This window comes from Osmerus mordax, chromosome 13 (genome assembly GCF_038355195.1).
Source record: "Osmerus mordax isolate fOsmMor3 chromosome 13, fOsmMor3.pri, whole genome shotgun sequence".
NCBI lineage: Eukaryota > Metazoa > Chordata > Actinopteri > Osmeriformes > Osmeridae > Osmerus > Osmerus mordax.
The window spans coordinates 587,847-876,204 of NC_090062.1; the positions used below are offsets into that span (position 1 = coordinate 587,847).

A 288,358-nucleotide genomic window follows, 5' to 3' on the forward strand; every position below is an offset into this window, starting at 1 on the left:
TATCACGAGAATGGAAAACTTAAAAGGACGTTTAAGTCATAGAGATTAGGTCAATTTTTACACCGGTCTGCCAAATGTATTCGTTTTGATTCAACGATGAGGCTGCCTCTTGCAGGGGAATGAGAAGACATCTATTTCATTCTACACTTCACTCGTATTTTCAGTTGTAAATGAGCAGCAAAAAAATCTATGTAATCTTTATAAATAATAAGTATGCATTTTTATATAAAATATACAGAAATATCAGTTGTAAAAATGTCATTCAAAAACGGACCCCTGTGCAACCGACGCAAACAAGCACACCCTACAATTTCCCCAGAAATTGTACCCTCTCTAGTTATTATTATTATGTTTTACCCATGGGAGTCAATGGCAGCCCCTAGACCAGTACCGTAAAAAGTTGTGAAATTTGGCATGTTGAAACTGCAGACCATTAGTAACTACCATACCAAACATGGGCCATGTGAGACAATAGGTGGCGCTACAGGCCACGCCCCAATATGTCAATTTTCAAATTGATGCCATTAAGGGCCATAAGTCCCAAAATTCTGAAATTCCTTACATATGCCTTATTTCTCATGAGGAACAAAAAAGCCTCTGGAAGCTATAACGGCCGCCATATTGGATTTTTCTGTACAATAAAGATTAAGGAAACACGTTTTTTCACTACTCCTCCTACATTTTTGGTCGAATTTTCTTCAAAATTGCCATAGATGATCTCCAGACTGAGCCTGACAAAAGTTATCGTAGGGAGTTCTGATTTTCAAAACCGTTTGTCCGGTAGAGCCAATCAAAATCTGCAACAAAGCAACCAAACAGGACGTTTGGTCAAATCTAAGCAAATCTTTGAGATATAAACACCAAACTTGGTATGTCACGTGGAAGACACTACAACATGTTACCATGTGCAAAGGCAACTTCATATCTCTAAAAATGATTGATATAAAGCAAATCGAATTTATCGCTAACACTAAAATAATGCATTACACATCCGCCGGCCAAAAACTTATACTCTGATCCAATCACAAGTTCATATGAAGACTCTTGAGAATGTTTAGTATACAAATCTGAGAAAAGGTTGACTGTAAGATGAAAAGTCGATTTTTAGTGAATATTTGAAACATGCATGCTTGGCTAATTGCTCCCCTCGCCTGCTCCAAATTCTCACACACTCAGCCTTCCCTTGACACACACATGCTTTCTTGAAATTGTGTGCTGACCAAGCCCCCACCCTCGTTTTTTAGCCCATGTTTCATTTCGCTTCCAATCGCAGCTCGCGTTACGAATATAAATTCTTTTTCGGCGGCCATTGTTGTTTTCAACTGGAGTCCCGGGATAGCCGTGTTGGAGGCAGCCACTTTCGGTAAGTCCTGTTTTTACACAATTTATCTAGAATTAATGATTGGGTTTGTGAAAGTACACTACTCTTGAATTATGGTGAAGGTTTAGCACTTTTATACCTTTTAGATCGTGATTCTGAAGTGACGGAAAACCGAACTCGAAAAGTAGCTATTGTAGCTCTAGCTTTTTTCCTCTCTGTTTTTAATTAGTGAGTCATTTTGCATCTCGGCGAATTGTTCATCAAAAAGGTCGAGGAGAGCAGCCTTTAGGAGAAAAAGCAATTCCCCACAGACCTGTCGGCTCATAATTGTGATTTGGGGCGTGAAAGTCTTTGTAATAAGAGTTATATTGCGTCCCGGGGGTACATTGTTTTGACGTTAGCCTCAGAGTCAGGCTCGGCTCGCCCACTGGCAGTGTGTAAACAATTTTGTATTTCACTCAATTCTACTCCAAAAACGTCAGGGAGGACTGCTTTTTGTAGACAAGGGCCTGCTAAAGATAGTCAGTATATCTGATTTTTCAAGGCGAGCCTGTTTCATTCGTCATATGCCCTGAGAAAGCGACCTACGTTAGCCAGGCTAGTTTAGCCAATTTCGGTAAGTCAGGCTATTTAAAGGTCTCTGACAGTCAGAATCACTGTTTACAAGCAAAGGTCGAGCTGGTCTTTTGTCAGATGTGTATATATTGACCAGTTTAGAGGTAAATACTCTTGCCAGAGCCTGGAATCGAACCCGTGTTTTGAGTGACTGCATGGGTCTCCATGAGGTCAACACATTTGGATTCAAGTTCAAGTAATGACACTGCATTTCACAGTCAAAACTGAAGTCTGTATCAAGTGTAGATGGGAAAAGCTTCATTTTTCACAACTGACATGGACTCTTTCTTCACTTTGACAGGTCTGGAGGGTCATGCAGAGGCCTGCTCAACAGAGTTCAACAGAGGATGCAACAGACTCGAGGATGGTGAGATCCACACAGACCCCTTGCTGGACTACCCCTCTCTAGCTGGACAGCTTCTCTTCAGACCTGACCCCAGGACAGCTTCATCCAGCTGGCCTGCCTGCAGGCCCTGCTTGCCCCTGCCTGCCAGCACTCCAGAGACAGTCACCCCACAGACACAGTAGCTCTGCAGCCTGCTTTTTTGAGGACATTGATGAAAAAGGACAAGCCAGCATTACTTTGATGAAAGTCTAAATGTTTAATCCTTTCCATGTGCCAGTATGCCAAGCTGCTGACTTTGTGTCTTAAGTGATGAAACTAGTTCAAGTGATAGACTTTTGACCTGAATCCAATGATTATTCATCTGAATAAAAACCACTCAAGAGAAGTACTGCTTCTTGGATCATTTGTGCTCCACATCAGTACATCTCACACATTTGCCTTTGTTTCCATGGGATTCATGGAATTGTTAGTTTCTGCTCCACCATTTCCACCGTAGTGTAATGATAAGTATAATTTAGGACAGCAATTACATTTTTGTGTTATCCTTCCGCATTAGACACATTTAGTCAATGTTCTTAAACTCAACCGATTATTGTCATTTTACCATACTGTTCATATTGAACAGACAGTGTTTACTTGGAAAGATGACTGTATATTTCCACTTTTGATTTGTATTTCCATCGTAAGTTTGGTCTTTAATTTCAGTTGGAAGTGGTATTAAAAGGTCTTACATTTAACTTGTTTATACCTGTAGACACCCTGTGAAGCCCCCACCCCCCACTCCAGAGACAGTTGGTGACAGAGAGGTGCAGACATTAAGTTAAACATGCCTTAAGAGTAGAGTAACAAATAGAGACTAAATGGCTGTTGAAACTCAGTTCTCCGAGCTGGTGCATGTCAGTTTAGGCAAAGGTAACCTTCTAAACCTCTGGGGCTGGGTTGCACCAACATGGATTAAATTAATCCTGGTTTAGAGTTAATCTAGGGTTAGTAAATCTATGTTTAAACTGGTTTATAATTAATCAGAGATGTGTTGCACATCTTAATTTTAACCTTGGATTAGTGAAACTAGTTTAAACAAGGGTTAAAACAGGATTAGTTTATGTTCAATGTCCGCCATGATGGATTCCGACGAAATGTAAACAAATTCACAACGTATGTTTAACAAATAGCCTACGGAACTAAATAGCCCTAAATGAATGCATGCGCTCTTTTTCCTATAGCAGCTTTTTGAATAAATGCCGTTACTGATACCGTTAGTTACCGTTTATAGCCTAGGCTACCACTACAGCGGCTATAATAAACTACGTTACAAATAGCCAGCTAGCTAGCTATGGCACGTCAAAGAGGGTCAAACTTTTCAACATTTGAAAAGATGTTGCTGACTGAATTGATGGAGGAGTTTGGGGTGATAATTTAGGACAAGAGGACTGACAGCAGTACTCTAGAAAAGAAGGAGCGGAACTGGGTCCGGTTAGCTGAGTGCTTCAATGGCTCTACCGGTATTAAAGAGACGAGGGACAGGGCGCAACTTAAAGCCTGCTGGAAAAACCTCAAGACTAAAGCCAAAAAAGATGCGGCGGAAGAGAGGCGTAGCCAATTTCAAACCGGCGGAGGACCACCAATCAATGCTACGGATCCTCTGTCAAAGAAGATCATTGATATGATCCCGCAGCAGATTTCCCCCCTCCCCAACCCCTACGACGATGACGGCGCATTAGATGACAGTACAGCCACAGAAGCTGCAAGTAACTACGAACTCCAACGCCGTTGGTTGCAGCAATAACGTGACAAAAATGACGAAAATAGGCTATTATTTTGCCTACAAAGCATTTGTTAGAGCCTATGTATTACTGTACATACACCTCAGATGTTAATAATTTTCTAATTGAATAGCACATCATACTACAGAAATAACAGTTCCATGTTCTCTTTAGTAGCCTATGGTAATTTATTAAATTACTTATTTCCTATGTCATTGGACGTCAGAGACCTCAAGAGTAAAGTGCATTGTGCATAGTTGTAGGTAGCCTCCTAATGTTTTTATGTTTTTTTGTTTTGTCTAGCTGACACTATCATCGTACTGGAGCAAGTGGAGCCTCATGGAAACATCGAAGCAGCAGCATCACCTGTGAAGCCCCCTGCTAAGCACCCTAAGCTTAGCTCTCGCCAGGAGCTTCTCACATGAGAGAAGGAGAGATGCATGCTCGACATATAAAATGCAAAAATTAAAAAAGATCAGAATCAGAAAGGGATTTATTCGCCATGAAAGTTTGCACAGACAAGGAATTTGCTTTGGCAGGAAGGTGCATACAATAAACATATACCTAAAATTTAAATTAGTGGACTAACTATACTAAGGGTACATAAACTAGCAGTACTAAGTCTGATTAGAATATAATTAAATATACAATATAAGTTGTATATTAATATAATAAGTTGCCGTAAATTACAATATAAAAATATAAAAATATAAAAATGTAAAAATACAAAAATACAAATATTACAAAAAATACAAATGTACAAGATACCATGTTGTAATGCAGTGCAAAAAGCAGAGTGTTTTAAGCAAGAAGTCATTTGAGTCAGTGTGGTCCCTTGGCCTTGTTGAAGAGAACAACAGCGGAGGGGAAGAAACTGTTTTTGTGGCGTGAGGTATTGGTCCTGATAGACCGCAGCCTTCTGCCGGAGGGGAGTGACTGAAACAGGGAGTGTCCAGGGTGGGAGGAGTCGGCCACAATCTTCCTCGCTCGCCTCAGGGTCCTCGAGGTGTGCAGGTCCTCGAGGGTAGGCAGATTGCAGCCAATCACCTTCTCAGCAGTACGGATGATACGCTGCAGTCTGCTCTTGTCCTTGGCAGTGGCAGCAGCGTACCAGACGGTGATGGAGGAGGTGAGGATGGACTCAATGATGGCTGAGTAGAAGTGCACCATCATTGTCTTTGGCAGGTTGGACTTCTTCAGCTGCCGAAGGAAGTACATCCTCTGTTGTGCTTTCTTGATGAGGGAGCTAATGTTCAGTTCCCACTTGAGGTCCTGGGAGAGGATAGTGCCCAGGAAGCGGAAGGACTCCACAGTGTTGACTGGGGAGTCACACAGGGTGATGGGGGTGAGTGGGGCTGTGTTCCTCCTGAAGTCCACAACCATCTCCACTGTCTTAAGAGCATTGAGCTCTAAGTTGTTCTGGCTGCACCAGGTCACCAGGTTGGCCGCTTCCCACCTATAATCAGACTCGCCTCCACCAGAGATGAGCCCAATAAGGGTGGTGTCGTCCGCAAACTTCAGGAGTTTGACGGACGGATGACTGGAGGTGCAACTGTTGGTGTACAGGGAGAAGAGCAGAGGAGAAAGGACGCAGCCCTGAGGTGATCCGGTGCTGATGGACCGAAGATGTCCTGTTGCTACAGAAAGAGGTCCTAACTCTTCAGAAGCAGAGGCTACTGGATCTAAGCCAGTCACAAGAAATAGAAAGATTTTTGAATGAATTCTGAAACTGAAATTGTGCAATGTATTTATTTGCAGCATTCTGCACTTGAGCATCTTCCATATCATCCTCAAGTGGGTGCTCATCCTCCTCGGGTAGATCATCTCCTACTCTCTTCCCAAAGTTGTACAAAACAGCTACTGCAACAATGATGGTCAGGGTAGTGTGCAATTTTGTGCGGAGTCCCAACTGTATACATGGAAATTTCCGCTTCCACACCCCAAACACTCTCTCTATTACCCCTCTTGTTTGAATGTGAGAGTAGTTGTAGTTTTTTTCTGCCTGGGTCTGAGGGTTCAAAAGTGGAGTCATCAGGTATGGGCGACATGCATAGCCATTGTCCCCCACTAGGTGTCCACGGATCTCCCCTCTCCAGCAGTGCACAAAGTTGACCATTGTCAAAGATTTGTCTGTCATGTGTGGATCCTGGCCATCTTGCAACAACGTGTGTGATCTGGGCCTGATCATCACACACAACTTGGACATTAATTGAGCAGTAGCCCTTTCGATTCCGAAACAGTTCCCCATTCCCACCACCTGGGTTGGTAATGGGAATGTGGGTGCAGTCGATAGCCCCAATTACTCCTGGAGAACCTGCTCTCCCATAAAATCCAGCTGTTGTCTCTCTCCTTGGTTCAAAGTGAATGTACTGAGCCTTTAAACTTGCAATTGCCTTGGACACTCTGCTGACAATTCTGCAGACTGTGGATTTATGAACTCCGAAAACATCCCCATCAACCATCTGAAAACACCCTGTAGCATAAAATCGCAAAGCTACTAGGAGCTGGAGAAGCGGTGGCACAGCAAAATTCCTCTCACTTCCATGCTTGATTGCTGGTCCAACCTTCCCATTCAGGTATATGACAGACTCCTTTGTAAATCTGTACCGCTGTGAAAACTCGCTGTTGTCATAGAATTCAATTGGGTTTAACCTATCTCTAATTTTCCTGCGAGGAACACTTTCCTCTAACCCCATCCAGCGAAGATATGCAGCCATGTTGTCAATAAAACTGAGATAAACGTCCTCCAGGGGTGGTTTAAATATAACTGCTAATCCAGGTTTAGACTAGGTTTAAAATGACTGGTGCAACAGATTTACATTTAATCTCGATTTAAATGGAAATTAAACAGAGATTGCCAAAGGGTTAGATTTACCCAGGATTAATTGTAAACTAAGGTTAAACTAGGTTTAAAGTTTGGTGCAACTGGATTAAAAGACAAACTTGGTTTAAACCTAGTTTAAGAGTTAATCCTTGTTGGTGCAACCCAGCGTAGGTTTAAAACAAATTCAGATTTGATTGGAACTCACTTTTATACATTTATAGTTGGATTTGACATTTAACAGACATTTAATTCATTTAGCAAGTTGTTTAACTCAAACAACCATAACACGGTACATATGGTATACAAAGCTGCAGTTAGCTTGGATGTTATCTTTACATATAGATGGGGTCTTGTTGATGCGCACGCAGCTTCAAGGCAGAAAGACGCGTTCCATTTCACTTTTACTGTACCTACACCTTTAATGTTCCCGCCATCCCCCCATTTCTGAATAAAGTTCGACTGATCTGATTTGTTGATTTCTGTTGCTATGAAAACCAGTTTAGCCAAGCTAACTAACATTGTTTTTAGCTAGCTTGCATTATCATTCAATTGCTAACAAAACATTAGTAAAAATAGCTTGCTAATCGGGCAGAACTTGAACTCGGGCAGGAGACTCTGAGACCTCAGCGTGCCACTAGCATCTCGTCATATCACGCAGTCGGAGCACAGCTAGATAATCAGCGTCAGCGCTCTTGGGTACTGTGGAAGAAATTGGGATTTCCTGTATGCTTACATTAATCACTAATCAATAGAACTAGTCATTGGATACTAGTTAGTACGTTTATCATGTAAGCTTGCTATTAATAACAGTATATTGTGTCTATGTGTCAGGTTAATAGATGTTCGGGGTCAGGAGAAAGTACTGGCTAAACGGTCCTTGTCATGACTACAAGGAGAGCTCCAACTATGAACTCTCTAGTGTGAGAGCTGTTATGTGTTGGGAGCAGTGAATCTTTTTCTCGGAGACTGTTGTAACGTCATTCCTGCCTGACTGTCACAATCTATGTTTACATTCTTGTGCCCTATAAAAGATGGTCCTCCGGCTTTCGGAGCGGGAGAGAGACCTGGGGGGTGTTCCATCAACGTCGCTAACGCAAGTCGCGCTAACACGAATAAGTCTCACTTGGGTAAACGTCAACTTAGACTTAAGCCTCAAGCCGTTCCACTAACGTCCCGTTCCACTAACAGGCAACGCTAATTCAAGCTAGACCTCAATAAGCTTAGACTGTGCAGCCCAGATCAGGCGATCGTCGAAAAGAGGAGTTATGTCGCAAAAAGTATAGCGTAAAGCAGCAGAGGTGTGTTGTTTCAGCAGCGTAAATTGATTTTTTGAGTTTTTTTGTTCCCTAAAAGGGCAATGTTGCCGCAATTAACATGGCAAGGGAGACAACTTGTCAAACCATTACGACCGTTAAAATGCGTAAATTGTAGACCTACCAAATCTACTTAACATATATATATATATGCATTTAGGCCTACTGATAATTAGCGTAATTTGATGAGCTGTCTGAAACCGTTCTGGCAGGCTAGCCTATGGTCGATATTCTCAACAGGAGATTGAGAATAATAGCCCAAAAAAGAACGTGGCAGCAATTGAAAATTGTAGGATAAAATTCAAAACACTGAAGAAGGCCATGGTTAATTGCACTTGATGTGGGCTAATAATGTTTTTGTCTTCACATCTTGAACAAAATCAAAAATTACTTCAAAATAACTTTGCCACACACATTTATTAACTAATAGGCTAAATGCTGAGCTTTAAGATAAAAGGGAAAGATAACCATGACTTAAATGGGGATTCACTGAAATGACTAGTATTGCACAGATCCAGCACTGACTTTTTAGATCAGAAGGTGACCCAAACTGCACACTTTGTTTGGCAGAACAGTCATTTAAAATTGCTCAGCATGACTATCATTATTATATTACGAGTATTTCCAATTAACATAGTCTGCCTCCACAGATCCAGAGGGGGCTTGGACAGTGACAGACTGTGGCTGTGCCAAGTGTTGTCACAGCCTCACTTTGGGAAAGCATGCCCTACTGGGAACATTAGGGGAGACTGTTGGGCACAGAATCTAATTGTCTTCTTTGGAAAGGGCAACATTTGGGACACTGTCCTGTAGGGGCAGCATAAAGGGCACTTCATAACATCACCTTTTTCCATTGGAAGTAAGGGCATGGGAACAGTCCAATTTAGGCCATTGTAAGGGCACCTTATAGGGTACTGCATCACATTTTCTATACTATAAAGGAACTATTTTTACATGTATAGAGGGCACACTGTCATTTATTGCATGGGGCATCCTGTGCACTCAAGCATATTTCACAATGTGAATGGCAGACAGTAGGGCACTTGGTCTAATTTTTGCCACTCTGGGCATTTTAGAAACGCTTTCAACCATGGGGGCACCAGGCAGTCACCCCCTGAGTCTTCCAATGGGCCTGGATATACCCATGGGGACAGTATATTGCACCTATAATATTGGGGAAGCCAGAGGAGAGGTAATATACAGGCTTGTCAACATATAGGCTACTTTAAACAATGAAAATACTTTATACAATTGAATAAAAAGTCCTCCTTGATTCTTTGTGTTTCAAGATTACCTGAAAAACTGATGATAATATTCAGGTACTGCTTTGAAGGAAGGTATACCCTTCATATTTCCTGGCATAGTTGCCCGTTCAAGAATGTCCCACATGCAAAGACATAGACAGATGCAGACAGACTGAACAGTGTCAAGGCTTGGCTACAGTGGGTTTGCTTCCTTGTGTGTGATTCCAGCAGACTACATAGTCTAGGCCTACCTACATAGACTGCAGTCTACTACCCTCCTTTCTACTATTATAGTCTACTCTCCTTTCTATTTACATTTACATTTAGTCATTTAGCAGACGCTCTTATCCAGAGCGACTTACAGTAAGTACAGGGACATTCCCCCGAGGCAAGTAGGGTGAAGTGCCTTGCCCAAGGACACAACGTCAGTTGGCATGACCGGGAATCGAACTGGCAACCTTTGGATTACCAGCCCGATTCCCTCACCGCTCAGCCACCTGACTCCCGACTTTCTTCTATTACTTTTTACAAAGGATGGTAGGCTGTTCTTATGTGTTCATTGCCATCCTTAAGAGTTGCTAAAGTGTTATTTCATATATATATATTTATGTATTTTTTTTTTTTAAGAATGACAATTACATTTATATAGATAAACTATGCTGGGCCTGCTGAACCTATACTTCTTCCACAGATACTGGTCAGGGAACCATTACTTCTGTCTCTGAAGACCCTTGGGGCTGGTGGGATAAACGCTCTTTGTATAATCTGAGCACCTTCATCCACCACGGGGTTGTCAAAGAACGGATACGCCATAATTGATTGTAACTTGTCTAGACGCTCTGCTTAGTTTCTAAGTCCTTATTTTATGTCAATTAACCAATGGCTTTTGAAAACAAAAGTGACATTATTTCTTAACTTGTTTATTTAAAATTAATATATTTTTTGGAAATGAAGTAAACATGTAGCTAAATCATTAATGTCTGCACTTCAAAAAGTCTGAATTTACGTTTCCGAACACGGACTAAAGTGGTTTGCGCGCAGGAATTTACTCTACGGAACTGTCTTTTGAGATTCTGTTTCCGCCTGTTTGAAATTATTTGCAACACATTTTAGTTTAGCTTGACTTTTAGCCTGACACGGCTCAGGCTAGTTCCGAAGTATAAGTTACCTTGGTTACGTAGCTAGAACTAAAATAAGCCACCTTAATGGAACGGAACTCTCGCTAAAGTAAGTGAGACTTGGCGAGATAAGTCTAGCTTTTCCTTAATCGACGTTGATGGAACACCCCCCTGGTTGAGACCTAAGCTTGGTGTTGTGTTGTCATTTATGGTCAGAAGACTGGTTTTCTCTCCCAATCTGCAGATTGATAAATACGTATTAAAATCCAGAACTCAACTGAACTTAGTCACTCCATTTATGAAGAGACGGACAAACACTTTCTTCATCAGTACCCAGCATGCAGTGCGGCATGTACCAAAACAACAGCTACGCAAGGGATCTCAGTTGTTGTGTTCGTTCAGTTAGATGTTTGTAATGTTATTGTTTGTTAGTTAATATAATCTTGTTGGTCACCTTGAGTGTGCATGCTGTGTAGTTTAATGGGAACAGAGAGTCGGCCATTTTACTATCACAGGCTATACTTGCAAGGAGCTGAACGTGGGCTGTGCCCTAGACCAGACCAATTGCCTATGAGGCTAATCTTGATTCTGGATTGACTGAGATTCTGGAAAGAGATCTACTCAAGAAGAGAGTCAATATCTGTGGTTTTCAAGCCATCTTTGAGAAAGTTTGAAAACAATGTTGCGGTTAATATGTTTTGATTGTGGGAGGCAACTTTTGGACTACACCTAAACCTCATGCGGCCACCGCACCACCTGCACTGGGAAAGAGGGAAACAGCATGGATGGGGAAAGTGTGTGGGCAGAGCAAGCAGTAGTAGTACATAAACTACATACGTCCTTTACTAAAGTGTATTCTGACTTTCATAAAGTTATTGTTGTAATCAAAGCTTTTAAAGAATGGATCTCTGCATGATGGGCCTGACCAGAGCACAGGTGGCCTGACAGAACACGCTTCAAAGTTGACACTTTCAAAAGGGTGGCATTTTAACCCTGTCAGTCCACAATGTCTAAAAGTTGATACGCATGCCTTATTGCCAATGGGGAACAAAGAAGTCTCAAGCAACCATAATGTTGGCAGCATGGATATTTCTCTACAGTGACAATTTGTGAAGAATTTCAAAAAATGACTTCAAATCAGCCATTGATCCAATTGTCTTGAAATGTTGTGTACATGTATGAAATACATGTCTGTGTCATGTCAATTTTGTAATGGTTTGCAATGCTGAGGAGGAACCCGCCATTGCTGCCTGCAGCTATATTTATTATTATTATTATACATTTGCCATGGGAGTCTATGGCAGCCCCTAGAACCACATAGTCAGAAGTTGTGAAATTTGGCACACTCTTTGGGACCAGTCCCCTCATCAATTTCACCAAGTTTCATGTCTCCCCTCCTACAATTATTGACGAATCTTTTTCAAAATTGCCACAGATTATCTTCAGACCAAGCCTCACAAAAGTTATCCCCTGGAGCTTTGATTTTCGCAACCGTTTGTTAGTTACAGCCAATCAAATTGATGTGGCTGAATTGATGTGGCCGCCATTTTGAATATAACGTTTTTTCGCTACCTCTCCTATAAAGTTTGTCCAAACTTCACCTAATTTGGCACAGATCATCTTCAGACCAAGCCTCACAAAAGACATCACATGTTTTTTGATTATCTAAACCTTTTGACTGGAACAGCCAATCAAAGTCGTCAACCAAGCCACCATAAAAGAAGTGAGGTCATATCTCAGCACCTCTTTACTGCATTGACACCAAATTTGGTATAAGGACTAGGGACCCTGTTCTAAAGAGGTCCAAAATAGGTCATGCCATTTCACCTCTAGGTGGCGCTGCAATAAGCAAAAATTTGGCACCATTTATCTTCAGATCATGTTTTTTTGATTTTCTACACTTTTGACTGGAACAGCCAATCAAAGTCGTCAACCAAGCCACCATAAAATAAGTGAGGTCATATCTCAGCACCTCTTTACTGCATTGACACCAAATTTGGTGTCAATGCCATCAAGCCTCACCATCAAGCCATCAAGCCTCTGATCAAGCCTCACAAACCTTTTCACATTCCGGTAAAGCTGATCAAAGTCGGCGATGAAGATCATATCTCAGGAAATATTCGCTGAATTGACAACAAACTTGGTATAGGTGCTCGGGCCCCTATTTCAAAGAAGTCCACAAAAGGTTGTGTCATCTAACTTCTAGGGGGCTATCCCGTGTCTGACACATATTAAATTGTGATACCAGCTGAATTGATGGGGCTGCCATTTTGAATGAATGAATAAAACGTTTTGGTGAATACCAAATATTCACCTAATTTGGCACAGATTATCTTCAGACCACAATCACCTTGACATGTCAAAATAGAACTGAATTACAGCTGTTTAAACTTGGGACAAATCTGACAACCGCATGCCACAGGAAAAATTCCTTAGATTTTTACGCAATCACTGAAATCTGATTTCCAGCACTGAGAATAGCTCACTAGGATAAATTGGTGTCCGGCAACGTCAAGGTCAGAGGTTCAAAATCCAGCCAAAGCTGACAAGCTTGTCATGTCTCAGATTCTCTGTTTAGCGAGACTATAAGCCACTGCAAAGGAAGCCAGGTACACCGCAGTCACTCGATGTCAAAAGTTTCTTCTGGTTTATCTGACCTGCTTGGCCACCACATTGCTGCTTGCAGCTATATTTATTCTTATTTTTATATATATTTTATTTTATATTTAAATTGTTGTATTCTTAGATTGTTTAGTTCTTAGAAATAGTTAAACTTTTGTACTTTTCCTTAATTTAAGATCTGTATATGTTTAGTGTTTTGCACCTCCCTGCCACAGTAAATTCCGTGTTTGTATAACATACATGGCGAATAAACCGAATTCTGATTCTGATTCTGTATGGGGATTTGAACTCATGAGCATAAGGTTACAAGTCAGTCTCTCTATCCTCCTCTACACCAACTGTTGAGATTTTATGAATAGAAAGGGCAGTATTAGCTTTGGGACAAAGGTTAAGAAACGGTTGGCATTTCAAGGAAAAATTGCATGAAATTGCGCATGGTACATCAGAATGATGTCACCTTGAAGCCAATAAGGTTTGAAAAACCATCAGTCAAAATTATATTTGATGTATTGACACAAAGATATTGAGGCAATGTGGACATTTACATACATACACCCCTGTCAGACATTTTGTATTGCATTTTTCATTCCATTTCACCCTATCCCCATCCATGCTGTTTCCCTCTCTTCCAGTGCAGGTCACGCCAAAGGAGAAATGCTGCAGCAGCCGCATGAGGTTTAGATGTAGTCCAGAAATTGCCTCCCACAATCAAAACATAATATAGCTGCAAGCAGCAATGGCGGATTCCTCCTTCAAAATGTTGTAAAATTGACATAATAGATAGTTACACTGGGATTACCCAGAAGACTTGAAACTGTAATTTGTCATTAAAAAAAAAGATTATACCTTTGCCTGGATTAGAACCAACCATCCTTCACACATCAGCACTGCATCTCATCTTACTAAGCCATTTGATTGTTCCGTTTTTGTATCAGGAAATAAGACATTTCTCCAATGGCAAGCATTGTCAGATTTGGTTAAAGTTCAAACAGCTGTAATTTAGTCCTATTTGAATATGGGACATAACAATGGGACAATGGGATGACTGGGTTGCTGCTGTAAAGAATAACTTACTCGTAGTGCTTTAAAAAGGTTGTTTGGGGTAGCATAACTTGTCATGGAAGGGAATTTCAAATCCTGCCTAGCATCAGTGGCGATTTGTCCTGGCTTAGGTTACTGAAATGAATTTGTGCAACAGGCAAGGGATCCACCTGAACAATCAATATACTTCATTAAAGCTAACTCGGTTGTGAATCTGACACTACCATGCATAGACTCCAAGTAGCTAGCTACTGTGGTAAACCTGTCTTGTTTTGCAGTGGTTTACACGGTCTCGCTAAACAGATGATCGGAGTGTTGTTATGGGCTCAAATAAACACTCAGTGCTATGTTTTACAACCGGAGGATTGACCGGAAGACTACAAACCATTCTGTCCAACAACAAAAAATTGCCTTTGACTGGAATTGAACCTACAACCCTGCGTTTACCAGCACAACATCTCATCCAATTGAGCCATTCCCAGATCTGGTCTTTGCCATGTTCAGTAACTGCATAATAAAATAAGGCAAGCATTGTCAGATTTGGTCCAAGCTGTAATTCAGTCATATTTTCACATAACAAGGTGAATCTTTGCAGGGTACTTCAGGTGGGTGTCACCTTAAAGCCTATTAGGTTTGAAAAACCATCATTCAAAATGACATTTGATTGAGTGACACAAACATATTGAGGCAATGTGTCCATTTACATAAATACACCCCTTTCAGCCATTTTGTATTTGATTCAACTGTCTTAAGTAACGTTTTTAAATACATCAATAATACATATCTTTACAAAATTCCAAGTCAATTAGACCTTTGGTTGAAGAGAAGAGGAATTTTGAAGGTTTTCCCAAATTATCACTGTACAGGAAAATCCATCATGGTGGACCTTATGGGTCCTTTAGGCTTTTTTGTTCCTCATGACAAATGAGGCATGCACATCAAGTTTTAGAAGAATTGGAGCAATGAGGTGGAAATGCCATCACTCTGAAAAGTGGACATTTTTGCGTGGCCTGTGGCGCCCCCTATGGTCTGATGTGGGCCTGTGTTTGGGCGGTATTTGTGGCATGTTCAATATGCCAAATTTCTAAACTTTTTACCAATGTGTTCATGAGACAAATTACTATAATAAATATAGCTGCAAGCAGCAATGGCGGATTCCTCCTAACATTGCGAACCATTGAAAAATGTATATTCTTCACAAATTGTCACTGTATAGAAACATCAATGCTGTAGACTTACCAATGGGATACCAAATCTGAAATGCAATACCATCAAGATCCACAAGGGCTTTTATTTCAAGCCAAGGAGTGAAGGGAGGGGGCTTGGTGAGCCTACCCATTCCAGAAAGCCTTGTATCTTTGTGTATCAGGGCGTGGCCTGTAGCGTCACCTACTGGTGATATTGGACCATTTGTGGTGTGGTAGTTACTCTTGGCCTATACTATCAATGTTTCAGGATTTTGAGAACTTTTTACCATTGCATACAAAATCGGAAATGCAATACCATCAAGATCCACATGGGCCTTTGCTAAAGACCAAGCAATGGGGGCTTGGTCAGCCCACACTCTCCTGAAATGTTGTGTGTGTGTCTCGCCAAGCTTGTGCGTGTGTCAAGGGAATTCGATTTGCTGTATATCAATCATTTTTGGAGATATGAAGTTGCCTTTGCACATGGTAACATGTTGTAGTGTCTTCCACAGATATACCAAGTTTGGTGTTGATATCTCAAAGATTTGCTGAGATTTGACCCAACTTCCTGTTTGGTTGCTTTGTTGCCGATTTTTGTACCGGACAAACGGTTTTGAAAATCAAAATGCCATGGGATTACTTTTGTGAGGCTTGGTCTGAAGATCATCTCTGGTAATTTTGAAGAAGATATGACAAAAATTGTAGGAGTAGAGAAAAAACGTTTTTCAATGAATTCAAAATGGCAGCCGCATCGATTCGGCTTTCATCACAAGTTATCATGTGTCACACACGGGATGTCCCAAGATATCATGAGACAAAGGAATCACTTAAAGGGGCGATTGACTGCAAAACCGATTTTACCTTGTCATAGTTGAAAAATGACAGTTTGGTGTGTAAAACAGACATACAGTGAACCTCAAAGTCCATTGACGCCTCTTTCCTATATAAATCTAACAATTTGTAACTGCTGCTGTGAAACGATAGCTTTCAAAAACATTCCCCGCTGTGACGTCCCAACGGGGCTCCTCCTTTTTTTGCTCTTTGTCACGCCCCAACATTTACTTTCAGACCAGCCCACCGGTGTTCTGGCCCAGGAACTACTGGAGCTCACATAGATCTCAGACACTAGTTTATCAGCGCGCTGCTCTGTAGCCTACTTCCACAGGATTTGAAAGAAGAAACTTTTTCTAAGGATATTGAAAATGGACCACGGTCGTAAATGCAGTGTTCCAGGCTGTACAGGGAATGCTGACAGTCATAGTCTTCCCACGGAACCAAACTCTCGACGGGCATGGCTGATGTTTGTCTACGAGAAGATCCCTGTGAAGTTCGACCCTTGGTTCTTCATTTGCTCGAACCATTTCACCAACGACAGTTTTGAAAACCTAGGACAATTTAAAGAAAGCTGTAAGTATGATTTTGTCGCTAACAGTTAGCCTGCAATGCTAATGTCTCCTGTATCTAGCATAGGTAGAATGCTAAATACGTTTCTAAACACATCAACATACCTTACTTTGCAAATGACTCTAGCTAGACTAACTGTAGTTGGCATTGGAAGGGAAGCTTCCGAAAACGAATAGCCAGAAAACAAATAGCAGTCTAGCCTATTGCTAACGCTTGTCTTTCTATTCGAAAGAACTGGAGAAAGGCAGGTGCTAGATACAGGATACGTTAGCATTGCTAATAACTGTTACCCGACAAAATCATACTACAGCTTGCGGTTGTGATGAAGATAAGGTCGGAACGCACCTCTTTTCAGCAACAGCTTCATAGCAAATCCTGCTTTACATTGTCCTAGGTTTTCAAAACCGTACTTGGTGAAATGGTTCGCGCAAATGTGTCCAGGGTCGAACTGCACAGAGATCTTCTACGCTACGGTATAGACAGACATCAGCCATGCCCGTCTAGTCAATGTTAACTATAGACTCTAGCTCATCTGCTTTTTATTAACAGTGATTTGCAAGGAATGCAAGAACAGCTAGATAGCGAAAACACCTAGACTAACGCAAGAGCATAGGTTAAATGTGTGATGATTTAGCCTAGTTTATTGCCAATGGGGCTAATGTTATTTCATGTTCCTGACTGTGTTTCATTCAAATAAATAACCCGTGTTGTCATGTAAAACTACAATTCAAGATGTTTGTCCAGATCTATTTTTCAGCAAGACGTTACCCACCTAAGTCGATCCTGTTTGCTTCGACAACAGAAGTGGAAACAACTAACGTAATCATTTCAAATGATATCTAGTCAATCTGTTGAAAACAGTGTTATTTAGACAAAATTTATTGTACGTTTTTTTTCAAGTCTCCACTTTCGATGTTTCAGTGAGTGTTGGCCATGTTGCGTCTTTGCTCCGCAGGCAGCTTCACTCGTTGTAGATCAACCAATCAGCGCGCAGCTCATCTATATATTCATGAACATACCATAAAAGGAGAAAACCTAGCGTTTTTTCCCAGAAAAATTTCACTGGATGTATAAGGGGGCATAGAACAGCACCCGGGCCATTTTTAGCCCAACCAATGTTGCATACCCTATTCGGAGACCTTAAGGAACAGTGTGAAATACCCCCAAAACCCAGTCAATCGCCCCTGTAATAAAGGCAAACAAATCAATAGTTATTGGCCAAAACACGTTTTTGCTTCCTGCGGCCACGCCCAGTGATCACATGACACCAAATTGTGTAGACATCCTCAGAAGAGGGTTCCGAGTCATCATACCAAGTTTAGTGTTGATATCTCAAAGCTTTGCCGAGATTTGCCCCAAATTCCTGTTTGGTTGCTTTGTTGCCAATTTTGATTGGCTGTACCGGACAAACGGTTTTGAAAATCAAAAACCTTTTGATAACTTCTGTGAGGGTGTGAGAATTTGGAGCACGCGCGCTATGGAGCAATTCAATTGAATTCAATCATATATTGACATATCAAGGTGAAATTGCGTATGGTACTTCAGAATGATGTAAATTTGAAGGCACTAACGTTTGAAAAACCATCAGTCAAAATTATATTTGATTTATTAACACAAAGATATTGTGGCAATGTGGACATTTACATAAATACACTTCTTTCAGCCATTTTGTATTGCATTCCTTATTCAATTTGACCCTATAGAAATACATGTGTTCTGCAAATCTGCAACAATTTTCAAGTCGATTGGATCTATGGTTCATGAGGAGAAGGGTTTTGAAGGTTGTACCAAATTTGGACAGTACAGCAAAATCTATCATGGCGGACCTTATGGGTTCTTGGGGCTTTTTTGTTCCCCATTTGCCCCCCAACTAATGGGCCATTTAGCTGAGAAATATAATAAGAATACTAATAAAAACAATAGGTTTCCTCCTACCGGAGGAACCCTAATAATAGGAATACTAACAAAAACAATAGGTTTCCTCCTACCGGAGGAACTCTAAATATCTGTTACGTGACTCGTGCTGTTTCCAAGTTGTTGAGACTCACCGCACCTAGTCTGTTATTCCACTCTCATGCCGCTTCGGGTTCGTTGTGACTCGCTGATCCTAGTCTGTTACGCCACTCCCGTGCTGTTTCCAAGTCATTGTGACCCACCGCAGTGTCACAACGACTTGCTGCCTATAAAGACGCTAAGGAGAGCGTGACGGATAATAGCTCCTCTGCATGGTGACCAGTGATACACTGTGATTCAAAGCGAAAATATGAATTCCTGGGGTGTGTGTGTGGTGTGTTTTTTGTGAGGACGGACTACACTCGTGCTGTTTCCAAGTTGTTGAGACACACCACACATACTCTATCTGTTACACAACTCTCGTGCCGTTTCGGGGTCCTTGTGAGTGACAGTCATTATGTGAAAACTTTTCACAATAATTTTTTTTTGTGAAATATTTGTATTCCTCGCGTTGTCTACCTGGTCTGTTACGTGACTCTCGTGCTGTTTTCAAGTTGTTGAGACTCACCGCACCTAGTCTGTTACGCCACTCTCGTGCTGTTTCCAAGTCATTGTGACCCACCGCAGTGTCACAACGACTTGCTGCCTATACAGACGCTAAAGAGAGCGTGAGGGTTAAGATTCAATGAATGCGCATTGATTAAGCCTAAGAAACTCAACGGAGGCCTGTTATTTCTTAGGAAATTAATCAAACTGATCAGCAATTTTGGAAAAATGTTCAAGATCATGCCAAACTGCAGCGTGTGATCAAGACAGCAAGTGGGATCATTGGGGTCAATCAATTGTCTGCAGCAAAGATGTGTTGTCCGTCAGACTTGGTCCAGCTGTATACACCGTCAAGCACTCTGAGATCTTCAGATTCTAGTGTACTCTCCGAACGCACATTTGTAGTCGCTGGGCCGAAACTAAGGAATTGTTTACCCTTGCACATCAGATTAACAGCCTTCAAGTCTGCTCTAAATACTTATTTATTCTCTTTGGCTTTTAATAGCTTGTTAATCATAGTGAATTGTTTTATCTTTTCATTACTGTACTTTTATCTAGATTGTTGTATGCATTATTTTTTCTGTGAAGATTACTTTGCCTCCTGTAGAGCACTTTGGTCTGCCAAGGTTGTTATAGTGTTCTATAAATACATATCGATTGATTGATGTATTTTTTGTAATATTTGTATTTTTGTATTTTGATATTGTAATTTACGGCAACTTATATTTTATTTGATTGTATATTTAATTATATTCTAATCCCACTTAGTACTGCTAGTTCATGTACCCTTAGTATAGATAGTTTTAGATCCCTATATGTTTATTGTATGCACCTTCCTGCCAAAGCAAATTCCTTGTCTGTGCAAACTTTCATGGCGAATAAATCCCATTCTGATTCTGATTCTGATTGAGTATTAAGGTATTTTAATTGTATATAATATTGCATATTGTATATGATGTATATTTTAGATTAGTGGAATTGCACAGGATATTCTATTGACGAGTGTGCAGATTGGTGTGTGTATGTGTGCGTGTGTGTTTGTGTTTGTATAGTATAGCCCTGTGTTTTAAACAGGATGTGTATGACCACATACATTTGCCCTTGTGAGATTATAAAGTTATTCTTGACCTCAACCTATATACAAATTCTTCATACTTTTTTCTAAATATTTTAATGACCAAAATGGATGTTTATTTTCATATTATAATTAACCATTATAATCTCTATCCCATCATTAGGTGGTGATTTACTATCATCTGCCGGTAAATAGTGGATAGAAGGATAGTGAGAGGAAGCCATGCAGCTGTCATATAGTTGAGTGACATGACATGAATATCTATCAAGTATTTTGGCCTGAAGCAGAAAGATAATAAGGGGTAGGAGTAGTAGAGAGAGAGAGGAGAAAGATTAAGGATCAAGTCATTCAACCAAATCAGGCCAGGATGATAAATGCATTGATTGCAGATGGTAGTGATTGTGCCTGAAGGATGAAAGTACACTTAGAGCCAGCACGTCAGTGCTACAGAACTGTAACACTTTCATTCAGAGCACACAAAAATAGCTGTAAAATATTAAACCCAAAAAATATTTACCTTCAGACATGGTTTATTCTCATGAGTCACAAAATAATCACAAAGGCTTATGGAGATTGAGAAAGTGACATGCAAAAGAGCATAGGCGATTAAGTGATGTCAGAGTTGTATGTTCTATCATGTTTGTTGTACTCTAATGAATAATTTTAAATTTTAAGGTCTATTATTAATTTTGAGCATGTTTTTGTAAGCAAAACAAAAAAAACACTATAACCCTTTGCACCCCCAGTTTTAAAACCTAGAATCGCCTATATGCAGAAAAGTTAAGTATAACCCTATATCCCTTCATCAAGCCACATTTTCAACTTGCTCCTGTCTTTGACTGCAACCTTATGGAAAGGTGTCTGAAGGTACAAGCAATGTCAATAAGTAAAAATTATACATACTATAAGACAGAGAATGAGAGAGATAAAAGAGAGAAACAGAAAACCAAGAGACGTCTGGGACGGCCGGTAATATCTCCCAGCCAAAGGCTTCGGATTGAGCCAGGAAGACGGAAAGAGGCACACGGCCAATACAGCTCTGGAGGCCAGCATATCTGATGCCATCTTTCCAGGGTGCCACTGATCTTGCGTTACTGAACACTCAAGGTCAGCCTATTCAAAATAGCAAGAGAACTGGGCTGGTCCCTGGGAGGGTGCAGAGTTGGACAATGGCAAGCCAAAAATGTATGTTTCTAAACCAATATATTATGACTGAGTGATGCAAAACTTCCAACCCCAAAATATCAAGACCTAGGCCTGGAGGAGTAGGCAGAGAATCAATACTAGTGTGAAGAGGCACTTGTTGCTGGATGGAGTAGTATCATGCTCATACAGAGGTATGGGATTGGACACCTCTAATCCCCAAACTAAAATTAATAATGGCTGTCATGTAAAATATTTTATAAATATGCATTACCTATAAAATGTCTGCCTTTCCAGAGATATCACAGGGGATTAGAAACCAAAGATGTTGAACATGGAGAGATCTTTATCTTTTTAAAACATTCTTTTTTTTTATGTTGAATGGTTTGCAGACAACTGCCATCTATATCCTGACAGCTCAATACATTGGTTAAGGACTGTAATTGTATGACAATGTTATCTTCAATTTCATGTGTTTATGAAAAAATTTATTCTGCGTGGAACACTAGAGACCGCCATTGAGCCACTTCAGTCGCCGTCTCAGGTGGACGTGATTCGTGAGTAAATCAGACTCCCATGCTGATTTTTCCTTACTAAGTAAGCTCACACACGTTGAGATTTCAGTAAATAAGCTTATTTTTCACTCGCTGATCATAAGCCAAATGTGAGGGAGATTGAGTAGTGTGCGTGCTGCGAGATAGTATAAGCAGCGGCGGGCTTGTCGCACATGACCTCCAATTACCTGCTGTGGAAAACGCAAGCCGCTGGCTCCAACCTGTCGATTTGTGTGTCATCACGCCCTATTAGCGCTCATTTATAATGGTCTTAGTGTAGTAGCCACACAAAAATCACCACCAACTGGAATGTGGTTAGCTGGTAAAAAAAAAAAATCCATTGTCTTTTTGTTGGTCCAAGATAAAAACCCATTCTGATTCTGATGATGATGATACCCATCTGTGTATTTGGCCATCTGAGACAGACGTAGTCTGGGATTCCTCGAGGTACATATTTATGTAATTAGTGTCGTATGCCGGTAATAATAATTAATATGATGATGACATTGATAGTTGTTATTGTGGTTTGTCATTTACGTCCTCTATAGGGGTAGGTTATCCAACCAGATCGGACGATGACTGTCAATTGTAGCTTCTGACGCTGGGAACCCTTGGAGAACTGGTCGGTCAGCAAGGAAGTGCAGCGTTCCATCAGCTGCTGGCGGGAGCAAGTAGGCTCCAGCTGCGAGCAACTCGCACGGACTGCTTTCACGTCACCCCGCCCGTCTGCCGTCTCCTCCCTGCAACCCTACAGCGACCATGCCTTTTGAGCGACTTTGAAGTAAAGAGAGAAAGAGGAAGAGCGAGAGAGAGGTGGTGGTGGTGGGGGGGGGGGGGGGGGGGGAGACTTCAACATCACCTACCTGCTCGAGCGAAATACGGAGGAGGACGCTCAAGTACGCGCGCATCCACGCGCATCAACTGAGTAGCAAGACAATAAAAGGCAAGAACAAATCCAAATTTGAGTTTTTCATAAGGATACTAATCGAAAAGAAAACACCGTTTAAAAAATAATAATTAAGCAGCAGCTATGCATCTAAACAGAGAAGAAAACAGCAAAGGTGAGCAGATACCATACCAATTAATATCTGGAAGTCATGCACTGTCTCCTTTTAGTTAAACGCTCTCGCATTGGTTCCAAAACGCCCTTGAATATGATTTGTTGAAGTAATGTTGCTGGGGGTCATTGCCACACATTGGGTGATATTGCCTATTTTTCACTGTCACTCTGACCATATCAGTATGGTCAATTTATAAACCATCTGTTGACAATGATATTAGTTCACATATTGCACACCGATGGCATGAACTCCGTTGTTTTAGTCTACACTTGTACACTTGTTTTGCTCGCAGCCAACATTCGAGTGCTTTAGGTGAACTGAGTTGCCACATTTACAAGGTCATTTATTTTCCTCTTATGCCAACGGACATCCGTGTCTGCCAGAGGTAGTGTGTTTGAGTGTGTGATATAATGTACACAGTGTGCGCGTGTTACGCCTCGCCGCGCGCCATGCTCGGTGTCCCCAGCGCGCGTGGTGGAATCTTGACTGAAGTGTTCAGAGGACGAACGTGAGGGTTAGACGTCCATTTATGAAATATGCCACATGTGCGTCGGTCGAGGGCGTGATGGGCAGTAGAATACACTACAATACGCCCATCTCTCGCCTCTAAACGTCGACACAGTTGGCTGGTCTTGACACTTAACATCGTGTTCGAATGGAGACTGATCAGCATGTCAGAATATTCATCACCCAAAGGCATCCTTGCAAAATACACTTCAACAAATACAGAAGATGATCTTTATGTATCCATGTATCTGTTGTTTGTTTTTAATAGAAATGCAGACAGATTCCTTGAAAATGCATTATTCTAATTCAGTAAAATTATTTTCCTCCTCATCTCAAGATCTCTTCAGCATGTCCTAAAAAATATTTTGGTCTACAACTAGAAGTAGTTGTTTAGGTTCCAAATAGCTCTGTGTTTAAACATCTCCTACCTGTTACAAATCCAAAGTAAGAAAATGTACAGACAGAGGGCTGTAGAACACACTAACTATCATCCCATAACACCACTGACACATTTAGAATATAAGATGAGAGGATATATTTTGTACTTTACCCTTGCTTTTGATTTAACTAAACTTTCCTGACGCTCCTGGGCCACCACCCTCTTTTTGTATGCGACAGACAACCATATCACAAAACATGCCATCGTGTTGGCACTCCTTGCTAATTGTCAGGTGTCAGATAGAATAATTAGTGATATTTATAGTGATGGCTATGATGGTGATAGACTAGGAACTTCAGTAGAGCTGAATCTGGAGAAGTTGGTCTCAAGCAGCACCTGATCAGAATGCATGCTACTCTGGAGATTCCGACCCTAGCTAATCTGCGCCTCAGGCTGGGATCAAACCACATCTGAGACTCAACTTAAACTCATTAAATAACAGCTTTAACAACTGGCAAGTAGGCAGGGAGGAACCATGTCCAACCTCTACCAGAGGTTTTTCCAAAGATTAACCTATGTTATAGAGTTTAAATTGTAGAGCAGTGTTATTCTTTAGAGAGGGTGTTGACTCCCTCTGTGCTGATTGTTTTCTTAGGGCTATGTATCAGTGAGGACGCCACCTGCTGGAAGGCTGTAGATTTCAGAGGTATTGATTTGCAAATTTGATGGAATGTCATGTCATAATTTTATAAAATAATGTGATATTATGTCTATTTTATACTATCTGTGAGCTTTTGGTCTGATGCTATAACAGAGAGACAAACAAACATACAATGTCCAGAAGTATGGTCAGAGATTTTAGTTCACCAAATCAGATAGGCCGACAGTAAAATATTTAGAATACTATGCTGTGCAATTATTTTATTGATCACTTAAAAAAAAAAATATATGTATAATTGTTTACACAAACTTTGTTAACAGAAGCAAGAGATATACCTTTTATTGACAAATTATTAATTCAGACTGTAAGGCTGGGTGTCACCTGCCCCTCACCTCTCAAATGCTAAAATATGGAGTTGCTGAACGGAGTCTCTGCTTGATGGGTCTCACAGCTCATTGTGTAATTTACTGTTGCATTGCTAGTCATATTTTGATAAATAAGGGTTAAGATGTGGTCTGATTGGTTATTCTACAGAAAACTGTTGGGTATAAAGGGGATTGTGAAGCATTGTTCTTTATATTCTTGATCTCCTGAGGGCTTCTCCTCATGGCTGGCTTCCCGTACTCCTTCTCCTTGCTCACCGCATAATCTTTCTCTCTGATTTACAATAATCAAGGTAGAATAGGTAAGAGTTTAAACCTTCATTTTGTAACATGTTTGCCTTGATTTGATTAATTGGCATTAATCAAATTGGCATGTTATTAAATAGCTATTTAATGTAACTTGTTTAGACTATTCTTGCTCAGATTTTACCCATAGAGTCAAATAACTGCAATTCCAGCATATTTGGTTAATGTACACTTTTCAGTTTACCCCTCTTCCTTTCAACTTAGTTGAATAGTTTTGTTTAGCCAATATTAAACCCCCTACAAGACCTTTTTTGAAGGGCCGTCTGATTACAGTAAGTGACTGAGCTCTTAGTGAGTTAGTTCATTATCTCTACACCAGCACCAGGGAGCCCAGGGGTGAAATCTCAGGTTAGTCTCAGTACTGCGCTACAGCCTGGATGGGTCAGATTCAGGCCAGATGAAATACTCATGTCATAACTATCGTACCTACGGATGTATCATTGGACTCACTACTACTCTCTGTGACATACAGTACTTGGTCTTACTGTACTTGCTGACCTTTAGCGACCTTTGTGTGATCCATGGGGTTGTGAAGTGAATCTGTGATGGCCTCGCCAACCCAGTCTTGACGGCCTGGCTCCTGGAACTCTCTAGTGTCTGTATAGTGCCTTTGTCTGCTAGGTGCCTGATCAGTGATATGAGATTGTGGGTGAGATGGGCTCGCCTCAACCCTGCCCGGCTGGATGTGTGTTCAGTGATCAGGGATTGTGCCATGGCATCACTCTGCTTCTATCATCCGTTTGTGTCCGGGGTGTCAGGTGGCTGAGCGGTGAGGGAGTCGGACTAGTAATCCGAAGGTTGCCAGTTCGATTCCCGGTCATGCAAACTGATGTTGTGTCCTTGGGCAAGGCACTTCACCCTACTTGCCTCGGGGGAATGTCCCTGTACTTACTGTAAGTCGCTCTGGATAAGAGCGTCTGCTAAATGACTAAATGTAAATGTAAATGTTTGTTGGATAAGAGATGGGATGGGAGATTGCAACGGCGGCTGTGAGTCTGACAGGGACTGACGCATAGCAGGAACTGGGATGGTGGGAGGAGGGAAGGTAGAAGGATCTGGAGTGAAACAGTGGATGGGAGAAGTGAGGAACAAGAAAAGGAAGAGAAAAGAGGATGGGGTAAAAAACTTTGATGGAGGGAAAAAGACTTTGATGGAGGATATTATGAGTAAGAGAAGGGGACAGGGGAGGAAACGGTGCAAATAAGAGATGAATGCATCCAGGTTCAAGTGTATTGTGGAACAGAAACTGTTCTCTGTTCCTTCCCTGCAGTTTTTTACTCTCGGAAGTAATTGCTTATTAATACCAGTCTCTAGATCCATTGTCAAATGTCTTGTTAATATTATATTACTAAAGGAGAAGCATAATGGGCTGCAATCATCTGGCTTATCATTGCTTTATTTGAAAATGAGCAAGAGTGAGAAACAGGACAGAGGTAGGCGGAGAGCAACTATTCGTTAGGTGCTGGATGAAATTAGCCTGGTCCTAACCAGACTCTCGTACATTGCATTTGTACAGAGAGTCTGGCCTCGCTCCATTGACAAGCGTTGACTTCCTTGTAGGCGGGTACTCTGTTGAAGTTTAAAACTATTGGATCTGCCCAGAGCCACTCTGATCTGCCATAACCAATCGCTAGCGTTCGCCTTAGCCAATTCCTTCACCACTACTGTAACAGAGCTAGCTGCCGTAGCTGGAAAATCAAACTGTTCCTGAACCCCTTGGGGAGGAGGGCCACAACATCATGGCCACCAACAAAACTCAGCAAAACTTTTTCTTGCTCCGGCTTTAGCTGTTGGATATTCGGCAGCGTTGCCACAACGGACCGAATGGCTTTGCTCGCAACTTTCTCCGCCGCCATTACGGAACTACAACACAAACTAGCGCACAACATCAACGTCATCATTCTCAGCCACTCCCTCTGTTCGCTGATTCGCCGGTAGAAAATCAACCTGAAAAATCTGACTTACGTACCTCATGGCCAGACCTATGTACAGAAGCAAAAACAAAATTGAGCGGAAGTACGTAGGAGGGCAGAGCCAGGCTAGGATGAAATAACCATCTCAAATGAATGTATTTTCATCCGTCAGTGACTCTGGGGTGAGATGTGAGGAAGGCTGTAAGACATTCTGTCTCAAGGAAGAAGCTTGACTGTGAGTCTGGCCCAAAGGAGCACTGCTGAAGAAACAGAGAGACAAAGAGATAGAAAGACAGCATATAGGGCATTTTGTTTGTGTTTCTCCTGGATGTGCATAGGAGCTGTCAGGGACATGGGCTGGAGTCCTACAGTGCCCCAGTAAGATGCCACATTGATTAACCAAGATGGAGAATGACATGGGACAGAAGGAATCAAGGACATTGAGGTTCAGAAAGTGTAAAGATGAGGTGTGTACATGTGGTCATGTGTGTTTGTTTGAGTGAGAGAGAAATATAATGTGATATTTTCAATGAGGGTGTGAACGTCTACAGGAAAGAAGTACCGGTAAGTGTGTATGTGACAGAGAACAAGGTGGTGTATGAGTGGGAGCATTAGGCATTCGTATGCTTACGTGTGTAAGCATACGTAAGCCGCTACAAGTCGCTCTGGATAAGCCTTTAACCTTTAAGGAATTTGTGGCTTGAATGTGAGGTACTCTGGAAATGGTATTACCAGTCATGTCCAGCTTTAAGGATAAACTGATCATTATACATATTTAATAAGGCATAGATAGTTACTGTTATAAAATGTTAAATATACTTAATGTTTTACAATGATGAACAAACTATTACAGTTTTTCTCAATTGTTTACACACAAATACTGGTACTTGACACACAATGACCACAACATGTAACTCATGCACCAACCCCATGAACTAATTGTGCTAAACTACAAGCACAATTCCTGCTTTACACTCAAATTGCAGTTCTAACACACACTTTTTTCAAAACACTACACACAATTCTCTGCATTTGGCACAATTTTCATGAAGAAAATCTTTTGTTTTCACAAAGAACACACTGCCATTCAAATACGCACACTGACTCATCGCATGGACAAACACCTGTCACACAGTTTTACAATTAGCAATCAGAGCTTTAGAATAAAAGGGCTACAGGTGCCCTTTTCTGTTTTTGAGCAATGGATGCCAACATTGGAAACAGAGGCAGAGGAGTGAGAGTAAGAGGAGGAGGACAGGGAGGACGAGGATGAGGAAGGCCAAGGACCATAATCTCTGATGAGATCCGAGCCGCTTTGGTTGCCCATGTAGTCAACCATGGTCTAACAATGATGGAGGCTGGGCAAAGAGTACAGCCAAATTTGAGCAGGCACACTGTAGCATCCATCATCGGGACTTTCCGAAATGAGAATAGGTAAGAAATCTACTCTCACTACAAAATTGCAGTAGGCCTACTGCATATCAATACAGTACTCAATGAGTACGGTAGTAAAGTATTGCCTGTGGACTGTTCTGTAGGACTGTAAAAATAAAGTATGTTTCAAGTATTTGGAAAATGTATTCCTACTTTGTATTCCTATACAGTATTTACAGTATTTTACTATATGTTTGGCAGAACTGAAAGATTACCAACGCAAGGTGGTCGGGAACGTCTTCCGTCTCCTGAACAGGAAACTGAAATCATGAACATGGTCCTAGAAAATAACGGCATAACATTACGGCAAATACAAAGAAAAATAATAATAATGTAACTGTATACACTATACAGTAAATTATTCTGTTATTTTGTATGTAAACCACTGTATGTTCAACTTTGTGTTGGTTGGGATGTACACTGTGTACATATATGTAAAATATATTTGTTACCGTGTATTTCTGTGTTCTGAGTATGAAAACTTATGTATGTACTGTCTGTAGTAAATGTAACACTGAACAAAAAAAGGCCTAACTCACTATGATGAATGAAGAAGAAGTGTTTTCCATTCATCATAGTGTTTTACACTGAGCACATCAGTGTTCAAATGGTTCTTATAAATGTCTATTCATATGATGGTTTGTGTTTGTCATTTGAAAACAAAATACCATTTTGAGATTAAATAACATTGTTTTGAATGTTAAGTTTAATTTTGCAGGAGAAGTGAAGGGTTTTGCCCATTGTGTGTGTGTTTTTTTGATTTGTGTGTAGAGTTCTGAGAGTATGAGGTATGCATTCAGAAAATGTGTGTAACCAATCGAGAAAAACTGTAACTAGCTTTACAAATTCATATTGTGCTGTTATTACAAAGGGTTCCCGAAAAAATCCATAAAAAGAAGTGAGAAATAGAGAGATCTGAAGGCATAAAAAGGGAATGAAGGGCAACTGAGGATGGGGAATAGGGGGATGTCGAGGGGCAGACGCAGGATGAGGAGAAGCTTCAAGATAGGGGTGGTGAGAAAGAGAAGAGGGAGAGAGGGACAAAGAAGAGTTAGGTGGGAGGGTGGCCTAAATGAGAGTTGAGTCTTCTACCTCCTAGATTCTCTTTCATCTCCAAGTGTTTGAAGGCATAGCACTTACTGAGACACCCTTGGGTCTGTCTGCCAGTCTCAGTGTGTGTGTGTGTGTGTGTGTGTATGAGAGTTTGTTTGAGAGTGTGCATGTGTGTACGTAGAGAGAGTGAGAGACAGGATTTTTTTTTCTGGCTGACTTGCTTTGGCAGAAAGACGGCATCTGAGGGTAGATCAGTTTCCCATCTGCTCCTCTCTGTCTTTGTGTCTGTTCTTAGAAATAACCTGCTGTCTATCCCTCCCTATCTCTCCGAACACTCACACTCCTCACATCTGCCAATCCTACGCTCCTTGGTTATCTTTACTCTTTTTTATTCATTATCAAATAAAAAAAAACATTGTAAAAAAACAGGAACAATCTGGCAGCTGGGACGCCAGATTAAACCCATTAAATTACAGTGTTTTTTATTAACATTAATTAACCGTTAAATAATTTTAATTTTCCTGTACCAAATTTACAAGATATATCTGTGAAATTACATTACAGGCTATTCTTTACCGGTAAATATGACTTTTATTAATTGAACTTCTCTGTAAAAAAACAGCATTTCTAATTTTAAATGTGTACTATTATCCTGAATAAACCAAATTTGCGGGGGGAAAAACGATGTCCCTGTACTTTCTGTAAGTCGCTCTGGATAAGAGCGTCTGCTAAATGTAAATGTAAGCTTAAACGTTTAACTCTGTAGCTTTTCAGCTTGCCGTGGGGCATTCTGGGTAACAGTAGCGTTGCCGCTACACAACTATCTAATCAACTTTTCTTTATCCTACTCTGGAGTCTTTACATTTATTCATTTAGCAGACGCTTTTATCCAAAGCGACTTCCAAGAGAGAGCTTTACTAAAAGTGCATTGGTCAATGATCATAAACAACGAGATAGCCCCAAAAAGGCTTTTGCAGGCTATTGTAGTCTTTGATATTGACTGGTGCATGCTGGGCTTGCATGACGTCAACTACCCAAGCTCAGTTCACAATTCAAGGTTCCTATGTCTAAACCAAAGAAGTTATTAAGAAGTTATTTGTTCGTGGGATGAAAGTAAATATCTGCAAAATAACTGTTAAAATAGCTTGTTTTGATAAAGTAAAATTATTTATGTTTTAACAGAACATTTTGGTGAAAATGTTATTAATATTTGTAAAAAAACTATATAAGTAACAATATTTAGCAGTAATTTTTATGTAAATATATACATTTACATTCTATAGATACGTTCTATCCGTATTCCCTGTCATTCAGAAATACAGAAAAAAACATAATTTACAGAAAAAGTACTGTAATTTAATCTTTTCTTTTTCTTCTGTTATTAACCTATTAATCAAATAAATCAATGTTTATCAGTGCATTACATGTTTATATTGGGGTCAGTAATGTTTATGTATTAATTATCTATACATTATGAAAACTAATTCTCCCTAAATCTTTACAAGTGATTCATATTATGTAGCCTAGTTATTATGAATAACATAATTGCTCCCTACGTCCTTCTATTGCTCTCGCTGTGCTCTTAGGGGAATATGTATGTTTTTCCTCGTCTCTCAGCCCACCACACACTCAAATACTCAACTTAATTACAGAGAAAGGCAGAGAAATGGAGGGAAAGAAAGAGGACATGTAGCGTCTTCAGGGGTTGAGCATCAAAGAGGAATGTTGACAGGGATAGAAGGGGCTGGTGGAGGACTGGTAGGATTGGGTAAGGGTAGAAAAAGGGAAGGTGAGAGAGGAGTGTGAGAGCAGGAGAGGAGAAATGGGCCAGGCTAGATCTGAAAGGTGGTGAGAGACAAAAGACTAGAGCCTGTAGGTTCTGACTAAGCTCACTAGTGGGTTTGCTGAGGAACCGAAAGTAGAGAGGGAGACAGAGGGACAGTGAGGGAGAAAGAAAGGAAAACAGGCACTGGAGGCAAGAGCTGGAGAGGGGGAGGGAGAGAAAGGGGAGAAAGAGGAAAGAGGGATAGTGCTGGGAGCAGGAGAAGGAGCCAGCTGTGTTCACTTCTAAGTAAATACTCTGAATAATTTAGTGGAGCCTTAAGTGGCCATGTGGGCTCTGCCCAAGTTCTAATGGACAGGCAGGGGGACACACCCACACACACACTTTTCGGGGAACCACGCATTGACACGCTGTCAAGGAGATGGACCTACATACATAGGCCAGCCAGGGGTATCAGAAAGAACACAGATGGAAGACTTGAAACAGCCATAAGGACAGCATGAGGAGAAACAGAAACAGTGTTTGACAAACATACATACAGGCCCAGTTTAAATAGACAGTGTTAACACTAGAACGGCCTCAATGGTCATTCAATGTGCAATAACTTTGTTGAATCCTGCTGGCATCTGACTTTTTCTAAAATTGTTTGTATTTCATTGAAAACTTTTAATATATAAATTACTCAAAAGGCAACGAAAATATGATCACTTTTACCAGCCAGACAGTCATATTGACCGCACAGGACTTTTGTTGTAAATCTTTCCGCAGTTGATGGTTGCTTAGCAATTCTCATTGTCGCTGTCAAAGAAACATCGCTAGCGGTTTCGAGTGCTAATGCTATTTTGCTTACAAATACAAATTGCAGAGCATATGTCTTTGCATGTCTTCACCAGTAGCTAAAGAAATGTGTCCCACAGAGTGAGCGATTGAGAGAGAGGCCAACAGGCCAACAACCTCTCAGACCTAGCGTCTAATGTTTTTAGAACCGGTAAGCATTGTAACACATTAAGAAACCTTAGTACTTGGTATGTCCCACTGCTTATCGTACACAGTTACAGTCCCCGCTCCTCGTACACTGGAAAAAAAGGAACAATCTGGCAGCTGGGACGGCAGATTAAACCCATTAAATTACAGTAAAAAACATTTTTTTCATTAACATTAATTAACCGGAAAATAATTGTAATTTTCCTGTACCAAATGTACAAGATATATCTGTAATATTACATTACAGGCTGTTCTTTGCCGGTAAATATGACTTTTATTAATTGAATTTCTCTGTAAAAAAAACTGCATTTTCAATATTATATAAAGCCAAAACAAGATATAACAATTTAACATGTTCATTCAAAACAAGTCATGTGCACAACATACAGCACCCAGATGCTGTAATCAGTATCCAGATCCTACAAATATTACCGGCGCTTCAGATTACAACTGCAGCGCCGGCTAGCTGTACAAATTGGAGAGGAATATTGCTCACCGCACTTTAGGCTTATTAGACAGGTTAGATCGCCATCTAACTGGACAACATTCACACTCAGGGTGAACACTTAGGGCCTCATGTATGTACATTCTCAAACGTAGCGTTATTACCGCCAATGCCAACCCGCAGATTGCGCATGCTGTGATACTTCAGTTTACGTCGTATTTACGAAACCTGCAGGTCATCGGGTAATCAGCGCCTTTCTCTGCCCACTATACCGTACATTGCGAGCATTTAAACGCGCAATTGAATGGGCCTCCTTTTCTCTTTCTATCATGGATCAGCCACCAAAGTCAAAACAGCGTTGACTGTTTGAAATGATCCTGATGCCTCTCGGGGAGAATGTCCCTGTACTTACTGTAAGTCGCTCTGGATAAGAGTGTCTGCTAAATGACTAAATGTAAATGTAACTGATGCCAATATTTTTTATGTAGCGAGGGGTTTAACAACTGCTGGAATGGAATGTGAACGCTGAGTCGGAGATTCAATGTAATCTTGATTTCTTCCAGTAACTGTAATATTGCATGGCTGCTTAATCTGTAACGCGTAATGATTTTGTGTTCACTCAACTCAAAAAGTGTGATCCTTGTGGAAAAAATCCTTTGTCTTATATCTTCGTCTTGCTCGGGTTACGGCTGCCATTTCACCAGGAGGCATATGCGCATCCTGGTTTACTCCTGCTTTTAACAGGCAGAGAATTTTCACCGCAAAATAGATGTGCGCTTTCACAGGCGTTTTTTGTACATACCGCGGAATACATAATTAGGCGCACTTTACGCATCCCCTCCCATCTCTTTGTGGGAAACTCCCACTTTCCCCTTGACCCTCTCGTGAATGCATATGCATGACACGGACAAGCGCAATTTGCCATTTTCAGTTCCCGCGACAGGCACTCGCTTTTACCTCAGTGCGATCTGTTTCTACATACCTCGCCATGCTTTTACGCACAAATTGCGAAACAAATACGCATGAAGTGGGCACAAAAGCGTTAGTACATGAGGCCCTCAATGTATCCAAACTACCGACCATCACATTACACATATCAAAACAGAACGAACGCAACAACAAAACGCCAAACAATGCTTATCTAACTAAGCTTAAACCTTTAACTCTGTAGATTTTCAGATTGCCGCGGGGCATTCTGGGTAACAGGAGCGTTGAGGCTACACAACTATCTAATCAACTTTCCTTCATCCTACCCTGGAGTCTTTACATTTATTCATTTAGCAGACACTTCCAAGAGAGAGCTTTACTAAAAGTGCATTGGTCAATGATCATAAACAACGAGATAGCCCCAAAAAGGCTTTTGCAGGCTTTTGTAGTCTTTGATATTGACTGGTGCATGCTGGGATTGCATAACGTCAACTACCCAAGCTCAGTTCACAATTCAAGGTTCCTATGTCTAAACCAAATATTATGTTATTAAGTTATTTGTCCGTGGGATGAGAGTAAATATCTGCAAAATAACTATTAAAATAGCTAGTTTTGATAAAGTGAAATTATGTGTTTTAACAGAACATTTTGGTAAAAATGTTATTAATATTTGTAAAACAAAAAGACATTTTAGTGTATTTTTAAGTAACAACATTTGGCTGTAATTTTATGTAAAATTATAAATGTACAGTTTGCCATTGTCTTTCTATCTGTATTTCCTGTAATTCAGAAATACAGAAAAAACACGTGTAATTTACAGAAAATTTTACAGTGTAGGTTAACATCTGGTCTTGCCAGAGATTCCTTCATTCCTGTGGCTATTAAGAACCAAAATTAATTTGGCTGACAGCTAGATAAAAAAAAATATATTATTTATTTTATTTATTTTTTCTGCCAATGGCCATTATGATGGATTCATGTTGTAGGCTACTGTCCCAATTGGACCCTGTCATTGGATTTGGGGGAAGGTGTGTTCTGTGTTGTGTAATGTGTTGTGTAATGTGTTGTGTAATGTTGTTGGCATTTGGCGATGCTGTTCTGTGTTTGTGTATGTGTTTCTGACCCCTGCTGCACACTAATTTCCATTTGAAGGATAAATAAAGTTGAAACAGTCAAACAGACTTTTGATTTAGTTTTAGTTTTTTTTTATTAGTACAATTACAGTATATAAAAAATTGGTAAATTGTACAATGAAAAAGATATTCGGACAACCTGATCAGTTATCACATTAACCCCCCCCCCTCCCCCCCCCAAAAAAAATTGAGTGATTATAAGGTTTAATTATACGTTTTATGTTGTAGACTAACATCAGTCAGCTACGTTTTAAACATTATTTAAATGGCTAGAGAGATGCACAGGAGAAGCAGGGCTGACCTGTTATGTTTTCTGTCTTCCAATGCAGGGCCCCGTTCGTCGTAAGGGTTGAAGCTAAGTTAATCAATTGTCCCTTTAGCCCGTTAACATTAGCGAGATGAGTGAGAATAGCAAATATCGGTTCGTCAACGGCTGATCCGCATCCAAATCATGTGGTTAATTTCAATCAGGCTAAACTTATCAGGGAAATTGCACGTGCACGTCCTACTTCAAAAGGCAGGAAAGGTCGATCACCAAAACCGTGATTTTCTAACGGTATGACGGCGGAAAATACGAAAGAGAGAGCGGTGATAGGCTATTCTCGCCATCCGAGCAAACTATTATAATGAGTCTCTATAAGACAATAAGCGTATATTATCATGGCTAAGTCAAACACCGCCACCGCTGCCAGAGCAAGACAAGCAGCTTGGCAAAAAATTGCCAATAAGCTAAATGCGAAAGTTTTGGGGAAATGTATAGGCTCATTTTAAGTGCCTCATTACCCCAATCAATCAGATCACATTTCTTTAAATGTGCCTGCTGGTATAGGTTTAATGGAAATTAATAATCGAATGAGATCTTGCTAGCGAAAATCATGATCTCAACTCTTCTCAGAATAAGTAGGCTAGATAAAGACAAGGCCAAAGAAATTGATACGAATTCATAGACAATTATGAGGATATACTCCGCTTATATCATGTAGGCCTACTATATATGTGCATGTAGGCCTATGTGTAAATCCCTCTTTGATTTAATTGACTGGGACATGGCCAGGGAATATGATGAATTGATTCATCAGCTGGTTAAGGGCCAAGTACACTTTTCTTACAGCAACGCATGCTGCGGCTTTGCCAATGTTTTCTGCATTGCCTATACTGTATAAAAATGTAGCCTATAGCCTACCTGACGCAAAAAAGCTCAAGGCTATGCAGTTTGAAGAACAGTTAAAGTTTCAAGTAGCTTTATTGTCAATTTCTTCACATGTCAAGACATAAAAAGGAATCGATATGACGTTTCCCACTCTCCCACAGTGAAACATATAAAAAGCACAGGCACAACAGATAAGACAAGACATTTCGTAAAACATAGCGTTACATATTCACATACAGCAGCATAAGCTCATATTAAAGCATAAAGCTTGCTGCGGCGTGTGATATTTGCAATGTACGGCCCGAGAAGGTCTTGCAAATAAATGAGTCCTTGTCGGCTGAATCGATATCGCTCAAACAAGAACTCATCCGTGTGAAATAAAGGATCTTGGCAATCGCGAAGAACTCTATTGGTATGGAAAGCTAATCAAACTAAAATATAGCTCCTTGGTCAACTGGGTCTCTCAAAAAGGGAGCTGCCATGTTATTTTCCGGGGGTGTGGCAAGCTTATCCAGCTACACTTACGTTAGCCTGCTCTGGAGCAGGTTAGTGCTAATTGATATGTTACTATGGTGATTTATCGAAAGTTGCTTCCACGAACCAAAAAGAGGGGCGTTTTTTATCTTAGCCTGAAAATTACTACGACGAATACCCCCCTGTAAAACATTGAAAGAGAACCAGGGGGGTGTTCCATCAACATCGCTAACACAGGTCGCGCTAACACGAATAAGTCTCACTTGGGTAAACGTCAACTTAGACTTAAGTACGGTGGCCCTGAAGTGCAAAACACAACGGCAAATAGGAAAATACAACGGCAAATAGGAAAACACAACGGCAAATAGGAAAACACAAAAACATTAACTTCTGACGGAAAAGGTAGGGCCTATCTAGCAGAAGACGGACCCTCCTGATTGGACAGACGGACTGTCTGTCTTTTAACAGGAAGGAGCGGAGAAAAACACGAACAGCACCTGTTCATGTCAATCATGGCGTGTCGGTTCATTTTGATGAAGCGGTGGATGAGGGAGCTGTCATAGGCCAAGGCTTAAAGGGAACGTTCTTTCTGGAAGAAGTGCATTGCTTTTACCGTGGTGGATTGTATGATCAATGTTTTACCTCTCTGGCTGCTTAAGAATAGGGTGCACACGCAATTAGCTTGACTACTTAAATCTGACTTGAATTAGTAGGACTGCGTGAGCTGAAATTGGCCTTTATAGAACCGTTTTAGCCCCGCTTGACTTGTTAAGCTAATTCAAGTCTGGTTTGGGACTTTAAGTCCAACTTATTGGAGCGGCCTTTATGGAACAGGCCCCAGATCAGGGGATCGTCGAAAAGAGGAGTTATGTCGCAAAAAGCAAAGCGTAAACCAGCAGAGTGGTGTTGTTTCAGCAGCGTAAATTGATTTTTTTGAGTTGTCCCCAAAAAGGGCAATGTTGCCGCAATTAACATGGCAAGGGAGAAAACTTGTCAAACCATTACGACCCTTAAAATGCGTAAATTGTAGACCTACCAAATCTACTTAACATATATATATGCATTTAGGCCTACTGATAATTAGCGTAATTTGATGAGCTGTCTGAAACCGTTCTGACAGTAGGCTAGCCTATGGCCGATATTCTCAACAGGAGATTGAGAATAATAGCTCAAAAAAGAACGTGGCAGCAATTGAAAATTGTAGGATAAAATTCAAAACACTGAAGAAGGCCATGGTTAATTGCACTTGATGTGGTCTAATAATGTTTTTGTCTTCACATCTTGAACAAAATTAATAAATTACTTCAAAATAACATTGCCACACGAATTTATTAACTGATAGGCTAAATGCTGAGCTTTAAGATAAAAGGGAAAGATAATCATGACTAAAATGGGGATTCACTGAAATAACTACTATTGCACAGATCCAGCACCGACTTTTAGATCAGAAGGTGACCCAAACTGTAGCACACTTTGCTTGGTAGAACAGTCATTTAAAATTGCTCAGCATGACTAAGAATATATCATTATTATATTACGCGTGCATATTTAATCCAAATCCAATTATTACTATTCTGTCTGACAGTGTATGGACAGCTACCCCATATTTCCAGATTTCCAATTAACATAGTCTGCCTCCACAGATACAGAGGGGGCTTGGACAGTGACAGACTGTGGCTGTGCCAAGTGTTGTCACAGCCTCACTTTGGGAAGGCATGCCCTAGTGGGAACATTAGGGGAGACTGTTGGGCACAGCATCGAATCGTCTTCTTTGGAAAGGGCTACATTTAGGACACTGTCATGTAGGGGCAGCATAAAGGGTACTTCATAGCAGCACCCTTTTCCATTGGAAGTAAGGGCATGGGAACAGTCCAATTTAGACCATTGTAACGGCACCTTATAGGGTACTGCATCACATTTTCTTTACTATAAAGGAACTAATTAAGACATGTTTTTACATTTATAGAGGGCACACTGTCATTTATTGCATGGGGCATCCTGTGCACTCAAGCATATTTCACAATGTGAATGGCAGACAGTAGGGCACTTGGTCTAATTTTTGCCACTCTAGAGGCCATTTTAGAAACACTTTTTCAACCATGGGGGCACCAGGCAGTCACCCCCTGAGTCTTCCAGTGGGCCTGGATACACCCATGGGGACAGTATATTGCATCTATAATATTGGAAAAGCCAGAAGGAGAGGTAATATAGAGGCTTGTCAACATGTAGGCTACTTTAAACAATGAAAATACTTTATACATATGAAGTCTCCTTAATTCTTTGTGTTTCAAGATTACCTGAAAAACTGATGATAATATTCAAGTACTGCTTTGGAGAAAGGTATACCCTTCATATTTCCTGGCATAGTTGCCCGTTCAAGAATGTCCCACATGCAAAGACACACAGAGATGCAGACAGACTGAACAGTATCAAAGCTTGGCTACCGTGAGTTTGCTTCCTTGTTTGTGATTCCAGCAGACTACATAGTCTAGGCCTACCTACATAGACTGCAGTCTACTACCCTCCTTTCTACTATTATAGTCTACTACTCTCCTTTCTATTACTTTCTACAAAGGATGGTAGGCTGCTCTAATGTGTTTATTGCCATCCTTAAGACATTTACATTTAGTCATTTAGCAGAGGCTCTTATCCAGAGCGACTTTCAGTAAGTACGGGGACATTCTCCCCGAGGCAAGTAGGGTGAAGTGTCTTGCCCAAGGACACAACGTAATCGAACCAACAACCTTCTGATAAATAGCCTGCCTCCCTAACTGCTCAGCCATCTGAACCCTCGAGTTAAGAGTTGCTAAAGTGTTATTATACCTCTATACTATACCTCTTCCACAGATACTATATATATATATATAGTATCTGTGGAAGAGGTATAGGTTCAGCAGGCCCGGCATAGTTTATCTAGATAGATTTAATTGTCATTCTTAAAAAATAAATACAGAAATATATATATATATTTATTTTTTAAGAATGACAATTAAATCTATCTAGATAAACTATGCCGGGCCTGCTGAACCTATACCTCTTCCACAGATACTGGTCAGGGAAGCATTACTTCTGTCTCTGAAGACCCTTATTGGGGCTGGTGGGATAAATGCTCTTTGTATAATCCGAGCACCTTCATCCACCACAGGGTTGTCAAAGAACGGATACGCCATAATTGATTGTAACTTGTCTAGACTCTAAGGCCTTATTTTATGTCAATTAACCAATGGCTTTTGAAAACAGTGCCATTATTTCTTAACTTGTTTATTTAAATTAATATAGGCTATATTTTGGAGATGAAGTAAAGACGTAAATTAGGGTGACCAGACGTCCTCTTTTACCCGGACATGTCCTCTTTTCGAGACCTAAAAAATGCGTCCGGCAGGGATTCCAAATTTGTCCAGGATTTTGCCTCGTCGGATATTTGTGTTTCTCTGGGTCTTTTACAAACTATTACATCCTTACAAGTTTTGGAAAGGGTATCTCCCTTACATTCCACCTCCTTGCGCAAGCTCTGACTGTAAAGAGAACTGTCATTTTGATCACATAGTGCGGCATGCAATACACAAAGTGTCCTCTTTTTCACAAACTCAAATCTGGTCACCCTACGTAAATCATTCATGTCTAGTTATATTACTAGAGGCAGCTACTTTTGTCTTCCAAGATGGCGTCCCCATTTATTTCTATGAAAAGTGCTCAGTGGCGCAGTGAGGCAAGCGATAGCGCGAAACCGGACTGTGCCATCTTTACAGTTCCGGCTCTTCCGGTCTAGCGTTAAAAACTGGCTCGCTTTTTTCCTAGCTCCGAGCAGACCCCCACCCCTCGCCCCTCGGCTTGAAGCAACGGCCCCGGTGGATGTAGGTGGTATTGCATTTACGGTTAGGCACCTGGCTCTTTCGGTCGTTTTTATTCTATTAACTCCATTCAACATTTACAAAAATATCTCCCCCAATAATTTTTGTTCAATTCTCGAACCTGGCTCATACTACAAGATTTTTCATAGTAAAATAATTTAATGGCATTAACAATAAGCTAGTTGTTAACACGTGATCTCATACGTCATAAGTTATGCGTGATGTTCAGTATAAATTTAACTACACAAATAAAGACTTTCTCTTTCCCGGTCTATCAGATGTGAGCTGTGTGAATTCCTCCGTAAACAATAAAGTTTATCCCTACATTAGCCTAGTGAGCCTAGTGAGTGTGAAATCACTAGGCTAATGTAGGGATGAACTGTTGGCAGTTCCATGTGAGGGCGCCAACGAGCCAGTGCAGAATGAATGGAGGTCTAAGGAGCTATCCCCCTCAAAATCCACTTTTCTCAGGATATAATTTTTTGTCTAGTAATTTGAATTCTGAATTCGAAAGGGGAGGCAAAGAAAATACACACTGCTGGCTGTTAGATTTTTTTAAAGTCGCCTTTCTTTTCTAAAAAGCTTTTGAAAATGTCATTGACGTCATACACATCGTACGACCAGAGCTACTGCTTTACGGCAAGCTCTGGTCACTTCCTTTTTTCTCTCAAGGCATCAACAACACAGCTGACAGGTTAGGCTCTCCCTGTCAATACACATGCTAGAAAGAGTTTTGGCTTGCTAATGTTGTTGCTAATGTTGCTAATGCTCTGACATTCTGATTCCGCTTCGGATGCCATCAAGCGGGAACTCTGGTCGTATCAGTCCTTCACTAACCAATCAGCATTCATTAGCAGAATGCTAGCGTGTTATGGGCAACAACGACACCCTGTAAGAAATCAAAAGGACATAAGTACTCGTTCATTCAACTTTCGACCAATAATCCATGTTGAACATGCAAAAACTACAATCAAATTGGAGATTTCTCAAAGACAATCAGTCGAAAGAGACAAATTTAGCCGTTAAGCTCCATAGACTCCCATTCAACATGCACTCGCTCACAATCACCCCCAGTGGAACTCTGGTGGAACTGCAGCCAAATTTGGTACAATGGGGCTTAATAGGGAGTGGCAAGGCTCTCCTTAAACAGCCTCTGACTGAGTGATGGACTTTTGATTGCCATGATTTTGAAAGGTTTACCGGAATCATTCAAACCATTCGTTATTCACGTTACACAAGCGGACGAGAATCTGTTTTTTGCCGAATTTAAGACAAAATTTATACGTTTTGAGGACACAGAAAAATATCGTGCTAGCTCGGAAGACAACGTGATGAGGGCGAGTGCTACAGTTCGGGGGAGAGAGATCGCTGCAGGCCCCGACATTGTCTGCTACAATTGCGGAGTGAAGGGACACAAAGCTAGGGCATGTCCGAACGAACGACAGAGAAAGCAATGTTGTGGATTCTGCAAGAGTTCGACACACACAGATGCACTTTGCAGATGGAAAAGAAAGGACAACGTCAAACAAGCTGCTGATGAGGAACAGAGTAAAGAAAATGAATGCTTTCAAGGCAAGCGACTTCCAGGAAAGTGGATGGAACCTCAAGAGGGCTGATGGTCGACTCTGGAGCAACGTCGCATATCGTTACGGATATCGGGAAGTTTAAGTTTGACAACACGTTCCAGTCTGAGAAGCACTTCATCAAATTGGCTGACGGCACCAGGGCAAACGGTGTGGCTCTTAGGAGGGGCGACGCGGAGGTGAACCTGGTGAACCGCGAGGGAAAGCGAGTGAAGGCTACACTGAATGATGCGCTCTTCATCTCGACCAGTGACGTGCGGTGAGGTTCGTGGCTGGGGGGGGCACTGACTCTTTCAAAGTCATATTTACAAATATATGAATTCAACAGAGCAGCATCAATTCACCATTCAACTGGCTGCTTGCACATTGACAAATGGTTATTATCATATCCCATATCAGCATTCTTTCCACACACATATTTGGCCAAAGAAATGTTTTAAATTTATAGAGGCTCAGAGAGAGCGCATTTGCTCCGCATCCTCCGTGTTCTTAATTTGCCATCACAATTCCACAATTCATACTCATTCAATAGAAATGAAAGTATATACAGTCCATAACAAAAAGACAAATGTTGTTTTATTCTTTAAAATAACTACATTTTTCTTATCTGGTTTTATATCATTTTGTTATCTTCTTTCCCATCGTTTGAAGCAAATCTTTTAGCTCCGGGGATCGATCTTCCATGATTTATCACTTCCAGTTTTGATTGAAAGTCCAGTTTTGATAAATGTTAAGCTTTATATATATGCAAGATATGTAAGATTATATATATATAATCTTATAATCAGTCAGGGCAAAAAAATACAAATAAACGATAGGTTGATCTTTTTCTATTTGACTTTTTTATCTAGCAACAACCATACATTTGTCTGTAATACATGAAGAAGAACAATAGCAGAACAAGCCCGTGTGCTCACACATGCCCCCTTCAGTGAGGCAGAGGTACTGGCTGCCTCCCCTCCTGCTTTTTCACTGCGGCGTTATGTACGATCAGCAAGACTAATATGTTATACAAAACTTAAAATACATGACCAAGACTATGAAATGTGAGGACATAAAAATGTGTACAAACATTACATTGGTGACATACAGAGAGAAAAAATTGCATGTGCTCAAATTGAGCAAAAAAAATAGCAGCTCAGCTCAGTTTGTGTGGGATTGCGCAATCCGAGAGGAGGCACATCTAGTCGCTGCCTCCTTCCGCTTCTTTCCCCGTATTTGAACAGGAAAATACACAAATTCAGCGATATTGGCTATAAAAATTATTGGAATCATCCAATAATTATATTTCTATCACAGATCAATGGACAAATATTATTATTTTATATTATTCGTTTTTTACATTTCATGATGACACAGGGGAGGCACTGCCTCCCTTGCCTCCCCTGACTGCACGTCACTGATCCCGACATATCCTCAGGACATTTTCTCGGTAAAAGCAGCAACGACCACTGTTAAGTTCAAGCAAGGAGAAGACAAGCTCATCCACAAGAGTGGTACAAGGTTTGACATTAAAGAACACAATATACTTTATTACTTGGACACTGTTAGTGATGAAAGTGAAGAAGGTTGTGATTCTTGTAATGGATGTTTTGATATTCAAACTTGCCACGAAATACTAGGTCACTGCAATTATGACGATGCTTCCAGATTGCAAGATGTAGTAGAGGGGATGCAGATTAAGGGCAAATTAGTCAAAACTGAGTTGTGAGATATGCACACAAGGTAAATTCGTCCAGAGCAGAAACAGAGAACCAGATGCTCGTGCAAGGGCAGCACTTGAACTTAGACACACTGATTTGGCCGGTCCTATTGACCCAGTAGCAAAAGAGGGATTCAGGTATACTCTACAGATGACTACTCAGGTACAGCAACAGTTGCACCTCCAGTCATCCGTCCGTCAAACTCCTGAAGTTTGCGGACGACACCACCCTTATTGGGCTCATCTCTGGTGGAGACGAGTCTGATTATAGGTGGGAAGCGGCCAACCTGGTGACCTGGTGCAGCCAGAACAACTTAGAGCTCAATGCTCTTAAGACAGTGGAGATGGTTGTGGACTTCAGGAGGAACACAGCCCCACTCACCCCCATCACCCTGTGTGACTCCCCAGTCAACACTGTGGAGTCCTTCCGCTTCCTGGGCACTATCCTCTCCCAGGACCTCAAGTGGGAACTGAACATCAGCTCCCTCATCAAGAAAGCACAACAGAGGATGTACTTCCTTCGGCAGCTGAAGAAGTTCAACCTGCCAAAGACAATGATGGTGCACTTCTACTCAGCCATCATTGAGTCCATCCTCACCTCCTCCATCACCGTCTGGTACGCTGCTGCCACTGCCAAGGACAAGAGCAGACTGCAGCGTATCATCCGTACTGCTGAGAAGGTGATTGGCTGCAATCTGCCTACCCTCGAGGACCTGCACACCTCGAGGACCCTGAGGCGAGCGAGGAAGATTGTGGCCGACTCCTCCCACCCTGGACACTCCCTGTTTCAGTCACTCCCCTCCGGCAGAAGGCTGCGGTCTATCAGGACCAATACCTCACGCCACAAAAACAGTTTCTTCCCCTCTGCTGTTGGCCTCTTCAACAAGGCCAAGGGACCACACTGACTCAAATGACTTATTGCTTAAAACACTCTGCTTTTGCACTGCACCACAACATGGTATCTTGTACATTTGTATTTTTTGTAATATTTGTATTTTTATATTGTAATTTACGGCAACTTATATTTATTCCACTTAGTACTGCTAGTCTATGTACCCTTAGTATAGTTAGTCCACATATTTAAATTTTAGGTATATGTTTATTGTATGCACCTTCCTGCCAAAGCAAATTCCTTGTCTGTGCAAACTTTCATGGCGAATAAATCCCTTTCTGATTCAGTGTCCGTATATTTCCTGAAAGCTAAGAGTGATACTGCGAAAGCAACAGAGATTTCTTGCTGATGTAGCCCCTTATGGGATTGTGAAGTGCATTAGGTCAGATAATGGCACAGAGTTCACATGGCAGGAGTTTCAGTCTCTGCTAACCAAGCATAGCATTAGACATGAATTCTCAGCACCATATTCGCCAAATCAAAATGGCACAGCAGAAAGGAATTGGCGCACACTTTGACATGGCGAGATGCATGTTGATTGAGAGTAATCTACCTAAGGAGTTGTGGACGTATGCTGTAAGGACTGCTGCAGTGATTCACAACAGATGCTACTGTAACAGAACAAAGAAAACGCCATACTACATGCTTACAGGCAAGAAACCAAACTTGTCTAGAATGGGAGTATTTGGATCTGTCTGCTACACATACAAGCATGACAAGAAAAAGTTAGACTCGAGGTGTGATAAGGGAGTTTTCATAGGATATGACAAGAATAGCCCTGCATATCTAGTGTACTACCCTGACACTAAGAAAGTATCGAAACACCGGCTGGTGAGGTTTTTCACAAAGAATGTTGTGGAGAAAGAAACCCAAACAGACCCAATGATTGACGATAACTTTATGGAGAAGAGATATGTGTCACCCAGATTAAGTGAAAATGTAACGGCACAGAATCAGGGGCATGTAAATGTATCTCAGGGAACTTGTGATAGGCCTGATTCTACTGGGGAGTCAGATGGCTGAGCGGTTAGGGAATCGGGCTAGTAATCAGAAGGTTGCTGGTTCGATTCCCAGCTGTGCTACCAAATGACGTTGTGTCCTTGGGCAAGACACTTCACCCTACTTGCCTCGGGGGAATGTCACTGTACTTACTGTAAGTCGCTCTGGATAAGAGCGTCTGCTAAATGACTAAATGTAAATGTAATGTACTGATACAGCTCAAATTGAGAGAAATTATCCTTGTTATCCTAAAAGAGACAGGAGAACCCCACAGTACCTCTCTGAGTATGTTACTGATGTGAAGTCTAATGACCAGGTGTCAATTAACATTGACTATTGCTATAGAATGTGTGATGCACCGCAAACATACAAAGAAGCTATGAGCTCACCTAAGGCAGAGATTTGGGCTAAAGCTATGAGGAAATGGATTCTCTTAGAGAAAATAACACATTCACACTGACTACCCTACCAGAGGGCAAACAAGAAGTTGGAGGTAGATGGGTCTATGCTATCAAAACGAATGCAGATCAGTTAGAAACCTACAAAGCCAGATACGTTGCCAAAGGTTACAATCAGGTGATGGGAATAGATTACAAGGAGACTTTCTCTCCAACTCTGACTTCAATAAGTGTACTGATGCAAATGGCTGCACAATATGATCTTGACTAATAATGATTTGTTGAGTGATGTGAAGAAGCTACTTGCTGTGAAATTTAAGATGAAAGATCTTGGAAAACTAAAACATTTCCTAGGGATTGATTTTGATCAGAATGATGGAATTGTAAAAATGAGTCAGAAAAGGTACATTTCAAAAGTACTGGAAAGATTTGGCATGTCAGATTGTAAGCCAAGGTCAACCCCATGTAAACAGAAAATGGAGTACAACAGTGATGCTGACACTGTTGATGTTAAAACTTACCGTGAGGTGGTTGGAAGTCTGATTTACATAATGACCTGTACCAGGCCTGATCTAAGTCGGATTGTGAGTAAGTTATCACAGTATTTGTCAGAACCAAATGAACAACACTGGATAACAGCGTAAGCATCAATCTATCTCAGCACAAGCATGTGATGAGATATCTGAAAGGTACAATTGATCATGAGTTATGTTACAGGAAAAGTGAGGCAAATCTAAAACTTGTGGCATACAGCCGGGTCTTTAGAGCAGCGTTCCCCAACCGGTGCCCACCGGTCCGCGGACCGGTACCGGTCCGTGGGTCATTTCGTACCGGGCCGCACAAAAAATAATTAAGAACATTATTTCCTTTTAATTGATTATCAGAGTCTGAAAGACGTTTTATTCTGAAAAATGATCGGATTCTCTCCTTCTCCGTGGGTCTTTTCCCCTGAGAAAAAAAGCTCAGCAAAGACCTTTGTTTACTAATTTTTTAGCAAGTTTGTGGGCATTATTGAGCGGTATCATGCGCGTCTCTTCCTCTTGATACATGACAAGTGATAGTTACCACTCAATGAAGCCTGTTTGAGACAACAACTCTATCGGTGTTTTGGATGAAGGCTATCCTGAGATCCCCACTAAAGCACTGAAAACCCTGCTTCCATTTCCAACATCAAGCGGGATTTTCTGCCGTGACAGCAATCAAACAAAATTATGGAATAGGCCTAAACTGGATATAAGGAACGCACTTCGGGTGTCACTGTCGTAGCTTATAGTCTTGTTTACACACAACAGTGGGACTGACACATCGAAAGCTAGCTAGTAACAATATAACGATGGAAAACCAGGCTAAGAAACTTAAAGATGGGGCTGAAAAATTAAGAGACAAAAATACATCACATTCACTAGACATGGTTTTGTCAATTGAAAAATTGCTTTACATAAAACTAATTTTCATAACAATTTTTTGCTCAAATCAGCTAAACTATTTTCCTTGCGTGCTCCGCGCGCTCGCATTAGGTGTGGAAGTCACTAACTAGGATCACATAAAACCCAGAATGTGCATGCATTAGCAGCGCAGCTGTCCAGGGCCTATCTTTCCTCCCAGTCCGTCCCTGCCTGTCCGTGAAAATATGTCTTACATGAAAGCGGTCCGGGCGCAAAAAAGGTTGGGGACCGCTGCTTCAGAGGACGCATCACAGATCATGGCGCTCCCTCAAATTGTGCAAACACTGTTAGAATTAGTTGAGCAAGTAGAATCTAATAATATATCTGAGTCTGATGCCCGTGACCGAGTAGAACAGCTTGGCTGCATACTCTGCCGTCACAGATTTACACATTAATAGTAGCTCTGCCACTGTTTTAGTCATTGTTTGACATCAAGTTGCTCAGTCTGTGATGCGTCCTCTAAAGACCCGGCAATTCAATCAATTTCCCGGCACATTTGAAATGTAATGCAATGCAGATGTGCACACCGCCCCCTACCGAACAAGATGGGTAGCTCGGTCAGCAGGGAGCTGAAGAAGAGCGGCTACTGACGTCACTCTGCTGCGCCGCTCAGAATGCTTTTTCGTTCATTTTGCATTTCTGCAAATGCATTTTAATTTTCAAATTTTACATTTCAAATTGAATTTTGGTATGTTCATTTTGCATTTCTGCAATTGCATTTTAATTTTCAAATTTTACATTTCAAATTGAATTTTGGTATCTATTTGCTGGGGCATTTTTTGAAAATTAAATCTCAAATGTCTATTTCTTTTTCATTTTAATTAAGTGAAAGATTGAGCACTCTTGAAGAAGAAAATTAAAATGTAAATAGGATGATTGATTACTAATTTCATTTATGAGTCAAATAATGCATACACATTCTTAAAATTTAAAAGCATTTCTGCAAATGCATTTAAATTTTAATTTTGGTCACAATTTGCTTCCATACAGCTTGCAGCTATATTTTTTATTTATATTTTTTACAGATTTGCAAAAATGTATAATAAATATAGCTGCAAGCAGCGATGCGGGTTCCTCCGCAAAATGGCAAAATATTATAAACATGTACACTGTTGAAGATGGAGAGTTGGACAACAAGAGAGCAAAACTACTTCATGTTTGGCCAACAACAACAGGCTGAATGGGGATTTGAACTCATGAGCATAAGGTCACAAGTCAGTCTCTCTATCCTCTCTGCTACACACCAACTGTTGAGATTGTATGAGTAGAAAGGGAAGAGTATGAGCTTTGGTCACCTTTGGGACAAAGATTAAGAAACAGTTGACATTTCAAGGTAAAATTGCATAAAACTGCGCATCCCTCACTCCTAGCGCAGGTCATGCCAAAGCAGAAATGCTGCAGAAGCCGCATGAGGTTTAGATGTAGTCCAAAAATTTCCTCCCACAACCAATACATATCAACCGCAACATAGTTTTCAAACTTTCTCAAAGATGGCTTGAGAACCACGGATATTCACTTTCTTCTTGAGTAGATCCCAGGAATAGCCTCATAGGCTCATAGGCAAGGGTGCAGTACAGATACAGTCCACTTCCAGCTCCTTACGAGTGTAGCCTCTAACAGTAAAATGGCCGACTCTCTGTTCCCATTAAACTACACGACATGCACACTCAGGGTGACCAACAAGATTATATTAACTAACAAACAATAACATTACAAACATATAACTGAACGAACACAACAACTGAAATCCCTCGCATGGCTGTTGTAACCGAACTATTTTCCACAAGTCTTTGTGTTTTTTGACATGCCGCACTGCATGCTGGGTACTCAAGAGCGATGACAACTGATTATCTAGCTGTGCGCCGACTGCGTGATATGACGAGATGCTAGTGACGTGCTAAGGTCTCTGAGTCTCCTGCATTAACAAGTTCTGCTCGATTAGCAAGCTATTTTTACTAATGTTTTGTTAGCTATTGAATGGTAATGCAAGCTAGCTAAAAACAATGTTAGTTAGCTTGGCTAAACTGGTTTTCATAGCAACAGAAATCAACAAATCAGATCAGTCGAACTTTATTCAGAAAGGGGGGGACCTGTATTTTTTACTCTACTCTTAACGCATGACTATGTTTAACTTAATGTCTGCACCTCTCTGTCACCAACTGTCTCTGGAGTGGAGGGTGGGGGCTTCATATCCAACAAATTACACCCCTGAACTTTTAAAACAGATCTAATGGCCTACTACAATTGTAAATATAATCTGGCTTCTTCTCCAATTGGGCTTCGATACAATGTCATCTAATATTTTCTGCCCATTCTGCACAGTTTTTGGGGACTTTCCACACCAGCACCCTTTGCCCAGTCCCTCTATTCTGCCCTACTACATGTGTTTTCCAACACCAGTTACAATCAACCCTGGGCAGCAGAGAATTTGTAATACAGGTGCTGAGGAGGTGCTAGATCATTGACAGGGGGAGCTGCGCAATTATATATACATAAATACTATTAATAAAGAAGCAGTACTTCTCTTGAGTGGTTTTTATTCAGATGAATAATCATTGGATTCAGGTCAAAAGTCTATCACTATAACTGGTTTCATCACTTAAGACACTCAGGGCCTCATGTACGTACATTCGCAAACGTAGCGTTATTAGCGCCATGGCCAACCCGCAGATTGCGCACTCTGTGATACTTCAGTTTACGTCGTATTTACGAAACCTGCAGGTCATCAGGTAATCAGCGCCTTTGTCCGCCCACTATAGCGTACATTGCGAGCATTTAAACGCGCAATTGAATGGGCCTCCTTCTTTCTCTCTATCATGGATCAGCCACCAAAGTCAAAACAGCAATGACTGTCTGAAGCGATCCTGATGCCAATATTTGTAATGTAGCGAAGAGTTTAACAACTGCTGGAATGGAATGTGAACGCTGAGTCGGAGATTCGATGTAATCTTTGATTTCTTCCAGTAACTGTAATATTGCATGGCTGCTTAATCTGTAACGCGTAATGATTTCGTGTTCACTCAACTCAAAAAGTGTGATCCTTGTGGCAAAAATTATTTTGCCTATGTCTTTGTCTTGCTCGGGTTACGGCTGCCATTTCACTAGGAGGCATATGCGCATCCTGGTTTACGCCTGCTTTTAACAGGTGGAGAATTTTCACCGCAAAATAGAGTTGCGCTTTCACAAGCGGGTTTTGTACATACTGCGGAATACATAATTAGGCGCACTTTACGCATCCCCTCCCATCTCTTTATGGGAAACTCCCACTTTCCCCTTGACCCTCCCGTGAATGCATATGCATGACACGGTAAAGCGCAATTTGCCATTTTCAGTTCCCGCGACAGGCACTCTGCGCTTTTACCTCAGTGCGGCATGTTTGTACATACCTCGCCATGCTTTTACGCGCAAATTGCAAATAATTGCAAATGGCAAAAAACAAATACGCCTGAAGTGGGCGCAAAAGCGTTAGTACATGAGGCCCTCAAAGTCAGCAGCTTAGCATACTGGGACATGGAAAGGATTAAACATTTAGACTTCATCAAAGTAAAAAATGCTGGTTTGTCCTTTTTCATCAATGTCCTCAAAAAAGCAGTCTGCAGAGCTACTGTGTCTGTGGGGTGACTGTCTGTCTCTGGAGGGCTGGCAGGCAGGGGCAAGAAGGGCAGGCGGGCGGGCAGGCAGGGCAGGCCAGCTGAATGAAGCTGTCCAGCTAGAGAGGGATAGTCCAGCAAGAGGTCTCTGATGCTCTCAGCATTCTCTGTTGTTGCTCTCAGCATCCTCTATTGAACTCTGTTGAGCAGGCCTCTGCATGACCCTCCAGACCTGTAAAAGTGAAGAAAGGATCCATGTCAGTTCAGTTACATCCATCTACACTTGACATAAACTACAGTTTTGACTGTGAAATGCAGTGGCATTACTTGAACTTGAATCCAAATGTGTTGACCTGATGGAGACCCATGCAAAGTCACTCAAAACACGGGTTTGATTCCAGGCTCTGGCAAGAGTATTTAGATCTAAACTGGTCAATATATACACATCTGACAAAAGACCAGCTCGACCTTTGCCTGTAAACAGTGATTCTGACTGTCAGAGACCTTTAAATAGCCTGACTTACTGAAATTGGCAAAACTAGCCTGGCTAACGTAGGTTGCTTTCTCAGGGCATATGACAAATGAAACAGGCTTGCCTTGAAAAATCTGATATACTGGCTATCTTTAGCAGGCCCTTGTCTACAAAAAGCAGTCCTCCCTGACGTTTTTGGAGTAGAATTGAGTGAAATACAAAATTGTTTACACACTGCCAGTGGGCGAGCCGAGCCTGACTCTGAGGCTAACGTCAAAACAATGTACCCCCGGGACGCAGTATCACTCCAATTGCAAGTCCACAAATCACAAAAATAATCGTAGCGTCTGGCTAAAAGCACAATTCCCACATCTCCTAAAGGCTGCCCTCCTCGACCTTTTTCGTGTAGACCTAACTGTAAAATGGTGAACTTATGAACATGACGGGACCAAAACACGGCTGCCGCCTAAGCCTATGCGGTCTCCCTGGCGCATAGGCTTATTACAAAGACTTTCACGCCCCAAATCTAAATTCTGAGCCGACAGGTCTGTGGGGAATTGCTTTTTCTCCTATAGGCTGCCCTCCTCGACCTTTTTGATGAACAATTCGCCGAGATGCAAAATGCTATGATGACTCTTATCGGGCGATAAAAAAAATATCGCTGTTAATCTTTTCTTAAAGTTGGGTTGGGAGCTGGGTCTATACTACGCAAGCTATGATGACTTTCACCTTGATATTTTAGCGCGGATGTATACCTAGCCGAATTGCACTGTAGGGGCGAGAACGAGTCTTCGAACCTGTGTGTATGCCTTGTGTATGAAATGATCACATCAAACGTAACGTGCTAACATCGATGCAGATATGAAGCCGTCTGGTTTGCTTCAGGGAAAATGTATTTTTTAAGAAGCTTCCCAATGGAAACCTCGACAAGACTAAGGTTGTTTGCACCTTGTGCTATGCGGAATGAGTTTACTGTAGGAGTTCTTCCAGTCTCAAATACCACCTAAACGCAAAGCATCCTTTAGCTAATGCGGAAGATGCTGGGCCAAGCACTGATGTAGCACAGGGGAAGAGTCGTCGTCAAACTACTATGTTTGAGTGCAACCGAGCACAGCTCTATCAGCCAAGCTAACTAATCTAATAAACAGTTAATAAACACAAGCAGGGCCGCGTTTGTGCAATGGGCAGGAGGGGCTGCTGCCCCGGGCCCCGGCCACAAGGGCGCCCCGGCACGGGAGATAAAAAAATTAAATAATAATAAAAATAATACATATTTTAGATGCATTTACCCACCCGTAGTGAAGTCCACGTTCTCTTATCGTCACGTGTCGTTGCCGGTATCAAAGCATGCAAGACAACAATGGCTTCGCATGAAGGTGATGTCAAACGAGTTTGACCTGCTTTGCCAAATTTACTTCAATGATTTGATTCGTGACTTTGCCTTCAAAAAAGTAGACGAGTGGACTTAAACTAGTCCCACACTGATTATCTAGCCTATGTTCTTTTCAGCAATTTGTATTTTTAGTTTCTTAAGTAATGTATAATATATTTGACGCGCTTACTATGTTCATTCACATATAGTTCTCATGGCGTGACGTGGATGCATTAAGAACAGAAGAGCAAAGCAATAAACGCCCGGAACCAACCTGTGTCTGTGTTGTCGTGAAGAGAGGAACAAATCTTTTTTCGAGTCATTCGTTCGGGGGGGGGGGGGGGGGGGGGTTAAATACAAAGCATCATGACACTTTGTATGATTTGAAATTATTCATGATCACACTAGCATTTAATTATCACACCACACAATTACACTGTACTGAACTGTAAGTAAAGTTAAACAAAAGTTGCAAAAATTACCAAAATAACAAAACCTGTAATCAAAGAACGAATATCATTCACGTCTTACTGCTAAACCTAGCAGTCACGCGAAAGTGAATGATGAAAACAAATCCTTTCTGTTTTCATTTCATAGCCTGTGTATTCAGATCACGTGAAAAATTATCCAAAGACTCGGATCCAAAGACACAGTCGTGGTTTCTTAGGTTTCGTTTTCCTCTACCAGGGGTGAGCCTATGCAGGTCACGTGAAAAATTATCCAAAGACTCGTACCCGAACGAAGGAATCATTCCCCTTCCGACCATGTCTTTGGGTTAAAGATTCAATCCTCTGCCAACCGAGTCTTCGGGTTAAAGATTCGTTCCTCTGCCGACCGTGAGTCCGGGTTAAAGATTCGTTCATCTGCCGACCGTGAATCCGGGTATGAGTCTTTGGATCGTTTTTCACGTGCATAGGCTCAGTACTGGTAGAGGAAGTCGAAAGGATTCGTTAATTTCCCGACCATGTCTTCCTTTCCTCTACTAAACCTATGCAGGTCATGTGAAAAAGGATCCGATGACTCGTACCCGAAGATCCGAAAAAGAAAGGAAATGAACTAATAATTTCTGTTTCCTCGACTGAGCCTATGCAACTGTCCAGATGCGCGGCCATGAGAAAAATGAACGAATCACTCTTTGAGAGGACTCGTTACTCCCGAGTCCTTGAAAGGATTCATTCAAAATGAACGAATCGTTCACGAACGACACATCACTAACAGTGACAACTCGCCTGCTCAACACGGGTAGGAGAGACTACAAGACCGCCGCCGCGGTACCGACTCATCGAAAATCCAGCAGATCAGATAAGCAAGGCCCATGACGTGTTGTCGCCATAGTGACTGCAAGCAACAGTGATAAGTTGCGCTTTCGAACACAGTCTATTCAAGCTGACGCCAAGAAGCTTACATTCAAGTTGAAGTGGTGTGAAAAGTGGTTCAACTTGGGAATTGCAACCAAGGACTCAGCTCTATTAACCTAGCATTGCAGTGCCTACATGTTTTGGAAATTAATTAAATGTGCTGTTTCTGGTTGTTACATGCTACAAGGTGTAAGAGGGAATTTAACTCCATAAGGGAGTGAATTCGTTTTGAGTATAAGGTGAAAATATTTCTTATGTAAAGTGATACGTTATTTAATTCATTCCTAAGCACACTGATTAAGGTTTTACAAGGTGTTTTACAAGGTGTTTTATATGTGCCAAAGTAATGTTTTATTTTCATATGTCTGAAATTGAAGTCAACTTGAAGTGTAGCTGAGTTTAAATTCTGATACAGTTTTCTTGATGCAATATTGAAGTTTAAGTTTAAAAATTAGACTACTCAATTAGTCTTCACACAGTTAAGGCATTCATATAGTTTTAACCTTCCTAGTAACCAACATTTAGGCTTACTGTACCTCACATTCACACAGCCTAATATAAATAAACCTCAATAATTACATACACCATAGCCATCTCAAAATGTCAGACACAAGCACTGAGACCTGCCAGTAAAATACCCTATCACCTGCTCAACCCGAAGTTACAGACACTGAGGACCTCATTTACTAACATTGCGACCGCAGCTTAATCTGCGCCTTTGGCCAACCGCAAATAGCGAACGGTGTATTTCCGCGTTTTGCGTGGTATTTATCAAACCAGATCCTCGTTGGGCAATCAGCGCCTTACTCCGCCCTTTAGTGTTAATTTGTGTGCCATTAAAAGACGGGAGAAATCGCCTGCATGTTACTGCAACCATGGGTGATACGAGGAAAAGAAAAAGAAGGTTCAGCGAACAGGAGATAGAAATATTGGTTCACGAAGTTACAGCTAACATAAACATGTTACAAGGAAGAAATACACCTCTCCTCCCATCTCTTTGCGGCACACGCCCACTTTCCCTTATACCCTCCCAGCAGCGGTAATCTGCGTTTTTACTCAAGTGCGCTGCCTTTGTAAATACGGTTTTATGTCTTTACTCGCTATTGTACGCCTGAAATGGGCACAATCCTGTTAGTAAATGAGGCCCTGAGTCTACAGAAGAAGTGGAAAGAATACGAAGAAGTGAAAGAACCCGAACACTAACAGAGAAAGGAAAAGAACTTCAAGAAGAAAAGCTGAAGAGTCTTCAGCTTCGGTACAGAATCATCCATGAGAAATGGAAGTACCATGCAAGAATAGGCAAGGAGATATTGTCTGATGCGGCCTCTGAGGAAGAATTAAATGAACTGATTGACAACATAAAAGAAACCTGTTCTGATGTACAGGCCATTTATGAAGAGTTACGTCAACTCTGTTGACGCAGAGTTGCCCTGTGCATATCGCTTTCAGGATTAATCATTCAAAGGGCAAAAAGACAACTTAAAGGGCATACTGCAGATGAGGAGGATGAACCTTGGCCTGATGTCGGCTCGATTCTAGACTCAACAGGTTCTCTATCAAAGTCACCCTCTCGTCATTCAAAATGTGGTTCTACTCGCTCTAGCATTCACTCAGTCAAAAGAAATGAAGCTGCAGCTGAAGCTGCCGCATCCAAGGAAGTTTTGGCAGTGTTGGATGAACGAGAAAGGGAAGAGTTAGAGCTTCAAAGGTTAGAAGCTGAAGGTAAACAGCTCCTGGCACAATTTGAATCTGAGAACCTAGTTAGAAAACAGGCGATGCAAGACAAGCGTAGAAAGCTTGAACGCCTAGAAGAAATAAAGAAGCTGAATGCTGCAAGAGCCCGAATAAAGGTCTATGATCAAATAATAATATAATCGAAGAAAACTTTGAGCCAACTGACTTTCTGCATGAAGTTGAACCAGCAGGAGAACTTGAAGTTCTCAACTCCAAAATATCATTCCTCAACCACTGCCAGTCACAACACAAGCCCTCCATGCCTCAAGTCCCTCCTTTATTCCTCAACACCTACCAGTTACAAGTCAAGCTCCCGGTTCTCAAAGTCCGCAATTTGTACCACAAGCCTTACCAACTTCCATGTCCATGCCACACGGGCAAAATAGCTCTGATCTGGTCAACATGCAAGCAGAAGCCATAAATCTCCCAACTCCAGACCCTGCAGTATTCACTGGAGATCCTTTGCAATTCAAAGACTGGCGCCTATCCTTTGAAACGTTAATAGACAGGAAAAACATTCCAACTAATTAAAAACGTTATTACCTATGAAAGTACCTAGGAGGGGCCGCTATGAAAGCTGTTGAAGGGTTTTTCCCTCCTAGGTACTGGTGCAGCATATGACTCAGTCTGGCAGCTGTTAGAAAAACGTTTCGGAGACCCATTCATAATTGGGAAGTCATTCAGAGACAAGCTGCACGGATGGCCAAAGATAAGCTCTAGGAATAGTTGTGAGCTGGCAGACCTTCTCAAGAGCTGCGAAGTTGCAATGCCCCACATTGTCACTGGATGTTCTTAATGACTGCAATGAGAGTCAAGAAATTCTGCTGAAGTTGCCGGATTGGCTGGTATCCAGTTGGAACCACAAAGCCATGGAAGCCAGACACGCAACTTCTGAGTACCCTCCATTCAAAGTGTTCGTAGACTTTCTATCAAAGGAAGCCGATCTCGCTTGTGATGAAGAAAATGTTTTGTCCGTCTCTTCGTAAACGTGAGTCAGGTGGCTGAGCAGTGAGGGAATCGGGCTAGTAATCCGAAGGTTGCCAGTTCGATTCCCGGTCAAGCCAACTGACGTTGTGTCCTTGGGCAAGGCAAATCACCCTACTTGCCTCGGGGGAATGTCCCTGTACTTACTTGTAAGTCGCTCTGGATAAGAGCGTCTGCTAAATGACTAAATGTAAATGTAAACGGAGCGAACCAGACCTCTGACAATAAATGACAACACAACACCAGGCTTAGGTCTCAATCATGTCTCTCTCAGCTCTGAAAGCCGGAGGACCATCTTTTATAGGGCACAGGAATGTAAACATAGATAGTGACAGTCAGGCAGTAATGACGTTACAACAGTCTCAGAGGAAGAGATTCACAGCTCCCAACACATGACCACTCAGACTAGAGAGATCATAGTTGGCGCTCTCCTTGTAGTCATGACAAAGGACGTTTACCCAGTACTTTCTCCTGATCACGAACATCTATTAACCCTGACACATAGACACAATCTACTCTTATTAATAGCAAGCTTACATGAGAACATACTAACTAGTATCCAATGACTAGTTATATTGATTAGTGAATAATGTAAGCACACCGGAAATCGCAATTTCTTCCACACTTGTGATTCTATTTCCTCAAACAAGCTCTTAAGAGTATAGAAAGCGAGAAACCAAAGCAACTGCGAAGTCAAACCATTCAAGCAAAGACACTGTCCAGAAACACAACACAGAGCAACATCTCATCATGCATCTTCTGCAAAGGAATAGGACACGTCCTCGCTAAGTGCAGGAAGTTCATTGAAAGAACGGTTCAGGATTGTGTTAAGTTTGTGCAAGATGAAAAACTTTGCTTTGGATGTTTGAAGACTGGTCATCACTCAAATGTGTGATAACAAAGGCACGTGAAATATGTCAGAAGAGTCATCCAACATGTTTGCATGATGACAAATTCAAGCAAAATCAAAGGTCAACACCTCCAAAAGGTGGCGACAACGCAAAGAACGGAACAGGTACCAAAGAAATATCTGCAACAGCAACTACCAACAGAGTCGTACAAGAAAGCCTAAACACACAAACGTCCTCAATCATACCAGTCTGTGTTTCATCCATAAAACAGCTGGATCAAGAAGTTCTAGTCTACGCACTCTTAGACACGTAGAGCGATACAACCTTCATCCTAGACGAAGTGGCCCAAGAGCTCAATACAACCAAAGAGAATGTCAGTTTGCGTCTGTCCACAATGTCTTCAAGGTCAACAGTCATACCATGCCGGAAACTGACAAGTCTACAAGTGAGAGGATACAACTTACAGAAAAGGATCCTATCGCAATAGGAACCAGTCACAAATGACACCCGAAGTGACACCTGCCGTGCAGCCATCCGTTGAGCTGAGGAAAGAAGTACACTTTGTCTGCAAAACTCAAAGAGATCAACCTAACAGACATAATCAATGTCCTCGAATCTGATTTCACAGATCACACTACAGATGATAACCCAGTTTCTCAGGAAGACCTTCTCTTCTTGCTTAAAGCGAAAGAAGGTATAAGGCAGAAAGAAAATTCCATTATGAGCTCCCGCTTCCTTTCAAGACGGACAAACCTAATCTTCCAGACAATAAGCAATGTGCGGCTCATAGGCTCACCTCAGAGTGACGACTGAGGAGAAATAAGCAGTACTACGAGGATTATGTTCATTTCATGAATGACATAATAACCCGAGGAGATGCTGAGAAGGTTCCACAGCCTGATCATTAATAACCAACCAGCATGGTACATTCCACACCACTGAGTTTACCACCCCCACAAACCAGGCAAGATCCGTGTGGTTTTCGACTGTTCTGCACGCTACCAAGAAACTTCCCTAAATGATCATCTCTTGACCGGGCCAGACTTGAGTAACACATTAGTTGGAGTGTTATGTCAATTTAGAAAAGGTCCAGTCGTCATAATGTGTGACGTTGAGAAGATGTTCCACTAGTTTCATGTTGTAAAGAAACATCAAGACTACTTAAGGTTTCTCTGGTGGGACAAAGGTGATCTGGAGTCCAATCCGTTGATATACCGAATGAGGGTGCACCTGTTTGGGGCAGCTTCATCCCCTGGCTGCTCCAACTTCGGACTTAAGCATCTGGCATCACAGGGTCATGGAAGATTCAGCAAAGAGTCTATCAAGTTCATCCAGAGAAGTTTTTACGTTGACGATGGCTTAATAAGTGTATGGTCACCGGCTGAAGCCATACACCTGGTGGAAGAGTCAAGAAACTTGTGCAGAACAGGAAACCTCCGGCTACACAAGTTTGTTTCAAACAACAAAGAAGTGATTGCTGCAATACCACTTGCAGAACGTGCCCAAGCCAAGGATCTAGACATGGCCCTAGAAGATCCTCACATCGAGCGAGCACTTGGAGTTCAGTGGTGCGTCGAAGCTGATGAATTCCAATTCAGGGTCAGAGTTAAGGAAAATCCACTGACAAGGAGAGGGGTTCTCTCTACTGTCGCTTCAGTCTATGATCCACTGGGGTTTGTGGCTCCTTTCATACTAGTCGTCAAACAGATCCTCCAGACGTTATGCAAAGACAAAGTGGGCTGGGACGAGGACCTCCCAGAGCACATTCAGCCACAATTGGAGTCATGGCTCAAGGATTTCCCTCACCTCGCAGCCGTAAAGATTCCAAGAAGCTACCTTTCATCAAGCTTTGGCAAGGTTGGGCGATATGAACTTCACAACTTTTTCAGATGCAAGTCTCATTGGATATGGTGCATGCTCATATCTTCGAGCTATAAGTGAAACAGGACAGATTAGTTGCTCACTTGTCATGTGGAAAGCAAGAGTGGCCCCTACCAAACAAACAACTATCCCAAGACTTGAATTGTCGTCAGCTGTGACTTCAGTCCGAAATGGTGACCGTCAAAAGGGAGCTTGAGATTGAAAACCTGCAAGAGTGTTACTCGACAGACTCAAAGGTGGTCCTCGGCTATGTGAACAACGATGTAATGAGGTTTCACACCTTTGTAGCAAACCGGATCCAATGCATAAAATCAAGCAGAAATCCTGAACAATGGCGACATGTCAGTTCCGAAAATAACCCAGCCCACTGCGCCTCAAGAGGACTGTGCAGTTCAGCTGAAAGAGTCTAAGAGTCTTTGGCAGCCGAGTCTTCCACCTGATGAGCAAATGGTGGGAGAAGTAGAAGCGACCAACCCTGAGCTTCGCAAAACACACGTCCACACAGTCAGGACTAAGGAAGTAAATTCAAATTCAATGGCAAACCACTTCATTACATTTTCGGACAGGTCCAGAGCAGTGAGAGCCGTCGCCAAGACATCCACAGAATAAAATCTCAGAAAGTACCTACCCTGAACAAGCGCAACAAGTTGCACCAGTTAAATGCCTTCTTGGACAAAAGAAATGTCCTCAGGGTGGGAGGACGGCTATTCAAATCAGCCTTGCATCATGACGTAAAACATCCCGCAATACTTCCGATAAAATCTCATGTGTCAGGCCTGCTCGTCAAACATCATCATGAGTGTGTTCATCACCAAGGAAGAGGCATGACTATGAACGAGTTGTGTGCGAACGGAATATGGATGTTGGGATGTGGAAATGTAGTCTCTTCACACATTTACAAGTGCATACAATGTAGGAGATACAGAAGAACTACAGAAGTTCAACCAATGAAGGAAGGAAGAAAGGAAGGAAGGAATTAAAACGATATGGATTGTTGTTTACCTGCTTATGTTCTAGAGCAGTGCATATTGAGACGCTGGACGACTTGACAACAGACACCTTCAAAAATGCACTTCGAAGATTTGTAGCTATCAGAGGTCCTGTACGCCAATTGAGATGCGATCGAGGAACACATTTCGTGGGTGCTAAGAGTTGCTCAAGGGAATGGATCAAGAACGTCAATGAGCAATCGGTTGTGAGTTTGTAATGAATGTCCCATCAGCAAGTCATATGGGTAGAGTGTGGGAGCACCAAATTCGAATAATTCTGAGTATTCTGACTACCATGCTCGACAAGTCCGCAAGCAGACTTAACACCACAACTCTGAGGACATTCCTTTACGAAACATTGGCTATAATCAACAGCAGGCCACTAATTGTTGAACATCTTAACAATCCTACCGGTCCCTAACCTCTCACTCCCAACCACGTACTAACCATGAAATCATCAATCATTCTTCCCCCGCCTGGGCAGTTCTGCAAAGAAGACCTATATCTATGTAAAAGGTGGAAAAGAGTGCAGTTCCTAGCCAAAGAATTCTGGCGAAGATGGAAACAGGAATACCTGCTAAACCTACAACAACGCCAGAAATGGCAAAGAACATCACGAAACTCACAAGTAGATGACATTGTGATTCTACAAGATGACAACTCACCAAGAAACGAGTGGAAGCTTGCCAGGGTTATAGAAGCTCATCCCAGTGCAGACAGCATGGTGCGAAAGCTGAAGCTACTAATCACTGACACTACACTTGATAAGGGAAAACCACACACTAGATCAGTTTACCTTGAAAGGCCTATCCACAAGGTAGTTACCTTACTAGAGGCTAACTAAAGTCACATACATAAGGTCACATCTATTCTGACTAAAAGCATTTTATTGATTCTTTTCATAATCACTCATTAACTTTAAGTTAATGAGTGATTTAGTGGGAGTGTAAGTGCTGTTTAAATATGTGCTGTGTTATGATGCATAATTAACATGGAATTCATAGGAAATGTATGTTAAATCTCATACAGTAAACTAGAGAGGGTACAATTTCGGGGGAAATTGTAGGGTGTGCTTGCTTGCGTCGGTTGCGCAGGGGTCCGTTTTGTAATGACATTTTTACAACTGATATTTCTGTATATTTTATATAAAAATGCATAGGGCCTACTTATTATTTATAAAGATTACATAGATTTAAAAGCATCTTTTTTTTGCTGCTCATTTACAACTCAAAACACGAGTGAAGTGTAGAATGAAATATGATGTCTTTTCATTTCCTCTGCAAGAGGCAGCCTCATAGCTGAATCAAAACGAAGAAATTTGGCAGACCGGTGTAAAAATTGACCTAATCTCTATGACTTAAACGTCCTTTTAAGTTTTCCCTTCTCGTGATATTTTCAGGCATTTAGCCTTCTCATATTGCATTCATTCATTAATAAAGAACCCCCTTTGAAGATTATTTTACGACGTTACCGGCAGTAGAAGATGGAATCGCGATTCAAACAGTACCATCTGCTAACTGAAAATATGCCCCCAAAAACGTAAATAAGCTTGACATTTATTTAGTGGAAAATCGCTCATTCATTAAAAGCTCATTGGTAGCGATCATTGTCAGTAACAACGAAAAATGCGATATAGCCCTGTGTGGAGAAGCTGCCCCAGTAAATTGTACTACTACAGTACAGTATGCCTACTAGACTACTGCTGTGTTCGTCTTGGTAGCGATTGCGTTGGTTGAATTCGATGTAACGTTCCGTTGTACGGTTTAGGCTGAAATGAATTATTATCATGAACAGATTGACAAAGTTTAGGCTGTGGCAATGAAGTTCAGGTTAGTAGTCAGATAGTTTCACCTATTGAAAGACTTTTGACTTAAGTAAAGAGTGCCGAACATGTTCTGTCGCCGTTTGACTTCCTAAACAGCTGTGTAGATGTTTTTGTAGTGTCTCGCGTAGGCTACAGCATTGCAGTGAGCAACACTGGTTTGAAACCACAGGTAATGATAATTTCACCAACAAATTGTTTACTTGTAATGTACTGTCATAATAAATCCTACAACGAAAATGTATTTGTGAGGAATGTTTATTTTAACGATTGAAAACAGATGCATCATAGACCACTGTAGTATGTGTTGCCCAGGCAACAGAGGCTAATGTCATGCTAATGCTTCAGTGAAATAGTAGACTACCGTTTCCGAAAGTAGATGTGGGCCTACTTCCTTAATAATATCAGCTAATATTGTACATTACATTTCACAATTGTGTTTCACATCACAAAGTAAAATGAGTAAATAGTTATCACCCTGGCCTCTTTGCTTGTGGCATTTCTGCAGCTGCCTTGCAGTAAAGCTATAGTTAGCCTAGCTATCCCCCAAGTTAACAGATGCGAAACGAATGTTCTGCTACAGGTAGTCACGCGTGTTTTCGTGACGTTAGTAATGTCAGTGACTGTGGTTAGCAAATTAGCCACCGTTAGCTTCACTTTTCGCCACAAAAACTTAACTTGAGCCTAAACCATGCAACGGAACGTAAATCCCAATAGAAGCAACTCAATCGCTACCAAGACGAAACTTTTGACACCTAGGTTGTCTATGTAGGCCAAATATTGACTAAGTTTTAGGGGGGCAAAAAGAATAATAATAATATATATGTGAGAGAACAAAGGTTGTGCCCTTGCCGAAGGCAAAGCACACCCAATGAATAGGAAATGTGTTTAATGTAAAGGTTAAAATGAATGTGATGTAATAGTTAGATTTAGTCCATTGTGTTTTTTGTTCCTCTCGGAACTAAAGTTCTCTGTTGTGGTTTCCACTGCTGCGGAATTTGTTTATGGACCAAGAGAAATCTAGCACATGTTTCAACGCTCTGCTAATTAAGCTGGAGGTACACTTGGAGTAAACTGGAGTCCACTGAAAAGCACTGTGAGTTGATCTCAGGCATGCTCTCATTGGTTCCACCACAGTGGCGTGGTTGGACAGGAACTTGGAGTACCATGAGAGCAGTCCAAGAAAGGAGCGCAGAGTGGAGGCATCAGTAGGTGCAGGGGCATTGACAATGGCCTGTATACGTTCAGGATCAGGCTGCAGTCCATCAGCTGAAACAATATGTCCCAGGAAAGGCAAGCTGGGCTGACGGAAACAACACTTCTCATCGTTGAGTTGTAGGCCAGCAGATTTCAGGCGATGTAGAACGGTGTCCAGAGCTTTGTCGTGGGCAGGCATGTCATGGGCATGTACAATTATGTCGTCCAGGTAGTTGTCTACCCCTGGCAGGCCAGAGAGGACGATGCTCATAATTTTCTGGAACTCAGAAGGTGCAGAATCAGAATCAGAATCAGAATGGGTTTTTATTCGCCATGAAAGTTTGCACAGACAAGGAATTTACTTTGGCAGGAGAGCCTACCTAGGCAGCCATTTTCAGCGCCAACTAGTTACAGCATAAAATGAGGAGAGAGGAGGAGAGAAAAAGGCAACACCCAGACAATGCTCCTAGAGGAGTACAGTGTGGGAACAGACAAAAACCTCAGCACATAAGCACAACAACATTTACAAAAACACGTGACTTGCAACGGGGAGTGGGGGGGGGGTAGACAGCAGCATCTGGACCTGCAGCCATGGTAGGCGCTGGACACAGACCCGCCAGCCACCCTGGGGAAACAAGCAGGCGAAGGCTTTGGATGGGGGTGGGGGGGTGGTGATATCTGTAGTAGGTGAAAGTTAATGTGTGAGTAGGTCTGGGTTGGCGCCCTCGACCTAGGCCACAATCAGTCCGATTCTCCCTATGCAGATTGTGTTGGCCAGGAGACATCCTTGGTCATGACCCGGGAAGAGACCAAACCACAGATGTCGGTGGGGGGGGGGGGGGGGAGGGACGAGCAAGATAGTCTTGCTTCAGCGCTCTCCAGGGGAGTTGTTTTCCAGCGACGACCTTGGCCAGGGCCTGTGCTGGTTACGGGGCCGAAAGTGGATAAGATTGGGTTAGTTGTTTTGACGAGTAGCCGCAACTCAATTTTCACGTCCACCCTTCAGGAAGGTCTCCATGTCCTCCATCTTCCTTTGCAGAGCCGCAAACTTATCCCTGTTGTAATCAATGCTGCGTTGTAAGTTCACAGTCTGAGCTCCAACAACTCTGCCCACCGCATCAATCATATCGGGCAGCCTAACGGGGCTTTTGATGGCTGCAGCCGTTTCCTTGATTTTCCGATATACAAAGCCAGCGCCTATTCCAAACAGCAGAAAGCCTGTAATCATGGTTCCGAATATGAAGATGTCTTCAACGTCCTCCACGGAAAGCGCCGCTAGACACACGACACGCCAATTCTCCCACGCGTCCATCGTGTAGCCAGCTGCGAACGTCCCGTCCGGACAGTTGGGTTCCCCGCACCCGAGTTTCTCTTCGAGAAGATGGTGTCAATAGCATTGAGAGACCAGCTAATTAATTCCATGCTTCTAGTTTCGGAGAGTGATGATGAGAGAGTATCTTGAGACAAGACAAGACACAAGACACAGCCAAGCAGGGAAGGTCAGGGAGGGGAGAAAAATGCGACCGCCTTCGTCGAGAGCCAAAGAAGCAAGTCCATATGGCACACGACGAAAGCGAAACAAAGCATCATGTGTAATGAATGCTGTGAGATCACGGCTGTTTTCATGCAAAGGCATTTGGTAGTAAGCACTAGTCAGGTCAATTGTAGAGAAGACGGTGGCACCTTTTAGGTTGGACAGCAGTTCATCCATATGGGGCAATGGGAAGGCATACACAATGACTGCTTTATTGGGTTCGCGCAGGTCAACACACATGCAAATTTTTTCTGAATGACAACAATTGGTGACACCCATGCTGAAGCATCAATGCGCTCAATTATGCCCACTGCTTGCAGGTGATTCAGTTCCTCTGTCACGGCACTTCGAACAGACAATGGCAGGCGACGTAGCTTTTGGCGCACTGGTGTAACAGTGTCATCAATTTTCACCAAGTGAATAAAGTTCTTTGCACAGCCAAAAGCAGGTGTAGGTGTAGCGGCGCATTCCAGCACCGGAGCAGGAGACGTAGAGGCGTCAGGAGGCAAGACCCTGTTGTGCGCTATGCAAAGCTGTAGTGCTGTCATGAGGTCTCTCCCCAGCAGTGGAGTCCCAATATTCACAATGTAGAATGTGCATGGAGCTGTGCGGCCATGTAGTGACACATTCGCGGACAAACAGCCAAGAACAGGGATGTGCGTTTTAGAATAAGACACAAGCCTGACCTTGGACTGAGTCAGCTGAACGTGGTTGAAATGGCGCACGTAGAGTCTTTGTGACAGGATGGATACAGAAGACCCAATGTCGATGACTAAGTCCACTGTAAGGGTTGTGAGTGATGGGCAGTAATTTCCACTGTGCATGTAATTTTTGTAGTACCACTGGCAGCATGGTCTGTGCATAACGCTAAGACTTCAGGGAGTTCGACTTCACGCACATCAGTATAGAGGCTGTGTAGAACGACAGACTTTAGAAAAATGTCCAGTCTTTTTGCATTGCCTGCATGTTGCTGTTACAGCTGGGCAGTTATCTGCATCGGCTAAGTGAGCATCTGATCCATATCGATAACAATTTATCTTTCTACTTTGATTGACAGGAGCATTGGCGCCAGTAAAATTTGTCCTTTCCCCTCTCCCTCTTCTGTTTGAAGTGTGCTGCACCGCTTGTACAGGAGCCACTTGCGTATCAGCCATTGCCTTAGCTTGGTGTGCAGCAGACTCGATTTGAGTAACCAAAGTTAATGCTCTTTCTAAAGACAGTTCAGGCTCTAGCAACAGTCTTTCACATATTCTTGAATTGCACACATTTTCTATCAATTGGTCACGTATCATTTCGTTTTCACGATCACCAAAATCACAAGTTGACACAAGGTCACATAGAGCAGCAACATACTGTAAAATTGACTCGTGGGGAGCTTGAGAACGTTTACGAAAAGCATGACGCTCCGCCACTGTATTAGTCTTCGGATTAAAGTGTGCTTTCAATGCATTAACGGCTGTATCATAAGTGGCAGTGTTAGGAAGATTGTAGAAGATTCTCTGTCCCTCCGTAACGAGGCAGTGTAGGAGAACAGCTCTTCTTCTGGCAACTGGCCAAGCATCTCCGGTCGCGTTGATAACGACCAGGTAGTTTTTAAAGATTTGAATCCAAGTTTTAAACGGCACAGCAGGCTCACCGGGGGCACGGGAGAAAAAAAACTTGGGAAAGGCACATTTGCAGCTGTCATTTTCTTTGAAGTAAAATAAATATCGTCGCCAATTTTGTAGTGTTCTAATGTATGAGAAATGACGGAGTAGGCAGAGCTTAACCAACAGGTGCTTTATTCAGGGCAGAACTAACATGGCATCATCCGGAAGTGTAACTTCTTCATATGTATACAACCTGTATAGGTACTTCCTGTGCTGCATTAAAGGTACAGGACACAACATAGTTCTCATGGCGTGACGTGGATGCATTTAGAACAGAAGAGCAAAGCAATAAACGCCCGTTCAAAAGAACCAACCTGTGAAGAGAGCTACAATGCATCTCTCTAATAATGGCAGGAACCTCTGTGTATGTTTCTGTGTACGTATTAGAAAGGGTTTAGTTTCCAACGAGTAGCTTGAAAACGGGGTACTCTGCAAAATTCATGTCCTTATAATCCAACGGATTGCAGTGCCGCATTGTTTGGATAAGCATTTAGACTGTTGTTTCCTACATCAAGAATTGCTTATGTTACATTGATCAAAATGTACTCAATTGGTTCTCTGTTAAATTGTCTTATCACCACAAACATCTAAACTTTTAATTCATAACAGAAGTCATTACATGGAGAATGGAAACAGCGTCCTTGTCCCAGCACCGGCAGTTGGTCCCCAACACAGCGTCCACTATAATTCAGAAATAGGTTGGCACTTCCATACCTGCTCGTGGACGTAGTCTATTCCTCCAAGTAGAATATTCCACGGTAGCCCGAGAGTATAGATGGAACCTCCGATGCGTCGCGTCGCTCTCCTGGCAAGACACACAACGATAGTTCGTTCAGTACAGGTCGTTTAATTAAAATCACTCACACAAATTTAAGCTTTGGACCGTCCCTTCGTATGGCAGTTCTCCTAGTACTAGGGGTCTCAACGTCCTTCGTCTCCCGGAATCTTCCTCCTTGTTGCTCGTGCGTCCGTCTTTTCTGGCCTTCTTCGCCAAGCAACCACGCCCCCTCCGGAGTTGGCACCTCTTGACAATCATAATCCACCCCAATACTCCATCAACCAATTAATCCATCAACACCTCCTTCTACACCTTATGACACACAACACTAGTTCTAGCATGGCACTCAGGCAGCAGGTCCACGTCATCTGCCTTCCCCTTCAGAAGACTTGAATTCTGCATGCATTCACCAACCCGGACGCACATTCTCACACATTATGAGTTGCTATTTACCTGCATATTATGTAATTGCTGCCATCCCAGCTCTTCCATGCTGTCTTCTGTGTCGCTTCAAGATGTTTTGAATGCTCATGACGCTTTTGACTTGAAATTATTGCTGTCCACCATCTTATGCTCCCTGGCTTGTTATTGTTGTGCTCTGTGTACTTATATGTTATGTTATGCCATGTTGCTTTGCATTGTCTTGTCCTAAGAATTTCAGTGCCCAGTCTGACCCTGTGTTGTTCTGTGCATTTGACAATAAAATACTATAACTTGCTATGCTAGCTATACTCCAAGATAGGGATTTCCCACTTAGACACAACCACACTGCCAAAGACAAACCTATTTCCATTGCAATAAAAAGTCAATACATGAGTGTCTTGCCAAAACTGTCATTAATTTAGATGTCATTGTAGATTTTTTTGTTGTTCACTGTGCCTGTTAGCTAAGACATGGTTACTTTGTGGCTAGTAAGTAATACTATGGGGCTGGTACTTCAGGACTAGTAAGTTAGGGTGACCAGATTTGAGTTTGTGAAAAAGAGGACACTTCGTCGTGGCGGCAGGGGGGGGGGGGGGGAGGGGGTAGTGTATTGCCGCACCATGACCATGTGAATGCATACAAATGTCACAAATTAAATGACACAAATGACATACGCTATATGATCATTTATTTATTGAACCTTAACAAAATTGCAAAGTGCAAATGTAAAACAAATCTTTTTTTTGGTCATTTAGTCCAGCGCTTCTGTGGCTTTCAGTGGTTGTTTAATGTATTTCATGTGTCTTGTTGTAATGATCGGACTCAGGAGAAGTAGTAGCGATCCAAGTGTGGGCTTTTAAGGGTAGTATAGAGTAGTCAAGCAGGCACAGGTTGTCAACAGGCAAACAGAGCAAGGCAGGCAAATCCAAAGGATAGTCGGGTCACAGGCTGGCAGGAATTTCAGAGGCTAGGCATAGAGCAGGTACGGATGTAAGGCAGGGGTCGTTATCTCAGTTTCTATGAATCCAAAGGGAAGAGCAGGAGAATGGTCGAGACAAAAACAAAGGTTCGGTACACATAAATCTCGATGATCAGTAATGCTCGGTATTGCAGGTAAAGACTCACTAACAAGACTTCGCAGTGAAGAAAACAGGCTAAGCTGGTATATATAAACTTAAACATCTAATCAGGCTAAGGAGATGCAGGTGTGTGTGAGTTGAGGAATGTCAAAACTCTGGTGACTGTGATCTGGGAAGGGGAGCCACCACTGTCACAGTTGTCCATATATTAAAAGCTATAATGATAACAAATAAATATTTTTAATAATAAATTATTTATATGGCCACATATTAAAATAATACAATTAAGACACTTTTCAGTCCTCCTCATATATTAAATGTCCTGTAAAGTGGAATTGGTGGCCAAGCCGCGAAGCGGCCAAGCCACCTTAAGTGTTTCTACCTTTTCTTCTTATTATTAGGGTTCCTTCCGTTAGGAGAACCTTATTGTTATTGGCCGGGTTTCCCAGATTCGTTAAGAAGCTCTTAACGCTAAGAGCTTCTTAGAAGCGTTCTAGGATATTAACGAATCTGGGAAGCCCGGCCATTGGTGGTATTATTAGGATTCCTCCGTAAGGAGGAAACCTAATAAAACCTAACCTAGTTTTATTATCATTTTAATTTACATTTTACATTTACATTTAGTCCTTTAGCAGACGCTCTTATCCAGAACGACTTACAGTAAGTACAGGGACATTCCCCCGAGGCAAGTAGGGTGAAGGGCCTTGCCCAAGGACACAACGTCAGTTTGCATGACCGAGAATCGAACTGGCAACCTTCGGATTACTAGCCCGATTCCCTCACCACCCAGCCAACTGACTCCCATTCCCTCCCTAATTCTTGTACCATTGGAGTCAATGGCAGCCACTAGAACCATATGGTAACTTTTTGTGAAATTTGGCACACTCATTAAGGACAGTCGCTTCTTTATTTACACCAAGTTTCATGTCTCCCATTAGACCACTCTAGCGCCACCAACGGGTCAAATTTGGACTTGGCCGATTAAAAAAAATGAGGTACCATTGGATTCCCTGGATCAAGACGAGTTCAACACACCCTATGGCGTCAATTTCCCGTTATATAGATTTTCCGCAATTTCCGGTTTTATCAAAAACCTTTGAAAGCCTACTCCTACAATTTTTGTCAAATCTTCTTTAAAATTACCAAAGATGATCTTCAGACCAAGCCTCACAAAAGTTATCAAAAATAATTTTGATCCTCACAACCGTTTGTTCGGTACAGCCAATCAAATTTAGCAGAAAAGCCGCCAAACAGGAAGTAAAGTCATATCTCAGCAAATCTTTGAGATATCAACACCAAACTTGGTATGATGACTCGGAACCCTCTTCTGAGGATGTCTACACAATTTGGTGTCATGTGATCACTGGGCGTGGCCGCAGGAAGCAAAAATGTGTTTTGGCCAATAATTATTGATTTGTTTGCCTTTATTAAGTGATTCCTTTGTCTCATAATATCTTGGGACATCCCGTGTGTGACACATGATAACTTGTGATAAAAGCCGAATTGATGCGGCCGCCATTTTGAATTAATTGAAAAACGTTTTTTCTCTACTCCTCCTACAATTTTTGTCATATCTGACTGAAGATTATCTACCAGAGATGATCTTCAGACCAAGCCTCACAAAAGTTATCCCATGGCGTTTTGACTTTCTAAACCGTTTGTCCGGTACAGCCAATCAAAATCGGCAACAAAGCAACCAAACTGGAAATTGGGTTAAGCAAATCGAATTTATCGCTAACGCTAAAATAATGCTTTACACATCCGCCGGCCAAAAACTGATACTCTGATTGAATCACAAGTTCAATAGAAAACTCTTAAGAATGTTGAGTAAACAAATCTGAGAAAAGGTTGACTGTAACATGAAAGGTGGATTTTTTGTGAATATTTGAAACATGCATGCTTGGCTAATTGCTAACGAAATTTCCAATGAGATGTCTCCCCTGCTCCTCAGCGCGCGCGCTCCACATTCTCACACACTCAGCCTTTCCCTTGACACACGCGCTGGGTTGGCAAGACACACACACAACATTTCAGGAGAGTGTGGGCTGACCAAGCCCCCACTCATTCCTTGGTCTTTAGCAAAGGCCTTGTGGATCTTGATGGTAGTCAGGTGGGAGTCAGGTGGCTGAGCCGTTAGGGAGTCGGGCTAGTAATCCGAAGGTTGCCAGTTCGATTCCCGGTCATGCAAACTGACGTTGTGTCCTTGGGCAAGGCACTTCACCCTACTTGCCTCGGGGGAATGTCCCTGTACTTACTGTAAGTCGCTCTGGATAAGAGCGTCTGCTAAATGACTAAATGTAAATGTATTGCATTTCCGATTTTGTATGCAATGGTAAAAAGTTCTCCAAATCCTGAAACATTGATAGTATAGGTTAAGAGTAACTACCACACCACAAATGGCCCAACATCACCCATAGGTGACGCTACTGGCCACGCCCTGATGAACAAAGATACAAGGCTTTCTGGAATAGGTAGGTTCACTAAGCCCTGTCCCTTCACTCCTTGGGTTGAAATAAAGGCCCTTGTGGATCTTGATGGTATTGCATTTCAGATTTGGTATCCCATTGGTAAGTCTGCAGCATGGATTTTTATATACAGTGACAATTTGTAAAGAATATCAATTTTTCAATGGTTCGCAATGTTTGGAGGAATCCGCCATTGCTGCTTGCAGCTATATTTAGGATTCCTCCGTGAGGAGAAAACCTATTGTTATTGTAGGTTTTATTATTATTCTAGTACCATGGGAGTCAATGGCAACCCCTAGAACCATACGGTAACTTTTTGTGAAATTTGGCACACTCATTAAGGACAGTCCATTATTTATTCACACCAAGTTTCATTTCTCCCATTAGACCACTCTAGCGCCACCAATGGGTCAAAGTTGGACTTGTGTTTACACACGCAACTTTTGAACCGTATGACTTATTTTCAAAAATGTACCATTGGATTCCCTGGATCAAGACAAGTTCAACACACCCTATGACGTCAATTTCCGTTTATACAGATGTTCCGCCATTTCCGGTTTTATCAAAAACCTTTGAAAGCCTACTCCTCCTACAATTTCATTCTAATCTTCCCCAGAATTGGCACACATCATCGACAGAGCAACCCTCACTCAGGCATTATTTATATATTTGATTTTCAAAACCGTTTGTCCGGTACAGCCAATCAAAATTGGCAACAAAGCAACCAAACAGGAATTTGGGTCAAATCTCAGCAAATCTTTAAGATATCAACACCAAACTTAGTATATCACGTGGAAGACACTACAACATGTTACCATGTGCAAAGGCATCTTCATATCTCCAAAAATGATTGATCAATCATCAAATTCAAATTTATAGCTAACGCTAAAATAATGCTTTACACATTCGCCAGTCCAAAACTGATACTCTGATTCATTCACAAGTTCATATGAAGACTCTTGAGAATGTTTAGTACACAAATCTGAGAAAAAGTTGACTGTAACATGAAAAGTATATTTTGTGTGAATATTTGAAACATGAAGCTTGGCTAATTGCTAGGGAAATTTCCAATGAAATGTCTCCCCTGCTCCTCAGCGCGCGCGTTCCACATCCTCACACTCACTCAGCCTTTCCCTTGACACACACACATGCTTTCTTGAAATTGTGTGCTGACCAAGCCCCCACCTTCGGTTTTTAGCTCCTGTTTTATTTAGCTTCCAATCGCAGCTCGCCATTACGAATATAAATTCTTTTTCGGCGGCCATTGTTGTTTTCAACTGGAGTCGCCTGATAGCCGTGTTGGAGGCAGCCACGTTCGGTAAGTCCTATTTTTACACATTTTAAGATAGAATCAATGATTGGGTTTGTGAAAGTACACTACTCTTGAATTATGGTGGAATTATAAGGTTTGAGCACTTTTAGACCTTTTAGATCGTGAGTTTGAAGTGAAGGAAAACTGAACTCGAAAAGTAGCTAGCTTTTCCCCGTTGTGTTTATAATTAGTGAATCATCTCGGCAAATTCTTCAACCAAAAGGTTGAGGAGGGCAGCCTTTCGGAGAAAAGGCGATTTGCCACAGACCTGTAGGCTCAGAATTTTTATTTGGGTTGTGCCCCCGAAAAGGACAGGGCAGCCTCAAGAGATGTGGGAATTGTGCTTTTAGCCAGATGGTCCTATTATTTTTGTGATTTGTGGAAAACTTGCAATTTGAGTGAGTGCATTGTTTTGACGTTAGCCTCAGAGTTAGACTTGGTTCGCTCACTGGCAGTGACTGTATTTCACTCAATTCTACTCCAAAAACGTCAGGGAGGACTGCTTTTTGTAGACAAGAGACTGGTGAGGATAGCCAGTATCTAGGATTTTTCAAAGCAATCCTATTTCCTTCGTCATTTGCCTGAGAAAGCGACCTACGTTAGCCAGGCTAGTTTCAAATACAGTTAGGTCCATAAGTATTTGGACATTGACACAATTTTCATCATTTTGGCTCTGTATACCACCACAATGGATTTGAAATGAAACAATCAAGATGTGCTGTAAGTGCAGACTTTCAGCTTTAATTTCTGGGTATTTACATCCAAATCAGGTGAACGGTGTAGGAATTACAATACATTTTATATGTGCCCCCCCCCCTTTTTAAGGGACCAAAAGTAATTGGACAATTGGCTGCTCAGCTGTTCCATGGCCAGGTGTATGTTATTCCCTCATAAAGGGAGTTCGTTATTTCATTGACAAGGAGCAGATAAAAGGTCTAGAGTTCATTTCAAGTATGGTATTTGTGTTTGGAATCTGTTGCTGTCAACTCTCAATATGAAGTCCAAAGAGCTGTCACCATCAGTGAAGCAAGCCATCGTTAGGCTGAAAAATCAAAACAAACCTATCAGAGAGATAGCAAAAGCATTAGGTGTGGCCAAATCAACTGTTTGGTACATTCTTAAAAAGAAAGAACGCACTGGTGAGCTCAGCAACACCAAAAGACCCGGAAGACCACGGAAAACAACTGTGGTGGATGACAGAAGAATTATTTCCCTGGTGAAGAAAAACCCCTTCACAACAGTTGGCCAGATCAAGAACACTCTCCAGGAGGTAGGCGTATCTGTGTCAAAGTCAACAATTAAGAGAAGACTTCACCAGAGTAAATACAGAGGGTTCACCACAAGATGTAAACCATTGGTGAGTCTCAAAAACAGGAAGACCAGATTAGAGTTTGCCAAAAAACATCTAAAAGAGCCTGTACAGTTCTGAAACAACATCCTATGGACAGATGAGACCAAGATCAACTTGTACCAGAATGATGGGAAGAGAAGAGTATGGAGAAGGGAAGGAACTGCTCATGATCCAAAGCATACCACCTCATCAGTGAAGCATGGTGGAGGTAGTGTTTTGGCGTGGGCATGTATGGCTGCCAATGGAACTGGTTCCCTTGTATTTATTGATGATGTGACTGCTGACAAAAGCAGTAGGATGAATTCTGAAGTGTTTCGGGCAATATTATCTGCTCAAATTCAGCCAAATGCTTCAGAACTCATAGGACGGCCCTTCACAGTGCAGATGGACAATGACCCGAAGCATACTGCGAAAGCAACCAAAGAGTTTTTTAAGGCAAAGAAGTGGAATGTTCTGCAATGGCCAAGTCAATCACCTGACCTAAATCCAATTGAGCATGCATTTCACTTGCTAAAGACAAAACTGAAGGGAAAATGCCCCAAGAACAAGCAGGAACTGAAGACAGTTGCAGTAGAGGCCTGGCAGAGCATCACCAGGGACGAAACCCAGCGTCTGGTGATGTCTATGGGTTCCAGACTTCAGGCTGTCATTGACTGCAAAGGATTTGCAACCAAGTATTAAAAGTGACAATTAGATTTATGATTATGTTAGTTTGTCCAATTATTTTTGGTCCCTTAAAAAGGGGGAGGCCACATATAAAATGTGTTGTAATTCCTACACCGTTCACCTGATTTGGATGTAAATACCCTGAAATTAAAGCTGAAAGTCTGCACTTAAAGCACATCTTGATTGTTTCATTTCAAATCCATTGTGGTGGTATACAGAGCCAAAATGATGAAAATTGTGTCAATGTCCAAATACTTATGGACCTAACTGTAGGTCAGCCTATTTAAAGGTCTCTGGCAGTCAGAATCACTGATTACAGGCAAAGGTCGAGCTCGTCTTTGGTCAGATGTGTAAACTGACCAGTTTAGAGCTAAATACTCTTGCCACAGCCTGGAATCGAACCAGTGTTTTGAGTGACTTTGCATGGGTCTCCATCAGGTCAACAAGTTCATTCAGGCCCACACCACAAGGGATGTGTGTGGGGGGGGACAGAGAGAGGAGAGCAGGGATTAGAGAATGCCAGGAGCAGCTAACAGTTACAGTCATAATAGAATGAGATCCCCACCGGTCAAGTGTGGACTGGTGCAGCAATTTAACAGAGCAAAAAAGGGGTATTTGATGCAGCCCCACACACCAAGACAGCGACAGCCCCCCTCGGTTGGAACATGAAATCTGTTCCAGGGGAAGAGAACTCTAAAATAAGTTATACTTATAGAATAAGGATGGCAACAACCCGTCCCCCGTTGCCTCCAACGTATATAGGGAGTCAGGTGGCTGAGCGGTGAGGGAATCGGGCTAGTAATCCGAAGGTTGCCAGTTCGATTCCCGGTCATGCAAACTGACGTTGTGTCCTTGGGCAAGGCACTTCAACCTACTTGCCTCGGGGGAATGTCCCTGTACTTACTGTAAGTCGCTCTGGATAAGAGCGTCTGCTAAATGACTAAATGTATATGTCCACTTTTGTATTTCCATCGTAAGTTTGGTCTTTAATTTCATTTGGAAGTGGTATTAAAAGGTCTTAAAGTCTTACATTTAACTTGTTTATACCTGTAGACACCCTGTGAAGCCCCCACCCCCCACTCCAGAGACAGTTGGTGACAGAGAGGTGCAGACATTAACTTAAACATGCCTTAAGAGTAGAGAAACAAATAGAGACTAAATGTGTAAATGGATGTTGAAACTCAGTTCTCTGAGTTGGTGCATGTCAGTTTAGGCAAAGGTAGCCTTTTAAACCTCTAGGTTTAAAACAAATTCAGATTTGATTGGGACTCTCTCTTTTATACATTTATAGTTGGATTTGACATTTAACAGACATTTAATTCATTTAGCAAGTTGTTTAACTCAAACAACCATAACACAGTACATATGGTATACAAAGCTGCAGTCAGATTTGGCAAAATTGTTAGCTTGGATGTTATCTTTACATATAGATGGGGTCTTGATGATGATGCGCACGCAGCTTCAAGGCAGAAAGACGCCTTCTATTTCACTTTTACTGTACCTACACCTTTAATGTTCCTGCCATCCCCCCCTTTCTGAATAAAGTTCGACTGATCTGATTTGTTGATTTCTGTTGCTATGAAAACCAGTTTAGCCAAGCTAACTAACATTGTTTTTAGCTAGCTTGCATTACCATTCAATTGCTAACAAAACATTAGTAAAAATAGCTTGCTAATCGGGCAGAACTTGTTAATGCAGGAGACTCTGAGACCTTACAGTGCGTTCACACTGCAGCAACGCGATGCGAGCGACAACATGTTTTCCATTCATTTTCTATGGAGCCAGGCGAATCGCTTGCGTGGTGCATTGTGGGTAGTGACGCGACGGAGTTGAGATTTTCTCAATTCTATGTAAATGAGGAGCGATTTTCACTAGCGATGGCCAATCGGAGTGTTTTCTTGTTTCTCGTAACATAGCAACCATGGTAAACATTTCTAGCTTTCTAGGTTTCAAGGTGGAGGAGAAACTAATCGTTTGTGTGGCTGCTTACCCAGTCCTGTACTATACATAGCTGTATTCGTACAGATGTAAAAAAAATAAAATAACGATACATGGCGCAAGGTTGCCGAAGTTGTTGATGCTTGTACTTTCAAATTCAGTCTAGTCACATTACGTAACTTCGTTCTGTGGTAACTAGCTAGCTAGCCCGGCTGGAACTCCCTACTGTATCGTATCGACAGATTAGCAGAGACTTCGAGTAATATAATAAAACGTTTTTTACGCATGTCAACGTGTATGTCTATTAAACAGTTTTGTATTTTGTATACAAGTTGTATTTTGATCGATGTTGCGAGTACGTAAACCCAAGTCTGCACACTTGGCCATGACAACTACAACAGTGACTTTAGAGAACTACATTCTACATTAATCTGTTTGAAACGCCCCCGAGCGTGGTGAACTGTGGGAAGGCGAGCGATGGCAAGCGATTCGCGTCGCTGGAGTGTGAACGCACTGTTAGCGTGCCACTAGCATCTCGTCATATCACGCAGTCGGAACACAGCTAGATAATCAGCGTCAGCGCTCTTGGGTACCCAGCATGCAGTGCGGCATGTAAAAAAACAACCGCTACGCAAGAGATTTCAGTTGTTGTGTTCGTTCAGTTAGATGTTTGTAATGATATTGTTTCTTAGTTAATATAATCTAGTTGGTCACCCTGAGTGTGCATGCTGTGTAGTTTAATGGGAACAGAGAGTCGGCTACTTTACTATGAGCTGAACGTGGGCTGTGCCCCTAGACCAATTGCCTATGAGGCTAATCTTGATTCTGGATTGACTGAGATTCTGGAAAGAGATCTACTCAAGAAGAGAGTCAATATCTGTGGTTTTCAAGCCATCTTTGAGAAAGTTTGAAAATAATGTTGCGGTTAATATGTTTTGATTGTGGGAGGCAACTTTTGGACTACACCTAAATCTAATGCGGCCGCCGCATTTATGCTTTGGCGTGACTGCACTGGGAAAGAGGGAAACAGCATGGATGGGGAAAGTGTGTGGGCAGAGTAAGCAGTAGTAGTACATAACATACGCACGTCCTTTACTAAAGTGTATCCTCACTTTCATAAAGTTATTGTTGTAATCAAAGCTTTTAAAGAATGGATCTCTGAATGATGGGCCTGACCAGAGCACAGGTGGGCTGACAGAACACGCTTCAAAGTTGTCACTTTCATAAGGGTGGCATTTTAACCCTTTCAGTCCAAAATGTCTAAAAGTTGGTACGCATACCTTATTGCCAATGGGGAACAAAGAAGTCTCAAGAACCCATAATGTCGGCAGCATGGATATTTCTCTACAGTGACAATTTGTGAAGAATTTCAAAAAATGACTTCAAATCAGCCATTGATCCAATTGTCTTGAAATGTTGTGTACATGTATGAAATACATGTCTGTGTCATGTCAATTTTGTAATGGTTTGCAATGTTGAGGAGGAACCCGCCATTGCTGCCTGCAGCTATATTTAGGGTTCCTCCGGAAGGAGGGAACCTATTGTTTTTGTTAGTATTTAGGGTTCCTCCGGTAGGTGGGAACCTATTGTTTTTGTTAGTATTCCTATTATTATTATATTTCTCCGTTAAATGGCTCAATAGCTCAAAAAGTCCTTGACCCGATTTTTTCAAATTTGGCCTAATGATACAACAGGTCACTAACTACTCCCAGACCACTAATGGCCCATGTACGCCCATAGGTGGCGCTATAAGCCACGCCCAAAGTCTACGTGATTTCCCCAGCGCCCCATTATTCCAAAATGCCTGAAAATTGGTATACATGCCTTATTTCTCATGGGGAACAAAAAAGCCTCAATAACCCATAAGGTCCGACATGATAGATTTTGCTGTACTGTCCAAATTTGGTACAACCTTCAAAACCCTTCTCCTCATGAACCATAGCTAACAAAACATTAGTAAACATGGCTTGCTAATCGAGCAGAACTTGTTAATGCAGGAGACTCAGAGACCTTAGCGCGTCACTAGCATCTCGTCATATCACGCAGTCGGCGCACAGCTGGATAATCAGCTGTCAGCGCTCTTGAGTACACAGCATGCAGTGCGGCATGTCATAAAACGCAAAGACTTGTGGAAAATAGTTCGGTTACAACGGCCATGCGAGGGATTTCAGTTGATGTGTTCGTTCAGTTAGATGTTTGTAATGTTATTGTTTGTTAGTTAATATAATCTTGTTGGTCACCCTGAGTGTGCATGTCGTGTAGTTTAATGGGAACAGAGAGTCGGCTACTTTACTATCAGAGGCTAAACGTTTTTTCTTTGGCTCTCGACGAAGGCGGTCGCATTTTTCTCCCCTCCCCTCCCTGACCTTCCCTGCTTGGCTGTGTCTTGTGTCTTGTTTGTCTCAAGATACTCTCTCATCATCACTCTCCGAAACTAGAAGCATGGAATTAATTAGCTGGTCTCTCAATGCTATTGACACCATCTTCTCGTAGAGAAGCTCGGGTGCGGGGGAACCCAACTGTCCGGACGGGACGTTCGCAGCTGGCTACACGATGGACGCGTGGGAGGATTGGCGTGTCGTGTGTCTAGCGGCGCTTTCCGTGGAGGACGTTGAAGACATCTTCATATTCGGAACCATGATTACAGGCTTTCTGCTGTTTGGAATAGGCGCTGGCTTTGTATATCGGAAAATCAAGGAAACGGCTGCAGCCATCAAAAGCCCCGTTAGGCTGCCCGATATGATTGATGCGGTGGGCAGAGTTGTTGGAGCTCAGACTGTGAACTTACAACGCAGCATTGATTACAACAGGGATACGTTTGCGGCTCTGCAAAGGAAGATGGAGGACATGGAGACCTTCCTTAAGGGTGGACGTGAAAATTGAGTTGCGGCTACACGTCAAAACAACTACCCCAATCTTATCCACTTTCGGCCCCGTAACCAGCACAGGCCCTGGCCAAGGTCGTTGCTGGAAAACATCTCCCCTGGAGAGCGCTGAAGCGAGACTATCTTGCTCCCCCCCCCCCCCCCCCCCCCCCCCCCCACCGACATCTGTGGTTTGTTCTCTGTTCTGATTCTGATTCTAAACTCGCAAGGAGCTGGACGTGGGCTTTACCCTAGCCAGTTGCCTATGAGGCTGTTCTTGATTGTGGGTTGATTAAAATTTGGGAAAGAAATCTACTCAAGAAGAAAGTCAATATCTGTGGTTTTCAAGCCATCTTTGAGAAAGTTTGAAAACAATGTTTCGGTTGATATGTATTGATTGTGGGAGGTAATTTTTGGACTACATCTAAACCTCATGCGGCTGCTGCAGCATTTCTGCTTTGGCATGACCTGCGCTGGGACAGAGGGAAACATCATGGATGGGGATGGTGTGCGGGCAGATGTCTTTATATAGGGTGAAATGGAATGAGAAATGCAATACAAAATGTCTGAAGGTTTTTCCAACCTTATTGGCTTCAAGGTGACATCATTCTGATGTACCATGCGCAATTTTATGCAATTTTACCTTGAAATGTCAACCGTTTCTTAACCTTTGTCCAAAAGCTGACCAAAGCTCATACTGTGCCATTTGTACTCATACAATCTCAACAGTTGGTGTGTAGCAGAGAGGATAGACAGACTGACTTGTGACCTTATGCTCATGAGTTCAAATCCCCATTCAGCCTATTGTTGTTGGCCAAACATGAAGTCGTTTTGCTCTCTTGTTGTCCAACTCTCCATCTTCAACAGTGTACATGTTTATAATATTTTGCCATTTTGCGGAGGAACCCGCATCGCTGCTTGCAGCTATATTTATTATTATTATTATTACACATATGTCATGGGAGTCTATGGCAGCCCCAACCACATGGTCAGAAGTTGTGAAATTTGTAACACTCTTTGGGACCAGTCCCCTCATCAATTTCACCAAGTTTCATGTCTCCCATTCCAACCATCTAGCGCCACCAATGGGTCAAAGTTGAAGGTGTGTTTACACATGTTACTTTTGAACCATATGCCGCATTTTCCAAAATGAGGTATCGTTGTATTCCCTGGATCAAGACGAGTTCAACGCACTCTATGACATCATACCCAGTTATATAGATTCTCCGCCATTTTGAATGTAAATGAAAAGCGTTTTTTCGCTACTCCTACAATTCTTGTCGAATCTTCTTCAAAATTGCCACAGATGATTTTCAGACCAAGCGTCACAAAAGTTATCCCCTGGAGCTTTGATTTTCGCAACCGTTTGTTAGTTACAGCCAATCAAATTGATGTGGCCGCCATTTTGAATATAACGTTTCGCTACCTCTCCTATAAGGTTTCTCCAATCTACACCAAATTTGGCACAGATCATCTTCAGACCAAGCCTCACAAAAGACATCACATGTTTTTGGATTATCTAAACCTTTTGACTGGAACAGCCAATCAAAGTCGTCAACCAAGCCACCATAAAAGAAGTGAGGTCATATCTCAGCACCTCTTTACTGCATTGACACCAAATTTGGTATAGGGACTAGGGACCCTGTTCTAAAGAGGTCCAAAATAGGTCATGCCATTTCACCTCTAGGTGGTGCTGCAATAAGCAAATATTTGGCACCAATTATCTTCAGATCAAGCCTCGCAAACATTTTCACATGGTTATTGATTTTCAAAACTGTTTTTCCGGTAAAGCTGATAAAAGTCGGCGATGAAGCCGCCAAAACAGGAAGTGAGATCATATCTCAGGAAATATTTGCTGAATTGACATCAAACGTGGTACAGGTGCTCGGGACCTTGTTCCAAAGAGGTCCACAAAAGGTTGTGTCATCTATCCGCTAGGGGGCGATCCCGTGTCTGACACATGTTAACATGTGATACCAGCTGAATTGATGCGGCCGCCATTTTGAATGAATTAATAAAAGTTTTTTTCCCTACTCCTACAAAATGTATCCAATATTTACCAAATTTGGCACAGATTATCTTCAGACCCCAATCAGCTTGACATGTCAAAATAGGACTGAATTACAGCTGTTTAAACTTGAGCCAAATCTGACAACTGCTTGCCACACGAAAAACTGCTTATATTTTTACACAGTAACTGAACACAGTAATTTCCTGCACTGAGAATAGCTCACTAGGATAAGTTGGTGTCCTGGCAAGCGCATCATTAGAGGTTCGAATCCAGCCAAATCCTACAAGCCTGTCATGTCACAGGTTATCTGTTTACACTATCAAACCTCACCTCACTCTATCAAAATGATTTTTGATTTTCAAAAGCGTTTGTCTGGTACAGCCAATCGAAAACGGCAGCAGGGCCGCCAAACAGAAAGTTGAGACATCAGAATCAGAATTCGGTTTATTCGCCATGTATGTTATACAAACACAGAATTTACTGTGGCAGGGAGGTGCAAAACACTAAACATATACAGATCTTAAATTAAGTAAAAGTACAAAAGTTTAACTATTTCTAAGAACTAAACAATCTAAGAATACAACAATTTAAATGTAAAATAAAATATATATAAAAATAAGAATAATGAGAAGCGTGAATGGTCAACATAGTGCAATCGGATACTGAGATAAAGTGGCTTATGCATACTGAATTGCCATTAGATGGACTTATAATAGTTAAATAAGTGAATGAATGTCAATGGGAGTCCTTGGCCTTGTTGAAGAGGCCAGTAGCAGATGGAAAGAAACTGTTCTTATGGCGTGAGGTTTTGGTCCTGATGGACCGCAGCCTTCTGCCAGAGGGGAGTAGCTGGAACAGGGAGTGACCAGGGTGGGAGGGGTCGGCCACAATCTTCCTCGCACGCCTCGGGGTCCTCGAGGTGTGCAGGTCCTCGAGGGTAGGCAGATTGCAGCCGATCACCTTCTCAGCAGTGCGGATGATACGCTTCAGTCTGCTCTTGTCCTTGGCAGTGGCAGCAGCGTACCAGACGGTGATGGAAGAGGTGAGGATGGACTCAATGATGGCTGTGTAGAAGTGCACCATCATTGTCTTTGGCAGGTTGAATTTCTTCAGCTGCCGTAGGAAGTACATCCTCTGTTGTGCTTTTTTGGTGAGGGAGCTAATGTTCAGTTCCCACTTGAGGTCCTGGGAGAGGATGGTGCCCAGGAAGCGGAAGGACTCCACAGTGTTGACTGGGAAGTCGCACAGGGTGATGGGGGTGAGTGGGGCTGTATTCTTCCTGAAGTCCACAACCATCTCCACTGTCTTAAGAGCATTGAGCTCAAAGTTGTTCTGGCTACACCAGGTCACCAGGTTGTCAGCTTCCCACCTATAGTCAGACTCATCCCCGTCAGAGATGAGCCTAATGAGGGTGGTGTCGTCCGCAAACTTCAGAAGTTTGACAGACGGATGACTGGAGGTGCAGCTGTTGGTGTACAGGGAGAAGAGCAGAGGGGAAAGGACGCAGCCCTGAGGAGATCCGGTGCAGATGGACCGGGAGTCAGAGACTTGTGTTCCCAGCTTAACGCACTGCTTCCTGTCAGACAGGAAGTCTGTGATCCACCTGCAGGTGGAGTCGGGCATGTTCAGCTGGGAGAGCTTGTCCTGAAGCAGGGCAGGGATGATGGTGTTGAAGGCAGAGCTGAAGTCCACAAAAAGGATCCTGGCATACAGTTAGGTCCATAAGTATTTGGACATTGACACAAATGTCATAATTTTGGCTCTGTATACCACCACAATGGATTTGAAATGAAACAATCAAGATGTGCTTTAAGTGCAGACTTTCAGCTTTAATTTCAGGGTATTTACATCCAAATCAGGTGAACGGTGTAGGAATTACAACACATTTGATATGTGCCCCCCCCCCCTTTTTAAGGGACCAAAAGTAATTGGACAAACTAACATAATCATAAATCTAATTGTCACTTTTAATACTTGGTTGCAAATCCTTTGCAGTCAATGACAGCCTGAAGTCTGGAACCCATAGACATCACCAGACGCTGGGTTTCGTCCCTGGTGATGCTCTACCAGGCCTCTACTGCAACTGTCTTCAGTTCCTGCTTGTTCTTGGGGCATTTTCCCTTCAGTTTTGTCTTTAGCAAGTGAAATGCATGCTCAATTGGATTTAGGTCAGGTGATTGACTTGGCCATTGCAGAACATTCCACTTCTTTGCCTTAAAAAACTCTTTGGTTGCTTTCGCAGTATGCTTCGGGTCATTGTCCATCTGCACTGTGAAGCGCCGTCCTATGAGTTCTGAAGCATTTGGCTGAATCTGAGCAGATAATATTGCCCGAAACACTTCAGAATTCATCCTACTGCTTTTGTCAGCAGTCACATCATCGATAAATACAAGGGAACCAGTTCCATTGGCAGCCATACATGCCCACGCCATAACACTACCTCCACCATGCTTCACTGATGAGGTGGTATGCTTTGGATCATGAGCAGTTCCTTCCCTTCTCCATACTCTTCTCTTCCCATCATTCTGGTACAAGTTGATCTTGGTCTCATCTGTCCATAGGATGTTGTTCCAGAACTGTACAGGCTCTTTTAGATGTTTTTTGGCAAACTCTAATCTGGTCTTCCTGTTTTTGAGACTCACCAATGGTTTACATCTTGTGGTGAACCGTCTGTATTTACTCTGGTGAAGTCTTCTCTTAATTGTTGACTTTGACACAGATACGCCTACCTCCTGGAGAGTGTTCTTGATCTGGCCAACTGTTGTGAAGGGGTTTTTCTTCACCAGGGAAATAATTCTTCTGTCATCCACCACAGTTGTTTTCCGTGGTCTTCCGGGTCTTTTGGTGTTGCTGAGCTCACCAGTGCGTTCTTTCTTTTTAAGAATGTACCAAACAGTTGATTTGGCCACACCTAATGTTTTTGCTATCTCTCAGATAGGTTTGTTTTGATTTTTCAGCCTAACGATGGCTTGCTTCACTGATGGTGACAGCGCTTTGGACTTCATATTGAGAGTTGACAGCAACAGATTCCAAACACAAATACCATACTTGAAATGAACTCTAGACATTTTATCTGCTCCTTGTCAATGAAATAACGAACTCCCTTTATGAGGGAATAACATACACCTGGCCATGGAACAGCTGAGCAGCCAATTGTCCAATTACTTTTGGTCCCTTAAAAAGGGGGGGGCCACATATAAAATGTATTGTAATTCCTACACCGTTCACCTGATTTGGATGTAAATACCCTGAAATTAAAGCTGAAAGTCTGCACTAAAGCACATCTTGATTGTTTCATTTCAAATCCATTGTGGTGGTATACAGAGCCAAAATGATGAAAATTGTGTCAATGTCCAAATACTTATGGACCTAACTGTAGGATGCTGGGGAGTCCAGGTGCTGTAGGGTGAAGTGGAGGGCCATGTTAACGGTGTCATCCACAGATCTGTTGGCTCTGTAGGCAAACTGCAGTGGGTCCAGGAAAGGGTCTGTGATGGCTTTGAGGTGTGCCAGCAAAAGGCGCTCAAAAGACTTCATTACCACAAAGGTCAGGGCAACGGGTCTGTAGTCATTGAGTCCTGTTGGCCTTGGCTTTTTGGGCACAGGGATGATGGTGGAGGACTTGAGACAGGCTGGCACATGGCATGTCTCCAGGGAGGTGTTAAAGATGTAGGTGAACACCGGAGACAGCTGGTCAGCCCAGTGCTTGAGGGTGGCAGGAGAGACAGAGTTCGGCCCAGCTGCTTTGCGGGGGTTCTGCCTCTTGAAAAGTCTGTTAACTTCACCCTCCTGAATGGAGAGAGTTGTCACTGTAGAGGGGGTGAGGGAGGAGGCCCCGTGGGTGGGAAGGGGTAGAACAGGACAGTCCAATTGTCTTTCAAATCTACAGTAGAACTCATTCAGGTCGTTGGCCAGGCGGGAGTCATTAGTGGAGTGGGGGACTCTGGGCTTGTAGTTGGTGATCTGCCTGAGCCCTCTCCAGACAGAAGCAGAGTCGTTAGCAGAGAACTGATGCTTCAGTCTCTCTGAGTACAGTCGTTTAGCCTCTCTCACCGCCTTGCTAAACCTGTTCTTTGACTCCTTGAATCTGTCTCTATCCCCACTCCGAAATGCTTCCTCCTTCTCTGACCTCAACCTTCTGAGCTCTGCTGAGAACCAGGGCTTGTCATATCTGATGGATTCACACCAAACTTGCTGCATGTACTCGGAACCCTCTTCTGAGGATGTCGAAAGTTTCTTCTGGGCCATCTGACCTGCTTGGCCACCCCATTGCTGCTTGCAGCTATATTTGAAAAATGAGTTTTAAGTTCATCACACCGCAGAAGAATGTGTTGTTAACTACCCATCCAATTCTAATGAAAAAAAAACACTGACGTATGTTAAATTACACTTTGAAATAGTGAGAAAATCGTCTTCTATGCTTGATGCCTGGGACACACTGGCTGCGATCTGCTGCGAAGCGCCTGGAAGCGCCGCCTTTTTTCTTCCGACGCCCATGTTATCAAATGGGACCGACCACACTGGCTGCAAAGCGCCGGGAAGTGCCGCGATTGCCTGCGATCTGCAGCGATCGTTTCGGCAGCTGGTCTAATATTTTCGCAAGACGCTTGCAAAATCGGCTGCGCTGCAGGATGAGAAAATACATTTACATTTAGTCATTTAGCAGACGCTCTTATCCAGAGCGACTTACAGTAAATACAGGGACATTCCCCCGAGGCAAGTAGGGTGAAGTGCCTTGCCCAAGGACACAACGTCATTTTTTTTGCACGACCGGGAATTGAACCAGCAACCTTCTGATTACTAGCCCAATTCCCTAACCGCTCAGCCTCCTGACCATATTAGTTGATATATTTGAATAAAAAAACATTTTACTACATTAATTGTAGACTACGGTGAACATTTGTAAAGTTGTAGACTTTATAATTTTTTTTATATTACTTTGGAAGCCTACGTACAATATTCACTCTATATAAAACCTAACTACACAATGTTGGTAAAGATGGCCGTTCCATGTGGTTACCCTGATAAAAACGAATGAAAACTAGAGAGGGTACAATTTCTGGGAAAATTGTAGGGTGTGCTTGCTTGCGTCGGTTGCACAGGGGTCCGTTTTTGAATTACATTTTTTTTTTGCTGCTCATTTACAACTGAAAATACGAGTGAAGTGTAGAATGAAATAGATGTCTTCTCATTTCCCCTGCAAGAGGCAGCCTCATCGTTGAATCAAAACGAATACATTTGGCAGACCGGTGTAAAAATGTACCTAATCTCTACGACTTAAACGTCCTTTTAAGTTTTTCCCTTCTCGTGATATTTAAAGGAATTTAGCCTACTCATATTGCATTCATTCATTATTAAAGAACCCCCTTTGAAGATGATTCTACGACGTTACCCGGCAGTATAGGAGGTGAGGGAGTCGGGCTAGTAATCCGAAGGTTGCCAGTTCGATTCCCGGTCATGCCAACTGACGTTGTGTCCTTGGGCAAGGCACTTCACCCTACTTGCCTCGGGGGAATGTCCCTGTACTTACTGTAAGTCGCTCTGGATAAGAGCGTCTGCTAAATGACTAAATGTAAATGTAAATGTATAAGATGGAATCGCGATTCAAACAGTACCATCTGCTAACTGAAAATATGCCCCCCAAAACTTAAATAAGCTTGACATTTATTTAGTGGAAAATCGCTCATTCATAAAAAGCTCACTGGTAGCGATCATTGTCAGTAACAACGCAAAATGCGATATAGCCCTGTGTGGAGAAGCTGCCCCGGTAAATTGTACTACTACGGTACAGTAGACTACTAGTACTGCTGTGTTCGTCTTGGTAGCGATTGCGTTGGTTGAATTGGATTTAACGTTCCGTTGTACGGTTTAGGCTGAAATTAATTATTTTCATGAACAGATTGACAACGTTTAGGCTGTGGCAATGAAGTTCAGGTTAGTAGTTAGATAGACTTTTGATTTAAGTAAGGGGAGTGCCGAACATTTTCTGTTGCCGTTTGACTTCCTAAACAGCTGTGTACTGTAGCTAGATGTTTTTGTAGTGTGTCTCGCGTAAGCTACAGCGTTGCAGTGAGCTACACTGGTTTGAAACCACAGGTAATGGTAATTTCACCAACAAATCGTTTACTAATGTCAGAATAAATCCTACAACGAAAATGTATATGTGAGGAATGTTTATTTTAACGATTGAAAACAGATACATCATAGACCACTGTAGAATGTGTTGCCCGGGCAACACAGGCTAATGTCATGATGCTAATATTTCAGTGAAATAGTAGACTACTGTTTCCGAAAGTAGATGTACTTCCTTAATAATATCAGCTTATATTGTACATTACACATCACAATTGTGTGTCATATCACAAAGTAAAATGAGGAAATATTTATCACCCTGGCCTCTTTGCTTGTGGCGTTTCTGCAGCTGCCTTGCAGTAAAGCTATAGTTAGCCTAGCTATCCCCCAAGTTAACAGATGCGAAACGAATGTTCTGCCAAAGGTAGTCACGCGTGTTTTCGTGACGTTAGTAACGTCAGTGACTGTGGCTAGCAAATTAGCCACCGTTAGCTTCACTTTTCGCCACAAAAACTTAACTTAAGCCCAAACCATGCAACGGAACGTAAATTCCAATAGAAGCAACTCAATCGCTACCAAGACGAACCTTTTGACACCTACGTTGTCTATGGAGGCCAAATATTGACTGAGTTTTAGGGGGGCAAAAAGAATAAAAATAATAATAATAATAATAACTAGAGAGGGTACAATTTCTGGGGAAATTGTAGGGTGTGCTTGCTTGCGTCGGTTGCAGGTGTTGCAAGTTTTTCCCTTGTAGTGATATTTTCAAGCATTTAGCCTACTCATATTGCATATTTCATTAAGAACACCCTTTGAAACAGCTGCAAACCCCCTTTGAAACAAGCTACTGTAACAACGTTGTCACTGGCAGTATGGAATCGCGATTCAAACAGTACTGTACCGTCTGCTTACTGAAAATATGCCGGCCCCCCAAAACGTAAATAAGTTTGACATGAATGTAGGGGGAAATGGCTACTTCAAAATAAGTTTGCTAGAGGCAAGCTAGCTGCTGTTGCTCCACAGTTCACTGATTGTTTGAATGCGCCGGTAATGAGAAAGTTTCTTTTGACATAGAGTTTAGCTGTGGCATTGAAGACAGTACTACTACACACTGCCAGTGGGCGAGCCGAGTCTGACTGAGGCTAACGTCAAAACAAGCCGCGGTGTCACTCAAATTCCAAGTTTTACACAAATCACAAAAATATGCTGACCCGCTGGCTATCTTCGCAATCGTCTTATCTTTAAAACACTGCCCTCCTTCTGATTTTTTTATGTAGAATTGACCCTGGTACGAAATTAAGAAAATACTCATCAGAGATCGACAACAGCTGACGCAATCGTCAACGGAGGCTCACGGGGCTCTCACGTAGCAAACCAATCAAAGTTTTTACAGCAACCTACATTAAAATCTCACCATCTGGCTGTCTTCACAATAGTCATATCGTCATAACATTGCCCTCCTTCTGTTTTTTGGTGTAGAATTGACCGAACTATAAAATTACGAAAATACTAAACTACGATGACGATTGCATGGCTGCCGCCTGAGCAGTCTCACGGGCGAACCGCACTCGCTCAAATTACAAAGACTTTCACGACCTAAATAAAAATCCTAGATTGCAGTTCCACTCGAAATTGCTTTCTCAACAAAACCCAATGGTTGGTAATTTTGGGGGTTGGCATTTTTCACTCATAATCCAAGCTCCAATTTGCGTGCTAGAACGTCTCTATCACGTTGTATCCATGCGTCGTTGCGAACGTGTGCTGACGTAGTGACGTAGACTAGCACTGCTACCCTTCGCCGACAGAAGACACTTTTTGCCACAAAAACGTTGTAACCTCCTAAACTGTGCAACGGAGTGTAAATAAAAATACAAGCAACTCAATCGCTACCAAGACGAAACTTTTGACACCTAGGTTGTCTATGTAGGCCAAATAATGACTGAGTTTTAGGGGGGCAAAAAGAAATAAAAAAAATAATAAAAATAATAATATATATGTGAGAGAACAAAGGTTGTGCCCTTGCCGAAGGCAAAGCACACCCAACTAGAGAGGGTACAATTTCTGGGGAAATTGTAGGGTGTGCTTGCTTGCGTAGGTTGCACAGGGGTCCGTTTTTGAATGACATTTTTACAACTGATTTCTGTATATTTTATATGAAAATGCACACTTATTATTTATAAATATTAAATAGATTTAAAAGCATTTTTTTTGCTGCTCATTTACAACTGAAAATACGAGTGAAGTGTAGAATGAAATAGATGTCTTCTCATTTCCCCTGCAAGAGGCAGCCTCATCGTTGAATCAAAACTAATACATTTGGCAGACCGGTGTAAAAATGGACCTAATCTCTATGACTTAAACGTCATTTTAAGTTTTTCCCTTCTCGTGATATTTTCAGGCATGTAGCCTACTCATTGCATTCATTCATTAATAAAAAACACCCTTTGAAGATTATTCTACGACGTTACCCGGCAGTAGAAGATGGAATCGCGATTCAGACAGTCCCATCTGCTAACTGAAAATATGCCCCCCAAAACGTAAATAAGCTTGACATTTATTTAGTGGAAAGTCGCTCATTCATAAAAAGCTCACTGGTAACGATCATTGTCAGTAACAACGCAAAATGCGATATAGCCCTGTGTGGAGAAGCTGCCCCGGTAAATTGTACTACTACGGCACAGTACTAGTAGACTACTGCTGTGTTCGTCTTGGTAGCGATTGCGTTGGTTGAATTGGATTTAACGTTCCGTTGTACGGTTTAGGCTGAAATTGATTATTTTCATGAACAGATTGACAACGTTTAGGCTGTGGCAATGAAGTTCAGGTTAGTAGTTAGATAGACTTTTGATTTAAGTAAGGGGAGTGCCGAACATGTTCTGTCGCCGTTTGACTTCCTACAGCTGTGTAGATGTTTTTGTAGTGTCTCGCGTAGGCTACAGCATTGCAGTGAGCAACACTGGTTTGAAACCAAAGGTAATGATAATTTCACCCACAAATCGTTTACTTGTAATGTAATGTCATAATAAATCCTACAACGAAAATGTATTTGTGAGGAATGTTTATTTTAAAGATTGAAAACAGATGCATCATAGACCACTGTAGTATGTGTTGCCCGGGCAACAGAGGCTAATGTCATGATGCTAATGCTTCAGTGAAATAGTAGACTACCGTTTCCAAAAGTAGATGTGGGCCTACTTCCTTAATAATATCAGCTAATATTGTACATTACATTTCATAATTGTGTTTCACATCACAAAGTAAAATGAGTAAATAGTTATCACCCTGGCCTCTTTGCTTGTGGCGTTCCTGCAGCTGCCTTGCAGTAAAGCTATAGTTAGCCTAGCTATCCCCCAAGTTAACAGATGTGAAACGAATGTTCTGCTACAGGTAGTCACGCGTATTTTCGTGACGTTAGTGACGTAGTGACGTTAGTAACGTCAGTGACTGTGGCTAGCAAATTAGCCACTGTTAGCTTCACTTTTCACCACAAAAACGCAATTTCTACTTAAACCATGCAACGGAACATAAATAAAAATACAACCAACGCAATCGCTACCAAGACGAACCTTTTGAAAACATAGACCTCTGTAGTACTATATGTGTTGGCCGTGCAACAGAGGCTATTGTAAATGGTAAATGGACTGCATTTATATAGCGCTTTTCTACCTTAGCGGCACTCAAAGCGCTTTACAATGTTTGCGTCTCATTCACCCATTCATACTCTCAATCACACATACAGACGGCAGCGAGCTACCATGCAAGGCGCCGGCCTGCCCATCGGGAGCAACTTGGGGTTCAGAGTCTTGCTCAAGCTACCTGCCAATGAGCCACCCTTGGAACCAGCTTTCTCTGCACCGGCCGTTGGACCGGATGAGTCATGGCCTGCTCTCGGCGCTAAACCAAAGAGGCCTAGCGCCGCTTCTACCTTCATCAGAGATGGGACTGTCACCAATGATAAACAGCAAAAAAAAGCGAGGCAGAAACTCTTCCCGCATCACCTCTCCTCCTGTCACACTCAGAAACAGTTTCGAACCACTGGGAACTTTCTCTCCCTTGTGTGTGGAATCCAAGGCGAAGAGGCACAGGAGTGCTAGCCACGCAGCTAACAAACATGAAGGGCCCAGGTCGCCGACACACCATGATGGTAGCTACTACACACATGCAAATCCAACACATCATCGTCTGCTGCGACCGGGAGTCCCCCACTCCAAGCCCCTCTCGGACCACTCGGGGCGCTGCTCGACCCCCTATCAAGCCTAATCAGACAACAATATCACTGGATTATCAAGATCCAAGGTATGCTAAGACTACCCACAGCCCATCAACACTTAGAGGAGCTAACACTGCTAGCACTATAGAATCTACTGCTAGCACTAACGCAGTGTCTAACCTTGGTCTAGCACAAGGTCCTATCATTGCTAACCCAAATAAGATAAGAACTGGCCCCGCAGCTACTGATAAGGCAAACGTTAGAAATGCAAACACAACACCACATATGGCCACTATCTTGATTGGAGATGCCATGACAGCACATGTTAAACTGGCAAAGACAGAAAATATTTGTCTTAGCAACACATCTGTCGAGGAACTGTCCTCAGAGGTACAAACAATCCTCAACAATAAACCAAACAACCCTAAGATTATCATCCACACTGGCTCGTTTGATATCCTACACAAGAAAACTGGCACTGAGATACTTAAAAAACATTTCACCCAGCTACTGAACACACTTAACAGATATCAAGATGTATTCATCAGTGGACCGATTGCATGCTTTCGCAGAGGAAAAGAAGCCTTCAGTCGACTACTATCTTTCAACACATGGTTGGCATCTGTCTGTCTGACACACAAACTGAGATTTATCGATAACTTCAATGTGTTCTGGAACTGTGCAGACCGTTTTCAAGCTGACGGACTCCACCCAAACCGTAGAGGATCTCGACTACTAACAGCAAACATCAATCACGTGCTCCTGACCACAAATCAAGCTTCTATCCCTGTTGTGTCTAAGCTGACTGACGCATCCCAAACAACCTCCCATGGAACAGAACAGAACATTCAAACAGCCTCCTGCAAGGACATGGGCCCTGCACAGATCTGCACCCCCCGGATGAATTCCCTTGTGATGGAACAGCTCAGTGACAGAGACTTTCCCAAAGAAAATAAAAGCTAGGACAGCCACCATGCTATTTCATTGGACATACCGGTCATCATCACAAACAGAAAATGGCATGGTAAAATGCATGGTTACAAACCTGAAACTAGTGTTAGAAGTCACAGAACTATCCATATTCTTCCAACAGATTTATCTACCCGTTTTATCTGTTAATGATGAAACTGGCCCTTCTAAATGTTAGATCACTAAATAACAAAACATTCCTAGTTAATGATCTGGTCAAAGAAAACAACTTAGACTGCATCTGTCTAACAGAAACCTGGCTAAACAATGACACGGCAACAGCAACTTTGATAGAAGCGTGTCCGCCTGATTACAGCTTTCACCAAGTTTCAAGGACATCAAAAAAAGGTGGAGGAGTCGCAGCTATTTTCTCCTCTAAACTGTTGTTCAAAATCACTGAGCTAGGTGAATTCACATCATATGAATATCTTCCTATAGAGCTCAAAGCCGAATCAATACTTTTTGTTATTATATATCGGCCACCCAAGCACTCGCCAATATTCATACAAGAATTATTTTACTATTATCACTATGTGTCACTAGATATGACAAAGTAGTTTTAAACAGAGACTTAAATATCCAAGTAAATAAAAAAGCAGACCCAAGAACTATTGAGCTCTTAAATCTCCTTGACAGTTTCAATCTAACTCAACACATAACAGACCCAACACACCGGCACGGAAACACACTAGATCTAGTGATAACAACTGGACTAAATATCAATAATATTTCAATAACTGATCTACCCCTCTCAGACCATCATTATATACTTTTTAATGTGGAAATTATCCTAACAAAAACCAAAAAAGAATTCTTAGTCCATAGAAGATATTTAGACGATACAGCTATGATGACATTTTCTGAACAATTTCCTCTATATGAGACGACTAACCATGATTGCTCTCTGAATGAAATGGTAGAGAACCTCAATGATGCACTATTATCTGTGTTAGACTCTGTTGCACCACTGAAAACCAAAAAGAAGTGCACAAGCAGAACCTCCCCATGGCTGAGAAATAAAAATGTTAGTGAAACGAAAAGAAAATGCCGTGCAGCAGAGAGAAAATGGAGGAAAACAAAGATCACTATCCACTACAATATCTACAAAGATACACTACCTATAACAAAACCATCCATCTAGCAAGGAGAGAATATTTCTCCAACATTATTACAGAAAATGCCAGAAATTCCAGAGTTCTTTTCTCCACCATTGACCAGCTGCTAAACACTGTCCCTGCCCCACCTCCATCCTCAGCAGTTAAATGTGAAGAGCTTGCTTTGTTTTTCAAGAACAAAATAACTTTGATCAGAGCGAGTATTATTAGTAGTGGGGTCGAAACTGACATCAGTAGATTCTGCAACATAACCATGAGCACATTTACCTGTATCACACTTAGTGAACTTTCCAAAATTGTCAGCGAATCTAACTCCACAACCTCAGATATTGATCCTATACCCACAACATTCTTTAAGTGAGTGTTTGATAGTGTCTCAGGTACGGTGCTAGAGATTATAAACACATCCCTTACAACTGGCGTCTTCCCAGATGCCTTCAAAACAGCTGTTGTAAAGCCCCTATTAAAGAAACTCAAATTGGATAACAGTCTACTTGCAAATTACAGACCAATATCAAACCTTCCATTTATTAGTAAAGTACTGGAAAAGATAGTTTTAGTCCAATTAAATTATTTTCTTGAAGAAAATAACATCCTGGAAGTCTCGCAGTCAGGTTTCAGGAAATATCACAGTACTGAAAATGCTCTCACCAAAATAATTAGCGACCTCAGACTAAACTCTAATGCAAATAAAGTCTCTATCCTTATCCTGTTAGATCTCAATGCAGCATTTGATACAATTGATCACGACATCCTAATCAATAGACTGGAAAAGCTTATTTGGTTCACGGATAGTGTATTGAACTGGCTGAAATCATATATCACAGGAAGTAAGTTTTATGTTAGTTTAGGTGACCATAGGTCCAAGAAACATGAGAACTGCTACGGGGTTGCTCAAGGAAGCTGCTTAGGTCCATTACTTTTTTCTCTTTATATGTTACCACTCGGCGACATAATCAGAGAACATAACATAGATTTCCATAGCTATGACACACAACTATATATATCCACTGAACCCAACGATGCAACGGCCATCAATTCCATTACCAACTGCCTGTTGGCAATAAACAAATGGATGAATGATAACTTTCTTAAATTAAATGAAGACAAAACCGAAGTCCTACTATGTGGCCCCAAATCCAAAAGAGAGATGCTTATTAAGAATCTTGGAGGCTTAACCCCCTGTCTTAAACCAGAGGTGACGAGTCTCGGTGTAATCCTGGACTCAGATTTGAATTTCAACTCTCACATTAATAAAGTGACCAAAACAGCTTTCTTTCACCTGAGGAATATAGCAAAGGTACGACCATTCATAAACCAAAATGATGCAGAGAAGTTAATTCATGCTTTTATATCCAGCCGGCTGGACTACTGTAACACACTTTTCACTGGTCTTCCCAAGAAAACCACTGAAAGACTACAGCTCATTCAAAATTCTGCAGCTAGATTATTAACCAAAACTAAAAGGAGAGAACACATTAGTCCTGTCCTAGCTACTTTACACTGGCTCCCTGTTACCTTCCGAATTGACTTTAAGGTCCTTTTCCTCACATACAAAGCTCTACACGGACAAGGACCTAGCTACATTGCTAACTCCTTTATAAACTACACACCAGCTAGAACACTGCAATCATCAAATGCAGGCCTATTAGAGGTCACCAGAAGCAGTCATAAGAAGATTGGTGATTCGGCCTTTGTCAATTACGCCCCAAAACTATGGAACAAATTACCCATAAATATTAGGGAAGCAAACACTCTAGACATTTTTAAAAGACAGCTTAAAACCTACCTTTTTACCGAAGCATTTAAGTAATTTTATCTCAAAAGGGTTTTCCTACTTTTAAAGTTGTTTTCTCTCTTGAACAGAGGTCTTATTGGGATTTTTATTTTTGTTTGAATTGTTTATCACTTGTATTATTGTTTTTATTGATTTTATGTAAAGCACCTTGAGCTACAATTCTTGTATGAAATGTGCTATATAAATAAAGTCTTACTTACTTACTTCACAATTGTGTTTCATTTCACAAAGTAAAATGAGCAAATAGTTATCACCCTGGCCTCTTTGCTTGTGGCGTTTCTGCAGTTGCCTTGCAGTAAAGCTATAGTTAGCCTAGCTATCTCCCAGAAGTTAACAAGCTCCTAAACTAATTTTCTGCTACAGGTAGTCACGCGTGTTTTCATGACATTGGTACCGTCAGTGACTGGCTAGCAAGTTAGCCACTGTTAGCTTCACTTTTCGCCACAAAAACGTAATTTCAATTTAAACTGTGCAACGGAATGTAGATTAAAATTAGTGGTGGGCATAGATTCATTTTAAAAATCTAGATTAATCTCACTGTAATCTTGGCGTTAATCTAGATTAATCTAGATTAAAATGGCTCATTTGAATTCCGCCAAAGGCATTCAGAATATGTGTGCAACCCAAATAATGACTAAAAGTAAGTCTTTGAGAACAGGTTTCTCAAGCCAGGTGGCGCATTTGAACAGGAGCTCATCTCCTGTTTCCAAAATGCATCACAAACTGCTTGAAAAAGCTGTTCTACTATGATAATTGGTGATGAAAATAAATTATGTTCAATTTGCTTATTATGTACTTGTGTTTATTAACTGTTTATTAGATTAGTTAGCTTGGCTGATAGAGCTGTGCTGACGGGCTTGCCTCGGTTGCACTCAAACATCGTAGTTTGACGACGACTCTTCCTCTGCGCTACATCAGTGCTTGGCCCGGCATCTTCTGCATAAGCTAAGGGATGCTTTGCGTTTAGGTGGTATTTGAGACTGGATGAACTCCTACAGTAAACTAATTCCGCATAGCACAAGGTGCGAACAACCTTAGTCTTGTCGAGGTTTCCATTGGGAAGCTTCTTAAAAATACTATACAAATATTCGATGAGGCAAAATCCCGGATGATTTAGGAATCCCTGCAGGACGCATTTTTTAGATCTCGAAAAGAGGACATGTCCGGGTAAAATAGGACGTCTGGTCATCCTAATTACAGACAGTTCAAACACGGTTTCTTAAATATGACCACTGAAATACTTAAAAGGAACATTTTCTTCTTCCCCCACGAATGCTTCAGTGGAGATTGCAATGCACGGGCTGTAGGCTTGGTGGGGGTGGTGCATATGGCACAGTTTTGTCCCTGTTGAAGTCAGCTGGCTGGACTCGCAGAAAGGCCATGTCTACTACCTCCTCATGCTGGGTGCGCCCCTATCTGATACTTTTAAAATAATTGTAGTTTGATTTGAAGTGTATTTATCATTCTGGCAGATCAATTACATCAAGGCTAAAGGCTTTACACACAATTATTGGGAGTTTTACATATCGATCCAGTATACGTTTCACATTGACAGAAATTTTACAATATAGGAAATATTGTGTGTACAGTACATACCTGACGTACTAGACGTCCCTGACTCTCCCTTCAAACTCTGTTTGAGATAATTGGGTGTGCTCACGCCTTCGGCGTGCACAACCATTGTTCTCTCACATATATATTATTATTATTATTTATTTTCCCACCCCTAAGGATCTGTCAATATTTGGACTACATAGACAACGTTGATGTCAAAAGTTTAGTAGCGATTGAGTTGCTTGTATTTTTATTTACGTTCCGTTGCATGGTTTAAGTTGAAATTACGTTTTTGTGGCAAAAAGCATAGACATATATATATGTCTATGGCAAAAAGTGCCTTTTGTCAACAAAGGGGCCTACGTCATAACGTCAGCACACGTTAGCAACGACGCATGGATACAACGTGCATAGATGTGCTGTTGCACAGCGAGTATCGTATCGTGCCGTGGTGTACTAGCAGCACATGTAGGTTACATTTAAGCAAATCAAGACTTGCATGTACAGTAAGTAATGTCACATTAAATAATGTATTTAAACTCAAGCTTGTGTGTTGCGTTGTTGTCTTAAATGCCACAGCCTAAACTTGATGTCAAAAGAAACGTTTTTCATTTCCGGCGCAGTCAAACAATCCCCTTACGTTTGGCTAGCAACAGCAGCTAGGCTAGCTTGCTCGTAGCACAATTTACTGAGGTCAGCTTTTCCACCGTGCAGGGCTCTAGTCTAAGGTCAAATGGTCGTATTTGGCATTGTTACTGACAATGATCGCTTCCAGCAAACTTCTTTTGAATTAGCCATTTCCACCTAAATAAATGTCAAGCTTATTTACGTTTTTTGGGGGCATATTTTCAGTTAGCAGATGGTACTGTTTCAGTCACGATTCCATCTATCTAATAATACTTCCGGTGAGAACGTTACTTAGAAAAGCTTGTTTCAAGGGGGTTCAGCTTGTTTCAAAGGTGGTTCTTAATGAATGAATACAATATGAGTGGGCTAAATGCTTGAAAATATCTACTGTAGAATAGAAAAAGTTAAGGTGACGTTTTAGTCATATAGGTTAAGTTTATTCTACATTTACAGTACATTTAGTCATTTTAGCAGACGCCCGTATCCAGAGCGACTTACAGTAAGTACAGGGACATGCTACACTTCACTTTTTGTATTTTGAATTGTACATGAGCAGCAACAAATATAGGCAATGCCTTTAAATCTATGCGATCTTCATAAATAATAAGTAGGCATTTTTATATAAAATATACAGAAATATCAGTTGTAAAAATAGCAGTTAATAAACACAACCGTCTGCAAGCAAGCACACCCTACAATTTCCCCAGAAATTGTACCCTCTCTAGTTGAACCTGGCTTTGCATTGCTCGGGTGTTCTTGAAACCCCAAACGAAGATGCACTGACAGCCACTGCTAAATCCTTGCTAGCACTTGGAGATGTTGAGTCTCTCCATACATATTGTTTTATGTAGGTGAACTTCCATCTCAGCCTCTGTGAGTTTAGGTTTTCTTCATCTTTCCATAGCTACTCACACATTTTTAAACAGCCCCTGTTTGTTCCTCCAAGCAAGATAACCAAATTATTTGGTACAGTACCCTGGAGCGGTCTACGGTTCTAAGATCTTGCCCACGTAAGGCTGTATGTACAGTTAGGTCCAAAAATATTTGGACATTGACACAATTTTCATCATTTTAGCTCTGTATACCACCACAATGGATTTTAAATGAAACAATCAAGATGTGCTTTAAGTGCAGACTTTCAGCTTTAATTTCAGGGTATTTACATCCAAATCAGGTGAACGGTGTAGGAACTACAACACATTTTATATGTGGCCCCCCCCTTTTTAAGGGACCAAAAATAATTGGACAAACTAACATAATCATAAATCTAATTGTCACTTTTAATACTTGGTTGCAAATCCTTTGCAGTCAATGACAGCCTGAAGTCTGGAACCCATAGACATCACCAGACGCTGGGTTTCGTCCCTGGTGATGCTCTGCCAGGCCTCTACTGCAACTGTCTTCAGTTCCTGCTTGTTCTTGGGGCATTTTCCCTTCAGTTTTGTCTTTAGCAAGTGAAATGCATGCTCAATTGGATTTAGGTCAGGTGATTGACTTGGCCATTGCAGAACATTCCACTTCTTTGCCTTAAAAAACTCTTTGGTTGCTTTCGCAGTATGCTTCGGGTCATTGTCCATCTGCACTGTGAAGCGCCGTCCTATGAGTTCTGAAGCATTTGGCTGAATCTGAGCAGATAATATTGCCCGAAACACTTCAGAATTCATCCTACTGCTTTTGTCAGCAGTCACATCATCGATAAATACAAGGGAACCAGTTCCATTGGCAGCCATACATGCCCACGCCATAACACTACCTCCACCATGCTTCACTGATGAGGTGGTATGCTTTGGATCATGAGCAGTTCCTTCCCTTCTCCATACTCTTCTCTTCCCATCATTCTGGTAAAAGTTGATCTTGGTCTCATCTGTCCATAGGATGTTGTTCCAGAACTGTACAGGCTCTTTTAGATGTTTTTGGCAAACTCTAATCTGGTCTTCCTGTTTTTGAAACTCACCAATGGTTTACATCTTGTGGTCAACCCTCTGTATTTACTCTGGTGAAGTCTTCTCTTAATTGTTGACTTTGACACAGATACGCCTACCTCCTGGAGAGTGTTCTTGATCTGGCCAACTGTTGTGAAGGGGTTTTTCTTCACCAGGGAAATAATTCTTCTGTCATCCACCACAGTTGTTTTCCGTGGTCTTCCAGGTCTTTTGGTGTTGCTGAGCTCACCAGTGGGTTCTTTCTTTTTAAGAATGTACCAAACAGTTGATTTGGCCACACCTAATGTTTTTGCTATCTCTCTGATAGGTTTGTTTTGATTTTACAGCCTAACGATGGCTTGCTTCACTGATGGTGACAGCTCTGTGGACTTCATATTGAGAGTTGACAGCAACAGATTCCAAACACAAATACCATACTTGAAATGAACTGTAGACCTTTTATCTGCTCCTTGTCAATGAAATAACGAATTCCCATGAGGGAATAACATACACCTGGCCATGGTACAGCTGAGCAGCCAATTGTCCAATTACTTTTGGTCCCTTAAAAAGGGGGGGGCCACATATCAAATGTGTTGTAATTCCTACACCGTTCACCTGATTTGGATGTAAATACCCTGAAATTAAAGCTGAAAGTCTGCACTTAAAGCACATCTTGATTGTTTCATTTCAAATCCATTGTGGTGGTATACAGAGCCAAAATGATAAAAATTGTGTCAATGTCCAAATATTTATGGACCTAACTGTATCTCTCTGTGCCTCTCTGTCTGTCTCTCTCTTCCTATACCTTGTCAGTGTGCCTGGCTAAGGAGGGTTGTACCCCACTCCCAGTGTCTGTTTTCTTCACACCATGAACATATCATATGACCCAAGCGTGTGATTCTCCGCCATCATGTGTGTGGCTGGATGACACCCAAGCTCAAGCCTACCTCAGTGCCTGATTAATGCACACAGACACCCCTCCACACCCTTTTGGAACAATCGATCCTCTTCCTACTCCTTCTCCATTCCTCTCTCTCCCTTTCTCCTTTCTGTCCCTCTCTCTCCAATGGACCATCTTATTGTGGGGACTCAACCACCCTTATTCCCTTTCACACCATTCACATTATCCCAGTCCACCCACTGACTGGGAAACACTGTAATAAAAGTGAAGAGAATTAGTATGTCTCTGCATAATGTATAGACAAGCATGTTCCTCAAAAATGGGCCTAGCTGGGCTGGGGATACACAGGACATGTACTGTAATGCTAGTGTCAAAGGACATGCAAGCTGTTCTGGTCTGACTGTATTTGTTAATAGAGCTTTTGTGTGTGTGTGTGTGTGTATCTATGTGTGTGTGTGTTGTACTCAGCAGCATACTTATTATTGTGTTAATATAATTATTGTGGCACCCCTCAAGAAAAGAGTGCAAACCCATCCCTTCGCAAGAGGAGAAGTGAATACACCGAATATTTCACTTTATTTGTATTTATTCAACAGCATGTGGTATATTAACTTATAGCATCATGTACTAATATAGCAAAAACATTAGATTAAGTAGTGCAATGCCCGTGCCCTTGATGCAGTTGGTGATTAAGATGTGGGTTAGTTAACCAACAAACACATACAGAGAGATTCCTGGAATTATAGATAGAAGTACAATGCCCATCACGACTCTAGGTAGAGCAGTGCTATTTTCACAAAAACACCTCAATATACCGCGATATGGTCCTTAGGAGCGTTTTTGTTATTGCCTACATATCATTGACAATAGTGTCAGTGTAAACTGTGCTGATATCAATGACCAAATTGAGGTGGACTGTTGATGCAGCTATGTAGAATCAGTTGAATATTTCATAAACCGTGCAATGGTAAATTAACTGCCTGCCAGGCTGGTTTAGCAAAAAGAATTAGGCTTTATTTATTTTGCCTTTTTGTGCCCCACTCTGCCAATTATGTTTCATTTTGTTGGCCAGTCATTCAATTGACCGGCATTAAGCTAGAACAAACTTTTTCGCTTTAAATTTTAGCTGTAATATCAACCAATCAGCATGTAGCTGGTCTCTCGACAGACGTGAAAGGTTCAACGATCGACAAGGCGGAAGAAACCTCTTGCAAAATATAATTTTTATAAATGGGAAAATACAACCAGGGGGTTGGAAAAAGTTGTTAATCATTGTTATTATATATTTTTTTTATTACTATTATAACTTTTTACTAAATGTTGGGTGAGGTCATCTCAAATGTCACATCTCTGTGGACCCCCCGCACCATGTTGTATGTCTCTGGTTGAAGCCTACTGTATGTTTTAGATGTTTGTGTGTGTCTTGAAAGATGTTTGACCATAAACAACCTCCTGTGATTTAACCCTTGTGTTATCTTCGGGTCATTCTGACCCATCAGTCATTGTGACCCACCGTCGTATTGCGACAGATTTACCGCATACAAAGACAAAGTGAAGCATTTTCTTTTAACAGCTAGGCTGTCTCAGACCCCCCACATTGCAAAGGTTAAAAGAAAATTATTTTAATTTATTTTTGTATTGGGTAAAATTGGGTAAACACAACGATGGTTCGTTATGAACCTTTGGGTCATGTGACCCGAAGGCAGCACGAGGGTTAATTAGCTCCTGTACTTGGTCTAATCAACGTAACACCATGCTTCAAAAGAGTATGAATAGTGATGAACTTAGTGACATCACAATAGTGATTAACTTACAGAATGCCCATCTGGTGCAACAGCTTCTCATCTGCTGTGTAGAGTGATTGACAGGTAAAGTTGTTAGGGAAAGAGTTGAGAAAAAAAAAAACTTGGACTTCACATTCAGGGTTTATAAGCGCTGCGGGCAAACTGCCCAGTGGAACACACAGCGCTGGCTCTTTACCTATATCTCTATAATCTTCCCTCACTCCCTCATTCTCTCTGTCCCTCCTCTTACCTCAGCCTCTACCCCTTCCTCACACATCTCACAGTCCATTTCTCATTATATGTCTTTTTTTTTCGTCAGCTGCTCTGTCTCTTCTCACTTGACCTATTAACTTAAACTATTTGAGCTCTCTGAAATGTTTTATGTTTAAGTTGCACTGCTTCTCTCTATTTCCTTGCCCATGTTTTTCATCTATTAAGATAACAGAAATCAGTACAAATCAATCACTTGATAAAGTTGGAAACAAATGAGGAGGATAATCGACCGTTAACTGGCCATTGAGAGAGCAAGCACTTGGGGGCATGAGAGCAGTGACAGCATGTGAAAAGGAACCTATGGGTTGTTTAGGTGGATGCAATGCACTCAGATGTGCCTGAAGAACACACGTTATATCCACGAGAACTGTTAGATCACATCTAGATAAAGGACCATATCTGTGTGTTGGACCAGGTAGGGCTCTGACCAGGGGGCATGGTGTGGAAGAGACCTCAGTGTTGCAGTGATGTCTATTCATCCTGTCAGACAGGAAAGAAAGTGTGATCTCTGGCCCAGACTTGTTCTAGTTGTACTCTCACGCCCTGGCTCCTTTGTGACGAGGGACTTGGAGAATGTTTGAAATATAAACCAGTATCACACTGGCTGTTTAAGCCTCCCACAGGTAATCTTTAATGCAGCTACTGTTCTCAGCTGCTTCAAGATAGAATGGGTATACAGTTTGATGAACTGTTTGCTCTCACATCCCTGAGATCCCTTGGATTCTCAGGACCTCATTCTGTCAGCTCATTGGCCGTCATGCCCTTCTGGTGGTGTGTTTGTTGTAGGGACAAGAGCAACCTCAATCGTGGTCTCTGTACGGGTTGGTACCCTGTTGTGCCACTCTGCCACCCCAGCCCAGGAGGTATCCTATGACTAAGAAGCCACCCCCACTCATCCACACATTCTCACTCAAAAGGATACCGGAGTTTTCGTAAAATAAGCTGCATTTTCTATAAGCCGCACCCCACCAGAATGGGAGCTTTGTGTTTATAAATCTGAGTATAAACCGCACTTGAATACATGCCGCACTTGATACGGGAACAATGATACCAAGCAATGCACGAGTATAGGCGATCTTACAGCATGCCGTTGTGTAACACACAACGGCATGAACGAAAGTAAGTAAGTGCGTAACGTATGTTTTCTATTGACCGAGAATTAACTAATATTTACCTTTAGACATGTGAGTTCTAAATATTTACGACGGTCCCCAAAGCGTAAGTAATTTTTCCGAAACGGTAGCTAGCTAGCTTTAGTTAGCTTCCAGGCTAAGTTAGCTAGTATAATACTCATAGCAATGCTACTACAATGCTAGTGTTACTTGTTAGCCTTCTCATTAGTACATTTTGAAGCCATACTAAAGCGTTTGTGGCATAGGTTTTGTCCATCGGAAAATATTCAGTTGGAATGTTCGAAATCGCATATATGCGACGTTACGCTGTGAGACCCGCATTCGAACGATCACATATGTGCGACGCTACTCCTTAACGGGTTAAATAGCATTCACAAAAAAAGTTTTTCTACTGTTGTTTTGTTATAAAAATGTGCTATAAGCTGCATCGAAATATAAGCCGCACCACCACAAGAAAAATGTAAAATTGGGGTATAAACCGCGGCTTTATTTCCCAAAAATACGGTACACACAAATGACGCTTTTTACTCCTCACACACACACAAACACACACACTTTCTCTCTTTTAGCTTCTTTTTGACATGATTTAAACCAAAATATCCCACCTCCTCCCTTCAAAGCCACTCCCACAAAACTACAGTAACAAGCATTGAGTGGAAGGGAAGAGTGCGCGCAGGTAGGTAGGTAGACAGACAGGTAGCCCATCCAATCAATAGTCAGGGTACCCCTTAATGATTGGTCGTGTTTATTACAGTATTGCGATGCCCACAGACGTCAGAATGATTTAATATTACCATCAAACTTTTAGATATATTGGTTGCTATCAAGATGTGAAGTTACTTTCGACAAATATGACAAAATGTGCTTCTCAACAACATTAAGAACAAACAAGCACACACACAAACGCATGCATTTGCATGCACAAATACACACATGCCCGCACACACACACATCAATAAAGAAATGTGTCCACCAGCCCCAGAGGCTCTGTGAGCAGAACACAGGCAGGGAGACACAGCACGAGGTTCAGAGGAACAGGGTGGGGGGGGAGTAGGGGAGGGAAGGAGGGAACAATCCAAAAATTACGATTGTGGGAAGGTGGGTTAGAGCTGAGGTCAAGGAGAGAGCCAGAAGGAGGGAGAGGACGAAAGTGATGTCTGACTGCCTGCCTGGTGCATTGAGGCAGAAAATCCAGTGAATTATCCTCCATCATTTGCCAATAGTTCTCCTAGCCTTTTGATTGCTGGTTGCTCATCTGACACAGATGATGTCTTGATTGTTACCCTAGCGCTCTGGCCTTGGACAGCTGCCATGTTGTTTGACTAATGGAAGTGACGTGAATATGTGGTTCTGCCCACTCTAGCCAGGTACTGTACTGGTGTACAGGCTAATAATCTCAGAGGCTTCCCTGTCTTGTTCTCGGGTAGCAAGATGATCTGCAATAACTTTAATGAAGGCAGATGCTTCTTATAGTCTGCAAGAGTATTCCTGTCTGCTCATTATGTGCCATTTCCCTCCCTTGATCCACATGTACCCACAATCCCACCTGCCACAAATCAGCATCATCCGGCACCTCCACATCCAAAGTCCCATCCTCTTTGATTTCTGGCACTTTTTGGGGATAACTGGAACAGAACCTACTATGTTGTCTGTCAACGTCTGGGTGCCTCTTCACCCTCACTTCCATCCTCAATCATCTAGGAGTTCCCTCTCCGTCCTCCTAGGTCCTCTTACATCCCTGGAATTCTTTGGCATCACCATGGAGAATGTTTATTTAAGCATTGGTTGCCACCGACAAAAGCTTGTTCCTCTTTAACTTCCTCCTCCTTGCTTTCTTTGCTTAACAGGCTTGTCTTTGCTACCAGCCTCACCATTTATTCCTCCAATCAGTTGCCATCAGAGCTTTGTTATCAGCCGTATCTCTCCCAAAAATTTCTACATGTATTCTTTTTTTAAATGAATTTTTTGCACTTGTGAATTGGTCATTATTCTCTGGTGGTAACCCCTTTCAGCAGTACATGGTAGGTTACCCATGTGAAAGGCCAGTGACTTGAATCCTTCCTAAGACACGTACTGTACATGATGACGACAGTTATAGTTTGTTGTGGGTGTGTGTATGTGCGAGTGTGTGTGTGTACCCGAGTATATTGTGTGAGAACATAATACCCCTCTGTGGCCTAACAAGCTCTTATAAAACAGATGCTGCCAGGTCTCTGTTAGTACAATGTGGAGGAAACCACCATATGGGGATGAGTGAGGGTTAAATACACAGAGGAATGCAGAGAGAGAGAGAGAGCGATAGATAAATAGAAGGAAAGAGAGAGATTGCGATTAAAGATAGGAGGGAATTATATGGATGCCATTGTCAGATGAGTAGTTTTAATCGTTATGGTATTATGTAATTACTTGAGGGAAAATAATGGTGCATTGATAGAGCTGGTGGGTGGGGAGATGAGAGATAAGAATAACAGTCCAAGAGGAACATAGGTGTGGGAGCTGAAACACCAGCCATGTACAAGTCCACTGTTCTTATTCATGGATATACAGTAGAAGTACAGGTTATGGATTAGTCTGGTCCAAGCTGGCACAGCAAGAAGGTCCTGGGTTTGCTTCCTGCATGGGACACTGTTCGGTGCTCAGGTGGGCTATTTACCGGGCCTTTTCTGTGTGCAGATTTTTCCTGTGCTCATATGGGTTTCCATATGGGTTTGCAGTAGAACCCAAATTTAAAAACAAACAGAACGGATGGTTCTCCTGCCCAGGTGCCTGGTCAGGACCAGTGATGCTCTAATCTCACCACTTTTTTCAGTAACGAGTAGTCTAACGCGTTACTATTTCCAAACCAGTAATCAGATTAAAGTTACTTGTCCAAGTCACTGTGCGTTACTATTTTGTCATTAATAGTAAAATATATATTTGATTTCTTCTTCCGTCTCTGGGAGTGAAGTCATGTAGCCTATGCGACAATTAAGTCACGTTTTCAGCATGAGGGTCACGTCACGTGTATATACATAGACCTACCACTCCCTCCCAGTGACTGAGTCGCCACTTTCCTCAAGCCCCTTTGCTCCAGTGCCATCTCAATTTGATTATATGTGACAAATAAGAAAGACAAATAAGATTAATAAACTATTATGTGACTCCCTCCCAAGCACAGTCAGACAGCAAATGGTTTCCTTTACGAGTTTTTAATGAAGTCTTCTTCTCCACATCAAACCATGCAAACTATGTAATACACGGTATCAAAACACATAAGACATAATGTTAGCTGGTTAGCAAACACAGCATCAAAAGTAACACAACGTTAAAGTACATAACAGACAAAATACCTCGTTGGCTGCATGCTCTAAAAGGAAATCTTCATATCTTCTTTTACAGTCCCTTTCAGCTTTTAAAGGCATTAATATCTTAATGTAATTCTCTTGACTAATGTACTACCTAACTAACGTGTGTGCAAGGACATCAGCTTTCTTTGTGTTTCGCGCTCAAAACTAGCAGCTCCACCAAGGCTCCAAAATAAAAGTCTTCTCTGTTATTACAATAATGTCAATACAATACAGTAATGCTACATACAAATACAAAATGTACAATTCTGAAAAACCTTTTTCAAAATATTAAAGTAATATGGTGGCAACAGTTACACTCCCACCAAATCACACAACCTTACTCTGAGATTTCTTACACATACTGACTTTTGCAGTTAAAGACTTTGACCTTAAAACATTACACTTATGTCATTAACCATTAAGTATGGAAAGCAAAGAAACATTAAACTTCTTCCATAGAATGAAGATAAACATTAGAAATATTAAACTAGGTCTGCTTCAAGCAGTGACCAACTTATGCACAGGTCTCTCCAAGAACTCTCTTATTGTGCATTTACCCTTTTCATTAAATGTGGTGTCACTAACTAACAATCTGACCTTTCTCACCCTATCATCTGACCCTGGATAAACTTCTGTTATTCTGGCCAGCTTCCATTCATTACGTGGGGCTTGATCATTTTGTAAAAGCACAATGTCGTTTACTTTTAGGTTTCTTCTGTTCTTCTGCCACTTTTGTCTTGGTTGTAAACTCAAAAGATATTCCTTTTTCCATCGAATCCAAAATTCATTGGCTAGATATTGAACTCGACGCCATCTCTTTTGAAGATAAAGATCTTCCTTGATAAACTGTCCAGGTGGAGGAAGAATGATGGTGGACTTCATGGTAAGAATATGATTCGGAGTCAAAGGTTCAGGTGAGGATGGGTCATTCAAGTGTTCAACGGTAAGTGGTCTGCTATTAATGATCACCATCACTTCATATAGAAAAGTTCTGAGAGATGAGCTATCAAGTCTTTGTGCTGACTGGTCCAGAATGGCAGTGAGAACACTTCTTATAGTTCTAATTTGCCTCTCCCAGACGCCACCCATATGACTTGCTGCAGGAGGATTCGTCAGAAACTCACATCCTAGAGCCTTTACTCTGTCTTCATCCATTCCTTTCATGAGTTCTGAAAACGCTCTCCTCGCACCAATGAAATTGGTTCCTTGGTCACTTCGAAGTTGACGAACATTTCCTCTTATAGCAATTACTACTCTTAAGGCATTGATGACCGCATCAGTCGTCATGTCATCAAGCACCTCTGTGTATTGCTCTTGAACAGACAGGTAAGTAAAAGTCCATACCTTTTAATGTCTTTTCTTCCTTCTTTAACATGGATCGGACCAAAGCAGTCGATGCCAGCGTAGGTGAATGGAGGACTTGTTTCCATTCTATCTTCAGGTAAGTTACTCATTTTCTGTTCTTCAGTACATCTTCTGTACTTTCGACACTTGACACATTTAAAGATATGTGACGAAACTGCACTGCTGCATCCCAGGATCCACAATCCATTAGCTCCCAGTTCATTAACAGTTATTCCACGTCCCTGATGATGAACTCTTTCATGGAAGTGCTTGACAAGTAAATCTGATACGTGACTGTTTTTTGGAAGTATTGCTGGGTGCTTCACATATGGGTGTAACGTGGCTTTACATAAACGTCCTCCCACTCTTAGGATCCCTTCTTCGTCCAAAAATGGACAGAACTTGTACAGCTTGCTGTGCTTTGTCTTACAGCTCAGTCTCTTTACTTTCAAGCTCTTTATTTCATCTGGGAACGCTTCTTCTTGAACTAACTTAATGATAACAGTTTCTGCTTCTTTCCTTTCTTCTAGGCTTGTACTTTCATTGGTTCTTTGCTTGTCCGCTTTGTGTTCTTTAACTCGTTGTTTCAATCTGGCAAGTGCTTGCACCACCCTTGACCAGTCAGAAAACTTCTCAAGGCGGTCCAAAAATGATCTGGTTTCCCTTGCCTTGGTATTCAACACAAGAGCCTTGCGGAGCTCAGGATCATCTTCCTTAACTTCTTCCACCTTGCATGCTCTGTCAGGTAGGTCCTTTTGCCAAAGAAACTTGAGAACCAATTGGAGGTCTTGAGTTGCTCTGCGGTCAATCCTCGGGACGCATGCTCGGCTGGATTATCCTCAGATGCAACGTGGACCCATTGTTCAGGCTTCGTACTTGTCTTGATTCTTTGTATTCGGTTGGCTACAAACACTTGAAATCTTCTTGCATCGTTGTTTATGTAGCCGAGGACGACTGTAGAGTCCGTACAAAAGTATTCTTGCAGGTCTTGGATTTCCAATTCATTGCGGAGCATGTCACTGGTGCGAACTGCAACTACTGCTGCAGTGAGCTCCAGTCTTGGTATTGTTGTCACTTTGGTTGGTGAGACTCTTGATTTTCCCATTACTAGAGAGCAGTGGACTTCATTGGACTCATTGATGACTCGCAGGTAAGTAAATTCACCATATCCAGAGGTACTTGCATCGTAAAAGTTATGAAGTTCATGACTCTTAATGTTACCAAAACTTGAAGGTAAGTAGAATCTTTTGATTTCCATTTCAGCTACATTGGGAAGGTCTCTGATCCAGGACTCCCACTGGGGCTTTAGGGTTTCTGGAATTTCATCATCCCAGCCAGACTTTTTTCTGCACATTTGTTGGAGAATTTGCTTTCCAATAAGGACAAAAGGTGCCATGAATCCCAACGGATCATACACAGAGGCTACTGTAGAGAGCACACCTCTTCTGGTGAGTGGATTGGACTTTACTTGAACTCTGAATCTGGATGAATCAGAAGTGATGCACCATTCAACTCCAAGCACTCTCTCCATATGAGGTAAGCTCAAGGCCATGTCTTGCTCTTTAACTGTGGCACGTTCTTCTTCTTGGATGGATGCCATCACATTCTCGTTATTGGAGACAAACTTGTGGAGTCTTAGCTTGCCAGCGGAGCAAAGTTCTCTTGATTCCTTGACGAGTTGGATGGCTTCCTTCTCAGTGTGAACACTTGCCAGACCATCATCTACGTAGAAATATCTTTGTATGAAGCGGATCATGTCTTCACTGTACCGACCCTGCCCTTGTGCCGCCAGATGTTTCAGGCCAAAGTTGGCGCAGCCAGGAGATGAAGCCTCTCCGAACAGGTGGACTTTCATTCTGTAGGTTGAGGGTGTGGTTTCCAGGTTGTTCCAGGTTACTCCCACCATAGGAATCATAAGTAATCCTGGTCTTCCTTTTTCACATGAAACTGATGAAACATCCTTTCGACATCACTGCGATCGAGCCCTTTCTGAATCTACACAGGACACCCACTAACATGTTTGTCAGGTCCAGTGAGTAGATGATCGTTAAGAGATGTTTCTTGAAATTTGGCAGAACAGTCAAATACCACACAAATTTTCCCTGGTTTTTGCGGATGATAAACCCCATGGTGTGGAATATACCAAGCCGGGCTGTTGTCAATTTCCTCCTCAGGGACTTTCTCTGCATCGCCACGTGAAATTATGTCGTTCATGAAGTTCACGTAATCCTTGTAGTATGCATGATTCTTCATTAGTCTCTTTTGAAGACAATTTAGACGATGTGTTGCACATATCTTGTTGTTCGGTAGTTTTGGTCTTTCCTGTTTGAACGGTAATGGCATTTCGTAGTGCCCATCATCCTTTTGTGTGATGTTTTCTCTCATCGTTGACAGGAACTTGAGATCATCTTGAGACACAGGATGCTCTTCTCCAGCTCTTTCTGAGAAGTCTGACTCAATGACCTTTAGGATGTCTGAGGGGGTGATTTCTTTGACTTTGGTTCTATTCACATAGTGTACTTCAGTTGTCAGACTGACGGAGGGGTTAACTCCTGGTGTCACTTGCCTCACTACTATGCGATGGCTGATACCAATGGCATCTCCATAATCTACACAGGCATTCCCATGGCCACCCAAGGTCTGTGCGCTGTGCATAGGGCTCATTTTCTTCGCCAGACAACTTCTCGTGGGAGTAAGGCTTGTGAGCAGTTGTACCCAATGAGCAGACCTACTTCACAGTCTTGTACAGGTGCCACATCATCTTGGAAGTGTTCTAGATGGGACCAAGCTTTGGCAGTTTTAGATGTTGGAATGTGAGTTCTGTTGGCGGGAATAAAGTCACGTGTGTAGGTTGGTGGTAAATACATCTTCTTGTTGGAGTAAAAGCCCTGGACTTGAAGGTTGTTTACTCTCAGAGCTTACCAGTGTTGTTCTTGAAGTCATAGTAGAGAGTTTTAACTTGACCTGCTCTTTGTCGGCCTCCAAAGCATTAGCTACTTCACTGAGAACAAAGGTCGTGTCACTTTGTGAATCCAAAAGAGCATATGTAAGTACTTCTTGTGATGGTTGAGCGGCAGGTGACAGCCAGACAGGAATTATTGCAGAGGTTTGTTTATTAGTTTCCTCAAGGATTACTCTATTTGAAGTAGCTACTGCAATTGTTTCACGTTGTGTTGCTTGGGGCCTTTCCCTACTCCTTTCCTGACTTGTAGTTGACCTGTCTTGACTCTGACTTTGTTGGCCTTTGTCTCTCTCTTCATGCAGACAAGTAGGATGGCGCTTGTTGCATGTGTCGCAAACGCTCCTTTTGTTGCAACTCTGAGAGGTGACCGGGCTTAAGGCAACCGAAGCACAGTCTTTCAGCTTGGACAAACTTGACTATCTGAGACTGCCTTTTCCACAAACTTCCTGCATTTGAGCAAAGTGTGCCCAGTCTTCTTACAGAAATTGCATGTTTTCATGGTCTCTTCATTGGAACTTGTAGTCAGTGTCTTTGCGTTAACACTTTGATATCTTTGTGGTTTTGGCTTTTCAATTTCACCTTGTTTCAATGACTGCAATGATGTAACTGGGTTACAGGCAATTTTCGCTTCTCTTATCAGAAATTCAACAAACTGACTAAAGGAGGGGAACTTGCTGCTTTTCTTTTCAACTTCTATGACCTTCCGATTCCATCTTGCAGTTAGCCAGTCGGGTAATTTTAACAATATTTTTTCTGTTTTCATTGCAGTCGTTTAGAATCTCCAATGCTTTGATGTGGAGCATTGCAGCCTCGCAACTTCTGAGAAAATCAACAAACTCTCTGAGCTCAAAGCTCTCCTTATAGGCCGCAAGGTGAACCACGAAAAGTCTTTTAGAAAATGATTCCCGCTCCACAGTCTGGCATCTACACAATCTTTAGCTCATAAAAAAGAACGAGTCGTGCTAAGCTACCAAAAAAAAGTTTGTCGCTGAAAGTCCAGTCGATTATCGTTGCGTTTATGTTTTATGCAGAACTAGTTTCTTCAGAACGTAATAGGATTTTGGTGGCACGGTTCGACACGTGATCGTTCTACACCAATAAGGTAGCTGCTTTTTGTCAACATGGATGGATATGGTGGTCAGGATGGATATGGTGGTCAGGATAAGGGATAAGGGAGTCAGGTGGCTGAGCGGTTAAAGAATCGGGCTAGTAATCAGAAGGTCGCTGGTTCGATTCCCGGCCGTGCCAAATGACGTTGTGTCCTTGGGCAAGGCACTTCACCCTACTTGCCTCGGGGGAATGTCCCTGTACTTACTGTAAGTCGCTCTGGATAAGAGCGTCTGCTAAATGACTAAATGTAAATGTAAATATGTTTGGCAAATACAGGATGGAACCTTGCACGTAACAGAAATTCGGCCCCTGACAGTGTTTTGCATGTGATACACTGCGGCTGCAAAAGTGCGTGTGAGACAGGCAGATGTTCATGTTTTTCTGCAGGACTGTGTTGCACAGACTTATGTCGTTGTTGTAATTGTGCCAACACAAAAGAAACTGAGGAACTGGAAGATAACTGTCCTGACACTGACAGTGAGGACTGAGTGTCCTTAATCTGTTATTCCTTATTCTGTTTTGTACAGTTTTATATATCATATTTTTCATTAAGATTGTTTTTATGGTTGATCAGTGTTTTCATTTGTGGAAGAATGAATGAATGTTACAACAACGACATAAGTGTCTGTCTGTCCCCCCCCCCCCCTCAGGTTAATGTAATAGCCTAGTTTAATAACTAATGTAATATTGCACATATTTTCGTACTATTTCCCCTAAAACAATAAGGTTAGGCTACTTAGAGACCTTCCACTCAAAGTGTTCTAAATGGCATAAATTCTGCCAATTATTAATTGACGTATTAATAATTGACGTTGGTCAGTAGCCTAGCCTATCGATTAAGGTACTCGAAAGCATGTACACTGTCTGCTTCATTTGAGCTTGATAGGCTAAGCATTCTGTAGCAAATAATAACAATAAACCCACTATTTATTAATTAAAACTACTTCTGCATAGTTGCACCGAAAATACAAACATAAGCAAAGGCAGCAATCGCTATCGAATCAACAGACATGTGCAATTTAGCTAGCAGGGGAATAATACAAACAACGAAGATCACCAGTTAACTTAATTAAAATTAGCAAGAATATAGACTAATACAATAACAGGCTTAAATTAACTGACAAGTTAGCTATACGACTTCTCAAAGACGCACAATCTCAACTGCGGTGTGAAGCGTGACATGCTATTCTCCGACATGCACTAACAATCACAGACGTCCTAAAATTTTGTACAGCCCTATTTCTGATACCATGGCGGCAGAAATTTAGTCGTGGCGAGCCGCCACGGCAAAATAAACATAGAGGAAACAAACGTGCAAGGTCCCATCCTCTATTTGACAACCATATCCATCCGTGTTGACAAAAAGCAGCTACCTTATTGGTGTAGAAGGATCACGTGTCGAACCGTGCCACCAAAATCCTATTACGCTCTGAAGAAACTAGTTCTGCATAAAACATAGACGCATCGACAATCGACTGGAATTTCAGCTACAAACTTTTTTTTGGTAGCTTAGCAGGACTCGTTCTTTTTTATGAGCTAAAGATTGTGTAGATGCCAGACTGTGGAGCGGGCTGAAACGATAACAGGGTTTCACCTTACAGCCTATAAGTGCCGATCCTGGGCCATGCTTGGAGTTTGTCTCTGTATGACTTTGCAACTGTAAATGGGTTTCCATATCTTTCCTCCAAAATCTCCCATGCAGACACATAGGCAGATTCAGTCCCAAGTAGGAAATAGCCATCCAGTGCACTCTTGGCTTGTCCACTTACATATCTACAGAGGTAGTATATCTTCTCCTTCTCTTGAATATTCTTTTGGTCTATCAAAGTTTGGAAAGAAAGCTTCCAGTCACTGTATTTCAATGGATCGCCACTGAATACTGATGGTTCAGGAACTGGGATTTTGTTGGCACTTAAAGCATCTGCCAGGTCCTTGACAAGCTCTGTTGTGCTTTCACTCGTGGAGGTAGTGACGGCTTGAGGGGCAGGAAACACAGGCAGGGGCAGGTGTCTTGTGGGTCCCCGCAGCTGGTTACCTGCAACCAACCCATGGTCTGGGATGTCTTTTGGCTCTTGATTGTACACCTGCATTCTCGCTCGCGCTGCACTGAGCTCCTTCATGGTCTCCAAATGCTGTATTCTTCTCCGTCTTTCCTCAAGAGTTATTTGTATAGCTATGTGTTCTTCCAGTTTAGCTTTCATTTTAGCGTCCTCGTCTTCTCTCTTTATTCTTCTATTCACTTCTTCTGCTTCTTGTTCTAAACAACGCTTTAGAGCGGCGGCCTCTTGAGCAGCAATCTTCCTTTTAACCTCTGCTTCCAGGCACTGTATTTCCAATTGTTCTCTTTCTTGTTCTTGCAACACTTCCACAACAGCTTGGCTTGCAGCAGCGTCGGCGGCAGCTTCTTGATGTTTCACACAAGACATGTTTGAATGCTCTGAGGCGCCCTTTCACCCTTGTGTTATCTTCGGGTCATTCTGACCCATCAGTCATTGTGACCCACTGTCGTATTGCGACAAATTTACCTCCTACAAAAACAAAGTGAAGCATTTACTTTTAACTGTCGGGCTGTCTCAGACCCCCCACATTGCAATGGTTAAAAGAAAATTATTTTTATTTGTTTTTGTATTGGGTAAAATTGGGTAAACACAACGGTGGTTCGTTATGAACCTTTGGGTCATGTGACCCGAAGGCAGCACAAGGGTTAAGATGGAAGCGACAGTTCCTAATTCACTCGTGCTTGAGTTCCAAAGAGAGCTTGCATCTGGCCAACTTTGTTCTCCTCCCTCTGGCGTCTTCCCATTCAGACGGCTCGAGGCTTTGGACACGATGAAGCTGGAAACCTCTACACACAGATCCACTCTTCGACGCATGTCATGGTCTGGTGTTGTGACTTCGCGCAGCTCCTCATAAACACGCTGGACGTCGGCACAAAGGCCTCTGGTGTCGCCAATGATGTCATGAAGCAGACTGTCTGCTAATGGCTCTGATGATTGTGATAATGGCTGCTTAGCGGATTTAACTTGTGTTCTCCATTTTTGGTAAATGTAGTTAAATCTTTGTTGCAGTGGTTTAATTTTCTTGTCTTGCATTTCTTTGCCTTTCTCTGTTAGATTACGTACTCGTTCACCATGTCTTGGCTGAGGCACTTCCTCCGGTTGGGCTTCAGTATCCCTAACATTATCCCTAACCTGGGTTGGAGACTGACTAGGCTCTGCCATTGTCAAAGGGTCTTGAATAGCTTACGTGTAAATTGTAAATTAAACTAGAACTCTGAAGTAAAATAAATGTCTGGATGAATTGCTAAAGCCTACTCAAATGTGTATTAAATGTGTGTATCTGCAGTGTCTTAATATTTCAACTGAAAATATTATCATTAGCTATGATTATCAACAGCTGTACAGTTAGTAGGTAATTCCCACCCAAGTAACTCAAAATGCACTTAGAAAATGTATAAAGAAATATTGGTTCCCTTGGAACACTATTGAGAACTTAAACATCAAATGGCAAATAGCCTTCACTTAGCACTACCACAAAACACACTTTAAATTGGTAATAGAATAGAAATTCAAAACAAAAAGGTATGTAGCCTATGACTTAGCCTTTAGCTTCTTAAAACTGGCTATACAGTAAATGGCAAGTTTCTGGTTAAACTTGCTGAGCAAACAAGATGCATTCACCACTCACACAACAGTCCTTCAATTTTAGCCGACACATAAACCTTTAAGCAAACCTTTGTAAAGCCCTCTTCTTAGCCCACTCTTATTAGTGTCCAAGTTCTTATGGCTTTGCTTTGAAACTATTGCTCTATCAGTGTGCGTGTGTGTGCGTCTGTGAGAAAGTGCGTGATTTCGACTCATCTGCCAGTCCTTTGACGAACGTTCCAAGCACCGTAGCCACCACGTTGAGAGCAGCTAGCGTTAGCTAGTCTTGAGACTGCTGCTTCGTCCACTTGCGTCGACGAACAGTCCGAGTTTTCACTGTGACTCCCTCCCAAGCACAGTCAGACAGCAAATGGTTTCCTTTACGGGTTTTTAATGAAGTCTTCTTCTCCACATCAAACCATGAAAACTATGTAATACATGGTATCAAAACACATAAGACATAACGTTAGCTGGTTAGCAAACACAGCATCAAAAGTAACACTACGTTAAAGTACATAACAAACAGACAAAATACCTCGTTGGCTGCATGCTCTAAAAGGAAATCTTATCTTCTTTTACAGTCCCTTTCAGCTTTTAAAGGCATTAATATCTTAATGTAATTCTCTTGACTAATGTACTACCTAACTAACGTGTGTGTAAGGACATCAGCTTTCTTCTCTGTGTTTCGCGCTCAAAACTAGCAGCTCCACCAAGGCTCCAAAATAAAAGTCTGTTATTACAATAGTCAATACAATACAGTAATGCTACATACAAATACAAAATGTACAATTCTGAAAAACCTTTACAAAATATTAAAGTAATATGGTGGCAACAGTTACAATTACATGAACAAATGCAACGAACCGCAACTAAACCACAATTTTTCTAAAAGTAATGGTTCGCAAATTATCTCAGATTTACTGTACTCGGGACATTTTTTATGGTTAGTTTTTTCCCCAAGTAGGCCTACGACTTGAGTCGTTTTTCCAAGTGCGTTCGTAGGTCAACATTTCAAAAGAAACTCTTGTCTTTAAATCAAAATTACACTTCTGTCTTGCCTCTCATCGGCCAAGTTACAGTGGAGATGTTTGGAGACAATTGATGTAACATGCAGCGACACAAACAACAATGGAGGAGGAGGGAGATGCGCATTTTCGAGTTGGAAATACAATCACTATTTTGAGTATTTGTCAGCTAAAGATGGAAATATCAAGGTTTGTTGTAAACTTTTAAAATCAAGTAATCTGTAAGGAGTAATCAGTAATCAGATTACTTTTTCAAAGTAACTGTGGCAACACTGGTCAGGACATGGGTGAGCACTTGGACTTGGCCCCCTAGTGCTGCTGATGTGGCTGCCTACTGCTCTTGGCTGCCCTGGGAGGAAGGGCAGCAGGATAGGAAAAGGGCAGAAGCAAATTTCTCTGGTGAACGTTTGTGTGTTCCACCACTCAATGCCCATGTGTGTGTGTATCACTATTGTGAAATTATTAAAGGGTTCCTTCTTACTGGCAGTATCTGTGATTATTTTACAATATGCAGTTCATAAATATCAACAGTGAAGGTTAAAAGTAGAAGCTTTGACATTGTGTACATACAAAGGATTGTTTATTTAAAGATGTGTGTTTTTGTGTGCGTGTGATAGAAGCAGTTCTATGTGAGTCTTGGGTTGGTATTCTCAGCCACAGGTGGTGCCCAGTAAGACTCCCACCACAACCCTGCATGATGCCAGTCCTGGAGAGAAATAGAGAGTGAGAGAGAGAAAAAAAATTAAGTAGGAGGAGAAAGAGAGGTTATGGCTGGGAAAGAGGAAAGGCTTTCATGGGAAAGAAAGAGAGAGGGGGCTGGAGTTATAGAAGAGGGATGGGCAGTTGCTAATGGGCACTCAGTTGGAAGTCCTCCTCGCCCGGGCCAACATCAACATATGGTCCCCCTCCTCCTTCTCTTCCTCTGTGAAGACTAATCTCTCACGCCTCTCCTTCTACCAGCTTGTGTGAATGTCTGTGGCCACTCATGTTTGCACCTGCTGTTTCTGGGTCTAAGTTCTAGCTAGGTAGGCAGGCATGAGCCAGCTACTTTCTTCTCTGCTCTCGCTTTCATTCTCTGGTTAAGTCTCTTCTTCTCCAGGCTGCGTTAGCTGCAACTTTGTCAAGCCTGCTGCCACTGCTTTCTGTTTTTTCTTTTCTGCTTGCCACTCTCTTCTCAGCTAGGCAGCTGTACAAGAGCGATATTACTGCTGCTATTATAATAATTAAAGGAACTGGTGCATCCAATTACCAGGATGTAATCCTCCTATCACAACCATCTAATGGAGATCCCCGAGGGTGAGACTACAGGGAGATTGCTTTCAATACTAGGGTGGGCTGGCCTGCCTGCTTGCCAGACAGGAAAACAGCCAGACAACAGTTCCCATCCCCCCCAGCCAGCCAGCCTGCTCAGCTACACAGCTAACTATACAAACAGTCTGCCAGCCAGCCAGCTAGCCAACCAACCAGTTGGCCAGGCAGCCAACCAGTCTGTCTTACCACCTAATCTATGCCATAACCTCACAGAGTGAAGAAGATTCCTGGTTCATATTCTTCCATCCTTTCTTTTTTTTAATCCATGCTCATCCTGGAATAGCCAAACTGTTATTATACAGCAGCTATATGAATTCCACATTGGGAATTCCACAGCAGGAATGCAACATTTATTATTATCGTGGTTCAAATGCTTTTCAACATAATGCTGCCTGATTGCTTTGATTGACAGCCAGCACCTGGAGCTTGGCTGTGTTGTTTTGCATTACACAGGTAGGAGAGAATGGAAGGAGGGAGAGAGAGACCGAAATAGAGATGAATGGTGGGAGGTGGAATAGAGTATATGTTTAGAGAGGAAAAAGAAAGTGGGGAGTAGAGAAGGAAAATAAAGGTAAATACATCAAATAGAATGAGTACTGAGGAGGATGCATTGACTTTTCTGCTTCCTCTCTTTAATGTTCATTTATCCATTCCAACTTAAAAGGTCTGAAGTTATATCTAGGCATGTGCAGAGTGATGGGGGGGTTTGAGGGGGATCTTATTGGGGAAGAGAGTAGAAAGCAACAGAGTGAGAAAAGAGGATGAACTACGGTTGCATTGCGACTATTTTTGTGGCAACTGGCACTACTTTTTGGATGGCTGTAGAAAGGCAGGCCTGGTAGGCGAGAGACCTGGTAGAAACGCCCCCAAAAAGGTTGTTATCTCATTGTGTTGTTTTACAGAGACTATCAACAGACAGAGGGAGAGGGAACAGGTTGTTGTGTACAAAGACAAAATCACAGAACAAGTAAGATGATTAGCAAGCCTGTGTGACAGTTGTTTAGTGTCTGTCTTTGTATCGTTTTCTGTCAATGTCTCTGTCTCTCTCTCTGTTCTTTCTCAGTCTCTTTTTTCAGTGTCTTCCCCTCTTAGTGGTATATGATACCACTGATATAGAAGCCCCCTGATATCTAAAAAAATATACTCAGGAATCAATTAAACTGGAATTGCATTAAATGTAGTGAATCAACAACTCTCTCTACTGTATGGTATTGTCGTGTAGTATAGCATATTTTATTGTATGTTTTTGCTCAATATTCCTGTTGGTTCCCATCCTTCTCTGATAGATGAGTCTGTCTGTGAGTTAGTGATGATGGAGTGTAGAGAGGAAATCACATTATGGCCTCCCTCCACCACCACACACACACAAATCTCCACACCTTCCCTCCTCCCTGTACCTCATTTGTGGGGTTTTTCAGTTATTTATCTGTTGGTTCAGTACGTCACTGGAGGAATATTTGTTTTTTTTCTCGTCTGGATATGATCTTTGACCTCTTCTCCCTCCCCTTACATACAGTTAGGTCCATAAGTATTTGGACATTGACACAATTTATCATTTTGGCTCTTTATACCACCACAATGGATTTGAAATGAAACAATCAAGATGTGCTTTAAGTGCAGACTTTCAGCTTTAATTTCAGGGTATTTACATCCAAATCAGGTGAACGGTGTAGGAATTACAACACATTTGATATGTGGCCCCCCCCCCTTTTTAAGGGACCAAAAGTAATTGGACAAACTAACATAATCATAAATCTAATTGTCACTTTTAATACTTGGTTGCAAATCCTTTGCAGCCAATGACAGCCTGAAGTCTGGAACCCATAGACATCACCAGACGCTGGGTTTCGTCCCTGGTGATGCTCTGCCAGGCCTCTACTGCAACTGTCTTCAGTTCCTGCTTGTTCTTGGGGCATTTTCCCTTCAGTTTTGTCTTTAGCAAGTGAAATGCATGCTCAATTGGATTTAGGTCAGGTGATTGACTTGGCCATTGCAGAACATTCCACTTCTTTGCCTTAAAAACTCTTTGGTTGCTTTCGCAGTATGCTTCGGGTCATTGTCCATCTGCACTGTGAAGCGCCGTCCTATGAGTTCTGAAGCATTTGGCTGAATCTGAGCAGATAATATTGCCCGAAACACTTCAGAATTCATCCTACTGCTTTTGTCAGCAGTCACATCATCGATAAATACAAGGGAACCAGTTCCATTGGCAGCCATACATGCCCACGCCATAACACTACCTCCACCATGCTTCACTGATGAGGTGGTATGCTTTGGATCATGAGCAGTTCCTTCCCTTCTCCATACTGTTCTCTTCCCATCATTCTGGTTCAAGTTGATCTTGGTCTCATATGTCCATAGGATGTTGTTCCAGAACTGTACAGGCTCTTTTAGATGTTTTTTGGCAAACTCTAATCTGGTCTTCCTGTTTTTGAGACTCACCAATGGTTTACATCTAGTGGTGAACCCTCTGTATTTACTCTGGTGAAGTCTTCTCTTAATTGTTGACTTTGACACAGATACGCCTACCTCCTGGAGAGTGTTCTTGATCTGGTCAACTGTTGTGAAGGGGTTTTTCTTCACCAGGGAAAGAATTCTTCTGTCATCCACCACAGTTGTTTTCCGTGGTCTTCCGGGTCTTTTGGTGTTGCTGAGCTCACCAGTGCGTTCTTTCTTTTTAAGAATGTACCAAACAGTTGATTTGGCCACACCTAATGTTTTTGCTATCTCTCAGATAGGTTTGTTTTGATTTTTCAGCCTAACGATGGCTTGCTTCACTGATGGTGACAGCGCTTTGGACTTCATATTGAGAGTTGACAGCAACAGATTCCAAACACAAATACCATACTTGAAATGAACTGTAGACCTTTTATCTGCTCCTTGTCAATGAAATAACGAACTCCCTTTATGAGGGAATAACATACACCTGGCCATGGAACAGCTGAGCAGCCAATTGTCCAATTACTTTTGGTCCCTTAAAAAGGGGGGGGGCACATATAAAATGTATTGTAATTCCTACACCGTTCACCTGATTTGGATGTAAATACCCTGAAATTAAAGCTGAAAGTCTGCACTTAAAGCACATCTTGATTGTTTCATTTCAAATCCATTGTGGTGGTATACAGAGCCAAAATGATGAAAATTGTGTCAATGTCCAAATACTTATGGACCTAACTGTAAATGTGGTGGAGGATCAGTTGTGTTTATGCAGTGACTTTTGGCCCTGAATAAGTTAACATGGTAACTGAAGTCAGAGACTAACCTTTTCCATATATTTCTCCTCTTACTCTCTCCCACTCTTTTTTCTTTCTTCTCTCAATTTATTCCCTCTAATTCTCTCCTATTCCTCTCACATTTAGTCATTTCAGGCTCATTGTCTCTCAGTGTGATCCTGGTCTCCATGGGACTGACAGTGTGTACTGTCTGGCTCGTTGCTCTGTGTGGTGTCTGCACCTGGTGTCAACGCAAATTGGTAAGTAACTATGATGCCATATCCTGTTTCCTGCTTTGGTATTGATCTGTATTGTCCTTCACTGTTCACTTTAGTGTATGCCTTGGTTTTATGTCCTGTTGATGGAAGAAGATACCTAGAAGATACCCTTTTTTTTACATAATGAATTAATTGTGTGTACATTTTGACATCAGAAGTCATAGTATTGTAAGTCAGAAGTCATAGCCTCTTGTGCTGCATCATACAGACATACACACTCAAGTACGCACACACTACTTTTTTTAGTCTCACACACACCAATTCCAAACTTGGCTCTTAACAGAAGTGCCTGCTTGACCTGCTATCGAGGTGCGCAAACTCCCCCCCCCCCCCCCCCCCCCCCGATCCCCCCCCTCCCGATCCCCCCCCAGGCCTGATGCCATTAGTGTACACAAGTTCGACATCCAGGTAATTATCAGTGATTAATAATTAGCTATGCACAGTGTGCGAATTATACAATGACAATCGGGGGGGGGTGTCCCCGGGACGAAGTTCACCCCTGCCGCCGCCCCAACCAAGTAAACGGCACGACAACGCACTACTAAAAGTACAAACACTATTGTTTGTAGTCATTTCTTTCTGAAATAATCTTGATCTTTACAAAATTTGCAGAGTAACATATCTGACTGTTCATCACAAAATAAGGTTGTTGGAAATCTCTCCAGATTCGGACAAGCAATGAGACAGACAAATGAAGCTATCTTGCTTGATATAGAGCTAGCGATAGCTATCTTTTAAGTTGGTGGTTAACCATGTTTCTATCATTAACATTCTTGTGAATATTCTACAGCTAATTGCCATTACAAATACATTCGTGACAGATTGTTGGGGTATTAGATGGCAAACTTGCCTTTCTTTCACTTTATCACGACGCAGAACGCACCGCTACACTGAGGTGATTCAACATTGCACACTGCCTGGTCACTCGCACTGTGTTTCTTGAGTTTTATTGGGCACTGGTCACTCGTGCTGTGTTTATTGAGTGAATTTTGACTATGGCAGTCAGTGTAATAGTGTGTGATATTCTCTGCCATAAAGTCAACATTTCTGTGTATCGCCAACCTGTTATTGAATGAATATGGTAACTATATTGTGATATTTACGACTACAGGTAAGAACGATATATAAATGTATCGACCCCCCCCGACCTGTGGTTTTTACCTCTTTTGGGGGTCCGAGCCTTAATCGGGGGGGTCAGACCCCCCCAAACCCCCCGTAATTCGCACACTGGCTATGCACTTTCTGTCCCTCCCTTTTGTCTATAACTGGAGAATAGAAACGGCTCATTGACCAGACACTCGGGTGACACAATTGTCTCTTTGATTAAACTGTCCTTAATGTGAGTTTGTCTCACCCTTCTGCATAATGAAGTATGTCATATTTTATAAAGTAAAGAATTATTTTTATTTCCACTCCTCCTTTTAGCGTCTCGTTAAACCACCTCATTGTCTGGCCAGAATGAATGAATAGCATCACACATGGACACGGGAGCTTGAACATTCCTCTTTGGTTCTTAAGGACATACTCTCTACAGTAAAACACTGCCCCTGAGATTAGAGCAAAAACATTTTGAATGTAACACGGCATTTACTCTTACTGTGCACAACTCTTGGTGGTGAAATATTTGTTGGTTACACATTCATGCATGTTACACTCATTACAAAACATGGCTTGTGCTGTTGAATGAATATGGCTTGTGCTGTGATGTTCTATTAGATTGTGTAAACATTGTGTGCGTTTGTGTTTTTGTGCGTGTTTGTAGCTACTGTATGTGTGTGTAAGTGTGTCTATCTATATGCAGATCTGTGTGTGCTTGTGTGGCCTGGCCTGGTGTGCCACCTTGTTTACAGCTTCCAGCTCATGCTAATGATTCATATGGTAATGAGCACATCACTCGGAGCTGTTGGCTGCTGCCTGAGCGACACTGACTCTTCCCATGCCTTTGATCTGCTCTGGAAATACTGTCTCCTGCCTCCCATTCATTTTTCTTTCTTAATTTTCCCTCTCATTCGCTTTAACTCTTTCTCTATACTGCATGTGCAATATAAACAGTACATACTGTACGTCCCTCATACTATTCCCACATAAAGTAAGATGCACAGGCTGTATGTACGTACAATATGTTATGGTGTTTTACTCAACAAGACTCATACCAACCAATATATTTCGACCAGGGGCGTCGCAAAAGTTTTGGGATCCCAGGAAGAGATAGCAATTTGCCTCCCCCCTCCATCCCCATTTTGGTTATGTCAGTTTTTTCATTCAACACATTTTCAATTCAAGCTTTTCGCTGATTTTGACCAGTCTTGCCCTCTTGACCAAACCCTGTAGCTGATTGTATCTTCTGTACTGTTCTCCAACCTTCTTTTCTTTACCCACTATCTATTTTCTAACTAAGAAATTCTATTTCCCCACAACAATTGTTAAAGGGCCCCTAAGGCACCACTGGGCATACTGCTGAATTCAACCAGCCACTTTTACCAGTCAGTAGGGTGACCAGAAGCATGACCCTGAAAAGGAGGACACGTCGGTCAAAAAAGGAGGACAAAGGGGGGGGGGGGGGGGCATTAGGATGAAATTAAGACAATAACAGTAGTCATTTTAGTAAGTCAACATTTGTAATTTGAATACAAATCCAATACTTACGGGAGTCAGGTGGCTGAGCGGTTAGGGACACGGGCTAGTAATCTGAAGGTTGCCAGTTCGATTCCCGGCAGTGCAAAATTACGTTGTGTCCTTGGGCAAGGCACTTCACCCTACTTGCCTCGGGGGGAATGTACCTGTACTTACTGTAAGTCGGTCTGGATAAGAGTGTCTACTAAATGTAAATGTACTTCAATACAAGTGCACTGATTTTCTGTTGTCTTTGGTGAGATAAGTTGCATCAAGTTGCATTGTTTTGCATGGCCTACTACCATACACAGCATATGATGTACAATAAATGAAGATTTGGAAAATGGGGAAGAGACAAAGGGGGATGGATGCATGCAGGAAAAGTTAAAAAGGTTGTGTGTGAGAGAGGAAGGGAGGAGGGTTAGTGGTCATTCAGCGTCCTTGTGTGTGACAGTGGTGACGACAGCAGTACTCAGGAGAACCCTCTGGAGACCCAGAGAGCAACACTGCTGCCGAACTGCTGCACAAGGCTGTCCAAAGATGCCTGTCTCTTCTCTATCTCTCTCTACGTTATCTCTCCATCTCACTTGACATCGGATGCGTCTTTGCTTCACTATATACTGCTCTTTATTTTGTAATCTGTTTCAAACCTCCTCATCCTGTCACTCCTTTCTCTCTTTCTTGCCTATCGCTTCTTCTTTCGCATTGTGCTCTGCCTCATTCTCTTTCTGCACCCTTTTCTCTTTCTGTCTGTATTCCTCCACCCCTCCCACTCCTAGCTCTTAATGTTTTTCCTTGCCTCCCTCTCTCCCTCCCTCTTTCCTTCTCTGCAGGTTCCTGCAGATTTCATGATTGTGGTGAATGATAGATGAGCTGCATTTGATAGCATCTTCTTCTCTGTAAAAAATGCCTTGTTGCAGTGGCAGAAAACATGTGGGGCAGAACAGTGGTTCTTAATGTGTGTGTGTGTGCATATGTGCGTTTGAGCATGCTTGCGGATATGTGTACACGTGTATGTGCGCTTGGACACGTGTGTGCATGGATCATGCCCAGGGCATTGTCCTGTCCTGTGGTAAGTAAAAAACATGGATGATTGGCATACTATACATTCAGGTTACATTAACTACCATGTAACTGCATAGCCATACCTATATTAAAAACAATATAGTTCTATGGGAATTGTTGACAAAAGTGTAAGAAGGGACCATATGGGAAAGGGTTGTGTGAAAGTGGATGTTGAAGGTTGGCAGTTGAAGGTTGTGCTTAACAAACTCAATGTTAACATCCACAACCCATCCTCCCCCAAACCAAGTTTTACGAGTGTAATTACTTTGACCTCTAAACTGTTATGAAGGGTAACTACTTAGCATTTACCATGTAACCGCAGTGTTGGTACTATAGGTCCCATGGCTCCCATGGCTTCTCCTACCACTGCTATCTCTCCTCCAGCCTTACACCCCCCCCCCCCCCCCCCCCCCCCCGCCACCTACGGTCTTCTTCTGACAACCGTCTGGTGGTCCCACCGCTCAAGAGCGCCCGGTCCCAACACAAGCTCTTCTCCTGTCTGGCCCCCCAATGGTGGAATCAACTCCCCACCTCCATCAGGGACACTGACTGTCTCCCCACCTTCAAGAAAAGGCTCAAGACGCACTTGTTCCGGGAGTACAACGGCACTTAGGAATGCTTGGCTAGACCTGATGTTAGTTTCCTCCAGGATCACAATGACTCGTATTGAGAGACTTGTTGCTCTTGTTGGTTAGTTGTAACGGTTTCAAATTCTTGTACTCGCTGTGAAATATTTTTACTGTTGATTGTTTTTTCTACAGGTACACTCTTGCGGGGAGTTTCATGTTGTGCAATTGTAACTTGTTTAATTGCATGCTCTTATGGTTCTTCCCTTTGGCACTTATTTGGTTTTCCACAATGTATGCTTCATGTTTTGGCTGCTCACAATGTTTGGGGCTATCTCGTTGTTATGATCAGTGACCTATGCTCTTTTGTAAAGCTCTCTCTTGGAAGTCGCTTTGGATAAAAGCGTCTGCTAAATGCATAAATGTAAATGTATTGGTTTACGGAGCGCTAGATTGGCTTTGCAGAACTTTGATACGGAGCGTTCTATGAACGGAATGATGCATTTTAAATATCGCTCAATCACGCAAATTTGATCGTGGGAAGCCGTGATCGTGATTAAAATTCGATTAATCATGCAGCGGTTCATTTATCAAGCATTGAAAATATTCTATCTGTAAAGTTATTTGCATTTTTACACAATTATCTTTCAAATAAAGTGTCCTGAAAATGGACGTTTATTTTTATATGCTGAGCTTATAAAGACTTTTGAGCAGAATCATTATATCAGAGGTACAGTATGTGAAAATAAATTGTTTTTTTAAAACTTTTAAAACGTGTTACGTTTGTCATTGTCTAGGTGTAACGAATATAAAAAAATAAAAAATTCCACTTAAAATCCCTCCATTTTATTTTGTCATTACTGTACTGTTGTCGGTTTTATTTATTTAATATAGTTTTGTGTATAATTTTAAGAGCTTTAAAAAATGTATTTTGCCGTTCTGTTAATGAAGTAATTGGTGTGCGTGGTGCGAACTTGCCTCAGTCTGTGCGGAGACTTGTCGAGTTAGCTTTTAATGAAGCAAAAGCCTGCTCATTTTGCTGTTTACTATTTATCTGTCCAGGTAATGTCACTTTAATACATAACGTCACTGTGTCCAATCCCGACCACTGTAAACTACTATTGTCCAAACCCAAACAGGGTTTGGACAATCTTGGACAATCTTGGACAATTCCGGTCTTTTTGCCAGCATTTTCTTTTGCTATCGCCAGGAAAGTGTAAGTAGTATTATTTTAGGCATACCAAACAATCTACGTGTAAAATGTCATGAACATATATGGATGTTTACATGTCTAAATAATATAGGAAAGTTACTTTGGCCGAAAGACCACTCGGCGACACTCGGGCGACGCTTGGACGACGATCTTTACTCAGACAAGTGTGTCTGTGTTGTCATCGTACTGCTACTATGGGTTAGCATATGAGTGTATTTCAACGCTAGCTTAACACTACTTTGTCTTGCCAATGAAAATACACGATCATGTGTGACGTGATCTGTAGTCGAGGGGAGGAAGGGAGCAAAGCTAGCAAACTTTGAGAAGTGTTCAACAAAACATCCAGCAGGTGGTGGTATACAGTCAAATTGAGATTTTATCGCATAGTTTGGAGATGTTGAAACGTGATATCTTATTGTGGAGGACATAACTACGTCCTCCGTTCCTCCATCTTTCTGCCATCTGGGAGTTAAAAAAGGCTAAACCCCTCCCCATGATTACCTGGGCCCCAATCAGGACACAGGGCATAGTCCCACTCCCCTTTCAATCACCACCATGCCACTAAAGTGTTATACTTAAAAGTTACTTCCAAGAAAGGAATATGAACCATCCCTCTAACACCCTGCCACTAGGCGTGCACGTAAAACTTGACATCTTTGTCATTCTCTGTGGGGGTGTGTTGGCCCACTCACTGTGCAACAGCACATAGGGAGCATTTCAAAGAGAACTAGGGTGTGCTTGCTTGCAGATGGGTCAGTTTATTAACTGCTATTTTTACAACTGATATTTCAGTATATTTTATATAAAAATGCCTACTTTAACCCTTGTGCTGCTTTCGGGTCACATGACCCAAAGGTTCATAACGAACCATCGTTGTGTTTACCCAATTTTACCCAATACAAAAACAAATAAAAATAATTTTCTTTTTACCTTCGCAATGTGGGGGGTCTGAGACAGCGCGACGGTTAAAAGAAAATGCTTCACTTTGTTTTTGTATGTGGTAAAGTTGTCGCAATACGACGGTGGGTCACAACGACTGATGGGTCAGAATGACCCGAAGATAACACAAGGGTTAAAAAGCATAGCCTACATTTGTTGCTGCTCATGTACAATTCAAAATACAAAAAGTGAAGTGTAGCATGTCCCTGTACTTACTGTAAGTCGCTCTGGATACGGGCGTCTGCTAAAATGACTAAATGTACTGTAAATGTAGAATGCAATTAACCTATACGACTAAAACGTCACCTTAACTGTTTCCCTTTTTACAGTAGTGATATTTTCAAGCATTTAGCCCACTCATATTGCATTCATTCATTAAGAACCACCTTTGAAACAAGCTGAACCCCCTTGAAACAAGCTTTTCTAAGTAACAACGTTCTCACCGGAATTATTATTATTAGCTACTGGTAGATGGAATCGCGATTGAAACAGTACCATCTGCTAACTGAAAATATGCCCCCAAAAAACGTAAATAAGCTTGACATTTATTTAGGCGGAAATGGCTAATTCAAAAGAAGTTTGCTGGAAGCGATCATTGTCAGTAACAAAGCCAAAAGCGACTTTTTGGTCTCAGTCTAGAGCCCTGCCTGGAGAAGCCGAATTGTGTAGGAGCAAGCTACTCTACTGTAGCCTAGTGCTAGCTGCTGTTGCTAACCAAACTACACTGAGGGGATTGTTTGAATGCGATGGAAATTAAAAAACGTTCTTTTTTGACATAAAGTTTAGGCTGTGGCATTGAAGACAGCGACGCACCACACAAGCTTGAGTTTAAATACATTCTTTAATGTTTAATGCTACCAGTACACCACGGCACGATACGATACTTGCTGTGCAACAGTCTATGCACGTCGTATCTAATGCGTCGTTGCTAACGTGTGCCGGAAACGTGTTTTCACTACTACTCCTACAATTCTTTTCGAATCTTCTTCATAATTGCCACAAATTATCTTCAGACCAAGCCTCACAAAAGTTATCCCCTGGAGCTTTGATTTTCGCAACCGTTTGTTAGTTACAGCCAAATTCAGCAACTGATCTGGAAAAAGGGAAGTGAGGTCATATCTTAGCGAATCTTTGATGGATTAGGTGCGTTCGACATGGACTGCGGCTGCATGAAACGACCGGCGAGAGTAGCCGCTTGCAGTCGGGGAGGAGTTGAAAACGGCTCTGTGAAGTCGGACATTCCAGCTTCTCGTGGTTTGCTGCGTTGACGTCAGTCATGGCAGATCAAGCGCTGTTTGCTTACTTTACTTCATTTATAATTAAACTTAGTCTTTCCGTTAGTGAAGAGGCGGACTAAAACCCTTTCTTCAACACATTTTTAATTAAATTAAACAGTTTGGTCCGGATTTGAGCGTTGGCAAAACTGAAGGTGTCAGAATAATTACAAAACACGCGTCAAAGTTGTCGCGTGTGAGTCTGGCCAATCATGAAATAGCTGTGTCGTCATTTGAACCTGTGCAGTTGCTCTTGAGAAAATGCGCTCGGCTACACAGCCTGCAGTTCTCGAATCGATCTCACGGTACTTTGATGGCTACGTCACAGTGACCTAGCCTCGGCGCCGTCTCAAGTCGGACAAAAAGTCTAACCACAATTCACTGTTTCAAGTCAGCCGGCTGCAGGGCTGTATGAAGTCAGGTCATGTCGAACGCACCTATTGACTCCAAACTTGGTGTATGGATTCATGACCCTGTTATTGAGAGGACCGAAAAAATGTAGTGTCATTTGAGCTAGGGGGCACTACAATAGGACAAAATTGTGTTTTGACCAATAACTGTTGATTTGTTTGTCGTATTTAAGTGATTCCTATGTCTCGTGATATGTTAGGTGATCCCGTTGTCATGTAACTGGGTCTAGTTAATGGCGTAATGTTATGGGCATGGAGATGAGGCTACCACAAGGGGGCAGGGCGGTAGGATATAACAGAGCAAGACGTTAGATACTACACACACGCCACGAATAAAGGAGACTTCTCAAGTTGTATTAAACGTGTCACGGAGCATTCATTCCGCAAGCAGAAGCTTGTACGCCCGTGTCTGACGCATGTTAACTCTTGATACCAGATGAATTGATGAGGCCGCCATTTTGAATGAATGAATACACCTTTTTTCCCTACTCCTACACAATGTATCCAATATTCACCAGATTTGGCAAAGATTATCTTCAGACCACAATCACCTTTATATCAAAATATGACTGAATTACAGCTTTTTATACTTGGGTCAAATCTGACAACGCTTCCCACAGGAGAATAGCTCACTGGGATAAGACGGGTTCCTCTGCAGTGCAAGGTCTTAGGTTCGAATCCAGCCACAGTCATCAAGCATGTCATGAACTGGTTTATCTGTTTATTGAAGCCAGGTATGCCACAGTAGCTGTCTAGCAGTATATTCATTATGGTCACGATAATGTTTCATTCTCAGGGGATTGATACTCAAGAAGAGTCAGATTTATTGTGCTTTGTAGATATAATGATGCTACATCTAGCCAGTGCATCGGATTTCTTGCATCATAACTTCTGAACAGATTTGTCATAAATCACAAGATTGGTCTCTTCTGATTGTACGTGGCATACCAAGTCGAAATATATCACATTGTCCCGTGTCCACCATTTTGGGCGTCGGCCATTTGGAATTTTCATAAAAACATACTTTTTTGAACTCCTCGTTCGGCATTGCTCCTATTTTCATGGACATGTAATCAAATCATTTTCAGACCACAATCACCTTGATATGTCAAAATATGACTGAATTACAGCTTTTTATACTTGGGTCAAATCTGACAAAGCTTCCCACAGGAGAAACGGCTTACTTTTTTTATACAGTAACTGAACACAGTAATTCCCAGCATTGAGAATAGATCACTGGGATAAGACAGGTTCCTCTGCAGTGCAAGGTCTTAGGTTTGATTCCAGTCACAGTCGTCAAGCATGTCATGATACTGGTTTATCTGTTTAGTGAAGCCAGGTATGCCACAGTAGCTGTCTAACAGTATAATCATAATGGTAATGATAATGTTTCAATCTCAGGGGATCTATACTTAAGAAGAGTCAGATTTATTGTGCTTTGTAGATGTGTCCTCTAACCTCTAGGGGGGCGATCCCGTGTGTGACACATGTTAACTTGTGATACCAGCCGAATTGATGCCGCCATTTTGAATGAATTAATAAAACGTTTTTGTCCTACCCGTCCTACAAAATGTATCAAATATTCACCAAATTTGGGACAGATTATCTTCAGACCACAATCCCCTTGACATGTCAAAATAGGACTAAATTACAGCTGTTTAAACTTGGGCCAAATCTGACAACCGCTTGCCACAGGAAAAACTGCTTATATTTTTAACCAGTAACTGAACTCTGTGATTTCCAGCACTGAGAATAGCTCACTAGGATAAGTTGGTGTCCTGGCAACGGCAACGTCAGAGGTTAGAATCCACCCAAAGCCGACGAGCTTGTCATGTCTCTGATTCTCTGTTTAGCGAGACTGTAAGCCACTGCAAAGGAAGCCAGGTACACCGCAGTCGCTAGCTACCTGTAGTCAAGCTGTATATAGTCAATGCAATCCTCACACAAACTATCAAATGATTTTAGATTTTCGAAACCGTTTGTCCGGTACAGCTAATCGAAATCGGCAGCAAAGCCGCCAAACAGAAAGTTGTGTTGTATCTCAGCAAATCGTTGATGGATTCACGCCAAACTTGCTGCGTGTATTTGGAACCCTCTTCTGAGGATGTCGAAAGTTTCTTCTGGGTCATCTGACCTGCTTGGCCACCCCATTGCTGCTTGCAGCTATATTTCTCCTATTGTATTTGTCAATTGTGCATATATATTTTTTAAATCAGTTAACGGTTTTACATTTTTATTTCCAATTCTTATTTCCTCTTCTTGCCTGCTGCAATGCCTCAATTTCCCCTTGGTGATAAATAAAGTACCTACTACAACTGTACTACTACTACTACTGCTGCTACTACTGCTACTACTTGATGAGGTTATGTTTACACTGTTTTTGTCTATCAAAGTGATTTATTCTCTGTACATGTTAGATAATCCAGTCCATTAAACCAATATAGCTTTCACTCAGTACTGTATCTTGTGTGTTTGTGAGTATGTGTGTACCATGAATACACATTCATGTGTAGGGTTGCAAGCACATGCAAACAGCATTGATACACATCCAAACAGCATTTATCTTTACTGTACATATCACACACACACATTCACTCTGTATGGTAATCAGGTGTAGGGCCTGTGTCAAAGCAATGGATTGATCCTACATTTCCATCCAAGCTCAGCTATCTGACTCCCATCCAAACTGTTGCTATTTTGTGTCTTTTCACAATCATTTCACAACCTGTTTGGCACTTGATGGCCTTCTTAAAGGCTGTGTAATGGATCCTCTGCTGGTTAAGTGTTTTTGGATGTAAACTGCAATAAAGACACCATGCATAGCTGACACTGTCTGCAATGGGTGAGAGAGTAAAGATTTCACTCGTGCTGCTTATCACTCCCCTCACTTCCTCTCTCTCCACTCTTACCCCCTCTTGCTCTACTCCTCCATCCCTACACCTTTACTTCCCACTCGCTCTCTCTCTTTCGATCCCTCTAGGGGAAGAGGAACAAGCCTGGAGTTGAGGCAGCTAGCCCTCCAGACTCGGTGCGCGGTCGAGGGGAAAACAAAGCCATCAAGTAAGTGTTTAACATTGAGGGAGTGGAGGATGTTGTATGTTATTATTATTTATTTATTGGGATTTTCAAATTATTATACAGCACAATATACATAGTTGCATAATTGGTGTAGTCAAGATCAACATTACATAGACATAACATATAAGTCAGGGAGTCAGGTGGCTGAGCGGTGAGGGAGTCGGGCTAGTAATCAGAAGGTTGCCAGTTCGATTCCTGGCTGTGCAAAATGACGTTGTGTCCTTGGGCAAAGCACTTCACCTTACTTGCCTTGGGGGAATGTCCCTGTACTTACTGTAAGTCGCTCTGGATAAGAGCGTCTGCTAAATGACTCAATGTAAATGCAATGTATAATAACATACACAATAAAGTCAAGGTTATCAAAATTCCCACCCCCCACCTAAAAATAACTAAATATAAAAAATAAGACAACACAGGACTAGGCAGTGAGTACACAGGATGATTGTTCCTACAGAGCTGACATTTTAAGTTGAGCAATAGGCATGCGTAGAGATGATTTACATTGCAGGTAGCTGGATTTTATCTCTGACATGAGTGATAAAAGGGTTCCATAACTCAAAAAACCTCTTTACAGAGCCCCTTAATGAGTGTTTTATCTTTTCTAGTTTAAGAAAATACAGCACACCTTCAATCCAGTGTGTAAAAGTGGGAGGATGGGGATCTTTCCACTTGAGTAAGATTAAACGTCTGGCAATAAAAGTCACAAAAGCAATGGAATCTGACTGTGTTTTTTACAATTTAAGATGGTCTGGGGAGGCACCAAAAATGGCCATGACTGGGCAAGGACTGATGGTTATATCCCCACCTATGCATTCTGAGAAAGCTTCAAAAATCAAAGACCAAAGGTTTTTAAGTTTGCTGCAAGCCCAAAACATGTGGGCATGAGTAGCAGGGGATGAATGGCATCGACTGCAGATGGGACTAATGTCTGGGAAGTGTCTTGAAAGTTTTAGGGTTGGTCCAGTGTGAGCGGTGCAGAATTTTACATTGCATTAGGCTGTGCCTAGCACAAATCGATGAACCATGTACTTTTTGCAGGATAGAGAGCCTCACATCGTCGGTAATGCTTTCACCTAAATCAAATTCCCAATCGGCTTTTAAAGATGGAAGCAGTGAGTGGCGCTACTGTGTAAACTTGTTGGATATTATGGAAATGATCCTCCTAAATGAGTCAGGTTGCTCTATAAGCACCTCAAATGGGTTGCATGGTGGCAGTGCTGGAAACACCGGTAGTGTTTTACGCAGAAAGTCTCTGACCTGAAGGTAGCGGAAGAAGTTACTTTTGGGGAGGTCAAATTGGCTACAGAGCTGGTCAAATGAGGAAAGAACACCGTCGGAGTAGAGGTCAAAGAAAGATTCAATACCTAATCTCTGCCAATTCAAAAACGACTTGTCTAACAAGGAAGGTGTGAAAACATGGTTTGAATGGATAGGAGCTTTTAAAGACAAACATGTCCATCCAAAATGACGACGCATCTGTTTCCAGATCTTTAAGGTTGATCACACTATATACTTATTTAAGTGAATCCTTTGTCTTGTGATATCTTAGTAGATCCCGTGTCTGACACATGTTAACTTGTGATACCAGCCGAATTGATGTGGCCCCCATTTTGAATGAATATAAAAAATTTTCGCTACCTCTCCTATAAAGTTGTAGCCTGGTCCTAACCAGACTCTCGTACATTGCATTTGTACAGAGAGTCTGGCCCCGGGCCATTGACAAGAGTTGACTTCCTTGTAGGCAGGTACTCTGTTGAAGTTTAAAACTATTGGATCTGCCCAGAGCCACTCTGATCTGCCATAACCAATCGCTAGCGTTCGCCTTAGCAAATTCCTTCACCACTACTGTAACAGAGCTAGCTGCCGTAACTGGAAAATCAAACTGTTCCAGAACCCCGTGGGGAGGAGGGCCACAACATCATGGCCACCAACAAAACTCAGCAAAACTTGTTCTTGCTCCGGCTTTAGCTGTTGGATATTTGGCAGCGTTGCCACAACGGACCGAATGGCTTTGCTCGCATCTTTCTCCGCCGCCATTACGGAACAACAACACAAACTAGCGCACGACATCAACGTCATCATTCTCAGCCACTCCCTCTGTTCGCTGATTCGCCGGTAGAAAATCAACCTGAAAAATCTGACTTACGTACTTCATGGCCAGACCTATGTACAGAAGCAAACATAAAATTGAGCGGAAGTACGTAGGAGGGAAGAGCCAGGCTAATAAAGTTGTCCAATCTTCACCAAATTTGGCACAGATCATCTTCAGACTAAGCCTCACAAAATGTTTTTTTGATTTTCTAAACCTTTTGACTGGAACAGCCAATCAAAGTCGTCAACCAAGCCACCATAAAAGAAGTGAGGTCATATCTCAGCACCTCTTTACTGCATTGACACCATATTTGATATAAGGACTAGGGACCCTGTTCTAAAGAGGTCCAATAGGTCATGCCATTTCACCTCTAGGTGGTGCTGCAATAAGCAAATATTTTGCACCAATTATCTTCAGATCAAGCCTCACAAACGTTTTCACATGGTTTTTGATTTTCAAAACAGTTTTTCCGGTAAAGCTGATCAAAGTTGGCGATGAAGCCGCCAAAACAGGAAGTGAGATCATATCTCAGGAAATATTTGCTGAATTGACATCAAACTTGGTACAGGTGCTCGGGACCCTGTTCCAAAGAGGACCACAAAAGGTTGTGTCATCTAATCGCTAGGGGGCGATTCCCTGTCTGACGCATGTTAACTTATGATACCAGCTGAATTGATGCCGCCATTTTGAATGAATTAATAAAACGTTTTTGTCCTACCCCTCCTACAAAATGTATCCAATAGTCACCAAATTTGGCACAGATTATCTGCAGACCACAATCACCTTGACATGTCAAAATAGGACTGAATTACAGCTGTTTAAACTTGGGCCAAATCTGACAACCGCTTGCCAGTTGAAAAACTGCTTATATTTTTACACAGTAACTGAACACAGTAATTTCCAGCACTGAGAATAGCTCACTAGGATAAATTGGTGTCCTCGCAAGGGCAACGTAAGAGGTTCGAATCCAGCCAACGAGCCTGCCATGTCACTGGTTTTCTGTTTAGCGAGACTGTAAGCCACTGCAAAGGAAGCCAGGTACAACGCAGTCACTAGCTACCTGTAGTCTAGCTGTATATAGTCATGGCAATCCTCACACAAACTATCAAAATTATTTTAGATTTTTGAAACGGTTTGATCGGTACAGCCAATCAAAATCTGCGGCAAAGCCAGCAAACAGGAAGTTGGGTCGTATCAGCAAATCTTTGATGGATTCAAAGCTGTATTTACTCAGAACCCTGTTCTGAGGATGTCTAAAATGTTTTTCGTTCATTTTACCTGCTTTACCTGCTTGGCCACCTCATTGCTGCTTGCAGCTATATTTGGAAACAATTCACTCTTCTGTAAATTGAGTTCATAGCCTGAGAGATGATGAAATGTATCTAAAATGTTAAGCACGTGGGAGAGATTGGGCTAGGTCTGAAATGTATAAAAGTTGGTCATCCGCATATAATGAAACTTTTTGTTCCTGACCCTCTCTCATAACACCTTTTATCAGTGAAGTCTGGCTCAGAGTAAGAGACAATGGCTCAATGGCCAAACCAAAGAGCAAAGGTGATAGTCGACAACCCTGTCTTGTACCACGGCCTATCTGAAAATATTTTGAGAAGGTGTTATTGGTACGAACTGAAGAGAGTGGAGAAGTATATAATAATTTAACCCAAGAAATAAACATCTTGCCAAAACCAAACTTTTCAAGGGTGTAAAAAAGGTAGCTCCATTCAACCCTATCAAAAGCCTTTTCGGCGTCTAAGGACACTACAACTTCTGGAATGGGGGATTCAGATGGGTGGTATATGATGTTGAATGTTGAAACGCCTCACATAAAAAAAATTAAATTTGTTCCTGATGAAGCTTGTTTGGTCAGCTGATATAACACAAAAAGCTTGCGTATGCTGGTTTTCACGCACACTTTGGGATGTATAAAGATTTACTTGACGTGAGAATGTGCGGGCCGTCACGGAAAGTTTTGAGCAGACGTGAGAATGTGTGGACCGTCCGCAAAGTCTTGTCTGGCTCTGTAACGTGGCAAATTCTAACTGAAAAGTGCCGAAACTTACCAAACATTACAAAATAAAGTTTCCACTACTACGTTTATGACGTTGAATATTCAAAAAACATCAAAATAAAAGTTTGATCATTAATGTGGATGATCACATCAAAATGCCAAAACCCAAAACGGGAAATGCTATATAGCCTTCTGTTTAACCCTTTGACGCGTACGAACATACTGGTATGTCCAGTCCTGGCTGGTCCCTGAAGCGTACGGACATACCCGTATGTTTAGAACGCGTCCTTAGAATGTCCAGTTTGGCTTATTGTGTAACAATAAAGTCTTAAAAATTAGACTGTGTATATTATAAACATAAGTCTCGATGTACTGTATATTTTGAGAAAGTTTACCTTTATTATCCATATGAAAACGTACAAACAAATTAGTTTAGCTAATGTTAGTTAACAGCTAACCAAAAATAACTCACGCTTTACTCACGTCACCTAGTAAACCATGAAATTATCAATTTTCCTTGACTTGGCTATCACTTTCAACACATGTTACTTTTGTACAACCAACCTGAGGTCGAAATAATATACGTTCACAAATATGCATCTAAAACATCCAACAAGCGTCTGTCTTTCGTCTCGTTTTGAGCTACTAGAGGCCATCTTTGATTTTTTTGTGTTCCGGCAACAAATGTGACCCTTGATGATGTACCACAATGAAACGAAACAACGTTCTTCCAGGACCTAGACATAACCTAGACAACTACAACAACTGTGTGGAATTAGGTCAATAAATATGGTCCAATAAGACAAGATGAAATTTGTGACAAATGCCTCAAGACACCAAGAAGTGGGGATATTGTGAATGTAAACAAGTAAGCTAGTGCAAGGGAAACTGAATGTAAACATAACATACTAATACAATACATAATATGTGGACATCAGTTATTGAGGTAGCAGCCATATGCAAAAATATTGAGTGGAGTCTGATGATGTACAGGTGCGTGTGAGGTGCGTGGGGTTTGTCCATATTGCATGTGTCTTTGTGGAGGCAGCGTTAGGTATAGATGTTTGTGAGGGAGGGAAGAGAGACCCCGACTATCTTCTCGGCTGTCCTCACTATCCTCTGCAGAGTTGCGGTTCGAAGCGGTGCAGTTCCCAAACCAGGCCGTGATGCAGCTCCTCGGGATGCTCTCTATAGTCCCTCTATGCAATGTGGTGAAGATGTGGGATGGGAGATGGGTTTTCAGCCGCTGCTGGTACACCAAGGAATTAAGTGCTCAACGGTTTAGTTGATGTTCAGCAGGGAATAGTCGCTTTGTGCTGACCTTACTTGCTCGACACCTGAGAGAAGGCCATGTACTATACATGGACAATTTGTACAGCAGTGCAACCATCTTTCTACATTTTCTGTCTCTTGCTCTCCTGTGCGGGCCAACATTCACATTCACCTGTAAAATTAGAAAGGGAGATGTTTAATATATAGAAAACGGTCAACAGCATGCAGTCAAGTGATATGACAAGAGGTGTGTTCAGTACCCTATGAAACATTACAATCATACATTACTGTCTTGTCAATTCAATAGGTTGTTATATTGAATAAGCATAAAGTCTGGTTTATTCTACATGTCGTCCATCAAGTAGCCCTAGCCTAGATTTTCCAAACAAATTACACTTGTTCTATCAACACGGAAAGTAATGGCAGTAGATGGTAGCAAGAGATCACAAAACCGAGCCATCAATTTAGAATGGATGTCTGCATTATTGTGTTTGCTCTAATTAGACTAAACATAGCAAGTTACGAGATAGCTAGCAAAAACATCAGATCGTGGAAAACAACAAGTCATGCTTTCGTCTCAATATCATGCCACTGGTATGTGTATAATTTGTGGTTATAAATAATTTACTCTCTCAAGGTTTTCCCAGAAAAGTAGAAGCCAACCAAAAAGGTTTGAAGGTATCCAAGCAGCATGAGCTTGCTTGATCGCCTTTCGTCAAGGGGTCTGGGAGTCATTCTCCAGTCTCGCCTATGGCTCACATGGTTGACAATCATCAGTTGTTGATAATTTACTAGGCTATGTTACGTTGTTTGTGTGGTCGGATTATAATGAGTACAAAATAATGCAGAAGGTAGGTGGGATAAACAAAATAACCAATGAATTGAGTAGTTGTCACTAATACGGGGTGCAAACTAGGTCACTTTCAAATGCGAATCAAGAAATGGTGAACTTGTATAGAAATTCGTAATAATCAATTTCTGGAACGTTGAGATTATAACAAACTTACGCTCATAAATAACTAATTCTGGGGGACCAGTCAAGAAATGTAGAACGTACGCGTCAAAGGGTTAATCCGCCACCACTTAATAACTTCTGTTAAAACTTGAGGGTGTCAAACGAACAACAAAATCACTGCATGTCACGCTAACTAGGCCGTAAGGTGAACCCTGTTATTGTTTCAACCCGCTCCACAGTCTGGCATCTACACAATCTTTAGCTCATAAAAAAGAACGAGTCCTGCTTACCTACCAAAAAAAAGTTTGTCGATGAAATTCCAGTCGATTGTCGATGCGTCTATGTTTTATGCAGAACTAGTTTCTTCAGAGCGTAATAGGATTTTGGTGGCACGGTTCGACACTTGATCCTTCTACACCAATAAGGTAGCTGCTTTTTGTCAACACGGATCGATATGGCTGTCAAATAGAGGATGGGACCTTGCACGTTAGTGTTTCCTATGTTTATTTTGCCGTGGCGGCCCGCCACGACTACATTTATGCTGCCATGGTATCAGAAATAGGGCTGTACAAAATTTTAGGACGTCTATGTGATTGTGCGAGTGCATGTCGGAGAATAGCATGGATACGCGCTTCACACCGCAGTTGAGATTGTGCGTCTTTGAGAAGTCGTATAGCTAACTTGTCAGTTAATTTAAGCCTGTTATTGTATTAGTCTATATTCTTGCTAATTTAAATTAAGTTAACTGGTGATCTGTATTATTCCCCTGCTAGCTAAATTGCACATGTCTGTTGATTCGATAGCGATTGCTGCCTTTGCTTACGTTTGTATTTTCGGTGCATTACTATGCAGAAGTAGTTTTAATTAATAAATAGTGGGTTTATTGTTATTATTTGCTACAGATTGCTTAGCCTATCAAGCTCAAATGAAGCAGACATACTTTATGAGTGGAAGGTCTCTAAGTAGCCTAACCTTATTGCTTTAGGGGAAATAGTACGAAAATATGTGCAATATTACACTAGTTATTAAAGTAGGCTATTACATTAACCTGGGGGGGGGGGGACGACAGACTTATGTCGTTGTTGTAACATTCATTCATTCTTCCACAAATGAAAACCCTGATCAACCATAAAAACAATCGTAATGAAAAATATGAAATATGATTTTTAAAACTGTACAAAACAGAATAAGGAATAACAGATTAAGGACACTCAGTCCTCACTGTCAGTGTCAGGACAGTTATCTTCCAGTTCCTCAGTTTCTTTTGTGTTGGCACAATTACAACAACGACATAAGTCTGTGCAACACAGTCCTGCAGAAAAACATGAACATCTGCCTGTCTCACACGCACTTTTGCAGCCGCAGTGTATCACATGCAAAACACTGTCAGGGGCCGAATTTCTGTTACGTGCAAGGTCCCATCCTCTATTTGCCAAACATATCCATCCATGTTGACAAAAAGCAGCTACCTTATTGGTGTAGAACGATCACGTGTCGAACCGTGCCACCAAAATCCTATTACGCTCTGAAAAAACTAGTTCTGCATAAAACATAGACGCAACGATAATCGACTGGAATTTCTGCGACAAAAGCGACAAGCGAAATTTGGGCAGATCGTAAAGTTTTGGGAAGAATGCCTGAAACAAGAGACTCAGTGAACATTTTGTGAAGCAGAGGAATGAGCTTTGCAGAAAATGTTTTGAAAAACTCAACTGGGAATCTATCAGGCCCAGGACTCTTACCACTTTGTATAGCCATAATAGCTTCCTGCACCTCTTCTGCAGTGATTGGTCTATCAAGATTTTCAGCTGTGTCCTCTGATAGTTTTGGTATGGAAAGATTAGCAAAAAATGTTAACAGGTCATCAGTGGTAGGTTGCTGTTCTGAAGTATAGAGTGATACATAAAAATTCCTGAAAGCGTTATTAATTTCTTGGGGATCCCTAGTAAGGCCACTTACTAGGCCACTGTTGGTATGCCAAAAGACTAGGGATGCTCCGATCTGATCGGCGCCGATCCATATCAGCCGATATTCCCATTAATGGTTTTGATCGGCGTTCTCAAAACGGCCGATCAGATGACATAAAATCTGCGAGAACTAATATCAGAGACGTTTCAATAAAACTTTTAGGCATTTCAAGCCGCCAGTGGTAAGAAATGATTCTTTAACCTTTAGATGCGTGAGTTCTAAATATTTCCGACGCTTCAACCAGAGTTAATTTTCTAAAACGGAAGCTAGCTAGCTTTAGTTAGCTTCCTTTACCTAGCAACCTATCATAATACTCGTAGCAATGCTACTACCTGCTAGTGTTACTTGTTAGCCTCCTAATTGTAAATTTTGAAGCCATACTATAGCGTTTGTCATAGTTTTTGTCTATCGTAAAATAGTCGGTTGAAATGTTCAGAATCGCACATGTGCGACGTTACATGTTACATGTGCGCTCGATCCAAGATGGCGCCGATGATGGCTGCCTCGGTTGCTAGGTGCGCTCTGTTTTGTCTTGTTTAGTTTCCCACTTTTCTGCTTCCAGCGGCATATTTAGTGGGAATTCTAGCCAGTGCCGCGCTAGGCTTTGCTCATGCAGTGAAACGCCGTAGAAGGGGAAAGCGAGCGGGAGCGTTAGTTCGGCTTCGCAGACGTGGAATCCGAACAGTGCTTCCAAGTTTTTTTCCTCTCCAACGTACGTTCACTGTGCAATAAAATGGCCGAACTTCAGCTACTGATGGTGAAAAACAGAGAGTTTCTTTCATCTTCGGTTTTGTGCTTTACGGAGACATGGCTGTGCGTTTCGATCCCGGACACTGCATTACATCTGGCAGGCTTTCAACTCGTGAGAGATGACCGGGACATTGCACTCTCCGGCAAAACCAAAGGCGGTGGTATTTGTTTCTACATCAACAGTGGCTGGTGTGTAGATGTGACAGTGATTCTGCAAAATTGTTCTCCGGATCTGGAATCATTTTTTATAAACTGTAAACCTTTTTACTCGCCACGAGAATTTGCGTCACTCATTTTGGTCGGCGTTTACATGGCACCGGGTCCACAGGTTAAAGAGGCCCAACGCATGCTCGCCGACCAGATTCTGAGTGTGGAGCGAGCAAACCCGGATTCCCTTGTTATTGTACTCGGCGACTTTAACAAAGGTAATCTCAGCCACAAACTCCCTAAATACAGACAATTCATCAAATGCCCAACCAGAGAAGAGAACACTCTGGATCAGGAGATCAGGAGATACTTGTCTGAGCACTCCACCCAGCTGCTAGTCCAAGCACTTGTCCTCTCCAAGTTGGACTATTGCAACTCGCTGCTCGCTGGTCTCCCAGCATGTGCAACCCGCCCTCTTCAGAGGATTCAGAACGCAGCGGCCCGCCTGGTCTACAATCTACCCAGACGCTCCCATGTTACCCCGCTCCTCGTCTCTCTCCACTGGCTACCTATCATGGCCCGTATCAGATTCAAGACCCTGGTATTGACCTTCCGAGCAGTGAACGGGACTGCACCCGTCTACATCAAGTCTCTCCTGCAGCCTTACACCCCCACCCGTCACCTACGGTCTTCTTCAGACAACCGCCTGGTGGTCCCACCGCTCAAGACCGCCCGGTCCCAACACAAGATCTTCTCCTGTCTGGCCCCCCAGTGGTGGAATCAACTCCCCACCTCCATCAGAGATACTGACTGTCTCTCCACCTTCAAGAAAAGGCTCAAGACGCACTTGTTCCGGGAGTACAACGGTACTTAGGAATGGTTCGCTTAACCCGATGTTAGTTTCCTCAAGGATCACAATGACTCTTGCTTAGAGACTTGTTGCTCTTGTGGTTAGTGGTAACTGTTTTAAATTTTTGTTCTCGCTGTGATATATTGTTTTTATTACTGTTGCTTGCTTTTTTCCACAGGTACACTTGCACTTATAGCGGTTCATGTTGTTTAATTGTAACTTGTTTAACTACATGCTCTTATGGTTCTTCCCTTTGGCACTTACTTTGGTTGTTCACAATGTGTGCTTCATGTTTTGGCTACTCGCGATGTTTTTTGGCTATCTTGTTGTTATGATCAGTGACCTATGCACTTTGTAAAGCTCTCTCTTGGAAGTCGCTTTGGATAAAAGCGTCTGCTAAATGAATAAATGTAAATGGATCACTGCTACACTACAGTCAGTAGAGCCTACCATGCCGTCCCTCGTGCAGCACTGGGTCATTCTGACCATACCATGGTCCATCTGATTCCTGCATACAGGCAGAAATTAAAGCTCTGTAAACCTGTTGTGAGGACAAAACAGTGGACCAGTGAGGCATGATCCAAGATGGCGCCGATGATGGCTGCCTCGGTCGTTAGGTGCGCTCTTTTTTGTCTTGTTTTGTCTGTTAATTCAGTGTTCTGCCAAGATTTCCGGGGTTCTCTAACTAGAGAAGTACTTCTTGTACACCAACAGTTGCAGTGTACACCAACAGTTGCACCTCCAGTCATCCGTCCGTCAAACTCCTGAAGTTTGCGGACGACACCACCCTTATTGGGCTCATCTCTGGTGGAGACGAGTCTGATTATAGGTGGGAAGCGGCCAACCTGGTGACCTGGTGCAGCCAGAACAACACTCCACAGTGTTGACTCCCCAGTCAACACTGTGGAGTCCTTCCGCTTCCTGGGCACTATCCTCTCCCAGGACCTCAAGTGGGAACTGAACATCAGCTCCCTCATCAAGAAAGCACAACAGAGGATGTACTTCCTTCGGCAGCTGAAGAAGTTCAACCTGCCAAAGACAATGATGGTGCACTTCTACTCAGCCATCATTGAGTCCATCCTCACCTCCTCCATCACCGTCTGGTACGCTGCTGCCACTGCCAAGGACAAGAGCAGACTGCAGCGTATCATTCATACTGCTGAGAAGGTGATTGGCTGCAATCTGCCTACCCTCGAGGACCTGCACACCTCGAGGACCCTGAGGGGAGCGAGGAAGATTGTGGCCGACTTCTCCCACCCTGGACACTCCCTGTTTCAGTCACTCCCCTCCGGCAGAAGGCTGCGGTCTATCAGGACCAATACCTCACGCCACAAAAACAGTTTCTTCCCTTCCGCTGTTGGCCTCTTCAACAAGGCCAAGGGACCACACTGACTCAAATGACTTCTTGCTTAAAAAACTCTGCTTTTTGCACTGCATTACAACATGGTATCTTGTACATTTGTATTTTTTGTAATATTTGTATTTTTATATTGTAATTTACGGCAACTTATATTTTATTGTATATTTAATTATATTCTAATCCCACTTAGTACTGCTAGTTTATGTACCCTTAGTATAGTTAGTCCACATATTTAAATTTTAGGTATATGTTTATTGTATGCACCTTCCTGCCAAAGCAAATTCCTTGTCTGTGCAAACTTTCATGGCGAATAAATCCCTTTCTGATTCTGATTGAACTGGTACTTGGTGATTCACTTTATTGACTTGGTACTTTCACAGCAATTGGGTACTATCTAATATATCTTCAGTATTAACCCTGTAAGTTTGTCTGCAGTTGTAATTCAATGGTATAGCATCATGTGTTAAAGCTTAATATTATAAGCAATATCAATAGGCTAGTGACAAATACACTTTTGTATCATGTTCTAACAGTCTGCTGGTTTCTGTTAGTGTAGCGTCCACACAAAAAAATTGAAACCTTTACTGATGGTCTGAAGATGTTTAATTTGCTGTCTTGCACTTCTACACCAGTGCTAAACAGAGAAGTGTAGTCAGAAGGCAAAATTATAAATTAAAACTCCCATTAGCAAGGCTACATTCATTAGTAACTCATTAGCACCACCAAGTTAGCAAACACATCAAATAAACTCAATACAATTAAACTGCACTGTTGCCACATGTTGGGAAATAACCAAATACAAGCAATATAACACATTTCATGAATGCAAACTTTACAAGCATGAAACAAACTGTATTGTGGTCACCTAGACTATTCTAGGTTGTGGTTCAGTGAAATCACGGCTTCTTCGGTAGGCTATAATTGTTAAATCCTACTTGAGAAAGGATACTGTTCACAGCTGTCAATAGGAAATTACCATTACCTGAATGACTTGTAGTGATTGGGAGGTTATGCCTGTTCTGATGATTGCATTAACCATGTTAGATTGTTTACATTTACATTACATTTATTCATTTAGCAGACGCTTTTATCCAAAGTAACTTCCAAGAGAGAGCTTTACAAAGTGCATAGGTCACTGATAACAATAAGATAGCCCCAAAAACATTGCGAGTAGCCAAAACATGAAGCACATATTGTGAACAACCAAAATAAGTGCCAAAGGGAAGAACCATAAGAGCATGTAGTTAAGCAAGTTACAATTAAACAACATGAACCGCTATATACATTTAGTCATTTAGCAGACGCTCTTATCCAGAGCGACTTACACTAAGTACAGGGACATTCCCCCGAGGCAAGTAGGGTGAAGTGCCTTGCCCAAGGACACAACGTCAGTTGGCATGACCGGGAATCGAAGTGGCAACCTTCGGATTACTAGCCCGACTCCCTCACCGCTCAGCTACCTGACTCCGCTATAAGTGCAAGTGTACCTGTACAAAAGCAAGCAACAATAAAAACAAAATATTTCACAGAAAGTACAACAATTGAAATCAGTTACCATCAACCACAAGAGCAACAAGTCTCTAAGCAAGAGTCATTGTGATCCTTGAGGAAACTATCGGGTCAAGCAAACCAGGCGATTCTAGGTTTTAAAACTGGGTGCAAAAACATGCTAAAAATTAATACTAGATCTTAAAATGTATAATTAATCACTAGAGTACAACAAACCAGGTTATAACATACAACTCTGACATCACTTTAACGTGTTCTAAAAACATTTCTTCGTTTTTTTACATTAATTTGAAAATGTAATGTTTTCATCCCAACAGTAGGGGGTGCAAAAGCACTCCCTGCACCTGCGGTAAAATACTCTATGCTACAGGCTGTGCACAGTTGGCTACTATAGTTCTCAATAAAGACATTTTAACATATGAAACATGTATCCTTATGCACGACTTGATTTCCCTCAATAAGGTTTGACAAAACAAGTCAGTGACTTAGGCGACGTAGCTACTTAGTAGGTGTGTTGTTTGGCGACGACGTCTGTCTCACACGGCTTATTGGCGACGTACTTATCTCAGACGTACTTGGTAGGCGTAAGGTTTTTTTATACTTTCGAACATGCGTCGTCGCGTCGTCGCCGCCGGTAGACGTTCCTTAAATGGCGTCTCCGTCAAGTCGCCGCCAGTCTCTCGTTTGCAGTCCCATTAGTCCCATTCAAAAATCCACACGGTCTGGCGGCGACGTATGGTTAGGCTGCTCCTTATCCTTCTCCTGGTAAGCCTAGGAATGTCCCTTTCCGTATCTTTTCATTAGATACTAGTAACTATTCTTTAGTTACTAGTAACTAATCCAATAGTTACTAGTATCTATTCCCGTTTTGCTAGTAACAAATTGCACATTTTTACAATTGTATTCTATGGGGCTCTGCTTTACAGATATCTACTATTTGTATCCAACTAGTATCTATTCCAATAGTTACTAGTATCTATTCCCGTTTTACTAGTAACTTTTCATTAGACAGTACCTATTCTTTAGTTACTAGTAACTATTGCCAACAAGATATCTAGTTAACATGCAAATTAGCTTCTGAAGATATCTAGTTAACATGCAAATTAGCTTCTGAAGATATCTAGTTAACATGCAAATTGGCTTCTGAAGATATCTAGTTAACATGCAAATTAGCTGCTGAAGACCACACCTCACAGAAGACAACACTACAGAGAACATATCGACGCCAACCGATTTCTGAAATGTTATTGAACAAATTCAAGACAATGTAAAGAATTAGAAAGAGCTTCCCAACAAGGCTACCCGCCACGCACAATTGATGCCTATTCATTCATCACTGGTGAATTTAAGAAGACTCGAAGGCATTTTATCAATGGAGACAATGGAAGAACTTGTTGCTAGTCTTTCAGAACTACGAGCTCTCATCACCACGCACTTGATGTCAATTAGAGAGCCCAGCGAAGACGCCTTCTCAGACCCTCGTATGCCATCAGGTAACGTTTGGATTTCGCTTTTAGAATAACATTACTCATACAATGGTAATATGGTTAGCCAAATATACCTTGTATTAGAGATCCCCCTAGGTTATATGACTTAAACTAGCTTGCTAGCTAGCTGTCGAGCGCTAGCAAGCTAGCTAGCAATGGAGGCTTCTACCGAGCCTCCATTGAAAGCATCCTCACATACTGCATATGCATTTGGTATACCAGCTGTACAGTGGCTCAGAGGAAAACTCTCCAGAGGGTCATCAACAGCGCTCAAAAGATTGTTGGCTGCCCTCTCCCCGCACTGGAAGACCTACACAGATCCCGTTGTCTCAAAAAAGCCCAGAACATCATAAAAGACACTTCACACTCCTGGGCACTCCCTGTTTGAAATGTTGCCTTCAGGCAGACGGTACAGATCAATCAAGGCAAGGACAAACAGACTAAAACACAGTTTCTATCCAACTGCAATAACCACTGTTAATGCTGGCAAAACATAATGTGCACAATGTTATGTAGTATGTAATTACTGTGTGTGGTTGTTTACGGTACAGTCTTAGGTATATTTATTCTTATTTATTTGAGTAATTTTAGCACTTTAGTAATTTTATCCTTTTTACTGATTTTTAAGTCAATGAATGATGCACTGACTGGAAGCACTTTAATTTCGTTGTACCTGTGACAATGACAATAAAGATCTATTCTATTCATTTGTATAGTATGTGATTGTGTTGGGGGCACAGCCTGGCCCAAGGAAAATGCTGTAGACTGTAGTTACATGGAGATTTTTATTAATGGACCCAGTAGCATTTGTTAGGGGACAATTTATACATGAGATGATCAATAAAACTACCATACCTGAGAAATCCCCAGAACAATATAATGATCAATTCTCGCAACTGGCTGAGCCTAAAACATCAGAACAATGGCCATTTGGTCTCATAAACACAAGTCCTTGTATTCCACACCTACACTAGTACAGCATGATGCTAGTGTGTCCATTTCTCTCAGGCAGACAATCTGAGAGGTCAACCAGCCCAACACATATTTCCTACATTATCCTACACTAACTGCAGCTGAGGTAAGTAAGTAAGTAAGACTTTATTTATATAGCTCATACAAGAATTGTAGCTCAAGGTGCTTTACATAAAATCAATAAAATCAATAATACAAGTGATAAACAATTCAAACAAAAATAAAAATCCCAATAAGATCTCTGTTCAAGAGAGAAAACAACTTTAAAAGTAGGAAAACCCTTTTGAGATAAAATTACTTAAATGCTTGGGTAAAAAGGTAGGTTTTAAGCTGTCTTTTCAAAATGTCTAGAGTGTTTGCTTCCCTAATATTTATGGGTAATTTGTTCCATAGTTTTGGGGCGTAATTGACAAAGGCCGAATCACCAATCTTCTTATGACTGCTTCTGGTGACCTCTAATAGGCCTGCATTTGATGATCGCAGTGTTCTAGCTGGTGTGTAGTTTATAAAGGAGTTAGCAATGTAGCTAGGTCCTTGTCCGTGTAGAGCTTTGTATGTGCGGAAAAGGACCTTAAAGTCAATTCGGAAGGTAACAGGGAGCCAGTGTAAAGTAGCTAGGACAGGACTAATGTGTTCTCTCCTTTTAGTTTTGGTTAATAATCTAGCTGCAGAATTTTGAATGAGCTGTAGTCTTTCAGTGGTTTTCTTGGGAAGACCAGTGAAAAGTGCGTTACAGTAGTCCAGCCGGCTGGATATAAAAGCATGAATTAACTTCTCTGCATCATTTTGGTTTATGAATGGTCATACCTTTGCTATATTCCTCAGGTGAAAGAAAGCTGTTTTGGTCACTTTATTAATGTGAGAGTTGAAATTCAAATCTGAGTCCAGGATTACACCGAGACTCGTCACCTCTGGTTTAAGACAGGGGGTTAAGCCTCCAAGATTCTTAATAAGCATCTCTCTTTTGGATTTGGGGCCACATAGTAGGACTTCGGTTTTGTCTTCATTTAATTTAAGAAAGTTATCATTCATCCATTTGTTTATTGCCAACAGGCAGTTGGTAATGGAATTGATGGCCGTTGCATCGTTGGGTTCAGTGGATATATATAGTTGTGTGTCATAGCTATGGAAATGTTATGTTCTCTGATTATGTCGCCGAGTGGTAACATATAAAGAGAAAAAAGTAATGGACCTAAGCAGCTTCCTTGAGCAACCCCGTAGCAGTTCTCATGTTTCTTGGACCTATGGTCACCTAAACTAACATAAAACTTTCTTCCTGTGATATATGATTTCAGCCAGTTCAATACACTATCCGTGAACCCAATAAGCTTTTCCAGTCTATTGATTAGGATGTCGTGATCAATTGTATCAAATGCTGCACTGAGATCTAACAGGATAAGGATAGAGACTTTATTTGCATCAGAGTTTAGTCTGAGGTCGCTAATTATTTTGGTGAGAGCAGTTTCAGTACTGTGATATTTCCTGAAACCTGACTGCGAGACTTCCAGGATGTTATTTTCTTCAAGAAAAGAATTTAATTGGACTAAAACTATCTTTTCCAGTACTTTACTAATAAATGGAAGGTTTGATATTGGTCTGTAATTTGCAAGTAGACTGTTATCAATTTGGGTTTCTTTAATAGGGGCTTTACAACAGCTGTTTTGAAGGCATCTGGGAAGACGCCAGTTCCAAGGGACGTGTTTATAATCTCTAGCACCGGACCTGAGACACTATCAAACACTCGCTTAAAGAATGTTGTGGGTATAGGATCAATATCTGAGGTTGTGGAGTTAGATTCGCTGACAATTTTGGAAAGTTCACTAAGTGTGATACAGGTAAATGTGCTCATGGTTATGTTGCAGAATCTACTGATGTCAGTTTCGACCCCACTATTAATAATACTCGCTCTGATCAAAGTTATTTTGTTCTTGAAGAACAAAGCAAGCTCTTCACATTTAACTGCTGAGGATGGAGGTGGGGCAGGGACAGTGTTTAGCAGCTGGTCAATGGTGGAGAAAAGAACTGGTGAGGTGAGGCAGCGCTTCAAAAAGATCAACCCTCGCAAGGCACCTGGCCCAGACGGTGTATCAGGTAGGGCCCCTCGGGCTGTGCTGACCAGCTAGCAGGGGTCTTCAGTGACATCTTCCACCTCTCCCTCAGCCTGTCTGTACCCCCCACCTGCTTCAAGAGGACCACCACTATCCCTGTGCCCAAGAACACCAAGGTCACATGTATGAACCATTATTGCCCGATAGCACTGACCTCTGTCATCATGAAGTGCTTCGAGCGGCTAGTCAAATCATTCCTCTGCTTCTCGCTGCCCCTCACCCTGGACCCAATGCCGTTTGCATACCGGTCCAACAGGTCTACAGACAATGCCATCGCTCTAACTATGCACACCGCTCTCTCCCACCTGGACAAAGGGAATACGTATGTGAGGATGCTGTTCATTGACTACAGCTCAGCATTCAACACCATTATCCCCTCCAGACTTGTCTCCAAGTTTGTGGACCTGGGACTAAGCACCTCCCTCTGCAAGTGGATCTTCAACTTCTTGGCGGGGAGGACACAGGTGGTGACAATCGGTGACCGCACCTCATCCACACTGATCACCAACACAGGCACCCCCCAGGGCTGTGTGCTCAGCCTTGTTCACTCACGACTGTGCGGCAACGCACAGCTCCAACCTCCTTGTTAAGTATGCTGACGACAGAACCATAGTGGGCCTCATCTCTGACGGTGTCAGCCTACAGAGAGGAGGTTGATACCCTGAAATCATGGTGTCAGGGACAATAACCTCTCTCTCATTGTCAGCAAGGCCAAGGAGATGATTGTGGACTATAGGAGGCGGCAGGAGGAGGAGCATGCACCCCTACACATCAACGGATCCGAAGTAGAGAAGGTCAGCTGCTTCAAGTTCCTCGGGGTGAACATCAGTGATATGCAGATTTTCTATACATATGTGAGGTTGTCTCTTGCTGTGGTCAAGAGGTCACGCAGCGGGCCTTTGACAATACACATATAGATCAGGGAATGTGCTCTGTTTAACCTTTGAGAAAAGTACAAACAATGAGTTATGACGCATCACCTTTGTGCTGTTTCTCCTGTGCATTAAGTTGTGAAATGTGTACTGTTTAAGGGCATGTTTTGGTGGTTACTATATCTGTATGGGCCAGCTCATGTATATAATGGACCTCTGAGAGACTTGTTTCTCACTCATGCTATCCCTCTGTCATGGACTGATGGCATGATCCGACGTTGTTACTAATAAAACCGAGTCAACCCTTTTCTAATTGTCGTGCCTCCTTCCGGCTTGCCTGGAGACAGAGATCTCATCCTTACAATCAGCAATGATCTCACCTGGTCTGTTCACACGGACAAGGTGGTCAAAGCGGCCCGTAAACGCCTATTCTTCCTGAGGAGACTGAAGAAGTTCAGCATGGACTCAGTCATCCTCACTAACTTTTACAGATGCACTATAGAGAGCATACTGACTGGTTGCATCACAGTGTGGTATGGGAGCTGCACAGACAGGGACCGCAAGGCCTTAAGTAATGTGGTCCGTTCTTCTGAGTTCATCATCGGCAACACAATTCATGATGAATTCTCTTAGCCTTTTTATATAGCATCATCAAGAAATAGCTATTAAATTGAAATGTACTCAAAACAAAAAATGTCATTGATAATCATCCAGCTTGTTGTAGTGCTGATTCTTTTGGCTCGTACATTTAGCCATTGAACCACAACTTCCACCAGTTATTCTTGGACAAAATACATATGAGATATATTAATTATACAGGGATGATACCACACTGGTCCCATGGGAAAATACAAATAATCATTAAGATATATTGTGTTCTTTCTCTGGTGTCTCCTCCGCACCGACAGATCACGCGTCAGACATGCAGCCCGTTTATGAGATCATTTAGTGTCTTAGTGTAAAATACAGAAGGCATCTAACAAATGATCGTCAGATATGTCATGAACTATAATAACTGGTGAACAAAGGGTATCGATAGTGTTCCCCCCAATGTAAGAGTGGATGAACTACTGTACAGCCCTTAAGCCATCAACGCTTAATACAAGGCATTATCATGTCGAAGCTAACTCGAGCTCTGGCATTTTTCATTTATCAAAAACGTAAAAAGAATATAGCACGCAGCGTGTGAAGAACGCGTTCAGCATCCCGCGAACATTGTTTAATTTTGAGGCTTGTCGCCTGCAGGCTATATAATTCTGACCGCGATGAGAAAAAAACAGCTTCCATTGCGAGTGGGCCGGATAAGGAAAGCATGTGGTTGTCTGCCTCATGTTTATTCATTAGAACATTTGAATGAAGATATCTCCAAACCTCCAAACAGATTCTTACTAGTAACTATTGGATTAGTTACTAGTATCTATTCCAGTTTTACTAGTAACTTTTCATTAGATACTAGTAACTATTCTTTAGTTACTAGTAACTAATCCAATAGTTACTAGTACCTATTCCTGTTTTACTAGTAACTTTCATTAGATACTAGTACCTATTCTTTAGTTACTAGTAACTAATCCAATAGTTACTAGTATCCCCGTTTTACTAGTAACTTTCATTAGATACTAGTAACTATTCTTTAGTTACTAGTAACTATTACAATTGTTACTAGTAACATTATTATTCTTACTAGTACACTTACACTTTTTCTTTGGCTCTCGACGAAGGCGGTCGCATTTTTCTCTCCTCCCCTCCCTGACCTTCCCTGCTTGGCTGTGTCTTGTCTTGACTCAAGATACTCTCTCATCATCACTCTCCGAAACTAGAAGCATGGAATTAATTAGCTGGTCTCTCAATGCTATTGACACCATCTTCTCGAAGAGAAGCTCGGGTTCGGGGGAACCCAACTGTCCGGACGGGACGTTCGCAGCTGGCTACACGATGGACGCGTGGGAGAATTGGCGTGTCGTGTGTCTAGCGGCGCTTTCCGTGGAGGACGTTGAAGACATCTTCATATTCGGAACCATGATTACAGGCTTTCTGCTGTTTGGAATAGGCGCTGGCTTTGTATATCGGAAAATTAAGGAAACGGCTGCAGCCATCTAAAGCCCCGTTAGGCTTCCCGATATGATTGATGCGGTGGGCAGATTTGTTGGAGCTCAGACTGTGAACTTACAACGCAGCATTGATTACAACAGGGATAAGTTTGCGGCTCTGCAAAGGAAGATGGAGGACATGGAGACCTTCCTGAAGGGTGGACGTGAAAATTGAGTTGCGGCTACTCGTCAAAACAACTACCCCAATCTTAACCACTTTCGGCCCCGTAACCAACACAGGCCTTGGCCAAGGCCGTCGCTGGAAAACAACTCCCCTGGAGAGCGCTGAAGCGAGACTATCTTGCTCCTCCCATTGTAGGGTGTGCTTGCTTGCGTCGGTTGCACAGGGGTCCGTTTTTTCATGACATTTTTACAACTGATATTTCTGTATTTTATATAAAAATGCATACTTATTATTTATAAAGTTAACATAGATTTAAAAGCATTTTTTGCTGCTCATTTACAACTGAAAATACGAGTGAAGTGTAGAATGAAATAGATGTCTTCTCATTTCCCCTGCAAGAGGCAGCCTCATCGTTGAATAAAAACGAATAAATTTGGCAGACCGGTGTAAAAATTGACCTAATCTCTATGACTTAAACGTCCTTTTAAGTTTTTCCCTTCTCATGATATTTTCATGCATTTAGCCTACTCATTGCATTCATTCATTAATAAAGAACCCCCTTTGAAGATTATTCTACGACGTTACCGGAAGTATCTGCTAACTGAAAATATGCCCCCCAAAACGTAAATAAGCTTGACATTTATTTAGTGGAAAATCGCTCATTCATAAAAAGCTCGCAGGTAGCGATCATTGTCAGTAACAACGCAAAATGCGATATAGCCCTGTGTGGAGAAGCTGCCCCGGTAAATTGTACTACTACAGTACAGTACTAGACTACTGCTGTGTTCGTCTTGGTAGCGATTGCGTTGGTTGAATTCGATTTAACGTTCCGTTGTACGGTTTAGGCTGAAATTTATTATTTTCATGAACAGATTGACAAAGTTTAGGCTGTGGCAATGAAGTTCAGGTTAGTAGTCAGATAGTTTCACCTATTGAAAGACTTTTGATTTAAGTAAGGGGAGTGCCGAACATGTTATGTCGCCGTTTGACTTCCTAAACAGCTGTGTAGATGTTTTTGTAGTGTGTCTCGTGTAGGCTACAGCGTTGCCGTGAGCAACACTGGTTTGAAACCACAGGTAATGATAATTTCACCAACAAATCGTTTACTTGTAATGTAATGTCATAATATATCCTACAACGAAAATTTATTTGTGAGGAATGTTTATTTTAACGATTGAAAACAGATGCATCATAGACCACTGTAGTATGTGTTGCCCGGGCAACAGAGGCTAATGTTTCAGTGAAATAGTAGACTACCGTTTCCGAAAGTAGATGTGGGCCTACTTCCTTAATAATATCAGCTAATATTGTACTTTACATTTCACAATTGTGTTTCACATGACAAAGTAAAATGAGTAAATAGTCACCCTGGCCTCTTTGCTTGTGGCGTTTCTGCAGCTGCCTTGCAGTAAAGCTATAGTTAGCCTAGCTATCCCCCAAGTTAACAGATGCGAAACAAATGTTCTGCTACAGGTAGTCACGCGTGTTTTCGTGACGTTAGTGACGTAAGTAACATCAGTGACTGTGGCTAGCAAATTAGCCACCGTTAGCTTCACTTTTCACCACAAAAACGCAATTTCTACTTAAACCATGCAACGGAACGTAAATAAAAATACAACCAACACAATCGCTAACAAGACGAACCTTTTGACACCGCCGTTGTGTATGTAGTCCAAATATTGACTGATCCTTAGGGGGGCGAAAATAAACAATAAATAATATATATGTGAGAGAACAAAGGTTGTGCCCTTGCCGAAGGCAAAGCACACCCAACTAAAGAATAAGTACTAGTAAGTTTAAAATAGTGACTAGTACGTTTATAGAAATAAATGTTAAAACGGCCTGCCATATGCCAGTGCCTCTACTGGTATGTGACAGTAGCTAGTGGTACGTGCCAGTGGAGCTAGTGGTACGTGACAGTAGCTAGTGGTACATGCCAGTGCCTCCGCTGGTACATGACAGTAGCTAGTGGTACGTGACAGCGCCTCCACTGGTACATGACAGTTACTGTTCTGTTGATAGTGATATGCAAGTGTCTCGTGGCAGTTGCATTGGGTGTCTTGCAGCTTTTGTTTACTGTCATGTAGCCTAACTGCCCCGCGGCCATTTTAGAATAGAATTGTTTAAGTATGTGTGGCGGCCTGCGGAAACCTGTGGATGTCGCGGCCGCTCATTGTTGGCTATAAGCCAAAAAAGATCGAAAATCGTTTTCTGTCAAAATTGAGATGTTTGATGTTTTGTATCGTTAACACCCTAAACTTCATTGTAATGTACAAAAAGTATATGATTACTTATGAAAAACTATTAATTTCAATGGTTTTTGGACATGTCAGCTAGCAAGATTTTCAAGCCATGTCAAATCAAATGCTTAGTTTGCTTGCTCTTTTGAGTGCTGCAGCAGCCCATAACAACTGATCAATGAAATAACTTGCTGAGAAGTTATTAATGTAGCCTATACTTAAACTGACATTTACATTCACAACGTCATTACGAACAAAAGGATTTTCTCCCATATCACTTTTTGAAACAGGTCGACTTTAAAATGATGTAACTTCAGTTGTGATAAAGATATCTGAGTGATTTAAACAGATTTGTATCCGGGAGAGTTTGTAGTTTCCAATATGTATAATACCCAGAAAGTACATTTGCAATCATAGGGTGTCATTAATTGACAAGGTTCTTCATATGAAAATAATGAACTATTATTAACAACTATATTTACTCAGAGTATCGAAATGCAAATGTAGGCTACCTATATTGACTTCAGTTATTACAATTAATGATATACGCCACTAGGAGGCGCTGATAACAACACAACGATGTGCATTAGAGACGAGAGTCTACAATGGTGGCTCATGTGCACGCTTAAATTCAGTTACTCTGAGTAAAATAATTTGTTACTAATTCATTACGTGTGTACAAGTCTGCTTTACATTACAGTCACACCATTACACTATATGCAATATGTTTAAATCGACTACTTTGTATGGTGAGCTTGTAGTGAGACATCAAAAGTATGGTTTGGAGTCTGTTAGCACGAACAGTTTAACTTATTTTTTTAAATAAAAGTTTATAGCCTGTTCTCCTATTCTAAAATGGCTGCGGGGCAGTTACACGACAGTAAACAAAAGCTGCAAGACACCCAATGCAACTGCCACGACACACTTGCATACCACTATCAACAGAACAGTAACTGTCATACCAGCGGAGGCGCTGTCACGTATCACTAGCTACTGTCATGTACCAGCGGAGGCACTGGCATGTACCACTAGCTACTGTCACGTACCAGTGGAGGCACTGGCACGTACCACTAGCCACTGTCACGTGCCAGTGGAGGCACTGGCATGTACCACTAGCCACTGTCACGTACCACTCGCTCCACTGTCACGTACCACTCGCTACAGTACAGTACAGTTTCGGTTCTAACCGCTACTGTCAGCAGAGGAAGCGACGACAGATATGAAGAAGAGAGGACTTCCCATCACCGTGTTCAAGGCTGAGCCGAAGGAGGATTTAGCCGTGCAGCTGTCTCGCACTGCATGGGAGAGAATGGAAGCCTCAGGTCGCAGACGGGTAGCCACACTGCAAGAGCCTGGGGACCTGTGAATGGACGGAAGATGCTATGAAACGGTGGTAACTGTCCCAATTCTTTGAAAAAAAAATCACTATCTACACGCAAGTAGATTCCCTTCCCTGACAAATGTACAAATATAAAGTACAATGGAGGGATCGGACCTTAAGTTAGCCTTTGCACTGATGGACAAAGATTTTATTTTTTTCTTCTCCCTTTTGGGAAATTTCAGCGGAGGTTCTCAACTTATTAAAAGGAGAGGCTTTCCTCCCAAGCTAGACGTTCTCTCTAGCTTAGTTAAAGGTGACATGACATGAAAACTTCACTTTAGGAGGTTATTTAACATTAATATGAGTTCTCCTGCCTTTGGTCCCGAGGTTATTTAACATTAATATGAGTTCGCCTGCCTTTGGTCCCGCAGTGGCTAGAATTTTCGATCGGTGTAAACCAAGCCCTGGGTGTTCTTCTCCGCCTTTCAGAAAATGAAAGCTCAATTGCTCTGTTTGAAAATCTCCTCTTTGTTACGTCACAAGGAGGAAGGTTACCTCCCCTCTCTCTGCTTTGCCCGCCCAGAGAATCTGGCCTGCCCATAAGAAACGGAGCTACGACCTTGCAAGTGTTTTTATCCTCGAGAGACATCATGTCTGGAGTCAGATGGCTGAGCGTTGAGGGAGTCGGGCTAGTAATCTGAAGGTTGCCAGTTCGATTCCCGGCCGTGCCAAATGACGTTGTGTCCTTGGGCAAGGCACTTCACCCCACTTGCCTCGGGGGAATGTCCCTGTACTTACTGTAAGTCGCTCTGGATAAGAGCGTCTGCTAAATGACTAAATGTAAATGTAAATGTCTTGCAAACAAACAAAGCATTACATTTGCTCAGTTTGGATGTACAAAGGAAAGCAAAAATCTTTTTACAGTTCCTTCATCCGAGCCTCTGAAGACCCAGTATCTTAATTTTATTTTCTCTGGAAATGCGCCTACACAACTTCTGTTGTAGGCACATTTGTTTTGTATGTCTGCGCCAAACACTTCAGCCACGACTGTTTCCTCAACTTGAGCTAATACAAAACTGGCCTTGCTGAAATTAAATTCTGGATCAGTACTAACTCTCCTTTGTCCAGCTACTAACCTCGGACAAGTAAGTTAACTAACGCTATATCATTTTGTAGCTTTACTGTATATGGTTACCTAGCTTGCTACCCATAGAATGTGGCTGTAACATTAGCTACACTTTTGTGTAGCTAATGTTGTACACTTTTTTGTTATTTGGATAACCGTTCTACTGTTGGTGTTATGGCGCGCGCGATATCCGTCTTTCCCCTCATTGAAATGACTGACTGTGTACCTTTGCAAACCAGGGTTATCAGATGAGAATGGGCAAATTCGAGGCATCTTACAGCAACGGGGCTACAGCCATTGCGATACATCCATTGTAAACATTAGCGCATGGTGCCGCCCCTCCGCTCCTCATTAGCATTTAAAGCTACAGACACCAAAACAGCGCGTTTTGAGGAAAGCTCCTTGTGGGACTGCTAGTAGTGGCTGTAATGCTGCACCAAGGCTGAATTTCGGAAAAGAGACTTCTGATACAGTATTCGATGTAATAATCCTGGCATGGAAACCAAATCTATGTAGAACTCTGTAAAGAAAAACCCAATCGACGGAGTCAAAAGCGTTCTCAGCGTCTTTATTAACTACTATTGCTTCCGTTTTTTGTTATATGATTAATAAAATGTAACGTCCTTCATATATTGTCTTGTGTTTGACGTTGGTGTATGAAACCTGTCTGATCGTGCCTCTCATGCCAGATCAAAAGAAGAAAGTTCTCAGTCTGTTTCAAATGTTTCTTTTTAATATTTAATTAAATTAATATTGTGCTGATGCTTGACCAGCCTTGCGTTTACAATAAAGGATGTATGAAAAAAAAAAAAATGTGCATGTGTATTAAAAGTCATATTTTGACAATTACAATACTGCAAACTGCAAATCAGTGACCTATCTGAACATAAACTATATGTTTATGTTTAAAGTAAATGTCAGTGCAATTTATATATTTGTGCATGTACTGACATTAAAGTCCTTTGGTCGGAATGTATGTCAATCCTGTACCCAGCCATTGCTGAAATGTCCGTGGGCTTCAAGGGATTTACATTTAGTCATTTAGCAGACGCTCTTATCCAGAGCGACTTACAGTAAGTACAGGGACATTCTCCCCGAGGCAAATAGGGTGTGCCCAATTTACCGCAGTCAGCTCGTATGGATCTATGTCTTGAATGGATGACAATTTCTCAAAATAACGGTCCCTAGCATTTTTGGTGAGTTTATCGCAGTACGGCCTTTTCTCAGTTTTCATGTGCTTCTCCAGTTTTGCGATTTATTTGCTTGTTATCTTGAGTAAATTCTCATCAGTGCTCACCGACTGCATGTTAGCTGTACCTGGAAAATGGTGCCGCGGTGACGTCACACACAACAAACCCACGTGACTGACAAAGACCGATTCTACATATCTGTATTTATTTATCTGAGTAACCAAACTTTAAAGCTCCACTCCACTGCTCCTCTATGACTATCTACACTTTGTTGTCTGTATTAATGAACACTTTGTTTCCATTTTATTTCATCCCCTACGCAGGCTGAGTAGTGAATGTACAATGTCTGGTGGCTGTTTGAGGCCTCAAAGCAAACAGGATTCTGACAATAGACTTTGTTGCAATCCAGGTCAAACAATCGGTCTAGGTTTTTTTTTAATTTTTCCTTTTTATTGTAAAAGAAGAATCAAAGTAGAGTTGTGTTCTTTGTTGCTACAACTGCCCAAATTATTTTACTGTGTTCAGAAATGTATCCCTTTTTGCATACTTCTGTATCCAGTACCCACTTTCTTTTTGTCTTAACTCTATCCATGTTACCCTAGACTCCTCCCACCATGACCCACTGTGATTGGCTTTGTGCTGCTTTGACTGTTCCTGTGCTTTCTCTGGTCGCAGTGATCTAGACAGAGACTTTTGGAATAACAATGACAGCAGCAACGTGCAGCAGAGGTGGAGCTCCTACCCGCCCAAGGAGTTCCTCCTAAACATGTCCCCATATGCCCCCTACGGAGACCCTCGCCTCACGCCCAAGTGAGTCTCGGTCGCGGCTGGTAAGGGACCCCTCTCTCTGGGCAGGGCTGTAACGACGATGGGGGGCCGGGGCTGGAGGCTGGAGTTGAGTTCTGTGCTACTGTACATACCTTCTCCAAATCCACTACAACACTAATTGCACAGTTAGAATGACATATACACACACACTACATTTAACACATTCTAGAACATGTCTAGCTGTTCCACAGGAGGCTTCTCCTGCATCATGAGCTCTTCTGACATGCACACAGAAGAGAGAGCAACTAAATGGCCCCCACAACTCGAAACAGTAGCTCTGAACCCAATCCTTGAATGGTCACAACAAAGGTCTGTAGCAGCCAGAGGCGTCCGGCATAAGTGCTCTGTAGCTGCTGTCTGACAAACACGTCTTCTACACAACCCAATGAGTCCCTGGAGATGCTGAATGATGGGCAGCAATAATTCCTCCGTTCGTAGTCAGTGCAGACTGAGGGGATTCTTAGCTAGTTAATATGCACTGTTGGCAGCCTTACTGGAGCTGATGAAGATGTACAGTGTGATCTGCTGTGTTGTGTTCACAATTGGTGTATGGTAGTCCTCCTATCTTAACAATTTGTAGAACCGCACATGCTTTCTGTCAAAATATGATGTGAAGAAATACAGGGGACTGTATTTAGGCTAGGCTAGATTGGCCGTATATCTGTTTAAGTCTATTGCCATGTATGCCATATCTGCTTCCTCCCACCTCCATCCCCCTAGTGAACTGACTGGACTTATTATTCTAATCTGTGGACGGAGATAATATTCACTGGTGGTTAGCTGTAGTACTGAGAAAGAGAAAGATGCAGCTGTCAAGCCCACAGAAATGTATGTTGCCACTCTTGATGAACATTATGTTAAATTCATAATCATACCAAACCCTTTATCTTATACCCTTTTTAGGTCACATGGATATTTACAGTTACATAGGCTATTAGCATAGGAACATGCAGTCAGTATACTGGACAGGCATGTTTGAAAGTATATTATAACTTATAGCATCTCATACATGATACATGAGCAACACATTAACCACAATCTTTTCAATAGAATAATTAGACAGCCCCCCTGTTCCCTACAGCCCTGCCAGCCTCACTAAACACTAAACCTCTCACCTCCACCCATGGAGTGCTACCATGGAGACGGACAACCCTCAGACACCATGGACTCTAACTTGCCCAAAATCTTCTTTCTAAATCCCTAGGCCCCATTCTTCAACCCCCAACCCCGCCCTTGGCTTACCGGAGGGTTGACCGTTACATTTGACTGGCAATTCACCCTCTTTTGCATTTGTTGGTGTTGTTGTTGCTGATGTCATGTGTTTGGTGTTGTTGACTTTCCAAAGGGCACCTTTTTATATAGGAGTTGCTTCTTTTCCAGCTTTCTTATCTTCTCACTCCCTGAGTACCTATTACTGGTTGTGTCTACACCTCCACCACATCTACCTGCCTACAGGCCAGTCAATACTACCACGCTGTCTGTCCAATAGCTCTCCTTAATGTGGCCTGCCCAGCCTGCTCTAACTACAGTAGTATATGCAGCACAAAAGGTTCAGACTTGAAACAAATCAAGGACTTGATGCCTGTGCTTTAATAACAGTTATTGTTTTAGTCCATACCCTATTTTTAGCATGACTTAAAAAAAAAGTTTGATGGGTTTTTATGTTTTAATGGGTGTGTTGTCTGCAGAGCTGTACATAGACCAGGTTATTTCTTCCAGTTTGTTGGCTGTTATCAGACGCCGCTCACCACAACACGGGGAGTGCTTGAGTGAAGGATAGAATTAGCTCATCTGTCGCAACACTTGTTTGTCTCAGGGCTTGTCAAAGCTAGCCATTGACCCCAAGTCCCTTTTACTCATTAAATAAAATATGAATATCTCCTCCCCACCTCTATCTTTGCTCTCACTGCGTGCACATGTTGTCTGAAAGGCTAGCTAATCTGAACAGTGACTGTGTTCTGTGGCTTGTCTATCCTTATCCCTAATTGTGGGTACCTTGTAAAGTAAACCTATACTGACCTTTTTCAGTGACTCTGCTGTGTTGTCTGGTCTGGTCCGGTTTGGTCCAGTCCAGTCTGTAAGACATTTAAACCAAGGTTGTCTGTGTTGGTCTGGGTTAAGTGATGGGACGGTAAGTGGTTTCCGAATAACATTTACAGTACTGTGGCCAATATATTTAAAATGAAACTATTTGGGCTATTTGACACTCAAAACACATAAGATACTCTCTTAGATACAAACACTATTGTTTTGTTAATGTCAACCTACTTTTCCAGTTAAAATAATACTCCTCTGTAGATGAAACCATGACCAAAGAAGCATAAAACATTTAGTTTCTCATAGAGTCTGAAGATACCATAACAGCATCATTAGGATTAAAAACCTTTCAGCTTCATAGCACACATTATCTCCTTTGTAAGCACATCTTTTCAGTCTAATGCATAGTGCTCAGCTACACTGTGTTGTTAAACGTTGACAGGTCCCCAGACACAAAGAGCACCTGTCTCTCCCTAGTCTGAGTTAATGCACATATGAAAACGCATAACAATTTAAAAGACAATCCTTATTACCAAGAAAGCATAGGGTGGCAGCAGGCTCAACACATGCAAACACAAATACACGCACATGCATATGAGGTGTAATAGGTGTCACTGATGCAAAGGGGAAACCTACCTGCAAGACCTACGCCACATGAACACTACACCTAACTGTTTGATAGATATCTAGGCGTGCGCACAGGCAGGTGTCATGTGTGCTTCGCATACTGACACATAGATAGCGCAGCACAGCAACACCTGCACACACCTGGCCGCCTAGACACGTGAGCTCTAGGCATGGGGTTGAATAGGTTACACCAAGGGATTGCTGTTCGTTCAAGCCAGTTTTTCCTAATCGTTGTCTTAAAATTAACTTTCCTTGGGTCAATTTCTCATTCATGTTTGTGTTGTTAGTCGGTGATTATTGCTTTTGAATATTTGATGTCTAGCCCTTTAATCATTCAGCTAAATATAATGTACGCCACATAAACACTCAGGGCCCTATCTTGCATCATTCCTATTTTGCACCCGACGCACAGCGGACCTTTCCCTCCACAGACGCACATTGGTAAATTAGGGAATTAACTTGCGGTCCCGGGGCGGTTTAGCGAAAAGAGTAGGCGTGTTCCGGCGCAAACGTTCCCTGGTGCTATTTAGCAGTTTCAGAAAACAATTCCGCCACAGACCAGGAAAAACTTAGTCTTAAGTCAGTGGCGCGTTATTCAGATGCTATTTTAAGGCCCCCTACGTATGCTTGGCCTGTGCGCACTGCTGGCAAGGCCAGGATCTTCTTCCTGCGAAGCTGCGTTACATTGTTTTGATTTATTGTATGGCTGTGTTACATTTCTTTCATGTCAATGATTGAAAAGATTTTCATGAGAAATCTATGTGAACTTGATTTGTAACAATTGTGGCAATTTCCTCCCACGCCTGTTTAACCAAAGCTAATTTGGGTGGGTTTCTTCTCCCATCCCCATACAATGTCACTTCTCTGTCTTTTACTGCCCTGACGAGAACGTTGGTCTCCTCGGCTGTGAACCGCTCCTGGCGTGCGCCTGGCAAATCCACCATTATAATAGCAATCCGCCATGAAACAAACGTGCCTGCTTTTAAAGGGAATGTGAGATGACGCTCTGATTGGTTTATTGCACTTTACGCCCAAACCATCCGTAGAAATCGTTTTGCATCCGTAGAAAAAGTTTTGCACAAGTAGAAAAAGATTTGCATCCGCAGGAATAGTTTTGCATCCGTAAAAAAAGGGTTGGTCAAAAATATTTTTTACAGACGCTCAACTATTTCTACGGATGCATAACCTTTTTACAAATGCAAAGCTTTCTCTGCGGATGCAAAACCTTCTCTACGGATGCAAAACTTTCTCTGAGATCCAAGATATCGAAGCTTCCAAATGTATACTTTTTAAATACTTTTCTTGTGGGGGAATTTTCACCTCAAACACCTTCAAATTACAAACAGCAATTATTATTTTACACCAAGCAGCATTCTTGTAAATAAAAATAAGAATAAAGATTTAACACACACAGGCAAAATATATAGGCTGTATACAGGCCTGGTTCAGGCAGGAGGACTTAGTAGTAGTATTTACTTGATAGTTTATTACACACGATACAATACATGTTTTGGCATAATGGTTCTGCTCCCAGCGGCTCCCTGCCGCACCCAACGTAGACACCCTCTCGACATTCGAGCAGCGACACATTCCCCCTACGAAAGGAAACGCATCACCAAGGGTGGAGGCCAGGGAGGCGGAGGCAGCAGGATTGACTGTGAGCATCCTGTGTCCCACTAAGCAATGCAGAGTGCCTTGAGGTCCTGTTAACACTTTCCTGCCTGAATATGCAGACTTTTTCAAATAATATACCTGAACTGTATACCATTTTGAAGACAAGATTTAGGGCTTTCTAATGATGTAAATATTTATATGATCATGTTAGGCAAATCATCCTTTATCAAGACGATTTCACGGAGCCATACTGACAAAAATCTTCTCCGTCTGCATTACTTTTTTAGAGAACCTCATTTTTAACCACTTTCACTACAAGATAGAGGATAAGTGTAGCGTATGAAATGTGCGTACTTTTGTCGTGAATTCAGAACAGCAGACAGATTTAAGATAGACTATTTTGTTTAAAAGTTATGACCACTGAAGTGATGAGTGGGATAACGCAATTCCAAGCTAGCGCGATGGCTCTCCATAACTAAAAACGGTTCTACTTTTTTCCACAATCGACCAAATTGGCCAAACAAGGTATGTACATTGAACTTAAAGTGTACATAATCTAGCTAGATTATTTTTCTTTAAGAAAGTTTCACAGAAATCTGCAAAAATCGAGGCTCAACACTGTCATATCCGACTGTCACGAACAGCCAAACCGGGGTCACGAAAGGTTTACTGCAGCTGGCGTTACTACGAACAAAAGCTTCATAACTGAAAAGTTTTTACTTTTAGTTGACGATATTGAACACAGACGTTAAGAAACTTGTCTTTACTCTAAATTTCTTCTCCGTTTTCAATTTGAAGCAGTAAATCTAACACAGTAGGAATTCTCCCACGACATCCGCTCGCTCCGCTTTGACAAATATGTTTTCTCAGTCCACCATACATTAGACAAGCTAATTTTCGAGCACTTTCAATACCAGATACAGGCCATGTTAGAGTTGATATATATATACATAATTGTGTGGGAAATGTAGAACAGCAGACAGATTTGAAATATGATCTTTTGTTTTAAAGTTATGGCCATTCTAGTGACGAGAGCTTACAACGCTAGCTACGACTGTCATCATACAGTACTGTACTAGCTGCCATAGAACGGCGAAACTAGCTACGTCTATCGTTCGTTACCTACAAACAAATACTTCGTAACAGTATTTACTTTTTATCGGTGATATTGACAACAGAGGTTAAGGAACTTGTCTTTAATCAAAAGATCGTCTCCGTTTTCAATTTGAAGCAGTATCTACCTTACTGTAGGAAATCTCCCATTGCATCCTCTCTAGCTTCTTCGGCTAAAGATGGACGACAATGACGATGCATGCATTATTCACGCCTACGGTGTTAATACAGTCTGTACAAATACCACTTTGACACACTTGCAAGAAATGATCCGCTGGCTAGATGTAGCATGATCTTATTTACCACCCACAATAGTTCTGCTTTTTTTTGAAGCAGCATTCTGAGTTAGAGTAGCTAGCTTTTCCAGTTGCACAACAAAGTCACATAATGTGACGGGATTGAATTTAAAAAACTCACCAGGGACAACGACAACATCGGCAACCCTGCACTATGGATTATTATTTTGATGTCATCTTTAAATTAAGTGTCAGAACAGGACTGGTTGTGCAGGCACACATGATTAGTTTCTCCTTCATCTTGAACCTAAAACCTAGATTGTAGGTTAGAAATGTTGACAATGACCAACAGTTGCTACGTTACAAGAAACAAGGAACCAATCCGATTGGCCAACGCTCTTCACTGTTCCACTGTTCAAACTTTTTTCTGTTTCTACATCTTTCAATTATTAATACTTTTCAGAATGGGTTTTATTCGCCAAGAAACATCACACAGACAAGGAATTTACTGTGGCAGGAAGGTGCACACATTAAACATATAATAATCTTAAATAAGAAGTGTACAATTCTAACTAATACTAAGGTTTAAAAATGTAAAAGGTTTAGAATTAAATAAAATGGCTCTAACATAACGCTTTAACATTTATGAAATTAAATAAGATACTCTTTTTTCTCCTTTTTCAACCGTGAGAAAATATTGCAATGCATAACAATGACAGATATACTTTTAACACTGTCTCACCATTTTGGTTTCAAAGCAACACTTTTTTTCACCTTCATACTGCTGACATACTTTTTTGTCTGCTATGATATTGATAACTGTTATGCAATATACTCTTCATCACTATATTTGCTCATTTTTCTAACTTCAAACTTTTTTCTGTTTCTCAATCTTTCATTCTTTAATACTTTTAACTAGTGGTGGGCCGTTATCGGCGTTAACGCGCTGCGTTAACCTGAGACTCTTATCGGGCGATAAAAAAAATATCGCCGTTAATCTATTCTCCAAGTTGGGTTGGGAGCTGGGTCTGTACTACGCTAGCTATAATGACTTTCACCTTGATATTTTAGCGCGGATGTATACCTTGCCGAATTGCACTGTAGAGGGCGAGAACGAGTCTTTGAACCTGTGTGTATGCCTTGTGTATGAAATTATCACATCAAACGTAACGTGCTAACATGGATGCAGCTATGAAGCCGCCTGGTTTGCTTCAGGGAAAATGTATTTTTAAGAAGCTTCCCAATGGAAACCTCGACAAGACTAAGGTTGTTTGCACCTTGTGCTATGCGGAATTAGTTTACTGTAGGAGTTCTTCCAGTCTCAAATACCACCTAAACGCAAAGCTTCCCTTAGCTAATGCGGAAGATGCCGGGCCAAGCACAGATGTTGCGCAGGGGAAGAGTCGTCGTCAAACTACTGTTTGAGTGCAACCGAGGCAAGCCCGTCAGCACAGCTCTATCAGCCAAGCTAACTAATCTAATAAACAGTTAATAAACACAAGTACATCTTATTGAACATAATTTATTTTCATCACCAATTATATAGAACAGCTTTCTCAAGCAGTTTGTGATGCATTTTGGAAACAGGAGATGAGCCCCTGGTCTAATGCGCCGGCTTGAGAAACCCGTTCTCAAAGACTTACTTTTAGTCATTATTTGGGTAGCACACATATTCTGAATGCCTTCGGTGGAATTCAGATGAGCCATTTTAATGTAGATTAACGCCAAGATTACAGTGAGATTAATCTAGATTTAAAAAAATTAATCTATGCCCACCACTACTTTTAACGATTAAAAATGTATGAAAGTCAATAAGATACTCTTTTCATCACTGTTTTTTCTCCATTTTCAACAGTAAGAAAATATCGCAATGCATAACAATGACAGATATACTTTTAACACTTTTTCTCACCATTTAGTTTTTAAAGCACATACCTCTTTTAAAATTTTTGTAAAACCTTCTTCACTATTCAACCCATCAAAACAATCGTTTTGACTGCTTTCAGCAAACACACACATTTTCTTCAGGAAATGTACCTTTCTAGTTTTTTATTATTATTATTTTTAGGGGTGCTGAGATTAAATTTAGGGGTACTTGAGCACCCCTAAAAAGGGTCTAAAATCGCCACCGCTACATTGTATGCTTTTCGGGCGTGCGAGGGCACTTGTCACCCCCCATAGATTACACGCCATATTTTATTGACATGTGAACAACGTGTACGTGTCATGTCCACTACTACACTTGACATACGCCTCAAATACGCGAGACCTACGCCTACGTGAAAACTACGCATAACTGTTTGATAAATATATTGGCGTGCGCACAGGCAGGTGTTATGTGTGCTGCACATACTGACATTGTTGTATGAGGTGTAATACGTGAATGACATAGGCTATTGACCCAAGGCAAGTACATTTTCAGACAATGAGACGGGAAAAATGGCTCTGCGCTTCTAGTGATCAGAATCAGAATGGGATTTATTCGCCATGAAAGTTTGCACAGACAAGGAATTTGCTTTGGCAGGAAGGTGCATACAATAAACATATACCTAAAATTTAAATATGTGGGCTATCTATACTAAGGGTACATAAACTAGCAGTACTAAGTGGGATTAGAATAGTAGTGATGAGGATGTTCATCACTGAACAAAGTATGCGAAGCACACATGTCCATGCCTTTGCGCACGCCTTATCAAATGTAATATGCACAAATTACACCTGTTTATATGAACACAACATTTTCTATCAAACTGTAAGGTGTAGTATTCATTCCGTGCTTTCCACAACTCGCCAGAGTAGCCTACTGATTTCACCCCATACACACATGCACACACGCACACACAGCCAGGCTCACACACTCACACACAACTTGCCCTCTTGTACCCAACCACAGTAGCTGGTTCCCACAATAAATCTAGACCACCTTGATCCACTGCTAGCCCATCACCGTTACAGCCTACAGTACCATATGGATGACTGGATCCCCTGGCTGGCTGTCTGGTTGACTGGGTGCTGCTCCTGTGATACCTGTAGCTGGTTTGGTAACTCCCCGTCCCCTGTGGTTCAGTGGCTCTGCCGTCCAATAAGACGTTTGCTTTACTCTTACGCTTCTTTCTCTGTTTGTTTCTGTCTGTTTGTCTGTCTGTCTTTCTAATCCTATACCCTCTGACTTCCTCTGTCTCATCCCTCCTCTTTCTCTCTTTTTTTCTTTCTTTCATTCTCTTTCTTGACTCTCTTTCTCTCTCTCTCTTTCTGCCTCTCTCACTCTATTTTTATTTGTCTCTCCACCCCTCCCATTTTATATTTTTTGTCTTTGTGATCGTTCCTCCTTGCCCTGCTATTTCAGTGGGGCAGTGGAGAAGGGTGGGGCCGCTGGGGGCGGGGCAGGGGGCGGGCCCAGCCGCAGTGACAGCGTGGTAACTCCCCGTCCCCTGTGGTTCAGTGGCTCTGCCGTCCAATAAGACGTTTGCTTTACTCTTACGCTTCTTTCTCTGTTTGTTTCTGTCTGTTTGTCTGTCTGTCTTTCTAATTCTATACCCTCTGACTTCCTCTGTCTAATCCCTCTCTCTCTTTTTTTTTTCTTTCTTTCACTCTCTTTCTTGACTCTCTTTCTGTCTCTCTCTCTTTCTGCCTCTCTCACTCTATTTTTATTTGTCTCTCCACCCATCCCATTTTATATTTTTTGTCTTTGTGATCGTTCCTCCTTGCCCTGCTATTTCAGTGGGGCAGTGGAGAAGGGTGGGGCCGCTGGGGGCGGGGCAGGGGGCGGGCCCAGCCGCAGTGACAGCGTGCGGAGCATAGTGGCGGGTAGCAGCAAGGTGGGTCGCTGGCAGACTGTCCAGAGCCACATGCACGCCGGAGACCTGAGGCCCACCAAGTGAGTGTTGTGACTCGATGGGACCACTCCTGGGGGTTTCCTTGCAGCCCTAGCAGGGGCATAGTCTGGCGTGACTGTCTATAGGCAGGAAAGAGAGTGAGAAGGTATGGATGATGACATGGGTGGAATGAAGTGAGAGATGATTGAGGGAACGGTAGAATAGAAGGAAGAGAAGTACGCATGTGTATGCATGAAATGCTGTACTCTGGTGCATGGTCATCTGTTTCCATGGGGAGATTATCCTCTCTTACCAAAGCAACACCTGTCAACTTCTGCTTGTATAGTACTGTATAAACTGTTCCAGCTCTCAACAACCTCACTGGACGGTTATTTCAGGCCCACCTGGAATGTTAATGAAATCCATTCTGTACACTGACAAATCTTACGACTATTTGAAATGTCAGCTGTATTTGAATCAAATATAACTTTCCAAAACGTACTTGTTCACTCAATCATTTTGAACCCGTTCACCTCTTTTCATTCCTTCTGTCAATCCCTTCACCCCTCCCTCACACCTCTCTCATTCATGTCCACCTCTATTCCAGTGGCGGCTGCTGGTCTTTCAAATAGGGTAAGCTCATTTTCGGCCTACATCATATACATTTTCAATTGTTTTGCTAGTTCACTGGCTAGTTCACCCCTACGACACTAGCCTAGCCTAATGAATGAATGAACGAACGATCTAACGAAAAAATATTAAACTCAAAGGAAATGTGGGCATGTAACTCTGTATAACTCGAGATAGCTATCTCCTCCTCCTTGGTGTCTCACGGTGAATGCGTGAGACTTGAGCACCTTTCAAAATAAAAGCACACCATTGGAAGTTTGGTAACATATAAAAATGTAAGTTGGATTTTTGGACAGAGCCGGAGCACACGTCCGCGACCTACTTTTGGGTTGCGACCCACCAGTTGAGAAACACTGTTATAGAAAGATGTCAAAGAACTGTGAATACTGAGAGAATACTCACTTGTGAGTGTGAATGTGTGTGTGTTTAAGGAAGAAACCAAGGCTATTTTACAGGCATCACGGAGTGCTACCAAAAATGTTTGTTCAATGTAGTAATTGTAGAGTTCATGAGCAAACTTTATGACACAGAGGAGACTGAGGATGTTTATTTGAACGATGACCATACGGTTAGCTGTCCATCCTTCCCCTCAGTTTTATTGATTCATCATTGTGTCAGTTATGGCAGAAACATTAGTTGGCTGTACATATACAGTAGTCTCACACAGCGCTCTCTGTAATCCTAACCTTGCCTGTGTACATCATTGTTCGTCAACTGTATGCAGTTGTTTCTCTTCCATTTTGTTTGTTCCATTTTGTTTCATTCCTTTGTTCTCTTGTCTGTGCTGTAATGTCTTCTCTAAGCATCCTTTTTTTCACACTGGGTTCTTGTCTCTCCCACTTCATTAACTGCATAAAAGAGGTTTCAGTACTGAGACTGTAAACAGCGTCAGTGAGATGATTGTGAACCTTCCTGTACAAAAGGGAGAGCATGGTACAGCACTTTGGGCTAACCTAGCACAATTGGGACAGAGCTGATGGCCTGTGTAGATGTTTGGAGGGGTTGACATCCTGTTGATAACATTCATATGAAACATGATTACAATTTAACAATTTCTAAACATAGTCCCTTTTGAAGATACCCCATATCCACTGAATCATAATCATTAACCAGTCACCAGCCTCAGCCCATTCTCACTCAACAAGCCGTAACACAACAACTGTGTGTGTTTGTGTGTGTAGGATGGGCGTAAAGGTTTGTGTGTGTGTGTCTGTAAAGGGGTGGGTGTGTGTGGAGGGGCAGAGTGTTGTGAATTATGGCTGGTATTAATTTGATCTACCTCTGTCTTTTTCTGGGGTCACGTCTCTGTGGCTTCTATAGACTCACTGAAGCGCACACACAAATAAACCCACACAGGCACACATACTGTACACACACAGGCACACACACAGTCCTGGGCAGTAAATAGTGGGGCATAACATTAGCTTCAGACAGCACTGTTTAGAAGTAGCTCACAGCAATCAGGGATGGCGGAGATGGAGGGGGGAACAGAGTTAAATGAGAGTAAAACCAAACAGATGATTAAAGGAGGGGTTGAGAGTGGCTGTGTGGATAGATTGAGGGTGGGCCTAAACTGAAGGGTAAGGCAAGATAAATGGGTGAGACAAAGAGGTCAGAAGTGGACAGGAGAGGAGAAAGGGGGAGAGAGGGAAGCAAGGAGGTAGGGGGAAGGCAGAGCAAGTCTTGGATGAATAGGTGAGTGGAGGAAAGATAAATGGAAAGAGGAAAAAGCAAGATGAGGAGGGGTAGGTCATGGTAAATGATGTAAAAGGAACAAAGAAGCAATAGACAATCAGAGGGAAACATATAGAGATGTTTTAGTGTAGTTTCTGGTTGAGCTGATCTCATCTATGGGGAGGCCAGTTGACTGTTTAACCACCAGAGTTAGTATCAGAATATGAGTGAATTCATTAAGAAACAAGATACCAGTCTGTCCACACTCTCTGAGACTGTAACATACAGCACAGTAAAGTGTCCAATATCAACTCCAATATAACTGCTTTCCTGTTGCTAACCTTTGACTGTATCTGATTATCCTCTTGCTCTGTCTCTCCTCCTCAATCACTATCTCCTCTCTCTTCATTCCGCATTCTACTCTCTTAATCCTGTCTCATCTGTCCTCTCTCCTTCCATGATTTGTTATGTTTTGCGATATTGTATTCCTTCAATGTCACACTTATCCTTCTCATCTCTTAATCTCCTGGTCTCCCTCTTACTCTGTCTGACCACAAATTACCTCTTCGTTGGCCTCTCTCCACCTCCACCCTACACCCTCCTCTATTATTCTATTTTCTTCTCTTTCCTAATCTCTCACTCCATCAATCATATCTCTTCTGCCATATTGTTTGCGTGTACTGTCCCCTATTCCTCCTTTCCTTCGCACTCTCTCCTTCTGTGGCCAGTTTTGGGGACCCGTCCCTGTCCTCCGCCTCCACGCTGGAACACATTCCCTCCTCGGCCGCTGCCCGGCCGCGCCCCCTGGTCCGTCAGCAGAGCCTCCAGCAGCCCCTCACTCACCAGCCCCCCTCAGGGCCCAATGACCCCCCTGCTACCTCCCAGAGCCTGGGCCAACTCCACACAGGGCCAGGAGGGGGGGGGGGGCACCGGGGTGGCCCACGGGGGGTCAGGGGGAGTCCGGTGGGAGCCGCTCGCTACAGAGGGGCAATGGCAGGGCGTTCCCGGTCGAACCCTGGGAGCTGGGATCATATGATGGGCCAGATACGGAACCGAGGACTGGACGTCAAGTCCTTCCTGTGAGTATGGAAGTTATTTTTAGGATGCATGTAATGACTTACACTGGGTTTACCTAAGATGTATGGGATGTTCTGTACTGAGTGCATACCTGTCTGATCTGCTCTGGTTCTGTGGGGTCTGCTGTCTGATTTCTCAGTATGTTCTTATTTCTCCCTCTTTCTGAACTACCCAAACATGTCCTTGATAGATGTACAATAACATTGACTTCTCACATCAAAAGCCAAATTCTTAGTGTTGACACCGATTTTTACATCACTCTGGGCAATGTTCTGTCTGTGTGACCTTAAAGTATCTGTTTTTAGCTTGCTGTGTCATCTCCGTTATCAGTCCATAGGTCACATTCTTCCACTCGAGGGTAGAGCACAGCCTGTAGCAGTAGCACTGTGTGTTCTTGTGAGCTCTGCGCACGCTTGTGTGCGTCTGTTCTGTTAGCCTGTGCTGTGTGTCTACATCACAGTTACAGCCTATGCAAGTCAACGCTGGTGTAGGGGGTAAGCCACAGCAGGTAGTGAATGTTAGTAGGTTAACCATCCTGGTCATTGGTCTCCTGCCAACAGCTTCATTTTCCCCACGAAGGACTGCTACTACTGCAGGGGGCGTGGGGTGCAGGGATAAAGTATATAGATAGATAGTTAAAAAGACAGAGGGAGAGGAGCAATGAGTTAGGGTACTGCAAGGCCATAGATGAAGGCTGGTGACAAGGAGATATGAGATGCTTTCAGGATTGGGAGAGCAAGTTGAAACCTGCCGTTTGAACGGAAAACCACAGTAAATAAATAATGCATTAAACTCAGCCCACATATATTTTACATTTACATTTAGTCATTTAGCAGACGCTCTTATCCAGAGCGACTTACAGTAAGTACAGGGACATTCTCCTGAGGCAAGTAGGGTGAAGTGCCTTGCCCAAGGACACAACGTCAGTTGGCATGACCGGGAATCGAACTGGCAACCTTCGGATTACTAGTCCGACTCCCTCACCGCTCAGCCACCTGACTCCCATTTTAACTGGAGCTACAATAATATGTCCAGATTTAAGCTTATCATCTCTGCCTGAGGTTAGTTAAGTGGTAGACTGGTTAACATGAATCACCAACAGCAGTGATAACAACAACAGAACATAAATCAAAATGTGATTCATCATAAGACGCCAGGCTACCACAGGAACCTTTTATTCCAACTTATTTTATTCCAGTTCACTTCTCCTGTGCTTTGCAGACAACAAACAGCTTTGGACATCTATATTGAGCAATCTGGTGATTCCACAAATATCACAGATTTTCTGATATATTATCAGTTTAGATGAGGGACCAGTGTGAATGTGTGTTTGTGTAGATGAGGGACCAGTGTTTGTAGTAAGGCCAGGGATGAACAGTAACATGAGACCCCACATGTTTGAGAACCAGGATACAGAGAGTACCATTGCTCCCTCTCTTTGTGTGTGTGGAATGATCAATGACTGATGATGATGTACTCTACACGACAGCCTGCAGACCATTGCTCCCCTGCCCCCCTTCCGCTCTCCTAACCTATCCTCCCCTTCCGCCCCAATTCCCTTTTCCTTCTGTCCACTTCAGTCACTGGTGGCCACACCAGTTTCTGAATATGGACCTCCCCCCAGTGAATCATCACTCAATAAAGGCATGCCAGACACACACTCACACACACACACACCCAGAGGTGGCCTTGCCCATAGGTCCTATCCCCTTGAATCTACCTGGGTCTTACTAATAAACCAGGGACCGGAGGGAGAATAAAAAACAAATGAAACTTTCCTAGATCTGCTCAGAAAGTATGTTTGACTGACAGGATTTTAATCTAGATTTCCTTTTGTAAACTTAGTTCACAGGGTGATCTTACAGCCACATGTACTGCAGGAGGAATTGGCCTTCACTGACTAGTGTCAGATTCCTGTTTGACTTGCCTGTTGCCTGAGATTGTGACAGTCAGGCAGGAATGACGTTACAACAGTCTCAGAGAAAAAGATTCACTGCTCCCAACACATGACATCTCTCACACTAGAGAGTTCATAGTTGGAGTTCTCCTTGTAGTCATGAAAAGGACCGTTTAGCCAGTACTTTCTCCTGACCCCGAACATCTATTAACCTGACACATAGACACAATATACTGTTATTAATAGCAAGCTTACATGATAAACGTACTAACTAGTATCCAATGACTAGTTCTATTGATTAGTGATTAATGTAAGCACACAGGAAATCCCTATTTCTTCCACACTGTCTAATACCCTGCTATAAGCTCTGAGGCTAATCAATGGCATTCATCTTGGGGTTGTTAATGGTTTCCTGGTGGGCCACTGTCTTTCCAGCACCAGTCCGGATGCACAAACACTCATCTGCCAACACTGTTCTGTCTTAACTCTGGGAGGAGACAAACAGTGGGGGAGACAGATGTAAGAAAGACAGGAGAAAGAGAGAGAGACAGAGAGAGGTAGGAGAGAGGGGAAAAGAGAAAGAGAGAGGGAGTCAGGTGGCTGAGCGGTTAAGGAATCGGGCTATTAATCAGAAGGTTGCTGGTTCGATCCACGGCTCTGCAAAATGACGTTGTGTCCTTGGGCAAGGCACTTCACCCTACTTGCCTCGGGGGAATGTCCCTGTACTTACTGTAAGTCACTCTGGATAAAAGCGTCTGCTAAATGACTAAAAATGTAAAAATGAGAGAGGTAGGTGAGTGAGTGGAGGGGGTGCAAAAATAGGTATACTGAAGATGGAGTGAGAATGAGAAGGAAATAAGGGATAGGGAGCATTTGGGTCAAAGAGGGGAAGAGAGAAATCACTGATAGAGGGAGGAGAAACACAAGCAGGATCAATGATAATCCATTTTTTACAATGTGATAAACGGCTTCCGCTCGAGGATAACATCTCAGTCCTGATACAAGGAGGACTTACACTCAGACGCCCAATGTCTACCGGTGTGTATTCAAGGCTCAAATATACTAGCTGATTTGTTAGCTAGTGGAGGTTTTTTCTCTTTAAGAGGAGACTCTGGGAAAGAGAGCAGAGACTGAGGACAAGCTAAGCAGTAGGAGACAGACAGATACAAACATTTACATTTAGCAGACGCTCTTATCCAGAGCGACTTAAAGTAAGTACAGGGACATTCCCCCGAGGCAATTAGGGTGAAGTGCCTTGCCCAAGGACAGAACATCATTTAGTACAGCCAGAATCGAACCTGCAACCTTCTGATTACTAGCCCGATTCCCTAACCGCTCAGCCACCTGACCCCCTGTTTTGCTCAAATGTTCTCTTCTGTCCTTCACTTTATTCTTTATTCCCCTGCTGCTTGAGTGTATACGCATGTGTGTGTGTGCCTGTGTGCATGGGTGTGTGTGTGGTTGTTTGTGTCTGTGTGTCTGGCAGCGAAGGGAAGATGGTGGTTCTGTCACAGATGAAGTAGAGAGGACGTAGGGTACACATGGTACATGAGAGTCAGTGGTTTGTTTGCGTGTGTGTTTTGTAAGGGCAGTGTGAGCAGACTAAGTGTTTGATGGTGGTAGTTCGACAGGACAGGGTCTCAGGATAGAGTGATTTACCTCAGCACACCACATGCTGTGAGGGGTGACGGGGTGTGACTGCATTTGTTTACCATTTCTCGCTGTTTGTATCCATGTGTCAGTGTTCACAGATATGAAAGTGTGTGGGGAACCTGGGTGTGTTCAACTATTTACAAAAGAGCATTGGCGTGTTAATATGTTCTTGTTAAGGGCACAGTCTCCATGGCCTCTAGCCTTCACGGTGCAGCTCACTTTGATAAGTGACTCCAGGCCTTTTAGTTTGAAGAATTATAATTGTTGAACAACTGCTGGTGTCTCTGCTATTCTGACTGCTGCCCTCTAAGTTCTTCACTTGTTTGTTCTCTGTTTTGCTCAAATGTTCTCTTCTGTCCTTCACTTTATTCTTTATTCCCCTGCTGCTTGAGTGTGTACGCATGTGTGTGTGTGTGCCTGTGTGCATGGGTGTGTGTGTGGTTGTTTGTGTCTGTGTGTCTGGCAGCGAGGGGAAGATGGTGGTTCTGTCTCTAGCCATAGGTCTGGCAGAGCAGGATGACTTTGCAAACCTCCCAGACCTTCAGGAAGATCCAGCATCTCAGGAGAGCCAGACACCCATAGACAAGAGGTGAACGAATGAACATGAACAAATCAATCATCTATCTATCTGTCTTTCTGTCTCTGCCAAACTGTCAGACTGTCTGCGCATCAGGAAGGACATTGATGAAATAATCTAAGTGCTGAATACACCAATTTGCAAAGTTTGTAAGTAAGCATCTGAGGAGGCAAGCACTAGACAGCTGTTATTGGTCCTGTAAAATCTGGGCATTTGAGAGGTGTTTGACGTTGTGTCCTTGGGCAAGGCACTTCACCCTACTTGCCTCGGGGAGAATGTCCCTGTACTTACTGTAAGTCGCTCTGGATAAGAGCTAAATGACTAAATGTAATGTAAATGTAATGTAAATGTTTCAAATCTTAGGAAGATAGAAATAGATCAGTCACTTGCGTAGAATTGTGGTAGCAGATATATTCAGAGGATGAGGTGATATCTGCTCTTATTTTGTTGGGTGTTTATCCTTAGGGGCTGCTCTGCTGTGGCCATGGGAAGTATAACACGTTTCATGGTCCGGCTACGGTTATGACCTGATCAGCCTTGAAATGCATTGTGCCCATCTCTTCTCTTCCGTTGTCTCTTCTCCTCTCATATCCTCTCCTATCCTCATTTTCTTTCCTCTTCTCTCCTTCCTGAGCCCCACTGTCCAGCTGTAATCAAAGCCAGCCTGTGTGAGGTGGGGCCCAAAGGGGTCATGAGGGCAAAGCTGTCCAGTGTCCTTCTGCTTCTACTACTAAAAACCCCTTCAATCATCATCTGTGTCCATCTCTCAGTATTTCTTGGTCTCTCCCACCCCCTTTGGCCTTCTACTGGAGCCCAGTCAACTGAGGATGATGGAAAGCGATGATCCCTCTAAGAGCAGAAAAAAAAGCTGTCTGGCAAAAAGAGAAAGAGAGAGATGTGGGGAAAACTGCTGTCAGGTTTTCACCTCAGAAAAATGTACACTCTTGGACAAAAGTACACAGAGGCATCGACCCTGAGAAAGATATAGCCATTCGAACTTTAGAGAGATTGTGGGAAACACAGCATCCAGACAGAAGACATACATACAATACACGTACATATATATTCTCTAAATAAGATTCAATGGTTCTAAGGAGATAGTTTTTTTTACCATCCATCTGTCACCTGCCTTACTTGCAGTGCATCTCATTGTATCCTATGGAGTGATACTAATCTAAAATTATGCAATTTGAGAGAGAGAGAGAGCAAATAGAGAGAGTAGAAGAAAGAAGATCGAGAAAATGAGATGGCATTGGCTGCATTCAGACATATATTCAGTTCATCAGAGCCGCGTGAGATGCATGACAGAGATCATCTGTAATCTCTTTATTTTTCTTCTCAAATAAAAAATCATTACGGTGTTTCAGCCGTGCTCCAGAGTCAACTATAGCTAAACTGTCCATGCTGGGGAGGTAGGCGAGCAAAACAATGCAAGCCATCTTTATTATCACCTTGGAGACCAGCATGCTGATAACCATAATACTAATCAAAGATTAGTGATGCTCCAGAAGCTGTGGCGGTTTCATGCCTGAACACCCTCTTCTCTACCTTATTAAAATCTACATTTATCATATCAGTACATATATAAATATACAAATTCACATATATACAGTATATATACAGTTAGGTCCATAAGTATTTGGACATTGACACAATTTTCATCATTTTGGCTCTATATACCACCACAATGGATTTGAAATGAAACAATCAAGATGTGTTTTAAGTGCAGACTTTCAGCTTTAATTTCAGGGTATTTACATCCAAATCAGGTGAACGGTGTAGGAATTACAATACATTTTATATGTGGCCCCCCCCTTTTTAAGGGACCAAAAGTAATTGGACAATTGGCTGCTCAGCTGTTCCATGGCCAGGTGTATGTTATTCTCTCATAAAGGGAGTTCGTTATTTCATTGACAAGGAGCAGATAAAAGGTCTAGAGTTCATTTCAAGTATGGTATTTGTGTTTGGAATCTGTTGCTGTCAACTCTCAATATGAAGTTCAAAGTGCTGTCACTATCAGTGAAGCAAGCCATCGTTAGGCTGAAAAATCAAAACAAACCTATCAGAGAGATAGCAAAAACATTAGGTGTGGCCAAATCAACTGTTTGGTACATTCTTAAAAAGAAAGAACGCACTGGTGAGCTCAGCAACACCAAAAGACCCGGAAGACCACGGAAAACAACTGTGGTGGATGACAGAAGAATTATTTCCCTGGTAAAGAAAAACCCCTTCACAACAGTTGGCCAGATCAAGAACACTCTCCAGGAGGTAGGCGTATCTGTGTCAAAGTCAACAATTAAGAGAAGACTTCACCAGAGTAAATACAGAGGGTTCACCATAAGATGTAAACCATTGGTGAGTCTCAAAAACAGGAAGACCAGATTAGAGTTTGCCAAAAAACATCTAAAAGAGCCTGTACAGTTCTGGAACAACATCCTATGGACAGATGAGACCAAGATCAACTTGTACCAGAATGATGGGAAGAGAAGAGTATGGAGAAGGGAAGGAACTGCTCATGATCCAAAGCATACCACCTCATCAGTGAAGCATGGTGGAGGTAGTGTTATGGCGTGGGCATGTATGGCTGCCAATGGAACTGGTTCCCTTGTATTTATCGATGATGTGACTGCTGACAAAAGCAGTAGGATGAATTCTGAAGTGTTTCGGGCAATATTATCTGCTCAGATTCAGCCAAATGCTTCAGAACTCATAGGACGGCACTTCACAGTGCAGATGGACAATGACCCGAAGCATACTGCGAAAGCAACCAAAGAGTTTTTTAAGGCAAAGAAGTGGAATGTTCTGCAATGGCCAAGTCAATCACCTGACCTAAATCCAATTGAGCATGCATTTCACTTGCTAAAGACAAAACTGAAGGGAAAATGCCCCAAGAACAAGCAGGAACTGAAGACAGTTGCAGTAGAGGCCTGGCAGAGCATCACCAGGGACGAAACCCAGCGACTGGTGATGTCTATGGCTTCCAGACTTCAGGCTGTCATTGACTGCAAAGGATTTGCAACCAAGTATTAAAAGTGACAATTAGATTTATGATTATGTTAGTTTGTCCAATTATTTTTGGTCCCTTAAAAAGGGGGGGGGGGGCACATATAAAATGTGTTGTAATTCCTAAACCGTTCACCTGATTTGGATGTAAATACCCTGAAATTAAAGCTGAAAGTCTGCACTTAAAGCACATCTTGATTGTGTCATGTCAAATCTATTGTGGTGGTATACAGAGCCAAAATGCTGAAAATTGTGTCAATGTCCAAATACTTATGGACCTAACTGTATATAAAATGTATATATATAATTTACTCATTTATACAATTTGTGTCTGTTTTTAAAGAATTTCATTAGCAAACTATTACGTAAAATCACCTATTTTAAATGTTAGTTATATTTTTTTTTTTATTCAAGTCAGCTAAAGTACCTTTTTTTTGTTTGATGGACCTGCTATCTGAATATGTCTCTTTATAATGATCTTTGAAAAGAATTGCAGCTTTGTGGCTCCAGAAAAGTGGTAATGCTTCATTGTGACACAGACTTTGAGCCCCTGATTTGGCCCCCCCACTACCCCAGCCCATGCCCACTCTCCTATCAAAGCTACTGGGATGCTTTATCAAAGCATCCTCACTATCATATTATAAATAAAAGCTGCTTTAGCATGACAATGCTTGGCTTGGTAGGAGGCCAGGGCACAAGACTGGAAAATAGGATGCTGGAGGCTAGATGTAGAGGCTGAAGGTTAGCGGCTGGAGGCTGCATCTGAAAAGATGGAAGCTGGCAGAACTTATGTCCCAATTGTAACTGTTTTCAATACAGGTTGCAAAGAGATATGATTGGCTAGAAACAGCAATGTGGTCAGCGCCAAAAAAATATTTTTAAGAGATGTCAGCTCTCGGTCCCCAGGCCATTTAACACGCCTGGCCTGTATATCAACCAGACAAAAGTGAGAGAGAGAATGCTGTGGATACATTGCAAAACGCTCACATAGAAAGTCATTGTGATCAATACCTCATGCCCGTTATGTTTATTGAATTGCTTATTGATCATTTCAAGGGGAAATTGATTGATGGTTCCACTTCTTTATTTATTCATCCAATGAAAGTGATTGATTTGAAATATCAATCGTATTCTTGTATTGTGTCAATAGTTATTTCATAGGGCACCCTTTAAAATCAGGATGAAAAAGGGAGGGTTATTCAGAAAGCATGAAGTTGCCCTTACAAAAAAGAAGTATATTAAAGTATACTATAAGTATACTAAAATATGGATAGTACACTTTTAGTTCACTTTTGATATACTTTTAAGGAGTATACTTAGAAAACAGTTCACTTTTGATATACTTTTAAGGAGTATACTTAGAAAATAGTTCACTTTTGATATACTTTTAAGTATGCTTTGAAAATAGTTCACTTTTGATATACTTTTAAGAAGTATGCTTCGAAACAGAAAATTGTATAAATTTCTTCTGGAGTAAGATGTACGTTTTCTATTATTATACAGCAAAAACAGTCAAAATAATTTTTAAGTAGGCCTACATTACAGGGTAAATTCTTTAGATCCATCTCATTCTAATTATTCATGTATAGGAAAATCTATTATGCATTGCACATTGAATCTTTTTTCGTACTGAAGCTGTAACCTTAATTACTGCCAAAACATTTTGAAGCCCTATACTCTTATACTAATAATTGGGTGTGCTTTGCCTTCGGCAAGGGCACAGCCTTTGTTCTCTCACATATACCTTATTGGGTGTGCTTTGCCTTCGGCAGGGGCACAACCTTTGTTCTCTCACATATATATATTTTTTATTATTATTTTTTTTTCTTTTACCCCCCTAAAACTCAGTCAATATTTGGCCTACATAGACAACCTAGGTGTCAAAAGTTTCGTCTTGGTAGCGATTTAGTTGCTTCTATTGGGATTTACGTTCCGTTGCATGGTTTAGGCTCAAGTTAAGTTTTTGTGGCGAAAAGTGAAGCTAACGGTGGCTAATTTGCTAGCCAGTCACTGACGTTACTAACGTCACTACGTCACTAACGTCACGAAAAAACGCGTGACTACCTTTGGCAGAACATTCGTTTCGCATCTGTTAACTTGGGGGATAGCTAGGCTAACTATAGCTTTACTGCAAGGCAGCTGCAGAAACGCCACAAGCAAAGAGGCCAGGGTGATAACTATTTACTCATTTTACTTTGTAATATGACACACAATTGTGATGTGTAATGTACAATATAAGATGATATTATTAAGGAAGTACATTTACTTTCGGAAACAGTAGTCTACTATTTCACTGAAGTATTAGCATCACGACATTAGCCTCTGTTGCCCGGGCAACACATACTACAGTGGTCTATGATGCATCTGTTTTCAATCGTTAAAATAAACATTCCTCACAAATACATTTTCGTTGTAGGATTTATTATGACATTACATTAGTAAACGATTTGTTGGTGAAATTATCATTACCTGTGGTTTCAAACCAGTGTTGCTCACTGCAACGCTGTAGCCTACGCTAGACACTACAAAAACATCTACACAGCTGTTTAGGAAGTCAAACGGCGACAGAACATGTTCGGCACTCCCCTTACTTAAATCAAAAGTCTTTCAATAGGTGAAACTATCTGACTACTAACCTGAACTTCATTGCCACAGCCTAAACTTTGTCAATCTGTTCATGATAATAATTAACTTCAGCCTAAACCGTACAACGGAACGTTAAATCCAATTCAACCAAAGCAATCGCTACCAAGACGAACACAGCAGTAGTCTGTAGGCATACTGTACTGTAGTAGTACAATTTACTGGGGCAGCTTCTCCACACAGGGCATATATATCGCATTTTGCGTTGTTACTGACAATGATCGCTACCAGTGAGCGATTTTCCACTAAATAAATGTCAAGCTTATTAACGTTTTTGGGGGCATATTTTCAGTTAGCAGATGGTACTGTTTGAATCGCGATTCCATCTTCTACTGCCGGTAACGTCGTAGAATAATTTTCAAAGGGGGTTCTTTATTAATGAATGAATGCAATATGAGTAGGCTAAATGCCTGAAAATATCACGAGAAGGGAAAAACTTAAAAGGACGTTTAAGTCATAGAGATTAGGTCAATTTTTACACCGGTCTGCCAAATCTATTCGTTTTGATTCAGGCTGCCTCTTGCAGGGGAAACGAGAAGACATCTATTTCATTCTACACTTCACTCGTATTTTGAGTTGTAAATGAGAAAAATTCATTTATTCATTTATTCATTTATTTATTTATTCATTTATTCATTCATTCATTCATTGTTCCCAATATGATAATGAGAGGAGGCCAGTAGGCGTGGAAACTGACGTTCAGACAATGCAATCAATCCAGAGCCATAGATTCAATCTAGATAACGCCTGGGACACACTGGCTGCGAAGCGCCCTGAAGCGCCACAATCTGCTACGAATGATGCGATGCTGTTCACACTAGACGCGCATTTCTCCACGCCGGTCACCAAGCCTTTCACCTTCTCTGAGCTTTCCTTTTATACATGTAAAGCTGACCTGGTACATAAACATGGCATAGGCTACAGGCTAATTAGGTAACTTGTTGCTCCAACAACCGTCGCAACAGCATCCCATTCCCAACATAACGTGGCAATGTTTGGCTTTTGTTGCCGTAGTCTTTGTAAAATACGTGCTGTGGGGCATACAACTCCATGTAGGACTAAGCTACATTTCATCTTCGATGATTAACTTTGTGTCGTCAATCTTCACAATTCTCTTCTGCTTGATTGGGGGCTATGACAGATCGTCTATCTCGCTCTTACACACAGGACAAAAATGTTGGTTTGACAATCAACAATCAGGATTTTTTTTTTTTAAATGTTTACATTTTGAGAATTGATCGGATATCGTTTTTATCGGGGTACTGTAAACACATGGTTGGCCGGTCAGCGTAGTGAAGTTGGGTGTTAAGTGATAGCCCACAACTAACGTAGTCAATTCTTTATAACATGTTTGTTTATCCAAATATCATATGGTGAATTAAATCGTTGTTTTCAACGAGGTCGGCCAGCCTGGCCATGTAGGCTATGTTGTCCATAAAAACGATATCCGCTTCGCAGCCAGTGTGTCCCAGGCGTTAGCTAGATTCAATCTATGGCTCTGGATTGAATGCAATGTCTGAACGTCAGTTTCCACGCCTACTGGCCTCCTCTCATTATCATATTGGGAACAATGAATGAATAAATAAATGAATAAATAAATAAATGAATAAATGAATGAATAAATAAATGAATACAAAAATAAATACATACATAAATGTAAAATATATGTAACTATTGATTGACAATTTTCGTTTATTTCTGTCTAAATGCATGGATGTGGACATTTATTTATTCATTCATTCATTTGTAAATATGGCAGGTTTGGTCCTCCATATGCAGAGGCCCTACCGCAAAGTCGCAGCTGTGAGATGTGAGAGAGACATAAAAAAGTAAAAAAATAACAAAAGCACAACAGCAGCCTATCTGTGTGGCGTCCTGCCGTAACCCGTCGGATGTCGCGGCCGCTCATTGTTGGCTATAAGCCATAAAAGATTGAAAATCGTTCTGTCAAGATTGAGATTTTTGATGTTTTCTATAGTTAACACCCTGAACTTCATTGTAATGTACAAAAAGTATATAATTACTTATGAAAAACAGTTAATTTCAACGTTCTTAGACATGTCAGCTAGCAAGATTTCCAAGCCGTTTCAAATCAAATGCTCAGTTTGCCTGCTCTTTTGAGTGCTGCAGCAGCCCCAAACAACTGATCAATTAAGTCAGGCTGTTAAACTTAAAAATAACTTGCTGAGAAGTTATTAATGTAGCCTATACTTAAACTGACATTTACATTCACAACGTGATTACAAACAAAACTAGAGAGGATACAATTTCTGGGGAAATTGTAGGGTGTGCTTGCTTGCGTCGGTTGCACAGGGGTCTGTATATTTTATATAAAAATGCATCGGGCCTACTTATTATTTATAAAGATTACATAGATTTAAAAGCATCTTTTTTTTGCTGCTCATTTACAACTCAAAATACGAGTGAAGTGTAGAATGAAATATGATGTCTTCTCATTTCCCCTGCAAGAGGCAGCTGACAGGCTGAATCAAAACAAATACATTTGGCAGACCGGTGTTAAAATGGACCTAATCTCTATGACTTAAACGTCCTTTTAAGTTGTCCCTTCTCGTGATATTTTCAGGCATTTAGCCTACTCATATTGCATTCATTCATTCATTAATAAAGAACCCCCTTTGAAGATTATTCTACGACTTTACCGGCAGAAGATAGAATCGCGATTCAAACAGTACCATCTGCTAACTGAAAATATGCCCCCAAAAACGTAAATAAGCTTGACATTTATTTAGTGGAAAATCGCTCATTCATAAAAAGCTCACTGGTAGCGATCATTGTCAGTAACAACGCAAAATGCGATATAGCCCTGTGTGGAGAAGCTGCCCCGGTAAATTGTACTACTACAGTACAGTACTAGACTACTTCTGTGTTCGTCTTGGTAGCGATTGCGTTGGTTGAATTCGATTTAACGTTCCGTTGTACGGTTTAGGCTGAAATTAATTATTTTCATGAACAGATTGACAAAGTTTAGGCTGTGGCAATGAAGTTCAGGTTAGTAGTCAGATTGTTTCAACTATTGAAAGACTTTTGAGTAAGGGGAGTGCCGAACATGTTCTGTCGCCGTTTGACTTGAACAGCTGAGGAGTTTTTGTTAGCAACTCACACTAGTGTCTCGGGGAGGCTAAAGCGTTGCAGTGAGCTACACTGGTTTGAAACCACAGGTAATGGTAATTTCACCAACAAATCGTTTACTAATGTCAGAATAAATCATACAACGAAAATGTATATGTGAGGAATGTTTATTTTAACGATTGAAAACAGATACATCATAGACCACTGTAGTATGTGTTGCCCGGGCAACACAGGCTAATGTCATGATGCTAATACTTCCGTGAAATAGTAGACTACTGTTTCCGAAAGTAGATGTACTTCCTTAATAATATCAGCTTATATTGTACATTACACATCACAATTGTGTGTCATATCACAAAGTAAAATGAGTAAATAGTTATCACCCTGGCCTCTTTTCTTGTGGCGTTTCTGCAGCTGCCTTGCAGTAAAGCTATAGTTAGCCTAGCTATCCCCCAAGTTAACAGATGCGAAACGAATGTTCTGCCAAAGGTAGTCACGCGTGTTTTCGTGACATTATTGCAGACCGGTGTAAAAATTGACCTAATCTCTATGATTTAAACGTCATTTTAAGTTTTTCTCTTCTCATGATATTTTCAGGCATTTAGCCTACTCATATTGCATTCATTCATGAATAAACAACCCCTTTGAAGATTATTCTACTACGTTACCCTGCAGTAGAAGATGGAATTGCGATTCAAACGGTACCATCTGCTAACTGAAAATATGCCCCCCAAAACGTAAATAAGCTTGACATTTATTTAGTGGAAAATTGCTCATTCATAAAAAGCTCACTGGTAGCGATCATTGTCAGTAACAACGCAAAATGCGATATAGCCCTGTGTGGAGAAGCTGCCCCGGTAAATTGTACTACTACGGTACAGTACTACACTACTGCTGTGTTCGTCTTGGTAGCGATTGCGTTGGTTGAATTGGATTTAACGTTCCGTTGTACGGTTTAGGCTGAAATTAATTATTTTCATGAACAGATTGACAACGTTTAGGCTGTGGCAATGAAGTTCAGGTTAGTAGTTAGATAGACTTTTGATTTAAGTAAGGGGAGTGCCGAACATTTTCTGTCGCCGTTTGACTTCCTAAACAGCTGTGTACTGTAGCTAGATGTTTTTGTAGTGTGTCTCGCGTAAGCTACAGCGTTGCAGTGAGCTACACTGGTTTGAAACCACAGGTAATGGTAATTTCACCAACAAATCGTTTTCTAATGTCAGAATAAATCCTACAACGAAAATGTATATGTGAGGAATGTTTATTTTAACGATTGAAAACAGATAACGCTACATCATAGACCACTGTAGTATGTGTTGCCCGGGAAACACAGGCTAATGTCATGATGCTAATACTTCAGTGAAATAGTAGACTACTGTTTCCGAAAGTAGATGTACTTCCTTAATAATATCAGCTTATATTGTACATTACACATCACAATTGTGTGTCATATCACAAAGTAAAATGAGTAAATAGTTATCACCCTGGCCTCTTTTCTTGTGGCGTTTCTGCAGCTGCCTTGCAGTAAAGCTATAGTTAGCCTAGCTATCCCCCAAGTTAACAGATGCTAAACGAATGTTCTGGCAAAGGTAGTCACGCGTGTTTTCGTGACGTTAGTGACGCAGTGACGTTAGTAACGTCTGTGACTGTGGCTAGCAAATTAGCCACCGTTAGCTTCACTTTTCGCCACAAAAACTTAATTTAAGCTTAAACCATGCAACGGAACGTAAATTCCAATAGAAGCAACTCAATCGCTACCAAGACGAAACTTTTGACACCTACGTTGTCTATGTAGGCCAAGTATTTACTGAGTTTTAGGGGGGCAAAAAGAAAAAAAAAATATATAATAATAATAATAATATATATGTGAGAGAACAAAGGTTGTGCTCTCGCCGAAGGCTTGAGCACACCCAATGATGTCCTTTCCATATTCGCCACAGAATTTGAATGAAACGGAGTGGAATCTTTGAATGCAATTTTCTCCCTTATCACTTTTTGACACAGGTCAACTTTAAAATTATGTAACTTCAGTTGTGATAAAGATATTGTTGCCAAATTCAGGGATTTTTAGACTATTTAGCCCATGTAAGTGGATGAAGATCTGATGAAGATGAAGCCCCCCCCGCCTCACGGGGGCTTCCCAGCCGCCACTGCTTCTCTACACAGGGCTATATCGCATTTTGCGTTGTTACTGACAATGATCGCTACCAGTGAGCTTTTTATGAATGAGCGATTTTCCCCTAAATAAATGTCAAGCTTATTTAAGTTTTTGGGGGCATATTTTCAGTTAGCAGATGGTACTGTTTGAATCGCGATTCCATCCGAGATAGCTACTGCCGGTGTTACAAGCCAACTGGTTTTCAAACCTACTGGTTTCCCAGCTGTGCGTTCACCTATCAGTCTGCCTCTATCACCAGATTCGTCACAAATTCACAAACATATTAAAGCCAAATCAAGATGCCAAATCAAGATGTTACCTGGAGGCCAAGGTGATTAATAAGTACGTAACTGATTTGATGATATTCTATGAGCTAGAATAGCTCGCAGTGTAAAGCAATGGCCTTTGGTATATTACGTGTTTTGCTTGAGTGCTATCGAATCCCACTTCATGCAAGCCTGAAAATGTTTTATTTCGTCTCCATTTATTTTGTTGTGAATGGTAATGTAGTGCGCACGTAGCCTATACTTTTATATTCGCCGCAGCAAATATGAGATCCGACTGGAAAATCCACAGTAATATGTTTGTGAATTTGTGACGAATCTGGTGATAGAGGCAGACTGATAGGTGAACACACAGCTGGGAAACCAGTAGGTTTGAAAACCAGTTGGCTTGTAACACCGGTCTCAACGTTGATGTTAGAATAAGCTTCAAAGGGGGTTCTTTATTAATGAATGGATGCAATATGAGTAGGCTAAATGCCTGAAGGAAAAACTTAAAAGGACGTTTAAGTCATAGAGATTAGGACCATTTTTACACCGGTCTGCCAAATGTATTAGTTTTGATTCAAGTATGAGGCTGATGATCACCATTCCCTCTTGCAGGGGAAATGAGAAGACAACTATTTCATTCTACACTTCACTCTTAGTATTTTGAGTTGTAAATGAGCAGCAAAAAATTATGCTTTTAAATTTATGTAATCTTTATAAATAAGAATGCATTTTTATATCAAATATACTGAAATATCAGTTGCAAAAATGTGATTAAAAAAACGGACCCCTCTGCAACCGACGCAAGCAAGCACACCCTACAATTTCTCCAGAAAGTGTACCCTCTCTAGTTATCAATTGGAGTATTAATGGAAAAAGCTACTTGAGAAAGAAGCAGACAGAAGGGTTGCATTGTGCATTTGAAGGTTATACTGTCAAACTGACTGAAGAACGAAATAAGGACGTGAAAAAATGAAGATAGCGTGGCTCATTGGCTGGTCAATTCCCATGATGCAAGGCGGTAAATAATGTAACAATTTGCAGGTAAGTTTGCCGTTTGTTCGAAAGTATACATACAATACTTGAAAGTATTGCAAAGTATACTTTGAGGTACTTTAGGAAGTATACTTAATGAACTGAAAGTGCACTACAAAGGCTAATTTACAGTATTCAAAAGTAAACCTCAAATACACTATAAGTGTACTTTAAAGTGTACTAAATGACCTAAAAAGTGGTCATTGCTAGTACACTGCTAGTATACTCATAAGTACCATGATAATAGTATACTTTTTATACTAAGTATACTTTACATTTACATTTAGTCATTTTTACTTACAGTTTACTTATACTTACAAAATAAACTTGAAGTATACTTCCTTTTTGTAAGGGTGGACGGCTTGTTGTAGATGGCTCAATTAGCAGTATGAGGCCTGTGTACAGGGGGAGGGGCCAGGGTAATTTGTCCCTGTTGGAGGGGAACGCTGACTGGGCTGACATTGGAACCAAATGAACATCCATCATAGTCAGGGGACCCTATATGGTGTTGCACAGTCTCTTGGGGCACTGTATGATCAGCATGGCCCATAGATATTTATGGATGTTTGTGTCCACCTGTAGTGCGATCCCTCATCTCTCATGCTCTCAACCCCTCCTCTTGCACTCATTCACCTCTCTACCCCCCACCATTATTACAACCCTCCACTCCCTACATCTAGAGACCCTCCCTCCACCTCCCTTGCTCTGTCTCCATCCCACTTCCCCTTGTCTACTCATCTGTCTTTCTCGTTCTTTTACACTGCATTGCTGCCTTCTCCCTCCATTCCTCTGCTTTTCATTACTCCACCCTCTTTCTTCATCTAATCTATTCAGCATTGTTTCCCCCTACCTTTCTCCTCTTTCCTACATTTTTGGCAGGTCACTCCTGTTCCTCATCTTCTTCCCTCCCTCCTTCCACTCTATCTCTCTTATTCATCTAATCGTGCGTTCCCCGGGGTTGTTGACTGGCGTTGTGATGGGATGATGTCAGAGTGGTGGCCTGGATGAATGTCAGCAAAGGGGGCCTGGCTAACATCTGCATCACAGCTGAATATCAGGACGGGAATGAGTCCCCAGTGGGCATGCATGAACACACACACACACATGCAGATGCACACACTCGCATGCAAAGACACGCATGCAGGCACACCCACAGATGGACACATATAGGCATGCACGCCAACAGATACAAGCATTCCCAAGTGCATAAAAATGCACACAGATATTAAGAAGATGTTGTGGTTCTATAATGATCAAGACTAACAGAATGCAATAGGAAGATCTTTCCAAGTTTAATAATGCATGGAAAGTTCACAGCAATGGTGTTATATCAGTTATCTGTCAAATGGCAGTTCTACACAAACTTATAGACTAGGTCAGACAAATAACATAGATGACATCACAAGTCAGTTGGGTTAGGTTATATATATATACTGATTAACTACCATCTGACTACCAACCACCAACTAACTACAAACCACCATGAGTTAAGCTCCATCAAGACAGAATTCCTTGCAGAAAGGTATGCAGTGTGGCAAAGAAAGAGGTCGGGCGGAGAGTGAAGGTTTCTTTTATTGCAGCCGACACAAAAAAAACTTAAAGTACCCGGCAGACAGGGTCCGGTGGCCCGTTAAACAGTACGAAAAGAAAGTCGGAAAAGTACATCAAAAAGGATGGAATCCGGGTCGGCCTTCGGTTGCCTCCGTGGGTTTAGCGAGGGAGGGGGTCGTGCCCGCTTTCATCGGCCGAGTCTGGGGAAAGAGAGAGAGTGATTAACTTCTGGTAGCTGTCCGTTGTTGCGCTGTGTTCTCACCCCAAAAAAACTGGACTGGTCTCGCTTCTTCTTTTATGGCACGGCTGACAAGGTCTAATTCGATGCAGGTGTGTCTTCTCATTATCCCTCGCCAGCTGTGCGCAATGAGAGGTGTAAACTCGAGAGGAGCTGTCCTTGGTGCCAGTGGTCCTTTGTGGGCGGTGCCTGGGTGCTTTGTGGGCGGTGCGACATCACAGCAGTCACAGGCTTTAAATCTAAATAGATCAGATAAGGGGTGTACATTAACACATATAGTCCTGGAGTTAAAAGAATGAAAGATTCTCCTAAAATACACACACATGCAGAATATACACACAATGATGTGTATACACAACACACACCAAATGAGACAACAGGGACACAAACTCAAAGGAACACAGTCAAGAGACACTCCAAAGATCAAAATAGAATAGAACATTCAAATTACTTGAAATCTGCAGTTTATACTGAAGCCAAATCAAATTTTCTTGCAGGAAAGGCCAACTGTTTCTATACCCAATTATACCGGGAGAGATTGCATTATAATCACTTAGAAGCCTCTGTGCTATGGAAGACATTATTGAGAGAAACAAAAGATTTTCTGCTCCAGGGAACCCAGCTCCACCTCTATCTAGGCGTTCAGGCATTCAATTGCATTTGCATGATAGTTAAGGAACTCAAACAAATGATCATAGATCAGAAAATATCAATGTCCACAGATGACGCCAGCTATGTATGTGCCAGAAACAATAATGCGAGGGTCAACCGATTGCCTTTCTACCTACCTCTCGCTTTTGTTTAATTAATTTACTTAATTTCTCACGGTCTCCTCTCAGCTGGGCGGAGACAAACATCTAGAACCTGTATGGTTAATTTAAAAATGGTGCAGTTACAAGAATGTTAGTTTCAAATTCCCACGTGTAGTATGGGGTGATAGATGGACAATGTGTCACAGAAATAATAACACATTGTTTACTTAGCAGCGTGACATTTGCATTTCCACAAACCAGGTCTCTGTTTGATTATTTGGAAAATCAATTTATCCCCTTCCTATGAGCAGTCACATCTGCCATGAAGGGATTGGTGACAGCTGTGGAGTGTGAGCGCATTGTTTTGAACATAGATCAATGATGACTTCCAGGAATAGAGTAAAAATGCCATGTCTCCAAATGCGACCTGGGTTTCAAAATCATATCCCCCTGCTTATCATCAAGTATACCGGATGGACTGCATCCTCTTGTTGTCCCTTGAAATGTGCCTGGGCACTCTGACCAATCATTGTTACTTGCTGGACCGGTGTCAAGGTAAGTTGTCAAGTGAATGTGAATCATTCCAGCTAGGTTGGATTTTCCATGATGTGTAGAACAGGGACAGGGCAAAGGTGAGAATACTATTGTATGCTGGTTAGAGGGGACAGAGTGGAGAAGTTGTGACTGAGGGCATTGCTGGTTATTTTTCCTACAGTCTTTGTAATAAATAAAAAAAGGATTTTAGCCAACTTTTCTCATCCAGCATGACTCGACAGTGATTTTTGGGGGAGAAGGGGGGTGCGCTTGACTACCGAAGGGGTCAAAAGGTTATTTCCCTTCCTACCCCACTGCCCTTGAAGCAAAAACCATTAGCAGTAAATATTTGGCTTTCTGGTCACTCCTCATGCATACCCCTCACACAGACACACAAACCGACTGAACATTGTTAGGTCATATTGCCCCTTGTGGAACCATCTGGTAACAGTTTTTACCCCTCTCTAAACCCTTAAAAGTTACATGGTTGTGGTAACTAATACAACCTTTAGCTAGAGTAGGCCATTTGGTTGTCTTTTTTATTGCAAGTCAATGCAGTACCGAAACCAGGAAGGCTTCAACAGATGTTAAATATGTACACAGCTTTGTTTTACAGCTTACTTTCGAGGGATTGTCCATGAAGCAGACCTGCTGATGCACATGTACACAAATGCATGGCAACAATAATGTACACAAACACTGATACAACACATTTTCACACACTAGTTTACTGGTTGTGCACTACCATCCATCTAGGATTATTAATAATCTAGACCTTCTAGTCTGGTTAACAATAGTGTGTCACGAGGTTAAGTGCTTTTCTACTGTGTGCGAGTGTGTGTGCATGTGTTTCAGTGCTTAAGTTAGAGCGTGTTCATCTGGTAATTTGAGTGAATCATGGGAGAGGTCATGAATTCTGAGAGTAGAGTCAGAGGGATGTGTGTATGGGGTGGGGTTGGAGGGAGGCAAGAGGGGGGTGTCTCCTCTTCTGGTACTTTCCTCTCCAGCTTTGAAAAGGGGTGTGTCCACCTTACTCCATAACAGCCCCATCACAGATCATTGTGACAGAGTGGCCTTGCCTGAGTCCACGTACCCTGAGGGTGTAGTTTGTGTGTTTGTGTGCATGTTTCCAGGGAAGCACTCACCTGCAATTGTCATGTCTTCTAATGTCATTTTGGTTTTGCTGTGTCTGCTTGTCTGCTGCCCTCTGTAATCCTCTACCAAGATACCTAGACCCATATGCCCATGCTAACCCGCATAACTGCTGTCTTTACATCCACTGTGTTTGTCCTAACTTCCTCAAACATGTATTCCTCCATCCTGCCTGTATCCCGGTGTTTGTCCCCCATAGATATGACTGCATGTCCATCTGTTCCTGTCATCCTATCGTTCTGTCTGTCTGATATGAAAAACGCCTGGGCCTCATTGCTCGGATGACCCTGTATATCATCCGATCATTCCTCTCTCCCTTTTGTCACCTACCTGTCACCAGTGGCCGTGACCTCTCCACTAATAGCACAGTGAGCCTCGTAGTGGAACCAGGACACACTGATGGACTAATGTTATGTACAAACCTTGAATCCTTCATGCTTTAAATATACTGTAAGTATTTGTGTAGACTTTGGCTACAAGAAGACTAGGGACTGTCCCTCCACAGTAAAGTATAGAGAATCTTCCAAGTCCTATCTAATGTTTGTATAAGCATGTCGACTGTTCAGAATTTAGCCTCTTTCTGAAGAGGAACTATCAGTGACTTTACAAACAGCTGATAGGGATAAACTGTAGCCCCCCCCCCCCTCTCAGGGTCACCATCAGCACCAGTCCTCTCTGTAAAAGCCATGGTGTTTAGACCTCCTACGTAGATCTTCTCTCCTCACAGCTTTCTTCAGGGTGATTAACTCCACTTGGCTCCTATCTCGAAATGTTTGTATGTGTTTGTGTCTTCCTTCCACCCACACCACATCCTCTTATTGTTCCTTTTCTCTCAATGTCTTTATCCCATCCTCTCCTCGCCTACTTCTCTCTTTCAGTTTGCCTGTTTTTCAGCCTCCCCTTCACTCTCTAATTCCCAGGCCACTTTTTTCTGTTGAGTGTTTTTTTTCTTTCAAATGTAGTGTTCTTTACTGAAACAAACTATTGTTTTTCTCAATGCCTTTTTATTCTAACCCCTCTCCCCTTTCCTACTTCTCGAAAAGCTTTAATTTAAAACATGTTGGGGTGGCTGCCTCATGTTTAATTAGGTCAGTAACCTCCTTTGTTGGTTTAAATAATTCTCAGGTGTAACAAAGACAAATCCTTCTCTCTGCTTCCTCAGCCTCTTTGCACAGATACATCTTTGAAACCACCCATTCTTCTCTCCTTCTACACTCATCTTCCCACGGCTCTATTTCTGTAACCTCACTTCTTCTTGTAATTTACAGTTCGCCTGCAACCCTCTCTCTTTCTCTCTCCTTCCCAGAGATTAAACTGATTAGTGTACATTTTCATGTTTTTGACTGAAGGATAATGGTTTCCCAATCAACCTTTATCTATGTTACGCCTGGGACACACTGGCAGCGAAGCGCTGCGATTAGCTGCGAAGCGCCACCTTTTTTCTTTCGGCGCCCATGTTATCAAATTGGACTGGCCACACAGGTTGCGAAGGGCTGCGAAGCGCCGCAATTTCTCGCACTCTGCGAGCAGAACATTTCGGCAGCTGGTCTAATTTTTTCGTGAGACACTTGCGAAATAGGTTGCAGGATGATTATGACAGCCAGCCCAATGCTGCGCTGTTGTAGTGTTGCCCCAGGCTCTGGTACGACGCGCTAGGCGGCTATTGGTTTACCTGGTGCTCGTCTTTAATAAGTCCAAAGGCCGGCTAAGGAGATAATACCTTTTATTCCAGGATGGCTGGTGCAAATAAGACATATACACGAGACAATACTCCGCCGAAACGGTCAAAACCATGTGCCCTTCCGGGGTCAACACCTGGCTCTACCTGTCTCCCCCTGGCTCATATAGCCGAGCCAAACAGCGCCACCCAGTGTACAGCCATAACCATTACAATACAAATATTTGGCTCTTACAATGATAAAATACACAATATTAGTTGATATATTTGAATAAAAAAACATGTTATTAAGATTTTACTACATTAGGTGTTGAAATTAATCAAATAATCGATGCATCGCAATGCGGACATGGACGATGCTGCATCGATGCAGTGGCCAACCATAATCGATTATAACGCAATGATGTCGCTCCTTAATTTTCTGGCCGCGGCATAAACATTCAAATGAAAAATAACATTCACAGTAGCCTAACGCCTGGGACACACTGGCTGCGATTAGCTGCAATCTGCTGCGAAGCGCCTGGAAGCGCCGCTTTTTTCCTTTCGGTGCCCATGTTATCAAGTGGGACCGGCCACACTGGCTGCGAAGCGCTGCGATAGCCGGCGATCTGCAGCGATCGTTTCGGCAGCTGGTCAAATTTTTTCGCGAGACGCTTGCGAAATCGGCGGCAGGATGATAAAATACACCATATTAGTTGATATATTTGAATACCAAAAATATGATTTTACTAAATTAATTGTAGACTACGGTGAACATTTGTAAAGTTGTAGACTTTATAATTATTATTTTTTTTTATTATGGAGGCCTACGTACTTTACCAATATTCACTCTATATAAAACCTAACTAATGTAACCAAACTAACGAATGACAATAAATGGATTGATCTGTTGAGCCAGCATGCCCGTAGTTGTTTTGTTTGTTTGAGAGAAACAAGTTGTCATGCGTTGCACACAACCTGAGGTGTCAGAAGTATTCACATTCATTACTCAAGTAGAAGTATAGATACTAGGGTTTTAAAATACTTCTGTAGAAGTTGAAGTATCAATTCAAGCTTTTTACTCAAGTAAAAGTATAAAAGTACTCGTTTCAAAACTACTTAAAGTATAAAAGTAAAAGTAGTAAGGGGAAAAAATGCCATTAAGGACAAAAGCTTAGGCACAGGGGTCTATAATGCACGACCCCACCTCCCCCCCAAAAAACATTTTTCCAAAGGTCATAATGACTTGTTATATTGAAATGTTAATGTTGAAAAATTTGGGCTGCACCTGTTTATTCCCATTGAAAATGAACGCATTTTAGTACAATGCAAATACATTAAAGAACCATATATGTGTAGCCTACTACTAAGCATTAACATGTGTTTCATGGAGCGCAAGATATGATGACTAGTTGCCTATAAGTATTGTAATGCTGCAAAAAGTCAAACTTCAGAGGCATGTTATCAATAGCCTTTATTCAAATTAGACGGCGAGTTTGTGAAAGCCATTAGCTCGTGGTAGCCTACGTGGGTGCGCAGAGCTTGCAGCGCATTCGAAAGTTGTTTTTGCATCCAAACATGTCGAAAAATTCTTGGTTAGCTAGGTGAATTCACATCATATGAATATCTTGCTATAGAGCTCAAAACCGAATCAATACTTTTTGTTATTATATATCGGCCACCCAAGCACTCGTCAATATTCATACAAGAATTCTCTGAACTATTATCACTATGTGTCACTAGATATGACAAAGTAGTTTTAAACGGAGACTTAAATATCCAAGTAAATAAAAAAGCAGACCCAAGAACTATTGAGCTCTTAAATCTCCTTGACAGTTTCAATCTAACTCAACACATAACAGACCCAACACACCGGCACGGAAACACGCTAGATCTAGTGATAACAACTGGACTAAATATCAATAATATTTCAATAACTGATCTACCCCTCTCAGACCATCATTATATACTTTTTAATGTGGAAATTATCCTAACAAAAAACAAAAAAGAATTCTTAGTCCATAGAAGATATTTAGACGATACAGCTATGATGACATTTTCTGAACAATTTGCTCTATATGAGCCGACTAACCATGATTGCTCTCTGAATGAAATGGTAGAGAACCACAATGATGCACTAATATCTGTGTTAGACTCTGTTGCACCACTGAAAACCAAAAAGAAGTGCACAAACAGAACCTCCCCATGGCTGAGAAATAAAAATGTTAGTGAAACGAAAAGAAAATGCCGTGCAGCAGAGAGAAAATGGAGGAAAACAAAGATCACTATCCACTACAATATCTACAAGGATACACTAACCACCTATAACAAAACCATCCGTCTAGCAAGGAGAGAATATTTCTCCAACATTATTACAGAAAATGCCAGAAATTCTTTTCTCCACCATTGACCAGCTGCTAAACACTGTCCCTGCCCCACCTCCATCCTCAGCAGTTAAATGTGAAGAGCTTGCTTTGTTCTTCAAGAACAAAATAACTTTGATCAGAGCGAGTATTATTAATAGTGGGGTCGAAACTGACATCAGTAGATTCTGCAACATAACCATGAGCACATTTACCTGTATCACACTTAGTGAACTTTCCAAAATTGTCAGCGAATCTAACTCCACAACCTCAGATATTGATCCTATACCCACAACATTCTTTAAGCGAGTGTTTGATAGTGTCTCAGGTCCGGTGCTAGAGATTATAAACACATCCCTTAGAACTGGCGTCTTCCCAGATGCCTTCAAAACAGCTGTTGTAAAGCCCCTATTAAAGAAATCCAAATTGGATAACAGTCTACTTGCAAATTACAGACCAATATCAAACCTTCCATTTATTAGTAAAGTACTGGAAAAGATAGTTTTAGTCCAATTAAATTCTTTTCTTGAAGAAAATAACATCCTGGAAGTCTCGCAGTCAGGTTTCAGGAAATATCACAGTACTGAAACTGCTCTCACCAAAATAATTAGCGACCTCAGACTAAACTCTAATGCAAATAAAGTCTCTATCCTTATCCTGTTAGATCTCAGTGCAGCATTTGATACAATTGATCACGACATCCTAATCAATAGACTGGAAAAGCTTATTGGGTTCACGGATAGTGTATTGAACTGGCTGAAATCATATATCACAGGAAGGAAGTTTTATGTTAGTTTAGGTGACCATAGGTCCAAGAAACATGAGAACTGCTACGGGGTTGCTCAAGGAAGCTGCTTAGGTCCATTACTTTTTTCTCTTTATATGTTACCACTCGGCGACATAATCAGAGAACATAACATAGATTTCCATAGCTATGCGGATGACACACAACTATATATATCCACTGAACCCAACGATGCAACGGCCATCAATTCCATTACCAACTGCCTGTTGGCAATAAACAAATGGATGAATGATAACTTTCTTAAATTAAATGAAGACAAAACCGAAGTCCTACTATGTGGCCCCAAATCCAAAAGAGAGATGCTTATTAAGAATCTTGGAGGCTTAACCCCCTGTCTTAAACCAGAGGTGACGAGTCTCGGTGTAATCCTGGACTCAGATTTGAATTTCAACTCTCACATTAATAAAGTGACCAAAACAGCTTTCTTTCACCTGAGGAATATAGCAAAGGTACGACCATTCATAAACCAAAATGAAGCAGAGAAGTTAATTCATGCTTTTATATCCAGCCGGCTGGACTACTGTAACGCACTTTTCACTGGTCTTCCCAAGAAAACCACTGAAAGACTACAGCTCATTCAAAATTCTGCAGCTAGATTATTAACCAAAACTAAAAGGAGAGAACACATTAGTTCTGTCCTAGCTACTTTACACTGGCTCCCTGTTACCTTCAGAATTGACTTTAAGGTCCTTTTCCTCACATACAAAGCTCTACACGGACAAGGACCTAGCTACATTGCTAACTCCTTTATAAACTACACACCAGCTAGAACACTGCGATCATCCAATGCAGGCCTATTAGAGGTCACCAGAAGCAGTCATAAGAAGATTGGTGATTCGGCCTTTGTCAATTACGCCCCAAAACTATGGAACAAATTACCCATAAATATTAGGGAAGCAAACACTCTAGACATTTTTAAAAGACAGCTTAAAACCTACCTTTTTACCGAAGCATTTAAGTAATTTTATCTAAAAATTGTATCTCAAAAAGTTTTCCTACTTTTAAAGTTGTTTTCTCTCTTGAACAGAGATCTTATTGGGATTTTTATTTTTGTTTGAATTGTTTATCACTTGTATTATTGTTTTTATTGATTTTATGTAAAGCACCTTGAGCTACAATTATTGTATGAAATGTGCTATATAAATAAAGTCTTACTTACTTACTAATCTTCCTAGCTATCAACCTCCTCGCTGGTGCTTGGTTCGGACATTTTGCTCGAGTGCTCTTGAGTCTCTGCCACGGACATCTTCGTAGGCTACATAAGTCTGCTATTTCATTGCTGGAGTTTGACGTGATTGTGTCATGTGCAGGTGATGGATCACGTAGAAACGTGATCCATCACCAATAGGGTGTCGGAATGGTATATGTTTATACTTCTCATCCAGCCACCATCAAATTCACTCTATCCGGATGGCGCGTTTTTTCTGGATAGTTTTTTTTGTGTTTTTTTGAACGATGACAAGCCGGAATGAAAACAAGCCAAACTGAAATTGGAGTAACGAGGCTATTTTAAAAATGTAAGGAGTAGAAGTAGAAAGTCGGCTGAAAAATAATTACATTTAGCAGACGCTCTTATCCAGAGCGACTTACAGTAATTACAGGGACATTCCCCCGAGGCAAATAGTGTGAAGTGCCTTGCCCAAGGACACAACTTCATTGTTGGCACAGCCGGGAATCGAACTGGCAACCTTCAGATTACTAGCCCGATTCCCTAACCGCTCAGCCACCTGACTCCCGTTACTTCAGTAAAGTATAGATACCCAAAATTTCTATTTAAGTAAGGTTACAAAAGTTGAAAAGCACAAGTTGTATGACCCTCAGCACCAGGGCCGGATTAACCATTAGGGCAACTGGGCACTTGCCCAGGGGCACATGACATCTAAGGGGCCCTGGACAATGTCAACTAAAATGTTATATCACGTTATGAACGCAGTCCTGACTTTCCTTAATGTGAGTACTTTATTGCAACTCGTTCGATCAAAATGTTATGTTAAATCACGTCAAAAACAGTGTTTGCGTAGTCTAATAGCCAGTGCCGCCTCTCCCATAACGCTCACTACGCGCTGTGCGTAGGACACCACCAAAAAATAGCCATAAAAAAAATCATCATAGTTATAATTCTTATAATACCGATATTATTTTAGTATAGAAATATTAGACATGTATATTACAAAACAGGCAGAACAAGAGATGTATTTAAATGCTCACAAAAAGTTACGATGGTGCCCCCCCCCCCCCAAACAAAACATAAACAAATAGGCTACACACTCAACTTCCCAAGCTCGCTGTGGGTGCCTTCCCTCAGTGGGCTGACGAACTTTGACAGTAGGCTAGGTCAACTTTTCTAAAATGGGCTTAAAAAGATAACAGGAGTCAGGGAAAGGAAAAAAGAAAGAAAGAGACTGCGAGATGGTGCCCGTGCAGCACTTTCAGGTAAGTTTAATCATTGTTAAATACGGGAAATGTGCTGCTAATTTAATGGTTAGCCTATGCATACACCTCAAACTTGCTGACGTTATTGGGTGTGCTCAAGCCTTCGGCGAGAGCACAACCTTTGTTCTCTCACATATATATTATTATTTTTATTTATTTTTGCCCCCCTAAAACTCAGTCAATATTTGGCCTACATAGACAACGTAGGTGTCAAAAGCTTCGTCTTGGTAGCGATTGAGTTGCTTCTATTGGAATTTACATTCCGTTGCATGGTTTAAGCTTATGTTAAGTTTTTGTGGCGAAAAGTGAAGCTAACGGTGGCTAATTTGCTAGCCACAGTCACTAACGTTACTAACGTCACTGCGTCACTAACGTCACGAAAACACGCGTGACTACCTTTGCCAGAACATTCGTTTAGCATCTGTTAACTTGGGGGATAGCTAGGCTAACTATAGCTTTACTGCAAGGCAGCTGCAGAAACTCCACAAGAAAAGAGGCCAGGGTGATAACTATTTACTCATTTTACTTTGTGATATGACACACAATTGTGATGTGTAATGTACAATATAAGCTGATATTATTAAGGAAGTACATCTACTTTCGGAAACAGTAGTCTACTATTTCACTGAAGTATTAGCATCATGACATTAGCCTGTGTTGCCCGGGCAACACATACTACAGTGGTCTATGATGTAGCGATATCTGTTTTCAATCGTTAAAATAAACATTCCTCACATATACATTTTCGTTGTAGGATTTATTCTGACATTAGAAAACGATTTGTTGGTGAAATTACCATTACCTGTGGTTTCAAACCAGTGTAGCTCACTGCAACGCTGTAGCTTACGCGAGACACACTACTGTACAAAAACATCTACACTAAACAGCTGTTTAGGAAGTCAAACGGCGACAGAACATGTTCGGTACTCCCCTTACTTAAATCAAAGGTCTATCTAACTACTAACCTGAACTTCATTGCCACAGCCTAAACGTTGTCAATCTGTTCATGAAAATAATTAATTTCAGCTTAAACCGTACAACGGAACGTTAAATCCAATTCAACCAACGCAATCGCTACCAAGACGAACACAGCAGTAGTCTAGTACTGTACCGTAGTAGTACAATTTACCGGGGCAGCTTCTCCACACAGGGCTATATCGCATTTTGCGTTGTTACTGACAATGATCGCTACCACTGAGCTTTTTATGAATGAGCGATTTTCCACTAAATAAATGTCAAGCTTATTTACGTTTTGGGGGGCATATTTTCAGTTAGCAGATGGTACTGTTTGAATCGCGATTCCATCTTCTACTGCCGGGTAACGTCGTAGAATAATCTTCAAAGGGGGTTCTTTATTAATGAATGAATGCAATGAGTAGGCTAAATGCCTGAAAATATCATGAGAAGGGAAAAACTTAAAATGACGTTTAAGTCATAGAGATTAGGTCAATTTTTACACCGGTCTGCCCAATTTATTCGTTTTGTTTCAACGATGAGGCTGCCTCTTGCAGGGGAAATGAGAAGACATCTATTTCATTATACACTTCTCTCGTATTTTCAGTTGTAAATGAGCAGCAAAAAAAAAATGCTTTTAAATCTGTCATCTTTATAAAAAATAAGTATGCATTTTTATATAAAATATACAGAAATATCAGTTGTAAAAATGTCATTCAAAAACGGAGCCCTGTGCAACCGACGCAAGCAAGCACACCCTACAATTTCCCCAGAAATTGTACCCTCTCTAGTTGCTAATGTTAGCACACTCAAATATGTTTTAACTTATTTAGGTGCAAGCTAGATTGAGATTTTACTGTTAAACATTATCTATGCATTTTACAAGTAACTGACGCCAGCTAGCTGTTACTTTCTTACCTCCTGTCTGACAAGATTTTACCAATTGAAAAACGGCTTGTAAAATGTTCATTTTACATAAAGCTCAAAAAACTATTTTGCGCTCAAATAAAGGCCCAAAAAATTCATTTTTGAAATCCGTAACTACAATCACATCAAACACGGGGGGGGGGGGGGGGGGGGGGCACAGAAAATTGTTAATCCGGCCCTGCTCAGCACCAATCTTTACAGAGTACAACGTAGGGAAAGATCAATGCTGGGATGCTGTTGGAATAGCACGTTTCCTAAATATAGCCTATGCCTATGCCAGGGGTCACTAATTGGCGACCCAGGCGGTTCCCTATCCGGACCTATAACCGATATATTATTATGGAATTAATTCATTTTGACGGAACGTTTCCATTTTAACCGGCACATCTTTTTGTTCCAACTAAATGTGGTTTCTATCTTACTTGTCCAATACAAAGGTCCAATCAGGAGCTTTAATAACTGTAATCACCATGAAAACTCACTCACTGAAAGTTGGTTGCAACCTCTGTGGGTCAGGTTGTGTGTGTCATTCGCAACAACGCAGGCTAATCGATTTGCTAACAGTACCTGTTTCTTCCTTAGCGAAAAACATGGCGTGTTCTAAACCCGGCGAAAATCCCCAAATACCTAATTTCAGACAAGTATGCATTTGTGCTGCCGGTGGGGCGCACAAAACCGATGTGTTTAATGAGACGGTTGCCCTTGTCGTGGTAGCTAATGTGAAACGTCACTATCATGGCCGTGGGAACTAGGAGTGCTGTAGCACCCCCTGACAGCACGAGAATTTCCAATGATATGACTTTAAAATTCACCACCGCGGCACAGCCCAGCCCCGCAGTAGCGGACTGGCCATCGGGAGCACCGGGAGAAGAATAACAATGGAAAACCAGGCTAAGAAACGTAAGGGTGGGGCTGAAACATTGAGACAAAAAGACATCACCTTCACTAGACAAGGTTTTACCAATTGAAAAACGGCTATGTTCATTTTACATAAAGCTCAAAAAACGACTTTGTGCTCAAATAAAGGCAAAAAAATTGTCTTGCTTGCTACGAGCGCTCGCATTAAGTATCCTAGCGTTCTCACGAACTAGCATCACATCAAACAGAATGTGCATGACCTATTTTTACTCCCAGTCCATCCCTACCGCCCCACAACATTAAGAACCCCCCCCCCCCCCCCCCCCCCCCCAGCAGCACCCCCCTGATAAAATATCCTATGTTCCCGCGGCTATGGTCACTATGACACAAAGCATGGACACTTTGAACAAAATTACCCCCAGAACTCTGAGGTAAGGACCAGAAAAATAAACCATAATTGTTCCGGACCCTGGACTGAATGGAAATTTGGTTAGTGGACATTTTGGGTTTCTAATTGAGTACCCCTGGCCTATGCCATGTTTATGTACCATGTGAGCGTTACATGTGAAAAAGGAAAGCTCAGAGTAGCTGAAAGGCTTGGTGACCGGCGCGGAGAAATGCACGTCTGGTGTGAACAGCCTTGAGCGAGTCGTAGCCGATCGTGACGCTTCTGGGCGCTTCTCAACCAGTGTGTCCCAGGCATTAGGCTATCTTTTAAAAAATCTTTTCACATTCCCACTTGTCCACTGTTTAGTAACTGTGTGTGTGTCCATGTGGCTACTATCCCTCTTGTGCAGAGCTAAGCCAGAATCTCTAGGCCTCTTTCTCAGTTCCTCTGCTCTGCTCTTCTTGGTAGACTGCTCCCAAACTATGACCCTGCCCCCGCTGACTGTGTGTTTTCTTGCCCCCCCAGTAGGAGCCTTGGTACCAAGCCCGGCTGCAGCACTAAGGGACAAACTCCTGACGACGCAGGCCGACACCCTGGACATGACGCCAACTCGTCCGTCTCGGACCTTGCCAACTCCGTCACCAGTGACATGCTGATGGTAACTACATTTTCTTTTAGTCTGTCTTGTATCACTCTGTTCCATCTAGCCTCTTACTTGTCCTCCTTCACCTTCTTGGGAGACAAATGGAAGGGCCAATACAGAGGTCCCCTTGCTTGTGACAAAGCCGCCTCCTCAAACAGGCTAATTACAGTTCACAGGAATATGCTTCATTCAGAAAAGAGTGGACGGGTAATTATCAGTGGAAAATTGTACTGAGAGCTAGGAAGTGTGTGTGTGTGCTTGTGTGACTGAGTATGTGTGTGTGGTGGGGGTCAGGAGTGGAGCTGTATGTAATTATGTGGGCCACATGCCTGCTCTGTAGAAGTCATGAATCTGCTTAATGATGATATTTTCAGCCTTGGAAAAGGGTAGTTAGAGGCAGTTATCAGTACTTTGGGGTGAAAATGCTGTCTGGGTGGATTGCCAGCAGTCTCACTAGGCCACTAGATGTGGATCACCAAGCTGTATGCTGGCAAGATAGGATAGCTAGACTATTGGGGGATGCTGCTTGGGGTCTAGTTATTATTCATCCATTGACAATACAGACAATTCATCAAATGCCCAACCAAAGAGAACACTCTGGATCACTGCTACACTACAGTCAGTAGAGCCTACCACGCCGTCCCTCGTGCAGCACTGGGTCACTCTGACCATGCCATGGTCCATCTGATTCCTGCATACAGGCAGAAATTAAAGCTCTGTAAACCTGTTGTGAGGACATCAAAACAGTGGACCAGTGAGGCTATGGAGGATCTGTGGGCGTGCTTGGACAGTACTGACTCGGATATGTTCACGAATGCTACCAATAGTCTGGATGAACTCTCAGAGGCTGTGACATAATACATCAGCTTCTGTGAGGACTGCTGTATTCCAACACGCACCATGGTGAACTTCAACAACGACAAGCCCTGGTTCTCAGCAGAGCTCAGAAGGTTGAGGTCAGAGAAGGAGGAAGCATTTAGGAGTGGGGATAGAGACAGATTCAAGGAGTCAAAGAACAGGTTTAGCAAGGCGGTGAGAGAGGCTAAACGACTGTACTCAGAGAGACTGAAGCGCCAGTTCTCTGCTAACGACTCTGCTTCTGTCTGGAGAGGGCTCAGGCAGATTACCAACTACAAGCCCAGAGCCCTCCACTCCACTAGCGACTCCCGCCTGGCCAACTACCTGAACGAGTGCTACTGTAGATTTGAAAGACAATTGGACTGTCCTGATCTACCCCCTCCCACCCATGTGGCCTCCCCCCTCCCCCCCTCTATACAGTAAAGACTCTCTCCATTCAGGAGGGTGAAGTTAACAGACTTTTCAAGAGGCAGAACCCCCGCAAATCCATCACCGACCCTTTCCTGGACCCACTGCAGTTTGCCTACAGAGCCAACAGGTCGGTGGATGACGCCGTTAACATGGCCCTCCACTTCACCCTACAGCACCTGGACTCCCCAGCATCCTACACAAGGATCCTGTTTGTGGATTTCAGCTCTGCCTTCAACACCATCATCCCCGCCCTGCTTCAGGACAAGCTCTCCCAGCTCAACGTGCCCGACTCCACCTGCAGGTGGATCACAGACTTCCTGTCTGACAGGAAGCAGTGCGTTAAGCTGGGAACACAAGTCTCTGACTCCCGGTCCATCAGCACCGGATCTCGTCAGGGCTGCGTCCTTTCCCCTCTGCTCTTCTCCCTGTACACTAACAGTTGCACCTCCAGTCATCCGTCTGTCAAACTTCTGAAGTTTGCGGACGACACCACCCTCATTGGGCTCATCTCTGACGGGGACGAGTCTGATTATAGGTGTGAAGCTGACAACCTGGTGACCTGGTGCAGCCAGAACAACTTAGAGCTCAATGGGCCTCATTCACCAATATCTTCCTAAGTTATTTCTTAAATTTGTTCTTAAGAAAGTTCCTAAAGACGGTGGAGGCCTCAACGAAAAACTTAAATAATTCTGAAGTGGAGGTACAGCTGCAAGAAGTTAGCGACAAACAACACATGATATTTAATAGCGTCAGCTGTGGATACAAAGCAGTAAATAAAACCGATGCATGGAATGCAATTACTCATGCAGTGAACGCTGTATCTGGAGAAGTGCGCTGAACTGATGAAGTGAAATGAAATGGTTTAACTTTAATCTGAATTCTGAAGCAAAAAAAACATATTTCAAAACATAGCCTAGAAGACAGTTGACTGTTACAAAATATCCATGAGGACTGCTCTTGGTAGCCTAAAGCGTCCCAACAGGTACTCGTCACTCTGCAAATAAATCGGTATGGTCACGGAAGATGCGTTCCCTCCTCAGGGGACGATCTGCAAAATTTTGCAGCAGCAATAACCACGCCATTGTGTGATGTTGTCTTAGTGTGCGGAATAAGACTACTTTGGGCCTATAAATACCGTGATAAGTCACTTATTATTGGATGGCAATGTTCCCTGTTAACATAATTGATGTGAATTGAAGGCAAAGCAAGGCTAGTTAATTTAAATAGGCCTAGCACAATTCATACACCATGGCCATTCAAAGGGCTTTACAAATGAGCAGAAGTGTAAGTGTAGTGTGTATTTATTAAAACAAACAAACATTTAATTATGTGTAAAATAAATCAGTTGCAAGATTATAAAGGAGACAAAATATTCAATTTTAAATTAGAACGGACGAAAACGGTACAACTACTTATTTTGCACAAACATGTCAGCTCTCAATTGTGCATAAGAGTGCTCTTGGGTGTGCATACATTCTGTTCTTGGGAGTCAGGTGGCTGAGCGGTGAGGGAGTCGGGCTAGTAATCTGAAGGTTGCCAGTTCGATTCCCTGTGTCCTTAGGCCCAATGCTCTTAAGACAGTGGAGATGGTTGTGGACTTCAGGAAGAATACAGCCCCTCTCACCCCCATCACCCTGTGCAACTCCCCAGTCAACACTGTGGAGTCCTTCCGCTTCCTGGGCACCATCCTCTCCCAGGACCTCAAGTGGGAACTGAACATCAGCTCCCTCACCAAGAAAGCACAACAGAGGATGTACTTCCTACGGCAGCTGAAGAAATTCAACCGGCCGAAGACAATGATGGTGCACTTCTACACAGCCATCATTGAGTCCATCCTCACCTCTTCCATCACCATCTGGTACGCTGCTGCCACTGCCAAGGACGAGCAGACTGCAGCGTATCATCCGCACTGCTGAGAAGGTGATCGGCTGCAATCTGCCTACCCTCGAGGACCTGCACACCTTGAGGACCCTGAGGCGAGCGAGGAAGATTATGGCCGACCCCTCCCACCCTGGCCACTCCCTGTTCCAGCTACTCCCCTCTGGCAGAAGGCTGCGGTCCATCAGGACCAAAACCTCACGCCATAAGAACAGTTTCTTTCCATCTGCTACTGGCCTCTTCAACAAGGCCAAGGACTCCCATTGACATTCATTCATTATTTAACCCAGTATCTGATTGCACTATGTTGACCACTGATGCTGCTCATTCTTAATAAGTATTTGATTTTATATTTAAGTTGTTTTATTCTTAGATTGTTTAGTTCTTAGGAATAGTTAAACTTCTGTACCTTTACTGAATTTAAGATTCGTATATGTTTAGTGTTTGCACCTCCTTGCCACAGTAAATTCCATGTTTGTATAACATACATGGCGAATAGACCGAATTCTGATTGATTCATATCCATCCATTCATCCATCATTGTTGTGGAACCCACTCTTAACAGACTGTATAGGATTGGCAAACCCATCCACCTAACACACTAGTAGCATCACACTTTTCACATTCACAACCACGCTTGCCCATCCCCATGAAACAATGATTAGCCAGCAGTGAGTTATCACCATATCACACTTCCGTACAGGATTGTGTGTATGTTTATTCATTATCTGCGTGTCCCCTTGTGTTGTTGACCCTAGTGGTGGGGTGTGGAGGGCTGTGTGGTAGAGGTGGGCTCTGTGCAATACAGTTTTTGTGTGTAGGTGGAGGTTTTGTATGTGTTGGATACATGGGCTTTGGGCAAACAAATAGATATAAATATGAGAATTGAGAACATTAAAGAACAGGTTAGAATTTCGAAGTGCATGCAGAAGACTTGCAGGTGCTTGTCTGCAAGTGTGTGTGAGTATGTCTGTGTGAGAGAGAGTGAGACAGAAAGTCAAAGGCGCAGAGTGAGTTAGAAGTGACCAGGTTTAGCAATAAGAAACCTAGAGACAGGAGGATGTGGTATGGGAGAATACAGTATGAGATTAAATTCCAGGAACATGACCATGGGCTATGCCTCCGGTCCTTCAGCATCAGATAGCAGTCTGTTAACTGGATTTCCTGCTCTCCTTGTGGGCACCAGCAGGGGGTCCACACCCAGGGATCTCCCCCTCTCAGATCTACACTGCCTTGTCTAGATGACTGGCTGGTTAGCTGACTGCATAACAGTTTGCCTTGGTGGCTTTTGGTGTGTCAGCCTGTCTCCCTGTTCATCTGTCTGTCTAATAGTTGGTAAGCTCATATGTGTTTTCTTGTCTTTCTATCTTCCCTGGGCCTCCCTGCCTGTATACCTCCTTGCTCTCTGTATCTATGCCAGTATGTTCCATGCTCTGCAAAGCACATATAAATGACATAACATTATCTCAGGCCAGTAGCTAACATTATGGAGCTTGTCAGTGGTGTGCTCGTGATGGGCTCCAAGAGAGTGGATTCTTGTGGTGGGGAGTGAGGGCTCAGACTATGAGGTCCTAGTCTCTTACGGAGAACTCTAATAACAAAATACATGGGGTTCCTGATAGTACCACTCATTGGGTGTGCTTTGCCTTCGGCAAGGGCACAACCTTTGTTCTCTCACATATATATTATTTCTTTTTGCCAACCTAAAAATCAGTCAATATTTGGCCTACATAGACAACCTAGGTGTCAAAAGTTTCGTCTTGGTAGCGATTGAGTTGCTTCTATTGGGATTTACGTTCCGTTGCATGGTTTAAGTGGGAATCAGGTGGCTGAGCGGTTAGGGGGAATCGGGCTAGTAATCCGAAGGTTGCCAGTTTGATTCCTGATCGTGCCAAATGACGTTGTGTCCTTGGGCAAGGCACTTCACCCTACTTGCCTCGGGGGAATGTCCCTGTACTTACTGTAAGTCGCTCTGGATAAGAGCGTCTGCTAAATGACTAAATGTAAATGTAAATTAAGTTTTTGTGGCGAAAAGTGAAGCTAACGGTGGCTAACTTGCTAGCCACAGTCAATGACGCTACTTACGTCACTAACGTCACGAAAACTCGCGTGACTACCTCAAGCAGAACATTAGTTTAGCAGCTCGTTAACTTCTGGGAGATAGCTAAGCTAACTGCTTTACTGCAAGGGAGCTGTAGAAACGCCACAAGCAAAGAGGCCAGGGTGATAACTATTTACTAATTTTACTTTGTGATATGACACACAATTGTGACGTGTAATGTACAATATAACCTGATTTTATTAAGGAAATACATCTACTTTCGGAAACAGTAGTCTACTATGTCACTGACGCATTAGCATCATGACATTAGCCTCTGTTGGCCGGGCAACACATACTACAGTGGTCTATGATGCATCTGTTTTCAATCGTTAAAATAAACATTCCTCACAAATACATTTTCGTTGTAGGATTTATTATGACATTACATTACAAGTAAACGATTTCTGGGTGAAATTATCATTACCTGTGGTTTCAAACCAGTGTTGCTCACTGCAACGCTGTAGCCTACGCGAGACACTACAAAAACATCTACACAGCTGTAGGAAGTCAAACGGCGACAGAACATGTTCGGCACTCCCCTTACTTAACCTCTTAAGGCCCAAGCAGTTTTTTTACATGCATTTTTAATTTCTCTTTGCTATTTGGGCTTATTGGAACCTAATTAAAATAAAAACTAAGTATCATCTTTTGATATGATGTACTTTTAGAGAAAAATGATGTCCACTTATGTGGATTCATGGTCCGAATTTCCATTAAACACAATAAAGTCACCTTTGTGTAATAGAATGAAAAACTCTTTATTTCTGCCTTGAACACAGCAGTTTTTTCCTGACTGTTTTTTTAATGTATTAATAACACATACACACGTATTTTTTCAACATGTTTTGACTATAAGAGTAAAAACAACATGGAAACAATGAATTTTTGTCCATTTTGGACAGTTAAAAATAGTGTTTGGTACGTTTGATATGCTGCAAAACAGTTGCAGGATGACATTGTATGTCTGTAACAAAATATAAAACATTCAAAGCATTTTAAATAGTCACTCTTGCATTAGGCTACTAATGTGTTTTGAACATCATAGTGAAAAAAAGAAAAAACATAGTAGGTGAGTAGCTCATGTGACATTTTGCATTGGTAATGTAAAAAAGGGAACATGTTAAAGGCTGCGATAATTGAGCACTGAAGGACCAGGCCTTCTTACAGAGGCCCAGAGGTCACCTGATTGATTCACCTTCACGGAGTCGGAGAACGTGGAGGAACCAAGGAACATGTACACACCTTGAGAATCACTGCTATCACTTATGTGTGAAAGGCTGAGTAACAGTTGCGCTCGGTTTGCAAGCACAAGAACACTTTGCAGGTCATACAACGAACTCGGGTTCTTCCAGTGCAACCTTGTTGTCTGCAGCACATTGCATTATTCAGGCCGATCATCTCTGGGAGGTGAGCATTAGCCCTCCTGCGGACCGAGACATGGGGCAACTCTGTCACGTGACGTTTCACTCCCTGGTTTGAATCTTCTTCTTCCTCTGACTGTGTCGAAAGGTCTGCATCTGCACCATGATGCTGGGCCAAGAGGATCTTAGCCACTTCCATGCGGAACTGAAGGAACTGGATGGGTCTTGTCTTTGGTCCAGCACATATTGCATGGTCTTTTCAGTAGAGTAGCCAGCTGTTGGCTAAAGCCAGATCCGTGAAGTGCATTACCATCCACATTGTCCACTTCTTAGTACGGGTGCTCATGCGATAGTAACTTATCATTCTATCCATCAAATCAACTCCACCCATCTTGATGTTGTCGCGAGACAGTGACATATTGTTTCACTTTCTTGTCCCAGCGCTGGCAGGTGTCTTCAGGCATGTACCATGAACAACAGACATCAGCAATACTGGTTTGTTGTCGTACCACTTCACTACACACAACTTTCCATCTTCAGCGGAAACTTCTGATGAGGTACCTCTTCCTGCGTTTTTCATGGCTTTGTCACTGGGTAACTTATGCTTCGCTTCAGCGAGTCGGTTCTTCATTATTGTACCAGTCATGTACAGCTCTTTCTCCATCATTCGTTGTGCACCTTTGATGGTGGTGAAGAACCGGTCACAATATACCTTTGTGCCACGATGTAGAGTTTGGCACAGACGCTCGATGACTAAGCTTCCCAAACTCAGGCCCTCTGGTTCTTCGACCTTCTCAATCAGTGAACCTGTGCCTTGATACAGCTCAAAGTCAAGCACATCTGCTGTAGCACAAACAAAGTTCTTTATGCCAACTGGGTTTGGCTTCATTGGCAGATATTGTCTGCTTTCCTCCTGTGGTGATGGTTGGTAATTGCCATCCAGGATGGGATCATCGTTGTCAGACACGTCCAAATCTGAGTTGTCTCCATCAATTGACCCAAGTAGCTCCAATGCTCTTTGCAAAGAAAAACGCTCTGGAAATAAAAACATGATAAAATCAAATACAAATTAATTTCATTTATGTATGTAGGTTTGCATTATTTAATTGTTATTTATTCCAATGGGATAATATGCAAGCTAATTTACATGTGCACATTTTCACTAGCATATTACATTTTTACTAACATGCTCAATTTTCAACCGATTTTGAAACGGTTTGGTTTGTTATCAACGTCAGAGATGTCGTTATGCCACTGCATACTTCTATTCTATAAAAAAAAAAAAAACATAATTATTCATAAGTATGCAGTGACATACCGACATCTCTGACGTTGATAACAAACCAAACCGTTTCAAAATCGGTTGAAAATTGAGAAAGTTATGGTCATTTAAAAAGTACATGTAGATTCAACACAATGTTATGGGTGAGCGAGTTGACTGTCGCAAGATGGCCGCCATGTGCGGACGTTCGACTCCGTTGTCCGGCAACGCGGACGAGACATCTAGTGTTTATATATATCTATGGGTGGTATTGCATTTCTTGTTAGACTTCCGGCTCTTCCGGTCATTTTTATTCTATTAACTCCAGTCAACATTTACAAAACTATCTCCCCCAATAATTTTTGTTCGATTCTCGAACCTGGCTCATACTACTAGCTTTTTCATAGAATAATTTTTCCTGACTTTGGGTAAGTTTGAAACCAATACGTCAATAAAAGTTGCCTGCAAATGTGCTCGCGGATACTAACAGGGCACGAGCACAAAAGTTCACATTGGCCGATAGCCGATTTACCTGGAGCTGAAAGAAATGGCTTGAGTTGCCTGCCCTGTTGTAGCAAGTTTAGCAAATGGTTGTCACACATACATGAAATGTTGTTAATATAGTTTATTCCCGTTATTTTAAAACAGATTAGATTTTTCGTAAAAACGTTCATGACATGATGGCAAATATTATGTTGAGCGTGAGCATAGATTGTTGACATGTCTATCTGGAGCAAAGACGAAGATTAATACTTTAACTGATAACCACAATAGGAAATGATATATATTTGAATAATATTAGTCTTGCCTTCAGAAGCTTTTGTTAAACACACTCATTATTCTTTTTTTGATCGTGTCATCAAGCCAGACTGCTTTTGTGGGACAATGAAGGTCCTCAGTGACTCTGTTTCACCCCCACTTATATCTGATGGAAACATCTTGTATATAGTTCTGTTAATATGCACATGTTCAATAAAGTAGACTAGGCACACTTCTCAATTTATTACATTATTACCAAGTCTTGTTAGATAACGTTATATCCATTAATAGGCGTTTGGTTTTGTAGGTGGAACATATAAAACACAGACCACATTTCTACACTGATGTTAAATTGAAGGCAGTGTGAATTTCGTGGCATTTCGTTTGAATATAAAGTTGACAGTAAGCTATGGTAAGTCTGCATTATGGAAGATTTCTGTTACAAAAACAACGACGGAGCTGTTCATGTTAACAGTTTATTTAATCCGATACAACGCGTTGGAAATCATACTCATATCACAAAGAAAAAAAGCATATGTGATGAGTTCCATCTAAAATAGCCCTATAGCCTATTTAGCCTATAGCCTATTTCTAAAAACCAAGTGAAAGGAATACTATACAGTGAAAGCATACATTTCCGTAAAGTTTGCATCATGTCTCTGATTCTTATCGGACTTGTACCCCATTCTGCCACTGCAATGCCTCACACGCTCGCAACCATATAAATCTATGCTCGCGACTGGTTGTCGCAAAGTATGACGTGTACAGCTAGTTGCAAGCGTGCACAAGGTCTTGGAGCTAGGGGAAAAAAGAGCCACTGTTTAAAGCTAGACCGGAAGAGTCGGAAGTGGAAAGATGGCGTGGTCCTGTTTCGTGCTCTCGCTTGCCTCACTGCGCCACTGAGCACTTTTCATAGAATGGGGACGCCATCTTGGAAGACAAAAGTTGCTTCCTCTAGTAATATTAACTCTATGGGGAAGAGTCGTCGTTAAAGATCCTGTAAAGTGGACCTGGAAACGAGTTTTAAGTTCGCCACACCACAGAATAATGTGTTATTAACTACCCATCCAAATTCGAATGAAAAAATAACACAGACAAGTATGTTAAATTAGGCTTTGAAATCGTGAAAACATCTGCAGTCTTCTCTGCTTGAGACTGGGGGGGTGTGTCGCCTGAAGGAGCTGAAGCTCCGCCCCTCGCTGCCTCGTGCTTAACTCCGACCCAGATAATGGACGCCCTGTCAAGCCGAACAAAACCGTATAGAATTAGAATTTATTTGTTCAATGAGTGAAACATACAGATGCATATAAATGAAATGTTCTCCTGAGCTGTAACAGTTAAAATGGTCACCAGAGACAGCAGCTAGGCAACTAGGCTACTTCTAAATCATTAGCTACCATTTCACCAAAATACCATCATTCTACACGAGTAGCCTAATATCAATTTAGCGGTTTGCACTAACTCATAGCAGAGATACCTCTGGAAAAGTTATCTAGTATAATTATAACAAGCACACGAGTGATGAACTGCTGGCGGCGGTGGATGGTCCAGGTGCGACCGGAGGATGAACGGCCGGAGGGGCGATGCTCGGTACGGCTCTGCGCTGCAACAAAAGCCGTGTGTTGGTGAACCCCGTCTGTCTCTGGTCCATATTAAAACTGTCCGCCGTGAAATTGTCAGTGCAGAGGCGGCTGTTGGAGTTTATCCGAAGCTTTCCATGAGCGTGGCTCTTCACAAAATCTATCCACCTATTTTTCCTTTCATTATCAATAGGGAACTTAAATGGCGTTGCAGCGCAGCTGGAGTTCTTGCATCCAGGGAAGATGCAGCTGCGGGTGGTGGGAGACATCCTGAAGCTAGCTAGGTAGCTGATCTAGGCTACAATAACAGTACAGCAGGAGGAGCCATTCAGTGATCTGACGTAGATAGGGCGAAAAAACGTAGATAGGGCATTTTTTGGCTCCGGCCATTAAAACCTGATCTGAAAACGGAAGAGAAATTGTTCTTCGGTTTAACTCCACATTTCAGTGTGACAAAGTTTTAGCGCTTTGCACATGCTTTCAGGAACTCATTTCACACGTATATAATGTACTTAGAAGCAAAACATGGAATTTGCTTTACAGGATCTTTAAACTACGATGTTTGAGTGCAACCGAGGCAAGCCCGTCAGCACAGCTCTATCAGCCAAGCTAACTAATCTAATAAACAGTTAATAAACAGCAAATGTTTACTCCTCGACAGGTCTGCAAACGCCTTTGTAAACCGAGATTTGTTAAAACGTTTTTTACAATTGTTACGTTACAAACAAATCGTTTTAACAAATCGAGGCGACAAAGCGAGGAGTAAACATTTGGTTTCTTATATACTACAACAATACGTGGGAAGATCACAAATCAAACAGGTTGAATCTGGAGCAGACGCCATGCTGTCAGAGCAATCAGTTGCACTTGCACTGGTTGCGTCACTACATCTCCAAGGCAACATATCAACAACATCAATTTGTCTTCTGTCTGCTTCAGATACTTCTTTAAAACGGGAAGCAATTGCGGGGCGTTTGCGGACCTGTGCAAAAACCATATTTGGTTGTTTTAGTTTCTTTTTAGGCAATTTAGGCTACTTTGTTGCCGAGCAGATGCCACGTTGTTAAGGTCAATGGCTACATCTCCAAGGCAACCGCTTTTTGCTAGGTCCGTAAACGTTTATTTACCTCTGCGAACTTTCAGGAGGTATATAAATGGATTTATTAACTTTTGAGAACGTCTTCTGGACCAATAGGAACAGCGTGTTGGTCCAATTATTACACTAGTATATAAGAAACACAAGTACGTCTTATTGAACATAATTTATTTTCATCACCAATTATCATAGTAGAACAGCTTTCTCAAGCAGTTTGTGATGCATTTTGGAAACAGGAGATGAGCTCCTGGTCTAATGCCCCACCTGGCTTGAGAAACCCGTTCTCAAAGAATTACTTTTAGTCATTATTTGGGTAGCACACATATTCTGAATGCCTTCGGCGGAATTCAAATGAGCCATTTTAATCTAGATTACTAGATTACAGTTTTTCCCCATTGCTTTGGCTCATTTCACGAAACAGAAATGACATTCTCAAAACAACACGTGCAAACCTCCAAACCACTGGGCAGTTGTTCACAAACGATTGGAATTTTTCATTCCTTTAATCAAATTGCAATTGTATTAGCACATCCTCGTAAATGACAAGTGCAATTGCCTACAGTTTGCACACATTTCAAATGATTTAGCACATCTTTGAAATGGTTAAGTACAATTGCCTTCAGTTAGGCCAATTACCAATTGAATATATCTTGCTGGTCTAAACTGACTGTTGCTTCTCAGTCAAGTGGTTATTCGCTGCAAAACATATTGGCATAATTTCCTTGTGTACATCATCACCTGCACAATAGTTCACTCCACTGTCAAAATCTTTCAGGCACATAATACCATGAAAAACATCATGGTATATACTGTAATATGGATCTCTTGGATCAACTGGTTACAGTCATTGTCAGGTGCAACTAGAACTTTACTAAACAAGGGGACACATCCGATCACCAATCACACAGTAAGTTTAGTTAGCTGACAGGAGCTATCCAGGAGTATAAATGCTTCCATCAAATATATAGAGCTTGTCCCAGGCCAGCTCGGGGGCAACATCACCATGTGTGCTGCCATTTCAGAGAATGGTGTAGTCACCCACATTCCCAGTCTTGGCCCATACAATACCCAGAAGAACCTGGTGTTCTTGGACCACCTGCACTCCGATCTTATCCCTCTACATGAGAGCGGTTTGGTAGGGCCTCACTTGCTTACATTTGTCATTGTGTGGGACAATGTAAGCTTCCACCGTGGCCCACTCATCAAGGTTCACTGCCCATCCAAGAATGCTTATGGTGCTCATCACCTTACTCCCCATTCCTCAATCCTATCGAGGAGTTTTTTTCTGCATGTAGGTGGAGGGTCTATGAGCATTGGGCTCAAAACCAGAGGTCCCTGCTCCAGGCAATGGATGCTGCTTGTGATCATGTCACAGCAGATCAGTGTAGGGGATGGTTGCGGCATGCACAATGATTCTTCTCCTGTTGCATCGCAAGGGAGAACATCAGATGTGATGTCGATGAAATCTGTGGCCAGACAGACAGGAGCATGAGGATGAGCAGGAAAGTGAGGACGACAACTAGTGAAACTCCAGCTTTGCTTTACTTTCTTACTGTATGTGTTGGTAGTGTAGGTTAAACATAATGTTATGTTATGTTATGTTTTGATGTGCTTATTGTATGACATTATATTGTGCTGTACACATTTCATGTTACAGTAACCACAATGTATGGCAATTACAGTAACAATTTCCAAAGCAGTGTGAGTGCAGTATGTGATGTGAAACCTTGTAGGCTACTTTGAATTACTGTCATGTTTTTTCTGTTAGATACACATTTACATTTTAAATTTATTCATTTAGCAGACGCTTTTATCCAAAGCGACTTCCAAGAGAGAACTTTACAAAAGTGCATAAGGTCAATGATCATAAACAATGAGGTAGCCCCAAAAACATTGTGGGTAGCCAAAACATGAAGCATACATTGTGAAAAGCAAATAAGTGCCAATGGGAAGAAACATAGTTCTTGAAGGTGGAGGTGGGGAGGTGATTCCACCATTGGGCGGCCAGACAGGAGAAGAGCTTGGGTTGGGAGCGGGCACTCTTGAGAGGTGGGACCACCAGACGGTTGTCAGAAGAAGACCGTAGGTGGTGGGTGGGGGTGTAAGGCTGGAGGAGAGACTTGATGTTGTCGGGTGCAGTCCCATTCACCACTCGGAAGGTCAGTACCAGGGTCTTGAATCTGATACGGGCCGTGATGGGAAGCCAGTGGAGGGAGATGAGGAGCGGGGTAACATGGGAGCGTCTGGGTAGATTGAAGACACATAGTATTCTGGAAAGAAAACATCTACTACAGTAACTGTAACACAGTGCACATGAGGGATATTTTTAAGGTCCACTGCCATACTGACAAAACATCTAATCATTTTGACCTGCAGTGTTTACACAATGCCAAAGGGACTTTTCATTTTGGGGTCACTGACTATTTGTATGAGAAAAGGATTTAGTTTTGACTGATGAGTTGTCTGTTTTAGGAGAAAGATGACCCTTTGCAGGTGTGCCATGGTGTTTTGCTGAACCATCTAGGTTATTTTGGCAAATGTATTTAAAGCTTTGAGAATGTCCACTTTTTTCTCGAGAGATGGGCCAAATCAATCGAGAAGGAACTTTTCATTTTGGGGGCACTGACTATTTATATGAGAAAATGATTTGGTTTTGAAGCATGAGTTAACTGTTTTGGGTGAGATATGACCTTTTGAAGTTGATCTATGTATTTGTGCTGAACCATATAGGCTATTTTGTCAAATGCACTTAGAGCTTTGAGAATGTCATTTCTGTTTCAAGAATTGAGCCAAAGCAATGGAGAAAAACTGTATTGTATGACATTATATTGTGCTGTACACATTTCATGTTACAGTAACCACAATGTATGGCAATTACAGTAACAATTTCCAAAGCAGTGTGAGTGCAGTATGTGATGTGAAACCTTGTAGGCTACTTTGAATTACTGTCATGTTTTTTCTGTTAGATACACATTTACATTTTAAATTTATTCATTTAGCAGACGCTTTTATCCAAAGCGACTTCCAAGAGAGAACTTTACAAAAGTGCATAAGGTCAATGATCATAAACAATGAGGTAGCCCCAAAAACATTGTGGGTAGCCAAAACATGAAGCATACATTGTGAAAAGCAAATAAGTGCCAATGGGAAGAAACATAGTTCTTGAAGGTGGAGGTGGGGAGGTGATTCCACCATTGGGCGGCCAGACAGGAGAAGAGCTTGGGTTGGGAGCGGGCACTCTTGAGAGGTGGGACCACCAGACGGTTGTCAGAAGAAGACCGTAGGTGGTGGGTGGGGGTGTAAGGCTGGAGGAGAGACTTGATGTTGTCGGGTGCAGTCCCATTCACCACTCGGAAGGTCAGTACCAGGGTCTTGAATCTGATACGGGCCGTGATGGGAAGCCAGTGGAGGGAGATGAGGAGCGGGGTAACATGGGAGCGTCTGGGTAGATTGAAGACACATAGTATTCTGGAAAGAAAACATCTACTACAGTAACTGTAACACAGTGCACATGAGGGATATTTTTAAGGTCCACTGCCATACTGACAAAACATCTAATCATTTTGACCTGCAGTGTTTACACAATGCCAAAGGGACTTTTCATTTTGGGGTCACTGACTATTTGTATGAGAAAAGGATTTAGTTTTGACTGATGAGTTGTCTGTTTTAGGAGAAAGATGACCCTTTGCAGGTGTGCCATGGTGTTTTGCTGAACCATCTAGGTTATTTTGGCAAATGTATTTAAAGCTTTGAGAATGTCCACTTTTTTCTCGAGAGATGGGCCAAATCAATCGAGAAGGAACTTTTCATTTTGGGGGCACTGACTATTTATATGAGAAAATGATTTGGTTTTGAAGCATGAGTTAACTGTTTTGGGTGAGATATGACCTTTTGAAGGTGATCTATGTATTTGTGCTGAACCATATAGGCTATTTTGTCAAATGCACTTAGAGCTTTGAGAATGTCATTTCTGTTTCAAGAATTGAGCCAAAGCAATGGAGAAAAACTGTAACGCCAAGATTACAGTGAGATTAATCTAGATTAAAAAAAATAATCTATGCCCACCACTAATCAAAATACAATTTAAATACACCCCATGCAAGAAGTCTGAGACACTGGCTAGATGCAGCATGCTCATCTAGAAAACGCAATGATACTGTATGTTTTTGATGTATTGAGTGAAATATGAAATTGTAGAGACAGCAAGTATGCGACCAGATACTGAGTGATGCTAACGGAAATACCGTCTAATCGAAATACAACTTTTACACACCCCAGGCAAGAAATCCGAGACACTGGCTAGATGTAGCCAGAGAATGCCACCCTCGGGAAACTTCCGGGTTCTGAACTGGTTGCAGTTCCACTCTGGTTCCATATGAGGGCGCTCACCATTCATTCTGCAGAGTGCAGAATGAATGGAGGTCTATGGAGCTATACACCTCAAATGGGGTGTATATGTAGAGTTTGAACTACGTTTTAAAATAACGAGATATGAAACGTAAACAGATCCAAATAACACTAAAGTGTTTTCAAAAGTCTGTCGGTCGGGTGACACTCCAGCTCCCACCTCAGGTCATGATGACCCGATCGTAAACGTTACCACAGACAACCACCCAGAAAATTCTACCACAACGTTATTGTTACCTTGTAAGTGTCAGTAACTTATATATGATATTGTGTGTCTGTGCGTGTGCCTGAGTACAGCAGTAAACAGAATACAACGTTTATATTTCCTTGTCTCAGATGATAAGAGATGGTGAGAACTCTGTGGACGGAAAGTCAGGCTAGGGAGTTTAAAAACAGGCATCCTTGGTTAGAGTGGAGGGACAGAAAGTTAGGTAGATATTAGCACACATGTTAAGTTGATATAAGCAATGGAAATTCATAAGGTCAATTACAATGCAAATGAGAGTAAATTCATGGTCATCTTAAATGTGCATTACATTACACAATTGAATTACTATATGGTAATAAAAATCAAGGAATAGTTAGAGCACTCACAGACTGAAACCATGCCAAAAATGAAGCTCTAGGACATGTTTACTAATTAAAAACTACTGACGTTTTGATGCCACAGCATCTTCCTCAGAGTAATACAGACAAATACAGATTACTTTTGATTAAATTTGGGCCCTGTTAAGCAGATGTTATTGCTAATAGATACAAAACTTGAATGATGATATTAGTCATGGTTTTGTATACTTCCAGGTTATGCGTTCTGCAGCTCAACAAAATCAACCACCATCCTTACTGAAAAAAGATGATCCATATCTGAGGAATGGGTGTACTTTAAGATCCAGTCATCCAGTACAAACAGATCCACAGCTCTTTCTTCTTTGTGTAACAAAATTAAAAGAATATGAAATAGCCCAGGAACTCACTGAAAAGGATAGGCAGGATGTACTTGGAACTTTGGTGAAAACTAAGTCAGAGACTGTGTTGGCTGAGACAGATGCTGTATTTAGAACAGCATACTACCTTGCAAAGATGAACCGACCTTTCACTGACCATGACAATCTTATTGAGCTTCAGGAACAAAATGGTGTTAACATGGGCACTAGTCTCCACTCAAGGTACAGTTCCACAAAAATCGTGGAACACATTTACATTTATTCATTTAGCAGACGCTTTTAACCAAAGTGACTTCCAAGAGAGAGCTTTACAAAGTGCATAGGTCACTGATCATAACAACAAGATAGCCACAAAAACATTGCGAGTAGCCAAAACATGAAGCACACATTGTGAACAACCAAAGTAAGTGCCAAAGGGAAGAACCATAAGAGCATGTAGTTAAACAAGTTACAATTAAACAACATGAACCGCTATAAGTGCAAGTGTACCTGTGGAAAAAAACAAGCAACAATAATAAAAACAATATATCACAGCGAGTACAATTTTTTTTAATCAGTTACCACTAACCACAAGAGCAACAAGTCTCTAAGCAAGAGTCATTGTGATCCTTGAGGAAACTAACATCGGGTCAAGCGAACCATTCCTAAGTACCGTTGTACTCCCGGAACAAGTGCGTCTTGAGCCTTTTCTTGAAGGTGGAGAGACAGTCAGTGTCTCTGATGGAGGTGGGGAGTTGATTCCACCACTGGGGGGGCCAGACAGGAGAAGAGTTTGTGTTGGGACCGGGCGGTATTGAGCGTTGGGACCACCAGGCGGTTGTCTGAAGAAGACCGTAGGTGACGGGTGGGGGTGTAAGGCTGCAAGGAGAGACTTGATGTAGACGGGTGCAGTCCCGTTCACTGCTCGGAAGGTCAGTACCAGGGTCTTGAATCTGATACGGGCCATGATAGGTAGCCAGTGGAGAGAGATGAGGAGTGGAGTAACATGGGAGCGTCTGGGTAGATTGTAGACCAGGCGGGCCGCTGCGTTCTGAATCCTCTGAAGAGGGCGGGTAAAACATGCTGGGAGACCAGCGAGCAGCGAGTTGCAATAGTCCAACTTTGAGAGGACAAGTGCTTGGACTAGCAGCTGAGTGGAGTGCTCAGACAGGTATCTCCTGATCTTCCGGATGTTGTAGAGGGTGAATCTACACGACCGGGAGACTGCACCAATGTGGACCGTGAGGGAGAGCTCGTCGTCCATGGTAACCCCAAGGTTCCTGGCAGAGGATGAAGGGGTCACCGTCGCAGATCCCAGGGTGATTGAGAGATCGTGGGAGATGGAGGGTTTAGCCGGGATGATGAGAAATTCTGTTTTGGCGAGGTTCAGCTGGAGGTGGTGCTTGGTCATCCAGGCGGAGATGTCTGCGAGGCAGGCCTCAATCCTAGCTGAGATCCCCGGATCGGTCGGGGGGAATGACAGGTACAGCTGCGTGTCGTCAGCGTAGCAGTGGTAGGAGAAGCCATGGGAGGTGATGATTGGTCCAAGTGAGGTGGTGTACAGAGAGAAGAGGAGGGGTCCAAGGACGGAGCCCTGTGGGACACCAGTGGAGAGCTGGCGAGGGCCTGACAGTTTGCCTCCCCAGGAGACCTGGTAGGATCTTCCCGACAGGTAGGATGAGATCCACTGGAGTGCAGTGCCAGTGATGCCCATCTCAGAAAGTCTGGAGAGCAGGATCTGGTGGTTAACCGTATCAAACGCTGCAGAAAGGTCCAGCAGAATGATGACGGATGACCTGGAAGCCGCTCTGGCAGACTGGAGGGCAGTGGTGACTGAAAGGAGGACAGTCTCTGTGGAGTGGCCAGTCTTGAAGCCCGATTGGTTGGGTTCAAGCAGGTTGTTCTGAGAGAGAAAGTTTGACAGTTGGTACTAGTTGGTAACACATAGCAAAAGAGATGCAGAACAAAATAGTTAACACTATTGTGTCATCTCCAAGCAAATTGCCTGTTCTCATTGACGAGGCTACATCTCTCCGCCACAAATCTGCCATGATTGTAAACGTTAAAGCCTCAGTAAATGGAATTTGTGTTCCTAGAGCTAGTTGAGCTGGAGAGCCAAAGGGCAGAGGGTATAGAAGAAGCTCTACTTAACTGTCTAGACACTGCAGGCTTCAGTGAAGAATGGCTTCAAACAAATTGGGTCTCATTTGTTTCTGATGGAGCCAGTGTCATGTTACTGTAGGCAAGAACTCTGGTGTGGCAACCAGGCTCACTGCAAGGTACCCTAACATCTTCACATGGCACTGCATGAACTACCGTTTGGCATTGGCTGTATCTGATGCTGTGGATGAGGTTCAGGCAGTGAATCACTTCAAAGCCTTTATGGAGAAGATCCACAACCTGTACAGTCAGTCTAATAAAAATTCACGGGAGCTTCTGGAAGCAGCGCAAGTGGGCTCAGAAGACCTGAAAATTGGCAGAGTTTTATCTACGCGATGGGTGGCCAGCAGCTTCCGTTCTGTAAAGGGTGTGTGGAGATCCTATGAAGCACTCAACAGACACTTTGAAAATGCTGCAGGAGACAAAACAAGAAACAACAAAGAGAGACAAACTTACAGAGGCCTGGCACGTTGTATGTAAAGCAAGGAATTTCTGTGTGACCTTGGACTCATGTATGATGCACTGTCTGAGCTTGCAAACCTGTCCCAGCAACTCCAGGCCCATTCAGTCACACTCTTGAGAGCAGACCAGCTTCTGAAGCGCACCATCAGAGTGCTGGCATCATTCAAAGACACCCTGCTTCATGATCTCAGCATTCTGGATATAAGCAACTGGCCATCAACACCTGGCATACGGCATGTGGAGGCACAAGTAAAAAGACTGTGCAGGCGGTTCAATCTTTGTGAAGAGCAAGCAGTAAACGGAATGAGAGATTTCCTTGAGCACCCAGACAGTGAGCCTGAAAGCCTAAAACCTCTCATAAGATGCATGCAGACCATCCCTTGCAGCACTGCTGAGTGTGAAAGTGGCTTCAGTCTCATGAACAATGTTTGCACAGACAAGAGATCTAGACTGTTGTTGTACATGTGAGCAATTTGATGATGATCAGCATCAATGGGCCCCCTGTAAGACTTTTTGAGTCAAGAAAGTATGTGACAACATGGAGAAGATGCCATCGCTCCGCCACAAAACCAAGGAGGAAATGCACACCTCAGATCCCTGAGTACAAACATATTTGGAAAGCATTGTAGACTACCAGGCTGCCCACCCATCTCTGTAGTGACTTATAGAGATGGGAATGTCAGAGCATTAGCAACATTATTAGCAAACCAAAACTCTTTCTAGCATGTGTATTGACAGGGAGATATTATAGAGAATGTATAATATGGGGAGAACTCCCACTCTCTGGAAACTTACGGCTTCTGAACATGTTGCAGTTCCACTCTAGTTCCATATAAGGGTGCTAGCGGGCGAGTGCAGAATAAATGGAGGTCTAAGGAGCTATACCCCTCAAAATCCACTTTTCTCAGGATTACATTTTTTGTCTAGTAATTTGCATGTCGAATTCTAAAGGGGAGGCCAAAAAAAACACACAGCTGGGTGTTTTTTTCAGTCGCCTTTTTGTTCTAAAAAGCTTTTTAAAATGTCAATGACGTCATACACATTGTATGGCCAGAGATACTGCTTTACGGCAATCTCTGTCACTTCCTTTTTTCTCTCGAAGCATCGACAACACAGATGACAGGTTAGGCTCTCCCTGTCAATACACGTGCTAGAAAGAGTTTTGGTTTGCTAATGATGTTGCTAATGTTGCCCCAAATCTGAGATTTCTCAATGACAATCAGGTGAAAAAGACAAATTTAGCCATCGAGCTCCATAGACTCCCATTTATTTTGCACTCGCCCGCAATCACCCCCAGTGGAACTCTAGTGGAACTGCAACCAATTTCGGTGCAATGAGGCTGTAAGATCCTGTAAAGCAAATTCCATGATTTGCTTCTAAGTACATTATATACGTGTGAAAGTAGTTCTTGAAAGCATGTGCAAAGCGCGAAAACTTTGTTGCACCGAAATGTGGAGTTAGACCGTTGAACAGTTTCTCTTCTGTTCTCAGCCCAGGTTTTGTATAGGTGGAGCCAAAACCCGACCGATCTACGTCACAGCGACCGATCTATGTCAGATCACAGACGGTTGCATTCTGTTACTCAGCTGGTACAATGCAAAGACAAAGTCATTAACACATTAAACACTCAGAGACTGCAGGTATGGCTGTTCTGATAACTGCAATTGATTTAGCTAGTGTTGCTCTTGTTGCTAAATTCAATAAATTTGAGGAGGCGGAGCTTCAGCTCCATCAGGCGTCACGCAGCCCATGTTTTCATTAAGGATGAAAATTGTTTTTGACAAGAGAACATCAATGTTAAAATTCATATCCTAAAGATAAGTCCTCCTCAGGCGGCTACTGTAACATAAAGGTAGGTCTTTGGAGTCTGAGACATTGAACTGACACTCAAGAGCTCATAACAGTGAAGTAATCCAATCATGAAATCAGCATCACTTCCTAATTATATATTTTTTTAAACAAATGATCATTATTTGTATTATTCTATGTTTAAGATTGAAATAAACAGAGAACATATACGTCCAATCTTTTGGTAAGAGTACTAGTCACAATCTCAACTTGTAGCTAACGTATTTGGGGGGATATAATATTCATAAACTGGTTTCCACAAAGAACCCATTTGAAGCACAAGCTTCTGAAATGCTATGACCATGTTAAGAGTTAAAACTAATTGTTCACTTTTTAGACATGTTACTTTTGTGCTTAGTAATTAATTGGTTGTTCTTTCTTTATTGGTCATAGTTCACAAGTAGTTCTCAATGAGGATATATTTATTTAGTAACAATCAAATACCTACTAAGGAACTACCTTTGTACTAAATTTGCTATTACTTAGTGCTTAGTTGATCTTGGTTCCATATTAGTTAATAGTATTAAAGATCCCATGACATGCTGTTTTTGGATGCTTTTATATAGGCCTTAGTGGTCCCCTTATACTGTATCTGAAGTCTCTTTTCCGAAATTCAGCCTTTAGGCTGCAAGGTGAACCACGAAAAGTCTTTTAGAAAATGATTCCTGCTCCACAGTCTGGCATCTACACAATCTTTAGCTCATAAAAAAGAACGATTCTAGCTAAGCTACCAAAAAAAGTTTGTCGCTGAAATTCCAGTCGATTATCGTTGCGTCTATGTTTTATGCAGAACTAGTTTCTTCAGAGCGTAATAGGATTTTGGTGGCACGGTTCGACACGTGATCGTTCTACACCAATAAGGTAGCTGCTTTTTGTCAACATGGATGGATATGTTTGGCAAATAGAGGATGGGACCTTGCACGTAACAGAAATTCGGCCCCTGACAGTGTTTTGCATGTGATACACTGCGGCTGCAAAAGTGCGTGTGAGACAGGCAGATGTTCATGTTTTTCTGCAGGACTGTGTTGCACAGACTTATGTCGTTGTTGTAATTGTGCCAACACAAAAGAAACTGAGGAACTGGGAGATAACTGTCCTGACACTGACAGTGAGGACTGAGTGTCCTTAATCTGTTATTCCTTATTCTGTTTTGTACAGTTTTATATATCATATTTCATATTTTTCATTATGATTGTTTTTATGGTTGATCAGTGTTTTCATTTGTGGAAGAATGAATGAATGAATGTTACAACAACGACATAAGTCTGTCCCCCCCCCAGGTTAATGTGATAGCCTAGTTTAATAACTAATGTAATATAGCCCATATTTTCGTACTATTTCCCCTAAAGCTTAGGCTTTAGGGGAAAAAGGTTAGGCTACTTAGAGACCTTCCACTCATAAAGTATGTTCTAAATGGCATAAGTGCTGCCAATTATTAATTGACGTAATAATTGACGTTGGTCAGTAGCCTATCGATTAAGGTACTCGAAAGCATGTACACTGTCTGCTTCATTTGAGCTTGATAGGATAAGCATTCTGTAGCAAATAATAACAATAAACCCACTATTTATTAATTAAAACTACTTCTGCATAGTAATGCACCGAAAATTCAAACGTAAGCAAAGGCAGCAATCGCTATCGAATCAACAGACATGTGCAATTTAGCTAGCAGGGGAATAATACAGATCACCAGTTAACTTAATTTAAATTAGCAAGAATATAGAATAATACAATAACAGGCTTAAATTAACTGACAAGTTAGCTATACGACTTCTCAAAGACACACAATCTCAACTGCGGTGTGAAGCGCGTATCCATGCTATTCTCCGACATGCACTCTAACAATCACATAGACGTCCTAAAATTTTGTACAGCCCTATTTCTGATACCATGGCGGCAGAAATGTAGTCATGGCGGGCCGCCACGGCAAAATAAACATAGGAAACACTAACGTGCAAGGTCCCATCCTCTATTTGACAACCATATCCATCCATGTTGACAAAAAGCAGCTACCTTATTGGTGTAGAAGGATTACGTGTCGAACCGTGCCACCAAAATCCTATTACGCTCTGAAGAAACTAGTTCTGCATAAAACATAGACGCATCGTCAATCGACTGGAACTTGTGGAGTCAGATGGCTGAGTGGTGAGGGAGTCGGGCTAGTAATCTGAAGGTTGCCAGTTCGATTCCCAGCCATGCCAAATTACGTTGTGTCCTTGGGCAAGGCACTTCACCCTACTTGCCTCGGGGGGAATGTCCCTGTACTTACTGTAAGTCGCTCTGGATAAGAGCGTCTGCTAAATGACTAAAATGTAAATGTAACTTCAGCGACAAACTTTTTTTTGGTAGCTTAGCAGGACTCGTTCTTTTTTATGAGCTAAAGATTGTGTAGATGCCAGACTGTGGAGCGGGTTGAAACGATAACAGGGTTCACCTTACGGCCTACTTGGTTCAGAATTACAGTCACTACGAGCAGTCCCACAATTAGCTTTCCTCAGGACGTGCTGTTTCTGTGTCTGTAGCTTTAAATGCTATGAGGAAGAAAGAGGCGTGGCTAACTGCCATGCATCGGTCGTTTGCAAGCCATGATGTCTCTCGAGGAAAAAACAATATCGCGCTCGCACGGTCGTAGCTCATTTTCTCATTGGTGGGCCAAATTCTCTGTGCGGGCAAAGCCATAGATATATATAAAGTTTAGATGTCTTACGGCGGAGTCTAGAACGTCCGCACATGGCGGCCATCTTGCTACAGTCAACTCGCTCACCCATAACATTGTGTTGGTGCTACATGTACTTTTTAAATGACCATAACTTGCTCAATTTCCAACTGATTTTTTTACTTTTTGGTTTGTTATTAACGTCAGAGATGTCGTTATGCCACTGCATACTTATGAATAATTATGTTTATTTTGATTTTTTATTGAATAGAAGTATGCAGTTGTGCATTCTTCATACTACATACTTAACCCAAAGGTAGGCTAGGGGAAGTCATATTAATGTTAAATAACCTCCTAAAGTGAGTCAGGAGTCAGGTGGCTGAGCGGTTAGGGAAGCGGGCAAGTAATCAGAAGGTTGCTGGTTCGATCCCCGGCTCTGCCAAATGACGTTGTGTCCTTGGGCAAGGCACTTCACCCTACTTGCCTCGGGGGGAATGCCCCTGTACTTACTGTAAGTCGCTCTGGATAAGAGCGTCTGCTAAATGACTAAATGTAAATGTAAAGTGAAATTTTCATGTCATGGGACCCTTAAATTCAGTGTTAATGTAGTACTACCTATTACTTCCTGCATAGCTACTCGTTAACAACGGAACATTATTCTAAAGTGTTACCTGCAAGTCTTAAATTGCTTAAATGTATGATGCTGCTAGTACACCACGGTATGATAGGATACTTGCTGTGCAACAGTCTTACTAGCACATCTATGCATGTTGTATCTATGTGTTGTTGCTAACGTGTGCTGTCGTTGCTAACATGTGCTGACGTTGTAACGCTAGACTAGCACTGAGTCCCCTTTGTGCACACAAGGCACTTTTTGCCACAAAGGAATTGAGGAATCCTGGGGTGGGAAAAGAATAAAATAAAAATAATATATATGAGAGAACAATGGTTGTGCCTGCCGAAGGCTTGAGCACACCCAATAATAATAATAATAATAATAATAATATATATGTGAGAGAACAATGGTTGTGCTCACCGAAGGCTTGCGCACACCCAACTAGAGAGGTACAATTTCTGGGAAAATTGTGGGGTGTGCTTTTTGTACGCCCTTCGGCTGGTTAGCTCCTGCGATTCCCACACAGCAGAAGTGTAGTTGTTAGCTAGCTCTACAATTTACCCCTGGGGCTAGGTCTGAATCTAGGAGCAAAAAAGAGCACAGCTGCCAGCTGTAGGTATATACAGGTAGCAACACTAGTGCTGAATAACTATTTAGCTGGTCGGCTCCATGACGCTGGGTAAGTAGGGCTCATGAGACTGCTCACCAAAAGAACGAAGGGGAACCCACTTGTCTAGCAGATTGACATGTTTGTAGGTACGTTCGTTAAAGCGTATTTGTGCTGTCCTCAGGTATCTCCAGGTTCAGAGGAGGATGAACATGAGGGTCCAGTGTGTGAGAAGCTGGGAAGGATCCAGTTTAGCACGGGCTACAACTTCCAGGACTCCACCCTGACGGTAAAGATTCTGAAGGGCCAGGATCTACCCGCCAAAGACTTCTCTGGAACCTCAGACCCCTTCGTCAAACTCTACCTGCTGCCCGACAAGAAGCACAAACTGGAGACCAAGGTCAAGAGGAAGAACCTCAACCCCCATTGGAATGAGACATTCCTGTTCGAAGGTGACAGCAGTCACAGAGAAACACACAAGATTGTTCTTGTGTTAAATCTGTTACTTTATGTAACACGTATACTTAGGCACTGTCTGTCTTTCACACACACACACTCTCAAAGAGACACACACAGACTAGATTTGTGTGTGTGTCTCCCAGGATTCCCCTATGAGAAGGTGGTCCAGAGGACCCTGTACCTGCAGGTTCTAGACTACGACCGCTTCAGTAGGAACGACCCCATAGGAGAGGTGTCCATCCCCCTGAACAAGCTGGACCTGGCGAACATGCAGACCTTCTGGAAAGAGCTCAAACCCTGCAGCGATGGCAGCGTAAGCATGGGGAGGGGATAACAGGGAGGGGTGTGTTGTGACTTGAGGTTATTTCAGACCAGGGCGGTGGGTAATCTGAAGAATCGGGACAGTTCCCGGTGGGCCGCTTCACTTTTGGGCCAGTCGGCCGCTTCACTTTTGGGCCGGTCGAGGATTTTTTTGTTGTTGACATTTGTCACGTTAGTCTATCTTCTCTTAAAGTAGGCTACACACGTTCCGCATTCTGACACCTCAACCTCTGCATGGAGTCTCCCCTCCCAAATAGTTGGTTGGGTCCATAGCGCGTCTTTTTCAAAACGTTTTCTCAGATAGGCTACCGATAGCTGGGACGGGCGGCCCTACCGTAACGATACGCGTCAGGGAGGATGGATGGGAGCAGGGCCGGAGTGATGGCATCACAAGACAAGGTTTTACCAATTGAAAAACGTGTTTATTTTACATAAAGCTCAAAAAAGTATTTTGCGCTCAAATAATGGCCACAAATTATTATTATGTGATGCGAGATAGGCACTTCGCATTAAGTGTAGAAGTGCCTATCTTGCGTCACATCAGACCCATACGTCCTAGGTTGGGGCAAAGCTCAGAATGTTTACAACGTCTGGCTCCGTGCCTGATAAACACTCGGATCGTTAAGCAGTCTCAAAAATTGTATCAATATAAAAATAATATAATCCCTTTCTGTAATCATGATACCCCCCAGAAAAGTTCACTGCACCCACAGTCAAAGCAGGCTGCATCCGGCCCTGTTTGGTATACAAAAAAAAGGACCGGTCTTGGGGCTGAAACTCCCGGGCTGAAAAGTGGCCCCACTCTGGCCCTGTTTCAGACCTGTCTAGACCTGCAGGAAAGAAAAGACAGAAAGATGGATGTTTGAAGTTAACTCCAACTCTTTGTTGTTGTTGTTGTTGTTGTTTGTGTGTGTGTTTGTGTGTCCTTGTGTGTTTGACAGGGGAGTCGAGGAGACCTGCTGGTGTCCCTGTGCTACAACCCCACAGCCAACACCATCACTGTGAGCATCATCAAAGCCCAGAACCTCAAAGCCATGGACATCGGAGGGACCTCTGGTACACACCCACTCTTTTTTACTTCATACACCCACACACATGCTGTCACAGTTGCTGATGCCGAAGCACATTTTCTGTGATTTCACGTGAAATAAATTGTCAGATGTAATTCCCTGTTAAACAGTTCAACCCTTTATCCTCCTTTCCACTTTACTTCCATTCTCTCCTCATGTCCTTCTCTTCCTCCCTCATTCCCTGTCAGACCCCTATGTAAAAGTGTGGTTGATGCATAAGGACAAGCGTGTGGAGAAGAAGAAGACTGTTGTGATGAAGCGTTGTCTGAACCCGGTCTTCAACGAGTCTTTCCCTTTCGACGTGCCTGCCCACGTGCTGAGGGAGACCACCATTATCATCACCGTCATGGACAAGGACAAACTCAGCCGCAACGATGTCATTGGAAAGGTACCATCTCCTTTCTGACTACCGGACCACCACCTATATTCTATGGTCTCATCCTCCCCCCTTTCTCCCCTCTCTTCTGCCCTCCTGATGATGGACCCCCCCACCCAAATAACCAGCCTACACTGCCCCCTGCTGGCTCTGACAAACAGACTCACAAGCACACAATGACACAGAGGCCGTCTTCATTCTATTACATGCACCACATTCAACTCTACCAATACCAACACACTTAGAAGCTGTGAAAGATAGACCCTTACATTTACAGTGGCTATCCTTGGCGAATAGCAATCCAGTGAGATTGATATCCATTGATTGTGTGGCTTGTTTGTGGCAGGGATGCACTATCCCATTGATTTTCTGACACACTGTAAAGCTGATCCTTGCAGCCTTACTTTTGGGTCCCAATGGGGGATATTGACACCTTAAGTCATTTAAGCACACCATATCATATCACCACCGGCTGTAGTCTTCTCCTCTCCATCTTTCTATCTCCCTCTCCGTCCCTCTATCTCTCTCTGAGTTTCTCCCACTCTGTCCATCTCCCTCTCTCTACTACCACTGACCTTAGTCTATAATGCTCCCCAACACACACACCACACACACTGTATACCAGATGGTTTGGGAATGAGTGCATCCTTCAGTGCGTTGGTGTATCATTACAAGTCTCTGGCTCTCACCCTCTCCTTCACTGTCATCAGCGTGCCCTTCTCAGGATGTTGCCGTGTTAAACAGCTGTTTCCTCCCTGAAAAAAACATTGTTCAGCTTTAGACCTGAATTAAATTTTAATTAGGGTGATTGGCTGGCTGAGTGGGGACAGCAGTGAGAAGTCAAGCTTGCAGAGTTGATCTTAACTCTCAATGCTTAGACAGCACTCACAACATCCATCTAAGTGACATTACAGCTTATCTTTGCATAATCAATCTATTGATATATGTCTCTTTCTGTCACCCTTTTTATTTCTTCCTGCCTGCGAATCTGTCAGATTTACCTGTCATGGAAAAGTGGTCCAGCAGAGGTCAAACATTGGAAAGACATGATGGGTCGTCCTCGTTCCGCTGTTGCCCAGTGGCATGCTCTCAAAGCCTGAGAGACTCCCCAGAACCAGACCCTAGAACCCAGACCCCAGTCACTACGCTCAGCATCTGTCCTCCAGATTCCAGATCCCCAGAATCCAGAATAAGACTCTTGTGTCCTGTCTCCTGGACTCCAGTACCCCCTCCCAACCCCAGCATCAGGACCTGGTGAGCTGACATTGTCTTCCAGGTGACTGGGCTGAAATGGTTTATGGGACTCACAGTAACCATCTTCACACCTTCTCCACCAGGGCCCTGGGTGAATTAAGGAATCCTTCATTTACTTGGCTCTTCTTACTGCTCAGTGTCCTGGATGGTTGTCTACATTAATATTCACCGTCACCCTTTTAGAACTTCCCCTGTCCATCAAAACAGTATCAACAGAGTAAGAGGCTGAGGCTGAGACTGACACTGAGGAAGATGAAACTGGACGGATCAAAAGCGAAGCTCGTTTTCCTTTTCACACGTATTCTGCACACCCTTCTTTTTGTCTATCATACCTCCTATGTCTTTTTGCCTCTTTACACTGCATCTGTGGTTTTGTCAGACTGTATTTAATATAACATAAATGGCAATGTCATACTTTTTTTTCTAACCGTCTATATTCAGTGCAAAAGAAATGTGGATGTTATGGCCGAGGATCAGGGACGTGCACAGTCATTTGTCACTTTCTTTCTCATACAAGTAGCCTACTATACCACATATATATATATAGTAGATATAGATATATAGTACAACAGTACAGTTATACCACCATCACCTGAGCCCAGAGGCGGTTGTAGTGATTTGGGGGCCCTAGGCACAGACTGGTTGAGGCCCCTAAATAATGTATTTCTTTACCTGGCTTTCTCCCGCTTTAATGTCCTTGTCAAATCGTCTTCAGTAATAGCTGGAGCTGCTAAGCTATTCACATTAGTAGTACTAGCCGCAGCCGCTAAACTACTCTATTACTATTGCTAACATTGTTGGCAGAATAAAAAAAGTGGTCACCTTTGGGAGGGTGGCAATAAAAGTTTTGTTTTCTTCCTTCTTCCGTCTTTTTGCTGCAAATGGGAAACGACAATACATTAACTCAAAAACACATTACATTAACTCAAAACGGAAAGGGTAGGTACAACACTTTGTCGCTGAATGGATGCAGTAAATAACAAGAAATTGATCGACAGAAGTACAAAATGCAATAGCCTGACAGAGTTACGTGCAGGACATTTGTTTGGCTATCGAAGCATGTAGCAAATAGTAGGCTACTAATGCAAAAGTATATATTGCGTGTTAAACGTAAAAATCGAAAGCCAAACAATTATCCTGGTCCACGTAACTCTGTCATTGGGGAATTTCGTTCTTCTGTTGTGGACTAATAGTTTTTCCAGAAAAGTCCTGCTTCCTTCAAATGTGGGGGGCAGAGGGCAACGCTGATGTGGGGGGCAGAGGGCAACGCTGATGTTATGGTGGCAAAATAAATGAACACAGAACTGGATGATATCGCAATTTAGTTTTATTTAACTTTACTAATGGCGGGCTTATCGTATTGATGCAGCCACAATTATTTACTTTCTCCAGAGGGGCAGATCAGCCAATCAGGGCAAACGGCCTGTTGGGCAACAATAGCCCATATCTGTGCACGTCCCTGCCGAGGATACATATTGACATTGCACACTTAAAGATTACATTAAATGGAGGTACAGACAGTCGCTTTTACACTCAGGGAGACAGTGGGGGGTGACTTTTTTGATCTATCACTCTATCACACTGTTTTGTAGCTAGAGTGTAGATTGACATTTAGCTAAACATTCTGCTCTAGCTCTCTCTCTCTCCTCTTTCTCTTTGGCACCAGTGTTCCTGCTTCCTTCAAATGTGTTTTTAGCGTGCGCATAGGCTACTTATTTTAATGTTGTGAAACGTTAACAGCATATCTAAGATTACTTCATAGGAATGTCCCTGATTAAAATAAAGTGTAGTGCAAGTCATGACTCTGAATTGTTAACACAATGTTTCTTCTTTTATTCCAACCAAAACGATCAACTTCATGGTAATGACAGAGTTACGTGGACCAGGATGGTTGTTTCGCTATCGATTTTGACGTTTAACATGCAATTTATACTTTTGCATAAGTAGCCTACTACTTGCTACATGCTTCGATAGCCAAACAAATGTCCTGGTGCACGTAACTCTGTCAGGCTATTGCATTTTGTACTTCTGTCGATCAATTTATTGTTAGTTACTGCATCCATTCAGCAACGAAGTGTAGTACCAACCCTTTCCGTTTTGAGTTAATGTAATGTGTTTTTAAGTTAATGTAATGTTGTTTCCCATTTGGGGGAGCGTGTCCTTGTATTTGGGGGAGGTGAGCGAGTCATCCTATTTGGGGGGAATTGACTCATATTTGGGGGGGAGCGTGTCCTTGTATTGGGGGGAGGTGAGCAAGTCATCCTATTTGGGGGGAGTTGACTCGTATTTGGGGGGAGTGTTTTCATTTGGGGGATGCACTCATGTTAGTGAGTGTGATTTGCACTTCAGGGCCACCGTACCTATCTGTCTCTCTTACTGTAGGCTAACTGATGCTACCTAACGCTGCTGGGCTGGGACAAACCATTTATGCAAGATAGGGGGGTTTGGGTTTGTCTTGCACATGAATAATGTAATGGAAGGCAGGATATAATTTGATAACATGTTTGAGAGAAACACAAATATGAAAAATAACATACTGTACTATATAATATTTTTTGCATTTTCACCGGGGCCCCAGGCATTCTGGGGCCCTTGGCAGCTGCCTACTTTGCCTAATGGTAGTGCCGCCTCTGCCTGAGCCTCTCTCTTCTCTACAGAGTGCACAATAATACATTTACATTTATTAATTTAGCAGAAGCTTTTATCCAAAGCGACTTCCAAGAGAGAGCTTTACAAAAGTGCATAGGTCAGTGATCATAACAACGAGATAGCCCCTAAACATTGCGGGTAGCCAAAACATGAAGCATACATTGTGAAAAGCAAATAAGTGCCAATTGGAAGAACCATAAGAGCATGTAGTTAATCAAGTTACAAATTAAACAACATGAACCTCAAAAAAGTGCAATAATGTAACAGACTGGACATAATGTAGCTACGTTAGCCTGCTGCTGCTACATAGGCTATTACTTAGCTTTGGTTCATGTAACGTAGGCAGCATGATTATACGTCAATAAGGCAGGGTAGCGCGATGTGATGCAAACGTTACAAGCTGATGCTGCACATTATTCAAGACACAAGCGTATTATTTTCTTTTCTTTTTTACTATTCACAGGGCATTTGTCATTATCTCCATTACTTCAAAAAGTCAGGTGAAAGTGCAAGGGTTTACCCTCCTTCACTCGCAGTGCGTGAGAATACAAACGCTGATGTTATGGTGGCAAAATAAATGAACATAGAACTGGATGATATCGCAATTTAGTTTTATTTAACTTTACTAATGGCGGGCTTATCGTATTGATGCAGCCACAATTATTTACTTTCTCCAGAGGGGCAGATCAGCCAATCAGGGCAAACGGCCTGTTGGGCAACAATAGCCCATATCTGTGCACGTCCCTGCCGAGGATACATATTGACATTGCACACTTAAAGATTACATTAAATGGAGGTACAGACAGTCGCTTTTACACTCAGGGAGACAGTGGGGGGTAACTTTTTTGATCTATCACTCTATCACACTGTTTTGAAGCTAGAGTGTAGATTGACATTTAGCTAAACATTCTGCTCTAGCTCTCTCTCTCTCTTCTCTCTCTTTGGCACCAGTGTTGTTCGTCCCTGGCTGGAAGCCTTATTGTCTGTGCATGCTGTGGGTAATGTGCCGTGACCCCAACCTTCTAGAACAACAAAAAAATAACAATTACAGAAAAATTTACACGGTGGTTTGTTGACAAATTGTATAAAGGCGTTATTGTTTTCTGGAAAAGATACCCTAAACCAGGACAAAAAAGTAAAGTCAATGTTTTTTTTTGAAAACCTAGTATTTTTTAAGAATTTAAAAGAACATGTTCTTCCAGAGAAAGAAAACAGCAGCAAAGAACTGCTTTTTAAAGCTGTAATTTGCGAGTGTGTGTGTGTTATGGGTTTCACTGGTAAATCAACGTAATCAAATGAACGGCAACTCTCTCTGTTGCTTTCTCATGATAGATTCATTCTGTGCAGATATAGGCTACATGTATCTCTCACAATGTATATTGTGAGCGAGTGAGTGAATGAATGAGTGAGCAATTGAGTGAGTGATAGAGCCTACCCTGCTCCTGGTTAATATAACATAACCAGGGGGGTATTCCAGAAAGCGGGTTCAACAAACTGTGAACCTAACCCTGAACTCTAAGTTGGTTTACCCTAAAATGGGAAACTCCGAATTTCCGGTTCCAGAAAAGCTGATTTGAATTTTAATGTGTTAAATCAACTCTGAGTACGTCCACTCTGAGTTAAGCGCGGGCATGAGAACTATTGAAAGCCAACATCAATGGAGCTCCGATACTAGGATTCACCATGGCACCTGGCGACAAAAAACGTTGTCCTACTTCACCACACTTCAGATAGAAGCAGTGCTGAAGTGGGGGAAAAAAAGTGCCGGTACTCTTTTGCATTGGCAAATCATTATGACATTTGAGATTTCTACAGTGAAATACAAAACTTTTATTGATTTAAAGATATTGCTGGTACAACAACAATTTATTATTTATTGTTTATGTTGGTGTCATTGTTGACACAAATCACTTGCCATCGCTCGCCTTCCCACAGTGCACCACGCTCGGGGGCGTGTCAGACAGATTAATGCAGAGTAGTTCTCTGTCACTGTTGTAGTTTGTATAACGTCATGGTAAAGTGTGCAGACTTGGGTTTGCTTACTCGCAATATCGATCAAGATACAACTTGTATACAAAACACAAAACTGTTTAATATACATACACGTTGACATGTGTAAAACAGTTTTATTATATTACTCGAAGTCTCTGCTAATCTGTTGATACGAGTAGGGAGTCCCAGCCGGGCTAGCTAGCTAGTTACTGTTTTGATGTGTTGTATGGAGAAGACACAAGACATGTTCTTAGTTTCAGCCATGTAGTTTTATCTTTTACTGGTCCCACCCCCTTAGCCCCAACTTACATTTATGCTTCCGAGTGCCAATAGGTGACTCAATTATTACATATCATGACATCTCCATTTTGTTTTGTTTTTACATTCTGAAAAATAACTTCAGTCACCTTGTTTATATAGCCCACCATTACAAAACAAATGTGTATCACTTCACATCATAACACAACAGCATTTTTTTGGGTTTTTACATCTGTCAAACTTTCATTTAACATAACCTTGTCCTCTGATCTGTGACAATGTTTAAACATAAGGAAAAATCATCAAACTCCTCCTCAATAAGCGTTCTTTGTTTTGAGACCACTCGTCCACTTGCAGTTTTCACAGGTAGACTTCGAGAGCTCAGTGGGACTTGCATCTCTGTTTCATGTTTGAGTGTCCATTTCATGGTTTTTCTCTGTGTTGTCACACCCATTTTGTGGAGTCACATCCTGATTGTCCGCGTCCTTCCTTGGTGTGTCACTTTGTTCTTTTGATTAAAGTAAAAACTTTCTGTTCCTTCTGTACACCTTCCCCTCCGGCAAGGGCGAAATAGTCATTGGGGGGGACAGCTGTGGGACTTTCTGTGTTGAGTTTATTACCCCATCTTAGCCTATACATTCACTCACAATGTCAGTTAAGAGCTATTAATGTCAGTCTGGTGTCCTGTACCTTAAAACATGTTAAATGAATTACTACTCTGTTAATAATGTCTAAAATCTCCAGAAACATACTTTTTTTTTTCTCTCCAAAGAAATTACGGACGTCAGCTGAAGTCTCTCTCTTATTCATTTTTGGCCACTACTGCGAAATACAGAAACACAATTCCATAGGGATGAAAATGATTTCAGGAAAAATAGGTTTCGTTAATGTATAGTGTAAGGCAAGTCGAATGGATTTGGGAAATGGACTGGCCGGGATTTGATATTTTCGGAGCTGGAAAGAAAGACATACTAGCAGTCATATCGATATTGCCCGTGTAGCCGGTGTGAATCGGTGAAACTCACTCCTCAAGTATGTAACAGGCCACCCGCGTCATTGAATAGCTATCTTTTCTTTGGCGTAGATGGTATTGGTGGCGCTTGGGAATTCAGAGATGGCGTGTTCAATCCTCGGTGAAGGATGAACACGGTCCGGAAAACTCTGACGGAACTTGCAAGACCACGTCTGTAACATACCCGTCACACCCGCATAATCATACAGTATGAACAAATATTGGTGGGGACAAATCGTCCTTCTTTAAATATTTTGGGGGACGTGTCCCCCTGTCCCCCCATATAATTACGCCCTTGCCCTCCGGTGTCCGAATTACATAAGATCTTGGCTGTTAGGAAGTCCAGTAACTTCAGCTGGATTCCATGTGCCATCATGCCATATTCTTACATTGTCGCCAACCTGAAGTTTCTGAAGAGGTCTGGATCTTTGGTCGAAATCTACATTTATCTACATTTTTGTGCTCCAACTTCAAGTCAACTGTCCATTCATCTGTCCCTGTCTGCGTTTGCACTGCACCAACGAACAGACTAGGGCTGTGTTTCCTGAAAGCGTTGTAAGCCTAAGTTGATCGTAGAATCCATCGTATGACGAATCTTAGTTTTACAGGCCGTTCCCAAAGACACCGTAGCAGAAAGACAAGTGTCTCTTGAAAATTTGTAGCTCTTGAAAGCACATAGATAAGCCTACTCCTTATGAGCATGTTTGGGAAACGCACGTAACAAATATCGATGGTTTCGTTATTTTGCTCGATCGTTGCTACGATCCATTATCATCCTCAACCGCATGCACTTTCTTCTATTTACACATCTTTGCAAAGTGGTTCATTTTATCACAGTTCTTGCACTGTTTGCAGGGGCGGACTTACCCATTAGGCAAAGTAGGCAACCGCCTGGGGCCCCCAGCTGCCAGGGGGCCCCTTGAAAGACTCCATAAAAATACTATATGATCAATAATAACTATAATAACTAGAGAGGGTACAATTTCTGGGGAAATTGTAGGGTGTGCTTGCTTGCGTCGGTTGCACAGGGGTCCGTTTTTGAATGACATTTTTACAACTGATTTCTGTATATTTTATATGAAAATGCATACTTATTATTTATAAAGATTAAATAGATTTAACGGAATTTTTTTTGCTGCTCATTTACAACTGAAATTCGAGTGAAGTGTAGAATGAAATAGATGTCTTCTCATTTCCCCTGCAAGAGGCAGCCTCATCGTTGAATCAAAACGAATAAATTTGGCAGACCGGTGTAAAAATGGACCTAATCTCTATGACTTAAACGTCATTTTAAGTTTTTCCCTTCTCGTGATATTTTCAGGCATGTAGCCTACTCATTGCATTCATTCATTAATAAAGAACCCCCTTTGAAGATTATTCTACGACGTTACCCGGCAGTAGAAGATGGAATCGCGATTCAGACAGTCCCATCTGCTAACTGAAAATATGCCCCCCAAAACGTAAATAAGCTTGACATTTATTTAGAGGAAAATCACTCATTCATAAAAAGCTCACTGGTAGCGATCATTGTCAGTAACAACGCAAAATGCGATATAGCCCTGTGTGGAGAAGCTGCCCCGGTAAATTGTACTACTACGGTACAGTACTAGTAGACTACTGCTGTGTTCGTCTTGGTAGCGATTGCGTTGGTTGAATTGGATTTAACGTTCCGTTGTACGGTTTAGGCTGAAATTAATTATTTTCATGAACAGATTGGCAACGTTTAGGCTGTGGCAATGAAGTTCAGGTTAGTAGTTAGATAGACTTTTGATTAAGTAAGGGGAGTGCCGAACATGTTCTGTCACCGTTTGACTTCCTACAGCTGTGTAGATGTTTTTGTAGTGTCTCGCGTAGGCTACAGCATTGCAGTGAGCAACACTGGTTTGAAACCACAGGTAATGATAATTTCACCCACAAATCGTTTACTTGTAATGTAATGTCATAATAAATCCTACAACGAAAATGTATTTGTGAGGAATGTTTATTTTAAAGATTGAAAACAGATGCATCATAGACCACTGTAGTATGTGTTGCCCGGGCAACAGAGGCTAATGTCATGATGCTAATGCTTCAGTGAAATAGTAGACTACCGTTTCCAAAAGTAGATGTGGGCCTACTTCCTTAATAATATCAGCTAATATTGTACATTACATTTCATAATTGTGTTTCACATCACAAAGTAAAATGAGTAAATAGTTATCACCCTGGCCTCTTTGCTTGTGGCGTTCCTGCAGCTGCCTTGCAGTAAAGCTATAGTTAGCCTAGCTATCCCCCCAACAGATGTGAAACGAATGTTCTGCTACAGGTAGTCACGCGTGTTTTCGTGACGTTAGTAACGTCAGTGACTGTGGCTAGCAAATTAGCCACCGTTAGCTTCACTTTTCACCACAAAAACGCAATTTCTACTTAAACCATGCAACGGAACGTAAATAAAAATACAACCAACGCAATCGCTACCAAGACGAACCTTTTGACACCGCCGTTGTGTATGTAGTCCAAATATTGACTGATCCTTAGGGGGGCGAAAAGAAATAATAATAATAAATAAATAAATATATATGTGAGAGAACAAAGGTTGTGCTCTCGCCGAAGGCTTGAGCACACCCAATAATACAAATCAATTAAAAGTCACAACCTTCCCCAAAAGTATCAACAAAGATACCAACAGAGCGTTTATTCTATTTGTGTCAACGCAGGCTTCCCCTCCCATCCGATACTACTCAAATCAAATCAAATTTATTTGTATAGACCTTTTTACACGCAAGCATGTCACAGAGGGCTTCACATATGCCCATAGAACTGCCCCTCAACCAACCTAAACCCTCAAGGAAGACAAGGAAAAACTCCCAAAAAACTCTCAACAGGAGAAAAATGGAAGAAACCTTGGGAGGAGCAATTCAGAGAGGGATCCCCTCCTCCAGAGACGGTTGGTGAGAGAGAGGAGCAGAACACAGGCTAAACATAGTCATACAGTGTCGGTTGGTTTTTAAAACACCAAAATCCATTGTTCAACTTTATAGATGTAGGACAGGACCGGGAGACTCGCGACCAGGTCCAGCGTTGGCTGACCGACGACCAGGCAGGTGCTGACAACTCAAACCCCCCACACCACAAGGGATGTGTGTGGGGGGGGACAGAGAGAGGAGAGCAGGGATTAGAGGATGCCAGGAGCAGATAACAGTTACAGTCATAATAGAATGAGATCCCCACCGGTCAAGTGTGGACTGGTGCAGCAATTTAACACAGCAAAAAAGGGGAATTTGATGCAACCCCACACACCAAGACAGCGACAGCCCCCCCCATTTGGAACATGAAATCTGTTCCAGGGGAAGAGAACTCTAAAATAAGTTATACTTATAGAATAAGGATGGAAGCAACCCGTCCCCCATTGCCTCCAACTAGTAACATACTTACCTTTAACAGTTGTAGAATTGACTAAACAATAACGTTTTTAACCTACTTTTAAATGTCGAAACAGTATCAGACTCCTTAATTGAGACGGGTAATTTGTTCCAGAGAAGAGGTGCTCTATATGAGAACGCCCTACCTCCAGCTGTCTTTTTCTTAACTTTGGGAACCACCAGATAGCCGGCATCTTGAGATCTAAGTGTCCTTGCGGGGCAATAGGGTGCAAGGAGACCGGAGAGGTACAGTGGTGCCAATCCATGCAGAGATTTGTATGTTAGTAGTAGAACTTTGAAGTCAGCTCTGGCTTGGATAGGGAGCCAGTGTAGAGAGATAAGAGTAGATGTTATGTGATCAAACTTTCTTGATCTGGTCAATAGTCTAGCAGCAGCATTTTGCACCCGCTGTAAATTTTTTAGGTGGGTAATTGGGAGGCCAGAGAACAACACATTGCAATAGTCCAATCGGGACGTAACAAATGCATGTATTAGTTTTTCGGCATCATCCTTTGAGAGAAATTTTCGTATTTTGGCAATATTACGTAGATGGAAAAATGCAGTTCTGGTAATTTGCTTAATATGGTACTCAAACGAAAGGTCTGGGTCCATTGTGACTCCTAATTTTTTTACTAGCTGGCTTTGAGAGACTTTGACGCCGTCTAGGTCTAAGGTCAGATTGGGAAAATTATTTCTATATTTTTTAGGACCGAAAATTTGAACCTCGGTTTTATCCGAATTTAGAAGAAGGAAATTTGCAGTCATCCAAGCTCTCAACCTAGAAACACATTTTTCCATAGCATGTGGAAATTCTCCAGACTTTATAGACATATATAGCTGAGTATCATCTGCATAACAGTGAAAATTTACCCCAGAGCTTCTAATTATGTTTCCTAAAGGCAGCATATAGAGAGAGAATAACAGAGGGCCTAGAACTGAACCCTGTGGTACTCCGTATTTTACAGTGGAGCTCCTGGATGAGCAGCCATCATAGTGGACATATTGTGATCTATCAGATAGATACGATCTAAACCACTGAAGTGACGTACCAGAAATCCCAACATAGTTCTCCATACGTTCCAAGAGAATCTCATGATCCACCGTGTCAAAAGCTGCACTTAGGTCTAAAAGAACCAGGACAGAGATAGAACCCGCGTCAGAGGCTAACAGTAGATCATTGACTACCCTGGCTAATGCAGTTTCAGTGCTGTGGTGGAGACGAAATCCAGACTGGAGAGGTTCATAAAGCTGATTTGAGGAGAGGTGCTCAGTGAGCTGTTGTGCCACAGCCTTCTCTAAAATTTTGGAGAGAAATGGCAAATTTGAAATTGGCCTGTAGTTCCTAAGACAACCTGGATCCAGGTTTGTTTTTTTTAGAAGGGGCTTAATAATAGCTTGTTTGAAATCGATGGGGACTTGGCCAATTACAATAGATTCATTAATAATACTAAGCATGGGTGGTCCAATAATAGGGAGAAGTTCCCTACAGAGTTTAGCAGGGAGGGGATCGAGAAGGCAGCTAATGGGTTTCGAGGAGTCTATCAGCTTGATGAACGCTTCCATAGAAATAGGGTTAGTGAGTGAGAGCCTCAACATGCAGCATGCTTGGTATAGGGGAAAGTTCAGTGTTGATGGCCACTCCTCCAGGACTAGTCTGTAGTTTGTCCCTTATTGCATAGATTCTTTGGTCAAAGAAATCTAAGAAATCATTGGGAGAGAAATCTGAACTAACACAGAGTGTACTTTTCTTAGTGAGACTTGCAATATTATCAAATAGGAACTTAGTGTTGTGTTTGTTCTTACTAATCAACCTAGAGAAATAATCCGATCTGGACCTGATGAGGACATGCTTGTACTCCATTAGGCTGTCCTTCCAGGCCAGGCGGAAAACCTCCAATTTAGTGGTACGCCACTTATGTTCTAGTTTACTACTGTGGACTATTCCATCGATTGCAGCAACTGCGCAGCAAAGCACGTCATTTCAGTTGGTTAATATGAGACAGTAGAAGAGCTAAGTGAATGCAAAAACCAATTTGCTAAATTAAACGCAACTCCCCGGGCGGGGAACAAAAGAGAAAGACAAAAGAGGAGAGTAAACAAGTAGTTGCCAAACTGAAACTACTGAAGGGAACGTAATTTTCCTCTCCACTGGTATCCAATGATGCGGCAGCTAGCACAGTGCTGCTCAGTTAAGTTTGGCTAGCAACAGCAGCTAGGCTAGCTTGTTCGTAGCACAATTTACCGGGGTCAGCTTCTCCACGCAGGGCTCTAGACTGTGACCAAATTTGGCATTGTTACTGACAATGATCGCTTCCAACAAACCTTTTTTTAATTAGCCATGTCCCATGTGCTAAATTAAACGCAACTCCCCGGGCGGGGAACAAAAGAGAAAGACAAAAGAGGAGAGTAAACAAGTAGTTGCCAAACTGAAACTACTGAAGGGAACGTAATTTTCCTCTCCACTGGTATCCAATGATGCGGCAGCTAGCACAAGTGCTGCTCAGTTAAGTTTGGCTAGCAACAGCAGCTAGGCTAGCTTGTTCGTAGCACAATTTACCGGGGTCAGCTTCTCCACGCAGGGCTCTAGACTGTGACCAAATTTGGCATTGTTACTGACAATGATCGCTTCCAACAAACCTTTTTTTAATTAGCCATGTCCCCCTATTTATTTTCAGTCAGCAGATGGTACTGTTTGAATCGCGATTCCATCTGAAATACTGCCGGTGACAATGGTGTTACAATAGCTTGTTTCAAAGGGGGTTCTTAATGAATTAATGCAATATGAGTAGGCTAAATGCTTGGAAATATCGATAGAAGGGAAAAACTTAAGGTGTCATAGAGGTTAGGACCGTTTTGCACCGGATTGCCCAATGTCTTTTCAACTGAGGCTGCTATAGCGTGTCAATATTCCCTCTTGCAGGGGAAATGAGAAGACAACCGTTTCATTCTACACTTCACTTTTTGTATTTTGAATTGTAAATGAGCAGCAACAAATGTATGCTTTTAAATGTATGCAATCTTCATAAAAAGTATAGGCATACGCATTTTTATCTAAAATATACACATCTGCAACCGACGCTAGCAAGCACACCTTGGATTGGGTGAGAATAGGAGTTATTCTCACTTGAAATGAGTGAGAATAGGAGTTAATGGGCCCCCATGCCTGTCTTCGCCTGGGGCCCCCAAATCACTAAATCCGCCACTGACTGTTTGCCATATGCGAGGCAATTGCGTGATGCATGCTCGCTCCACATCTTGTGCAATTAAAAGTAGCCTACTTGCTTTGTCTTTTGCCTTCGGTTTGTATTTATTTTGTTGCTCGTTTTTGCGTATCTGCTTATGTTTCACTGCATCAACTTGCTTGCTTTCTCGTGCAGATGCTTGTGCGTTGTGATCCTCGTCATGCATTTGCTTCATCTGAGCATTTGTCATTTCCGACGTGATACACAGCTGGGTAGTTTTTTCGAGACTAATGTCAACTTCTCTTAAAAGTCTCTCTCTCATTGCATCTGACGTGATTCCACAGACAACTTGATATCTTATAAGAGATTCTTGCTGTAACAATAGTAATTGTGTCAACACGAACCTGTTGGAATGTGGCACCGGAAGTGAGAGTTGAACGTGTTACGCACGTAGGTTGTACTGTACCTCTCGGTAAGCAAATAAAGCGTTGCCCGGCTGGGCTGTTCTATAGTAATGTTGTCGTCCTTTTATGCACAAAGGAGCAGAATTAAACATGGTGACAGCGGTCACGGACTTGACCAGTTTTGCAAACGTCTAACTTTGAGTTTGAGTGTGGTCAGCGAAAGTACTGTTTTCGCGGGAAGAGCTGCCTGCAACGTAGTATTCGGCGAGAATTAGCATAAGTCAAGCTAGAGATTAGCATACTGCCACCTGAAATGGATGGACTGAAACCCCCCCAACAGTTGTGCATGGACTCAGGTAATCTTTCAAAGTCATGGACGACCTGGAGGGAAGAGTTTATGCTGTATGCCGATTTGACCGTGGGCGACGACGAAAAGAAAAAAGTCAAACTTTTCAGCTATCTCGTCGGTGAGAGTGGGAGAGAGTTGTTGGACACGCTGATGGGTGAGACAGCAAAGGCCGATTGGAAGATGACGGACATTATAGATCAAATGGATGCGCACTGCAATCCTAGAGTCAACGAGACTGGAACGTTATCGTTTTTTCTCAAGAAACCAAGGCTCGAGTGAAACTATAGACTGTTATGTCACAGTAACTTTGGGACTTTAAGAGAGTTGCTCATTCGGGATCTGATAGTGTGTGGAAGCAGCAACGCCAGCATGAGGGAGCGGTTGCTCCGCGAGAAGACCATGATGCTCGACACATGCATTCAGTTGTGCAGGGCCTCTTCAACAAGGCCAAGGGACCACACTGACTCTAATGACTTCTTGCTTAAAACACACTGCTTTTTGCACTGCATTACAATAATGGTATCTTGTACATTTGTATTTTTTGTAATATTTGTATTTTTGTATTTTTATATTGTAATTTACGGCAACTTATATTTTATTTTATTGTATATTTAATTCTATTCTAATCCCACTTAGTACTGCTAGTTTATGTAACCTTAGTATAGATAGTCCACATATTTAAATTTTAGGTATATGTTTATTGTATGCACCTTCCTGCCAAAGCAAATTCCTTGTCTGTGCAAACTTTCATGGCGAATAAATCCCATTCTGATTCGTCGCGCGAGAACGTTAAAACCATCTCAGGACCTAAAGTGGAGGAGGTGCATGCAATACAGAGACCAGGGCGCTACCAACAGCCAGCTGATACAGTGGACTGTAAATTTTGTGGCAAATCACATGAGAGAAGCAAACAGAAATGCCCAGCATACGGTAAGACGTGCAAAAGGTGTGGCAAAGAGAATCATTTTGCAGCTAAATGTAAGGCAAGTCAGCATCCAAGGGAAAGGGAACAGAGAAAGACAATAGTGCACAATGTAGCAGAACTCGAGAGTGATGAGTTTGATAATTGGGTGTGCTCAAGCCTTCGGCGAGAGAAGCTGCCCCGGTAAATTGTACTACTACGGTACAGTAGTAGACTACTGCTGTGTTCGTCTTGGTAGCGATTGCGTTGGTTGAATTGGATTTAACGTTCCGTTGTACGGTTTAGGCTGAAATTAATTATTTTCATGAACAGATTGACAACGTTTAAGCTGTGGCAATGAAGTTCAGGTTAGTAGTTAGATAGACTTTTGATTTAAGTAAGGGGAGTGCCGAACATGTTCTGTCGCCGTTTGACTTCCTACAGCTGTGTAATGTTTTTGTTGTCGTGTGTCTCGCGTAGGCTACAGCGTTTCAGTGAGCAACACTGGTTTGAAACCACAGGTAATGGTAATTTCACCCACAAATCGTTTACTTGTAATGTAATGTCATAATAAATCCTACAACGAAAATGTATTTGTGAGGAATGTTTATTTTAAAGATTGAAAACAGATGCATCATTGACCACTGTAGTATGTGTTGCCCGGGCAACAGAGTCTAATGTCATGATGCTAATGCTTCAGTGAAATAGTAGACTACCGTTTCCAAAAGTAGATGTGGGCCTACTTCCTTAATAATATCAGCTAATATTATACAGGGCTATATCGCATTTTGCGTTGTTACTGACAATGATCGCTACCAGTGAGCTTTTTATGAATGAGCGATTTTCCACTAAATAAATGTCAAGCTTATTTACGTTTTGGGGGGCATATTTTCAGTTAGCAGATGGGACTGTCTGAATCGCGATTCCATCTTCTACTGCCGGGTAACGTCGTAGAATAATCTTCAAAGGGGGTTCTTTATTAATGAATGAATGCAATGAGTAGGCTACATGCCTGAAAATATCACGAGAAGGGAAAAACTTAAAATGACGTTTAAGTCATAGAGATTAGGTCCATTTATACACCGGTCTGCCAAATTTATTCGTTTTGATTCAACGATGAGGCTGCCTCTTGCAGGGGAAATGAGAAGACATCTATTTCATTCTACACTTCACTCGTATTTTCAGTTGTAAATGAGCAGCAAAAAAAATGCTTTTAAATCTATTTAATCTTTATAAATAATAAGTATGCATTTTCATATAAAATATACAGAAATTAGTTGTAAAAATGTCATTCAAAAACGGACCCCTGTGCAACCGACGCAAGCAAGCACACCCTACAATTTCCCCAGAAATTGTACCCTCTCTAGTTCTCTGTGTAACTGCAGCAGAGATAGAGACAGCGAGTTGAGTAGACTCCGATAAACGGCTCAACACACAGCTTTTTGCTGGAATGCTTTTGGGAAAAAAGACTGTGAAATTCCAAATAGACTGTGGTGCTACTTGTAATATAGTTCCGATCAATCTTCTTGATCCGAACACAAAGATTGAGGACACAAAAAGTGTGCTAGTGATGTACAACAAAAGCAAGCTTAACCCTTGTGTTATCTTCGGGTCATTCTGACCCATCAGTCATTGTGACCCACAGTTGTATTGCGACAACCTTACCGCATACAAAAACAAAGTGAAGCATTTTCTTTTAACCGTTGGGCTGTCTCAGACCCCCCACATTGCAAAGGTTAAAAGAAAATTATTTTTATTTGTTTTTGTATTGGTTAAAATTGGGTAAACACAACAATGGTTCGTTATGAACCTTTGGGTCATGTGACCCGAAGGCAGCACGAGGGTTAAGCCACTGGGAAAATGCAAACTGAAGCTGAGAAATCCCAGAAACCAAAAGCTGTACCAGTTAGAGTTCCAAGTTATGGATAAAGGAGATACAGTGCCACTGCTTGGCAAAAGGGCCAGTGAGGGCATGCAGCTGATTAAAGTGCAATATGAAAATATTATGGCGATTGACAGCATAGTTACAGCAGTGCCAGAAATGAAGACTACAAGGGGCCAATGAAAAATCGAGCAGATACAAGCAGAGTATGCTGACGTGTTCAAGGGTGATGGCTGCCTTGAAGGAAAATATTTGCTGGAGATAGACGATACGGTGAAACCTGTGCAGCTGCCAAAGAGGCGGGTGCCAGTAGCCATGATGAAACCGCTGAAGGCCGAACTTCAGGACCTACAGCGCAGAGGAATCATCACACCTGTAGAATGCAGCACAGACTGGATTAATGGAATGGTTGTTGTCCAAAAACAGAACGGGAAACTACGGATATGTATAGATCCAAGACCCTTGAACAAGGCGCTGAAGCGTAGTCACTTCCCTTTGCAGACAATTGAGGACATTCTCCCAGATCTGGCCAAAGCTAAAGTGTTTACAGTATGTGATGTTAAAAGTGGTTTCTGGTATGTGAAATTAGATGAAGAGTCAAGCTTTCTGACTACATTTGCTACGCCATTTGGACGATACCAATGGCTGAGGCTTCCAATGGGGGTCAGCCCCGCACCAGAGGTCTTTCAGCGTAAGTTCACAAAGGCGCTGGAGGATCTGCCGGGTCTGTACATCATTGCTGACGATGTGCTGATCACGGGACAAGGTGAGACACAAGAAATGGCACAACAAGACCACAATGAGAAGCTGAGACTGTTCCTGAATAGATGCAGACAAAAGAACATCAAACTGAATGCAGACAAATTCAAGCTGAGGGAAAAAGAGGCTAATTACATAGGACATCTCCTGACAGCGGATGGTCTAAGGATACATCCAGAAAAAGTATGTGCCATTGAACAAATGCCAAAACCAACAGATGTGAAAGCAGTTCAGAGGCTGTTGGGTATGGTGAACTACCTGGCTAAGTTCTGTCCTCATCTGTGTGACCACTGTCAGCCACTCAGGCAGCTGACACACCAGGACGGTGAATGGAAGTGGACAGAGCAGCACGACCAGGCGTTTCTCAAAGTGAAAGAGACTATTTCAAACACACCGGTGCTGAAGTATTACAGCCCAGAGGAGGAATTGACTGTGCAGTGTGATGCCTCAGACACAGGTTTGGGCGCAGCACTGGTCCAGAGGGGTAAGCCCGTAGCATTTGCAAGCAGAGCACTCACACAGACAGAGAAGGGCTATGCCCAAATAGAGAAGGAGTTCTTAGCAATGATTTTCAGTTTGGAGAAATTCCATCAGTACACATATGGACGCAAGGTAACTGTACAAAGTGACCACAAACCTTTAGAGAACATAGTGAAAAAGCCACTATTGAGTGCACCAAAAAGACTACAAAGAATGATGATGCGTATTCAAAAGTATGATGTTGATGTTGTGTACTTACCAGGAAAAGACATGGTGTTAACAGACACCTTGAGTTGAGCGTACCTCCCTGAGTGTTCATCCTTTGGCTCAGCTTTCACTGAGCCAAAGGATGACATTTAGTCATTTTTTTTAGCAGACACTCTTATCCAGAGTGACCAGATCAAGACCTATGTAGCCAAGTGTGACATTTGCAGGTCAATGGACTATAAGCAACAAAGGGAAACAATGATCTCACGTGAAATACCAAACAGACCATGGGCTAAGGTAGGCACAGATTTGTTTTCTTTTGACAACAAGGACTATCTCATCACTGTTGATTATTATTCGAATTTCTGGGAAATAGACTATCTCTCAGACACAACACCGTAACACACCGTCACAAGGCCTGGACACCAGTCCAGCACAAAGACTTCTCAGTCGCCGCACCAGAACACTGCTGCCCACAAAAGCAAGCCTTCTGCAGCCAAAAGTCGAACAGGTGCAGCAAGGCCTAAGAAGTAACCAAGAACGCCAGTCTGCCTACTACAACAGATTAGCCAAGGATCTGGACACATTAAAACCAGGGGACTGTGTGCGAATACAGCTATTTGGATCTCACACATTCTGGAGACTAGGCAAAATTCTCAAGGCTGTGGATGCGAGATCCTACAACGTCCAGCTGCAGTCTGGTGGTGTTCTGCAGAGGAATCGCAAACATTTACATTTAGTCATTTAGCAGACGCTCTTATCCAGAGCGACTTACAGTAAGTACAGGTACATTCTCCCCGAGGCAAGTAGGGTGAAGTGCCTTGCCCAAGGACACAACTTCATTTGACACGGCCGGGAATCGAACTGGCAACCTTCTGATTACTAGACGGCTTCCCTAACCACTCAGCCACCTGACTCCTCAGGCGTGCCCACGGACAGACCCTCAGTGAGCCTATGGACATAGAGACTGTTGTTCTTCCACAGACTGTTCCTGAACCACACACAGCAACAGACACGGGTGACACCCACCCACCGGGTAACGAGGTCTTACCGGTGACCACAAGGGCTGGTCGCACAGTGGTGAAGCCACAACGCTACAAAGACTTGGTGAACTAAGAGTTGTGGACCGCTCATGGACTTTGGGGGGACTTAAGACAAATGTTGACAAAAGCATTAGGGTGGAGTCAGGTGGCTGAGCGGTGAGGGAATAGGGCTAGTAATCAGAAGGTTGCCAGTTCGATTCCCGGTCATGCCAACTGACGTTGTGTCCTTGGGCAAGGCACTTCACCCTACTTGCCTCGAGGGAATGTCCCTGTACTTACTGTAAGTCGCTCTGGATAAGAGCGTCTGCTAAATGACTAAATGTCTAAATGCATTACGTGTTTTATAATGTGTGTGCAGGGTAACAAGGAATATCACTCCAGTTAAATTGTGAAGACAATAAGTTTTTTTTCACAGTAACAGTAATGAGTTTTGTCATTTAGAGATGATTTGTATTGTGTGCATTTTTGACAGTTCATTACGTGTCAAACAGCTTAAAAAAAAAAAAAAAAGGAGAAAGGATGTAACAATAGTAATTGTGTCAACACGAACCTGTTGGAATGTGGCACCGGAAGTGAGAGTTGAACGTGTTATGCACGTAGGTTGTACTGTACCTCTCGGTAAGCAAATAAAGTGTTGCCCGGCTGGGCTGTTCTATAGTAATTTTGTAGTCCTTTTATGCACAAAGGAGCAGAATTAAACACACTTGCAACAGTCCAAACTCGCATGACTTCGCCTTTAGCTTTAGTTCTGTGATGTATTGGCTAATAATGGGCACGTCCCCTTGCACACACGTGAAAAACTTTTCGGGTTACAGTATTCTTCAAATTTTTCCATTATTTTCGGCAGACGATGCTTATCCTCGTCTCCTTCGAACGTGAAGGTATTGTACTCTTCAACCGCTTCTTTGCTGGCTACATGAAGGAATAGTCAGCAGGGCCCGGGGCCAGTAAAAAGTAACCTCGGGACAGTTAAATTAGCAACTCACTGGCCCGATCGTGCCACTGCAAATTATTGATTGAAAAAAAATTGGCATTGTAAAATTTAACATCCTTCATATGTTTTGCTATCTGCTAAATGCATGAATAACTTTGCAGCTCGTGGTGCGCACAGTTGGCAAATCAAGAGTTGAGTAGTGAGTGGTTGTCAAATTGTAATTCTCTAATCTCGATAACTTTTTTAACAACTGGCGCGAGACAAAGTGAAGATGGCAGCAAAGTAGAGCTACGAGCTCAAACGGAAGCAACTTTTTTTATGGAATGAAGATGCACTGTGTCGTCTGTCGTATGATCCCGTCTAAAGCGGACAAAAGTAGCCTAGATCTTTTTACACAGGCACCGACAATTTTCTAAAACAATACCTGACCAGCCATGCTAGCAGGCAGCACCTGGTTTGCGTGACAGCTAAGCGAATGGTTGACAATCCATCAGGATGTGTTTAATAAATAGTTAAACATGTTAACAGAATAACACAACTTAAAAGTCTTTGGTTTTGTTGTAACAATGATAAATTACAACTTTTGGAGGGGGGGGCAGTAAAAATTGTCTTGGGGCCAGTAAGTTGAAAAATGTCAGTGTTTCCCATAGGTTTAGAGCTTTGGGGGGGGGACCATGACATGCCATCGTGTAAATAAGATAAATAACATAAGGCCATTTAGTTTGTTTAATAAAAGAGCAAGCTATAGACCGGTTTTATAGGAAAGGTAACCTTAAATGACTTATTTTGAGGTCTGGCGCTATATAAAAAAAAGTAATATATATATATATCTATAAAATAAAATACAAATCTTTTTTTTCTTTTTTTCTTGACCTTCCAGGGGGGGCGGGGGGTGCACTTCCAGTTGCATCTAGATACAGCTCAAATCTGCCGAAATCTCCTCCAGTTTTCTGACAAATTACCGTGCAGTAGATCAAGTCCTGCAGGTGGCTTTAACCCTTCCATTTTCGTCACACTTATTGGCGCTTTTTACTTTAGTACTTCTGACACCATGTTTTGATGTGTTGTATGGAGAAGACACGAGACATGTTCTTAGTTTCAGCCATGTAGTTTTATCTTCTACTGGTCCCGCCCCCGTAGCCCCAACATTACATTTATGCTTCCGGGTGGCAATAGGTGACTCATTTATTACATATCATGACAGTTACCACAGAACAAAGTTACGTTTTGTTACGAGAATTTTAAAGTACAAAAAAAACACCAGGAGCACCGACAATGTCGGCAACCCTGCGCCAGGCCTCGTTTTTTTAGTCAATGTCTCTGTACAAACACAGAGACGTATCGTACAGGACTGGATATGCAGCCACACTGAAAGCCAGACATGTTTACCATGGTTGCTACGTTACAAAAAACACTCCGATGGGCCATCGCTAGCGAAAGTCGCACCTCATTTGCATAAAGTTGAGAAAACCTCAACTCGAATCGCTTGGATCACGTCCCTACCCACAATGCACCACGCAAGCGATTTGCCTGGCTCCATTGAAAATGAATGGAAAGCATGTCGTCACTCGCATCACTACAACATAGACGCGCAAACACCCGTGAAAGCTCGTCTGGGGGGGTGGGGGGTTGCTTTGTACGCAGCAACATTTGGCGATTAGCTGCGGGTCATTACCAATCTCTGACACTGACGCTTTCTCTGTCAGTGGTAGAGTACCGGGCCGGCTACATGCAAGAAGTAGCGGTACCCTACGCAAGAAAAAGTGCAGGTAGGCCTACGCTTAAGAGTAAAATGTAGAAGTGCCGGTGTTGCACCGAAAGCTGTTACCCATCAGAAACTGCCCACATGATTATTCCTGGTAGTAACATATGTTTATCTGCAAGTAAATAAAATATATTAACCCTTGTGCTGCCTTCGGGTCACAAGACCCAAAGGTTCATAACGAACCATCGTTGTGTTTGCCCAATACAAAAACAAATAAAAATATTTTTCTTTTAACCTTCGCAATGTAGGGGGTCTGAGACAGCCCATCAGTTAAAAGAAAATGCTTCACTTTGTTTTTGTATGCGGTAAAGTTGTCGCAAAACGATGGTGGGTCGCAATGGCTGATGTGTCAGAATGACCCGAAGATAACACAAGGGTTAAGGTAGGCTACATTCTCTCTGAAATGTTTCTAAACATGTATTTCTTTGTGACTGCATACACGAGTTACATTTGTAACTAGAGAGGGTACAATTTCTAGGGAAATTGTAGGGTGTGCTTGCTTGCGTCGTTTGCACAGGGGTCCGTTTTTGAATGACATTTTTACAACTGATATTTCTGTATATTTTATATAAAAACGCATACCTATTATTTATAAAGATTACATATATTTAAAAGCTTTTTTTTTTTGCTGCTCATTTACAACTGAAAATACGAGTGAAGTGTAGAATGAAATAGATGTCTTCTCATTTCCCCTGCAAGAGGCAGCCTCATCGTTGAATCAAAACGAATAAATTTGGCAGACCGGTGTAAAAATTGACTTAATCTGTATGACTTAAACGTCCTTTTAACCCTCGTGCTGCCTTCGAGTCACATGACCCAAAGGTTCATAACGAACCATCGTTGTGTTTACCCAATTTTACCCAATACAAAAACAAATAAAAATTATTTTCTTTTAACCATTCCAATATGGGGGGTCTGAGACAGCCCGACAGTTAAAAGAAAATGCTTCACTTTGTTTTTGTATGAGGTAAATTTGTCGCAATACGACGGTGGGTCACAATGACTGATGGGTCAGAATGACCCGAAGATAACACAAGGGTTAAGTTTTTCCCTTCTCGTGATATTTTCAGGCATTTAGCCTACTCATTGCATTCATTCATTAATAAAGAACCCCCTTTGAAGATTATTCCATGACGTTACCGGTGTTGTGTCCCTACTGGTTTCCAAACTCAGTATCAGTCTGCCTCTATCACCAGATTCGTCACAAATTCACAAACATATTACTGGCTATTTTCAAGTCGGATCTCATATTTGCTGCGGCGAATATGAAAGTATAAGCTACGTACGAACTACATTACCATTCACGACAAAATAAATGGAGACAAAATACAACATTTGTAGGCTCGCATGAGGTGGGATTCGATCGCACTAGAGCAAAACACGTAATACACCAAAGGCCTTTGCTTTACACCGCGAGCTATTATAGCTCATGGAACTTTATCAAATCAGTTACGTACTTAGTAACCACCTTGGCCTTCAGGTAACATCTTGATTTGGCTTCTTCTGGAACAACTGGTTACCAGACACTACCCGAATGTAGGCTACTAATCACGTATTTGGGGTTTGTTCCGAGACAATAGCCGTATTTACCCCGACATCAAAGCTCCTTCTGACACCACATATTAAAAATTCATACTAAGAACGTCGCTGCTATCCCAGACAATACGATCAAAATACGCGTAACACAACATGGAAACATTCGTTTCCTATGCAATTTCGTGTAGCCTATGGCTGAATGTTTCTTCGCTATATCTTTTGAAATCAATTCATTTCATAATTTTATATTCTGAACAAATGTAATGATTACTACATTACAGCCATTCACGCCATAATAAATGGAAGCTAAGAAAATAAAAGATTCGAGTGGGATTCGATCCCACGAGCAAAAACACATCCATCGCTGCAATCCTTTGCATTACATCGCAAGCTACTGAAGCACATGGGTATGGTAGGAATTCAGTCATGAATTAATTAACTACGTTGGCCTTCAGGCAACATGTTGTTTTGGTTCTTCTGAATCAACTAGTTACCGTAGACACTACCCAAATGTAGGCTACTCATCACGTATTTGTAGTAGCCTGTATATGTAGTAATATTCTACCCGCAACACAGTACTGAAGGTGTCGAATTTATTTGTGACCAGCGTCCAGGAAACTTTGTGAGGTTTCTATGATACATACATTTGTATTTTATGTCAAACAAACACACAACACTCATGTAATGCCATCATATTGTCTTTATTATGTGAAGCACTACACATGTTTGTATGATATAGCCCTGTGTGGAGAAGCTGCCCCAGTAAATTTTACTACTACAGTACAGTACTAGACTACTGCTGTGTTCGTCTTGGTAGCGATTGCGTTGGCTGAATTGGATTTAACGTTCCGTTGTTCGGTTTAGGCTGAAATTAATTATTTTCATTAACAGATTGACAAAGTTTAGGCTGTGGCAATGAAGTTCAGGTTAGAAGTTAGATAGACTTTTGATTTAAGTAAGGGGAGGGACGATCATGTTTTGTCGCCGTTTGACTTCCTACTAAACAGCTGTGTAGATGTTTTTGTAGTGTCTCGCGTAGGCTACAGCGTTGCACTGAGCTCCACTGGTTTGAAACCACAGGTAATGATAATTTCACCCACAAATCATTAACTTGTAATCTAATGTCATAATAAATACTACAACGAAAATGTATTTGTGAGGAATGTTTATTTTAACGATTGAAAACAGATGCATCATAGACCACTGTAGTATATATAACAATATAAGCTGGGCTTATATTGTTATATTGTTATATGGGCAATATAAGTAAAATGAGTAAATAGTTATCACCCTGGCATCTTTGCTTGTGGCGTTTCTGCAGCTGCCTTGCAGTAAAGCAGTTAGCTTAGCTATCTCCCAGAAGTTAACGAGCTGCTAAACTAATGTTCTGCTAGAGGTAGTCACGGGAGTTTTTGTGACGTAAGTACTTAGGAATGCTTGGCTGGACCTGATGTTAGTTTCCTCCAGGATCACAATTACTCGTATTGAGAGACTTGTTGCTCTTGTTGGTTAGTTGTAACGGTTTCAAATTCTTGTACTCGCTGTGAAATATTTTTACTGTTGATTGTTTTTTCTACAGGTACACTCTTGCACTCTTGTGGGGAGTTTCATGTTGTTCAATTGTAACTTGTTTAACTGCATGCTCCTATGGTTCTTCCCTCAAATCACACCCAATAACCTACCTAAAACCTTACACTAGACCTAGGCTACATTAAAAACTTTAAATAATCATATTCTACTGTAAAGAAAAGAATGAACAAAATATTTAATGGACCAGCACATTGGGTAAGTTGTCAGAATATGTGACCTCACTGTAACTGCTTAATAAAAGAGTTAAACTTTCAAATATTGTACACGCACGGGCAGACGATGTGCAGCTGCGGTCACAGTTTCTGATGGGTCACAGCTTTCGAGCTGTTTTTTTTACACTGACATTAAGAGAATAATTAATAGAAAAACGATTTTCACATGATCCTGTTGAACAGAACATCGATGCTGTATGCAGTGAGATGTTCATTTAATGGCAGGTGTATTCTGCATGTGGAACTGTGGAATTTAATGTAATCTCATGTATTCCCAGTTACCAATAAATTGTACAAACTGCATCTCATGAAGCAAGTACCAAAAACTGACCAAGAGATTGTCACCAGTTACAGGAGGGTGCATGGTCACAGGTGAATAATGTCAGCCTTTGTAGGAACGTTAGGTAACGTTAACTTAGGTATTCATCCGGGAATTAAAGCACATCGAATCGCGGTTTTATAATCCTCCCCCGACGATTAACGAAGCGAATATAATTTTGTTCAAGATCGGTCAGCTGAACCAGGAAAGGACACCCCATGTCTGTCAACTGTAGCCTATCAGGCTCAGAAAGTGGGAGGGTATAGGTAGAAATTTTGAAATGCAGTTTGTTATGGAAAACCAAACCATTGACACTGACCAAACCTCTCTTTCTGAAATGGAAAACCCAGAATTAGCCTTATTTCAGGGTTAGGCTACCCAACTCAGGGTTTTCACTAAACCTGCTTTCTGGAATATTCCCCTGTTTCAATCATCACTCTGTTGTGTGAATTGAATTATGGTCAGAAAAACAACCAGAGTAAGAATAACTAAAAAACAAAATCTGTCATGAAAATTGACAATTGCATTCACGACTACTTGTTTGTTTGCGTCGACTGGATGTATTGTGTGAGTGTGTGTTTGCACTGTGTCAAGTGTGTAAATCTCTGACTGTTAGTTTGTGGGATTGTGTGTTGATATTTAAAGTCCGGTTTGTGTGTTCAATTCAGATTTATTTGGTGTCCTTACAAATGATGTGTTTGTTTTTCAATTTTTGCTGTTTTGATTCTGTATAAAGTTAAAGGTACAGATAATAATGTTGTGTGCTGTGAACCTTGTATACGTTGCTGCTGAAAGGTCAGTTTGAGACTCTGTTGATGAAAGGGATGTTGAAATGGGACTTTGTAAACAATGGTGTTAATCTACTTTCTATCTGTTGGGCGTGTGGGTTGGCTGGGGAGGAGCCATATAGGTCTTGAGTAAAGAGAGAAGGAAATTAAGAGCTGGAGGTAGGGAGAGATTATATATCATAGGGATGCTTAAAGAATACAAATCCTTTTCTGGACATTTCACATTCAATGAGACTGTGAAGACTTATACTTTAAACTCTGCTATATCAGAGCCAGACATGGCTTCAATACCATGCAGTTGATTATATTTGTCCCAGACTCCCAGTTCAATGAGAACATAGGTACAGTGGGTATGAACCGTGCTATGGATAAGAGCGTCTGCTAAATGACTAAATGTAAATCAATCACACCTCAACAATACTTCTCAATGTCTGACTGTGTTCTGTTATCATTTCATATGGTCTGCCTATGAGGCTGCATCCTCCTGGAGGTTTCTACACGTCAGAGCTGACATTACTCCAATACCCTACTGGGTCATTTGGCACAATGTGTTCTGTACATGCCTTACACACCCCATGTCACCCTGCCCCTCTTCCTCTCTCTCCCTCCCTGCCCCTTGCCTCCATATGCTCTTGCCTGCCAAGTGTGGGAGAGAGAAGGTAAGACAGACCACCCCCCCTCCCACGCGCACACACACACCCATCCTCCCTAACCCCACCCTGACCTGCGCTTAAAATAACAGAAACACGCATGGTCACACATTGTGTTCACATTGTATTTTGTCTGCTGACTCAACATAATTTTTACACATTCCAAAAGGTCAGCCAGAATAGTGTTGGGGGAAATCAAGACGTCCGTAGAAAAAGTAGTCGAAGACAAAATATCTTTCAACAGCTCAGGGCAGCTTGATGGTTTATTTCGGAAAGGCAATAGCGCATTCACAAGACATACAGGAAAGACAAAGACCAATGCTTTTCTAAGGATACCAGTTCCTTTCCCATCATAAGTTTGCCAACTCTCTTCTCCCCTCATATTTTCCTTTGTTTCTGGTTAAATCCAGTTTAGAGTGGAGTTTATCAACTGCGCATGGTTTCTTAACTACGAAGTCAGCTATTCTAGGCCCAGAACCTGACCTGGGGTAACCTTTCCTAGTTTGCCTTGCTATCCCATAATCAATTTCCCACGAAAATAGCAAATTTAACGAACAATCTGGAGAATACAGAAGTTTACCTCGACTGAAGTTCAGGCCAAGTATGCTCCGATTTATAAGAATCCTTGTGGATCCTATCATTACTTACCATAGTCTATAATAGACCCCGGTATACAGGAGTTGATTTACAAGACACAGTATAAACCTAGTTTATGATGAAAAGAGAACTGAGATTCTCTATTCGTAAGGGAATCTTAGTCCTTGACCAGATTTAATCTGTTTCATTGGTGAAAGTACTTTGCCAACAGAAAGACTTATTCTACAGGACGTTGGTGCTGGAGTTGAAAGTGTGCATTTAAAACCTGTTCTTTAAGGATGTCGATATCTGTCTGTTCTTGACATCCCTCTGCTCTTTCTTCCCTGCTCTGTTCTCTCTTTACTCACACACTCTTCAGTGGGCATGTACAATGTTGTATATCAACCATTTATTTTTTGGAAAGCTGTACAGTGTATATAGACATATAAATGTGTAAATAAAAATAAGAAACCTCTGAATCTGTTGTTGCGTTTTACAATGCAAATATCTTTTTAAACATGTTTTCTTGATGACTGTAACAATTTGGTCTCATTACATGTTGTTGTAGAAGCGTGGTGTAAGGGCCATTGTACCTTACATAGCACCAGCTCAAATCAAATCACATCTAAAGGGTTGGTGCGATGTAACTACAATCTGCCAGTACATGCAACTGTAAACACAGTTTACTCGAAAGATCCTGTCATTATGTTGCATCATACATCTCTGTGATTCTGTGACATTTAGAACTCAAACTGAAACAAAATTATACTGTTTTTGTTTTATTTAAATAATTATCATGACAAGCTAGGATATTGAAAATATCCTTATCCACAAAGGCCGATGTGAAATATGTATTTCTTTCTCTCTCACTCTTTGTCTCTCTTTCTTTAGCACAATTGTTGTTCATCCCTGGCTGGAACCCTTATTGTCTGTGCATGCTGTGGGTGAGGTGCTCTGACCCCTAACAACCTTCTCTCTCTTTCTCTAGTTTTATACAAATCACTGTCTGTTGTTCAGATTGTATTGCTCATTCTTGTCATTTTCACCCCAACACAAGAATTTAGATCTTTAATGTCCCACAGACTCACTTCACCCATGTGCCCTGATCCCACTTCTGGGTGTTCACTTTCATGGTACATTTAATTGTTCCTCTTCCTGTATTTATTGTTGAGAACCTTGTAGTTAAGGAATTATGTGTGTGTGTGTCCCAGTTTGACATATCCCTTTAGCAGCTCCCTGCTACAATGATGAAGAGGCATGATGAGAAAAGGAAAAACATAAGGAAAAAAGGAGAGAGAGAGAGAGAGAGAGGTGCGTAAACTTGAAATTCCAGGGAAGCTGAGGATGGCGTCGGCACACAGCAGGGCTGATAATAAAATGTTAATTGCACTATAGCTGTCACGACACAGAGACAGCACGGTGCAGGATGACAGGAACAGGGAGGTCTGAAGATAGGCAGAGTGGGCGAGTGTGGGCGAACGGCAAATCCACACTCCAAACAAGCTTCAACAAGGAAATCATTGAGTGTGCATGCATGTGGGATTCACAGGTGAATAATATCATTTGGTTGAAACAAACCTCAGTTCAGTCAAGACACTCACAATTTCACCATTTATTCATACACATGAAACATGGTTTAACATTGGCGGAATGGATGTACATGGGGAAGCTCTCCCTGCCTTCACTGCAGCATGCATGACATGAGGCAGGGAGCAACGAGTGAAATCCCCCACGGGGAGAACAGACAGAACACATGGGGGAGAACGGGTAAGAGGTGGGTGGCACCAGCGCAGAACACTAAGGTTAGTGAGGATGCGAGTGCGTGCATGTGTGCAACTTATAGCGCCGCCTATCGAGCTAAGCCTATGGCTGTCGGATACAGTGATGGGTGATATGACGCGCACTGCCCGAGTGCCATGCCTGAACTTGCTTCGCTCATTTAAGACTTTAATTATCAACCCCATGCGAGCAGAGCGGCTGTGACTTTGTCACAAAAGTCATTTAAGTTTCTCAGATTTCAAGTGTATATGAATAAGAAAAAATATACAGTATGACCAAAAACCAAGTCTGTATTTAAGTCTTGGAAAGGGAAAGTAATATTGTAGGGTTGGACATAGGTGGCACTGTTTATACACACAGGCAGGTGGGATGTCAGTGACTGACCGACTGTGACTGACTGATTGACTGACAAGTGTCCATGCAATGTAAGTGGTGATACTGCCTGACACAAATTTGCAAACACACACTCACTGTGCAGGTCCAAAAACACATGCAATAAACCACACAGGTACATATATACAAACATATATGCATACACACAAACCTTTGGTATTTTCTAATCTTATTCTCATGCAGAGAGCTGTTGTTGGCGCAAGAGTGCTCCAATCGGAGACATGAGACTTGGGGAAAAGGATCAGGGGACTATACCCAATAAGAGTGCCAAATTTCACATAGACTCCAATGGGAGAAGTTTAGACATAATAAGAAAAGGTAGAAGCACAATAGGTTGCCTACTTGGCCCTCCAAAAAAATTAGGATTCCTACAACAAATTGCCAATGATAAATTTACACAGAGGATTGAGGTAAAACCCTCCTGATGAAGGAATGCTAAAACATGTCTTTCTAGCAGAATCCTAAACAAAAGGTTATGACAGGGCCTGAATTTAAAGCAGTAACCCCTTATATACAAATCAAGGTCTTTACCAATTGAGCTATACCCATTGCTGAATAGATTCAATTTCTGTATAAAAAGGAAACGGTTTCTCCTGACAGCTAGCATTGTTAGTCAAATTTGGTCTAAATTCAAACAGCTCATTCAAAATGTAGTCATCTTTTGACATACATATCAACGTGAAATTATGAGGACTGTCTACATTACATGACATCCCAAATGAAGTTTAGCTTGTTATTTAACAACAGGATAATAACAAACTACTGCTTGCGAAATAATGTAACAAATGATTTTAAAATACTAGCTACAGAAGCTATTTTATGAATAAACTTAATTTACTAAAAAAGTATTTTAGAGACTCTTGACTGATGATTTTTCTCATTAATTATTTTGCTGAAAGACTATTGATTAGGAAATACTCATCTATAAATGTTTTTCAGTATTCCAGACAACACTAATGTTTTTGCTTGTTATAGTTTTATACTGAAAGGTTTTGTGCAATATGTTAAACATGCTTAATGCATCCTATAATCACATCACTTAGAAGATTGCATGATCACTATATGAGTTAGTTAGGAAATAAAGGGATGTTTTATTTAAAATCCAGTTTTGTACCTTAAGTCTTTTTTAAAGGTCCACTCATGTGCATGTGTCCAGGTGAAAAATACATATTGAAGGTGCAAAAGTTCCCAGCAATAAGGAAAGGTACCTGTAGCAGAGCCAACAGACAAACCACGTACCATCACACCTTTCCCCTACCCCCGACAAGGAGAAAGGGGGTTTCCCCCCTTGTCCTTATCTCCAGAGCAGGAGCTTCAAAGCTTCTGGCCCAGCATGGGGTCAGAAGGTAGACCAAAATGGCCTTACAGTATGGAGACAAAGGATTTTAAGGAAGAACTAACTTTTCTGGATTTACAAACATATTCTCAAGGACTACATGGCTCATGGACACTATTTCAATGACAGTAGTTGATGTGTTATAATGTATGCTTTCCCTTTAATGCTGTGTTGATATAATTTGATGTTTTAATGTAACTGCCTTTCCTGTTATGATAAATCAGTCAATCTTGATATCAAAATGATTCTAATCTACAAACTAAACCATTTACTAATGTTGTATTGTTATATTTCTAAGTATAAGCAATACATGGACATTTGAAATAGCTGAACTCTGAAAAGTTATCAACCACTTCACACCCATACGTCAATCTCAGGATGGACGCCCAGGTGGGAGTAACTGACCAATCAAAGAGTTCACCTCCAAAAGGATACCCCCCTTTCTCAAGGATTATAAAACCTCGAAGCACAAGCAATCCTGGCTTTTTTGCAAGGATTCACCGGAAGTGTTCGCGACACATCTGACCTATCCTTCTCAATCAGCAACTCACTGGACCACTAGGAACTTGAACGAAAGATTCCTTTGCTCTAACCGTTTGACAACAACGAACGGAACTTTGACTCTTCTTCTTCAAACTGACAACAGTAACTGCGATATTGCTACATTTCTTACTTGTGAACATTGGCATATTGTGATTTAATTTGTTACGTTTGATTTTAGTTTGCAAATGATTTAACCTAACTTTCGTTAGGATTAGTTAACATACTCTCCCATTGTTCTCCAGAAGCCTATCTCTCCCTTCCCCCTCCCCATGCGCTCTCAACCTACCATCTTGTACCAACCCTCATCATAGTTTAGGACCTACTGTATACAGTTCAACTCAACTCACTTTCAACTAACTTATAACTTCTCTGGTATTTGTTCATTATAATTAAATTTCCTTAAATAAATCATTGTTTATAATACTCGCGTTATCCCTCACGTTATCTGATCTGCTCTACTTTCATAGAAATTCACTACTTAAGATTAGACTGATTATTACGAAGGCTATTATTCAATATTATTCAATAAGGTTTCCTCTGTCCCTTCCACAAATAAGAGGTGATGCCCCCAAGAACTACATACTTTATTATAAATTAAGTATTGCTAATCTTAAACGAGCAAACCCCGCTACATACCTTTTAGTATAACTTTTCCTTAGGTGCAGTCGAGGACACTAAAACACTCAAGTGGTATTTCAGCAGGTAAGGTTTACCTGAATAAATGTAAATAATAAATTACATAAGTATACTAGCAGGGCTAGCAAAATTATGACCCAAGAAAAACAAGACAAGCGGTAGCCTATGTATTCATTTCAATTTTAAACTTAAAATGTTTTGGACTTAGTATTGAACATTAACACTAACCAAACCACATATGGGCACGGGATTTGGTTTTAAGACCAGCTGCTGTTTAAGACCTTTAAGACACAATTGAAATGTATAATAATTAGTGCACAGTGCCTGTGATGCAGTCTGCTACCAGCCTCCTCCACTAATCAGGCTTGGCTCTGCTACCAGCCTCCTCCACTAATCGGGCTTGGCTGTGCTACCAGCCCCGCTTCAATAAAAGCATCATTCTTCAATCGCTGGTGTGTTACTGAGCTAGTGAAAAGGACACTAAGATCCCAAGATCACGGCTATCTGGTGGTTCCCCAAATCAACAAAAAAACTGTTGGAGGCAGGGCGTTCTCATAGAGCACCTCTTCTCTGGAACAAATTACCTGTCTCAATTAAGGAGGCTGACACCGTTTCGATATTCAAAGTTAGGTTAAAATCTTTTCTGTTTAGTCAGTTCTACGGCTAAAGTGTGTGTGTGTACTTTTAAAACTTCACTACAAATAATGAAAACCTGAAGTGTGTGTTTGTATGTATATGTATCATATAACTTGAATTTACAAATAAAGTAAACCTGTTACTGTATATTGTTACTATTTCTGTTGCTAGTTGGAGCCAACGGGGGACGGGGCACTCTTATTCTTATTTTAGAGTTTCTCTTTCCTGGAACATATTTAATGTTTCAAACGAGGGGGGGGGCAGGCGCTGTCTTAGTGTTTAGGGCTGCATCAAATACCCTTTTTGGTCTGCTAAATTGCTGCACTAGTTCACACTTGACAGGGGGGGGACCTCAATCTTAATATTACTGTAACTGTTACCCTTATGTTGGTTTGAATTGTATTAAGTTTAATTGTAAATGTATTAAGTTTTGTGACAGGTTTTTCTCTTTTGAACAGAGATCTTAGTGGGACTTTAATTTTGGTTTGAATTGTAACTGTATTAAGTTTTGTGTTGGGCTCTTCTCTTTTGAACAGAGATCTTATTTGGACTTTTATTTTGGTTTGAATAGACCAACTTTTAAGGGTAAACTGGTTTTAACCCTTGTGTTATCTTCGGGTCATTCTGACCCATCAGTCATTGTGACCCACCATCGTATTGCGACAACTTTACCGCATACAAAAACAAAGGTAAGCATTTTCTTTTAACCGTTGGGCTATCTCAGACCCCCCACATTGCGAAGGTTAAAAGAAAATTATTGGTGGCCAAGCCGCGAAGCGGCGCAGCCACTTAAGTGTTTCTACCTTTTCTTATAATTGGTGGCCAAGCCGCGAAGCGGCGCAGCCACTTAAGTGTTTCTACCTTTTCTTATAATTAGGATTCCTCCGGTAGGAGGAAACCTATTGTTATTGGTGGTATTATTATTAGGATTCCTCCGTAAGGAGGAAACCTATTGTTATTGTTAGTTTTATTATTATTATTCTAGTTCCATGGGAGTCAATGGCAGCCCCTAGAACCCTTGGATAACTTTTTGTTAAATTTGGCACACTCATTAAGGACTGTTCCTTCTATACTTACACCAAGTTTCATGTATCCCATTAGACCACTCTAGCGCCACCAATGGGTCAAAGTTGGACTTGTGTTTACACACGCAACTTTTGAACCGTATGACTGATTTTCAAAAATGAGGTACCATTGGATTCCCTGGATCAAGCCGAGTTCAACGCACCCTATGACGTCAATTTCCGGTTATATAGATTTTCCGCTATTTCCGGTTGTATCAAAAACCTTTGAAAGCCTACTCCTCCTACAATTTTTGTCATATTTTCTTCAAAATGACCAGAGATGATCTTCAGACCAAGCCTCACAAAAGTTATCCCATGGCGTTTGGATTTTCTAAATCGTTTGTCCGGCACAGCCAATCAAAATCAGCAAAAAAGTAACTAAACAGGAACTTGGGTCAAATCTCAGCAAATCTTTGAGATATCAACACTAAACTTGGTATATCAGTAGACGACACTACAACATGTTACCATGTGCAAAGGCAACTTCATATCTCAAAAAATGATTGATATAAAGGAAATCGAATTTATCGCTAACGCTAAAATAATGCTTTACACATCCGCCGGTCAAAAACTGATACTTTGATTCAATCACAAGTTCATATGAAGATTCTTGAGAATGTTTAGTACACAAATCTGAGGAAAAGTTGACTGTAACATGAAAAGTCGATTTGTGGTGAATATTTGAAACATGCATGCTTGGCTAATTGATGACGAAATTTCCAATGAAATGTCTCCCCTGCTCTTCAGCGCGCGCGTGCTCCACATTCTCACACACTCAGCCTTTCCCTTGACACACACGCGGGCTTGGCGAGACGCATACACAACATTTCAGGCAATTGTGGGCTGACCAAGCCCCCACTCATTCCTTGGCTTGAAGTGAAGGCCCTTGTGGATCTTGATGGTAATGCATTTTAGAAAAAGTTCTCAAAATCCTGAAACATTGATAGTATAGGCCAGGAGTAACTACCACACCACAAATGACGCACCATTATCCATAGGTGGCGCTACGGCCAAGCCCCAATTGTCCATTTACAAAGTGATGCCATTCGCATCCCATTTGTCCCAAAATTCTGAAATTCATTAGATATGCCTTATTTCTCATGAGGAACAAAAAAGCCTCAATAACCTATAACGGCCGCCATATTGGATTTTTTGTACAATAAAGATTTAGGAAACACGTTCTTTTGCTACTTCTCCTACAATTTTTGTCCAATCTTCCCCAGAATTGGCAGGTATCATCGTCAGAGCAACCCTCACTGAATTCTTCAACAGATTTTTGAATTTCAAAACCGTTTGTCCGGTACAGCCAATCAAAATCGTCAACAAAGCAACCAAACAGGAAGTTGGATCAAATCTCAGCAAATCTTTGAAATATCACCACCAAACTTGGTGTGTCACGTGAAAGACACTACATCATGTTCCCATGTGAGAAGGCAAATTAATGTCTTAAAAAATGATTGAAATAAAGGAAATCTAATTTATTTCTAATGCTAAAATAATGCTTTACACATCCGCCAGTCAAAAACTGATACTCTAATTCAATCACAAAATCATGAAGACTCTTGAGAATGTTTAGTACACAAATCTCAGAAAAAGTTGACTGTTAAATGTGTTCTTATTCAAGTTTCCCCCAACTGTCATTCATTTAAGATGCAATCTTGTGTTTAAGGTATTAGGCTATCATGTTTCAAAGAAAAACGATTATGGATGTTGATTTAATGCAGTTGGCATATTATACAACATACTCTAATCCAACATATAGAAATACATGACATTTGATCTGTGATTCTAGAATATTAGATATAGAAAATATTGTAAAAACAAGATTGTGTCCTAAAAGAATGGTTAAACAGTGACCAAGCTAAGATAAGTATTTACTATGACATTTTACTTATGCAGGTGGTGCTGAAAGATTCCAGTCCTGTGGAGCTGCTTCATCACAGCTGCACATGTGTTGCTGGAGCAGCTTTATGCAACCACTGTGTCGCTTTGCTGTTCCAGTCAGCACATTACTCTCAGCTGAAGGTGCCAGTGGTCCCTCCTGTGCTAAGCTGTACTGAAGGAGAACAGCAGTGGCACAAGCCCAGAACGTTGGTAAGTTTGCACTGTAATTACAGAGCTGTTGGATATATTTTCTAACTATATTTAACTTCTAACTGTATTGTGCTTAACTTGATAGGGTGTAAAGCCAGGCCCTGTGGATAAGATGGCTGTGCTTTCTGCTAAACCAAAGTGTAGAGCAACCAAAGATGGTGTAAGGTAAAACCTGAATATTGCATTTTACATTTACATTTAGTCATTTAGCAGACACTCTTATCCAGAGCGACTTACAGTAAGTACAGGGACATTCCCCCCAGGCAAGTAGGGTGAAGTGCCTTGCCCAAGGACACAACGTCAGGTGGCATGACCGGGAATCGAACTGGCAACCTTCGGATTTCTAACCCGACTCCCTCACCGCTCAGCCAACTGACTCCCTCGATGTTGTCGATGTATTCCAATATGTTGCCTGTTTGAATTAAAATACCTGTGTGGATATGCCACTTTCCACTCATGAAAGTGTTATGTTCCACACAGGAGCACACTCTACAAAGGCCTCAGTGGGGAATTGCCTGATCTTACTGTCCTTCGGGTTAGTAGGGATTTCATATCAAACAATATACTAGTATTTCATGATTTTCTTTTTCCTCTCCTTTTGATTAAATGTACTATGACCTATCAATTATACAAACAAGTATTCTGCTTTTGAAGAAAGAATTGATTGAACTGAAACAAAATAAATGTTTACACAAGGGTTCTTTATTATGAACTTATTTGTAATGGTGTCTGGCGTTGTGCATGATGCGCAACATATTGTGGCCATGAAAATGTATGGTATAATCATTTTGTTTGATATTGCTAATCATTATATTATTACATCCCTAGGTGACAGAGGCGTATAAAGATTTTTCTACAGCGGAGGCGCCGATGATCTGCAGCATGGGCATTAGCTGTGAAATTCCCCTGGTTGACTCTGCCTTTGGCAAGGTTCAAGCCGGAAGTCCATTGTCCTACCAACAACCAGCAACAGCAAAGAGAGATCTGTCCTTCCATGCTGCCCCACCACGTCCATCTATGCCTCTTCAGAATTACTGCCTACAGCCATCAAGTTGCATGTTTGTCTGTACTGAACCACAACAGCTACACCATAGGAGTCTGGAGGTCACCTGGGACATGGTGCACAAATTTGAATGTGCTACCAGAGCACAACGTACTGTACTGATAATGTACTGAATGGCATCAGCTAAGGAGGCATAGATTGACGGCGTCACGTTTCAGGGAGATCTGCCAGGTTGGAGAGAACTCTGAAGAAGGTCTGGCTAACCGGATACTGCAAGGGACACGTCAGACGGCAGCTATGAAGAGGGGACTCGAATTAGAGGCAGATGCTATTTGGGAATATTGCCAAATGAAAAGGGTCAACCACTACCCCTGTGGATTGGTAATTCACCCTGACGCTCCTTGGCTGGGGGCGTCTCCAGACGGGTTAATCTTTGACCCTTCAGAGCCATGTCAGTTTGGGCTGATTGAGATGAAGTGCCCAAATGTTAAAAGCTATGTGGACTGCCCGTATCTCAAAATGAAGTCAGGCAAATTGGAGCTAAAAGAAAAGCATGCTTACTACTGGCAAGTACAGGGGCAGATGCTAATAACGGGAATGAGTTGGTGTGATTTTGTAGTCTCAGCTGAGGAAGATGTACTCATCCAAAGAATTTACAGAGACAATGATGTTTTGGATATAATCAGAGAGAAAGTAGACAGGTTTTATTTTTATGTCTACTTGCAGAAATGTGTAATGCTTCAGGATTGAGATAAAATATTCTAAGATCTGTTCTTTAATTTTCACTTTTAATGGTACGTTTTATGATTGAGATTATTTTATGTTAATGTTTGTGCATCTTTAACTTTCAATGGCAGATGTTTTCCATGATTAACCTTGCCTTCCCAAAAAGTAAACACAATAAAATGTGTGTGTGCTGTGAGCACGCCAAGAAATATTTATTATCTTGATATTAAAGGCAATTAAAATGATTTCATTTCATGAATTCTGTATGTTTAACAGAACAATAGTTATCAAATTCCTCAGAAAAAGATTAAGCTACAATATCATAACTTCATATCTCCATTTCTTGACAAGAGGTCCATTTTGGTAATTTGAGAGGAGACAAGCGACAGTGAAGAGTTGGTTTATGCTCCCTGCAATGGAGAGAGGGATGGTGGTATCAAAGAGTTTATTTTCTTTAACTCTTCTGATCATCCTCTCGACATGCACCCTCAAACGGGCGATGGACTGCGTCTTCAGAACATCCACCTCTGGCATTTGGGCCCTCTTGGAGAGGAAGGCAGGACGATGAACAGTCCCAGGTACAAGGTCATCCACCAAGAATCCCTTGTCAACCATGATGGCCATGTCAGGCGTTAAGAGTGGTGCAATCCCTGACTGACGAAACACCTCCTTGTCACTCATGTAACCCTCAAAGAGTGCTGAAACAAAACTCAGGGCTCCGTGAGGGGACATGCCCACCATGGCCTTAAAGGTGCAGTGGGACTTGTAGGTCGAGAAAACTTCGCTCTGAAGGAGCATGGATGACGGTGTTTGACACCGTAGCTCTGTACAGTCGAGGACCACCTGTGTGTCACTGTAGCTGCCATCAAAGTCGCGTGGAAGATGGGCCTTCACAGCTGCTGGAGACATCCATATACAGACTGAGCCCAGTAAGCTGTAGAGGAAGTTGGCCCAGGTCACGATGATTCGGCTGACGGTTGCTCGGTGGATGTTAAATCTATGACCCAACTCCCTCTGGGTACAGCCAGAGGACAGGTATGTCAGGAAGAGCTCATCTATTGGCAGCAGTTTCTGTGGGGAGAAGTGTTTAATGAGTGTTAGTTCAAAACCACCCTTTTAATGCTTAGGGATCTGTGTCTGTGTGTTTTTTGGGTGAATGGGTACTTACAGTTGGTCTGGTTAAAGGGCTTTCAGTTGTTGTGCTAGTGGCGTAGGTTTTCTTTGCTCTGGTGACCCTAATTATTTTGGCTGTTCGATCAGGTTCCAAAACGCCATCAGATGCTCGTATGAGGGGAATCTAAAATACAGCATTACAATTGAAATCAGTTGTCTTGTCATACAAGCTTAAGAATAACATTAAATATCCCATGACATGCTGTTTTTGTATGCTTTTATATAGGCCTTAATGGTCCACTAATATCTGAAGTCTCTTTCCCGAAATTCAGCCTTGGAACTCATTAATGTTCAATAACCTCCTAAAGTGAACATTTCATGTCATGAGACCTTTAAGAAAAAAAGAGGAAATAATCAAGTTAAGAGAAGATGTTGATCTAATAACTAGCTTACCTGGTGTAAAATCTGATGTCTTCAGGAGACGAAGCAAACCGTTTCAGTCCAAAGTTGGAAAGATGATACGTTTGGACCTGCTCTCTCAGCGCCTCGAGTTCCCTCAACATATCTCCATACTGCTCCCTGTATATATCCATACGGTACCGCTGGCCTCATAGTCGTGGTCCACGACCATCGGGACCATGGCGGGTTGCTCGCTGTCTCTGCCGGGTCAGGTTCCGGACTTGGTGGTCGAGATCGGCGCTCCCAAACACCAGCCCGTGACTTACTGGTGTATTTGTTCCACTCAAATAAAGAAGGAACAGAGCCTGCTGCCAAAACCCGTCTACCCTTAGCAGTAGTGACGATTTCATGGTCTTCGAAAAGTCGACTGCAAACCTTGGTGTGTTGGGTCACCGAATATTCCACCCTGCCTATTTTGTGCAGCCACCGCGCACGAAGGCAGGTGTCCTTCGGGAAGCAGTGGAAGCTCAAATGGTTGTTATAACGGCCTGAAGCCGAGCAAAGTGGCACACAACAGTGTTCCTTAGACCCACGCACAGTACCTTGGAACTTGAATGTATCACCTACTTTATATTTCTTTTTACTTTCTTTTTTCCGTACAACTGCACCACTCATCTTGTTGTTCGTTCACTAATTCGGATGAGGACAGGAAGTAAACCGGAAACTGATTTGCCGAATTTGGGCTACGGCGGAAGTTCGTCAGTACGATTGTGCACAGAGCCTATTGTGGGCTGACCAAGCCCCCACTCATTCCTTGGTCTTTTGCAAAGGCCCATGTGGATCTTCATGGTATTGCATTTCCGATTTTGGATGCAATGGTAAAAAGTTCTCCAAATCCTGAAACATTGATAGTATAGGCCAAGAGTAACTACCACACCACAAATGGCCCAATATCACCCATAAGTGACGCTACAGGCCACGCCCTGATACACAAAGATACAAGGCTTTCTGGAATGGGTAGGCTCACCAAGCCCCCTCCCTTCACTCCTTGGCTTGAAATAAAAGCCCTTGTGGATATTGATGGTATTGCATTTCAGATTTGGTATCCCATTGGTAAGTCTGCAGCATGGAATTTTACAGTGACAATTTGTAAAGAATATACATTTTTCAGTGGTTTGCAATGTTTGGAGGAATCCGCCATTGCTGCTTGCAGCTATATTTAGGATTCCTCCGTAAGGAGGAAACCTATTGTTATTGTTAGTTTTATTATTATTATTAGGATTCCTCCGTAAGGAGGAAACCTATTGTTATTGTTAGTTTTATTATTATTATTATTATTATTATTATTCTAGTTCCATGGGAGTCAATGGCAGCCCCTAGAACCCTTGGATAACTTTTTGTTAAATTTGGCACACTCATTAAGGACAGTTCCTTCTATACCTACACCAAGTTTCATGTATCCCATCAGACCACTCTAGCGCCACCAATGGGTCAACGTTGGACTTGTGTTTACACACGCATCTTTTGAACCGTATGACTGATTTTCAAAAATGAGGTGCCATTGGATTCCCTGGATCAAGACGAGTTCAACGTCTATGACGTCAATTTCCGGTTATATAGATCTTCCGCTATTTCCGGTTGTATCAAAAACCTTTGAAAGCCTACTCCTCCTACATTTTTTGTCATTTCTTCTTCAAAATGACCAGAGATGATCTTCAGACCAAGCCTCACAAAAGTTATCCCATGGCGTTTTGATTTTCTAAACCGTTTGTCCAGCACAGCCAATCAAAATCAGCAAAAAAGTAACCAAACAGGAACTTGGGTCAAATCTCAGCAAATCTTTGAGATATCAACACTAAACTTGGTATACCGGTAGACGACACTACAACATGTTACCATGTGCAAAGGCAACTTCATATCTCAAAAAATGATTGATATAAAGCAAATCGAATTTATCGCTAACGCTAAAATAATGCTTTACACATCCGCCGGTCAAAAACTGATACTTTGATTCAATCACAAGTTCATATGAAGACTCTTGAGAATGTTTAGTACACAAATCTGAGGAAAAGTTGACTGTAACATGAAAAGTCGATTTGTGGTGAATATTTGAAACATGCATGCTTGGCTAATTGCTGACGTAATTTCCAATGAAATGTCTCCCCTGCTCTTCAGCGCGCGCGTGCTCCACATTCTCACACACTCAGCCTTTCCCTTGACACACGCGCAAGCTTGACGAGACGCATACACAACATTTCAGGCAATTGTGGGCTAAACAAGCCCCCACTCATTGCTTGGTCTTTAGCAAAGGCCCATGTGGATCTTGATGGTATTGCATTTCCGATTTTGTATGCAATGGTAAAAAGTTCTCCAAATCCTGAAACATTGATAGTATAGGCCAGGAGTAACTACCACACCACAAATGACGCACCATTATCCATAGGTGGCGCTACGGCCAAGCCCCAATTTTCCATTTACAAAGTGATGCCATTTGCATCCCATTTGTCCCAAAATTCTGAAATTCATTAGATATGCCTTATTTCTCATGAGGAACAAAAAAGCCTCAATAACCTATAACGGCCGCCATATTGGATTTTTTTGTACAATAAAGATTTAGGAAACACGTTTTTTCGCTACTTCTCCTACAATTCTTGTCCAATCTTCCCCAGAATTGGCAGGTATCATCGTCAGAGCAACCCTCACTGAACTCTTCAACAGATTTCTGAATTTCAAAACCGTTTGTCCGGTACAGCCAATGAAAATCGTCAACAAAGCAACCAAACAGGAAGTTGGATCAAATCTCAGCAAATCTTTGAAATATCAACACCAAACTTGGTGTGTCACGTTAAAGACACTACGTCATGTTCCCATGTAGGAAGGCAAATTAATATCTTCAAAAATGATTGAAATGAAGGAAATCAAATTTATTTCTAACGCTAAAATAATGCTTTACACATCCGCCAGTCAAAAAACTCTGATTCAATCACAAGTTCATGAAGACTTTTGAGAATGTTTAGTACACAAATCTCAGAAAAAGTTGACTGTAAGATGAAAAGTTGAATTTAGGTGAATATTTGAAAAATGCATGCTTGGCTAATTGTTAAGGAAATTTCCAATGAAATGTCTCCCCTGCTCCTCAGCACGCGCGCTCCACATTCTCACACACTCAGCCTTTCCCTTGACACACGCACAAGCTTGGCGAGACGCATACACAACATTTCAGGCAATTGTGGGCTGACCAAGCCCCACTCATTGCTTGGTCTTTAGCAAAGGACCATGTGGATCTTGATGGTATTGCATTTCCGATTTTGTATGCAATGGTAAAAAGTTCTCAAAATCCTGAAACATTGATAGTATAGGCCAAGAGTAACTACCACACCACAAATGGCCCAATATCACCCATAAGTGACGCTACAGGCCACGCCCTGGTACACAAAGATACAAGGCTTTCTGGAATGGGTAGGCTCACCAAGCCCCCTCCCTTCACTCCTTGGCTTGAAATAAAAGCCCTTGTGGATCTTGATGGTATTGCATTTCAGATTTGGTATCCCATTGGTAAGTCTGCAGCATGGATTTTTACAGTGACAATTTGTGAAGAATATAAATTTTTCAGTGGTTTGCAATGTTTGGAGGAATCCGCCATTGCTGCTTGCAGTTATATTTATTAGGATTCCTCCGTAAGGAGGAAACCTATTGTTATTGTTAGTTTTATTAGGATTCCTCCGTAAGGAGGAAACCTATTGTTATTGTTAGTTTTATTATTATTATTATTAGGATTCCTCCGTAAGGAGGAAACCTATTGTTATTGTTAGTTTTATTATTATTATTAGGATTCCTCCGTAAGGAGGAAACCTATTGTTATTGTTAGTTTTATTATTATTATTATTATTATTCTAGTTCCATGGGAGTCAATGGCAGCCCCTAGACCCCTTGGATAACTTTTTGACAAATTTGGCACACTCATTAAGGACAGTTCCTTCTATACCTACACCAAGTTTCATGTATCCCATCAGACCACTCTAGCGCCACCAATGGGTCAAAGTTGGACTTGTGTTTACACACGCAACTTTTGAACCGTATGACTGATTTTCAAAAATGAGGTACCATTGGATTCCCTGGATCAAGACGAGTTCAACGCACCATATGACGTCAATTTCCGGTTATATAGATTTTCCGCTATTTCCGGTTGTATCAAAAACCTTTGAAAGCCTACTCCTCCTACAATTTTTGTCATATCTTCTTCAAAATGACCAGAGATGATCTTCAGACCAAGCCTCACAAAAGTTATCCCATGGCGTTTTGATTTTCTAAACCGTTTGTCCGGCACAGCCAATCAAAATCAGCAAAAAAGTAACCAAACAGGAACTTGGGTCAAATCTCAGCAAATCTTTGAGATATCAACACGTAACTTGGTATGTCACAAGGAAGACACTACAACATGTTACCATGTGCAAAGGCTATTTCATATCTCCAGAAATGGTTGATTTAAAGCAAATTGAATTTATCGCTAACGCAAAAATAATGCTTTACACATCCGCCGGTCAAAAACTGATACTTTGATTCAATCACAAGTTCATATGAAGACTCTTGAGAATGTTTAGTACACAAATCTGAGGAAAAGTTGACTGTAACATGAAAAGTCGATTTGTGGTGAATATTTGAAAAATGCATGCTTGGCTAATTGCTAACGAAATTTTCAATGAAATGTCTCCCCTGCTCTTCAGCGCGCGCGTGCTCCACATTCTCACACACTCAGCCTTTCCCTTGACACACACGCGGGCTTGGCGAGACGCATACACAACATTTCAGGCAATTGTGGGCTGACAAAGCCCCCACTCATTCCTTGGCTTGAAGTGAAGGCCCTTGTGGATCTTGATGGTAATGCATTTTAGAAAAAGTTCTCAAAATCCTGAAACATTGATAGTATTGGCCAGGAGTAACTACCACACCACAAATGACGCACCATTATCCATAGGTGGCGCTACGGCCAAGCCCCAATTGTCTATTTACAAAGTGATGCCATTCTCATCCCATTTGTCCCAAAATTATGAAATTCAATTAGATATGCCTTATTTCTCACGAGGAACAAAAAAGCCTCAATAACCTATAACGGCCGCCATATTGGATTTTTTTGTACAATAAAGATTTAGGAAACACGTTTTTTCGCTACTTCTATTACAATTTTTGTCCAATCTTCCCCAGAATTGCCAGGTATCATCGTCAGATTAACCCTCACTGAAATCTTCAACAGATTTTTGAATTTCAAAACCGTTTGTCCGGTACAGCCAATCAAAATCGTCAACAGAGCAACCAAACAGGAAGTTGGATCAAATCTCAGCAAATCTTTGAAATATCAACACCAAACTTGGTGTGTCACGTGAAAGACACTACGTCATGTTCCCATGTGAGAAGGCAAATTAATATCTTAAAAAATGATTGAAATAAAGGAAATCTAATTTATTTCTAACGCTAAAATAATGCTTTACACATACGGCAGTCAAAAAACTCTGATTCAATCACAAGTTCATGAAGACTCTTGAGAATGTTTAGTACACAAATCTCAGAAAAAGTTGACTGTAAGATGAAAAGTTGAATTTAGGTGAATATTTGAAAAATGCTTGCTTGGCTAATTGTTAAGGAAATTTCCAATGAAATGTCTCCCCTGCTCCTCAGCGCGCGCGCTCCACATTCTCACACACTCAGCCTTTCCCTGACACACGCGCAAGCTTGACGAGACGCATACACAACATTTCAGGCAATTGTGGGCTGACCAAGCCCCACTCATTGCTTGGTCTTTAGCAAAGGCCCATGTGGATCTTGATGGTATTGCATTTCCGATTTTGTATGCAATGGTAAAAAGTTCTCAAAATCCTGAAACATTGATAGTATAGGCCAAGAGTAACTACCACACCACAAATGGCCCAATATCACCCATAAGTGACGCTACAGGCCACGACCTGATACACAAAGATACAAGGCTTTCTGGAATGGGTAGGCTCACCAAGCCCCCTCCCTTCACTCCTTGGCTTGAAGTGAAGGCCCTTGTGGATCTTGATGGTAATGCATTTTAGAAAAAGTTCTCAAAATCCTGAAACATTGATAGTATAGGCCAGGAGTAACTACCACACCACAAATGACGCACCATTATCCATAGGTGGCGCTACGGCCAAGCCCCAATTTTCCATTTACAAAGTGATGCCATTCGCATCCCATTTGTCCCAAAATTCTGAAATTCATTAGATATGCCTTATTTCTCATGAGGAACAAAAAAGCCTCAATAACCTATAATGGCCGCCATATTGGATTTTTTTGTACAATAAAGATTTAGGAAACACGTTTTTTCTTTACTTCTCCTACAATTTTTGTCCAATCGTCCCCAGAATTGGCAGGTATCATCGTCAGAGCAACCCTCACTGAATTCTTCAACAGATTTTTGAATTTCAAAGACATTACATCATGTTCCCATGTGAGAAGGCAAATTAATATCTTAAAAAATGATTGAAATAAAGGAAATCTAATTTATTTCTATCTAACGCTAAAATAATGCTTTACACACCCGCCAGTCAAAAACCTCTGATTCAATCACATGTTCATAAAGACTCTTGAGAATGTTTAGTACACAAATCTCAGAAAAAGTTGACTCTAAGATGAAAAGTTGATTTTTGGTGAATATTTGAAAAATGCATGCTCTGCTAATTGTTAAGGAAATTTCCAATGAAATGTCTCCCCTGACCCTCAGCGCGCGCGCTCCACATTCTCACACACTCAGCCTTTCCCTTGACACGCGCAAGCTTGGCGAGACGCATACACAACATTTCAGACAATTGTGGGCTGACCAAGCCCCCACTCATTGCTTGGTCTTTAGCAAAGGCCCATGTGGATCTTGATGGTATTGCATTTCCGATTTTGTATGCAATGGTAAAAAGTTCTAAAAATCCTGAGACATTGATAGTATAGGTTAACAGTAACTACCACACCACAAATGGCCCAACATCACCCATAGGTGACGCTACTGGCCACGCCCTGATGCACAAAGATACAAGGCTTTCTGGAATGGGTAGGCTCACCAAGCCCCCTCCCTTCACTCCTTGGCTCGGAATAAAAGCTCTTGTGGATCTTGATGGTATTGCATTTCAGATTTGGTGTCCCATCGGTAAGTCTGCAGCATGGATTTTTACAGTGACAATTTGTAAAGAATATAAATTTTTCAATGGTTTGCAATGTTTGGAGGAATCCGCCATTGCTGCTTGCAGTTATATTTAGGATTCCTCCGTAAGGAGGAAACCTATTGTTATTGTTAGTTTTATTATTATTATTATTATTATTCTAGTTCCATGGGAGTCAATGGCAGCCCCTAGAACCCTTGGATAACTTTTTGTTAAATTTGGCACAGTCATTAAGGACAGTTCCTTCTATACCTACACCAAGTTTCATGTATCCCATCAGACCACTCTAGCGCCACCAATGGGTCAAAGTTGGACTTGTGTTTACACACGCAACTTTTGAACCATATGACTGATTTTCAAAAATGAGGTACCATTGGATTCCCTGGATCAAGCCGAGTTCAACGCACCCTTTGACGTCAATTTCCGGTTATATAGATTTTCCGCTATTTCCGGTTGTATCAAAAACCTTTGAAAGCCTACTCCTCCTACAATTTTTGTCATATTTTCTTCAAAAAGACCAGAGATGATCTTCAGACCAAGCCTCACAAAAGTTATCCCATGGCGTTTTGATTTTCTAAACCGTTTGTCCGGCACAGCCAATCAAAATCAGCAAAAAAGTAACTAAACAGGAACTTGGGTCAAATCTCAGCAAATCTTTGAGATATCAACACTAAACTTGGTATATCAGTAGACGACACTACAACATGTTACCATGTGCAAAGGCAACTTCATATCTCAAAAAATGATTGATATAAAGCAAATCGAATTTATCGCTAACGCTAAAATAATGCTTTACACATCCACCGGTCAAAAACTGATACTTTGATTCAATCACAAGTTCATATGAAGATTCTTGAGAATGTTTAGTACACAAATCTGAGGAAAAGTTGACTGTAACATGAAAAGTCGATTTGTGGTGAATATTTGAAACATGCATGCTTGGCTAATTGATGACGAAATTTTCAATGCAATGTCTCCCCTGCTCTTCAGCGCGCGCGTGCTCCACATTCTCACACACTCAGCCTTTCCCTTGACACACACGCGGGCTTGGCGAGACGCATACACAACATTTCAGGCAATTGTGGGCTGACCAAGCCCCCACTCATTCCTTGGCTTGAAGTGAAAGGCCCTTGTGGATCTTGATGGTAATGCATTTTAGAAAAAGTTCTCAAAATCCTGAAACATTGATAGTATAGGCCAGGAGTAACTACCACACCACAAATGATGCACCATTATCCATAGGTGGCGCTACGGCCAAGCCCCAATTTTCCATTTACAAAGTGATGCCATTCGCATCCCATTTGTCCCAAAATTCTGAAATTCATTAGATATGCCTTATTTCTCATGAGGAACAAAAAAGCCTCAATAACCTATAACGGCCGCCATATTGGATTTCTTTGTACAATAAAGATTTAGGAAACACGTTTTTTTGCTACTTCTCCTACAATTTTTGTCCAATCTTCCCCAGAATTGGCAGGTATCATCGTCAGAGCAACCCTCACTGAATTCTTCAACAGATTTTTGAATTTCAAAACCGTTTGTCCGGCACAGCCAATCAAACTCGTCAACAAAGCAACCAAACAGGAAGTTGGATCAAATCTCAGCAAATCTTTGAAATATCACCACCAAACTTGGTGTGTCACGTGAAAGACACTACATCATGTTCCCATGTGAGAAGGCAAATTAATATCTTCAAAAATGATTGAAATAAAGGAAATCTAATTTATTTCTAACGCTAAAATAATGCTTTACACATTCGCCGGTGCAAAACTGATACTCTGATACAATCACAAGTTCATGAAGACTCTTGAGAATGTTTAGTACACAAATCTCAGAAAAAGTTGACTGTAAGGTGAAAAGTTGAATTTTGGTGAATATTTGAAAAATGCATGCTTGGCTAATTGCTAATGAAATTTCCAATGTAATGTCTCCCTCTGCTCCTCAGCGCGCGCGCTCCACATTCTCACACACTCAGCCTTTCCCTTGACACACTCGCAAGCTTGACGAGACGCATACACAACATTTCAGGCAATTGTGGGCTGACCAAGCCCCCACTCATTGCTTGGTCTTTAGCAAAGGCCCATGTGGATCTTGATGGTATTGCATTTCCGATTTTGTATACAATGGTAAAAAGTTCTCAAAATCCTGAAACATTGATAGTATAGGCCAAGAGTAACTACCACACCACAAATGGCCCAATATCACCCATAAGTCACGCTACAGGTCACGCCCTGATACAAAAAGATACAAGGCTTTCTGGAATGGGTAGGCTCACCAAGCCCCCTCCCTTCACTCCTTGGCTTGAAATAAAAGCTCTTGTGGATCTTGATGGTATTGCATTTCAGATTTGGTGTCCCATCGGTAAGTCTGCAGCATGGATTTTTACAGTGACAATTTGTAAAGAATATAAATTTTTCAATGGTTTGCAATGTTTGGAGGAATCCGCCATTGCTGCTTGCAGTTATATTTAGGATTCCTCCGTAAGGAGGAAACCTATTGTTATTGTTAGTTTTATTATTATTATTATTATTATTCTAGTTCCATGGGAGTCAATGGCAGCCCCTAGAACCCTTGGATAACTTTTTGTTAAATTTGGCACAGTCATTAAGGACAGTTCCTTCTATACCTACACCAAGTTTCATGTATCCCATCAGACCACTCTAGCGCCACCAATGGGTCAAAGTTGGACTTGTGTTTACACACGCAACTTTTGAACCATATGACTGATTTTCAAAAATGAGGTACCATTGGATTCCCTGGATCAAGCCGAGTTCAACGCACCCTTTGACGTCAATTTCCGGTTATATAGATTTTCCGCTATTTCCGGTTGTATCAAAAACCTTTGAAAGCCTACTCCTCCTACAATTTTTGTCATATTTTCTTCAAAAAGACCAGAGATGATCTTCAGACCAAGCCTCACAAAAGTTATCCCATGGCGTTTTGATTTTCTAAACCGTTTGTCCGGCACAGCCAATCAAAATCAGCAAAAAAGTAACTAAACAGGAACTTGGGTCAAATCTCAGCAAATCTTTGAGATATCAACACTAAACTTGGTATATCAGTAGACGACACTACAACATGTTACCATGTGCAAAGGCAACTTCATATCTCAAAAAATGATTGATATAAAGCAAATCGAATTTATCGCTAACGCTAAAATAATGCTTTACACATCCACCGGTCAAAAACTGATACTTTGATTCAATCACAAGTTCATATGAAGATTCTTGAGAATGTTTAGTACACAAATCTGAGGAAAAGTTGACTGTAACATGAAAAGTCGATTTGTGGTGAATATTTGAAACATGCATGCTTGGCTAATTGATGACGAAATTTTCAATGCAATGTCTCCCCTGCTCTTCAGCGCGCGCGTGCTCCACATTCTCACACACTCAGCCTTTCCCTTGACACACACGCGGGCTTGGCGAGACGCATACACAACATTTCAGGCAATTGTGGGCTGACCAAGCCCCCACTCATTCCTTGGCTTGAAGTGAAAGGCCCTTGTGGATCTTGATGGTAATGCATTTTAGAAAAAGTTCTCAAAATCCTGAAACATTGATAGTATAGGCCAGGAGTAACTACCACACCACAAATGATGCACCATTATCCATAGGTGGCGCTACGGCCAAGCCCCAATTTTCCATTTACAAAGTGATGCCATTCGCATCCCATTTGTCCCAAAATTCTGAAATTCATTAGATATGCCTTATTTCTCATGAGGAACAAAAAAGCCTCAATAACCTATAACGGCCGCCATATTGGATTTCTTTGTACAATAAAGATTTAGGAAACACGTTTTTTTGCTACTTCTCCTACAATTTTTGTCCAATCTTCCCCAGAATTGGCAGGTATCATCGTCAGAGCAACCCTCACTGAATTCTTCAACAGATTTTTGAATTTCAAAACCGTTTGTCCGGCACAGCCAATCAAACTCGTCAACAAAGCAACCAAACAGGAAGTTGGATCAAATCTCAGCAAATCTTTGAAATATCACCACCAAACTTGGTGTGTCACGTGAAAGACACTACATCATGTTCCCATGTGAGAAGGCAAATTAATATCTTCAAAAATGATTGAAATAAAGGAAATCTAATTTATTTCTAACGCTAAAATAATGCTTTACACATTCGCCGGTGCAAAACTGATACTCTGATACAATCACAAGTTCATGAAGACTCTTGAGAATGTTTAGTACACAAATCTCAGAAAAAGTTGACTGTAAGGTGAAAAGTTGAATTTTGGTGAATATTTGAAAAATGCATGCTTGGCTAATTGCTAATGAAATTTCCAATGTAATGTCTCCCTCTGCTCCTCAGCGCGCGCGCTCCACATTCTCACACACTCAGCCTTTCCCTTGACACACTCGCAAGCTTGACGAGACGCATACACAACATTTCAGGCAATTGTGGGCTGACCAAGCCCCCACTCATTGCTTGGTCTTTAGCAAAGGCCCATGTGGATCTTGATGGTATTGCATTTCCGATTTTGTATACAATGGTAAAAAGTTCTCAAAATCCTGAAACATTGATAGTATAGGCCAAGAGTAACTACCACACCACAAATGGCCCAATATCACCCATAAGTCACGCTACAGGTCACGCCCTGATACAAAAAGATACAAGGCTTTCTGGAATGGGTAGGCTCACCAAGCCCCCTCCCTTCACTCCTTGGCTTGAAATAAAAGCCCTTGTGGATCTTGATGGTATTGCATTTCAGATTTGGTATCCCATTGGTAAGTCTGCAGCATGGAATTTTACAGTGACAATTTGTAAAGAATATACATTTTTCAGTGGTTAGCAATGTTTTGAGGAATCCGCCATTGCTGCTTGCAGTTATATTTAGGATTCCTCCGTAAGGAGGAAACCTATTGTTATTGTTAGTTTTATTATTATTATTATTATTATTATTATTATTATTATTATTCTAGTTCCATGGGAGTCAATGGCAGCCCCTAGAACCCTTGGATAACTTTTTGTTAAATTTGGCACACTCATTAAGGACAGTTCCTTCTATACCTACACCAAGTTTCATGTATCCCATCAGACCACTCTAGCGCCACCAATGGGTCAAAGTTGGACTTGTGTTTACACACGCAACTTTTGAACCGTATGACTGATTTACAAAAATGAGGTACCATTGGATTCCCTGGATGAAGACGAGTTCAACGCACCCTATGACGTCAATTTCCGGTTGTATAGATTTTCCGCTATTTCCGGTTGTATCAAAAACCTTTGAAAGCCTACTCCTCCTACAATTATTGTCATATCTTCTTCAAAATGACCATAGATGATCTTCAGACCAAGCCTCACAAAAGTTATCCCATGGCGTTTTGATTTTCTAAACCGTTTGTCCGGCACAACCAATCAAAATCAGCAAAAAAGTAACCAAACAGGAACTTGGGTCAAATCTCAGCAAATCTTTGAGATATCAACACTAAACTTGGTATATCGGTGGACGACACTACAACATGTTACCATGTGCAAAGGCAACTTCATATCTCAAAAGATGATTGATATAAAGCAAATCGAATTTATCGCTAACGCTAAAATAATGCTTTACACATCCGCCGGTCAAAAACTGATACTTTGATTCAATCACAAGTTCATATGAAGACTCTTGAGAATGTTTAGTACACAAATCTGAGGAAAAGTTGACTGTAACATGAAAAGTCGATTTTATGTGAATATTTGAAACATGCATGCTTGGCTAATTGCTAACGAAATTTTCAATGAAATGTCTCCCCTGCTCTTCAGCGCGCGCGTGCTCCACATTCTCACACACTCAGCCTTTCCCTTGACACACGCGCGGGCTTGGCGAGACGCATACACAACATTTCAGGCAATTGTGGGCTGACCAAGCCCCCACTCATTCCTTGGCTTGAAGTGAAGGCCCTTGTGGATCTTGATGGTAATGCATTTTAGAAAGAGTTCTCAAAATCCTGAAACATTGATAGTATAGGCCAGGAGTAACTACCACACCACAAATGACGCACCATTATCCATAGGTGGCGCTACGGCCAAGCCCCAATTTTCCATTTACAAAGTGATGCCATTCGCATCCCATTTGTCCCAAAATTCTGAAATTCATTAGATATGCCTTATTTCTCATGAGGAACAAAAAAGCCTCAATAACCTATAACGGCCGCCATATTGGATGTTTTTGTACAATAAAGATTTAGGAAACACGTTTTTTTGCTACTTCTCCTACAATTCTTGTCCAATCTTCCCCAGAATTGGCAGGTATCATCGTCAGAGCAACCCTCACTGAATTCTTTAACAGAGTTTTGAATTTCAAAACCGTTTGTCCGGTACAGCCAATCAAAATCGTCAACAAAGCAACCAAACAGGAAGTTGGATCAAATCTCAGCAAATCTTTGAAATATCAACACCAAACTTGGTGTGTCACGTGAAAGACACTACGTCATGTTCCCATGTAGGAAGGCAAATTAATATCTTCAAAAATGATTGAAATGAAGGAAATCAAATTTATTTCTAACGCTAAAATAATGCTTTACACATCCGCCAGTCAAAAAACTCTGATTCAATCACAAGTTCATGAAGACTTTTGAGAATGTTTAGTACACAAATCTCAGAAAAAGTTGACTGTAAGATGAAAAGTTGAATTTAGGTGAATATTTGAAAAATGCATGCTTGGCTAATTGTTAAGGAAATTTCCAATGAAATGTCTCCCCTGCTCCTCAGCACGCGCGCTCCACATTCTCACACACTCAGCCTTTCCCTTGACACACGCACAAGCTTGGCGAGACGCATACACAACATTTCAGGCAATTGTGGGCTGACCAAGCCCCACTCATTGCTTGGTCTTTAGCAAAGGACCATGTGGATCTTGATGGTATTGCATTTCCGATTTTGTATGCAATGGTAAAAAGTTCTCAAAATCCTGAAACATTGATAGTATAGGCCAAGAGTAACTACCACACCACAAATGGCCCAATATCACCCATAAGTGACGCTACAGGCCACGCCCTGGTACACAAAGATACAAGGCTTTCTGGAACGGGTAGGCTCACCAAGCCCCCTCCCTTCACTCCTTGGCTTGAAATAAAAGCCCTTGTGGATCTTGATGGTATTGCATTTCAGATTTGGTATCCCATTGGTAAGTCTGCAGCATGGAATTTTACAGTGACAATTTGTAAAGAATATACATTTTTCAGTGGTTTGCAATGTTTGGAGGAATCCGCCATTGCTGCTTGCAGTTATATTTATTATTATTATTATTCTAGTTCCATGGGAGTCAATGGCAGCCCCTAGACCCCTTGGATAACTTTTTGACAAATTTGGCACACTCATTAAGGACAGTTCCTTCTATACCTACACCAAGTTTCATGTATCCCATCAGACCACTCTAGCGCCACCAATGGGTCAAAGTTGGACTTGTGTTTACACACGCAACTTTTGAACCGTATGACTGATTTTCAAAAATGAGGTACCATTGGATTCCCTGGATCAAGACGAGTTCAACGCACCATATGACGTCAATTTCCGGTTATATAGATTTTCCGCTATTTCCGGTTGTATCAAAAACCTTTGAAAGCCTACTCCTCCTACAATTTTTGTCATATCTTCTTCAAAATGACCAGAGATGATCTTCAGACCAAGCCTCACAAAAGTTATCCCATGGCGTTTTGATTTTCTAAACCGTTTGTCCGGCACAGCCAATCAAAATCAGCAAAAAAGTAACCAAACAGGAACTTGGGTCAAATCTCAGCAAATCTTTGAGATATCAACACGTAACTTGGTATGTCACAAGGAAGACACTACAACATGTTACCATGTGCAAAGGCTATTTCATATCTCCAGAAATGGTTGATTTAAAGCAAATTGAATTTATCGCTAACGCAAAAATAATGCTTTACACATCCGCCGGTCAAAAACTGATACTTTGATTCAATCACAAGTTCATATGAAGACTCTTGAGAATGTTTAGTACACAAATCTGAGGAAAAGTTGACTGTAACATGAAAAGTCGATTTGTGGTGAATATTTGAAAAATGCATGCTTGGCTAATTGCTAACGAAATTTTCAATGAAATGTCTCCCCTGCTCTTCAGCGCGCGCGTGCTCCACATTCTCACACACTCAGCCTTTCCCTTGACACACACGCGGGCTTGGCGAGACGCATACACAACATTTCAGGCAATTGTGGGCTGACAAAGCCCCCACTCATTCCTTGGCTTGAAGTGAAGGCCCTTGTGGATCTTGATGGTAATGCATTTTAGAAAAAGTTCTCAAAATCCTGAAACATTGATAGTATTGGCCAGGAGTAACTACCACACCACAAATGACGCACCATTATCCATAGGTGGCGCTACGGCCAAGCCCCAATTGTCTATTTACAAAGTGATGCCATTCTCATCCCATTTGTCCCAAAATTATGAAATTCAATTAGATATGCCTTATTTCTCACGAGGAACAAAAAAGCCTCAATAACCTATAACGGCCGCCATATTGGATTTTTTTGTACAATAAAGATTTAGGAAACACGTTTTTTCGCTACTTCTATTACAATTTTTGTCCAATCTTCCCCAGAATTGCCAGGTATCATCGTCAGATTAACCCTCACTGAAATCTTCAACAGATTTTTGAATTTCAAAACCGTTTGTCCGGTACAGCCAATCAAAATCGTCAACAGAGCAACCAAACAGGAAGTTGGATCAAATCTCAGCAAATCTTTGAAATATCAACACCAAACTTGGTGTGTCACGTGAAAGACACTACGTCATGTTCCCATGTGAGAAGGCAAATTAATATCTTAAAAAATGATTGAAATAAAGGAAATCTAATTTATTTCTAACGCTAAAATAATGCTTTACACATACGGCAGTCAAAAAACTCTGATTCAATCA

The 288,358-nt window shown here is 41.8% G+C and overlaps 2 protein-coding genes, 1 long non-coding RNA gene and 1 pseudogene across 3 annotated transcripts; 2 read left to right on the plus strand and 2 right to left on the minus strand.

Annotated features, from left to right (window-relative positions):
- The first annotated feature begins 23,081 nt into the window (after positions 1–23,081).
- On the plus strand, positions 23,082–233,569 carry syt7b (synaptotagmin VIIb). The gene is made up of 12 exons (XM_067249495.1): positions 23,082–23,130; positions 122,292–122,404; positions 133,483–133,562; positions 146,553–146,558; positions 160,694–160,828; positions 177,686–177,808; positions 205,135–205,264; positions 230,418–230,685; positions 230,836–231,005; positions 231,955–232,069; positions 232,272–232,471; positions 233,455–233,569. The coding sequence occupies exons 1-12, from the start codon at positions 23,100–23,102 to the stop codon at positions 233,557–233,559; spliced, it is 1,476 nt and encodes a 491-aa protein (XP_067105596.1). The 5' UTR covers positions 23,082–23,099; the 3' UTR covers positions 233,560–233,569.
- On the minus strand, positions 57,291–202,662 carry LOC136955779 (uncharacterized). Its single transcript, XR_010878177.1, has 2 exons — positions 202,558–202,662; positions 57,291–57,675 (listed from the first exon to the last, which is right to left on the minus strand). It is a non-coding gene; the product is annotated as an uncharacterized lncRNA (long non-coding RNA).
- On the minus strand, positions 211,761–212,909 carry LOC136955649 (piggyBac transposable element-derived protein 4-like; annotated as a pseudogene).
- LOC136955650 (E3 SUMO-protein ligase KIAA1586-like) lies at positions 221,298–225,342 on the plus strand. Its single transcript, XM_067249387.1, is given in 7 exon segments — positions 221,298–221,310; positions 221,911–222,155; positions 223,829–223,968; positions 223,970–224,120; positions 224,123–224,957; positions 224,960–225,009; positions 225,322–225,342. Coding segments are annotated over 7 exon segments (1,455 nt in total).
- Positions 233,570–288,358: the final 54,789 nt, after the last annotated feature.

Coding starts and splice junctions, on each gene's coding strand:
- syt7b (XM_067249495.1), top strand. CDS start 23,100: ATGCATCTAAACAGAGAAGAAAACAGCAAAG. Junction 230,686..230,835: donor TGAGACATTCCTGTTCGAAG/GTGACAGCAGTC, acceptor TGTGTCTCCCAG/GATTCCCCTATGAGAAGGTG. Junction 232,070..232,271: donor GGACATCGGAGGGACCTCTG/GTACACACCCAC, acceptor ATTCCCTGTCAG/ACCCCTATGTAAAAGTGTGG.